At 40.0% G+C, this 284,623-nt stretch overlaps 6 protein-coding genes and 1 long non-coding RNA gene across 17 annotated transcripts in view; 3 read left to right on the top strand and 4 right to left on the bottom strand.

The window, feature by feature from the left end:
• The first annotated feature begins 55,406 nt into the window (after nt 1–55,406).
• PLEK2 (pleckstrin 2) lies at nt 55,407–75,163 on the top strand. The gene is made up of 9 exons (XM_043472329.1): nt 55,407–55,680; nt 66,832–66,996; nt 68,997–69,178; nt 70,696–70,787; nt 71,087–71,274; nt 71,500–71,601; nt 71,891–71,974; nt 73,802–73,880; nt 74,645–75,163. The coding sequence occupies exons 1-9, from the start codon at nt 55,639–55,641 to the stop codon at nt 74,770–74,772; spliced, it is 1,062 nt and encodes a 353-aa protein (XP_043328264.1). The 5' UTR covers nt 55,407–55,638; the 3' UTR covers nt 74,773–75,163.
• A 2,872-nt stretch (nt 75,164–78,035) lies between these two features.
• Nucleotides 78,036–98,103, bottom strand: EIF2S1 (eukaryotic translation initiation factor 2 subunit alpha). Of its 2 annotated transcripts, none has more exons than XM_043472327.1 (8): nt 97,962–98,103; nt 93,298–93,539; nt 87,788–87,867; nt 85,873–86,024; nt 81,873–81,979; nt 80,124–80,221; nt 79,229–79,372; nt 78,036–78,580 (listed from the first exon to the last, which is right to left on the bottom strand). In XM_043472327.1, exons 2-8 carry the CDS (start codon nt 93,536–93,538, stop codon nt 78,455–78,457), a joined length of 948 nt encoding a protein of 315 aa, XP_043328262.1. In that variant the 5' UTR covers nt 93,539; nt 97,962–98,103; the 3' UTR covers nt 78,036–78,454. The 2 variants fall into 2 exon arrangements, with proteins under 2 accessions (XP_043328262.1, XP_043328263.1); XM_043472328.1 differs by lacking the exon at nt 97,962–98,103 and adding an exon at nt 97,543–97,710.
• Nucleotides 98,104–98,169: 66 nt separating this feature from the next.
• ATP6V1D (ATPase H+ transporting V1 subunit D) lies at nt 98,170–113,812 on the top strand. Its single transcript, XM_043472330.1, has 9 exons — nt 98,170–98,340; nt 102,307–102,424; nt 103,191–103,270; nt 104,997–105,064; nt 105,802–105,846; nt 106,585–106,688; nt 107,256–107,322; nt 109,164–109,242; nt 113,099–113,812. Exons 1-9 carry the CDS (start codon nt 98,300–98,302, stop codon nt 113,238–113,240), a joined length of 744 nt encoding a protein of 247 aa, XP_043328265.1. The 5' UTR covers nt 98,170–98,299; the 3' UTR covers nt 113,241–113,812.
• A 2,420-nt stretch (nt 113,813–116,232) lies between these two features.
• On the bottom strand, nt 116,233–189,680 carry PALS1 (protein associated with LIN7 1, MAGUK family member). Of its 2 annotated transcripts, none has more exons than XM_043472324.1 (15): nt 189,251–189,680; nt 165,841–165,920; nt 159,313–159,848; nt 143,295–143,503; nt 141,148–141,225; nt 140,000–140,146; nt 138,676–138,837; nt 136,531–136,608; nt 130,659–130,842; nt 128,470–128,541; nt 128,042–128,113; nt 125,584–125,751; nt 124,749–124,951; nt 123,239–123,349; nt 116,233–119,243 (listed from the first exon to the last, which is right to left on the bottom strand). In XM_043472324.1, exons 3-15 carry the CDS (start codon nt 159,677–159,679, stop codon nt 119,067–119,069), a joined length of 2,028 nt encoding a protein of 675 aa, XP_043328259.1. In that variant the 5' UTR covers nt 159,680–159,848; nt 165,841–165,920; nt 189,251–189,680; the 3' UTR covers nt 116,233–119,066. The 2 variants fall into 2 exon arrangements, with proteins under 2 accessions (XP_043328259.1, XP_043328260.1); XM_043472325.1 differs by having other exon boundaries at nt 159,313–159,600; nt 189,251–189,416.
• Nucleotides 189,681–206,028: 16,348 nt separating this feature from the next.
• On the bottom strand, nt 206,029–235,365 carry FAM71D (family with sequence similarity 71 member D). 2 transcript variants are annotated; one of them, XM_043472322.1, is made up of 8 exons: nt 235,030–235,365; nt 229,816–229,900; nt 227,349–227,524; nt 224,061–224,260; nt 222,680–223,214; nt 219,501–219,748; nt 211,993–212,021; nt 206,029–206,145 (listed from the first exon to the last, which is right to left on the bottom strand). In XM_043472322.1, exons 3-8 carry the CDS (start codon nt 227,505–227,507, stop codon nt 206,123–206,125), a joined length of 1,194 nt encoding a protein of 397 aa, XP_043328257.1. In that variant the 5' UTR covers nt 227,508–227,524; nt 229,816–229,900; nt 235,030–235,365; the 3' UTR covers nt 206,029–206,122. The 2 variants fall into 2 exon arrangements, with proteins under 2 accessions (XP_043328257.1, XP_043328258.1); XM_043472323.1 differs by lacking the exon at nt 235,030–235,365 and adding an exon at nt 230,358–230,423.
• Nucleotides 235,366–243,948: 8,583 nt separating this feature from the next.
• Nucleotides 243,949–284,623, bottom strand: part of GPHN (gephyrin) — a 524,662-nt gene continuing 483,987 nt past the window's right edge. For all 8 annotated transcript variants that reach the window (XM_043472320.1, XM_043472318.1, XM_043472321.1 and 5 more), the window contains 6 exons: nt 272,041–272,128; nt 262,062–262,135; nt 257,595–257,659; nt 254,269–254,372; nt 246,027–246,123; nt 243,949–244,947 (listed from right to left, as the gene is read on the bottom strand). In XM_043472320.1, coding sequence (XP_043328255.1) covers nt 244,814–244,947; nt 246,027–246,123; nt 254,269–254,372; nt 257,595–257,659; nt 262,062–262,135; nt 272,041–272,128 — 562 coding nt within the window. In that variant the 3' untranslated portion in view covers nt 243,949–244,813. The remainder of the gene's footprint in view (nt 244,948–246,026; nt 246,124–254,268; nt 254,373–257,594; nt 257,660–262,061; nt 262,136–272,040; nt 272,129–284,623) is intronic.
• LOC122443769 lies at nt 255,332–265,905 on the top strand. The gene is made up of 3 exons (XR_006270109.1): nt 255,332–255,389; nt 255,487–255,562; nt 265,770–265,905. It is a non-coding gene; the product is annotated as an uncharacterized LOC122443769 (long non-coding RNA).

The following is a 284,623-nucleotide window of genomic DNA, read 5'->3' as shown; positions in this document are numbered from 1 at the left end:
GATGGAGCTGCTCAGCAGTATCCAGGTTGGCTGTAGGTTACTGCCCATGAGATGAGCTCCTCTTGAAATGCCAGCCATGACCTGCCATGTCTCATGGGGTGGGAGGGCCCATGGATCGAGTCTGAGGGTACCCCAGAGAGCTGGAAGACCAGACTCCCTTACTTCCCATTGCCTTGGGAGTCATGCTATTTAGAAACAGAATTCTGCACTCCCCCCAGCAGTGCTCTTTTCCCCGAGAAGTGCGTTTGGAGGGAGTCATCCCTTCCTGCTCTGTGAACCTCTCTTCTGTCTAGCCCCCCTTGTCCTCCTCTCCTCCCACCACGCTCCTACTTTCTTACTTCCACCCACCTACTTTCTTGCTTCTGGGAAGAGGAGGGAGGGTTCAGAATTTGCTCAGCAAGTTTAACCAAACCAAGATGGCCTGCCTGCCTACCCCACCCAACCCCACCCTGCCCCCCACTGCCGCAGCTCAGCTATAAATTACCTGTTGGTTTTCTGGATGGAATAAGCAGTGAGCTTTCTGAATTACTGAGAAGGCCCTCAGCCTCCACCCCCCCCCCCCCCGCCCCACTTGATGGTATTCATTGCTGTAACTGAAAGCGTTTCCCTTTATACAAATGAGCAAAACCCCAACAGTCACTTACGTGTTAGAACAAATAAACCTGTAAGACTAGTTCATTAGAGCAGGTGTTTATAAAAAGAAAGAGGCAAGCTCCATGGAACAAGGTCTACTTAATGGAGAAGAGGCAAGAGGTAAGACCCAGAACAAAGAGCCTGAAAGGACTTGAGGCCCTTCTTCATCGGCCAGTTCCTTCTGTACTCCACTCAGTGGATACCTTCCTTTCTTGATAAATTTCCTTCCTCGCCTCCTCTGCCCCACCCTAACCCAATTCAAAGGGACCGTCTGACTCATCGCATCACAGGTTAGAAGAACAACAGCTGTGGCTGCTGCTGCTGGTGGTGCTGTAGCTGCGACCACTCAGGCATTGCACTGAATGCTCACTCTCATTCTCGAATTTTCTCCCATCCTAGGTGAGTTTCGCTGTTTCCCTATTTTACAGAGGAGGTCTGGGGGCAACCAGTCTCCAGTTGCAATTTACCACATCACTTTTTTTGTTTTAATGTGAGCAAAAGACCCTTCCCTTACTTTAGCAAGAACTTGTGATGATTCAGGTGCTCTTTTGTGCTTTAATGAGATTCCGGATGTTGTTAGAGCCCAGCCCCTCCCAATGCCATCCACGAAGAGAAATTAACCTCAGGAGGAGGTTAACCTCAGAAATTAACCTCAGAAATTAACCTGCAGGAGGAGGAGGTTTCGGGGGAGAGATGGGGGTTATAAAGAAGAAAGTATGAGATACCATCTCAGTTCAGTTCAGTTCAGTTCAGTCGCTCAGTCATATCCGACTCTTTGTGACCCCATGAACCGCAGCGCGCCAGGCCTCCCTGTCCATAACCAACTCCCGGAGTCCACCCAACCGCATGTCCATCGAGTCAGTGATGCCATCCAACCATCTCATCCTCTGTCGTCCCCTTCTCCTCCTGCCCTCAATCTTTCCCAGCATCAGGGTCTTTTCCAATGAGTCAGCTCTTCACATGAGGTGGCCAAAGTACTAGAGTTTCAGCTTCAGCATCAGTTCTTCCAATGAACACCCAGGACTGATCTCCCTTAGGATGGACTGGTTGGATCTCCTTGCAGTCCAAGGGACTCTTAAGAGTCTTCTCCAACACCACAGTTCAAGAGCATCAATTCTTCTGTGCTCAGCTTTCTTTATAGTCCGACTCTCACATCCATACATGACCACTAGAAAAACCATAGCCTTCACTAGATGGACCTTTGTTGACAAAGTAATGTCTCTGCTTTTTAATATGCTATCCAGTTTGGTCATAACTTTCCTTCCAATGAGCAAGCGTCTTTTAATTTCAGGGCTACAGTCACCATCTACAGTGATTTTGGAGCCCCCCAAAATAAAGTCTGTCACTGTTTCCACTGTCTCCCCATCTATTTCCCATGAGGTGATGGGACCAGCTGCCATGATCTTAGTTTTCTGAATGTTGAGCTTTAAGCCAACTTTTTCACTCTCTTCTTTCACTTTCATCAAGAGGCTTTTTAGTTCCTCTTCACTTTCTGCCATAAGGGTGGTGTCATCTGCATATCTGAGGTTACTGGTATTTCTCCCGGCAATCTTGAATACAGCTTGTGCTTCTTCCAGCCCAGCGTTTATCATGATGTACTCTGCATATAAGTTAAATAAGCGGGGTGACAATATACAGCCTTGATGTACTCCTTTTCCTATTTGGAACCAGTCTGTTGTTCCATGTCCAGTTCTAACTGCTGCTTCCTGACCTGCTTACAGGTTTCTCAAGAGGCACCATCTCAGCCAAGACTTAAACCAACTGGCTCATGGCTCCTCATGGAGGGAGGGTTGTGAGATTTTGGCCTTTGGCAACCTGAGTTTAGGGTTGACACCTTCTCTCCCTCCCATGTGCAACTTTATTTATTCCCTGGGTCTTCCACCTTTGATCCTATTTCCTTCTCTTGAGATTAAGCCTATCCCCTAGCTGTAGGTGCTCTCAGAGGGTCTGACACCACCAGTTCAGTTCAGTTGCTCAGTTGTGTCCAACTCTTTGCGACCCCATGGACTGCAGCACTCCAGGCTTCCCTGTCCATCACCAACTCCCAGAGCTTTCTCAGACTCATGTCTATTGAGTCAGCGATACTATCCAATCATCTCATCCTCTGTCGTTCCCTACTCCTCCTGCCTTCTGTCTTTCCCAGCATCAAGGTCTTCACCATGAGGTGAAATCTTTTTCCTTTTGAAAACTCAGTTGGCCTGAGAATTGACCTGGTTAGTTCTTCAACTTCTTATTGGACCCCTGCAATGAGCTGGGGACCAGGCTAGTTACTGGGGTCCTCACAGCTAGTCAAGAGACAGGCGTTGAATGTTCTTTCATGCAGATAGTTGTATCAGTACAATGTTGATCAGGCCTCCAAAAGAGAAGCCTCAGTCTGACAGAGGAGCTGACTCATCTACAGGGATAGGCAATCCCATCTACTTCCCACAGAAGAGACACATAGCGCAGACCTGAAGGCCAAGTACTGATGCTCCCAGCGGTGGGCTGACTTCCCACTGTCCAGAAAGATGGATGTTGATTGTGCTTTGTGAGACACCTAGATGGGTAGACTGCAGAACAAAGCCAGCACACAGTGGGTGCTTTAAGGACCTCTTGATGAATGAAGACTTACAGGATGTCTGACCTAGTAAGCCCACCCTAAAGACCAGGCTGGATGTTCCAGAGCACCCACTGCCCCTTTGGAAACCCGGAGTTAGGAATCCTGTTTTGGTGACAGTCATCCCTGCCATACCTGTGCCCACTGCCATAGAGCAACTCACTGCCCTCCCCTCTGTTTCCAAACCATTAGTCCCTGCAGGGCCCTGCCAGCATTCCAGCTTCACTCCCAGTCTTTGGTCCTTGGCCAAAGACCCAGCTCCACTGACTTGTCCATTGCTTCATTCTGGTGATATGCTTTCTTGGTGTGAGCAGAGGTGTCCTTTCAGTGCCAAGCAGTTCAAAGAAGAAGGAATCACTGTTAGTCTAGTCTGACTTCTTGCCTCTGTCACAATCACACTTTCCAAACAGAAAGGAAATGTTCTGGTTTATAAGGGTCCACTGATGATGAAGGCTGACTCTTCTCAGTTAGAGTGTAAGACTATATTAGTTCCTGTGGCTACTGCAATTACCACAAGCTAGCTAGCTGAAGATAATGAGATTTATTCTTTCACAGTGCTGGAAGTCAGAAGTCTGACATGAAGGTTTCAGCAGGACTTTCTTCTGGTTGTTGTAGGGCAGTATTGTTCTTTGTCTCTTCCGGTTTCCAGTGGCTGTTGGCACATCTTGGCTCCCTAGGCTTGTGGTAGCATCACTCAAGTTTCTGCCACATGGTCACATGGCCTCTTCCCCTTCTGTGTCTTCTCTTCTAAGGACATTTATCACTGGACTTAGGGCACATCTAGGTAATCCAGGATGATCTCATCCCAAGATCCCTAACTTAATTACATCTACAAAGACCCCTTTTCCAAATAAGGTCACATTTACATGTTCCATGAATTTGAATGTGGATCTATCTTTTGGGGAAGGGGTTTCCCAGATGGCTCAGTGGTAAAAAATCCACCTGCCAAGCAGGAGACACGGGTTCAATCCCTGGGTCTTGAAGACCCCCTGGAGAAGGAAATGGCAACCCACTCCAATATTCTTGTGGGAACCCCATGGACAGAGAAGCCTGGAAGGCCACAGTCCTTGGGGTCACAGAGAGTCGGACAGGCCTTAGCGACTGAAAATCAACAACAACACTATCTTTTGGGGAGCCACTCAAGGGCTCAGGAGGGACATTGCTTCTGAAGCCCTGTATCCTACACCCATGTAGGAATTCCATTATGAGTAAGAGCTAGAAGTACAGTGTAGGTCACCTGGGAGAGAACTCAAGCATTTAGGTTGTGATTGAAGCTGTCCATCCCAAGACCGCCCGTAGCTGCAGTTGGGTTTTCTGTTTAGATGCAGACCTGACCACTTCACTCCCTACTCCAGACTCTTTAACGATTTCCCATTACCTTTAGGATCAAGTTCACCACCTCGGCGAGGCTTACACAACCCTCTGTGGTTTGGCCTCATTTCTCACCTCCCCCTCAGCCTTGCACAGTCCAGGGAGGATGACTTGTGGTTCCCCTGGCATGTCCCCACTCACTGCCTCTGGGCCTTCAGCCCTATGTTCCTCTTCCTGGAATGTTCTTACCCCTTCTCTTAGCCCAGCTAGATGACAGATGAGCTCGATTACATCCAGCATGGTTGGTCTCTGTTTACTTCACACTTTCACTGGCCCCAGCTCTCGATTTAGTTCAGGCAAACTCAGGATGGGAGCTGTCTCCCTGGAAACCCTCAGCGTGACAGCTGCCAGCAGCAGTAGCTCAGTTCTTCCGGGGCTGCCCATGCAGCAGACCTTCATTCATTCATTCACCCTGCGACATGCCAGGTCCTGTGCTAGGCCTACACACAGCAGTGAACAAAACACGCTCATCTCCGTCCAATAAACCCTTCCTGTCCCCTGAAGCCCCAGAGGACTTTGGGTTCCTGTTGTTTTCTCGAAGTGTTCTTTGGCCTTTCCTTTGACACCATAGGTGCCCCTCACAATTTTCCAATTAATCCCTTCTTGGTTTGTGTTAGTTGATTCTGTTGCTTTTAACCAACCCTTCTCCCACTCTCTGCAAAGCAGTGAGAACCTCCTGTGTTGACAGTCAGGAACCCTGCTACACAGCTGACTTCTTTCCAGCATCAGCTGTCACCTGTAATCGTATCATTAGCCCTCACACTCCTCCTTCCTGATTCTCGAGATGTTGCTCGTGCCTTGAACTAATACCCCCTTATCCAGTCTGCACCCCTCCTCCAGGAGACCTCACCCATGACCATCTATGCCTGCCAGCTCTGCACTTGCTGGGAGACTTAGGTTGACTGCTGAAAGCTGAGGAAGTTCCAACATGGGAGTGCCCCAAACTAGGCCCTTCTTTTATCAGCTAAGAAGTACAAATAACACTCTTTCTAATTTTGTGCATATTCCAGGGCTCAGACCTGTTCCGATTGGGATTCATCTGATTCAGGAACTGTCCTTCTCTGCAGTAGGGTCTCTAGGAAACCTTTAGGGCTCTGAACTGATATTAGCCCATTTTCAGATGGGGAAACTGAAGATCTCTAAATCCTTAGAGATAGGCACAAGTCTGCCCACCACCTCTGGGTAGACAGGTAAGGACAGCTACTGCCCATTGCCTACCTGGCTCCCCCATGGGCTGCTCCTTGGGACAGTCTCTCCTGCTGAACCAAGTCAAGGGTCAAGGCAGAAGACAGAACCTTGTCTAGACCACTTCAACACCAAAGAACAAGCCTCTTCCTTGGATCACTTGAGAAATGAGAACAAAATGACGTTAGGTATTATTTTGCTGACTTTACTCAGTCTGTTCCCCTAGGGTGTCAGGCCTGCTGACCAGCAGGACCAGATGGTACCTTTTGTAGGAATATCTCATCATTTCTGCTTTGGTGCAGGCCTTGGCCATCCTGAGAAACAACTCCTCATCTCCTTCTGATTGACTTATCTGTGATCCCATCTAGTTATCCATACACTTTTCCTTCCTATGACTCTGCTGAAGGCACTTGGGACCCAATCCCAGCTTACATTTCATGTCCTTGAGATGCCTGCTAACCTTGTCCATGAAGAGGGAAAATGAAGATAAGGGAGAGGGGAGGGAAGGTTCAGAACCAGGACATGGAAGGACCAGATTGCTCTACATTCATGACACTATTTGTAACCAGGCCCTTTCTCAGTCTTTCCAGAATGTGACCATCTGCACTCTGTGTTACCCTGGCAGCTTCCTGATTGTTCAGGAGAAGATGCAACATCCCAGGCTTTGGAGTCATTAGACCTGAGTTTGAATCTCAGGTCCCTGACTCACTTGGGTGTGTGATGTAACCTGTCTATGCTTCAGTCTCCCATCTGAAAATGGGGCTAATATTAGTCTGCACTTCCCAGAGTCATGGGCATCAGATGAGACAATACTCGTCAAGTGCTTGGCATGCAGTTGGTGTCAGATATGAGAAGAAATATTCTTTGTTGGTCTCATAGTCAAATACAAGCAGATGTCACTCCACCACAGATTTCTGGACTCCTGCTGATGTAGGCATGGTGGCCAAAATCATGGGCTTTGAATGCTCCCAATCTGAACTGGGCCACTTTATTATCAATGGAAAAGCATATAAACCTCTAAACACACAAGTTTTCTCATTTGTAAAGTGGGAATGATCTAACCTACTAGAAGGATTATTGTGAAAGTTAAGTTAAATAAAATTATGTGTCTAAACGCTTAGTACAGGTTCCTGATTCCTTACTCTAAACCCATGGGATTTTGTGAGACTTTCTGGATTTCAGAAAAATAATAACATTTAAATGCTGTATATTTTGTAACACCTGAACCAGGTGTGAGTCAGCACCCCGTAGTCAAACACATTATTATTTCCACAGGAAACCTATAAATATCACACTACGTGGGGTAAATAAGTTCTTACCTTGTGAGACAAGTAGGGCAAGTATTCAAGTTCTCACTTGACAGGTAACAAACTAAGGTTCAAGAGCACGTGGACTATAATTGGCAGCACCAGGATCCCTGGGTCACCTGGTCAACTGGTCCAGGGACTCTTCCCATCACACCACACACCATGACAGACACCACCCTGCTATAGTCATTCCCTTTCCTTAGTGAACTTAACAAAAAAGCTGCTACTAAGTAGTCGTTTTCTTCTTGTCTTTCTAAACGGTTGTGTGTATATTCCCACATTCTCCACAAACTCTGCTTTCCCCACATTGGTACTTGGTACACAACTTTCTATTTGGTATTGTGTTGTGGTGTCATTTTTTAAAACTATACAGTCTTCCAGCATCTTAATATAACCCAGTTAGCTTAGCTATTCCCCTGTCGCTGGGTATTTGCCTCTTTCCAATTTTGCACTGCTCTAAAATAATGCTCAGTCACTCACTTTAAACTTTGCCTTGGGGATGAGCAAGCACATTGATCTGAAAACACCTGTCCCTTGAGCCCCTGGCTGGCTGGCAGCCTTTGGGAGATTGTATTTCCCGGCACTTACACCATATATCTGTTGTTCCCAATCAGCTAATCAATTAGAGTTTATTGAACGCCTACGTGGGGAACAGGGAGCTCTTTGTTGCTGTGAAGGGGCACAGAAGCATACGCTATGTCTCTGACCCTTAAGAGCCTGATGTGTAACCCAGGAGGCCTTTCAGCTTCAAACCAAGCCGGGTTTGCATCCAGCCAGTGAGGCCTTTCTAAGCAGGGCTGGTAAAGATGGGCACCAGGGTGTGACATGAGTGGTGAAAGCAAGAACTTTAAATAGGTCTCTGATGTATCCCCTTGCCTATCAAGGGCTTTGGTTCCATTCAGGAAGAAGGTGCTAAAAATGAAATAATGAATGAGGAAAACAAGGTCAGGTGTTCCATGAAACCTTCCCTGATTTAGAAAGTTTTACTTTCAGACGCTAACGAGCAGGATGAATCATTAAAAATCAGTAGAAAGTACCACCTCCCTGTTCATACTGTTCATGGGGTTCTCAAGGCAAGAATACTGAAGTGGCTTGGCGTTCCCTCCTCCAGTGAAGCTCCAATACTTCGGCCACCTGATGCGAAGAACTGACACATTGGAAATTTTTCCTGATGCTGGGAAAGATTGAAGGCAGGAGGAGAAGGGGACAACAGAGGATGAGATGGTTGGATGGCATCATCAACTCGACGGACATGAGTTTGAGCAAGCTCAAGGAGTTGATGATGGACAGAGAAGCCTGGTGTGCTGCAGTCCTTGGGGCTGCAAAGAGTCGGACACGACCGAGAGACTGAACTGACTGACCACCTCCCTGAATTCCCTTGGTGGGGGGGTCAACAAAAGGACTAAGCAAGATCTGATGGCTGGTTCTAACTAGCAAATTACTTAACCTCTCTCTGCCTCTGTTTGCCTATCCATCAAATGGGAACAATAGCGTTCTCCTGGGACTCACAGGATTGTAACAAGGATAACTTGAGATCCTCACAGTGCATTAAAAAGAACAAAATGTTATCCACATGATCTGGGGGAGACTGGGGACCACATCTCACTCACTACCGCATCCCAAGCACCTGTACAGTGTGGGTCTGACAGACAGTCGGAGCTCAATAAACATTTGTGGAGTGAATGAAGGAATAGGCAGGTATAATCACAAGTCCATAAAGGACAGAGAACTACACATCCTTCCATCAACTCTGAGCCTGTAGAGGAGGCTCACCCCATTCCAGCTTCAACCCCGTATCCATCCTCCCCAGAGTGGACCCCATCCTGATTCTGGCACCCCATATCCACTATAAGGAGTCCCTCATCCACGGCAGCAAAGATCCGAAGCCTTGAGTTCACCCCTAGCTGGGAAGCAGAGGCCAGCACTGATCTCAGCCCATCTCCTCGGGTTTCGGGCTGCAGCACTCGCTGCCACAAGGGACTGGCCAGCTCCGCCTTTGTTTCCCGCTCCTGTCTGCTGAGGCAGGGGAACGTTGGGCCACAGGAGTCAGCCAAGCGGCTCTCTGGCCTGGCACCAGAGAGCAGCCACACCTGACAGCACCCGCAGCCGGAACCTCAGGTGTTCCGTCATCTCCTAGCCCCGCCCGCCTACTGCTCCTGGGGCATTTGGTACCAACTCCTGGTCAGGCCTGCGCTAGGGAGCTCAAAGAGGCTCGAGTCTGGTGGAACTTTCCCAATAAGGTTTCCTGTATTTCTTGAGTCAATGTCATCTTTCTCATTGTGATATCCTCAAGGACAGGACAAATTTTGAAGGTCTGCAGCTGTGGGATTGTGACGGCTTTCCAAAATCTGATTTCTATACTTATGCATTTATCTCTTAATTCTCTGTCTTCTCCACTCAAATGTAGGGTTCAGAGGGCAGGGCGCATGCTTAACCCTTTCACCGCTTTCTCATCCCAGTGCTGAGAAGAGTGCCTGACCCAAAGCAGATGCTTAATTAATGTTTGTGAATAAATGAATGAGCTTCCCAGGTGATGCTTGTGGTAAAGAAACTGCCTGCCAGTGCAGATGTCAGAGATGCGGGTTTGATCTCTGGGTTGGGAAGATCCCTTGGAGGAAGAAATGGCAACCCACTCCTGTATTCTTGCTGGGAGAATCCCATGGACAATAAATAAACTCTTATTGCAGTGTTGTTCTATGTAGTAAGTGATGGTTATTATAAATAAGTACTTATCATAAATTACTTTAAAAGGAAGCATGATTTCCATAGTCTCTCAAGACTAACATACACATTTTCCTGCCTTATTTATTTATTATCCATTTTTTCCCTCGTTCATTCATTCATTCAATTTTACATTTGATCTGTAGGAGAGATTTGAATTAACTGGTCACAGAATGTGTGTCTCGGGGCTACAAAAACAGAGGTACAAACTTCTACAAGCACCTATGAAGAGTCAGAGGTGGGGGATTTGACCTAGTCAGGGAGGTCAAGGGAAGTCACATGCGAGCCAAGATCTAGAAGGAAACAGTCATTAACCGGGAGCTAAGGTGGGGACTGAAGGAAACTATTGGAAGAGGGGATGATATGCAAAAGACCTGGGGGGTGGGGGGAGGGAGCCTGCAAGGAGGAGAAACTGAGCACCGCCAGGGAGCGGGGAGGGCAGGATGGCCCTTGGTGAGGCCCAAGCAGAGCAGATGGCCAGCAGCAACCAGATGTGCTCAAAGGGTGCCCTGGGCCAAGGCACCTCCTCCAGGAGACTGGCCCCAACCCCTCAGCCTAGGTTAGGCACCTCTTTTGTGTTCCCAAGGGACCAGGACTTCCTCTTATCATTCAACTTATAAAAGTCTACTTTAATGATCTCTTTTCTTGTTTTTGGTCTCCCTGTCTCTTGATTTGTGAGCTCCAGGAGGGCAGAGACCTTGGCTATTCTTCCTGTGCCACCAGTGCCTAACACAGTGCCTGAGAGTGAGAGACGACCCGAGTGTCTGATGAGTGAATGAATGAGTGGAGAGCCCTCAGGTCACGGCGTGTGCTGGACAGGTGTTTGGATCTCTACACACTCAGGAAGCCCTAGGTGAGCCCTGTGCTGTTAACAGGAGAATGTGGATGGGAGGTCTCTGCTGAGTTCTGGAGGAGAAGTGAGCCAGAAGGCTGGAAAAAAAGAAAGGTCAGAAGATTCTGTGCAATGAAAACCATGTGGAACGCGCCTCCTGCGAAACCTGTAGGCAGGTCACAAAGCAACAGTTAGAACCAGACATGGAAAAACGGACTGGTTCAAAATTGGGAAAGGAATATGTCAAGGCTGTACATTGTCACTCTGCTTATTTAACTTTATATATAGAGTACCTCATGCGAAATGCTGGGCTGGATGAAGCACAAGCTGGAATCAAGATTGCAGGGAGAAATATTAATAACCTCAGATCTGCAGATGATACCACCCTTATGGCAGAAAGTGAAGAGGAACTAAAGAGCCTCTTGATAAAAGTGAAAGAGGAGAGTGAAAAAGCTGGCTTAAAACTCAGCATTCAAAAAACTAAGATCATGCATCTGGTCCCATTACTTCATGGCAAAGAGATGGGGAACAATGGAAACAGTGACAGACTTTATTCTCTTGGGCTCCAAAATCACTGAAGATGGTGACTACAGCCATGAAATTAAAAGACGCTTGCTCCTTGGAGGGAAAGCTATGACAAACCTCTGAATTAAAAAGCAGAGACATTACTTTGCTGACAGTGGTCCATCTAGTCAAAGCTGTGGTTTTTCTAGTAGTTATATATGGGTGTGAGAGTTGGGGCATAAAGAAGGCTGAGCACCGAAGAATTGCTGCTTTTGAACTGTGGTGTTGGAGAGGACGCTTGAGAGGCCCTTGGACTGCAAGGACATCAAACTAGTCCATCCTAAAGGAAATCAATCCTGAATATTCATTAGAAGGACTGATGCTAAAGCTGAAGCTATAATACTTTGGCTACCTGATGCGAAGAACTGACTCATTGGAAAAGACCCTGATGCTGGGAAAGATTGAAGGCTGGAGGAGAAGGGGACGATAGAGGATGAGATGGTTGGGTGGTACCATTGACTCAATTGACATGAGTTTGAGCAAGTTCTGGGAGATGGTGTAGAACAGGGAAGCTTGGCGTGCGTAGTCCACGGGGTTGCAAAGAGTTGGACACAACTGAGTGACTGAACAAGTACCACATGAAGGAAAAAAGGGTACACAGTGTCATCCTTAAAAGGAAGGAGGGATGACAATGTCAAGATGCTTATGAGATGCGAAAAAGGAATTTCGACAGGTAAAGTTGTCTGGATTTACAAGGATGAACAAGAATGTCACCTGGGTATTTAGTAGACTCCCATGTGTTATGTGCCAAGTACTATTCTAAATGTTTCACAGGTATTTAGTATTTAAATTCTCTAACAATTGCTTGAAGCACTTAACTATGACTATGTCTATTTTACAGAATAGGAAACTGGAAGGCAGAGAGGTTCAATATGTTCCATAGAGGTAAGCAGTCCGGCCTTAACCAAGCACTTTGGCCCAGAAGCCAGGTTCTTATCACCACCCCATGCTGCCCTCAAGCCAGCCCTTGCTCTACTGCTGGTATAACTGAGGAATTGGCATCTTTTTTAACATGCTCCTGAGACGGACATCTGATTCTTCCCCATTTTGCAGATGAGAAAACTGAGGCTTAGAGAAGCTAACTTGCCGAAGATCAGCCAGCTGGTATGTGGCAGAGCCAGGATCTATAATTACAGCCACCTTGCTCTCTCCCATGCCCCCCTGATGCACTCTGCTGAGCTCTAAACCTGGGGGTTAGCCCATTCCCTCCGCAGCAGGGGAGCCCCAGCCAAGGTCTGGCAAATGCAATGCCCTGTGTGTACATTTCTGACTCAACAACGCCCTGTCTACTCCTCAACTTCTCATCCCAGCTCTGAAGCTCAAACCCACCACCACCGAGACAGAAATACTACCTCGACCTGGCACGAAATTAGGAACAGTTAAATCCATCAGCAACTTTTGGGGAAAAAAATTAAAATCTATTTATGCATCCCTGATGGGCAGGAAAGACATTCCCATTTGAACACAGAGTTCAAAAGAATAGCAAGGAGAGATAAGAAAGCCTTCCTCAGCGATCAATGCAAAGAAATAAAGGAATGGGAAAGACTAGAGATCTCTTCAAGAAAATTAGAGATACCAAGGGAATATTTCATGCAAAGATGGGTTCGATAAAGGACAGAAATGGTATGGACCTAACAGAAGCAGAAGATATTAAGAAGAGGTGGCAAGAATACACAGAAGAACTGTACAAAAAAGATCCTCATGACCCAGATAATCATGATGGTGTGATCACTCACCTAGAGCCAGACATCCTGGAATGTGAAGTCAAGTGGGCCTACGAACAAAGTTAGTGGAGGTGATGGAATTCCAGTTGAGCTGTTTCAAATCCTGAAAGATGATGCTGTGAAACTGCTGCACTCAATATGCCAGCAAATTTGTAAAAGTCAGCAGTGGCCACAGCACTGGAAAAGGTCAGTTTTCATTCCAATCCCAAAGAAAGGCAATCCCAAATAATGCTCAAACTACCGCACAATTGCACTCATCTCACACACTAGTAAAGTAATGCTCAAAATTCTCCAAGCCAGGCTTCAGCAATATGTGAACCGTGAACTTCCAGATGTTCAAGCTGGTTTTAGAAAAGGCAGAGGAACCAGAGATCAAATTGCCAACATCCGCTGGATCATCGAAAAAGCAAGAGAGTTCCAGAAAAACATCTACTTCTGCTTTATTGACTATGCCAAAGCCTTTGACTGTGTGGATCACAATAAACTGTGGAAAATTCTGAAAGAGATGGGAGTACCAGACCACCTGATATACCTCTTGAGAAATCTGTATGCAGGTCAGGAAGCAACAGTTAGAACTGGACATGGAACAACAGACTGGTTCCAAATAGGATAAGGAGTACGTCAAGGCTGTATGTTGTCACCCTGCTTATTTAACTTATATGCAGAGTACATCATGAGAAACGCTGGGCTGGAAGAAGCACAAGCTGGAATCAAGATTGCCAGGAGAAATATCAATAACCTCACATATGCAGATGATTACAGCCTTATTATTACCCTTATGGCAGAAAGTGAAGGGGAACTAAAAAGCCTCTTGATGAAAGTGAAAGAGGAGAGTGAAAAAGTTGGCTTAAAGCTCAACACTCAGAAAGCTGAGATCATGGCATCTGGTCCCATCACTTCATGGCAAATAGATGGGTAAACAGTGAAAACAGTGTCAGACTTTATTTTTGGGGGGCTCCAAAATCACTGCAGATGGTGATTGCAGCCATGAAATTAAAAGACGCTTACTCCTTGGAAGGAAAGTTATGACCAACCTGGATAGCATATTAAAAAGCAGAGACATTACTTTGCCAACAAAGGTCCGTCTGGTCAAGGCTATGGTTTTTCCAGTGGTCATGTATGGATGTGAGAGTTGGACGGTGAAGAAAGCTGAGTGCTGAAAAGTTGTTGATTTTGAACTATGGTATTGGAGAAGACTCTTGGGAGTCCCTTGGACTACAAGGAGATCCAACCAGTCCATCCTAAAGGAGATCAGTCCTGGGTGTTCATTGGAAGAACTGATGCTGAAGCTGAAACTCCAATACTTTGGCCACCTCATGCGAAGAGTTGACTCATTGGAAAAGACCTTGATGCTGGGAGGGATTGGGGGCAGGAGGAGAAGGGGACGGCAGAGATTGAGATGGCTGGATGGCATCACCGACTCGATGGACAACAGTTTGAGTAAACTCCGGGATTTGGTGATAGACAGGGAGGCCTGGTGTGCTGCGGTTCATGGGGTCGCAAAGAGTCAGACACAACTGAGCGACTGAACTGAACTGAACTGAACTGATGGGCAGGAAGGCCACAGTCCAATCTAGGGGAAGGCGATTAAGGATTCATTGAGTCAGCATCCCCGGGGCCTGCACGGTCCGTGTGTGACACCCCCGCAGGGCCTGGGCCTCTGGCAGACCATCCATCTCTCAAATGCCAGGATGCTTTCCCTGGTGCGGTCCCTCCCTGCTCTCCTGCTCTATCTGTCAGGGGCTCCCTTGGTGCAATGGCTGATAGGCTCATACACCCCTGAAATCAGGGAAAGGGGCAATTGGACCCAACCCAGCCTCCTTCATATAAAGGCCTAGGGCCAAGTCAATAGCTCAGACCTTTGGGGTCATCTGACTGTGTCCCTCCAATACACTCCTCTGGTGCTGAGCTAATCTTGCATTACTTTTGGTCACTTACAGCTAAAGGAGACCTGTCTACCTAACACATTCCTTGTCTTAATATTGTTGCTGTTTAGTTGCTCAGTCACGTCCAACTCTGTTTCGATCTCATGGACTGTAGCCCTCCAGGCTCCTCTGTCCCTGGGATTTTCCAGGTAAGGATACTGGAGTGGGTTGCCATTTCCTTCTCCAGGGGATCTTCCTGACCCAGAGATCAAACCCACGTCTCCTGCATTGGCAGATCTCGTCTCCTGCACTGGCAGGTGGATTCTCTACTACTGAGCCACCAGGGAATCTGTCCTAATATTGTAACACCCTTTTGCTGTTGCTGCTTAGTCACTCTGTCATGCCTGACTCTTTGTGACCCCATGGACTGAAGCACACCAGGCTTTCCTATCCTTCACTACCACCCGGAGCTTGCTGAAGTTCAAGTCCATTGAGTCGGTGACGCCATCCAATCATCTCATCCTCTATCACCCCCTTCCCTTCCTGCCCTCAATCTTGCCCAGCATCAGGATCTTTTCCAGTTTCCACTATTAATGCAGACTAAATAATCACACCTTCATTTTCTCTCTCCCCCCGTCTATTTCCATTTGAGCTGCTATAAATTTAAATCTCCCCCAAACTTCCTTGTTTGATTTTCAGGAGTCACACAGATAGATGGCAATTATTTTAGACGTTGTGGACCATAGGATCCTGGTGCAACTACTCCTCTCTGTCATGTGTAAGCATGTGAGCAAATGAACGTGGCTGTGTTCCAGTAAAATCTAATTTTACAAAAGCTGCTGCAGGCTGGTCTCAGCACTCAGGCTAAAGTTTGCCAACCCCTGATCTACTTGGTCTTTTTGGATCTGAGCTTGGTCTCATTTCTCCTTATTAAACATAATCTCATTAACTTCAATGCATCTTTCAAGTCAGGGGGCGTAGTTTTGAAACCTGATTCTACCACCCAGCACAGTAGCTCTCCCTCTCTGCTCTGTGTCCCGTGCGTATTGGGTGCACTTTCAGGGTCTTCGTGGTTCATCAGACCAGCAGGCTCTTGAAAATGTGGTAAGTGGTGGCATGCTGCCCATCCTGGGAAAGGTCTCACTAGGGAGAAGGCAGGACTGCCAGGGGAAGGTTGCTTGACCAGACAATCTTCTGTTTTTTCTTTTAATTGATGTATAATTGCTGTACCATGCTGTGTTTCTGCTGTGAATCAGCTATATGTGTGTGTGTGTATACATGTACATATGCATATCCCCTCTCTCTAAGGCCTCCCTCCCACCCTCCCCCAACCCACACCTCCAGGTCATCACAGAGCAAGAAGCTGATTTCCCTGAGCTAGACAAACAGGTGTTTCACACATGTTAGTGTATATACGCCAATGCTGCTGCTGCTGCTGCTAAGTCGCTTCAGTCGTGTCTGACTCTGTGCAACCCCATGGACAGCAGCCCACCAGGCTCCGCTGTCCCTGGGATTCTCCAGGCAAGAACACTGGAGTGGGTTGCTGTTTCCTTCTCCAATGCATGAAAGTGAAAAGTGAAAGTGAAGTCGCTCAGTCGTGTCTGACTCTTAGTGACCCCATGGACGGCAGCCTACCAGGCTTCTCTGCCCATGGGATTTTCCAGGCAAGAGTACTATTTGTCCCACCCTCTCCTTCCCCCACTGTGTCTACAAGTCTGTTTTCTACATCTGTGTCTCTATTCCTGCCCTGAAAATAGATTCATCTGTACTGTTTTTCTAGATTCCATGTATATATGTTAATATACAATTTTTGTTTTTCTGACTTACTTCAGTCTGTATGACAGACTCTAGGTTCATCCATATCACTACAAATGGGTCAATTTCATTCCTTTTTACGACTGAGTAATATTCCATGCATATATGTACTACATCTTCTTTATGCATAAATCTGTCGATGGACATGTAGGCTGCTTCCACATCCTAGATATTGTAAATAATGCTGCAGTGAATGTTGTGGTGCTGTGCTAACTCACTTCAGTCGTGTCTGACTCTTTGTGACCCCAGGGACTATAGCCCACCAGGCTCCTCTGTCCACGGGATTCTCCAGGCAAGAATACTGGAGTGGGTTGCCATTTCCTCCTCCAGAACATTGGGGTATATATATCTTTTTGAATTATGGTTTTCTCAGGGTATATGCCCAGTAGTGGAATTGCTGGGTCACATGGTAGTTCTGTTTTTAGTTTTTTAAGGAACCTGCATACTGTTCTCCATAGTGGCTGTACCAATTTACATTCCCACAACAGTGCAAGAGGGTTCCCTTTCCTCCACTTATTGTTTGTAGATTTTTTTTGATGGTGGGCTTTCTGACTGGTGAAATATGACTTCCCTGGTGGCACAGATGGTAAAAGCGTCTGCCTACAATGCAGGAGACCCGGGTTCAATCCCTGGATCAGGAAGATCCCTTGGAGAAAGAAATGGCAACCCACTCCAGTACTCTTGCCTGGAAAATCCCATGGACAGAGGAGCCTGGTAGGCTACAGTCCATGGGGTTGCAAAGAGTCAGACACAACTGAGTGACTTCACTTTCCACTTTTTTTTCTGATTGGTGTGAAGTAGTACTTCACTGTGGTTTTCATTTGCATTTCTCCAATAATTAGTGATGTTGAGCATCTTCTCGTGTGTTTGTTGACTCTCTGTATGTCTTCTTTGGAGAAATGTCTGTTTAGGTCTTTTGCTCAGTTTTTGATTGGGTCGTTTGGTTTTTGTTTTTTTTTTTTTATGTTGAGCTGCAAGAGCTGCTTGTATATTTTGAAGTTTAATCCTTTGTCAGTTGCTTCATTTGCAAATATTTTCTCCCATTCTGAAGGTTGTCATTTCATCTTATTTATGGCTGGACAGCCTTCTAATCACACAGCCTCTGTTGACCCAGGGGCCAACTTGCAGTCTCTCTGTTTCTCTGATTTCCTGGAGGGCATCTGGCTCAGGGGTGGGACAGGAGTCACCTGGAGTCTGTTTGCTTCTCTGAAAAATTCCTTTACTCAACTGCTGCTGCTGCCTGCTCTTCTACTGTGTTCTGGGGCACCCTCCCTGGGGCCGGGTGGACCTGAGTATTCATCACGTCCAGGACCTCTCATTTATGGATGAGGAAGCTGAAACCTGAGATGGGCGCAACTTGCCCAAAGGCACAGAGGATATCTATGGAGAGCCAGACGGGAACCACCTGGCTGACACTGTCTACCTAGACTTAGAGTCACATCCCACCAGTTACGAGCTCAGTCCCACCACACTGCCCCTTCACTTGCCAGCTGCAAGTGGAGCCCCCCAGTGACCCTCACTTCTACCCGACCAATTATGGGGGTTTCCATGACTGCCCTCTTCCGGTTCTACAATTCACTTAAAGTGACTCAGAACTCAGGAAGTGCTCTGCTTTTAATGACTTTATTATAGAGTATACAACTCTGGAAGAGCCAAATGGAGGAGATACACAGGGAAAAGCATGAGGGGAGCTTCTGTGTTCTCTCAGGGCTCACTGTCCGCCCAGCGCCTCGACAAGTTCACCAACCCCAACATTCTCCAAATTTCATTGCTCCTGAGTTTTTATAACTCAGTCTCCAGCCCCTCCCTTCCTCAGGGGTTGGAAGGTGGGGCTGAAAATTCCCACCCTCAAGAATAATTGGTCTTTTGGGTGAGCAGCCCCCATAAAGCTATCTCTAGGGGTCTCATCCTGAGTCACCTCATTAGTATAAACTCTAGTGTGTTCAAAAGGGCCTATTGTGAATAGCAAAAGACACTCCTATCAGGAAATTCCAAGGGTTTTAGGGCCTTTGTGCCAGGAACCCAGAACACAGACTAATCTTTTTCTGTTATACATAGTACACTATACTATATATATATATTATATATGTAGTGCCTAAATCAGTTAGGATGTTTATAGCAAGAGCCTCAGAAACACACTCTGGACACTTACTTTATCATGTTCATTGTTAAGAGGTCACCCTCCTCCCAGGAAAGGCAAGGATGCTCCTTTTCTCCATCATGTCCAGCTCTTTTTGACCCTATGGACTGTAGCCCACCAGGCTCCTTTGTTCATGGGATTTTCCAGGCAAGAACTAGAGGGGGTTGCCATGCCCTCCTCCAGAGGATCTTCCCTACCTAGGGATCAAACCCAGGTCTCCTGAACTGCAGGCAGATTCTATGCCTGAGACAACAGAGAAGCCCCATTTTCTCGGTTCCTGTTTCCTTATCTGGGTAAAGGGCTTGGTTGGGGCCATGTCATTCTTATACCCCACTTCTGAGTTGGCCAAACTACCTGCCATCCCCAAGGCATGGGCCCTCTTCCCCTTTGCCTGCACCATGCTGTCTGTTGGCATGACCTTCTTTCCCTTCTTTTCCTGTCAAAGTGCAGGTGATCAAAAAGGTTGCAGGGCACAGAATGCTTTGTGATGTTGGTAGGTCTTCTAAGACAGGGAACTCTTTTTTTTTTTTTGGATCATTTAAAAGTCTTTATTGAATTTGTTACAATATTGCTTCTGTTGTTTATATTCTGGTTTTTCAGCCCTGAGACATGTGAGATCTTAGCTCCCAAACCAGGGATAAATCTGACTCCCTGCATTGGAAGGCGAGGTCTCAACCACTGGACCCTCAGGGAAATCCTGACAGAATGCTCTTTATTTACATTTGCTTCTGTTCTTTACCTGGAAGAAAGCATTTTACACTGTCGCAGGACAGAGTTGTAATTTGGAGTTCACAGCTGACAGAACTCATTTCCTGTAACTGCCATCAGTTCTATCGCATTTCTCGTCATCACAAACAAATTCTTCCCTTTGGGCAGATGGGAGGATACACACCCTCTCCCCCTTTCCCCTGAGGCTACACCTGTGGTCAAAATCACAACCATACTTCCAAGTCTTGCCCAAGTGTTCCCACCTGTATGACAACGTCTTTGTGGTTACCCAGGCGGAATTAAAACTGGTCTTCCCGTAGCACCTGGTACTCTATTCCGTCAGTTTGTTTACAGGCTTTTGTGTGTGTGTGTGTGTGTGTGTGTGTGTGTCTCAGTCCTGTCCAACTCTTTGCAACCCCATGGATTGTAGCCCACCAGGCTCCTCCATCCAAGGGATTCTCCAGGGAAGAATACTGGAGTGGGTAGCCATTCCCTTCTCCAGCGGATCTTCCCTACCCAGGGATCGAACCCAAGTCACCTGCACTGCAGGCAGATTCCACACTGTCTGAGCCACCAAGGAAAACTGCTTGCAAAGGCTACAGGCATGGTGTTGTTGATCTCTGCCCCGAGCAGTATCTGACATATCTTGGAGACTAAATATTGAGTCCTGGTCTATTGGAGAGAGAGGTCAACCTAATTAGACAAGAACCAGGACAGGACACAGAGGAAAACTGGTTGGGGTGGAGGCAGGGAGGGTGCTCCTTACAGCCAACCTCTTCTGAAGGAGAAGCTATTGCTATCAAATTCCTAGTTCCGGTTTACTGCCCAGCTAGCCTTCTGCACAGCTAGATCCACCCCCACTACACACACACACACACACACACACACACACACACAGAGTTCTATTAATAGATACAACTCAAGAGGGCAACTCCAAAATAACCTCATCTTCAAGGTCAGTTCAAGGCCATAGAGACACCATCCTGGTCAACCCACTGAACCAATTGGTGGACACTGGATCCCAGATAAAAAGACCCCAATCCTCAAGGATGGAGCACTATGGAGGGTGAATGGGGTCACGTTATGGCTTTCCTGGGCTTTAGGCACTTGTCCCTTTATAGGCCTTTTCTTATATAAAAATATATTTGAAATTATACTTTGTGGCTACATTGGCGTAAAGACAAGTATAATTCAGCCTTGACTAGTTTTTTTGTATATTCATTTTTATTATATTTGTCTTCTCTTTCTGATTAAAAAAACTGCAACATTTTCACGGACCCCTAAAAGTACTGGTAACTGTATTAGTCTGGGTTCTCCAGAGAAGGAGAACCACTAGGAGATATATAGATATATAAATATATAAAGAGATTTATTGTAAGGAATTAGCTCATGTGGTAACTGAGGCCAAGGAGTCCTACAGGCTTCAGTTGACAACCTGAAGAACCAGGAGAGCCAATGGCGTAAGTTCTTACCTGAGTCTGAGATTGAATACAGAAAATCAATATCCCAGGCTAAGTGAGCTTCAATGCCTCCCTGCTCTGCCTTCTTTTGTCCTATTTAGGCCTCCAACAAATTTGATGAGGCCCACCCACACTGGATAGGGCAATCTGCTCCATGGGTCCACTGATCCAAATCTCAGCCAGAAACACAAACATACCCAGGATAATGTTTAGCCAGGTATCTGGGCATCTCATGGCTCAGTCAAGCTGACACATAAAATTAACCAAGCCAGGACTTTAGGCACCTTGTCTATTGAGCCTATTGGAGAAGCTGGCCCTGAGGATTTAGGGAGTAAGTTACACATGGCCCTTTCCTTGGCGTTACCACTTTGTAAAAGGAACCTACGGAAGAGATAGCTCTGAGCATACAGTGGATACCTGGGCTCACTGCCAGGGGTCTTGAGCCTGGGGGCTGGAGCCCAGGCATTTTAATCTCTAGCTGGGTGGAATAAGAAAGAAAGGGAGTCAAGGTCTTGGAGGATTGACTTTTCATCTGTCTCTTTCTCTTTTTTTTGATCCAAAATGCGTTCATTGGGATGGTTTTCCATTCATCTTGGTATAGGGCGCTTTTAGTGCTGCTTCTGTCTGAAGGAGCATCCTTCTGGAAGATTGTTTTTCCTCATAGCCTGGCAGAGGACAGGAGAGCAGCCAACACGCAAAACTACTGTTTACGCCTGGCTAAAAACGGTGGTGATTGCATAGCATCCTGGGCATTTCATATCCACGAAATACGAACCAGGCACTTCTTCCTGTGTTTTCTATTCTGGAGAGGGATGAAGGAGATCCTTGGCGAGAGGCATGTTCTTGTGGGGAGGTCATCACCACCAGAAAGGGCTTCATCTCTCTTTTGTCACAAACCACTTCTATCCTTAAGACACTAACACAGTTAGGATCAATATTCTGCCATCGTTCCCTCCATTCTATTCCCCTGACCCACTTGCCGGATGGGGACAGTAAGGCCTCGAGAAGGGTGTCCATTTGCTTGGTGTGTCAAGGCAGGGGGAGAAGTAGAATCAGGCAGCACCAGGGCAAAGTGGAAGATCTGTGAAGTGTGTGTCCCATGCCCTAGACCTGACCCGGGAGCGGGGCAAGGCAGGTGAGACAGGGATTCCACAGTTAAGATTTTCAGGGCAAATGCTCCCTGTCTGTATATTTAAAACACAGACCACAGTCCATGCATCTAAGGCCCATTTCATGTAGCTTTACATCCACATCAAGGAAGTTCAATCTTTGAGAAAATAAACACTGACCCAGCTTCAAAGTCAGCCCTCCTGCTATTTATTTTTAGTTCTCTGGATGTGTGCGGATTGTCAACAACACAGTAAAGAAAATGCAGAAAGGCATAACTACTCAGCCAGTAAGTCCTGTTTCAAAGGCTCCTGGGGACAGTGTGTTATGATGACCTTTGCTAGAGAGGTAACTCTGTCCCTGAGGAAGAAATGAGATGGGTTTAATGAGGGGTCGATTAGACACTCCAGGTTGGTGCCTCCTGAGAAACGGCATGAGTCAGGGTGATTGAGGTTAAGTCTGGGTCCTCAGGAACTGATCAGAATGAGGAGTCTCTGTGTGTGTGTATATGAGGGTGCAGATCAATGTGTTGTATGTGTGTTTGTGTGTTGGAGGACAGGGTGTGTATGTTGGAGGGGTGGGGTGGAGGCTAAGAATCCGGGCAAGTCTAATGATGGGTTTTGAACCAGAGAGGGGAAACTCTGGTTGTCTTTGTTCAGTTCAGTTCAATTGCTCAGTTGTGTCCGACTCTTTGCGACCTCATGAACCACAGCACGCCAGGCCTCCCTGTCCATCACCAAATGCCAGAGTTTACCCAAACTCATGTCCATTGAGTCTGTGATGCCATCCCACCATCTCATCCTCTGTCGTCCCCTTCTCCTCCAGCCCTCAATCTTCCCCAGCATCAGGATCTTTTCAAATGAGTTAGCTCTTCGCATCAGGTGGCCAAAGTATTGGAGTTTCAGCTTCAACATCAGTCCTTCCAATGAACACCCAGGACTGATCTCCCTTAGGATGGACTGGTTGGATCTCCTTGCAGTCCAAGGGACTCTCAAGAGTCTTCTCCAACACCATAGTTCAAAAGCATCAATTCTTCGGTGCTCAGCTTTCTTAATATAGTCCAACTCTCCCATCCATACATGACCACTGGAAAAACCATAGCCTTCACTAGACGGACATTTGTTGGCAAAGTAATGTCTCTGCTTTTTAATATGCTGTCTAGTTTGGTCATAACTTTACTTCCAAGGAGTAAGCGTCTTTTAATTTCATGGCTGCAGTCACCATCTGCAGTGATTTTGGAGCCCAGAAAAATAAAGTCAACCACTGTTGCCCCATCTGTTTGCCATGAAGTGATGGGACCAGATGCCATGATCTTAGTTTTTTGAATGTTGAGCTTTAAGCCAACTTTTTCACTCTCCTCTTTCACTTTCATCAAGAGGATCTTTAGTTCTTCACTTTCAGCCATAAGGGTGGTGTCATCTGCATATCTGAGGTTATTGATATTTCTCCTGGCAATCTTGATTCCAGCTTGTGCTTCTTCCAGCCCAGTGTTTCTCATGATGTACTCTGCATGTTACACATGATGTACTGTCCATGTGCAGAGTCTTCTCTTTTGTTGTTGGAAGAGGGTGTTTGCTATGACCAGCTCATTCTTTTGGCAAAACTCTATTAGCCTTTGTCCTGCTTCATTCTGTACTCCAAGGCCAAATTTGCCTGTTACTCCAGGTGTTTCTTGACTTCCTACTTTTGCATTCCCGTCCCCTATAATGAAAAGGACATCATTTTTTTTGTTTTTTTTTTGGTGTTAGTTCTAAAAGGTCTTGTAGGTCTTCATAGAATGTTCAACTTCAGCTTCTTCACTGTTACTGGTTGGGGCATAGACTTCGATTACCGTGATATTGAATGGTTTGCCTTGGAAACGAACAGAGATCATTCTGTCATTTTTGAGATTGCATTCAAGTACTGCATTTCGGACTCTTTTGTTGACGTGATGGCTACTCCATTTCTTCTAAGGGATTCCTGCCCACAGTAGTAGATATAATGGTCATCTGAGTTAAATTCACCCATTCCAGTCCATTTTAGTTCACTGATTCCTAGAATGTCAATGTTCACTCTTGCCATCTCCTGTTTGACCACTTCCAATTTGCCTTGATTCATGGACCTAACATTCCAGGTTCCTATGCAATATTGCTCTTTATAGCATTGGACCTTGCTTCTATCACCAGTCACATCCACAACTGGGTGTTGTTTTTGCTTTGGCTCCATCCCTTCATTCTTTCTAGAGTTATTTCTCCACTGATCTCCAGTAGCATACTGGGCACCTACTGACCTGGGGAGTTCATTTTTCAGTGTCCTTTTTGCCTTTTCACACTGTTCATGGGGTTCTCAAGGCAAGAATACTGAAGTGGTTTGCCATTCCCTTCTCCAGTGGACCACATTCTGTCAGACCTCTCCACCATGACCTGTCCGTCTTGGGTGGCCCCACACGGCATGGCTTAGTTTCACTGAGTTAGACACGACTGTGGTCCTGTGATCAGATTGGCTAGTTTTCTGTGATTATGGTTTCAGTCTGTCTGCCCTCTGATGCCCTCTCTCAGCACCTACCTATAGGGTTTCTCTTACCTTGGACGTGGGCTTCACGGCTGCTCCAGCAAAGCAGCTGCTGCTCCTGACCTTGGACATGGGGTAAATCCTCTCGGCCAGTTCTCATGATGTACTCCTCTCCTCTGGTTGTGATGAGGGTCTATTTCCAGGGATTTCATGGACATTGAAAGCTTTTTTTCCTGTCAAGAATCTATTTCTCCTTTTTTCTAGTTGGAAGTCTTTTTGAATTTCTGTTTTGCTTAAGGCAGTGGGTTTCACTCACTGGCAAGTGAAAGAGTCCTAAATGAGCCATTCACAGTGAGAAAAGCACTGGCCTGGGAGTCAGGACACTCAGGTTCCAGCCCTGGCTCTGTCACAAACCACAAAGCTTGTAACCTTGGGCAAGTCACTTCTTCCCCATCTCTGTTTCTCCATTTGTAAAAAAGACCAGTGGTTTTCAGATTTGAGGTTTCATGGACCGGTATGGATCATCACCAGTCACATCCACCAGAATGGATCATCAAACAGTCACATCACCAAAGACTATCACCAATACTTTATAAAAGAAAGACCACTTCAACACCGAATGTCTGAAGGATGAAAATCTCAAAGTTGAAAAATGGAGTAAATTTAGATTTAAGAAAACCCACTAGCTGTTATTTTTTCCCCCATATTGCCCTATCCTGGAGAAAACAGCATTGTAGACACCCAACTCTGACACCTAGAGTTTGGTGACTGTTGAATTTCACATGCTCCCAGATCCATCTTCAAGCTCTTATGTGGTAGGATGGATGAATCTTTCAGCTCTGCACCTTTGTCCAGAATTATCAGTTCTGTGAATAGTCAGCAGCCCAGCCCTTAGTCATTCATTTCTTCTTCTTTTGATGAGAGAATGAAAGCATCTACCACAGTAAAGAGACATTTCACCCTAAGCCATGCTGACGAAAACCTACTGCTCCCATTATTAATACTGCTACTACCATTATTGCTACCACGGCTACTAAAGAAGGCTGAGCACTGAAGAATTGATGCTTTTGAACTGTGGTGCTGGAGAAGGTTCTTGAGAGTCCCTTGAACTGTAAGGAGATCAAACCAGTCAATCCTAAAGGAAAGCAATCCTGAATACTTCTTGGAAGGACTAAGGCTGAAGCTGAAGCTCCAAACTTCAGCCACCTGATTCGAGGAGCTGAATCATTGGAAAAGAACTTGATGCTGGAAAAGATTGAAGGCAGGAGGAGAAGGGGGCGCCTGAGGATGAGATGGTTAGATAGCATCACCGAGTCAATAGACACGAGTTTGAGCAAACTCTGGGAGATAATGGAGGACAGAGGAGTCTGGTGTGCTCCAGTCAATGGGGTCACAAAGAGTCAGACACAACTCAGTGACTGAACAACTTTTACTACTTCTGTTATTACTGCTGGTACTATGACTGCTGCTTTTATTTCTATAGCTGCTACTACCATTACTGCTACTATTGCTACTAAAATATGAACAAGAGCCTGTTCCTGACACTATTTTAAACACTTTATAGTGTTTAAAACTTCAGCTAACTCACTTAAGTTTCACAGCAACCCCATGAGATAGAAATGATTTTTATTTGCATTTTGCAGATAAGGTCATTAAGGCACAGACCAAAAATGAAGTCACAAGATAATATTCAGTTGACCTTGGGCTTTCCTAACTCTGCAGAGGTCAGATTAAAAGTGTGTATGTGTCTAAAACTTGAGGTTTGTAGATAAAAACTCATTGTCCAGATCCTATAATTTCCCACCTGCCTTAGGGAAACTGGCACCTGTCCTTGTCCCTTTATGGATGTTCTCCATCAGTCAATGTCCAACAACAACACAATAACACCAGCTACCATTTACATTGATGCTATGGGTAAGTAAGGCCCTTGGCCTCCATGATCTCACTTTATCCTCACAGGAGTCCCATAGGAAAGGGGTTTAATGTTTCCCTTTTGAAGGTGACATGACTGCAGCTTAGAGCGGGACCTGCCAACATCACACAGCCAGGTGGGATTGGAACCGAGGTCCTCCTGACTCTAAAGCCCCTCCACTTGGAGCAGGGAAAGGCAACCCACTCTAGTATTCTTGTCTGGAGAATCTCATGGACAGAGGAACCTGGCAGGCTACACTCCATGGGGTCATAAAGAGTTGGACACGACTGAGCGACTAACACACACAAAGAAAGGGGGGATTGTATCCCATTTTGCAGTCAGAAATATAAAGTTCTCAAAGAAGGGAAGTAATGGGCCCAGCCAGGTAGGAGCTGAAACCAACATCCAGCCTCTGTCTCTGCTTCCTAGGTTCCTGCCCCAGTGTAAGAGCACCCTACCCTCTAGATGCTGACCAGGAGGGGGCACTGGAAAAAGCATTAGAGATGGGACAAAATATCTTGGAGCCAGAGCCTCCCGTCCTGGGAGTGATTACCAAGGTGCCTCAAAGTGGCCTTGGCGAGGTGTTTGGGAGGGGGTTTCATAGCTGGACTGGGAAAGAGAGAGCCAGGCAGGGTGCAGAAGGTCCCAAACTGGCTCCTTGGTGTCATCTCTCAGCCCCGACTCTTGACTCATTGGGCCCAATCTGCTTCTCTCAGCCTGGAAAACGAGGTTCATAGGCCTCATTCACAGCCTGTGAGGTTCACAACCTCTCACAGGAGAGGCTGGGAAGGAACACGGGGTAATGACTTCCTTGACTTTGGAGTCAGGACAAGCCTGAGGCCCTGGTCCTGTTCCCAATCCCCACTACCTGTCCGCCTCCCTCTTAAGGTCCTGCCCACCTCGGTGGCTGGCACCACCCACTGTCACGTGGCTCAAGCTGCAAGTCTGAGACTCACTCTCAACTCCTCCCCACCCCTCACTCCAGGGTCCAACCTCCCAAATACGTCTCAAGCTCCACCCCTTCCCCTCCACTCCACCAGCGAGTCTATGCAACATCCTCTCTCACCTGGACACTGCAGAGGTTCCTAAGTGCTCTCATTCTTTCCACTCTAGCCCCTGAAGCCTATTCCCAGACCTACAGCCACAGTGTGGCTTGAACATTAAAACCAGATCATGTCACTTGGTTAAAAGCCTTCAATGATCTCCCATTCTACATAGACAAAGATACAAATTCCTTGACTTGGCCTGACTGGTCTGGCCCCTGCCCATCCAACCATCTTAAGCCACAGGTCTCGCCCTCATTCAGTAAACCCCGGCACTGATGAACCTGCAGTTCCTGGAACCCACCAAGCCCTTTTCTTCCTCAGGGCCTTCTGGTCAACAGCTTCCGGTCACCCAGGCTCAGCTCAATGAGGGCGTCCCTGACCCTCTTTCCTGAAACAGAATTCCCCTTTATTTTCTACCACAGCACCTGTTTATTTCCTTCTGAGCACTCATTACCATGTAAATGTCATTTCGTGACTTTGCTGACTTGTTTCTCTTCTGCCTCCTCCACCAGACCATAATTTCCATGAAGGCGGGGGGTCTGTCTGTTCTCAGCTGTAGCTTCCTAGCATAGCATTTGGTATTCCACTGCTTCTGGATGGAAGATGAAAAGTCCATTCCGAAAGTCACAATAGGATCACAGCCCTGTGTCTCTCTCATCCCTCCAGGCTTCTGCTCCTCTGCTGTCTCCCTCGAGGGGCTGGCTCACTGCACAGGGGGCTGGCAAAGTGCAGAATCTACCCTCTGGGCTGGTTTCTGACCCTGTGGGAAAGACCTCCAACAGGGCTGAAGGTGACAGTGAGGTTATAGGGTGTTGGATGGAGGCTGGGAACAAAGTGCCAACTCCCAGTACCCACTCTGGTGTCCTAAGTGGGGTGTCTTTCCTGGTCTCCCTCATGGAAAAGGAGCTCCTCTGCTGAACCATGCACAGATGCCCAAGACTGGGTACCACCTAGAGGGCACAGCTGTGAGATAGCCAGACACGGGTGAGGACTGGTATTTCAGGGCCAGAGAACACATGTGCTAGTATGAAAGGAGGCATTTGTACTCCCTTGGGGCTGCAGAACATCAAGATTCGAATCTTAGGTATGTCGCTGAGCAAAGTCTGGCTCCCACCATCCCCTGGCTGTTCCATAACAGATTACCCTGTCCCACACAGGCGCCTGGTGTCCTGGGCATTTGCCCAGCCTTCTTAAGGGAGGTTGGCCAACCTTGACCAGACAGTAGTTTCTTGTGACATCCATAGATCTTGGCAAGAAGCCCCAAGGCTCCGGACAAGAATGGATCTGTTGGTTCCAGGAAGGCAGCTTCTGTGGGAAGCAGATCTCTGGTGGCATTTCTGTACCTCAGGGATCAGCCCGCTGGGAAGTAAGCCCCCTGGGAGCTACAGATGCTCAGAACTGCATAAGCAACTCACCGCATCAGACCTGTCTCCCTTCCTCATCCTGAAAAGGGAATATCCAATAGTCTCCAACAAGCTGCCTGCTAAGCTCTCCCTGCCCCCCTCCACCCAGTTTGTTGCAAAAATGTGTGGGCAGTAAAATGTCCTAATGAGAGGCCTACATCCCCACAGCCACAGGACACGGCCAAGGATGCAGTGGGGTGACAGTTAGTGGGATGCGAGGCTTTGGATCGAATCCAAGGCAGAAAGGGCCTGTTACTGCACAGAGTCTGGGGTCCAAGGGAAGAAAGGGAGAGGGGGTGACATCCAGGTAGGTATGGCTCGAGGCAGGAATCATGGAGATTATTGGTCAATATTTGTTTTTTTCAATTGGGATACGGTTGCCTTACAATACTGCATTTGTCTCTGCTGTACATCGATGTGAATCAGCTATATGCATACATATAGCCGCTCCCTCTTGGGCCTCCCTCCCAGCCTCCCCTCATCCCAGCCTTCTAGGTCATCACAGAGCACCAAGTTGAGCTCCCTACGATACACAGCACTTAACTTTTCGAGTGCCCTTCACGGGAGTTTGACAAATCAGTGAAAAACTTGTATGACAGTGATGAATCTTATAAACAATGTCTAAAACAAATACAACATAACGAGCACCAAGGACATCAGTGATTTTATCCTGTTGTGGCCACCGCTCTGTGGGCGTCTCACATGGGGCGTTGGCTGCTCATGGGCTTTGAGTCCTCTGCAGTCATCACTATGCCTTCTATCCAGTTTTATGCAGGCACAGGCTCTGTCGCCTGAAACGCTGTCTAGTCCTCTCAATGTTCCCGTGGTCTGCAGTTTGCCTACAGTTCAGTGGTTCTTAAATTTCAGTGTAGTTATGAGTCATCTGGCCTGCTTGATAAAATGAATATTCCCAGGCGCCCTTCAGCGATTCTGATTAAGTAGGTCTGAAATGTGGCCCCCAAATCTGCATTTGGACAAGCCTCCTAGATGATTCTGCTGTAGGGGAGCCAAAGACCCTGCTTCAAGGAGTACTAAGAAATCACTATGCAAGTGATTGCTATCTGTTGCTTTCTTTTTAAATAATACTGCAGTGAATATCTGGTAGAAATAATGTTTTTTCTTTTGCATAATTTTGTTTAGACATTTTCTTAAAAGAAAGATTATGGAATCAAAGGCTAAGCATTGTTTTGTAGTTTTTCCCAGATTAGTCTCAAGGGAATTTGAATAATTAAACATTAACTTTTAGCCTTTAAATTGATTTTTGTAGCAATATAAAAGTTGTCCATATTGCAGGTTCAAGATTTATAATGGGGCTGGTCATTTTTCGATGTAAAGCTTTGTGTGTAAGCTATCCACTCATTTCCTTTGACTGCTTCTCAAAAAAGGAGCAGGATCCTGGCCTTTTATAGTTACGTCAATTCCTTAGCTATTTTGGATAGAAAGCTTTATTTGCCACATATATTTTTCCCCTTCTGTGGCTTTCGTTTTTGTGTTGGCTTTATTACATTCTGTGGCACAAAAGGCTTTTAACAACACATTTGGATCCATCCATCCTGTCCCTGATATCTCTTTCATCAATAGTCAAAATGTTTTCTCCTCATCACAGTTGAAACACATTTGCTTTTCCATTTCCTACCCTGGCTTTTTATGGCCCATTTGAAATGTATTGTAGTGCATGGTGTGAAAAATATGGATATAAGCTCAATTCTGATCCATGCTGATATTCCAGGATTTAGATGATATTTGTTAAAGAGTGATTCTTTCTAATAGCCTTGTGCTGACACTCAGTCACCTTACATCAAGTCCTTAAATAACTTCAGTCTCCTTCTGTGGAGTTTATTCCATTCCCTTGGGCAGTTTCTCTTGTCTTTACCCCAGTAGAATACAGTAATGACTGTCTGGTTATTTTGTTGTTGTTTAGTCACTAAGTCATGTCTGCCTCTTTAGTGACCCCATGGACACTATAGCCTGCAGGCTCCTCTATGGGATTTCCCAGGCAAGAATACTGGAGTGGGTTGCCATTCTCTTCTCCAGGGGATCTTCCTGACCCAGGGATTGAACCTGTGTCTCTTGATTGGCAGGCAGAGTTTTACCACTGAGCCACCAGGGCAGTGGTTATTTTAAGTTCCCTCAAAACATTTTGTGGCATTTTTCCCATTCATACTCCAGCTGAGTTTTATAATTTATTTGTTAAATATAGTGATGTATCTCATTGTGTTAATTTATATCCTTTTGTAATCTGAATTTAAGTTAGACTTTATGATCAGGAGGAGAGTATAGTTCTTCATCCACTCATGTTTTGCTTTACTCTTCCTACTTTAAAATTTTCTTTGAAGAAATACCATTTATTCCAAGTTAAATTAATTTCCAACTATTCTGGGGAGAGGGAGAATCATTTTTGTGAGTAAACCAGCTCTCCCTTTCCCTTTCCCTTCCCTCTGTCCCACTCTTCATTCTCATGCTTATTGAAATACAAGCATTCTGACCCCAAATCCATGCTGATAAAATGACAGACTCCCCCACCCCGAGCCCAGGCCCCGCGAACAGTGCTGCTCAGCTGCAGACAGCAGCAGTCTGTGAGCTGCTCTGAAGTCACCCCTGTTTGTCTGACTACGTTTTCCTTTCCCCCCGGGTTAGATGGGCAGAGTTGTCCTGGCACCACCTTTCCGGGTGAGGGTATAGCTGGTTAGAAAGACTTCGAGTATTCCAGAAATGTCATGCCTCTTTACACTTGATGTTAGCCAAAGGGCCGAGAAGTGGCTCAGAGGGTAAAGCATCTGCCTGCAATGTGGGAGACCCGGGTTCAATTCCTGGGTTGGGAAGATCCCCTGGAGAAGGAAATGGCAACCCATTCCAGTACCCTTGCTGGGAAAATCCCATGGGTGAAGAAGCCTGGTAGGCTACAGTCCATAGGGTTGCAAAGAGTCGGACACGACTGAGCGACTTCACTTTCACTTTCATCCCTCTTTATCGAAGAAACAGGAAGACAGTGTACTAAGTTGAATAAGTATCCCCTCATGTCCACAGAGAACCTCAGAATGTGACCTTATTTGGAAAATAGGGTCTTTGCAAACATAATTAGTTAAAATGAGGTCATAACTGGATTAGTGTTTTATATCATTATATATATAGATGTGTGTTAGTGGCTTAGTTGTGTCTGACTTTTTGTGACCCCGAGGACTGTAGCCCACCAGGCTCCTCTGTTCATGAGATTCTCCAGGCAAGAATACTGGAGTGGGTTGCCATTCCCTTCTCTAGGGGATCTTCCCGATACAGGGATCAAACCCAGGTGTCTTGCATTGCAGGCAGATTCTATACTGCCTGAGATTAGTGGAGGCCCTAAACCCAGCGACTTTTGTCTGTATAAAAGAGACAGACAGACACATATTCAAACACACAGACACAGACACGGAGATGAAGAATGCCGTGTGACAACGGACAGAGGTTGAAGTGGTGGTGCATCTACAGACCAAGGAATGCCAAGGTTGCTGGTAACCATCAAAAGCTGGGAGAAAGGCCTGGAACAGATTCTCCCTCAAAGTCTCCAGAAGCAACCAACCCTGCCCATAATTTGATCTCAGACTTCTGGCCCCCGGAACTATGAGAGAAACTTCTGGTGATTTAAGCCACTCATTTGTGGTACTGTGCTATGGAGCCCTATGAAACCAGTCTACACAGCATCCCCAGTTTCACCTGAAATCATCCCCAGTGCTGACTTTTAATTGTAGAATTATCTAAAACACAGAGAAATGTCCTTGTAAGCTGCCCAAAGCAGAGAATGAACAGTCCACTCCGGAATGTAAATACTCAAGAAATGAGATTTTTCCTGTTTCCTGACCAACCACAAGTCTCTTTTCACAGAAGGTGAACTATTTATGGCATATGCCAAATTCTAAGAACCCAGGACTCTTTTGCAAAGGAGGCAATGTGACGTAATTCAAAGAGCTCGGAAATTGGGCTCAGACCACCAAGGCCTAAATCTTGACTCTGTCATTTACCAGAAGTGTCGCTCTGAGCCGGTCACTTAATTTCTTTGAGCTGTACTCCTGATCCGTAAAAGGAGACAATAAAAATTTATGCCTAACATATTTCAGGGAGTTATTGCTGGGATCTGATGAGATGGTTTATGGGAAATCATTGTTTAACCTGTAAAGCATCAGGCAGATATTACCAATTACTAGTGGCTGCCCCTGGGGTGGGCAGAACAGAGAGAAAGGGCAAGAGGGACACTTCTCACTACATCCCTTTTTTGTTTCATGTATATAACGAAACTAATGTTAAAACATATTTTAATGTGTAATGAAGGGGGAAAATAAGATAGAACTGCATGCTCATTTTTATCATCATCCAGCAATGACATCTAGAGTGTGGGCACCAATGGCCCTCAGATGGGTACCAATGGCCCTCAGATGGGTACCAATCTCTCGAGCTTAGGTGCGGGAACTCCTGGAACATGACCCAGCTCATGCCTCCTGAGCCATTTTTCCTTGCTTGTGTTAATCCAGAGTTTGTAAACTAGAACTGGGTGTCCAGCCCTGCCATGGATTTCACACTGTCTGATTTATCTTTTTGAAATCCAGAGTGAACAGAGACTCCTCTTGCCAAGTGATTGGGGTAACATAGAATTGTGTGTAAAGACAAAGACATATTTGGGAAGACATTTTCCCAGAGCATTTTGAGGTTCCAAAGGCACAGCAAGAAGTAACTGCTTCTATAATTCTAAAAGATACATGCACCCCTGTGTTCATAGCAGCACTATTCACAATAGCCAAGACATGGAAAAAACCTAAATGTCCATCAACAGATGAACAGATAAAGAAGACGTGGTGTACACACGCACACACACACACTGGAGTATTATTCAGCCATTAAAAAGAATGAAATAATGCCATTTGCAGCAACATGGATGGACCTAGAAATTATCCTACCAAGGGAAGTAAGTCAGAAAAAGACAAACACCATATGATATCACTTATATGTGGAATCTAAAACACAACACAAATGAATATATCTATGAAACAAAAACAGACTCACAGACATAGAGAACAGCCTTGTAGTTGCCAAGTGGGAAAGGGAGAAGAGAAAAGGACCAGGAGTTTGGTATTAGCAGGTGCCAATTACTGTATATAAGATGGATAAACAACAAGGTACTACTGTATTACACAGGGAACTATAGTTCAAAACCCTGTGATTAACCATCATGGAAAGGAATATGAAGAAGAATATATGTATATACATGTATATATGTATCTTTGCTATACAGCAGAAATTAACACAACATTGTAAATCAGCTATACAATAACATTTTCTTAAGTGATTTAATCAGAGCCCTCAAGGGATTGGAATGAGCAGCGGAGCCTTGCCTCCACTTAATGAAGCTCTCTGCCAGGTGATGAGCAGGTCCTCCAAGGTCCTGAGTGCTTGTCTGGGTCTTAAGCCCCGGGGGTGTGCCTGATACTTCCACCAACCCACTCGATGCCAACACTCCACCCCTCTGGTTGTCACCACTGGCCTCCTCCAAAGCTCTATCCCCTTGACACCATCAGCATCAGCTGCTCGTCAATATGACACTCCACTTGGGTCACCTTCCTGCCAATAAAGGCCCACTCTTCGTCCTTTGAGGGTGTAAAGTTAGAGAAAAGTCCCTTGAACCCCCAGCGGGATGGCTGCTTCAGCTCTGCCAGGCAGCCCGCTCCTTCGTTCGGGACACTGACATTTCAGTCCAGCACCGGTTCGGGGCCAGGACAGGCTTTCTCCAGAACCAGCCGCTTGGGCCTTGGTTTTGAGTTGGAGCTACCAGGCCAGGATCCTTCCCCATTTTAGCAGTGCCCTGATGTTATTCCCTATAATCTATCTTTCCCAAGCCCCGATGGTACGTAAGTGAACTCAGATTGTCTGCAGGACTCAGGTTCTGTCCCAGGTGGCCCTGGGTCTTTGTCATGCAGGGCATGGGGTTTGTCAAGCAGAAGAGGGGACTGGCATGTATGACTGTGGCCACGTGCCTCAGCTCTAACCAAGACACAGCCAGGCTTGCCCTCCTCTTTCAAGAGTGCAACAAGGATGCCTGTGATTCCCTTATACACTGTAAGAGTTCAGAGCAGCAACTCTGGAGTCAAAGACAAACCTGGGTTCAACCCCAGCTCCACAGCTGACAAGCCATGCAATCTTGAGTAAGTTACTTAACCTCTTGTAATCTCAGGTTCTACATTTGTAAAATGAAGGTCAAATAGAGCCAGGTTATAGGGATGTTAGGCTTCACTGGTGGTTCAGCTGGTAAAGTATCTGCCTGCAATGTGGGAGATCTGGGTTCCATCCCTGGGATGGGAAGATCCCCTGAAGGAGGGCACGGCAACCCACTCCAGTATTCTTGCCTGGAAAATCCCCATGGACAGAGGAGCCTGGCAGACTGCAGTCCATGGGGTCAAAAAGAGTCGGACACGACTGAGCGCGTCACACAGCACAGCATAGGGATGTCAAAAGAATGAAATGAGGTCAGGCATATAAAGGGCTGTTGGTACCTAACATGTAGTAAGCACTTAATAAACATTAGATGCTGTTATTGTTGTTCTGAATGAAATGATCTAGTTTCTAGTGATGGCTTCAGCTTCAGCTTGGCGAGCTTCAGCTTGGCGAGCTTCAGCAAATCATTTCACCATTATGAGCTTTTATTTTGTATAAAGTAAGAGGAGGGGTCTTGAGCCTTTTACTTCTTCCTACTCCATGATTCTATTATCCCTTTGACCTTATGGGGTAATACCCCTTGCCACAGGGACCAACTTTAGGATGATCAGATGAGATGGCTGCCTACAGGGAAAGATGAGAGAGGCTGCCCAAAGTCTATCAGGCTTCTTCAAACCAAAGCCTGTCTGTCTCCTGGCCTAGATCCCAGGGCATTGGCAGGAAAGGCTGTAGGGAGCTTGCCTGTAGAGCAACCTGGTTGTTGTTTAGTTGCTCAGTTGGGTCCGACTCTTTGTGACACCGTGGATGTAGCCTGCCAGGCTCCTCTGTCCATGGAATTTTCCAGGCAAGGATACTTATGTGGGTTGCCATTTCCTTCTCTGGGCGGCGGCGGCGGGGGGGGGGGTGTCTTCCTGACCCAGGTACTGAACCCACATCTCTTGCATTAGCAGGTGGATTCTTTACCACTGAGCCCCAAGGGAAGCCGCAGGAGTGGCCTGGTAGATAACCAGTATTAAAGGAAGAAATGCCCGGCCCTAAAGTCTATCTGAAAAACAGATTCTGAAGGAAGGGGCAGTGTTGAGTAGAGTAAACGTCTGCCCGACTGTGTCCTAGTAAGAAAGATTGTGAAGAGACTCCAGGCTGAAAATGCAGTTTCTTGAGCTCTCTGAAGAGACATTGTGTGTATCAGTTACAAATCTGGCTGAAGAGCTAGACTGCTTGGCACTTTCCTAATGACTTACGCGCATTTAGTCTTCACAACAATCTTGGCTCTCCCACTTATCAGTTGTGTGACCTTGGTCAAAGTACTTAACCTCTTTGGGCTTCACATTCCTCACTTGTGTAGCAGGGGTAATAACAATAGTTCCTCCCAGTTGTTGTGAAAACTAAGTCTACATAAGTCCTTAGGAAAATGCCAGTCACATAAGCGCTACATAAGTACTGAGTGTGAATATTTTTATGTTATTGCTTTGGGTTTGGTACTCTGAGGACACCTTTATGTGGGGGGAGGCACGTGGTCCCTCTAACGCTACAACAGAAACAGTCAGAAGCTTCCCCATGATGACTGTGGAGGTCTGGGTCATAGGTGGAGCTCCTATAAGATGCCCTTTGGAGAGTCTCAGAAATGTGTGCAAGAGGCTTTTTGGATGGTACCGTAACAGTGGCAGAAGATATCAGAAAAATATAGTGTTACAGCTTACTGTAACCCTGATGCTGGGAAAGATTGAAGGCAAGAGGAAAAGGGGACGACAGAGGATGAGATGGTTGGACGGCATCACCAACTCAATGGACACGAGTTTGAGTAAACTCTGGGAGCTGGCAATGGACAGGGAGGCCTGGCATGCTGCAGTCCAGGGGGACGCAAAGAGTTGGACATGACTGAGCAACTGAAATGAACTGACTGATAATGCTTCCATGCAGGGGCCTGAGGAAATAGTTTACCTCATCGTTATTAGGGATCAGATATCCTCTGCTTGGGCTTCCCTGGTGGCTCAGCTGGTAAAGGATCAGCCTGGAATGCAGGAGACCCTGGTTGGATTCCTGGGTGGGGAAGTTCCCCTTGAGAAGGGATAGGCTACCCACTCCAGAATTCTTGGACTTCCTTGGTGGCTCAGACAGTAAAGAATCCCCCTGCAAAGCAGAAGACCTGGGCTCTATCCTTGGGTTGGGAAGATCCCCTGGAGGAGGGCAAGGCAACCCACTCCAGTATTCTTGCCTGGAGAATCCCCATGGACAGAGGAGCCTGGAGGGCTACAGTCCATCAGGTCTCAAAGAGTCGGACACAACTGGGCAACTAAGCCAGCACAGCACAGCACCCTCAGCTTGGATACCCCTTGATGGGCTAAACAGTACATTGTCATCTGCCCCTCAGCATTAATGAGTTTCTCAGATGAGCCAGGGTTTTAGCAGAACCCGAGAAAATAAGAATTGAAATTGGATGGGGCGGGCCAGTCCTAGAAGGCGCTCTGTAGGGGACAGCAGCTGAGTGGGGCGGGGGTGGGCAGACAGGAAGCTCTGAGTGCGTTCAGGACGTGCGTGGGGATTGCACAGAGCAAGGAAGCAAGCCTCCGACAAAGGGGGCCTATTTGAGCTTCGCCTCCGAGCCCCTAGGTCCGCGGTCGGCGGCGTCTCCGCAGACCACTGCCCGCAGGGCTGCCCCTCTTATCCTCGCCTTGGCACGCCAAAGTGGGCCTTCCGCGCAAACCATCTCAAGCGCGTGGGACTCTGCTGCCCCCTAGCGGCCACGATGCAGAGGTTCTTCTCTTATAATAGAAAATGCGATTTTATAATAGCGTTTGAATAGTGCATTCCAGTTACAAGGCACTATCACAAATATCACAGTGCAGGCTTTCTGCTTGAGTACGCCCCCTACCTCCCATTGTCTTCAGTCATTTTTGAGCGTATTTCCCCTACACGTCCACAGCCACCTCCCATGCTCCATCTTTCCGATTCCCTTGACTCATTCAGTTTCTCCTTACGAGTGGAAAAGGCTCCTGGCGCCCAGAGAAGCGTGCAGAGTTCCGACTGCTCCAGGGCCTGGGGTCCTTGCTCCAGCCAGAGGACTGGAGAGCGCTGCTGGAAAATGACAGCCTCTCCGCTCACCTTGCCCGCCCCCTCCCCTCTTCTCACTGTGGTCCTGGCCACCTGGACACACCTCAGGCCTAGAATTCTAGAATTGCTCGGAGTTGTCTTTGCTTCCAAGATTGAACCTCGGGAGTCTGCATACTTCCAGTTCCTCTTTACTCTGGACTCCCCCACTCAAACCAGCACCCAGCCTGCGCTTTCTCTGCTGCTGCTGAAGGTAATCCCACTTGACCATTTGAGGGGCTGACTGATTGCCCTCATAGTGAAGGGGGCAGCAGATAATGAAACCTCCGACAAAGCTAGTTACATGGGAGCCCATACTTTTCTTTTTTTTTACACATCAGAGATTTTTTTTTTTTTTGGCTGCGCTGGGTCTTTGTTGATGCAAGAGGGTTTTCTCTAGTTGCGGCGTGCAGGGGCCACTCTCTAGTTGCAATGCATGGGCTTCTCTTGCGGTGGCTTCTCTCGTTGCAGAGCACCAGCTCAGGGTGCACGGGCTTCAGCAGTTGTGGCACTCAGGCTCAGTTGCCCCTCGGCACGTGGGATCTTCCCAGACCAGGGACTAAACCCGTGTCCCTTGCCTTAAAAGGCGATTCTTAACCACTGGACCACCAGAGAAGCCCCCTCCCGTACTTTCCAAGGTCACACAGCCATGGCCCCCATCTCTGGTTCCTAACTCTGCTGAGACCATTGAAAACCCCAAGGGCGAAGTTCAATCCTCTCCCCTCCTCAGAAGCTGGGCGGAAATGCTCTCAGATCCAACAATTTTCTCCCTTGTGTGGAGGATGTCCTAAAGGCTGCCGCTCTGATGATCTTTCCACAGGAAAAGGTAATCTGAGAGTCATACTGAACATTCTAAATGTTTGATGTGGAGTGTATTTTGGTTTGGGATGTGTTATTTTGAGAAACCACTTAGAGACTTGTTGTTTGGGGCCATTAAAATGGTTTCACCTGAATATGAAACTTTGTTTCCCCAGGCAAGGCAAAGTGGTTGAGCCAGTTGGGATGATGTCCTTCCTCCCAAAGTGGGACTTGGGAAGAATTAAGGCAACGGGAGGGGAGAATGCAACAGAGGGGAGCTGGGCTAGGACCACAGGGGACCGACTCCCAAGCACATGATGGGTCACAACAGTGGGTACGGCCTTCCTGATCTGATGGTGCCCTGAGAGCCAGCCTGACCCTGTCAGCTTTGCCTCCGCACGCCCTTCAGCAGCTCGGGACCCAAGACTGGGGAGGGTGCCAGATGCTGAGAACAGACATGAGAAGGAAGATGGGGGTGGGAGGTTGATTCTACTGCCTTCTCTCTTAACTACCCCCAACATATCAGCTTATCTCCCCTGCCTGGTGTTGAGCATTCAATTCTACTGGAGCATAATAGCTGAGATGAGGGGGGTTTAAAATCCTAGAATTCCTCCAACTATTGCAGGAGCCATCAGAAACAGCCTCCAAGGGCTCCCTGGCACTTGGATGCTTCTAAGTAGACTGACAGCCTCACACTCGCTCCCAGGGAGGGAACAACATGCGCTGAGATGGAGGAAGCTACTGGGACCTGAGCAGAGCTGCACTGGCACAGACCTTAGCATCCACACCCTTTTCTTTTTTGCAGAGCCCTTTGACTGTGCCAATATTTGCCACAACTCTCTCCAGTCTTTTCTGAGACTTGACCACTTCCTCTTTCCTGTGCTACCCCACTTTCCCTCTGGATTCCCCAGTCTGGCAATGGGCACAGCCCTTCCCCGCTCTGGGGCCCCTCCCCGCCTCTCACTCTTGGCCCCCTTAAGAGCTCCCCGTTCTATGAGCACCAAGAGTGCCCGGACTGTGCTAGGGGCTGGTAGGGGAAATTCCTATAGTACAGTCTCTGTTTCGAAGAAGCGGGTTGGGGAGGAAACGGAAGGGATGGTCATGGGTCGGGAAAGAACTACATTGCCATGCTGTAAGTACTATTCTAGAGGTTTATATAGACAGCTGCTTAATTTTTTAAATTCAATCCTGGAAACAAATACTTTCCCAACCCCTTTTTGCCCCTTTCCATCAAGTTCGGGACACTGTTTTGAGAGACTGGTGTTTGTTGCTGTAAATACACTGATGATGACAGGGCAGAAAAAATGGGAATAGCCTGGCTTTCCAGGCGGCATTAAGCCAGTGAATCAACTCTGAAACTATCTATCCTAAGATTTTTTGGTTAAGTAATAAAAACATCTCCCTAGGGTTTAAGCTAACATTAGTTGACTTTTTGGTTACTTGCAACCCAAAGCATTATAACCTATATACATTTTTTTCTGCAAATGAGAGAAGAAAGTTAAGGCGGTATTTGGGAATGGATAAATCACAGTTCTAGTGACCAGTCTGGGCAAACCCAAGTTCTTTGTGAAAAGGAGCAGAAAATTCTGTGTAGATGGTGATTAACTTCACCTGTATTGTTTAACTTTTTCAGCCAATATTTATGCAGTGGCACCTATGTGCCAGGCATCACAGTGAGAGGCTAAAACCAAGAGCAAAACCACACATAGGCCCAGCTCTCATAAGGCTGAGAATACAATGATGGAGTAAGACATTAAGCAAGGAGTAATCCTAACAAGTAAATAATTAGAAGCTGAGCTAAGCACATGGAGATGCTATGAAAACCTATAATACATACAATGCAAAGTCTGGAGCTATTAATAGACCTGAGAAAGTGATCTGTAAGCTGGGAGCTGAAGAAGGAAGAGGCAGGGTGAACCAGGCAGAAGCTAGTGAGGGCTGGGGGTACTGGGAGCAGGACGTGCAAAGGCCCTGGGGCAGGAGGGACCAGGCTGGCTGGAGAGGCCTGAGAGAAGCAAACTGGAGCTTAAGTGGGTTTGCCATCAGTGCCTCCCCAGATCTGCCTACCAATGTTCTCCATCTCCCCTCCTGCTTCTTTGCTCATTCCACTTGCGCATGCCAGTGCCCCGCAACCCCTGACCCAGAATGCTGTGTCTTCAGGCTTTTTGACTAATGTTTGCCCATTCTGGAACTCCACCCAAACTCTGCCTTTCTCTCTAACCCTACCCTTCAAATGATGCTCCTCCCTATCAAAGCCCTCTTTGCCTCCCCATAAACCAATCTATCAAAGAATTTTCTTCTTGAAAAGAGAGCAAGTGAATGAGATTTTGAGAGAGAAAACCCACCTGTCACTGCTAGAATTCAGACAGCACAGGAAGGATTTTAGGCAGAAGGCAGGTCCCGGACATGGCACCTCCCTTATGCCCTCTCCTGGCCTCTTCCACAAGACACCTGTGGGCGCTGTGCGGTAGATGCAGTTGGGGGTGCAGGGCGGGGGGAAGTGATGCAGGTTGGGCTCTGTGGGTGGGCTGGCTGCTCCCTTCCTCTCCTAGATACACCTTCTCAGTCGCTGAACTCAGAGATTTCCCTACCCGGGTTTCTCACAGCAGTTATGCCCCCAGGCTTTGTGGGAGGGCTGGGCCACCCTTGATGTTGTTATTGTTCAGTTGCTCAGTTGTATCTGACTCTTTGGGACCCCATGGACTGCAGCATGCCAGGTTCCCCTGTCCTTCACCATCTCCCAGAGCTTACTCAAACTCACATTCATTGAGTCAGTGATGCCATCCAATCATCTCATCCGCTGTTGTCCCCTTCTCCTCCCACCTTCAATCTTTCCTAGGATCAGGGTCTTTTCTAAGGAGTTAGTTCTTTGCATCAGGTAGCCAAAGTATTGGGGCTTCAGCTTCAGCGTCAGTCCTTCCAATGAGTATTCAGGACTGATTTCTCAAACCAGAAATGGTTTGAGTCCTGATGAGCTGACTTCAAAAGGCCTAAGGAGCAGCAGTGTGGCCAAGTGGGCGGAGCTGGGCTTTGGAACTAGACAGCTCTGGGGGCATGACCTGGCCACCACTAAGCTTTCTGAGCCTCAGTTGCCTCATCAGCACAAAGGGAGTAAGATTATTTTCACAGTTTCTGTGAGGATTTGAAATAAAAATATATGAAAGAAGGAGAAAGAGGAGATTTTTTACTTTTTTTTTTGACTGTATGACATGCAGGATCTTAGTTCCCTGACCAGGGTTGGAACCTGGGCCCCCTGCAATGGAAGTATGGAGACTTAATGCTAGACCACGAGGGAAGTCCCAAAGAGAATTTTAAACCTAAGCTGGGGCTCAAGCCTTTTCATACTGTAAATAGGGTTCTCAAGGCAAAACTAATGGAGTGGGTTCCCATTTCCTCCTCCAGGGGACCACGTTTTGTCAGAACTCTTCACTATGACCCATCCATCTTGGGTGGCCCTGCCTGATATGGCTTATAGCCTGATTGAGTTATGCAAGCCCGTTTGCTATGACAAGGCTGTGCTTTCGAACTATTGAGAGGCCCTTGGACTGCAAGATCAAATCAGTCCATCCTAAAGGAAATCAACTCTGAATATTCATTGGAAGGACTGATGCGGAAGCTGAAACGCCAATACTTTGGCCACCTGATGCAAAGAGCCGACTCATTGAAAAAGACCTTGGTGCTGTGAAAGATTGAGGGCAAAAGGAGAAGGGGGTGGCAGAGGACAGAATGGTTAGATAACATCACTGATTCAATGGACATGAATTTCAGCAAACTCGGGGAGACAGTGAAGGACAGGGGAGCCTGGTGTGCTGCAGTCCATGGGGTTGCAAAGAGTTGGGCACAACTTAGTGACTGAAATGTTTGTTGTTACAAAGGGCTCAAGTGTAGACCTAGTGTCCAGGAATTAGCATCTAGTCTCTAAATAACATTTTTGAAACATTTTAGTTATTTATTTTTGGCTATGCTGGGACTTCCTTGCTTGTGGGCCTTTCTCTAGTTGTGGTGAGCAGGGGCTACTTTTCGTCGCAGTGCACGGGCTTCTCATTGCAGTGGCGTCTCTTGCTGTGGAGCACGGGCTCTAGAGCCGAGGCTCAGTACTTGTGGCACACAGGCTTAGTTGCTCCGTGGCATGTAATATCTTTCTGAACCAGGGATCAAACCTACGACTCCAGCATTGGCAGGTGGATTTTTTACCACTGAGCCACCAGGAAAGCCGGGCATCCAGTCTAAACTTCAAATATTTCACCTGACATGTCCACTCCCATATATTGGACCCTGGGTCCTGAGTTTTAATTTGGAAAACAAGATGGTTTGTATAGGTCAAGATCTGCGTGGTCCAACTTGCTAGCCACTGGTCACTTGTGGCTACATAAATTGTAATTAAAATAAAAGGTAAACATCAGTTCCTCACACTAAGCTATGTTTTAAGTGCTCCATAACCATTAGTGGTATTGGTATAAAACATTTCCATCAGCAAAGATGGTTTTATTGGCTAATGCTGGCTTAGAGAAAAGGGCCACATGTAAACAGGAGGTCTGTTTATTTTACTTATCATCCCACTCCTGGACCAAGACCTAGACAATCTTCGCAAGTTACTTCTGTTTCTTTACCCGTAAATGCAAAGAAAAACTGCACCTACCCGATAGGGCTTTTGGGATTAATGGAACACTTAGCATGGAACTCCAAATATGGCAGCTATTACTATTATTGTTACTAGTAAGCTGCGGTGAGGCACAGGGCTGAGCCACAACTGTGTCTGGGGGTAGCTGGGGGGCTTTGGAAGGGGGGCCCCTGAGGTGGGCCTGAGACCAGCGGGGTCATGCTGGAGAGGGTGGTGGGGAGGCCCATTCTGGGAGAAGACAACTGCCTACTCAGTCTTTAGGGCTGCCTGGCCAGGTTGACCCCAGCCTCATCCACTTCTTCTGTCCTAAGCCAATGACAAGACACCTGAGAGGTGTCAGAGGGAGAGGGGAGGAAGGGAGGGAGGAGGTGGCCACGATCTGTGCCCTGGTTTGGGGTGTACACAAAGCTGAGGTCTGGGCATCTCAGCACCCTGGCTGTCCTCAATATAAGTTGCCTGCTGGTGGCCCTAGAAGAAGAAGTACAACTGCCATCTTAGCACAGATTACCCTGACTTATAATAGAAAGGAAGAGCTGCTCTGGTTCTCAGAATGACCTCAGAAACTTACTGTCCGTTTTTTAAATCCTAATCATGACAACCAAAACAGTAACGATGGCAGTGATTTTTAAAAACCTGCTATCAACTTCCTTATTGCTACAGTGATAACTCATTCATCTAGAATTCAATATCTGGCCACCTCACTTACCTGCAAAACAAGGTATACCGTCAGAAATCAGGGGGAAGAGGAAAAGCCTGGAGAAATTGATATCACATGATGACAGCACTAATGCTTTCAGACACCACTTATCTTTTTTTTAAAGCGCCGTCTAATGACCCAGGTTAGTTGTCTGAGTCTAATCAGATTATAAGCAATTTATAGAGCAGCCAACGGAGATGGGCACCCTGACAGCATGCGAAGTGGCAACTGGCAATGAGAGAGGAGACAGAGAAACTCTGAGAAGCAGCCTGGATGAACGCACAGCCTGGATCTGTTTCAGGGCCCATGTTTGACGGCATCTCTGCTGTTTCTGCATAACTCCACGCCCCTACCAGTGGGCTCAGAACCTACCTGTTGGGCTAGAAGTCCAACAGGCGAGCGGTACAATGGTTAGCATTGTACTCACGTAGGGCCAGCCCTTCCCCATGCAGTCCAGGTTGTCCCCAGCATCTCTGAGAGATGCAGGGTTACCTTTGTGCTGTTATCACATTCTCCCCCCACCGAGAATGCCAACTGGAAGGGAACGCCGTAGCTTGATGTCTGGAGGCCTGTCACCCATCCACCCAACATTTATTCTTCACACTCCTGCTGTGAGGCTCCATTTCCTCTCCTGTAACCTGAAGGTTGGTCTGCATACCAACACATGGTCTGATAGTCAAGACTTTGGGGGACTGGGCAATAATGATCACGAACACTACCACGGATTTACGAGGCACAGTTGCTTTCGAAGTACTTTCCATGGCTGACCCTTAATCCTCCCAACAACCCTATGAGGCTCAGGTAAGTGGCAAAAGGCCTGGCAATTGTTATAATACTCTGCTGTCGAGGTCTTGAAGTTCTTAGTTTTTGAACCAGGAGCCTACCTTTTCATTTTGTATTGGGCCCTGTAACTTACATTGCCAGTCTCCCCTCGAGAGTAGCTGAGCAGCTGACACTTCTGGTCCCTGACCAACTACAATCTCATCATCTGAGAGCTAGTTAGCCATTCAGAGGCCTGGGCTGCACGCAGCCCTCCAGAGGCAGATCACATCCAGAGCCTGGGACCTCAGTCGCTGTTGTCCATTTCCTTTTGCATCTGCATTTATCGGAAATGTATCATTGATTGCACAGGCCTATATGCTCAGTCACTCTAATCAGGTCCGACTCTGCAACCCCATGGACTGTAGCCCACCAGGCTCCCCTGTCCATGGAATTCTCCAAGCAAGAATACTAGAGCAAGTTGCCATTTTCTCCTCCAGGGGATCTTCCTGACCCAGGGATCGAACCCGGGTCTCCTGCGTCTCCTGCACTGGCAGGCAGACTCTTTACCACTGAACCACCTGAAAAGTCCCTGATTGCACAGAACAGACCTTAATTTCTGATCTTCAAGTGAGAGGAGATTCATCCTTTTTCTGGGAAGTGAGTTTCTAAGAGTCCCAAATCCTACTAGAGCATGGTTGGGCATCCCACAGGCTGTCAGAAGCACTAGCTAATTTGGAGGACACTACAACCCTGGGTTGGGACTAAGACTCCTTGGGACTAAGAAGCGGAGAGCACAAAATTTAAGGAGGCACGCGCTCTAGGGTGCTGACTCCACACCTGCAGGGCTCTGAGATGCATGCCTCCTTTAAAAGTAAAAAAAAAAAAAAATTGAAAAGTGAAAGTGGGGGAAAGTGAAAGCTGAAAGTAAGAGGTCTCAATTAGCTGGCAGTGCACCCGTCCAAGCTGCACACGGGATGCTGAGAAGTGCCAGGCTCCAGTCCTGGGGATTTCTGGTTAGAGTAACTCCTGTACAGGGTACTCCAAAAAAGAGCACGATTGTTCAGAGTCACCATCCAGTCCTTTGGTCACCTCTTGCCATGTCTAACCCTAGGAAGCTCTCAGCAACCCTTTACCCCTCACATACCTCTAAGGTCACACACAGCTCTACGATTGTTGGGATGGGCTTCACTCTGCAACTAAGAACCCCAATCATGGGAAAAGTCGGATGTGTGGGGATCTTAGCTTTTGTGCAGGCATGAGTGCAGGTGGGAGGCCAGGCTGAAGAAGGCTCACCTGAATCCGTCTGAGACCATTCACATCACCTGGGAGAGGCAAAGACCCCTGGGGGCAGCGCCTAGTTGGGGCTCCGAATCAGCAAAGGGTACTAATCTTCAGCTGGCACTCGTGGTGGCTGGAGCTGAGAGGCCCCTGCCCATAGGAGGGCTGCGAAGCCCAGTGATTTTCCAGGGTTAGGTTCCCAGAGCCACTTACCTTCAGAGAGTCTTTCCTCACCTGTAGAGATTTCTAAAATGAGGATTCCCCAGTCCACGAAGCAGAATCTCCTGGGGATGGGCATGAACCCTGCCACTTTTGTATGAAGTAGAAAATGCAGATGCAGCCCTGCTTGGCAGGTGGACAAAGCCTTTAGGTGAAGAACCTTGCGGACTCAGGGATCAAGGACTGGGGGGCATGGACTGCCCTTCAGCCCCCACAATAGGCCCTTGTCATGCAGAACACAGCCTGTAGTGCCATGAGCCAGGGCCCTGGGTGGGGCTGGTCACAGCCTTGCAGGTGGTTCTGATGAACTGCCAGGTGGGAGTCTGAGGCCTGGAGAGCGGATGTGACCAGGTGTGATACATCTTGGCCAACACAGGGCACCATGGCCACTCACTTCCTGCTGGGGGTTCTCAGACATTCCCAGGCCAAGTTCTGCCCCTTTCTCTTGCCTGTGTGCTTGCTAGGTCGCTTCAGTTGTGTCTGACTCTTTGCGACCCCATGGGCTGTAGCCCTCCAGGGTCCTCTGTCCTTGGGATTCTCCAGGCAGGAGTGGGTTGCCATGCCCTCCTCCAGGAGATCTTCCCAACTCAGGGATCAAACCCACGTCTCTTAGTCTCCTGCATGGGCAGGCACGTTCTTTACCACTTGTAAGCCACCTGGGAAGCCCCCCTTTCTCTTTTACTCACATGAAATAAACAAAAAGCAAGTCTAACCTCCAGGAATAACATTTAGGGAAGGGAGTGAGGAGGGAAGAGGAAGGAAGGGAGGGCCCTTATCTACATTAAACAGGTCCCAGTCTGCCTGCACCCAGCTGAGTCATGCTCTGTATCCTGCTCCACCCCCATCTCCCAGGCAGGAGACAGCTGCCTGGGCATTTCTCCTTCAGGGCTGGGTTCTGGGCGGGTAGGCAGGGTTGGTGGTCCTGTGGGGAAGCAGAAAGTCTGGGCTCTCCCACACCAAAGGCTGGTGGAGCACCCTTGGGAGACAGACAATCCTCTCAAGGTGTTCCAGCCTTTCCAGTGGAATAGGGAGGTAAGCTTCAGGGTGTTCATGAGAGGGCACTGCACCCCCTTCCTGTCAGTGAGATGTTCTGAGTCATGTATTTCTTTCGGCATTGCCCTGTAGCATCCACTATGGTGAGAGCCGGCAGCATCTGGGATAGAGAGGTGGGTGTATCAGTCAGCTTTCACTAAGTCATACCATTGGAGCAAACCCCTGCTCCCCAAACCTCAGTGTATGTAACAACAAAGGCTTACTTCTCACTCTCTTTGACTCTAACCTTCTTCTCCAGCTGTCTTCATTAATGGCCCCAAGCTGCAGAAGCAGCCTCTCCGTGGGCCATGCTGGGCTATGGTACAGGGAAAGAGCAAAGTGATGGTGCTTGAAGGCCTACTGGGATATGCAGCTGAGGTTTCGTTGGCCAAAGCAAGTCACGTGACCCATCCCAAGTCACTTGCATGTGACTTGGCACAGAAATGTATAATTCTATCACAGCAATAGGGCAGTGAATAATTTGGGGAACAATAATGCAGTCTACCACGGCAGTAGACTTGACTTAGGCCAAGCAGATTCCCTCTAAGAACATCCTTTGGGCAAAGGAGACAGTGTGAAGTGCTGAAAAGAAAGACTTGGAATCAGGCAGGCCTAAATTTCAACCTGGACTCAGTCACATATTAGTTGTGTGATGTTGTCCAAGTTAGTTACCCACCTTCTCTGAATCTTCATTTCCATCTACAGAATGGGTATAATACCTACTTCACTGGGAAATCTGAGGATTAAATGAGTAGTAAATGTTAAGTCTTTGGCACATAGTAGGAATACAGTAACACAGGAGATGTAAGAGATGCTGCTTCACTCCCTGGGTCGGGAAGATCCCCTGGAGGAGGAAATGGCAACCCATTCCAGTATTCATGCCTGGAGAATCCCATGGACAGGGGAGCATGGCGGACTACAGTCCATGGGGTTGCAAAGAGTCGGACATGACTGAAGCTACTTAGCACACATGCATAGGAATATAAACTTCCTACTCGATCCTCTGCCCATGTTTTGTATTTTCTCCATAACTCTGGAGGTATTTACTATCAAGATTCCTTCTACTAACCTCACAGGGTTGAGATCAGATGGAACGGAGAGATTTTGTGTTCTTATGACGTGCCAGGCACTGCTCCACACAGTTTACCTTCATGATCTCACTAATTTGGCCCAATAACCTGTGAGGGAAGTACTATTGTTACCCCATTTTACCCATGAGGAAAATGTGGATCAGAGAAGATAAGTAACTTAGCAAAGGTCATACAGTGACAGAAGTAGGGTTTAAAGCCATGCTTTTGATTCCAAGACCTGAGCTCTAGAGCAACACTTCTCAAGAGTGATTTGTTTGATAGATAAGAAAAGAAATTGAGAGTAAGTTTGGAAGCTTATGGGAGCTGGACATGGCCATGACACTCAAGTGCAGGAGTGATGGCCTTATTTCACGGAACAGAATACAGGCCAGTACGGGTAATGCAGAAGTCTCTGGTAAGTTGCATGTGGTGAAGGCTGTTTTCTTCATGCAAGTAGGACCACGTGTTGTCTATGACTCAGAGGCAATGGAAATTGCTGGTTGTCACCACAGATGATATGAGTGGCAATGATCTGGATCACTGCATTCACTATGTGCTGGTGGGCCTGCCTGTCAGCTGCAGCAGACCAGGGAGACACGTGTGATTAATCAAAACGGTACCTGTTTACACTGAGTATGTGAGGCCTGGGGTGAGGGTCTGTGCATTGCCCATGGCAACTGGTTTGTGCCTTGTACACAGGATATACTCAGTACGAGCCTCCTGTTCCAGTGAATGAATGCCCTGATGGGTGAATGAATGAATATGTTTCTCACAGGACAATTTGATGATCTTACGCAAAGCCCCGATCTGGGCAAAATTTCACTTCCAGCTTTTCCTGCTGTCTGCATTTCTAGCTCCTCTGTCCTCCCCCTTTCTAGTCTCTGCCTAAGCTCTTAAATGCAAGCCCTCCTTTTCCTGTGAGTGGTGCGCTGTTCTGGGCCTCTCACTGCCCTTTCCCCACCAACTTCCCAGTTCTGAGTCTCTTCCAGGGGGACCCCCCCCTTCAGTTGGCTGCCCCTGGGGAGTAGGGGTCCATCCCCAACAGAGATAAAACAGAGCACAGGCAAGTGGGGATGGCCTATATTGAGTCTGAAAGAGTCAGCAGCTTTCTAAAAACGTGGGGCTTAGTGCTGGTATAGACACCAGAGGCCAGCATTAGTATAGGCTGCTGGTGAGGGCAGCTAGAAACGTGGTATGTTGCTAGAAAGCAGCCTGGAGATATGTATCAAGAATTAAAAGAATGTATACCTTTAACTTAAAATTAAGCCCTAGACATTTATCTGAAAGAATCAGGGATGTAGCAAAATCTTTTGTACAGAGATATTTAACATAGCCTCATTTACATGGTGAAACAGGAGTTTCCCCAAGCGGAAGGTTGCCAGTGGTGCGTTTTGGTCTTGGAGCTGGCCCCCTGGCCGGAAGTCTCCCGAGCTGCGTGCCGATTCGTGCCTGGCCCCGGCACGGCCTCCGCAGTCGGCCTGGAAGTCAGTTTTGCCAAAATGATACAAAGGAGCGTCAGCAGATCCTGACACTGAAATTGTCGTTATAAATTAGCACCAGCAGATCGCTTTCCCTGAAATCCCGTCAGTCAGAGTTCCCGGCCACAGAGTTTCCTGCTTGTAATACAAGCTGTCATTCAGCGAGTGCTCACTGAGCCTCACCGCGATCCCTTGAAGTGTCATCAACAGCTGGGAAGCCGAGGCTTGGAGAAAATAAGTAAGACACTCACTATGCTGCTGCCCTGCTCTGTGGCTGATACCTGATCTCATCTGAGTTCCTTGAAGTCAGAGCGTTGTTTTTGGTTCCTAGATATGTGCTGTGTTATGGGGCAGACAGATGATGACTCTCACGTGCTCCTCGCCCGCAAGGAGCCCCTACTCAGTGAGGGAACTCCTTAGAAGATTGTGGTACAGGCGGTAAGAGGTTTTTTTTCTCCATTTAACACGTTCTGGTCAGCACCTACTATGTGCTGAGGGCTTCGTTTGTGGCTCAGCTGATACAGAATCCGCCTGCAATGCGGGAGACCTGGGTTTGAACCCGGGGTGAGGAAGACCCCATGGCGAAGGGAACAGGCTACCCACTCCGGTATTCTGACCTGGAGGATCCCATGGAATGTATAGCCCGTGGGGTCGCAAAGAGTTGGACAGGACTGAGGGACTTTCCTTCACCATGCGCTGAAGTTGTAAGAGGGAACGGGACAGCCTTAGTCACAACTGTGGTGGAACTTAGTCTGTCAAGGAATGTATCAGGCATTAAACAAGCAAGTACACTGCACAGGTGAGTGTCATGAATGAAGCTTAATGAAGTCGAGGGTGTTCAGGTATAGAGTGCAGTGAGTCCTAACCTAACCTTGGGATCCAAGAAGACTTCTTTGTGGAAGTGACTTTCTAAAAACCCACATTGGGTCGTGTAGCTACTCAAAGCTTCCTGCTTGCTTTTCATTGACTTGAAATAAACCCAAACGTCTTATCTTGGCCTCTACGTTTCTGGCTGTCTTGACTGCCTCCTCAGCTACTCCTCCCTCTCTCTCCTTTTCATTCTAGCCACATAGGTCTTGTTTCACACTCACCAAGCTCATTCTCACTTAGGGTCCTTGCTGTTGACTTCTCATCATTTAGGTTTCAGCCTAAATGACAGTGTCTTTGGGGTTCACTCTTAACACAAGATCCTGTTTTATTCTCTGGTGTTTATGATATAACTAATGATCATAGGGACTTCCCTGGCGGTCCAGTGGTTAAGACTCAGTGCAGGGGACTTGGGTTCAGTCCCTGGTCTGGGAACTAAGATCTCACATGCCGCATGGTGCAGCCAAAAAGAAAAAAAAAAACCTGATGATCACCTAATTGTTATCCACCTCCTCTTTGGAAAGTAAGTTTCATGAAAATGGTCCTGGTCTATGTAGTTTGCTCACTTCCTCCCCCATGTCTGGTGTAATGTAGGCACTCAGCAAATACTGGACAGTTGTCTAAATAAAAGGTGAATGAAAAAAATAAATGATATTTAAAAGGGAAGCTCCTGGGTAGCCTAAGGATGGGGGCTGGTTGTCAAGGGGGAGCCACCCATGTGATTAGAGTTGTAACTTTCAGTCCCACCCACCCCAACCACCATCTCCAACTGGGGGAGAGAGGCTGGAGTTAAATCAGCCCCAGTGGTGACTCATTTAATCAGTTGTGCTCATGTAACGAAGCCTCCATTAAAAAAAAAAAATACATGGTGAAACAGGAAATTCAAACTAAATGGAAATGATTAAATCCATTCTGACTCAGGCATGATGAAACATTATGAAGCCATTAAAGTTATGTTTTTGAATTGTTTTTAATGATTTGAGAAGATGCTTATTAGCTATCACAAATGAAAAAAAGGAAGGGTTTAAATTTTTAAATAAAATTAATGTATGTAGAAGCCCAAGAATACTGGAGTGGGTAGCCTATCGCTTCTCCAGCAGATCTCCCCAACCCAGGAATCAAATTGGGGTCTCCTTCACTGAAGGTGGATTCTTTACCAACTGAGCTATAAGGGAAGCCCATAATTATATGAATTATATAAAATATATATGTGCACATAAAAATACTCATCACCTGTCTAGGTGATAGGATTTAAGTGATTTTATCCTTTTTGGTATTTTCTAAATTTTCTATAATGAGCACAGATTACTTTGATGATCAGAAATAAACATAGGAAACATGGTTTAAAGTCTTTTCTGGTTTTGCAGACAGTCAATCCCTCACTGCAGTCCTGCTCTGATGTAGGACACTGCTGGAGAAAGTGCCCCTGCATTTGCCTCAGGAGGAAGTCTTGTTAGCTTGTTTTCTGGTCCTGGCTTTGCCACTAACCAGCTGTGGGACCATGGACAAGTAATTTATAAAATAAAGTACTGGGTTAGATGATTTAAGGCTTAGATTCTGATTCTGTGATTTTAATAAACTTACTGGGTCAAGGTATTCATCATGAATAAGGCACAATGATTTATCCCTTTTTTAAAAAAATTTATCCTTTTCTACTGTAAGAATCTTAAATGGAATTCTTTTTAAAAAAATATTTATCGGCTGTTCTGGATCTTCACTGCTCTGCAGGCTTCTCTCTAGGTTTCAGTGAGTGGGGCCTATTCTTCATTGCAGTGTGCAACTTCTCAATTTGGTGGCTTTTCCAGTTGCAGAGCATGGGCTCTAAGTGTGCAGGCTTCAGTAGCTGAGGCACATGGGCTCAGCAGTTGTGGTTTCTGGGCTCTAGAGCACAGACTCAGTAGTTGTGGTGCATGGGCTTAATTGCTCCATGGCAGGTGGGGTCTTCTGGGACCAGGGATCAAACCTATGTCTCCTGCATTGGCAGGTGGATTCTTTACCACCGAGCCACCAGGAAAGACCTTAAATGGAATTCTTAGTTATAGCCAAAGGAGTGAATCTCTAATGGTGGAATTTTGCATCAGACTGTGAATTACCTCCACCCAAATACTGACCTTAGAGCTGTCTACAGCTTCCACACATTCCAAACACATTCCAAACCTTAGCTGGCCCTTTTAAGAGAGTCAGGGTCCCTTCCACATCAGCCTCTGGACCTGAGCGGGAAATGAAAGGTCCTTGGAACAATAAGACAAGTTCCTTTCTCCTGAGTTTCCTTCCCTTTCCTGCTTCCTTCCCCTAGTCTCAGCTGTTTGCCACTGTATGTCTGCTTCCTCTGTCTCCATCCTCTTGCCTGTGGTTGAGTCTGGTTTATGTCACTGTGGTTCCTTGGTAGACTGGTGGCTTAGCCACCACAGCCAGGGGAGGAAGGGGTGTGACTCAGGCTCTGGGTCCAGTGAGTCAGACTCAAGGTGGGCTGGACCAGGGGCTTTTCTAGGACAAGAAGCAAGTTCTAAGTATGTAGAGGCCTTAACTCCCTCCTAGCAGGGACACCATCAGGAGAAAGAACCAATCCTTCCCCCTTTCCCATTTCTGTGAACTCATTCAGGAAACCCTCTTGCCAAAGAAAATGCCACCCTTCTAAGACTCATAGGGTTGTGTCTGGGTAAAGCCAAAACAACCTCTGTGCCAACTCGCTGCCCCCCCCCCCCCCCCAAGCATCTGAGAGGAAGAAGGAGAATAACAGACCAAAGTTAGAGCCAAAAGGGCTTCCCTCATAACTCAGTTGGTAAAGAATCCGCCTGCAATGCAGAAGACCCCGGTTCGATTACTGGGTTGGGAAGATCCCCTGGAGAAGGGAAAGGCTACCCACTCCAGTATTCTGTCCTAGAGAATTCCATAGACGGTATAGTCCAGGGGATCGCAAAGAGTCAGACATGACTGAGTGACATTCACTTTCACTTTCAGAGCCAAAAAGAATAAGAATTTCCCATTCCAGTCTCTCATGTCCTAGGTTTGAGTCCAGCAAGTTTTCACAGCTCAGATTATTCTTTCCTCCTCTTCCCAGCTCTTGACGTGAGAAACAAGTGCATTCACACTGTCCTGGGGTTAAAATCCAAGCTTGTGTGACCCTGGGTAAGTTATTTAACTGCTTCAAGTTTCATTTTCCTTGGCTGGAAAGAATGGGATAATAAACTCACCTTATGGTGTGCTGTACATTAATTAGAACCCAGTGGTGTTGGAGAAGACTCTTGACAGTCCCTTGGACAGCAAGAAGATCCAACCAGTCCATCCTAAAGGAAATCAGTCCTGAATTTTCATTGGAAGGACTGATGCTGAAGCTGAAACTCCAGTACTTTGGCCACCTGATGCAAAGAACTGACTCATTGGAAAAGACCCTGATGCTGGGAAAGATTGAAGGCAGGAGGAGAAAGGGACAACAGAGGATGAGATGGTTGGATGGCATCACCGACTCAATGGACATGAGTTTGAATAAACTCTGGGAGTTGGTGATGGACAGGGAAGCCTGGTGTCCATGGGGTCACAGAGGCGGACATGACTGAGCGACTGAACTGAACCTAACACAGGTCTGGCTTCAGAAGGTGCAGAGTTGATGTTCATTCTGAAATGGAATGAAAGCCCCTTTCATTTTCTACTCCTCTGAGATCCAAAAGTCAGTCTGTACAGAAGGTTGAAGGGGGCCATTTCTAGGGCAGGGGCGCCCACTGTGCTTTAGGGGTGGGCTCCCGGCTGGTTTTGAAAGGCACCCAGGGGCACCTTCTCCCAATCTAGAGCTTTCTCTTCCCTTTTAGGCATCTGGGGCCTTTTCCTGTCCTGATGAACAGTCCTAATAGGGCCCTTCATGCTGAGGGGCAAACAATGGATAAACGGACAGTGTCCTAAGGACGAGTTCTGTATTATGGATGCTTCCCTCTGTTTTTGACATTTTGTTAAACATGGATTTTTTTTTTTTTTTTGGCCTGATTTTTTATTTAAAAAATTTCAAAAACACTTAACATATTTTAGAATGTTGCATTAAAATATTATTTATCTAGATTACTGGGTTCCCTGGCTCTCCCTTAAATTTTGCCCCTAATCATGGAAAGTTCAGTTCCAGCCTTTTTGGCAGAAAGGGGTATTGTGGGGCCAAACGGCCCCTGCAGATGGTGCCTGCTTCCTTAAACCCGTGACCTAGCTAATGGGAACATTTCTCTGCGCCCACCAGAGGCTAGGATCAAGTTCCCAACCTGGAGCACCTCATCCACTCTCCCACCCCCTATTTCCATAGAGCTCAGATGACCCCAGATTCTTGAAATCCTTTCCGTTCAGCTTGATTCCCTAAGTATTAGTCAAGAGCAATGTGCTGGGTGCCAGGCAGGCACCTGGTTAAGGCTGGGAGTGGCGGCAGATGGGCAGAGACGGAAGGGTAAGAGGCGCGCAGGGGGCACGTGGATGGAGGGAGCCGGGCCGGGAGTCAAACCCGAGGACTAACCACGGACCTCAGGGCACCTTCGGCGGGGGAAGCACGTTAGAAATCCCGACCTGGACTGACTTCCTGCCCGGGAGGCCCCGCGGCCTCGGGCACTGGGCGCGGGCCAGGGGGCGGCGCCGCGCCGAGTCGGAGGCGCTTCCTGGGCGCCGCGGGAGCGGAGGAGCGGGCGGCGCGGGACGGCGCCATGGAGGACGGCGTGCTCAAGGAGGGCTTCCTCGTCAAGAGGGTGAGCGCGCCCCAGCCTCTCCGGGCACGGCTCGGGGCGGGTGCGCGGCGGCCGCCGGCTCACCTGAGCCGCGATCCGGCGGGCTGGGGCCCCTCTGGGAGGAGCCGCGTGTCGTGGACAGAGCCGGGTGGGCGGTGGCTGGGGATGAGCTTTAGCTAGAAAAGAGGGGCTGGGGGTACGGGCAAGGAGGAGAATCCCTCTCGGCTAGCGCGTGTGGGGTGCGGGCTGGCGGCTACCCTTTAGAGGACAGCTTCTTTAAAACAACTTACTAAAATACGATGCGTCTAGGATTTAACTATGATGTCTTAAAACAACAGAAGGGTGTTCTGTAGTCCCCCAAGCTCGTCCGATTAATGCATCATCTCCTGTATTCTTCACAATAACCTGTGAGCAAGGAGAAAGCCTTTGTTTCTTAAGCCTCTGCTGTGCACCAGTCCTGGACGCTGGCTCTCTTAATCCTCCCAACAGTCCGACAGGTCGGTGGTTCCATCTTAACCGCCCTTTCTGCAAGGGGAAAAGGAAGTTCAAAGAGGATAAGTAGCTTGCTCAGGATCTGGACCAGTGGGTGATGGAGCAGGATCGAAGCCACTGAGGCTGCCCACTGCAGGGTGGGTATTGTTATCCCTCTATCGCAGATGAGGAAACCAAGGGGGCAGAAAGATGAGGCCCTTGCCCAGAGCCCCGTGTGGTTGGTTGAGTCCTTGGGTAGAGAACCCTGGATAGGGAGGACCAGCTGTAAAGTTGCATGTGAATTTTCAACAGCTCAGGGATCTTTGCCCTGAATCCCCTGTTGTTCAGGGGCCAGTTGTATTGTTTCTTTTCACAAATCCGGAGTTTTATTTTCCAAGCCTTCCATCCAGTCACTTGTCGCTTCTGTGCGGTGTTCAGCCTTTCAAAATTCTATAGTTTTTACTGATCATGTTGAAAATATTTGGGGACAACTGGTTCCCTTATGAGTGTTAATATTATATAAATGGAACAGTCGACACTGAAGTACTTTAGATCATTCTGTTTCAGTTGTGGTTGAATCTATCATGGTATTGTTGTTGCTGTTTAGTCACTAAGTTATGTCCGACTCTTTTGCAACCCTGTGGACTGCAGCCCACCGGGAACCTCTGTCCATGGGATTTACCAGGCAAGAATACTAGAATAGGTTGCAATTTCCTACTCCAAGGGATCTTCCTGACCCAGGGATCAAACCTGCATATCCTGCATTGGCAGGTGGGTTCTTTACCACGGAGCCACCAGGGAAACCCTGAATCTATCATAGTTTATAGCAAATAAATAAGTATAATTTGTTTTTCCTTCACTTTGGTAAGCATAAAAAGTTTTAGCCATTCTGGAAAGGAGAGGGGTGAAGATACCCACTAACATAAATTCAAGCAGACTCTGAGCAGTCTCCATCCTTACTCCTTCCACGTCACCACTAGCGGCTTTTCCCACAGCAAGCAAGAGTCCAGACGAAAACCAGGCATATGGGACCAAGGTAGAAAATGAAGGAAAAAGCAGCTGCAGGAGGGAAATTTGATTTTTAAAAGTTCTTTTAACATTGATGTTCACACTGAACATTTATGCTAACCTAACAGCAGAGCATAAAATCTGGGGATGAGCCTTCCGGCTCGTGTAATGAGTTTCCAGCTTTGGCAGGGGGATGGGTGAAGAGAGGTGAAGGGACTCTCCCTCCCCTGGCCTTCCCTGGCCAGCAGATCAACCCTGAGGTCCCAAGTCGCTTTCAGGTCAGCAGGGAATATAGTCATGGTATTTTACACATTATTTGACATAGGAGGTTGGGTGTGTTGTTTGCTCAAAATTGTGAGCCAGAGGAGGTGTAGGAGGCTGTGCTGGTTCAAGGGTCAGACTGGATACAGGCAGGTACAGAATTCCCCGCCCGCTTTGTGTCACCGGGATTAAAGTGATAGATTAGTCCTTCAGGGTTTGTGGAGGTAGCCACACCTCAGAGAGCACCTTTGGGGATCTTTTCCTGTGGCTTCTAAAGTGAGGGAGAGGGGTGGGGATTTTGGTGGGCATTGTTGATTGTCAGGGGCTTTCCCACCAAGGCCCCTGTCCCTTCTTTCCCTCATGTTAGAAGCTGCAGGAAGTTCCCTGAAGGTGTTGGTTGTTAGAATAACTGAGCCTGGGTAGGCGCCTGTTGAAGACAAACGCTCTGAGATGGGCCCCTGTGGGCATTCCCCCTGTTCCTGGGGCTTGCTTTACATGCTATCCCACCACCACCACCACCATGCAGTCAGGGGAGGGGTGAAGGGAGGGGAGGATGTGAGTTCTCTTTCAGACAGGCTGGTCTAGGGTGGCCGCTTAGGGAGTCCAAGGTACAGAGAAGGGAGGACAGTCAACTCGTCTGACCCCAAAAGCCCACTGATGGGCTAGACTGAAATCCCTAAAGCGCTGTCCAGCCAAACCCAAAGACAAGCGTTTGGAGCTGGAGCCTGACCACGAGGCAAGCGGAAGCCACACCCTTTCCTGCAAAGTGAGGAATGGGGCCCCTTGCCCCTGCCAACCGTCCCTCCCTCCTGATCACTCGGACTTTCCCGCTTCCCCCATTTCCCCTCCTCCTAGATGGCGGCCCCTGTGTCCACCGGGGAAGTTGCAGGACTGTGACTGTGGGATTCCACAGGTTCAAGAGGGTTTACGGTCCTGAAGTGGGGCGGGGCCCAAGCTGGTAACCCAGAGTACAGAACAGTCATCACGGGTGAGGGCGAAGCAGGAGACAGGCAGGGGCAAGATGGATTTGATTCTTAATCCAGCCCAGACAAGAAAGACGGCGAAGCTCCAGGCAAAAATGCAGGGTGCTTACTTGGCCTGGTGTTAAAGGAGGTTGCCCGGGAAGGAGGGCAGGTCTGTGTGGGTAGGGCTGCTTGTCCTTCAGGAAGCGGCCGGAACACATCGGGCGTGGTTGCCTGGCTCGTACCTCCTACAACTCTCAGAAAATGACATGGCCGTGTCAACATGCTGTAACCCAGATCTTTCATCTGTAGGACTCAATCTGTAGGAAAGGCCATAAAAGCTTTAGGAATGGGGCTTCCCTGGTGGCCCAGTGGTGAAGAATCTGCCTTCCAATGCAAGGGATGTGGGTTTGATCCCTCATTGGGGAACTAAGATCCCACATGTCATGGAACAACGAAGACCCGCCGCAGCCAAAAATAAATAATAATTTTTTTTTAAAGGCTTTAGGAACAAAGTGTTATTTAGGTAGAGAATAAAAACTGGAAACTACCTACATGTCCCCTCAAATAAACAAATGATTACAAGTGAATTATGGTTATGCATAGGGCTTCCCAGGTGGTGCTAGTGGTAAAGAACCAGCCTGCCAATGCAGGAGATGTAAGAGACATGGGTTCGATCCCTGGGTCAGGAAGATCCGCTAGAGGAGGCCTTGGCAACCCACTCCAGTATTCTTGCCTGGAGAATCCCATGGACAGAGGAGCCTGGCGGGCTACAGTCTGTGGGGTCGCAGAGAGTTGGACACGACTGAGCACGCATGCATGCATTATCTCACACAGGCTCTCTTCTGTGTTCCTTGGTTTGTAGGTGCTTCACTCTAATCTCTGCCCCCATCATCACATGACCATCTTCTCCCCGTGTGTCTTTCAGTGTCCAAAATTTCCTCTTCATATAAGGACACCAATCATATAAATGTTTTTAGGGCCATCCTAATCTAGTATCGGGCTTCCCTGGTGGCTCAGCTGGTATTCAAATTGCCAACATCCGTTAGATCATAGAAAAACCAAGAGAGTTCCAGAAAAACATCTGCTTTATTGACTATGCCAAAGCCTTTGACTGTGTGGATCACAACAAACTGTGGAAAATTCTTCAAGAGATGGGAATACCAGACCGCCTTACCTGCCTCCTGAGAAATCGGATTGCAGGTCAAGAAGCAACAGAACCTGACATGGAATAATGGACTAGTTCCAATTTGGGAAAGGAGTACATTAAGACTATATATTGTCACCCTGCTTATTTAACTTATATATAGAGTACATCATGCAAAATGCCAGGCTGGATAAAGCACAAGCTGGAATCAAGATTGCCAGGAGAAATGTCAATAACCTCAGATATGCAGGTGACACCACCCTTATGGCAGAAAGTGAAGAGAAACTGAAAAGCCTCTTGATGAAAGTGAAAAAGGAGAGTGAAAAAATTGGCTTAAAACTCAACATTCAGAAAACGAAGATCATGGCATCCGGTCCCATCACTTCATGGGAAATAGATGGGGAAACAATGGAAACAGTGACAGATTTTATTTTCTTAGGCTCCAAAATCTTTGCAGAAGGTGACTGCAGCCATGAAATTAAAAGACACTTGCTCCTTGGAAGAAAAGCTATGACAAACCTAGACAGCATATCAAAAAACAGATATTACTTTGCCAACAAAGGTCTGTCTAGTCAAAGTTATGGTTTTTCCAGTAGTCATGTATAGATGTGAGAGTTGAACCATAAAGAAAGCTGAGGAGCACTGAAGACTTGATGCTTTCAAACTATGGTGTTGGAGAAGACTCTTGAGAGTCCCTTGGACTGCAAGGAGATTAAACCAGTCAATCCTAAAGGAAATCAGTCCTGAATATTCGTTGGAAGGACTGATGCTGAAGCTGAAGCTCCAATCCTTTGGCCACCTGATAGGAAGAACTGACTCATTGGAAAAGACCCTGATGCAAAGAACTGACCCCTTGGAAAAGACCCTGATCCCGGGAAAGATTGAAGGCAGGAGGAGAAGGGGATGACAGAGGATGTGATGGTTGGATGGCATCACTGACTCAATGGACATGAGTTTGAGCAAGCTCTGGGTTGGTGATGGACAGGGAAGCCTGGCATGCTGTAGTCCATGGGGCCACAAAGAGTGGGACACGACTGAGTGACTGAACTGACCTGAACTGAATCTGGTATGACTTCATCTTATCCTGATTACATCTGCAAAGACCCTATTTCCAAATAAGACCTCATTCACAGATCCCCATTCAACATATGTTTTGCAGGGACATAATTCAACCCGTAGTAAGTACCATCTCTGCTTCTTTGTAGAGTCTCGGGCAAGACCTTTCCAGGCCTCAGTTTCCTCATTATTAAACTTAGGGAGTTTAGATTCTTTACCATCTGAGCCACCAGGGAAGCCCATAGAATTATATAGGCTTTTTCAAAGGATCCTCCGGCTGTAAAATTCTGTGCTTCCTAAGCCCAGTCCTAGGGTTACATCCCATCGTATGGACTCTCCTCCCCTCTAACGGGGCGCTAAGCTGTTCATGGTCCAAATGACCTCTGATCACCACCAGCTGCTTCCAGACAAGGAGCCTGGAGAAGGTAGAAGACGCCCAGGTGAAGGGAGGCCTGGGTTCATTTCCCCTTTATACCAGTGTATTTTTGGTCTCTAACACCCTCTGATCACCAGCTGCTGACTTTGGGTCAGTGTCTTAACCCCTCTCAGTTTGGCGTAGTTTATCTGTAGAGCTGGGATGCTTCCTGTTTTGTGTGTTACTACAGGAACCTCTAGCTGAGCTGCCCACTCCCGTCTGGCCAACCTTATTCAGCTGTTCTGCCGCAGTGCGGTCAGGTGATTTTTTTTTAACATGAGCACCTAAGCTTGTCATCATTCTGCTTAAAAGTCTAGGGATTCCCCTCCGGCCAGAGTGAGGTCACCAGCTGCTTCAAGTGCTGTACCTACAAAGTGAGCCCATCTCATCAGCCTTTCTCAGACCACTGTCCGTTGCTGTCAGACTGGATTCTTAGCTGCTCGTAACGCAGTGCACTCTAGCAAGTTTGAACAGAAGAATAACTCGGAGATATTTGGGAAGACCGAGTGCCATACATCCAGCGACAATGCAGCCAGACAGAAATACCCCACAGCACCAGGAGACGTCTCTAGTGGAAACACCCTGCCGTCACTGTTTGTCACTTGTTCCTGATAACTCGGGGACTGGCTATCAGAAAACCCTGTCCTTCCACCACTAGCCTGCTACGTTGGTGGCTGCCAAACACGCATCAGTGCTCCATGCACAGGACTGGCAGCCACCTAACCACCTCCCTGTTCCCCTGCCAGAAATTCTGGGAAACGTAGCGTTTCATCCAGGAAATGTAGCCTTATCTGTGTATTAGTTTGTTCTGCTCAACATCTGTTGGTTTCACCTTTCTCCCTAACACCTCCAGGCCCCTTTCTTCTTTCTCTGTTGTTTTAGTTTATGAGGGCTCCTGTAACAAAAGACCACAGACGGGGCTGCCTAAGCAACAGAGATTTATTTCCCACAGTTCTGGAGGCTGGAGTCCAAGGTTTAACGTGTCGAAGGTTTGGTTTCCTCTTAGGCCATCTCCTCAGCTCGCCCACACTTGGCACCTCTGGCTGTGTGCTCACAAGGTCTTTCCTCTGTGTACAGGCCTCCCTGACACCTGTGTGTCCAAATTTCCTCTTCTCTTGAGGCCCTCAGTCACATTGGATTAAGACCCAAGTAATGGCCTCATCTGGGCTTCCCAGGTGGTGCTAGTGGTAAAGAACCCATCTGCCAATGCAGGAGACGTAGGAGAATCAGGTTCCATCCCTGGATGGGGAAGATTCCCCTGGAGGAGGGCATGGCAACCCACTCCAGTATTCTTGCCTGGAGAATCCCAGGGGAGCCTGGTGGGCTACAGTCCATAGGATGGCAAAGAGTTGGACAGGACTGAAGTGACTTAGCACGCACACAATGGCCCCATTTAACCTAATCACCTCCTTAAAGACTCTTCAAATACAGTCACATTCTAAGGTAGTGGTGATTTCTTGGGTCAGGAAGATCCCCTGGAGAAGGGATAGGCTACCTGCTCCAGTATTCTTGGGCTTCCTTGGTGGCTTAGGTGGTAAAGAATCCGCCTGCAATGTCGGAGACCTGGGTTCAATCCCTGGGTGGGGAAGATCCCCTGGAGGAGGGCATGGCAATGCACCCCAGTATTCTTGCCTGGAGAATCCCATGGACAGAGGAGTCTGGCGGGCTACAGTCCACGGGGTCACAAAGAGTCAGGCACGACTCACTGACTAAGCACAGCACAGCGCAAGGTAGAGGTCGGGGGAGTGGTTGGGGCATCAACGTCTGAATCTGGGAGAAGGGCATAATTCAGGCCAGAATACCTATGTTTTAAGATTGTTTCACCTCCTCTCCTTCACCTTACACTGGCCCGCATGCCATCAGCTTAGATGGCAATCTCCTCTCTCTGCACCAGCCACACCTGTGTGCTGGAAGTTCACTGCCTTTACTGCTAATGATGCACTTGAACCCCCTCAGCAGGGGCTCATCGAGCAAGGAGACCTGAGTCTGGGCCATGTAGAGGGCAGTACAGGACCCCCATTGCTGAGGAGTTAGAGCCAAATCTTTTTCACTTCTTTAAACATGTCAGCTTGTGTCAAGGACAGCCATCAGCCATCGTGTGATGTGGATTCTTGGTACAGGACAGAGTGAAGAGAACAAAACTGTAAAATTCAGCTTGACATATCGGTCCTCTCATGCCCACAGCTCACACACCATGGAACATAATGACACTTAGACATATTAGTAAACTCTTGTCAGATTAACTGTTAAAAGTCATATTTAGGGTAGGAGGGAGGCTCAAGAGGAAGGGGATATATGTATGCATGTGGCTGATTCACTTCATTGTACAACAGAAACTAGCACAACTTTGTAAAGCAATTATATTCCAATTTAGTTCAGTTCAGTTGCTCAGTTGTGTCCGACTCTTTGTGACCCCATGGACTGCAGCACTCCAGGCTTCCCTGTGCATCACCAACTCCCAGAGCTTACTCAAACTCATGTCCATCGAGTAGGTGATGCCACCCAACCATCTCATCCTCTGTCGTCCCCTTCTCCTCCTGCCTTCAATCTTTCCCAGCATCAGGGTCTTTTCCAAGGAGTCAGTTCTTTGCATCAGGTGGCCAAAGGATTGGAGCTTCAGCTTCAGCATCAGTCCTTCTAATGAATATTCAGGACTGATTTCCTTTAGGATGGACTGGTTGGAACTCCTTGCAGTCCAAGGGACTCTCAAGAGTCTTCTCCAACACCTCAGTTCAAGAGCATCAATTCTTCAGTGCTCAACTTTCTTTATAGTCCAATTCTCATATCCATACATGACCACTGGAAAAAACACAGTTTTGACTAGATGAACTTTGTTGGCAAAGTAATGTCTCTGCCTTTTAATATGCTGTCTAGGTTTGTCATAGCTTTTCTTCCAAGGAGCAAGTGTCTTTTAATTTCATGGCTGCCATCACTATCTACAGTAATTTTGGAGCCCACAAAAATAAAATCTATCACTGTTTCCATTGTTTCACCATCTATTTGCCATGAAGTGATGGGACTGATGCCATGATCTTCGTTTTCTGAATGTTGAGTTTTAAGCCAGCTTTTTCACTCTCCTCTTTCACTTTCATCAAGAGACTCTTGAGTTGTTCTTTGCTTTCTGCCTTAAGAGTGGTGTCATCTGCATATCTGAGATTATTGATATTTCTCCCGGCAGTCTTGATTCCAGCTTGTGCTTCATCCAGCCTGGCATTTCACATAATGTACTCTCCATATAAGTTAAATTAGTAGGGTGACAATTAAATATATATATTAAATATATAAATGTATATATATATAAACATTTAATATATAGAGATGTATAAATATTTATATAAATATATATATATTTAAAATTCCAGTTAAATATATATGTATATATATGTATATGGAAAAGTGAAAATGTTAGTCACTCAGTTGTATCTGACTCTTTGTGACCCCATGGACTCTAGCCTGCTAGGTTCCTCTGTCCATGGGATTCTCCAGGCAAGAATACTGGAGTGAGTAACTATTCCCTTCTCCAGGGGATATTCCCTACCCAGGGACTGAACCCAGGTCTCCTGCATTGCAGGCAGATTCTTTACCATCTGAGCCACCAGGGAAGCCTATATATTTGCCATAGTTACCACAGTAAATTCTGTTTGGCTTAGACCAGTGCTCACACAGTCACCCCTTCAACCATTTCCAGTTCACTAACACGCTCAGTGCATACCTGCTGAGTGTCGAACAGGACTGCAGCATCATAGATGTGACAACTGAAGGGACCTTGGAAATGAATCAGTGCTGGGTCAGGAAACCAGTGAATCGGGGACAGTCTCTGATTCAGATAAAGTGCATCTCTCTTGGTTAGAATCCAGCCCTAATTGGGCTCTGCTCTGGGAAGTATGCCAAGAAAATTGCTTTCATGAGCATGCACAAGGTTATTCTATTCTGATTCTTCAGCAGACATTCCCCCATCCACTGGTCTGTTCAGACTTTCTGTCTTCACCTGCCTGTCTTGTCCATTGGCTTCATTACCCATCTGAGAGCCCCCCAGACTCTCCTGCCTTTTAGGCCTGTCACACCAGGTTAGGTCAGATAGTTAGAGTTCTTAATTTGCTTCAGCTTTACAATGGAGAAGGCCATGGCACCCCACTCCAGTACTCTTGCCTGGAAAATTCCATGGATGGAGGAGCCTGGTAGGGTGCGGTCCATGGGGTTGCTGAGTCAGACACGACTGAGTGACTTTACTTTCACTTTTCACTTTCATGCATTGGAGAAGAAAATGGCAACCCACTCCAGTGTTCTTGCCTGGAGAATCCCAGGGACGGGGGAGCCTGGTGGGCTTGCTGTCTATGGGGTCGCACAGAGTCGGACACGACTGAAGTGACTTAGCAATTTTAAAAATTGCCTACATCCCTCAACTAGTAATATTTTTTGGGGGAATATATCCTAAGGGGAAAAAATTAGAGATGCAGATCAAAACTTATGTGCAAGGATATTCATTATGGAGTTGTTAATAATAGTGGGGGGAAAAAAGGAAACCTCAGTTGTAAACAACAGGAGATGGGCAAGGAAATGATACATCCACCTGTTGGTCATTAAAAGACATGTTTTAAAGAAATTTAATGGTGTGAGACAGAGAAGGCAATGGCACCCCACTCCAGTACTCTTGCCTGGAAAATCCCATGGACGGAGAAGCCTGGTAGGCTGCAGTCCATGGGGTCGCTAAGAGTCAGACACGACTGAGCGACTTTACTTTCATTTTTCACTTTCATGCATTGGAGAAGGAAATGGCAGCCCACTCCAGTATTCTTGCCTGGAGAATCCCAGGGACGGGGAAGCCTGGTGGGCTGCCGTCTACGGGGTCGTACAGAGTCGGACACGACTGAAGTGACTTAGCAGTAGCAATGGTGTGAGAAAATGCTTGGCAAAGTCAATAAAAGAAAGACTAGAAAATAAAACTATACATAATATGCTCTTGATTAAAAAAATAATAAAAGGGAAAAAGACAAAGGAAATGCAAGGTATTAACAGGATTTCTCTCTTTTTTGTATTTATTTATTTGGCTGTGCTGGGTCTTCATTGAGGCATGTAGGATCTTTTGTTGCAGCAGGTGAACTCTTAGTTGCTGCATGTGGGATCTAGTTCCCAGATCAGGGATGGAACCTACGCCTCCTACACTGAGAGCTCAGAGTCTTAGCCCCTGGACCATCAGGGAAGTCCCTAGGATCTTTTCTTCTGTGTACTTTGCAGTTTCTTTCAAGGCTTATAACCACAGAAAAAAAGAAAAAATGGGAACTAGAAAGTGAACGCCAAAGGCTTTGTTACATACTCAAAAGAGATGACAAAGAGATCCAAAGCTCACAATTTCTTCATGAAAATGAAAGTAAACATATAATTTGGAATAGGACCTTTTGGCTCTTAAGGACATTATTGGGATAACTGGTGAAACTTGAGTGGAGTTTATGGAACAGAGGAAAATAACATATTCATGTAAATTTCCTAATGTTGATTGTATTGTGGTTATGTTGGAAATACTTTTTATTTTTTGGTAGGAGACACAATAAAATATTGAGAAGCATCAATATTAACACATAGAGCATCATGTTAAAAACTAACTCTTAATGGTTTTATAAAAGTTTTTTTTTTTTTGTAAAAAAGTTTTATGCTTGTCTTCAACTTTTCTCTGAATTGAAATTATTTCAAAATTAGAAAATAAAATTAAGCTAAGCAAGAGAGAGAGCGCTGTCTCCTTATTGGAGAGTTGATCCCATGGCACAGTCTGACCACCTGTGCAACGAGACTCTTCTCCCTATGACCAGGTCGTCCCCTCGGCCAGCTCACCTCAGGGCTCTCCTGTCTGTCCTCAGGGTCACATTGTCCACAACTGGAAAGCGCGGTGGTTCATTCTTCGGCAGAACACGCTTCTATACTACAAGTTCGAGGGGGGTCGGAAAGTGACCCCTCCCAAGGGCTGCATCCTTCTGGATGGCTGCACCATCACCTGCCCCTGCCTGGAGTATGAAAATCGCCCGGTAAGTGAAGGCCCCTCTTCCCAGCGCCTTCCTCCCACTCCCCGGACTACCTCCCTCCCTGGCCTCTTAGGTGAAGGTGGAATGAGTCATGGTAACAGCTGAGTTACTGAAAAACCTAGACTCAAATCCTGGCTGCGCCACATACCAGGCACGTGACCTTGGGCAAGTAATTGAACCTCTCTGAGCCTGAGATCCTCGTCTATAAACTGGGATCATGTAATGACACCTGACTGTCGCTCACAGCTATGATGAGGATCATGAAGGTAATGGTGGGTCAAAACACTTGTAGCCCAGGAGGTACCACACAAATGTGAGTAGTTACTGCTACTTCAGGTTCAATAGGATGGCTTTCATCCCCCAGTGGGTACGTGTTCCAAAAGTCAAGAGCAGCTCAACCCTAAAAAGAACCTGAATTAATCATTTACCATCTACCATCCGAAAAGAATCTGAATTAATCATTTACCGAGGGCTCAGTAAGTGCCAAGAAATTTGCTAGGCTTGGAGGAGTCAAGGAAGAAGATTGTCAGATTGCTTCTTTCAGGTTCAATAGGATGGCTTTCATCCCCCAGTGGGTACGTGTTCCAAAAGTCAAGAGCAGCTCAACCCTAAAAAGAACCTGAATTAATCATTTACCATCTACCATCCGAAAAGAATCTGAATTAATCATTTACCGAGGGCTCAGTAAGTGCCAAGAAATTTGCTAGGCTTGGAGGAGTCAAGGAAGAAGATTGTCAGATTGCTTCTTTCAGTTAATGCTCTTGTTATGAAAGCAAGTGGTTAATTGAAAAGCAGAGTTCCAATGTTGGTACAGATATTATCTGCCATAGAGAACACTGTCTTGCTGAAAAGGAGGAAGATGCCCTTACAAGCCGTCTGGCTCAGGTACAACTTTGGGATGGATGGAGATTTGGACATGAACTGGTTGAGAAAGTTTAAACCATATTATATGAGGAATGTGTGAAAGACTTGGGATGACTAGACCCAATCAAGAAGCAGCTCAGATGTAGACATAGAGAACAGACTAGGACATGGGGGCAGGATGGGGGCTGTTGAGGAAGGAGAGGGTGGGAATGTATGGAGAAAGTAACATGGAAACTTGCATTAGCATATGTAAATAGCCAGTGGGAATTTGCTCAGGGAGCTCAATCTGGGACTCTGTAACAACCTAGAGGGGTGGGATGGGGAGGGAAGTGGGAGGGAGGCTCACGAAGGAGGGGACATAGGTATACTATGGCTGATTCATGTTGATGTTGGCAGAAACCAACACAATAGTTTAGTCACTAAGTCATGTCCGACTCTTGGATCCCATAGACTGTAGCCTGCCAGGCTCCTCTGTCCGTGGGATTCTCCAGGCAAGAATACTGGAGTGGGTTGCCGTCTCCTCCTCCAAGGGATCTTCGTGACCCAGGGATCGAACCTGGGTCTCCTGCATTGCAGGCAGAATCTTTACCAACCGAGCTATTGTAAAGCAATTATCCTTCAATTAAAAATAAATACATTTTAAAAAATAAATTAAAAAGATGATCAAAAGGATCAGAACTGAGTTCCTTCGGGGTAGGCATTAATAGCCTCATGGGACAGATGAAGGCACTGGGAGGCCCAGTGGGTCCTTTAATGTGCCCAAGCGACCGCAGCTATGGATCTAGCTGAGTCTCACCTGGAAGCCTGTGTGTTTCCCTCTTTAGCACAGGGGCTCTCATAAGAGGTGAGCTTAACCTAGAAGGCAGAATCGGGAGCAGAGAGACCAAGGCCCCAGGAAGCAGACTCTGTGCTAATTAGTCTGTTCAAAGGGGCCAAGGTGGTGAACTCTTTGTCACTGGAGGTGTACAAGGGAGTCTTTAAAGGCCCGGTGGCTGGGACGTGGTCGAGGGGTGAGGCGTTCGGCAGTCTCTGGATCACGTGGTCTCCCGGATCTGCTTCGGTTCTGTCATTTTTGCTGCCCAGCCAGCTCTCTCTCTCTCTCTCGCCTGCCTGGTCTGACTGGCTGTCTCTTCCCACAGCTCCTCATTAAGCTGAAAACTCAGACATCCACGGAGTACCTCCTGGAGGCCTGTTCTCGAGAGGAGAGGGACGCCTGGGCCTTCGAGATAACAGGGGCCATCCACGCGGGGCAGCCGGGGAAGGTCCAGCAGCTTCACCTGCTGAAGAACTCCTTCAAGCTGCCCCCTCACATCAGCCTGCAGTGCGTGCCCGGCCCTGCCCTCGCCCCCCCTGGCTTTGCTGCGGCCTCTGCTGTCTGCCCGCCTCAGGAGGGGCCTCTGTGGCCGCTGCACGGGCCTGGCTGGTGCTGCAGCGATGCTCCAGGGCCTGTTGGCATTGTTTTCTCTCGGTGGGAGTGGCCCTGCCAGCCTGCCCTGGTGACCTCCTGGGGTCCCTGCTGCTCCTGTCCCCCTCAGTGTCTTGACCCCCTCCCTTCAGTGTCAACCGGGATGCTCAGGGCTATACAAACAGCTCCCCAGGAATCTCCACTCACCAAGTCATTAGTCTTGTTTGCAGCCTGGTGGCAAGAACGTGTGTTCTGTTAGGAGCTGCATTCTCTTTCTGTGGGATTCTTCATCCATCCATCCATTCACTCTTTTAAGAAATAGTTACTGAATGCTTGCTGCCTGCCACACATCGCTCTAGGTGCTCATGCAGATGGGCATAAAACAAAGTCTCATCTCAGGGGCTTTCCAGTCCAAGTACCTAAATAGAGAATGAGAGAAGGTCTGCCATTGGTGGCCAGGATCGTCCCACAGAACAGAAGGAAAGCAGGTCAGTGGTGGCAGTGATACTGTAAAGTAGGGAAGGATGAAAGGAATTCCCATCATGGGAATTGTTATGTCCAGCATCTGCAGGAAATGCCCACTAACTTTACAGGAAGCAGAACTTCCCAGGCTTACCAAAAAACTCCATACCAGGCTCTGGAATCTTGATTGTGCATCTTTGCTGTTCAGTCGTTAAGTCACGTCTGACTCTTCGCGACCCCATGGACTGCAGCACGGCAGGCCACCCTGTTCCTCACCATCTCCCGGGCTTTGCCCTGGCTCATGTACATTGTATCAATGGTGCCATCCAACCGTCTCCTCCTCCGTTGCCCCTTCTCCTCTCCCCTCAGTCTTTCCCAGCATCAAGGTCTTTTCCAGTGAGTCGGCTCTTTGTATCAGGTGGCCAAAGTATTGGAGCTCCAGCATCAGTCCTTCCAATGAACATTCAGAGTTGATTTCCTTTAGGATTGACTGGTTTGGTCTCCTTGCTTTCTGAGGGACTCTTAAGAGTCTTCTCCAGCCCCACAGTTCAAAAGCATCATTTGTGCATCTAGGGCGTGGCTAACCCATGGTGAGTGCAGGAGGACCAGCGGCAGATGAGAGTGGGTTCAAGTGATGGGTGACTTTTGAGAAGTAGCTGGAGGAATTTGGACTTTATATAGCGGATCATAGATAATTCTTCGGTTTTTAAATTAAGTCACAGCTCTTTAGTTTTACTACAAACATAATACCTGTCTAGCATAGAATTATTAGAACATTTAGATGAGCAAGAAGAAATGTTCCCCAATCCTGCCTCTCAAATTCTGATGCATAACAGAATACCCCTCTTTCTCTGCGATGTGTATTATGCCACTTGCCACGTGCTTTATACCCTCAGCAGTGGCTCATGGACCCACCCTCATTCCTGTCAATGTGACAAGGGTCTCCTCTCTTTTGCCTTCCTTCCGTGTAGTCGCATCGTGGACAAGATGCGCGACAGTACCTGCGGAATCCGGCCAAGCCCCAACATGGAGCAGGGAAGCACCTACAAAAAGACCTTCATAGGTGAGCCCCCGACCCCCACCCCAACCCCAGGGCCAGGCCAGGCCCTGGAGACCTAGGGCTTGGTGACCTGGGACTCAGTGGTGTTGAGGCCTGAGCTGCCTGGCAGCCAACGTGCCAGCCTGAGATGTGGGTGCGGCCACAGCTCTGGGCAGCAGGGGTGGCGTTTGATCTGCTCCAGGGCTGAGCCCCAAGGCTGTTCAAGGCTGCCCCAGGGGTCAAGGTCAATGAGGTCACAGCCAGGCGCCCCTGAGGAAGCTGGAGCCTGTTGTCTTGACGGGTGCTGCCCTTGCCCGCCGCAGGCTCCTCCCTGGTGGACTGGCTCCTCTCCACCGGCTTTGCCGCCAGCCGTCTGGAGGCTGTGACGCTGGCCTCGGTGCTCATGGAGGAGAACTTCCTTCGGCCAGTAGGCACCCGAAGCACGGGAGCCATTCGCTCGGGGGATCTGTCTGAGCAGTTCCTGGATGACTCCACGGCCCTGTACACATTCGTAAGTGAGGGCTTGGGTTCCTCTTGGCACAGGAGCAGAGAGAGGAAGAGGCCACCCAGTGTTGGCCAGGGCTCCACGGTCAGCGGGGAGAGGCCTAGGGCTCGGAGAGGGGGGGACAGCTTCACCCCCAGGTGGAGTGGGAGTTTCCTTTCCCCTGTGGGAGCTTCCCCAGCCTGGAGCTGGGATGTGTTGGTAACAAGAGTCCTTGTCTCTCCTTCCTATCAGGCTGAGAGCTGCAAGAAGAAGATAAGTCCCAAGGAAGAAATCAGTCTCAGCACCATGGAGTTAAGTGGCACTGTGGTGAAGCAAGGCTATCTGGCCAAGCAGGTATGGGACGGCCACCTTGGAGCAGGGAGGAGGTGGACAGTCCTGAACCTCGGGGGAGGCGGGAACCCCCACAAAGGGTGGGAAGGGCTGAGACTCCAGAGGGCATTAGTTGTCAGCATCTGCTAAGCCAGGGTCTGGCGGTGGCCACAGGGAGCAAGGCAAGGGGCCGGCACATGTCTGTGCCCATAGGAGTCCCAGACAAGCAGGCCTAAGGCATTAGAGGCGTGAAGGTGGGAGGATGTGACTACAAGCTGTCACCCATGAGCCATACACCCTTTTTTTGCCTCAGGGGCACAAGAGGAAAAACTGGAAGGTGCGGCGCTTTGTTCTGAGGAAGGACCCGGCTTTTCTGCATTACTACGACCCTTCCAAAGTGAGTGCCTTGTCGTGCTTCCAGACACATCTCTCCCCAGCAGAGCGGGGCTGGTTCCATCTCCAGCCTTCCTCCCAGCCTCCCTACCATAACTTCCACCCATGATGCCTTTCCTTCCACAGTTGCAAACTGCTCCTCCCAGTCTGACGTCTCTTTTCTTTCATCACATCGTCACCTGCTCAGTTGATCCTACTCAGTGGATCTTCATTATTTTGGGAGGAAAAGCATCTTTCAGTTCCTCCAAAGCTGGCCGTGTGCCTACGAAGGGGGCGCTGAGCTGATGAAGACTCCTGACTGTGCTTTCCAGCCTCTTTTCACCCCTTTCCACACAAAGAGGCCATGAATTCTGCCCCCTCATCCTCTTGTCCCCACCAATGTTTTGAAAGGTTTCCTTTGCCATTTAATATTTAAGCCATAATTCTGGATTTCAGATAATAAGTATTACTGTGTTCAGCCTTATCTTGGTCGCTGTGTGATTTTCATTTGTTTTTTGAAATAATGAAGAGTGGGCATTCAGTCAGGAACCCAACCCTAAGCCAAGAACTTGAAGGAGCCCCTGGGGACCCTGCTGGACCACAGGGAGGGCTAAGGGGCAGGGAGGGGCCTGGTGCTGGTGTGACTGGCTGTGAAGTGAAGCCCAAGCTTCCTCGCTCATGCAGATAACTTGCCATGGGATGTCCAAGTTCAGCCTCATCTTCTGTTACAAATGACTCTCATGGACTAATTCTTTAGCAGGCTAACTGAGGGTGGTATGATGAGAGCATGATTCTTCTGTTGTTATTGCCCAGTTGCTCAGTCCTGTCCAACATCTTTGTGACCCCATGGACTGCAGCACACAAGCCTTCCCTGTCCTTCATCATCTCCCAAAGTTTGCTCAAACTCATGTCCATTGAGTCGGTGATGCTATCTATCTCATCCTCTGTCTCCCGATTCTTCTCCTGCCCTCAGTCTTTCCCAGCATCAGGGTCTTTTCCAATGAGTCAGTTCTTCACATCAGTTGGCCAAATTATTGGAGCTTCAGCTTCAGCCTAGTCCTTCCAATGAATTATTCAGGGTTGATTTCCTTTAGGATTGACTGGTTTGCTCTTCCTGCAGTCCAAGGGACTCTTAAGAGTCTTCTCTAGCACCACAGTTCAAAAGATTCAGTTCTTCAGTGTTCAGCCTTCTTTATGGTCCAACTCTCACATCTGTACATGACTACTGGAAAAACCATAGCTTTGACTATATGGACCTGCAAAGTGATGTCTCTGTTTTTTAATATGCTGTCTAGATTTGTCATAGCTTTCCTTCCAAGGAGAAAGCATCTTTTAACTTCATGGCTGCAGTCACTGTCTGCCGTGATTTTGAAGCCCAAGAAAAGAAAATCTGTCCCGGCTTCTACTTTTTTCCCATCTATTTGCCATGAAGTGATGGGACTGGATGCCATTATCTTAGTTTTTTGAATTTTGAGTTTTAAGCCACTCTCCTCTTTCACCCTCATTAAGAGGTTCTTTAGTTCCTCTAAATGGCTTTTCACCATTAGAGTGGTATCATCTGCATATCTGAGGTTGTTGATATTTCTCCTGGCAATCTTGATTCCAGCATGTGATCTATCCAATCCGACATTTCTGCATGTAAGTTAAATAAACAGAGTGACAATATCCATCCTTGACATCCTCCTTTTCCCAAGTTTGCACCAGTTGTTCCATGTGAGGTTCTAACTGTTGCCTCTTGACTTGCATGCAGGTTTCTCAGGAGACGGGTAACGTGGTCCAGTTATTTTCATCTCTTCTAATAAGAGTTCTGTGCCTTCACACAGTCCCTAATCGGGTCTCCTTTCCTTTGCAGGAAGAGAACCGGCCAGTGGGTGGCTTTTCTCTTCGTGGCTCCCTGGTGTCAGCTCTGGAGGATAACGGCGTCCCCACTGGTAAGGGGCAACTTTGGCCCCATCCTCATCCCAGGGTCCTCCCTCCTGCTCTCAGTAATGCTCTGCTGATGATGGGCTAAGCTGTGGGGCCTGCGTGGGGCTTTCTCAGTGAGACAATGAATGGTGTGAATTGTGAAGCCAATTTCAAAATCAGAGAAAGGACACATGGGGTATTCTTAGTGTTTTAACAACACAACTAAATAATTCTCATCTTTAATATTCTTTCCCACCCTTTCCTGTGCTTATTGGCCCATAAGCTTCCACCTAAGAACAATAGCTTACAATAGTGTTTAAAGATTGACAACACCATTTAATCTCTGTTATATGCTAATTTCACACTAGACAGCTAAGGCAGGTAGTACTATTCTCAATTTATGGATGGGAAGATTGAGGTTCAAAGAAATTAAACAATTCCAGTCAAATCCTGCATCTGTCTATGCTTTTAACATAAAACCTTCTGGACTTTTTTGATGTGAGTAAGACTGCAGACCTGTGGTTAGCATAGAGGGCAGGCCAAGAGGTCTTTTAAGAACGTTCAGACATAAAACTGCCAGGCCTTAAGGCACAGATGAGGGAGAGGGGATGGATGGGAGGCAAATAGGAAAGCATGCCTCTGGTGGGATTGCCTAACCATATATGTACACTTGTACTAAGAAATACTTCATTATGTGTTTTTGTCTGTCTCAGTGACTTTCAGCTGCTTCCAGCTGAAAGTAGACATGGATATTCACTCACTTATTTTTCTTTTTTTTCTTCCTGCCTAGGGGTTAAAGGGAATGTCCAGGGAAATCTCTTCAAAGTGATTACTAAGGATGACATACACTATTATATCCAGGCCAGCAGCAAGGCTGAGCGTTCAGAGTGGATTGAAGCTATCAAGAAGCTAACGTGACAAGGACCTGAGGGAATGGGACTGAGATGCCTCCCTCTACACAGGATTTCCTGGACAATGGGAGTATGTTAAGACTTTTAACTTTTTATATTTTGTACTGCTTTGGAGTGAGATTGGTGGAGTTCCTTAAAGCTGGCAGTGGTGCTATTGCCTTCCCCACCTTCATTTACAGTTAACCTGTAAATGCTGAAGCAGCCTTGTCAGCCAAGTCAGCACCTTGACTTTTGCCCATTATCACAACCAGCCATTCCTTGGGTACCAAAGTAGGTCTCCCTTGTCACACTAACTGGCCATGTAATACTGAACAAAACACTGTAACCTCATGATGGAGCTCTCGGAAATGCTGTCAGCACCTCTTAACTCCTTTGGAATAAATAAAAATTGACACTTGTTCCTGGCTATTAGAATTCCTATACAAAGTTTCAGTTTTCAAAGGTTTTTCATGCTTAAGGCTATACGAATTATTAGGCAAGCTGATTATAAAAACATCTCAAGTGAGCTTAAAGCCTCATCTTAAAGTGGGGATGGGGGCAAAATCTTGAATGAAATATTTTGTTTTGAAAAAAAGCCTTCGTAAGTATTATACATTGCAGAAAAGAAATCATGGACTCAGTTGGATTAGTCACATACATAAAAGTAAAATTACAGCTTTTCTGTGAAAAAAGTTGTTTAGAAAGATGCAGGAGCTTTCTAAAGGAGAGAAAGATGTCAATGGGAGAATTAAGGCATGAAGTTTTGGTTTTAGAATGAAGATTAATGGAGACAAATAGGTACCAAGAAGCTTCATCAGTTAGGTTAATCTGAAGTAGTGAAAAGTCTGTATCATACAGTGTCTTTAAAAACATTTTTATTACTTTCAAGCTTAATACAGTAATCTGCCAGTACAACTGCTTAGACTTCCTTCAATGAATAGATACGTAACTTACATTTAAGGGGCGTGAACACCTCCAAAGTGCTTAAGTAAAAATTCATTCAATAGTTTGAACTATCTTCTCTTGATCTTGTCTAGAATACCTGATCATTCAGATCAGTAATTCCAAGCTAATGAGGTTTTACTTTATTCCTTACATTGTAAGAGACTGCCTTTTAAAGCACCATTTTCCATTTGGCATTTTACCAAGGTCTGTGTCCTTAGTTTTTTTATTGCTTTTTGCTCTCAATATAGGTTTCTATCTGAATTAAGCTGCATTTGGTTTGATGGCTTCTTGATTGTAAATTGGCACAATTATACCCCACTCTGTACAGTAGGTACCAGTATCATGAGTTGAAAAGTAGTTGACTATCACTTTGAGGTAAATTATGGGACAGTTCTTGCCAAGGGTACTAGCACTTGAATTTTTAAAAATTCCTAACCATTTAAATTGCTTTTACTGCAGAAGTTAACTAGGTCAAGTAAGGCCGTCTGTGGGCTTCCACTGAGTGTTTAAGCATTATCCTCGTAAGTACTGGTTTGTCTTGTTTTACTAGAAAACATGAAAAATCATTTGGATGTTTGTATTTTTCCGGCCATTTAAAATTTTCAACTAATTATAATACCTAAATGAGACTCAAACTATTGCTAATTTTCAATTATGTGTTGATAACCACTTGACCTCAAAGACAGAACTGGGAGTAGATGAAACTGTCAATTTCTAGTGTGGCTTTATGCGGACAGATTGAAAATTTGGGTAAATTGGTTAGTTATCTTTTGTCAATCCATTCAAGTTTTTAGAGCTGGGTGTGATCTTGTTCTCATATTTGAAAGTGATACTTTTAGGTCAGCAGGGAAAGTTTACTTAGTTCTCTCCATCATCAGTGAGGTATTGCTCTTTTTCTCTGTCAAGGGTCATAAATTTGCAAAATTGTTGTGGAACTGAACAAAAGGCCTGCATAGGATATAAACCACTCACCACAGATGCCACCAGTATTTCTCGACAGTTATGGCTTTTGAAGTATTAAAAAACCCAGTGAACAAAGTGAAAATTCAATTCCTCTGCTTACAACAAACATTTAAGGAACACCTGTTATATAGTTTGATAACATTCGTGATGCTGTGAGCTTTACAGACTTTTTAACTCCTCAGAAAAAAACTGAACTGAAAATTATGTGCCAATTTGAATACATCCAGATTCTCCTCTAAATATTCCCAGTATGGCATGCAAGCTAGCAGCCATGGCTCCCTCATGAAAACAGTTATATTGTTAGACCAGGCTCTAAAGAGCTAGTAGAGGCTGCTAAATTAAACAAAGGGACAAACCTTCACAAACAGCTTAAATGTCTCACCAACACACTCTTCTATTTTCCAGTCCCTTTAACAGTGAGTTAAGTCCAGTCCTGGGTTGAGTAGGGTGGGTTAGATTTAATCTTATAAGTATTTAAATAGCTATTCTTGGGAATAATTAGTAAAATTAATTTATCCAGTACCTCAAGTATCCTAAGAGATTAAACCAAAGTTAACTCAAGACTTGCTACACCCTGGCCACTCTAACTGCAAACCATGTGTTATCTATGAAATTTATTTGCCTTTGTATATATTATTTATTTACCTTTAAAACAATCAGTTCTTTAAAAAAATGATGGAAACATTTTGAAAAACGATTGTTAATTGTGTTCAAACAGATCTCTAACCTGTTAGGAAGAGAAGTGAAACTCTAAGGTGGCACCTAGCAAATATTTTACTGGAAAAAAATTAAAAGTTGGGCAATGATACTCAACTAAATTTACAAAGCAGCATCTTTTTCTTAAAAAACAAAAATAAAAAAAAACCCCAAAAAACTAAAGTTAAAAAAAAAACAAAAACAATCCCCCCTTTACCACCTTGAATTACAGACTCAAGACAAGCAGCTTAGTACACCAACAACGAACAGTGTGATAAATTCTCCTGACCACATGTTGTCATCAGTCTCAAATAGGTAAAAGGCACTCAACTAATGTGTTACATTTTAAGGCTTTTTTCCCCTAGGAGTAAACTTTCACTAATTAAAATGTTCTCTAAACCCTCTTTATTAAACAGGGGGGGGGTGGGGGGAGAGGGTGCCTGGCACACAGCACACGGCTCACGGGATCTCAGCTCCCTAACCAGGGATCAAACCCAGGCCCTCAGCTGTTAAAGCATGGAGTCCTGACCACTGGACCACTGGCAGTCTCTGTAAACCTTCCTTTTGAAAGGATCTGCTATACTTATCCTCTGGTCACCTGCCTTTAAATTACTACATTTCAAATAAAATGAAATTCTTAGGAATCGTAATGCTTTCAACTGGTGATAATAAGGAAGAAACCTATGGTTAAATATCCCAGAAATTTATTTAATGTTTGCTTGATACATTTTATATAGAAAGGTTGGAACTATTCACTTTGGGTGCCTCTGGTAAATCTCATGGAGGCACTAAACTACAAAGGGGTGCCAATCTGGAGATATCAGAAATGGAAATCATAAGCCAAATTTATGTCTCATCTTGAAGATCTGTCTCTAGTGAAATCAGGCCACTCCCTTAAAAAATGCTCAAGGTTTTGGAGCTACTGTGTGTAAACAGCTAACATTTAGGAGGGCAGTTCATGTTTTGGTCTGTTGGAACATTTAAATACTTAGAAATAAAAAATATTCAGCTTTGAAGTTTTCAATACTGGAAAACTTTTAAGTCTAGGGTTTACAGCCAGGAAGGCTGCTTTGTGTTCCTTAAGCTGGACTCTGTTTCCCACAAAGTTAATCTTCAGCTTTGGCTTCCATTTCTTCTGCATCATCATCTCCATCCACTTCTGCATTTTCTCTCTCAAGCCTCTCCAGCTGCCTTGCAAGTTCGGTCTCATCTGTATCTGTGACCACTTTGGGCTGTGGAAGCAAAGGCACAATTTCAATGTGAATGTAGTTAAACACACACAACTTCAGTTTCAATACTATTACTGCTTGGTATTTTAACTCTTATTCTGAGCACTGAAATACTACCAATAAATCCCATGAGATAATAAAACTGAAAATATATATTGGCTGTATAGTGGCTATATCTTTCAAACACACAAAAAGATGACCTGTAAAAATCCATCTCTGGCTTCAAAATTTCTTCCACAGAAGAAATTTATTTTGAAAATTATATATGAAAATTCAGTTTTGTTCTTGTTGAGATGAGAAAAACATAGGATGCTATTGTAGTTCCTCATCTGAAATCAAACTTCAAGCATTCTAAATTCTGACAATAATCAATCCTTTCTTTCTTCAGTTATTTTCATTGTCTTTATTTTTTTCACTTTGGGGGATCAGTGACCACAGTCTTGAATAACCACCCCGTGATAGTTCTTATTTACTTTTAAAAACTCTTTTAGGAACTCGAGTCAATGACTATTTTATACTTAGAGGACTTGTAGTTTTAAACATATCTCATGTTTTGTAAGTCAACGATCAGATATTTAGAAGACAAACCAGTTACATGACTGAAACTTAAAACTTTAATAACAAGGCAAAAAATCCTAGTATTGACCTCACCTCCATTTGAACATTGAAGACTCCCCTCTTCTCCTCAATTTTTTCTTTTATAACAGCCATAGCTTGATTGAGGACAGAGAGGCCTTCTGTTCTCTCCAGGGTGGTTGTAGTCATTACATACCGAGGAGGAGCTATTAGGTTAATCTAAGGAAGACAAAAATTCAATTATGAATGTACCTACAGACCACGTAACAATTAGGATGTTTGAGAATCATTTTGCTAATCTGCTGCTTTAAAAACAAACCATCCCAAAATTTACTCCCAGTTCCGAAGCACGGCAATTTGGGGTAGTTTGTTAATGTAGCAGAGGCTAATTGAAGCTAATTGATACTATGATGTAACACAGTAGTAGAAGTAGTCTGCTGCATACCAAATATGAAGAATTATGACTTCTGGATCTTTGGTGGTTAAGCTAACTATAGGCATCACTGGCACAATGGATAATATGTCTCTAAAACAAACAAAAAAGATTCCTATTTGGTTCTAAACTAAACCGATGGAAGAAATTCTTCTAAGAGATTCTGATTAATAGCCATCCAATTAATTTTATTGCTAATGAAAGAGTCAGGCCAAATCTCCCGAAAGCTGTATGTGAATATAAGAGAATATATTGTCCTTTTCAAGATTCTATGAGCATAGTGGGCACTGTGACTACTTACTGTAAAGGCAGTTTAGCTGGTTCTTTGGCACTAACTACCGATAGGAATCTCTATCCATAGTGGCAGTAGCAGAAGCTACAACGAAAGCCTACACGTAATTGTAAACCTTCCCTAGAAGTATCATCAAGAGCCACTTTTAATAACACTTGATATGAAGTATGATCATTAAAAAAATCTGGATTTAATTTTGGATTAAGTGGATATTTCAGTAGGGAGGGAGAAAACAGACTACTCACCTTGATGGGCATGGTTTCTGTAGAACAATTCAAACCCGCTCTCAGAGCTTCTTTTACGGCATCGATGCCTTCATAACCATAACAAGCCACTTCAATATCTAAAATTACAGAAATTCAAAAGCTTATTCCAAAATAGGCAAAAAAAATTTAAGTTTAAAAAGCAATCAGAGATATGACAAATACTTATGAAAGCTTTCATCACCTTTTCAATTAGAAATCAACTCCAGCTATTAACTTTCATATTTAAAAATACCTGAACATGCAGGGACATCATATCTTCTCATCAACATCAAGCCCCTGAATGATGAAACTATAAAAAACAGACAAATCTAACAAACATCTTGAATTATTTGGGTTGAAATCATAATTCCAACCCCTCTGTGCTTCAGTTACTTATTTGTGAAATGGTTAGGAGGAGTGTGATGAAATCTGAATGAAATAACCACAGAGGCTTCCCTGGTGACTCTGGCCAAGGATCTGCCTGCCAATGCAGGAGACGGGTTCAATCCCAGATCCAGGATGCCAAGGAGCAACTAGACTAATGCACCACAACAACTGAGCCCGTGCTCAGGAGCTGCAACTACTGAAGCCCAAGCACCCTAGAGCCTTTGCTCTGCAACAAGAGAAGCCACCACAATGAGAAGTCTGGACACTGCAACTAGAGAAAAGCCTGCACAGCCAGAGACCCAGCAAAGCCCCCCAAATAAATTATAAAAAACCAAAGTAACATAACTACAAATTGTCTAGAATAGTTTAAAACGGCATACTCTGACCCAGCAATCCTACTTTTAAGAATTTGCCTTATAGAACACCTGTATAAATGGGTAAGTCTATGTGTATAAAGGTGTTAAAATACAGTGTTTTTTGTAATACAGTTAGCTGACCCTTAACAATACAGCCTTGAACTGCATGGTCTCCTTAACATATTGATTTTTTTCAAAAGTAAACACTACAATACTACATGAACCATGGTAGTTGAATCTTGGATGCAGAATCACAGACACACAGGACTGACGAGATTATATATGAATTTTCGAGTGCGCAGAGGGTGGGCAACCCTCTTATACATTGTTTAAGGGTCAACTACAGTAAAAAAGACTGGCCCAACCTGAACATTCAAGAGGAGACTGGCTGATATCAAGGTTTATTATTCTATGCAATATTACCTAACATTCAAAATGAGAATGATCTTCCAAGTTCTACATGGAAGGGCAGCCATGGTATACCAAATGGAAATAGCTAGTTGAAGAAAATGGTGCACACTATGATCCCATTCTTATGAAAACATAAAAACTTATATCTGAACATAAATAGCATACATTCCTATACAGCATAGGTATAGAAAAAAATGCTGAAAGAATAGATCCCAAATTAACAGTGGTTAATCCAGAGGCATGGGAGGATATTACTGTACTGTCAGAATTTTAAAGCATGCACTAAAACAAAATAATCACTCCACCCAAAAAAAGGGCCAACTTAAGGTTAGCTGAGCTCATTTACTTGTGTCAATATATATGCATTTTACGATAACTCAGTAGAAGCAAAAATTACTTGTGTCAATATATATGCATTTTACGATAACTCAGTAGAAGCAAAAATTACTTAATTTCTTTAGCTTTTCTTTCTGTGAAAAACATTTACAAAAAGGTAGATGTTGATATAGCAACATATTCTTTGGTGAGGCTCATTATTTAATAGCTTTTCTGGTATATGCAAAATATTTTAAACAGCATTTAAAAAATCATTTACCTGCTCGAATTTTGACAGCCTGTGGGGTCAAACGCCTATTAATATTGTTAATGAGTACTTCCCGTTCATCTTCATTCAAATCTAAGCTATCCAAAATAGATGGATCTCTGAAAGAAAACACACACAACAAAATGTCAAGGTTACTTTACTGATAATTAGGACACCAAAGGTAATATAACAGAATAATGTTTAAGAGCACAGCGTTTAGTGTCAGAAGAGTTCAAATCTTAGCTTCACAATTTAACAGCTTTGTGCTTGGGGGCCTTTCTAGATCTCAATTTCCAAATTTGTAAAACAAGAATAAAAACAGGGGATCTCACTGGACTGCAGAATTAAATGAGATAATGCAAGTGAAGTGCTTAGGCCTGTATGACAAAAAGAAAACACCCAAATGATCATTATTAAAAGGAAAATTTTAGAGATCTGACTAAAGCAAGCAATTTCATGTCTCCTATACAGGCATACCTTGAAGATATTGTGGGTTCGGTTCTAGACCACAATAAAGCACGTTTAGCAATAAAGTGAGTCACATGTTTGGTTTCTCAGTGCATATAAAAGTTACGCCTATGCCATACTGTTGTTTTCTGTTAAAAATACTTCATTCCTAAAAAATGGTAAACATCATCTAAGTCTTCAGGGAGATGTAATCTTCTTGCAATAGTAACATCGAGGGATCACAGATTACAACAAAATAATGAAAAAGTTTGAAATATTGCAAGAATTGTCAAAATGTGACACAGAGACATGAAGTGAGCAAAGGCTGTTGGAAAACTGGCACCAACAGACTTGCTTGATGCAAGGTTGCCACAAACCTTCAATCTGTAAAAAATGCAGTACTTGCGAAGTGCAATAAAATGAATTCTGCTTATATATCTCACATCCCACTATAATTAAGCATATCCATGTAATTAGCAGTCCTTGCTTCAAGGAGCTCAAAAAGAACAAAAACATGGAAAAAAATAAAAAAACAAAAACAGAAGTGCATTTTTGCACTTCTGGGGTGAGGTGAGGAAGGTATCAGTGGGGTCAGAAAGGCCTTCAAGAATGAAGTGGCATTTCATCTGACCCTTGTAAGGCCACAAACAGGGACCAGAGTCTTGTTCACTGGCATGTTTGTTGAACAAATTAACAAATGGAAAAAAAGAAATAATGACTAAAAGAATGATAGGATTTTAACAAGACTGTTTTAAGAAAATTCTGATATACTAAAAGACAAGCCAACAGAAAAAAAAAAGAAAATGAGATGAACATGTTTCACAAAAGACAAATGGTCAATTAACATATGAAAAGTGGTCAACTTCCACCAACAACCAGAAAAACGCAAACCCAAACAAGATAATATTAGACTCAATCTGTTTGGCAAAAAGAAAAGAAAAATCTGAGATATATATCAAATGTTGATGAAGAGAAATACAAACACTCATATAATCAGTCCCATGACTCAACAATTCTATTCTGAGGTGTCTATCTTAGTAATTTCCAAATGTGTACAGAGAGACATGTACATGGATATTCACATAGCACTATTTGAAAACCGGGGGGTGGAGGAGGGGGATTACCTAAACCTTTTTTAACAGAGGAACAAAAAAAAAGGGCATATTCTCACAAGTAAATACTATATAGAAATTAGTATGAAGTAGGCATACACATATCAATTTGGAGAAATTGATAGATTACTGAAATTTACAGTAACAGCATTACAAGTAAAAATGTAAAGTATTGAAAACCCAACACTGATAAATTTTGTAAATAAAATATTTTAAAACATAAAAAAGATTCTGTATGTACTTTTCATAACTACTCACACATTTATATGTATCAATACCATAAATGATAATGACACACACATAATTTCAGAACAGTGGTTACCATTGTTGAGTGACCAAAATGGCTTTGGAGGCAAAAAACATTGTTTCCAACTATCTCAGAAATTTTAACTAAAAGAAAAAAAAAAAAAAAATGAAGCACATGTGGCATTGAATTATCATGAGTTAAATCTGGACAGCTGCAACATGGCTGACGAAGCAAGAGAAGAACTTTAATGGTAATAAATGAAGATTAATTCGCTAGGATGAATGTTAATTTGTTAAATGTTAACGCAGAGCAGTAATGGAGAAGGTGCAGGAGGCAGAAGCTGTAAGCAGGGCCAATGATGACAGCAAACCGAGGTAAGAGATGTACTGACTGAGGAGCCCAAGACTAAAGTCAGGGAGGACAGAAATACAAAGCAGTGCTTGATGCTCTAATAGCATAAACTCTGGACAGACCTAGAATGCTTGTGTTTGAATCCTGGCTCTACCATTTGGTAGCTGTATGAACTTGGACAATTTAATCTCTGCCTCAATTTCCTCATCTGTAAGATAGGAATAATAGCACTTATACCATAGGTGGTTGTGAGAATTACATATATGTTTGCTGTCATAATTATTACTCTTCTCACCTTTCCCACAATTTGACATAAAAAAAATTAAGTCACATGAGGGGAGGGGGTAAGGTGGAAGGGATCTGGAGCCTCAGGTGAGGAGGCATGATGGAGGTTCTAACAGTTCAAAGTCCATTCTGAGGCTGAGGCCATTCTGAGGGCTGAGGAGACTAATCTCCCTTGGAAGGACAAGGGTTGGCAAGTAACGATGCTGTGGTGAGGCTGCTTGTGAAGCGTTAACATCTAGAAGGAGTGGGAGGTGCAGAAGTAGAGATAGTAAGTACAGAGAACTTAAGAAGTCTGGCTGTTAAAAGGAGAGGACATTGTGCTTCCTACAGGACGTAGAGGGCAGGTTGAAAAGTTTGTTTTTTAGTATAAATGGGAAAAATCTAGAGCATATTTTTATGCTGATAGAGCAAAACCAATAAAGAAAAAGGCTGAAGACTCAAGGGAGGGAATAACAGATGGAGATGATATTCCTCAGGAATAGCTGGGCACAGGTGGTAAGATTAGTTTGAGAGCAAGAATGACCCGAATTCCAGTGTGACAGGAGCACAGAAGGTAATGACAGGTGGGACAGAGATAAGCTGGATGAGATAGTGGAAGGAAACGGAGGTGATCCTATGCAATGGCTTCTTTTTCAGGCAGTGAGTGCAGCAGGTGAGAGTGAGGTAAGAGGGATAGAGTGGGTATCTGGGCAAGTGTGGAAAAGTTCTGAAACAGCCAATCTAAGAATGGGAGGAAGAAGTGATCAGGAGCAAAGAGGGTGTGGGGCAGCAGTTAAGGCCCAGCTGAGGTTGGAGACCATGAATATGCAGTGGCACCAACCTGTAAGACTGTGGTTTTTCCTAGCAGCACCCAGCAGTCTATAAGTGCAGAGAAGGCAGGAACATCGCTCCAAGGCTGGATGTAACAGAAGGAAAAACAGGGCAAAGCTCATGATACTGGCAAGAAGCTTGTTGAAATGATGGACCATGGTGTGTCTATGCTGAGTAAGAAAGAGAAGGCAGGAAAGGGTGAAAAGACAGGGAGGAAAGAAAGGGTCTGGAATCAGAGCTTGATATACGAATTAAGATGACAGAGTAGGACAGTGTGGCAGCTGGAAGGACAGGAGGCCGTGGTAAAAGAACAGAATGTGTGAATTAAAGATTTTGGAGGAGCAAATCCTGGTGATAGTAAGACCCAGGGTGAGGTCATGTGGAAAACTGGCTAACATGGCGTGGGCTGAAGGTCTAAGCAGCTGAGGTAAAAAAAACAAGAGATTACAGTTTAAATGAAATGTCTATGCTGGCCCTGAAGTCACCGAGGACAATCACAAAACTTGGAGAGGAAAAGATTTAAGGCAATGGTGTCAGATGTTTTAAAGAACTACCCAACTATGGAACACCAAATCATACAGGCTCAGCTTTAGAGGACTGGCCCATATCATAGGCCTTTTATACTAAAATATTTTTATCTAAATTTGACAAGGACTTACTACATGGATGTTGTGTTACTAAATGTCAGGCTCTCAACCTGTGTGCTAGGCCCAGCATCTGTAATACTGAGGGAAAAGCAGAGCTAAGGAGGAGTTCTTACGAGACTGCGTGCTTAAATGCATCATAGGCACCATATCCGGGTCTCTTGTACTTGTCATCGAAGACCCAGGCAGTCCTCTGGAACAGGCTTTCCAGTTGCTCATCCTTGGTGTATTCTAAGACTTCAGCAACATGACGAAGAATGCTGTAAACCTAGAAAAAATATGAAGAGCACAACAATTCAAGGATAAGAGATCTATATGTTTTTTAAGAAAGAAATTTTTACATTTTAGAAGACAGCATATAAAAACAAACCTTTGGTTACTGTGATTAGAGTAACTCCTTAACAAAAGATTACCAAATGAAAACATTTTTTCCCCCATAATTATTTACTTTTCCATAACAATGAACTCAAGTGGGTGAACAAACACAGACAGCATAGCATTGATAGCCTAAGATCCAGAGCAAGTCAATTCTGGGCCAAACCAACCTCTCTGATTATGTTTCCTCATCTAGAAAAGGGAGATACCAGTAACTCTCCTTTTTATTGTAGAGAGTTCTTACATGGATCAAATGTAAGACATTAGGACTACTATTCCACAAGAGATGCGGGCTCGATCCCTGGATTGGGAAGATCCTCTGGATGTGGAAATGGCACCCTACTCCAGTATTCTTGCCTGGAAAATTCCATGGACAGAGGAGCCTGGTGGGCTGCAGTCCATGGGGTTGCAAAGAGTCAGAAACAACTTAACAAAAACATACACATACACACATACACACCCCCCCAACAACACCAACATGACAGCACAGAACCAGGACAGAGATTTTAGTATTTCTTTTGCTCTGTTATCATTTAACAATTATCCTTCAATCCTACCCATCTCCTACTCACTGCTGCTAATTTTTCTAATCTCTGAAAAATAAAAGGGCTCAAAGAAGAGAAAGTGTATTAAGAAAGAAGATTTCATCTTAATTACACACAAAAAATGACCAAGGGAAGGTGGTATCATTGGCTATTTCATTCTAACATTGTATCATCCCAGTAAGATCTACTCATGTACTCATTTTACAGCATTTTCCAATAGCCTAGGGGAACAAAACAAAATGGAAATTTCCTAGAGACGTGCTTCTCAAATTTGGACTTGGTGGAACTTGAAAGATTTGGGTAATGGTCTCACGGCTTTTGTAATTTTACTCTTTTACCAGGGTTAAGCAAGATTTTAAAAATCTTCTCTTTATTTACAGTTTTCTTGTCATTTTACCTTGAAGATAAAAACACACAGGGCAGAAGAGAACAAAAGACACAAAAGAAGGATAAAGAAAAGAGAAGCAACGGAAACTCCCAATAAGAACTGAAGATCTAGGGAACAAAGGAAAATCTAAATAGGACCAAAGAACAGAAAAATACAGGAAGATGACAATGAAGAAATGACAGTTCCTGCTTTATTAGTGCTTACTGTGGATAAGTAGCAAATTAGAGCGAAAAAAAAAAAGTGTGTGAAGGGTGAAGACCCACACCAAGTAACAGGCCCCTTGCCTTGCTTGCAAACAAAATTCAAACACATTTTACAAACCTTATTTATTTTTTTTAGCACACAAAAGCTGGTTGTCTCTGTGATCCTTACCCCAGAAGAGTTGAAAGTCAAAACTTACATGTTATGACAACCAAATCAGCTGAAATCACTCATAGTTAATTTAACATAAAAGAGCTTAAAAACACTAATGGTCTGGTACTGATCTGAGAACATTAGATTTCAGTGCTTTAAGGTAGTAACATCGTGAGACAACGGATGTCTCACTGAAGTCACACTCTTTTGAAATGAAGTCTTCAAATTATTTTCCTATATAACACAGAACTGAAAACGGAAATACAGATCCAGAAAATCTAGGTTTTTGTTTCTGCCAGCAACATGCCATGTAGATTATTTACTAAACAGATTGAACAGTGGACTAATTTGACTAAAAAATCAACTTACAGTTTTGGATTTGGTAAATTTATCTTCACATTTGATTGCTTCCTCTGGTGAAACTCTTCTTTTTGACAAATCAATATATCCTGTATGAGAAAAATGTGAAAACATTATTTCTCTCCAGGTATCAACAAATCACTGTGACAATTTTCACAACTATATTGCTGGGTTGGCATACTTACACTTACTCCCTACTTTAAATTTTATCAACAAAAAACTGCATAAGAAGTACATATATTATGTACAAGTATCATGTTTTAAAGTAAATTTTTGTCATCATGTAATATTACCTTGGCAGAGGGAACTAATAATTTCAATTATCCAAATGAGAGCTAAAACCATGTCTATTAAGCATCAGGGGATCAACTGTATCATGTTTTCTGTATTCTTGATGTTCTGACATCTGTGGCCTGGCTGACTGGGAAAGAGACTGCTGCCCAGTACTAGCCAAGGGCTCAATGGGAGCTTTTCACATGCAAACCCAGAGCCCATGTCCCCAACCATCTCATCAAAGTTCCACACATCAGGCCAATACTCCCCCATGCCCTGAACCGAAGTAGGGCTAGATACCAGACAACCAGAGGCAGTCCCCATGCACCAGGCACTGCCCATACTATTCAGATGAGCCAACTGTAAACTGTTTACAACGACCTGCCTTGCCTTTCTCATGGAAACCTCAATAAAGGTCTGGCCTAAGGTTTCTCCTTGCTCCTTCTGCCTCCTGATCAAAACTGGTGCTTCCTCACATGGCTTTGCACAGCATGCTGGGTCCCCATTTCCTGGGAAACTTTAGTAATAAAAATCTTCTTTCAATGGCATGGCCACTCCATGTCACCAGTCACCTTCATAAATGAAAGTCCCATGGGCACAAAATGAGACAAGAAGTTAAATGTATTTTAAAGAATTAAGAGAGGGCGCCCCAGTCTTCACTGGAATGCTCTTTACAATAGCCAGGACATAAAAGCAACATAAATGTCCAACAATGGAGGAATGCATAAAGATGTGGTACACATACACAATGGAGTATTACTCACAGCTACCAGGGGATAAGATGGGGAGATAAATTGGAAGACCGGGATTGACATATATACACTACTACATATAACTATACTCAAAGCTCTATAATGGCTTATATGGGAAAAGAATCTAAAAAAGATTGGATACATGTATAACTAATTCACTCTGCTGTACACCTAAAACTGACACAACATTGTAAATCAACTATACCCCAATAAAAATTAAAAAAAAAAAAAAGAAAGAGAAAATGGTCTTTCCCCTTTACCCACATTAGGTTGGTGCAAAAGTAATTGCAGTTTTGCACTGTTGAAATTTGCTGGAATACATTCTTAAATGTGGCTGTTATACATTATTTTAACATGCATTTATTGCTTTATGATTTTTGCTAGTGAATTATTACTTGCTATTTATTTCATATGTATTTATGTATTTTAGACTATGGAAATAGTCTATGGAAATGATGTTAGACGAAAAACAAATCTGAGTGATTTTCTTATTCAAGTTCAAAATGGGTCATAAAGCAGGAGACAAGCTGCAACATCAACAACGCATTTGGCCGGAAACTGCTAACCAACGTACAGTGCAGTGGTGGTTCAAGAAGTTTTGCAAAGGAGACGAGAGCCTTGAAGATGAGGAGTGTGGTGGCTGGCCATCGGAAGTTGACAACAACGGAGAGTATCATGGAAGCTGATCCTCTTAAAATTACACGAGAAGTTGCCGAAGAACTCAATGTCGACCATTCTACGTTATTCGGCATTTGAAGCAAATTGGAAAGGTGAAAAAGCTCAGTAAGTGGGTGCCTCAAGAACTCACCACAAATCAAAAAAATAATCGTTTTGAAGTGTCATCTTCTCTTATTCTATGCAATTACAATGAACCATTTCTCAACTGGATTGTGATGTTGGGCAAAAAGTAGATTTTGTACAACCACCAGCGACGACCAGCTCAGTGTTGGACTGAGAAGCTCCAAAGCACTTCTTAAAAGTCAAACTTGCACCAAAAGTCATCGTCACTGTCTGGTGGTCTGCTGCCAGTTTGATCCACTACAGCTTTCTGAATCCCAGTGAAACCATTACATCTGAGAAGTATGCTCAGCAAATCTATGAGATGCACCGAAAACTGCAACCTTGTAGCTGGCATTGGTCAACAGAAAGGGCCCAATTCTTCTCTGCAACAATGCCCGACTGCACATTTGCACAACCAAAGCTTCCAAAGTTGAATGAATTAGGCTACGAAGTTTTGCCTCCTCTGTCATATTCACCAGACCTTTTGCCAACTGGCTACCAGTTCTTCAAGACCTTGACAACTTTTTGCAGTCGACAACCAGCAGGAAGCAGAAAATGCTTCCCAAGAGTTCGTCAAATCCTGAAGCACGGATTTTTTTGCTACAGGAACCAACCAACTTATTTCTCTTTTGCAAAAATGTATTGATTGCAATGGTTCCTATTTTGCTTAATAAACATGTGTTTGAGCCTAGTTATAATGATTTAAAATCCAGGGTCCGAAACCATGCTTTTGCATCAACCTAATATCTTTCAGCCTAAATAACTTCCTTTACCATCTCTTATAATGCAGTTCTGTCTTGTAAGAAATTCCCCTAGTCTATTTATCTGATAATGTCTTCATTTGATTTTTATTGCTGAATATTTTCTTTAGAAACAGAATTCTGGTTTGATAGTTTTCTTTCAGTGTTTTACAGATGTCATTCAATGCTCTGACCTTCATTATTTCCAATAAAAGAATGCCACTGTAATTTGTATTACTGTTCCCCTGTAAATAGCATCATTTTCCTTGGCTATTTTGAAGATTTTGTTTTTCAATAGTTTGGTATTCCTAGACGTGGTCTTAGTATTTATCCTGCTTCAGGTTGGCTGAGCTTCTCTAATGTGTAAACATTTTTTCTCCCAGCAAATATGGGACACTTCTGGCCATGGTTTCTTCAAATGTATTTTCTGCTTTTTCTTTCTCTTCTCTTGGAATAAAGCTTTTGATTGTTAATAGGTTGCTCTTTTTTTCCTCTCAGTTCTTCAGATTGGTTCTTTTTAAATGAACTACCTTCAAATTTCAAGAAGCCTTCTGTCATCTTTTATCTGATGGTAGCCTATGCATTGAATTTTTTAGATACTAAAAAAAATTTCACTTCTAGAAATTGTATTTAGTTCTTTATGAGAGTTTCTAATTTCTCCACTAAGATTTCTGTTCACTCAGGTCCTTTATGTGAGTTTCTAATTTCTCCACTAAGATTTCTGTTCACTCACTACAAGTACATTTTCCTGATATCCTCGAGTAGTTAAAACATATTATTTAAAATGCTTATCTGCTAATTCCAACATCAGGGTCATCTCTAGGTCAGTCTCCACTGATTATCTTTTTCAAATGGGTCGTATTTTCCTGTTCAAATATTTAGCAATTCTGAATTGTATTGGACATTAGAAGATACGTGGCAGAGGATCTGAATTCCTTTAGGTTCCTCTTAAAGATACTGATTTTTTTTTTTGTTGTGCACTCTGCATGGCTTGTGGGGGATGAGTTCCCCAAACAGGGACTGAACTCCCACCTCTGGCAGCACAGGTACAGAGTCTTAACCACTGTACTACTGCCAGGGAACTCCCAAGGATACTCAATTTGTTTTAGCAGTTAACTTGTCTGAATTCAAAACTATACAGAGCTGTCTCCCCAGATGGAAAGCAAACAAAATTTGTCTAGATTTTTATCCTGTTGGGCTGCTCGCAGTCTAACCTCTACAAGTAGTTTCAGGAGTCAGCTATAGATTTGAGCAGAATTTTTATATATAAACTTAGGGGCTCTCTGTGTCTCTTTCTCTAACCCCGATCACTTTCCAACTGTTGTGGCTGTCCAGAATTCTTATCTCTGGCTCTTAAGCCATTAAGACTGTGGGTTTTCCTTTAGAATCTTCACTGCCCTGCTTAGAAGTGTCTATAACATGGCACTCAGTCAAAAGGCTATAAAACTTATCCAGTGCAGTCCTGTCTTCCAAGTGTTAACTTGCCTTCAGTTTCAGCCTGCTTTTGGTTGCTCCCATTGTCTTTGGATAAAACTTACCACCCATTTAGATGCTTGCTTAGGGTTGACAGCAGTTATGTTGAATGGCTTATCCAACAGGACTTAAACTTCTAGTATCAGAAATGGATCCCCTCTATAGGATCTTCTGCACTTTGCTTTTTTCTTATCTTATCCTGGAGATCTTTTCATATCAGAATATTCAGATTTCATTCTGTAGAAAATTGTTTTGCCTGGCTGTGTCATGATTTATTTAACCACAATTTAGATTACTGTTTCATGTTTTTAATATACACTGTACAATATTGTTATGAAAATACATTTTTGCATCTATCTACTGTACTTATACAAGTACACCCTTTCACTTTTTCTGACTGCAGTTGAAAATGTATTTGATTCCTTTTTGTGTATCTATTTCATATAATAGGAAAGCGATATAAGCTAAGACACCAGCTGAGGTCCTACTAGGGCAGTGATTAAGCACAAAATTAAAAGAAATAATCTCAGTCTTCAAGTAGTTTAATAAATGGGGGCTACGGAGAGTGCTACAAGTAAGTCATATCAAAGCATTTAGAATAATCAGTGTGCTAACGGCAGCACCTCTTAAGAGGTAATACAAGCTGTCTCCAAAGTTTATTATCTAAGATTATAATAAAAAGTCAGTTATGTATAAAATCACTCATTTGCAAAAGTATCAATTAACTAGATGGCTGAAGAGATTCAGAAAGACAAGTTCAGTCAGGGTTACTGACTAGTCTTTTAAGCAAGATGGTAACTACGTGACTGAAAGGAACATCTGACAGATTATAGCGAGACGGCTGAAACCGATCTTAACTATGTTAACTGAAGACAAAACCTACTCATTGGTATCGTACAATATATTTAGAAACAATGTGTTCACAAAGGTGAAGATTTACATGGGGTCCAAAGAAGGGGTACCCAATGAGTCACGACTCAGCACAGTGTGCACACTGCACACACTCGTGCATACACACACACACACACTGTCTGAATAAATAACACAGTAAATAAATGAATACCTATTCACCTCTGCCTGAAAGATCCCAAAGGACCGCAGGATCTGGGGGTCACAGACATTCTGATTATCAGAGAGACAGTATTCAGTTCTAGATCTGTATTTTTTAAAGACATAAAATATTCCTAAAATTCATTTACTTTTACAAAAGCTAGTCCTGGATGAACTAATTAAACCACTACTAACTTAAAAGGTTTTGTTTAGGTGGTTAATTGGCATCCTTCTCTAACAACTTTGTATGTAAAAGAGTTTAAGTACAAAAAGAGGCGTTTAGTTTTTTTTACTGCAGTAGGCAATGCACAAAAAATATATTTTAAAATAAGTTTAACTCAGAAAATTTTCAGATATAAATTAACATAAAAATATTTATTCACTATTACATTAATATTTATTAAGTAAATGTAAATGATTAAAATAAAAATTAAATATTCTTCTCATTTACCTTTTTCTTTGTCCACTCTAATAACAACCACACATTCATTCCTGCCAATTCGGATGAGTTTGTTTATAGAACGGATACGCCTTCTCGACAACTCACTCAGAAGAATCATGCCTTCGATGTTGTTGTATTCCAGCAAGCTGACATAAGCGCCCATTTCAGCAATGGACCTTACATTCACCATCACTACATCTTCCACCTCAGGAAATTTGTGCTGATAAAATCTACAACTTAGACCCGGCATTCTGCAATTTAAACAAAAGAATCAAGTCAGTGTTCAGTTAGGGTCAACATAAAAAATATCAATTTTTCACATCTTGCTACTGGAAGAAGTTTTTAGCCTTCTCATCTCTTTAAACTTCTTAAACGGTGCTAGAAAACAGATGAATGTTCGGGAACCAAGCCTGAATTTTTATTTTGCTCCACATTTTTCTAAGACTTGCATGTTTCTCTACCATTAGTTTCAAAGGAATCATAAAAAATAATGATCATTTATAAAAAATATAATATTATTTTAATACTTAATAACAAATGATAGAAAGCATCACTACTGTTATAAACCTATCAGCAAAACTAAAGCTACTCTTCCTCCAAGTCGGCTAAGACTGGATTATCACCCACTATATAAAGGGAAGAGTTTTCCAACAAATTAAATCTTAACCCTAACCATGTATCAAATGATATACTCTTATCATTTGTTGTTGTTGCTCAGTCTCCAAGCCATGTCTGACTCTGCAGCCCCATGAACTGCAGCACACCAGGCTTCCCTGTCCTTCACCATCTCCTAGAGTTTGCTCAAACTCATGTCCATTGAGTCGGAGATGCCATCCAACCAGCTCATCTTCTGCTGTTGACTGACACACAACTCTATCATTTATTTTAGGCAAAATTATAGTATCACATGTCACAACAAAAACTAAAGATTAATCACAAAAGATACTAAATTTAACTAAAACGTATCCTTCTGAATTTTTTTCCTCTTAAGAATAAATTTAATTCACAACTACCATAATTTTTAGCTCCCACTTTTCCCATTACTTCCAAATAATCTTCTCTCTTGCTCAATAGGTATACTCAACCCTGAGAATCCTTTAGTAGATATTCCCACTACTATAAAGTTCAAGTTTCTCTTAACCTCCACACACTAAATATATTTAGAACTATTCCTTTTGATCCACCCAACCTACTTTAAACATCACTCCTTTTATGAGCCACAAGCCTAAAATCATTCCATGAATAGAAATATACTTATAAAAGGAAGCTCTCAAATTAATCTCTGTTGGTAATTTTCATGTTTTTTTGATAACTTTAACTAATTTACTATTGTTAAAGTTCAGAATATAGGCAATAATAAGATCCCAAGTCCTATGAAAAATTTGTGAAAATTTACATACTAACTTACCACCTGTCTCAAAGATGGAACACTTACATCCAGCTCATAAAACACCAGAGTTCTGCTGCAGGGCAGTTTGAGAACTGCTAACTGCACCCACATATATCTTCCTAGTGGCTTACCCACTGACTTATACATTTTTCTGCTACCTACAGGGTCCTATATAATCTGGCCACTGCCTATCTTCCTGAAGTACCACTTTCCTCATAGTCCCCATTTTATAGATGAAAAATATGAAGCATGGGTTAAGCATCTTGTTCTGTCATATACTGTTAACAAGTGAATTTGAACCTGTAACGTTTGAATCCATAGTTTGTGTCTTATTCATTAGGTTATATTTTCTCTCAACGTTATTGACAAACACACGACAGTTACAAATACGTTAAACAAAAAGCACCATCAGTGTATACATTCAGTGCTAGAACGTAATAAATTTTAGTATTAATATCGTGCTTCCCTGGTGGCTCAGATGGTAAAGAATCTGCCTGCAATGCAGGAGAACCAGGTTTGATCCATGCATCGGGATTATCCCCTGGAGAAGGGAATGGCAACCCATTCTAGTATTCTTGCCTGGAAAATTCCATGGACAGAGGACACATAAAACTTATTATTAACCTATTCTGTTTAATAAAAAATAAAGCTGCATATAACAGTGGTAGAGAAATATTTCTCTTTGAAGCTTGACGAAATAGGGATTTAGCAAATAAAGGGAAGTAGACATACAATGGCCAGAATTACCCACCAAGAAAGAGCTGAGCTGGCTGGTTCATTTTTAAACAGGGCTTTTTTTTTCTGTTCTCAAATATCTGTATGTAAAGCACTAAAATGTGAGAGCTAAAAACATTTCATACTGGGTATAAGAATAAACATTATGGAAATGTGTGAAACATTTTAAGAGATTTAACAAGTGCTAACCACTTTTACTCACCAAGTTTCTTCAAAGAGTAAAGCTGATAATTTTGGAGAAGCAAGATGTAATTTGATTGTAAAAGAACACAGGCAATAGTGTAAAATAATTCTGAAGAGTGATATGGATGCCACTGCTTCAGAAGGTGCAAATCTCTTTGTAAAAGATAATGTAAATAAAGGAATACTGCTGATAGTATGTCATTCACAGTGAAAGACAGTACATAAGTACAAAAAAAATAATCTACAACTTTGCTCTCCTACTTACTAACTGTGGCTTAGGAATACTAATGTATTCCCATTAACTGTGTAGCTTCTAACGTGTGCCATGTACTTCACAGGTTTGTGGAGTACATCAAATGAAATAATATACACGTACAAAGAGTTGGAAAGTGTAATGTGCTACACAAATATAAGATATTAAAAGGCAAAGGAAATATTTCTATTTTGTAACTTAATTCATTAAACAATTATTTTTATTATTAAAATAAAGTACTAAATGATTTCCTCAAAGACAAATGCTTACTAAGTACAACAGGAGCTAAAACCAGGTCATATGACACTAAATCCAGAGTTTAACCCACAAAGCCTCAATATGTCAGAGTGCTACAATACAGTATGTATTCTCCAGTAAAGAATCTTTCAAAATACAACAACTGAGCTCCAAGCTAATTTCAAATACCCTGCACCGTCGGTAATTTTGCCTGGTCAAATGGTAGGCAGGAGTTCTTAAATCACTGCGTGCTCCAGTCATCATCATGGATACAGGAAGTCCACACTCCCTTCCAAAGCAAAGCATGATGTGATAGAAGCAACTCTTGTGGTAATCCTAATTCGGCTCTAACACTTATCAGTTATGCTCTATGAATGCTCGACTTTAGTACAGAAGTGCTAAACAAATAAAGCTTTTCAATTATTTCACTGTAGTTGAAATAGGAAGCACCAATCCCTAAAACCGCATCTTCTTGAGATCTTTTGAGAACCAGAAGCTCTCAGTTGGCATCCGATGCACTAAGAACAGGCAGTAAAGCTCTATGTAATTCCAAACTGCTCAAAGACACGGAGTTACAAGACTTTTTTTTTCCCCCTGAGTAACAACTTCAATCGGAAGAGAAACCAAGACTTCTTTGCTACACTTTTCCCCCAAGAAACAATGTTTCTTGTTTACTGAACATTAAAGTAGACTAAGTCTGGGGTAGTTAACAAAAGGCACCTAAAATATCCATATCTTGTGTTTTTCAGTTCTGCTTAACCGGAAGACCACAGCGCTTAATTCTACAAGTCTGTTCTCAACCGTGCTGAAAATACGGCAAAATGATACGAAGAATGATAAACTCTTCAGTAGTATCTTTTACTTTCGTCCTAAGGACTGACTCATTCTACAGAAACGCACAACTCCAGCGACAGGGTAACAAGAGCTTCGATTTTTTAATATTAGTGCTCAGGTTAACAAACTATTCTTGGATCTTTTCTTAACCCAACTCTTGTCAAAATCGTGGCCCAATCCACAGGTTCCTCAAAGTGTCCTGTCCGGTCACTATTGAGAGGTACGATTTGCCGGGGAGGAAGAAGAGGGGGCGGGGGGGAAGGATGGAATTCTCAGGCCTAGAGACAGCAAAGTGCTCAGCGTCCTGGGGCGGGGTGTCACGGCGTTCTCCCCAGGCCGCCCCACCTCAAGTCACCCCCACTATCAGCATATTGACGAGGCCGTCCCATCACTTGGCCCACTTGCCTTCACGAGATTCCTCCGTCCGTACCATGACACCTCTGCTACACGGGGAGGCCGACACGCAGCCGGCGGGTGGCGGCAGTCGTGTCCAGACACTTCCCGCGCGGGGACGGGAAAAGGAGGGGGTGTTAGCCCCGGGGCCTACCCTCTACCGACCACCCACGTCCCTAGACACAATCAAAGTGAATTCCTGGAGAAACCGATCAGAGAGACTAGTCACCTGAGGTATGTGTGTGAAGCCCACACCAGGGTCCCACGCCACGCTCTTCAGTCGAAGAGATCAGACTCGATCAGCCCTCAGCAGCCGCCGACTCTCCTCAGCGTGCGCTTCGCTTACCCACACCGCGCATGCGGAACCACTCACAGCACGCAAGCGCCAACGGGAGAGAGGCCCCTCTTCGTCACTGACCATAGAGTCCAGGTCCTCCGAGAAAAAAGAATGTGGACCTTAGGAGGACCTGAAAAGTACGTTTTCTCGTTATCTTTAGCTTTCGCTAAGTAACCGTCAAGGCGCAGGTAAAAGGGAAGACTGATTCCTTGTCCCTAAAGCATAAATCCTCGCTGGAACCTTCAGTCAATCAGGAGGTGGCGCTGTGACCAAAGATGAAAACTGGAGAAAGAGAAGGAGTGTACTCTTACCTGTTCTTTCGCTTGGCGCGTGCAGAACCGACCGCAACAGCTTGGGAGGTGGAAAGGGAGGGGCTAGAAGGCGAACCGGAAACGAGGGGGCGATTCCGGGGTGCGCGCGCCTCAACATCCGGGCATCGCCTTCTTGTTGTCCCCGCCCTCCCCATACCCCCGCCCTCACCCGTACCGACAGGAAGCGGAAGTGAAGACTGTAGAGCCCGGCTTCCTCTTAGCAACGGGAGAGGGTCACGTGACACACCAGCTGACTCCCGTAGAGAAAGACTCAGTGGCTGGGTTGTTGCAGCCACGGTTGCCCGACCAGGAACCCGAGCCGAAGAGTCATCGTCAGAATGTCGGGCAAAGACCGAATTGAAATCTTTCCCTCGCGAATGTAAGTAAAAGAATGGAACGAGCAGGTGTTCAGGAACACCTGCCTGAGCCGCTGGCCCTTCATTACCCTGGACCAGCGGCGGGGCTTCTTGTATGTTGGGCCGATCCTGAGCTCTCAGGTCTCTTCCTGAGTCCAGGGCAAGGCTCCCTGACGAGCCCCTTTGCTCTGAGTTGAACCAGACTGGACAGAGTTCAGCCCGAGCTGCTGACGTTTGTGGAGGTCTGCTGACTTCAGTTATTAATCGAGCCATTCATTCCACATTCCCTATTGATCCGGGCAGTGGATTTATAAAAAACTGTGAATTGTCGCTACTGCCGCCAGAATAGAGCTCACAGTTCAGTGAAGATATAGACCAGGCGATGAAGTTTGATAAATGCTTTGAGACGGGAAGTTGACTGCGATGTGAAGCAGGCCAAATCGGGGGGTTGAATCTCCCTAACGTGGGCGTCAGGTTCATCTTGGCAAGATCCTGTGAAATGTCACATGCAGTGGGAAGCTATCCCTGAATTTCTGAGGCTCTTATTTTGTTCCATCACCATTCAATATTCATTATGTTAATATCATCCATCACATTGTAAAGTGGATATAAGCTTATGTACATTCACCACTGAACTGGGAAATCTCTCCAGGATGAGAGATGTCTTGATTGTTAATCGTCCACAAAAAATGTTGCTTGAATGAACCCATGCCCGTGGAATCTGTTCGGTTGTGGTCTCCTTTCTCTGTTGGTCTAAATTCTTCGGCACGAAAAATTTTGACGTTTTCTCAAATGTGCCTAACAACGTGTGGAAATTAAAGATTGCTCTTATTTGCCCTCTCATTCTTTTACTCTTTTTTCACTGACGAGCAGAAAATCAGTTTTGGCTTTGACAGTTAGATCTTTTGATTTTTGGCCCTATCTCTTTGGGTATGCTGTGTTGTTTTTCTTCTTCCTGACTTTTCTCAGAGAATCTGAGGAGGGTTAAAATAAGAGTTTATTTAAACCCCAGACCTAGATTTCTGCCTCTTCGTGGGTGGCTACAGCTTTTAATGAAACGAAGGGGTTTTTGTTTGGTTTTTACCTTATCTATTGACTTTATAATAGCTGTTTGCCCTAGGTGGGAGGCAAGTCAGTTGTGGAGAAAGGCAGTGCCTTCTGAAATAGATAAAGATCAGGAATACCTTGGGATTGTGAGGACTGTAGAACTCCCAGCACTTAATGACTCTGACTCCATCCAAACCCCTGCACTGAGAGACCACCAGACTCTAGCTTGGCTTCTAGTAGCCTAAGATTGTGTTCCTAAGATGACTCCAGCACCGGGTAAAATGCTGGCCTAAGAAAGTTCATCTAGCCAAATATGCAACACCTTAGGCTGTGCCTCTGACCTCCCTTCCTTAACTGCATGCTAGCAGACACAGCTGGCCTGATGGCATTTCCATTGCCCAACCGTTTGGAATTTTTCTCTTCTCCAAATCATGTCCACTCACTCCTTTTAAAATGCCTAATCACCTGTGCACCATCAGAAAGGAGCTCAGCTCTTTCCCCTGCAGTCAGCAGTGACTGAATAATGTCTCTTTTCACCGCTTTAATTAATGTCTGGCTGCGTTTATCTTTGGTAGTAGTCAGAACGTTAACATTTTGTTGTTGTTGATGTTTTTACTTTAAGACTAGGAGGTGAGAATACGCTTATTTGGGCTTAGACATGAATGATAGGTTTGGGGAGGTGAAAATTTGCTGTTTGAGAATGTTCAGCTTGCTGATTAAGAGGAAATCAGGTGCAGGAAGTAACTGCTTCTCTAAATATTTTCCCCAAGGCCTATCAGCAGGTACTTTTGTCATGTAGTCAGATGTCTTTGATTCAGCTGGAAGCAAAGTCATCGTCCTAGCTGAAGGTCAAGCATTTTTTGTAGGGCCGAGCAGCTTTGTAACTTATAAAAGAAGTTTTTTAAGAGCTAGGTTAGAAAATACACTAGTGATTTGTTTCAGATACTTTCACCTTACTGTATTATGCTGTAAGATGGCGCTGTCACCTACTTAGGCACCAGAGAGCAAAAACAAGTTTAGAGTGGAAGCAAAAGAGACATGAAGGATTCGGAGTCTGCAGAAACCAGTCACATCGAGGTTCTACTACATACTAACTGTAGGCCCTCGGGCAAGTCACTCTTTGGTTTTCAAGAATTAAAATTTGTCTATTTCACCAGAAAAGAAATTAAATATAGGAGATTAAAATTAAGATGAATTCACAAACAGTTCGCCTTTTTACTGTATACTTGCTGCAATCTGTAATACTAGGATTTGACTTAAATTTGGTTCAACGCTTTGAACCCAAACTCTGGTGGTTAGTGTCAACAGCACTGTATGTTAAATGTATACAATGGGGTGCATAACTCCTACTCAGGTTGGAAACTGAACCAGCTTCACTTGGGTAGACCTCCAGTGAGGCTTGTCAGTGCAATTTCAGCCACTAATAGCTAGTTTTTCAAAGATAGAACTGTTCGCCTGAGGTGATTTATAATCTGTAGGTGAAGCAGTGCGGCACAGGTTGGGGTACAGAGGACTTAGGTTTGAGCCTTAGTTTGAGCCTTGGTTAAACCACTGGAGTCAGAAATCTGGATCAAGTTCCTGCTCTGCCTTTTCTTCACTGAGTGACTGTGGGAAAGTTGTTTTCCTTTTCTGAGCTTCATTTTCCTGTCCTGCAAGATAATGTCTAAAGCCCTTTCCAGCTGCAGAATAGTCTTAGTAACCTTTGGCCTGTGGTAGAAGATTCATAATCTAAAAATGTACCCAAAAGTTTGGTAAAAACTATTTTGCAGTTGATTATAACACCAGTCATATGAAACTACATCCCCTTAAATTATTCTAAGTATGTCATGCAATCTATTATTGAATCTGACTACCCACTTTTTCTTCCTCATTATTAAATTTTATCTGGCATATGGTAGCAAGAACAGAAATGTTGGTTTTTGCTGTTGCTTTCTTGCCTTCGGTTTGGGGGTTTCTGATAGGAAAAGATTGGAATGAGGTAGGGAGACTTCAGTGACTTGTCACTTCTCAGGAGTGTCATTTGTGTCATTTGTTACCTAGAGTCATTTACAATTTAATAAAGTGGTAGTAGAGTCTTCATTGGTGATATCAACAAAGTTCAGTGCCACACTTTTAATGGAAAAAGTGAGAAATGATTATGGTATAAAATGGAGAAGGTAAAACAGTGTAGTAGTAAAGAGTAAGTCCGTTTTTTTCCATTTAAAAAGTAAATGCTTTATTTTTCAAAGGAAACTGTTACCAGTTTCTGTGAACTTTTCTAGAACTGTTCTCTGTATCTATATAAACCCATGTATCCCTTACTTTGTGTAACTAAGATAGTGTAATATCGGGAATACATGTGGATCTGCCTTACTGTGGTTTTTTTTGTTTTTTGTTTTTACTGGCTGCATATCATTCTGTTGCATGATGAACCATGATTTGTGGGACATTTGTTTCCACCCTTTTGCTACTACAAATAAGGCTGGAGTACTCATCCTTAACCTTGTACATGCTTTTGTGTACCTGTGGGAGTCAGTCAGTGGCATAAGTCCCTTAAAATGCAGTTGTTGGTCCTGAAGATAAGTGCATTTCAAATTTTGCTATCTGTTAATGGACAGAATTTTTAAGTCCTTAATGGAAACACATATATTGTTATAACTCACAAATCAAGTAAGTAAACAGTGCTGACATCATAAAATAGGGCTCTTTATATGTTTATTCTGATTTAATAAATATTAATTTATTAAATACTTATTAGAGGATTGTTACTGTTTTATATAAAAAAGACTTCTCACTTTTGGAACACTGAGGGTGGAGATCTACAATATTGAGAAACCAGTTAAGCCTGTTAGCCACAAATGCTGTATATTCTTGCGCCTGTGACATCAACAGATAAAGCAGGGTTTTAACACCATATTAGGGAAGTATTTTTATCTTAAATTTCTTTAACTTTGTTTACATAGGGCACAGACCATCATGAAGGCTCGGTTAAAAGGAGCACAGACAGGTCGAAACCTCCTGAAGAAAAAATCTGATGCCTTAACTCTTCGATTTCGACAGATCCTTAAGAAGATAATAGAGGTAGAATGAAGTTTGCTTCGAACTGTGTTTTAGAAGTATCTATGGAAAATCCAGCATGGCTGTTAATATTTTTCTTTCAAAAGTAAAAATGCCATTATAAATGCAACAAGTTTCAGAAAGGTCATGAAATCAAATTCAGCCTCTTTACTCTTGCACCCAAGTCCCTATTCATCTTTTCTGGCCCTTGCCTCCCCCTCTGGTCTCATTTGGAGCTTTCTTCTAACATCCTCCGCTGGGACCTTTGCATTAGCTCTTTCTTCTGCCTGAAGTGCTCTTTCCCTTGTTTTCTTATAATTGCACCTCTGGCCTGTCTGGTAACTTTCTAACCCTCTGCCCCAGTTTGTCTTCTTTTTCAAAAAAATTATTGGGTATTCTCAAACATTACATCTTCCAGATTTATTTTAGAATCACTGTGCCATTAGGATTTTGACAGCAGTATAGTGAATCTAAAAGAGTAATTTGAACAAATTGCCATGGACCCATTCAGGAATAAGGTAGGCCTTTCAGTAAAGATTTAGTTTTCAATTTTTTAGTGTCTTTATTGTAATATTTTAATTATAAAACTTATGATTTTGCCATCTTGTTAGTATCCATAATCAAACCTTTCAAGCAAAATTAGATGTATTTATATCATTGTTACCAGATCAGTATTTACATGCACACCTAGTGTGAAACACTGATGGTTGTTAAAGGGACATGATTATGATACCACCTTTCCCTGTATAAAAACTTGGCTTGAATCAGCTGCTGGTTTATGCTTTTCCAGACTAAAATGTTGATGGGTGAAGTGATGAGAGAAGCTGCCTTTTCACTTGCTGAGGCCAAGTTCACAGCCGGGGACTTCAGGTAAAGTGGGATATTTTGAAAAACAAAGTGCCTTCATGTTCAAAATTTCATGTAAAGCCACTTTTAATTAATATATATATAAAAGCATTAAAGACAAATGATAGAATACTTCCATCACCTTAATGCACATTATCTGTTACATAATTCTTCAGGCACAGGATACTTAATATTTTATTGTTGTTGTTGTTATTCAGTCTCTTAAGTCATGTCCGACTCTGTGACCCTATGAACTGCAGCACACCAAGCTTCTCTGTCAATCACTGTCTCCCTGAGTTTTCTCAAATTCATGTCCATTGAGTCAGAGATGCCATCCAGCCATCTCATCCTCTGTTACCCCCTTCTCCTCTATTTTTATAGCCTCTCTCTTTTTTTTTTTGTTAACTAAATAAGGGCTTCCCCAATGGCTCAGCAGGTAAAATATTTGCCTGCAAGGCAGGAGACACAGGAGACATGGGTTCGATCTGTCGGTCAAGAAGATCCCTTGGTAGGAGGAAATGGCAACCCATTCCAGTGTTCTTGCCTAAAAAATTCCCATGGACAGAGGACCATAGAGGGCCACAGTCCACAGGGTCTCGAAGAGTCAGACATGACAGAGCAGCTAAGTGCCTGTGCACGCACACACAGTATTGTGTCATAAACATTTCCCCATTTTCACACAGCTGCATAATCTTTCTCTAGATGTATGATAATTTGTTAATGTTTTCCTATAATGATGGGCCTTTGGGGTGATTTTCAGAATATTAGAAAAGGTGCCATGAACATCTTTATATACTTACTTCTATTGAATCATTTCCTTAGGAAAATTTTTAAGAATGGAATTGGTTGTTTAAAGAGCATGGACTTTATGGCATTTGTCAATATATGCCTTACAAAGTGTATAAAATGCCTTAGTTACTGCTTTACATATATTTAGATAACGTCACTTGATTCTCCCCATAAGCCTGTGAGGTAGACCAGGTGAGCATTGTAATTCTTAGTTTAAGTTCAGTCCTTTCCTGAAGTTAAATTACTGTTCAGGGGCAGAAGTGGAAGATGTTTTCAGGGTTTTTGATTTTAGTCTTCTTTACCAGTAACACAATGCCTCCATTCTTAGTTTGTATTATCGAGCAACATTACCTATGGACAGTCTTACAGCTTGAGGGGCGTGAGTCCTTTTGAAGTAGTAGACTTTACTTTTCACCAGTATTAGTAGGATAACGATTTGCATTGACTTTTTCATGAGAGAGAGGGAATAAATAGTGTGTAAGTGGTATATGAAAATGTTTCAGGGTGGTTATGGGGAAGACACTTTATTTTGTGATAGTAACAAATGGGGAGTCAGGTGCAGCCAGATGGAAGTTCCAGGGCAAAGGAACTCAACTGCTGCTCAGCCAAACCTGGGAGGTTTGATAGCAAACCCAAAAGGAAGGAAGGTCTCCTAATTACATCAGTGGAATGAAAATCCCTAAAGTCACATCCACACACCACATATCTGATTGAAAAAGTAAGCAGTCCGTATACATTAAAACCATTCTTTGTATTCTTACGGTTAATGTTTGAGTATCGTTCATATTTTGCTCTCTGAGGCCCTCCTTTAATAGTAGTGATTGTTTCCTTTTCTGAAAAAAGACAATCTTCAAAATGTCATTGTGAAATCTTGCTTATGTTGAAATACCTGATAGGTCCCTGCTGGTATACTTCTCAGTCTAAAGACACAACTAAATCAAGGCCTTTTCTTTTTCTGCAGCACCACAGTTATCCAAAATGTAAATAAGGCCCAAGTGAAGATTAGAGCAAAGAAAGATAATGTAGCAGGTAACTTTTCAACCCTTTAAATCTTTGGCAGAGAAAAGATAACATTTTAAAATCAACCCATTTATACAGCAAGATCTTAATGGCCCAGTTAATCTTTTCTTCTTTGACAAAGTTGATTGGCTTTACATGTTGAAACTGTTGTTACTGGTGGTTGCCTGGCGATAGGGGTGGGGGAAATGGGGAGCTGGTCATTCAGTGGATATAAAGTAACAGTTATTAAACATAAATATACTCTAGAGATCTGTACAGTCTGTAGTTATAGTTAATATGGTGTTCTACACTTAGAAATTTAAAGTAGAAACTTAAAGTAAATTTCATATTGAGTATTCTTAACACACACTTAGGAAAAGGGACACATCTTTTGGGAAGTGATGGATATGTTTATCACCTTGATTGTGATGATGGTATTCATGGGTGTATGCATATGTTGTACTCATCAGAATGTACACATTAAATATGTGCAGCTTTTTACATATTAAGTATACTTCAAAGCTGAAAGAAAATAAAACAAACAAACATTGTAACAACCAGATCCCTTACTAAGGACAACTTGACTTTGGAATAGGAATGAACGCTTAAGAAGGCAGGTTCCTATATTCATTCCTTGAAACAAGTTATGATTCCAGGCAATCTCTTGACTTTTGAATATTTGCTGAAAAAGAAACAGGAAACCATGGTTAAGAAGCCATACTTCAAGGACATGTTTTTGTGACTCCATATATGTTTCTGTTTAACAGGTGTTACATTGCCAGTATTTGAACATTATCATGAAGGAACTGACAGTAAGTGTGAAACTTCTTAAGTGTGTCTCTCGGTTCTTCTAGTTTCTCTTTAAATGAACCTTATTCTGAACAATGATGATAGATTAGACCTTATTAGAGTTCAGTAGTTCCAGTGTTGGTAAGCCTTATCAGGTACAGTTGGGACAATAGTTGATCAGTTAATCAAAAATCATAAAACATTGTGCATTGCTTAAAATACTTTATTTCTACCTAGAAATTTAGTCATTTCCAAATTTTAGAAATAAGAGGCCTTGACCTTTCTTTGATAACTGTTTCCACTTTTCCTACTTTGACAGCATGTTTTAGATGGTAATACATCTTTGTTGAGCCTTTCCAAAGTAATCGACTCTTTCTCATAGAAATAAAAATAATCTTTCTTTAGCCCTCCTGTTTAATTGGCTCACATAGAACTTTTAGTACAGCTTGAATGAAGCAGCATTCTAGAGTATCACCTGGTAATAGAATGTCACTGTACTGGGGCGTCAGGCAGTACAGTCTACAAGCTGGGCACATGAAGGTTGGTCAGAAGCTTCCCCTATAGCTAGTATAATGCCCATGTGCAAATAACAGCATGCACGATGGTTTGGGGGAGTGAAATGGGTACTTGGTGTGTGCATTGAATAGGGTTGCTAAATTTGTTTTTGTGTCTTTGGTATTAATTCTGACTTACCATCTTTTGGGAAGTCTATGGGGAAGATTACACTCTAAATGCAAATGTTGTCTGACTGGTTCTTTTAGGTTATGAACTGACTGGTTTAGCCAGAGGTGGGGAACAGTTGGCTAAACTGAAGAGGAATTATGCCAAAGCAGTGGAACTACTGGTGGAACTGGCTTCACTGCAGGTAAGTCCTGCAGTTTGATATCTAACCGTCACGTCAGGGAGATTCAGATCCTGAACCAGAGCATATTGCACTTAGTACTTGAAACTGTTGCCATGCCTGTGTGAAACAAGCCAGAGATGCTTTGATTTCTGAAATGGGGGCTTTTGCACCGTTGTCCCTACTTTTCATCACTAACACAATGTTTGTGCGGTGGTATAGCTTCACTCTTGACTAGGTGAGAACAGCAACGGTCAGTACTAGATTTAAATGCATATGTTGATATGATTTATGTATGAAAGCCTTTATTTCCCATTTGTGGCCAGTTAATATGTGTCTAGGTCATTAGTGTACGATTCTCTTCCTCTTGCCATTTTTATAACTTCAGGTGAGTCTGAAGTGAATGAATTCTAATAGAATGGAAGTCATGTTACCTCTGTGGAAATCTCATAAGACTTTTCTAAGTACGTTGAGAAGTAGTAGTCTTGGTTTCCAAATGTTTTCTACAAGTGCTAAGTGAAGGCAGGTGGCCAGGGTATGGTTAGGAGTAAAATTTTGAGCCTGCATCATTAATTTATCCTCTTATTTTAGACTTCCTTTGTTACTTTGGATGAAGCTATTAAGATAACCAACAGGCGTGTAAATGCCATTGAACATGGTGAGTTTAAGCTGCTCTGAAGCTCGTTGTTTATCCTTTCGTGCCCACCTCCATCCTTGTCTCAGACCTGCTAGGACTCAGGCACTGACCGCCTGCTGATTAAGATGTTGCCCCTGTCCACAGTGAGAAGGGCAGAGAGTCAGTAGTACAGATAAGTGTTCATAAATCATTTGATAGAAGTATGTATATGACTTGTGGGGGAGTTAGAGGAGAGTGGTGAACTTAAAAACTATGGAATGTTCTATTTGTTTCTGGTTATTCATGAATAAAAGGTGAAACTATTTCTCAAGAGCCCTAATGTTTTTGTAAGTTCTTTCCAGTTTGAGTGATAAATCTTTTTGAACACATGAAGTACAGTATGTCCCCTCCATATGAATGAATTCCGTTCCAGGAGCACATTCTGAAGTCCAGTTTGTTCTAAGTCCATCCAACAGAGTTACCCTGGGTCACCGAATTAACACAGTCGGCTATATCATACTATACTGTAATAGCTTTGTAATGCTTTTCACACAAATAATATGTAAAAAACAAACAGAAAAATAAGACATTTTTAATCATACAGTCCAGTACCTTGAAAAATACAATAGTATAGGGCAACAGCTGGCATCGAGTGAACAGGCAGGAAGAGTTACTAGCTGGAGGAGGGAGGTGGGTGGGAGATGGATCGTCAGCAGAAGCATGTGGAGGGCAAGCTGCAGTTTCACTCGGGCCTGACGCTGATGGCACGGGTTCCTTGCTGGATTGAATTCTGTCTGCTCTTGAAAACACAATCCAGTGATGTTTGGGGAGTCCTGTACCAGCTACAGCAGTCACTGCTTTTACACTGGCTGCCAGAAATCCTGGGCTTGACATGTACTGTGCTGTGTCTCTGCAGTACTGAACGGTAAAGCACACGTGCGTGCACGTGACAGCGCACGTCAGACACGTGAGCGGACACGTGAGTGGACATGGGACCGCACGTTTGTGTCCTTGAAAGCTCACAGTGTGAAAGTTCTCATGTAGAGGACTTGCTGTATTTAACTTTAAATCTTTCTTAGGCCTTATCTCGTATTCTTGATTTCTCAAAATAAGTTTTCCCATTGTATGCCTTTATCCTCCATCTCTCTTATTTCATTATTTTAAAACTATGACCCCTTAATGTTGCCAAAGTACTTTTTCCTTAAAAGGCTCAGTTTTCATTAAAGAAACATTGATTTAATTTTAAGGTAAGAAAGTAGCAAACTTGCAGCAGCAGGGAGATTATTTTGCTTGGGATCTGTTAGTGTTAAAGAGGAAGTTATCAAAAAATAAAAATAAAATAAAGAGGAAGGTATCTCATTTTTTAAAAACTCAAAACACATTTCCTGACTGCTTGCTTGTGCCAGCCTCATGTCTGGAATTGCAAGCAAAACAAAATGGGTAAGTTCCAATTCGCAAGGACCTCACATTTTAGAAGCAGAATAAGCAAATTCTGTGTAAAGTTGAACCTATGACTGACACAAAATTCAACTTACTGTACTCCGTCTGTTCAGTGTTCCAGCGTTTAACAGTAGATTGCTGTTATATTTAAAATAACATTTGTGGTTCAGTGTTAAAAAATCCTATAAATTCAGTATATTGTGTTGTATATATATCATGGTCCAGTGTTACCTGTGCATAGAAAAGACAGTACAGGGACATATACCAAAATATTTATAATAGTTAACCCAGAGTGGTGGGATTATAATTCATTTTACTTTTCTGTTTTTGTTTTTTGCATTAAATGTACATTTATGGTTAAGTAACTGTTGTACAAATGAGCACTGGCAATTTAAAAAAAGGAGGTGTGAAGTTCTGACTACATACATATTTTTAAACCCTAGTCATCATTCCCCGGATTGAACGTACCCTTGCTTATATCATCACAGAGCTGGATGAGAGAGAGCGAGAGGAGTTCTACAGGTTTGTGGGATGTGGCAGTTATTGGTCATTTTTTGTTTTTTCATATTCCAAAGACTTGATTTGCTGAGAGACTTGTTGGCTTATGTTCTTTATAATTAGCACAACTTGTGTTTTATTCTGTAAGAAGCAAGAGATAATATTGCCAAAGGCTGTGGAAACAAATGTGTGCCAAGTTTTGCACAACTAAAATGTGGTCTCTGAAAACATAGGTCCTTCAGAGAAATTAGCAATAGTGTTGATAATTCCTTCAAATGAAAGTGATTATGTGGGTGTCTCATAAGGGGAGGCTTCCCTGGTGGCTCAGTGGTAAAGAATCTGCCTGCAGTGCAGGAGACTCGGGTTTGATCCCTGAGTTGGAAAGATCCCCTCGAGGAGGGTGTGGCAACCCACTCCAGTATTGCTGGGAAAATCCCATAGACAAGGAGCCTGGCGGGCTGCAGGCTAACATTTAAAGCTGTTGCTGTTCAGTCGCTCAGTCGTGTCCAACTCTTTGCAACCCCATGGACTGCAGCACGCCAGGCTTCCCTGTCCTTCACCATCTCCCGGAGCTTGCTCAAATACATGTCCATTGAGTCACTGATGCCATCCAACCATCTCGTCCTCAGTTGCCCCCTCTCCTCCTACCGTCAATATTTCCAAGCATCAGGGTCTTTCCAAATGAGTCAGCTCTTCACATCAGGTGGCCCAAGTATTGGAGTTTCAGCTTCAGCATCAGTCCTTCCAGTGAATATTCAGGACTGATTTCCTTTAGGATTGACTGGTTTCATTTCCTTGCAGTCCAAGGGACTGTCAAGAAGAGTCTTTTCCAACACCACAGTTCAAAAGCATCAGTTCTTCGGCACTCGGCCTTCTTTGTGGCCCAGCTCTCACATCCGTACATGACTGTAGGAAAAACCATAGCTTTGACTAGATGGATCTTTGTTGGCAAAGTAATGTCTGCTTTTTAATACTGTTGTCTAGATTTGTCACAGCTTTTCTTCCAAGGAGCAAGTGTTTTTTAATTTCGTGGCTGCAGTCACCATCTGCAGTGATTTTGGAGCCCAGGAAAATAAAGTCTCTCACTGTTCCCATTGTTTCCCCATCTATTTGCCATGAAGTGATGGGATTAGGGGGTGCCATGATTTTTGTTTTTTGAATGTTGATTTTTTTAAGACAGCTTCTTAAATCTCCTCTTTCACTTTCATCAAGAGGCTCTTTAGTTTCTCTTCGCTTTCTGCCATAAGGCTGGTTTCATCTGCATATCTGAGGTTATTGATATTTCTCCCGGCAATCTTGATTCCAGCTTGTGCTTCATCCAGCCTGGCATTCTGCATGATGTACTCTGCTTATGAGTTAAATAAGCAGGGTGACAATATATAGCCTTGACGTACTCCTTTCCCAATTTGGAACCAGTCTGTTCCATGTCCCATTCTAATTGTTGCTTCTTGACCTGCATACAGATTTCTCAGGAGGCAGGTCAGGTGATCTGGTATTCCCATTTCTTTAAGAATTTTCCACAGTTTGTTGTGATTCACACAGTCAAAGGCTTTACTGTAGTCAGTAAAGCAGAAGTAGACGTCTCAAGCAAGAGATGAATTCTCTTGCTTTTTCTGTGATCCAGTGTATCTTCACAATTTGATCTCTGATTCTTCTGCCTTCTCTAAATCTAGATTGAACATCTGGAAGTTCTTGGTTCATGTACTTTTGAAGCCTAGCTTGGAGAATTTTGAGCATTACTGTGCTAGTGTGTGATATGAGTGAAATTGTGCGGTAGTTTGAACATTCTTTGGCATTGCCTTTCTTTGGGATTGGGATGAAAACTGACCTTTTCCAGTCCTGTGGCCACTGGTCACTTTTCCAAATTTGCTGGCATATTGAGTGCAGCACTTTCACAGCATCATCTTTTAGGGTTTGAAATAGCTTAGCGGGAACCCCATCACCTCCACTAGCATTGTTTGTAGTGATGCTTCCTAAGGCCCACTTGACTTCACATTCCAGGATGTCTGGCTCTAGGTGAGTGATCACACCATCATGGTTATCTGGGTCATTAAGATCTTTTTTGTATAGTTCTTCTCTGTATTCTTGCCACCTGTTCTTAGTATCTTCTGCTTCTGTTAGGTCCATACGGTTTCTGTCCTTTATTGTGCCCATCTTTGCATGAAATATTCCTTTGGCATCACTGATTTTCTTGAAGAGATCTCTAGTCTTTCCCGTTCTATTGGTTTCCTCTATATTTTTGCATTGATCACTTAGGAAGGCTTTGTTATCACTCCTTGCTATTCTTTGGAACTCTGCATTCAGCTGGGTATATCTTTCCTTTTCTCCTTGCCCTCACTTCTTTTCTCAGCTACTCATAAGGCCTCTTCAGACAACCATTTTGCCTTTTTTGCATGTCTTTTTCTGCAGATGGTTTTGGTCACTGCCTCCTGTACAGTGTCACGAACCTCTGTCTATAGTTCTTCAGGCACTCTGTCTATCAGATCTAATCCCTTGAATCTGTTTGTTATTTCCACTATAATCATAAGGGATTTGATTTAGGTCAAACCTGAATGGCCTAGTGGTTTTCCCTACTGTGTTCAATTTAAGTCTGAATTTTGCAATAAGGATGGAGTTCATGATCTGAGTCACAGTCGGCTTCCGGTCTTATTTTTGCTGCCTGTATAGAGCTTCTCCATCTTCAACTGCAAAGAATATAATCAGTCTGACTTTGGTATTGACCATCTGGTGATGTCCATGTGTAGAGTCTTCCTTCTCTTGTGTTGTTGGAAGAGGGTGTTTGCTATGACCAGTGCATTCTTTTGGCAAAATTTAATTAGCCTTTGCCTTGCTTCTTGTACTCCAAGACCAAACTTGCCTCTTTCTCCAGGTATCTCTTGACTTCCTACTTTTGCATTCTAGTACCCTGTGATGAAGAGGACATCTTTTTTGGTGTTCGTTCTAGAAGGTTTTGTAGGTCTTCATAGACCTGGTCATCTTCAGCTTCTTCATCACTAGTGGTTGGGGCATAGACTTGGATTACTGTGATACGGAATGGTTTTCCTTGGAAACGAACAGAGATCATTCTGTCATTTTTGAGATTGCACCCAAGTACTGCATTTTGGACTTTTTTGTTGACTGTGAGGGCAACCCCATTTCTTCTAAGGGATTCTTGCCCACAATAGTAGATATAATGGTCATCTGAATTAAATTTGCCCATCCTGGTCCATTTTAGTTTACTGATGCTCTTGCTATCTATTTGACCACTTCCAGTTTACCCTGATTCATGGAACAACACATACCACATAGGTGGTATGCTGGGGTCAGTGTGCCAGGTTCAGAGAAGTGCGAGATAAGTGAAGGCAAGCTATGACTGTCTTGGACCTTGAGTAGCATTTGATGATGATTTATAATCATTATCAAAATTTAGTTCTTCAGTTCGTGTAGAGTTGTGGTAATCCAAATTGAATGATCCAGAATTTTAATGTCTGAATACTCAGTATCATCACATGAGTATCAAAGTTTATTCACCCTGAGATAGGAGCTTTTGCAATCAGTTATTAGCTTAAAATGTGTTAAAGTGTTAGTCGCTCAATCATATCCAACTCCTTGTGACCCCATGGACTCTAGCCCACCAGGCTTCTTGACCCAGGAATTGAACCCAGGCCAACTGCACTGCAGGCAGATTCTTAACCGTCTGAGCCACGAGTGTGTTCAACATCAAGTCTTTAAAAAAAAAAAAAAGGGTGGTCATAAATATATTACTGAAATTGAAATTAATAAAGGCAGAATTTTGTTTGACTTTGTAGAGGTGTTTATTATCCTTGTTACAAAACTAGAAGAAATCAGTTCCACTTAGTACCAAAACATTGTTCAGAAAATTCCCTCCTTTATCTTACAGGTTAAAGAAAATACAGGAGAAGAAAAAGGTTCTCAAGGAAAAGTCTGAACAGGACTTGGAGCAACGGAGGGCAGCCGGAGAGGTGATGGAGCCTGCTAATCTCCTGGCTGAAGAGAAGGATGAAGATCTTCTGTTTGAATAAGCTTTCCTGCTCTGGTTCTTTCAGAAGGCCTAACATGTCACCATTTTAATTCATGGTGTGTAGGTTTGTTATGTGTGGCTATTTATTTTTTGGCTTAAGAATTTCACCAGTGGTAAAATTTCCCTGGATGTCTGTTTATGGGATCTACCTTTGCAGAATCATAATTAAGCAACAATTAATCACCAATGAAATTTGTAGAACCTGTCCCGAAACCTATAGAATTTATGCTGCAGAAGTGTCACCCTACTTTAATTATACATCTGTTACAATTCATCTGCTTACCAAACATAAGAAAATCCCTTTAGGAAGCAGCAGTGCTCTCAGGCCAACACACATTCGTAGGCCAGCTACTCTGGAGCACCCTTTGTTCCTACCTCCTCACACACCTTGGCATCATTGTCTGAGATTGCTACAGCCATTCTTGTGTTAGTTACTATGGGACATCTCTCCTTAAGCTTTAGGAAAACCTTCACTTATTTTTCCTTGAATAACAGGTCTCTGGTCTGTCATGGGAACAGTTCTGCCAATTCAAATGTGACTATGGTATAAACAGTAAAATGATTTAAAAATGAGTTGTTCCTTTTTTAATGAATTTACTGTTAAGAGTCAATTGTGTTCTTATGCTTAGATTGGCACATGGGATTGGCATTCAAAAAGAGCTTCCTCCACAGACGTGTATGAAGTGGGAGTCTGCCTTCCTCCATCCTTCAGATTTCAGTGTTTTACTTATAAGCTTACTGAGATGATTGTTGAATTTGGGGGTACTGATAAATACATGATTGCCAGAGAGTTAAGAGCTTATTGATATTGCTATTGCTAATCTAAGAAAAAAATATACGAATTCCCATTTGCGAGTAACATGGCTGTATCAGGTGACGGAGGTTTTTAGTAGCTTGATTTGGTGTGTGTGAGTCATCCATGATTATTCAGGCTTTCCTGCAGTCAGTTCCAGGGGTTTTTTGACGTTGGCCATGGAGCAGTTTTTGGTTAATGAAACTACAACACTAGCCTTAATAGTACTGTGTTTAAATCAACTGGTATTGCAGCCTAGGCTTTTAAAAGCATGTGTTAGTTGCTCAGTCATGTCCGACTTTGCGACCCCATGGACCAGGCTCCTCTGTCCATGAAATTCTCCAGGAATTCTACTGGAGTAGGTAGCCATTCCCTTCTCCAGGGCACCTTCCCAACCCAGGGGTTGAATCCCGGTCTCCTGCACTGCAGGTGGACTCTACCATGAAGCCCCTGTTGGTTTTTAAATTAACCAAGTAATTTTGTGAACATTTAACACCTGCTACAAAGTAACTTAGTTGTGCCAGATAGAACCTTGTTTATATTTATATCATTTCATCACAACCACCATAAGAGGTACCTATTATTTTAATCCCATGTTTCACAGAAAATTTTGAGGCATAAGAAGCTTGAGTGGTCCTAGATTAAAAAGCTAGAAAGTGGTGAGTCCCATTTAAATCCAGGTAATTTAAGTTCAGAATTTTTACATTCTTTTTTGCCTCTCCTACATTTAAAATTTGGAGTAAAGGTAACACATAAGGCCTGTCCTGGAAGAGCTGATTTTTAGGAAATCCTGTTGCTACCTACAAAATAAAATCTCAGACTCAATGTAAATTCAGTGATTGGAAAACTATCAATCAAGTATGTAAGTCTTGAAAATAGGCTTAGCGACGAACTGCCTAATACGTGATCTTCCTAATGCCCTGGTGCGTGCAAGTTGAGTTGCTTCAGTCGTGTCCGACTCTGCGACTCCATGACCTGCAACTTAACCAGGCTACTCTGTCCATGGGATTCTCCAGGCAAGAATACTGGAGTGCGCCGCCAACCCTCCTCCAGGGGATTTTCCCAACCCAGGGCTCAAACCCGAGCTTCTTAAGTCTCCAGCAGTGGTAGACAGGTTCTTTATCAGTAGCATCACTTGGCGAAGCCCCTAGTGAAGTGTAAGTACCAATCATTTCCATTTTGCAGGTGGAATGCACGGCAAATGTATCTTGACTTTAAGAGCCTTGAATCTTAAGTGGTATGTATACTCTGTGGGAGGCAAAAACTAGTGGAAAAGTTGATGCAAAGAGCCAATTTTAGTGGTTTCATTTAGGTGAATTTATATTAACTTTAAAGCACTGAGCTAGAGAAGTTACCTTGGTTTTTCCTGTGGCTTCATCAACCTTTGTTACTTACTGGCCTTGGCTAACCTCCCTTACAGAAGTACAGATGATTTTATGGTTTAGCGTATTTTTTAAGAATATTTTTTCTATGTGGACCATTTTTCTTAAATCTTTTACTGAATTTGTTGCAGTATCGCTTCTGTTCCATGTTTTGGTTTTTTGGCCAACAGGCATGTGGGATGTTAGGGATTGAACCTACACACTGCCTGCACTGAAAGGTGAAGTCTTTACTGCTGGACCACCAGGGAAGCCCCACTTTAGCATCCTGACAGTAGTGGACAGATGATTTGTTTTGTAGGGTTGAGTGATCTGAGATGTAGGGAAAGGGAGGCAGGTGATCAGGACTAGGAATGGAAAGGGGCTGGGGTAGCAAGGTGTGTGTGTGTGACACTTTTTGGTATATGACGGGCCTCCTTTGGGAGATACAGAGTAGGTATAGGAAGGGAGGAAGGATAAAGATTTGAGAAATGTGTATTTGTCAATAACTCCTCCTACCCTCAGTGTTCTCAAATCCATGGTTGCATGTAGTGGAATCTGCCTGAGTCTTACATATCTTCTTCCCTATAAAACTTCTAGAGCTTACAGCTTTAAGTTGTGTATCTTTAATATAGTTCAAATAAACAATTAAGGAAACAGAACCTACATTTGTGCCAATAGGGGGAACTCTTCCACTGTGAAAAATAAAACTAATTTTGTGTTTCACCCAGAGGTTCCAATGGACTTGGCTAGCAAAACTTGAAGATGGGTGGGTCATTTTAGTTGTGTTGAAACCTTGAATGGCAGAGGATATAAGCATACAAGAGAAAGTAGTCAGTAGCTTTTAAAATTTGAAACATAATTTTACTTTTTATTTTTACATTATGTTGTGCAGTATTACATCTCAAAATAACAAGAGTGCAGATACAGGCAAGGTAAAGTACAAAGGAAGATTAAGAACAGGTGTCAAAAGTTACCTTTATTAAGGCTAAATCCCTGGTTTATATTTTCCACACACATTCACAAAATTACATTCAAATTATTCCTTAGGCCATGAGAAAAGGAAAAAAAAAAAATCCAGATATTAGATTTTCATAGAAAGCAAATCTGGATTAATCTAAAAACTATTCTCCTTTCTATTCGTTCTGACTTAAGAAAATTTAGTAAAAGAATGTTATTTTCTTATTTGAACTAATGTGCATTTCATTAGCTATTGGTATGGTTCCTGTTAAGTGGTTAAGACCTCCCCAACATTGGGGTCTCCAATCAGAAGCACAGAAGGCCAGGAAATGGAATTGGCCAGAGTGGTATATAGCACAGCTAGGTAGGGAGCAAGGTTTTTTCTATTTTCTTTCAAAGAAGTCAGCAACAACTCAGTTTTCACTCTGGAGGAACTGGGATGAGTACCAGCACATCCATATTACTAGGACTGAATAAAATGTGGGACATAAACATTTCTATTCCTCTATCACTGCTGATGAGGAAGGAGAGAATTACATAAGATTTCACTGACCCCTAAAATATCTCATCACCTTAGACTTTTAAGAGTATATTATGGCATGGCATGTGCCTCGGTAGGGTTCTGGAATCTTGTGAAAGCCATGCCCGAGTCCACAGCACGTGGCCTTTGTGTGGCCCTGTGGTCTGCAGGCTAACTAGGAGACTAGCGTGGTAGCCACTTACTGACACCACCTAAAATCTCAATTCTAATTTGACTGAAACTATACTTTAGACCTTAGGGTTGAAAACAGTTGTCAGTTATGCTAAGCAGCTCACAAAATTCCACAGACTACCTTTCATTCCTAAGGAGAAAGTAAATTGGAAAAGTGAAAAGATTTAGTACTTACAGTCCTTTGTTTTCATTGCTGAAAATCACTGTGACCTTTGCATTTTCCTGCCATAAACTGGAGTGTTTCAGACCTGAAGAGACAGTATGTATGGCATTCCTTACCTCAACCCAGGAATGTTACTTTCTTCCTAAGGAACATTATTTCTGTGTAAGACATACTCTACAGCCAACTTTGAGGCCACACAAAGTTGAACAGAAAAAGGCAACATATAAACAGTCTACATTTGTTCAAATAATATTATGCAAAAGAGAAAAACTCAAATATATACATGACACCAAGACAAACTACTCATTAAAAAGTTGCTTATGTTAATAAGTGACAATTCAATATTATTCCAGTGTTTAGCTTTGGAAACAGAATTGTTGTAGCTGTAGTCATCATAAAAATAAAATCAAGACATTCACATTTGAGGTTATTTGTCACACACCACACCATCCCCTAAGCCTGGAAGAGACTACAAATTAACTTTCCATGCCAATTACAGAGTTGACTTTTAAAGCTTCAAGCTATAGAGACAGTATGAAAATTCCATTAGCTTAAATGTTTTATGATTTAGCTTGTTGCATTCTGGTCATAAGAGGCAGACTTTTTGAGGATAAACCCTATTTCTATATGCTTTTTACTCCTTTCTATATATGCTTTCTATATTTCTATATGCTTAACTTTTCCCCTGCAGTGTTCTTTTCCTAAAATGTTCAAATGACTTTCAGGTCATCTTTTCCTTCCGATCTCAAAGTCAACTGTCATATCATTTCTCTCATATAATTTTATTCCAATGCTGAACAATGTAATTAATGACCATTTGTCAACCTATTAAATATTAGTATACAGTACAGCAGCTATATTGATCACAGAATTCCAGTTTATTACCTACATATATAACACAGTCATCAAATTATACTGTGCTCATATATAAAATGCAAAAAACCGTCAAATGTGCTATGTCCTCTCATGTATGTAAAAACCTGCATCATGAGGAAGAAACTTTTAATAATCAACAGTTTATATGAATATCTGCCATTCATAAAAATATAACTATTACATTCTATTGTACTATGCAGATCAGGAAAAGAAGTTACCAAATCAGTTGTGACAATTTAAGAAAAAAATTCAAAAGCTCATTATACCTTTAAAAAGATCAGCATATGTTGTCTATGTTTTAGATCAGAGTCTGCAGTGAAGTCTGATCCACAAAGTTTGAGCTAAAAATTGGTGCTTCTAATGGAATGTTTTTAAGAATTAAAAGGCATATAAATGAATTCAATGCTAACATAGCTCCAGACCAAAGTGGCACCATTTTTTTTTTAAAGTAAAGTAGTTCTGATGACTAAACCAGTCTTCTAACCAAATACTGTTGTCTTGCCCAGTACACAGAAGCACAGTTCCCCCTCACTCCCAAATTCTCATGAAATCATTTAAATTAACTGTTAAATAACATTAATATTTATTGCAGTGTGAAACACAGACCATTGTGTATATATACACGTTTTTGTGGAAATATGACTAGGCAGAAAAGACTTGGTTAGATGAAAACAGACTTAAAAGGCTTTTACCATGGATAAACTAGAACGGCTCTGTTGAAAACGTCCGTTTAAAATCCCCATCTGAGCCAAGAACCTCTAAAGCCAGGTACAGAGAGAGAATAAAGACTGCTGTTAACAAATTGCTTAAGGGGATTTTTTTCTCACTAGTTCAAGATTTAAGAACAGGTCTACAGTTTACACTGCCTGCCACCTTCTCAGAGACATGCTCAAGTATCAGGGCTATCTTCCTATGGGCAGTTTGCCAGATCAAGTCCAGTCCTGCTACAGAATGAATGTTTTCCTTCACCTCAGCCAAGTGGATGGCACCCACTGAGGTTCAGTATCAAGTTTGTTAATCAACCTAAGCAGTTCCTGATAGGCTTTATCAAGATCTGAGTTCACAATTGCTGTGTCAAAGTAGTGGCCATTGTTCTGCTCCATCTCTCTAGTCTTCTCAATGATTTCTCTCAACTCTTCAGGCTGCAAAGAAAAGATGAGAAACTATGAGGTAAACCATCCCTTCCCAAAATTCACAATGAGTCAGAGATGGGTGAAAAATAAGGACTGGCCTTAACACACCGCTTCCCTTCTGTCTCAAAATACTCAACAAAGCTCCAAAGCTCCTCCCAAACCCTGTCATGGCCACAGAGATTCCCTCTGCTTTCGGCTCTTCAGCACACTCACTGCAAATCATTTGTGATTCAGTATATCGTATATAACCTATTTATGGGCTTCTCTTGTGGCTCAGCTGGTAAAGAATCCGCCTGCAATGTGGGAGACTGGGTTTGATCCCTGGGTTGGGAAGATCCCCTGAAGAAGGGAAAGGCTGCCCACTCCAGTATTCTGGCCTGGAGAATGCCATGGACTATATAGTCCATGCGGTCACAAAGAGTCAGACACAACTGAGTGACTTTCACTTTCTTTTCATAACCTATTTATACTGCTTTGTAGGTTTTATGTGTTTCTGTCTTATCCACAAGACAAGAGGCTTCAAGAACACAGACTGTTAACTCTGAATTCTCTACAGACACTCATTTTCAAACATTTTAGGTCATCATAACCTCTTCCTAAAATGTCTTCTGTAACAGAGTGAACCTTTCTGGTAGGACCCTAAATACCACCTATACTGGCTCTTATAAAGAGCCCCTGCCTTTTTTATCTTTTGTAGAGTTTAGAAGAGTAAATACCATGAGAAAAGGATCAATAGAATGGGTATCTTTTTCTATGAAAACATGCTGGAAATCCAAGATTTTAATAATCTATGTTTTTTTTGGGAAATAGTCTAATGCTTTAAGTTGAGAGACAATTTCAATACACAAAGGAGGTCTTTTAAGATGCAAAAACAAGTATCCTAAGAGAGTTTGGGAAGCCAAATAGAGCAGGCTACTTTAACATGAAAAGGAAACAAGTGTTTTTCACAGACAAGCAGATGGCAAGGTAATATGCAAAACTTATCCAGAACCCCTCTGATGATCAAGCACAGGTGTCCAAGAAAGTGAAACTGCCTCCAAAGCACCCCATCAATGAAGAGAACTAATTAAATGTCCAAATGTCTCAGTCATAGAGGCAATACATCAAAAATATATTGGACCCACAATATCAAGCAATTTATATCATTCAACCAGGCAAACTTTTATAACAGTAGGAAAACATACTGAAAATATGATAGCTCTGGCTGGTCCCGAGTTGGTTTCTTGTGTGGCTCCCTAATTTTCACTCTGGAATGTTGTGCAGCTGGCTCTGGCACACAGAATCCTTTGTTCCCCAGCAGGAAGCTACTACATTATTGTAACTGAACACACTGTGATGTTCTGGTCACAACTTATGTTTACCCAAAGCTCAAGGTTACTGAAAGAACATTCTAGAACTCAGAATCTAAACTTTGTTACTAGATTTGAAATGTAAATGTTAAGCTGCACATCTTACATAGATTCACATGAGTATCTAATCCTAAATTTTTCCTTATCAAATTGAAGTTTTTTTTTTTTTTTTTGCCAAAAATGACATATAATTTAGTTGGTACTTTCTATCTTAATTCTTCTACAATTCATGATGAAATTGAAACAAAATGATTTTGCTCAAAAATCTTTGGCCTGAAAAAATTATCTATAGGCAAAATTGACCATAATAATTCACACTATTAGTTTACCACTCTTAAGACCCCATTATAGCAAAACCAGATTCAGAATGTAACAAGATAACTGATTATATAAGTTGTGCATTCAGTGAAGAACACCATTACTTTCTTAGCTACCACTATTTCACAGAGTTAAAATTTAGGATCAGTTTTTACTTAACACTTCTATTGTGTGATAAGCATTATTAATTACCAAAGGAGATAAAACATAAAAAGCAATCAGATACATCACCCTTTACCCAACAGCTGCAAAATATATTCTTACTGCTGTGCAGGAGCATGCGCCAAGACAGAACAGATACTGGGTCATAAAATAAGACTCAACAAAATTTGAAAGACTGACATCTTACAGAATATGTTCTCTCACCACAATGAAATTCTACATCAATAAAACATTCTAAAATCTCCAATAGGGGAAAATTAGATACTTCTAAATAACCCATGGATTAAAGAAAGAAAATGACAGAGGAAATTAGGAAATATTTCTAGCAAAATGATAATGAAAAATATATAACTTCATATTAGAAAAGAAGGTTTAAAAATCATGTTTTCTTCAGAAACGAGAACAAGTGCAAATTAAAGCCAAAGTAAGTATAAAGGAAGAATAAAAATAAGGTAACTCAATGATATGGAAAACAAACAATAAAGAAAACAAAAAGGCTTCCAACTTTTTTCTAAAGTGTTTTGGTTATTCTTTAAAATTTCCACACAAATTCTAAAACAACCTTCCATGTCTATAGAAAAGCCCGCTGCAGTTTTTTTCTGCCCTAATAACAGGTTTCTTGAGATATAATTCATTCACAATTCATGAGATATAATTCATTCACAATTCACCCGTTTAATGGTGAACTGCAACCAATTCAATGGTGGACTCACACAGTTCACTCACTTAAAATGTACACTTGAACAGTTTTTTGTAGTCACAGAGAAGTTGTGCAATCAACACCACAATCCATTTTAGAACAATCATCCTCCACTCTCCGTGCCCTGTTCCCCTTCCCCCCAAACCTCATAGTCAATAGCAGCCTCTCCCATTTTCTCCCAACCCTCAGCTCTAGGCAGCCACTAATCTACTTTTGGTCTCCATAGATTTGCTTATTCTGGACATTCCAAATAATGGAATCATGTCAAATATGGTCTTTTGTGACTTCAAAAATGAAAACGCAGTGAAACATGACTTTAACCAGCTGGCCGTCGTCTGTAACAAAGCAACCGAACTATGCTCAATATAAAGAATGGGAAGTCCCTGATGTCTAAGACATTGAAAAATAAACACCATATAGGTTGAATAACAAATCTTTTTCTAAAGTAGAAAAAGATATCCTGGGAAGGAACAAAGAAGGCTGGTGGATATGGTCAATAGTCAAAAACCAAAGAAAAGGAGAGGTGTTATGTTGTGACTTCTGAGGAGATTTGAGGGAGGAGTAGTAGTATATGTTTTTATGGAGAAGGAAATGGCAACCCACTCTCAGTATTCTTGCCTGGAGACTCCCATGGACAGAGGAGCCTGGTGGGCTACAGTCCATGGGGTCACAAAGAGTCGGACACAACACACACACACACACACACACACACTCTTTAGGGAATCTGATAAGAACATGGAAGAGTATTTGCTACTGTGATATAGCATGTCACTTGATGGTTTTCATATCATATGTTTAAGTAAAATGTCAAATAAGTAAAATATCAATGCTTTAATATATATCATGATATCATTCAATTTTTAGTACCATTTGGTATATAATATGGACCACCTCAACCACACTCAGCATCTAATATAAGATAATTTAAAAAAATTTTCCATTTCAGATCATATGAAAAGATCAAAGGTAGAAGACAAACAGAACATAAAATTTCAATCAGAAAAAAGAAGAGAAAGGCAAGAGCACTCAACTTTGGATCCCGGCATATACGAAGTATCTGCAGAGAATGTGGGTTAATCCCTAAGAATCTGCTGAGAATATTTGATAGAGGGAAGGTGTCATCTAATTCTTGTTAGAAATAACATGGATCTGTGTGAAGAGGACATGGAAGTTTTAAGAAATCAGAAATAACATGATCTGTGTGAAGATGACGAAAGTTTTAAGAAATGTCAAAGGCTACCATACATTTGGAATAACAACAGGAACTGTATGCAGAAGAGAGAAGCTCCTTGCTTTGGAGAACTTCCTAAATCCAACCAGAGGCGAGTGTGGCAGTTTTGGGGAAAGTGACATGGCAGAAAGAATAATCAGTTTGAAAGCCTAAGCTGATGTAGTTTTTAAGCACTGTGACATATTAAGCCATGGCTTTTCATGTTTACTTTTAATGGAATAGTGTAACAGTATAATAACTTTACCTTTGGATTCTTGCCCTCTTTGGCCAATAATGCCCGAAGTCTTTCTTGGGAAGGGGGTGCAATGAAGATAATATATGGTTTCAAGTCTGAGTTCCGTAGAGTCTTCAAGGACTGTAAAGCAAAGACAGATCTGAGAGTTTGATACTGAAACTCCAACTAAAAACCTTGATTTATCTATTTAAAAAAATAATTGTAATATATAGAACTATATGTAACTTTGTCATGTATTTTTCAGTCTCCTATAGATGTGTTATCATACTTTCATAATTTAAAAACTCAAAGAGAGAAAAACAAAAAACAGAAAGAAAATATACTACCATTCAATATAAGAATATATTGTGTACCAAAAGTGAAATGAAGACTTAACATGATGATAAAATACTCTGCTAATAAGATCATACACAGACTATAATAACATTAAAAATCCATTTTGAAGGAATTATAAATGAGCAGTCACCTTAACCATATGCCACAATCTAAATGCAAAAAGAATCAGAGAAAAACTTCCCATACACATGCCAAAAAAAAATTCTGGAAAAATACATCCAAGAAAAAAAAAAAGACTGTCTGAATTAAAAGATTATAGTTTTTCACCTTGCCTTTGCATAACTGTGTGTCCCTAAAGTGAAGCATTCCACAAAAATGGGGATTATATGGACATGTCCTTTTCTATCTAAAAACAGTAATTAAGACAATATGCTTAACTACTCTTAAGTTCTTTGGTAATTCTGTTAGCCAAAATAAAGAATTCTTAAGGAATTTAGTAAAAATAAAAACATGGATGCTTTTCTTAAATCTAATGTTTATAACTGAATAGCAAAGACTAATAAGCTCTCTTGTTCACTGAAAAATAAAACCTAGTTACTATTTCAGGAAAGCCATTTTGGAGTCAATTTTCTCTCATATACATCTCTTTAATAACCACTGCCTGTATCTCCTGAGTTGACATACAAAATAGATTCCACCACATTAAGGAAAGTTTTATGCTAAAGCTGTACAATCAAGAAAAAAAAAATCACAACAAACACGATCTTAAAAATACAAAATTTCTAAAATTATCTTTAACAGAAATCTAAAAAGCAATTGTTAGTAATTTTTGAAGGTTTTGCTTTGTACGATAGATAATGGAAAGCAATGGCTGTTTCATTAGATACAACCAACCACTCATTACAGTGCTAATACTTGAACGATGGCATTTAAAACCATAAAAATGACCTCTCACTATTCTAATTTTTCTCATATGGGAAAGGAAAATTCTTTTATAACCTTTAAAATACTAAAGTACTACCAGCACAACAGTTACTGTATTTTAAGTTTCCGAAAATATGTACATTTATATATAGGCAAGTATGTAATATATGTCTTTTCCACTCTGAGGAAATTGAAAGTGATTTAGCAACCTGAGTTCATGTAGAGAATCAGTGTGAAAAATCTGTATAAGAACTTAATTAGGTCCTGTGATTCTTGGACCAAAATACAAGTTCAACACTCTAAACCAAAAGAGTTTTACCTGTGTACGAAGACTTAAAAGACATATTTTGCCAGAGTTGATCACTTGGCGAACAGAATCTATACTGGTTCCATACAAATTTTTCTCAAATTCACCATGCTCAATGAACTTTCCAGCTGCTATGTCTGCCTCAAACACCTGCCGTGAAACAAAGTGGTAATCTCTACCAGCTACTTCATGGTCTCGCCGATTCCGAGTTGTATCTAGGCAAAAAAAAAAAAATCAGGCAAAATTAGTAAGCACAGATCAGAACAAGGGTGAGGAATAATTCTGCTAGTCAGAAAAAAATTTTATTTTGTAATATAAATTAAAAAATAATGAATTAAGGAAATGTTAGACCCCTGTGTGTTTTAACATGGACTGGTTTTATTTCTAGATTGAGAAATAAACAAACTGTGGTGTTAGTATGTTTTATACTCACACTCTAAATTAGTTCATTTTGCATTTCATTTAAAACATTATCACTCAATTTTTCCATAAGATTAGGTACTATACAATGTTTAAACAGAAATTCTATGCTCAGAGATTAGGTCTAAAGTTCTATCTTCTGCATCAGTTAAAAAAACCAGGAGCTGATTCCATACTGAACAGTGGACTATAAGAAGCCAAAATTGAAATTCATTTATAGAAAGTAATTAGTACCATACTCTCAGATAAATGGTACTCAAGAATGACTATCTTTAGTAGCAAATTCTCAAAAGATTTGGTAAAAACAAAGTTCCTATTTCTTGGACATCACTGTTTTGAGGAAATGGGTGAAAACTTTCCCGAAACAGTTAGGCTCTAAAGTGGTAAACTGAAATGCACAGGAAAACAGGAATGCATCCAAACTTACGAGGAACTGCAGATGCAAAGCGGTCTTTCTCTTTGTTCATGAGCCTCTGACGCAATTCATTCTGGCCACAGTTCTGTGGACCAATCAAAATGATAGGTCTTTTCCTATTTGCTGGCTGATGATAAAGTGACATTTCCTCATAAGTTAAGATTTCTTCATTGTCATAATCTTTAAAAAAGGAAAAATTAAGCCCTTCAGACAGAATTACTGCTGTATAATAAAGATATATTTATATATAAACATATTTATATAAATATATAAAGGTATATTTATATATACTCATAGTTCTTCCAAACAATTGGAAAACAGCACAAGTTATCATGGTTAAAAACACAACTTTGAGATCAAGAAAGTAATAACTGGGTAGCATTATATCATAAGTATTTTCTCATGTCATTATATCCTTGGCAGGATATTATGAAAATAAATCAAATAGTATATTACTCCTTCTAGAAATGATTACTGCTTCTCTTGTTTCACACTGTGTTTGAATGTTTAATACAATATAACTGTACTGGTTCATATAAAATAGCTAGTTTGCAGACAATATTTTGACAGAGTGAAGCACTAAGGTATAAACTAATGAGAATAAGATCTGTCATTTTTAAAAAATGGGGGATACCAATACTTTAATTTGAGGGTTGGTTTAAAGAGCAGAAAATGTGTATGCTGAAAACAATACCTGGCACAGATAAACATTTACAAACAGTGCTGCGACTAGGGTTAACACAACACTGGAATACTTTTCTTTGATTATATAACTTGAAAACATAGCATACCTATGCTATCCAACTTCCTACATTTATGTTTACCTTATTCTGGAATACTAATACTAACCTGTGATCATGATTCAAGAAGAGGTATAAATTATAACTGGTACACTAACATTCCTAAAGCTGTAATCCAGATGAAATCAGAGTTGTCATGTGGTAAGAACAAAGGCATTCACCTGACTAGGTGAGTGTTAGATGTGTAGTCAGACTGTCAGCTAAGTTCCAAGGGAGAGGGGACCATCTTAAGCTTGTCTGTGATTAACACAGAGCACACAGTAGGAACTCAAACTTTACTTGTTTAAATTCCAACTCAACCATGTATTAGCTGTAAGAACTTCAACAGGTGATTTTCATATCTGAACTTGAATTTACTAATCTGTAATCTCAAGGAGTTCATTTTGAGAACTAAATGAATGAAGGCTATTTCCCCTTGAATGGAAGTTATTATAAATGATAATTATCATTAATAAAAATATTAATTTTAATAACAAATTATGAGCAGAAATGTAAATGTGAAGCATTTCCTTCTCAAAATGCTTTTCCCTCTGAAAAATCTAAGTTCCTTCTTCTAACATGTAAAATCAGACTGTGGAAATATACTGATTCAGAGACTCAGATTTGCAAATTTCCTATAGTATAATAGCATTTAGAGCTGAACCAGTTAACTCAGTGTGTTTCAAAAGATAAAGAAACAGAGATATTAATCACTTACTCAAGTATAGAGAAAATTATAAATCCAATAAATATTCTTAGTTACATAATCTATCAATTAGCATTAAGGATGTTTAATTTGGAAAAAAAAATTTATTATAGTAGGTAGAATCTCAGGTTTAGTTTATATCAAAATTTTCAATAATCTATAACATTTCATTAGTTTCATTTATGCTGCCAAAAACTCTTAAGGTATTAGAGAATAAAAATAAGCCTTATAAACTGTGTAGGAAGTTACAGAGTTCCTTTGCTTTATTATTTGGCTTGTTTCTAATGTGAATTAAAGAAGGGGTAGCAAATTTTAAAGCCCATAAAGACCAATCAAGAAGGTAAGGAAAGCAATATATCAGGTTAAGTTTATAAAAAATTGGACATGGTGGAGACTGTTGAACTAGATAGGTGTCCACTATAAAGGCAACAGCCATCATTCAGGTTCAGTAGGCCGCTGACACACGGGAATATAAGCCCAGTGTTATCAGAACTTTTGATTTTAAGAGAAGCTAAAACTTGAAAAACTTTTAACACTAACAATAAATTAAAACAAAACACCCTCCTGTGTGCCTGACTCAGCCAGCAGACTTCATGAAATGGGTTGCCTAGGTGAGATGAGTTATGATAGGCAAAATGTTCATTTTTTACTTAAAATACATCTATATTGTTAGTATTTGTTAGGAACAAGTATTAACTTTGTAAATGAAGAGTTTACATAGGAAAAAAATTTAAGAGAAAACTATCAATACAACACTATACAGCTACATCATACTTTTAATTTTTATACTAAATTCTGCACTACTCACAGGTTTCTAGAAGAAAATAATTTCTGCTAAATGACTTTATTAAATACACACACATGTTACATTAAGAGGCCAGGACCATAATTAAAATTCTCTAAAAATACCACTTAATTTCTTTCAAATGTTAGACATGGACCTCTTTTGGATATAAATATGGCTATATCTGAGAGTGGAACTTACCGTCATTTTTATTGGCATTATATAAAACCTTTTTCCTCTTCTTTTTATTCTTCTTTGCACACCATAGTTTTCCTGTTGACAGTCAGAAACATAAATGTGGTATTTGTTTCCCTTAATAAAGCTACATATTTCAAATTGAAGAACTCAAATAGTTTTAAATTTAAATTTATAGACATGTATTACATTGTTCATAGAATAATGATTTTTCAGGGAAGTAAAGTTTTCCATTAATCTCACATTATAGAAAGATAATCTTTAATACTTAAATCCTGTCTTTTCTTAACAGTCCTGAGATAAGCAGCTTTGCTTCTCACATCCATCTTGAGATGAATACATCTTCCCTGACAGTTCTTATAATGCAAATTTAAACCTGATTCCAGATGGAAACCCAAGAAACCTCTCATTAATGTCAAATATAAGAGTCCAACCTGATTTTTCTGGTTCCTTATCTTCTTCTATGGTTTGCTTCATGGCTTCCCTTTGCTGCTGAAAGCTTTTCCCTAATAAATAGAGAAGAAAAAGAGTGAAATAGTTAAGACAAAAGGATAGATGAGTTTTTTTTTTTTTTTAAACTAAGGACCGACACCAGAAGTAACTGTTCATTTACATTCCCTTCTGAATCCTCCTGCCACTGCATGAGAGTATGTCAACTATGATTATAAACTCCAAATGTTTAAGGTGTTAAGTACCAACATGGCTCTCACTCAATCCTAGGACATGTATTACTAGACTACATATCACGTATTTAGAAAGATAAATAAAAACAAAGGCTAGAAGTTTTAATAGTTCAGTATTTACAAAGCTTTCCACTTAGCATCTACTGTAAGAAGACTCTTGAGAGTCCCTTGGACTGCAAGGAGACCCAACCAGTCCATCCTAAAGGAGATCAGTCCTGGGTGTTCATTGGAAGGACTGATGCTGAAGCTGAAACTCCAATACTTTGGCCACCTCATGCGAAGAGTTGACTCATTGGAAAAGACCCTGATGCTGGGAGGGATTGGGGGCAGGAGGAGAAGGGGACGAGAGAGGATGAGATGGCTGGATGGCATCACCGACTAGATGGACATGAGTTTGAATAAACTCCGGGAGTTGGTGAGGACGGGGAGGCCTGGCATGCTGCGATTCATGGGGTCGCAAAGAGTCGGACACGACTGAGCGACTGAACTGAACTGATGTGGAAAGTACTGTGCTGGATCTTACAATGGTTCTGATCATTTGAATTATTGCAAATCAAACAAATTAAGAGTTATCTTTCCAAAATTACATAAAATTCATCAGTTTTTGATTCAAAGACACCATTCAATATATTCTCTTACATTTACTGTGTTCAATTCCTCTCTTTCTTTGTATGTACGTATATGTTTTAAAGATTTTTCATTTCTACCTTAAGCTACCCATGATAGAAATAAATGAAAAACCTATTATGTTTTTCCACTTAGGGTTATGATTTCAATATAGGAGGCTTTCAAGGTTTCTGATTTTCATCTTATTTTCAGAGATTCACCTTAGAATCAAGTATATTTTTTCTGAAGGATAAAAGAGGTTTTCATTAGAAAATTCTGAATTAGAGTTCTACTTTTATACTTAATTTTTTATATCTAATTCTTTCCAATTCAGGCCAGAGATTCTTAAAAAAATCAATAAGTAAATTCCATCTATGTTGGAATAATCTGTTGAACTTAGTGCATTTTATAAGACCACAAGCAAAAAAGGTTAATATTGAGTCTGAGACACATAAAAAGCATTAAGGAAAATCAGGTTATCTTCAGCAACTGTACAGACTGATTGTGTTTCTAGATAAAAGAAGTAACTACGGCTATAGGGAAATTTTTAAGAGCATTAAATTTTTTTAAAAGTATGTGACTATAACATCTAGAAAAAAATAACAAAATAATTTTAATAATTTACACATTAAATATCTTAGTATACTTCCCTTGGTTCTATTTCCCTCATTCTACCATACCCTCCTGAGAACTGTAGAAACAATTTGTAGGAAAAATTACATCTACATATCTAATTCCATTAAGTATCATATTCACACTTTAGAAGAAATATGTTTCTATAATAATCTTAATGTCCAATATGAGCTAGTTTTATTTTAGTATAGTCTAAATTAGAGTTTTCTTCAATGAAAAGATAGATGCATCTTATTTCTACCCTAAGATATCTTAGAAGAGATAAATTCAGCAGTCTTACTCTTTTGATTCCAAATAAAGTCACACATCTTTAACAAATTCCTATCTAGATATCAAGTATGATGCCCCAGTTGATGATAATCTCCTGCTATAGTATAAGTTTTGTTGCCTTGATGTTTTTCTTGTTCAATACTATTTTTGTTGCCTTGAAAACAGGGTTAATTTCAATGCACCTATAGTGAACAGTAGGACAAATGGGACTGGTTGTTGAGATTATATGATAATCCCATTCTAAAGCCCAACAAACTGGTCAGACTTACATCCAAGATACTTATATTACAGATACAACATAAAAACCCAACAGAATGAAAAAGTAACTACTTCATTTTTTAAAAGGCATAAAAAGGTGAGTTTTCCCCTTTGAAGATTTGTATTTTAAATGTGTTTTTAAACTTTGTACTTTCTACCATACTGTCTTTTACCTGGAACGAGCCCAGCTAGAGGCTGATTATCTTCATCTCCTTCCCTGTAGGCCTGCCACCAATTTGGATCTTCTTGGCTGATTACATGAAGTATATCCCCTTTTTGAAAAGACAGACCTAACTCTCGACATGGAACATAAGGGTCATCTGAGGGGTCGTAGTCAAAATGAGCCTTTACGTGGATCTAAACAATAAAAAGGGTAAAAGTAAGGACAATAATGAAATGGCAACACAATGTTTAGCATAAATGTGAGTGTTATAAATTTTTCATCAGCACAAAGATATTACAAGTTGAAAAAAAATCAAGGTTAGGTTAGTAATTGTATTTGAGGGCAGAATTTTTTTCAGACTCATCTGTTTTCTTCAATTAAGACAGTCCTGTTGATTGCAAACATGTACAAGAGTATGCAAAACACTGCACTGTTATTGCTAACAAGCTGAAATGCCAATAGGCCTTAAAAGTTTGACAGAAGCAGAAGGAATATAACAGAGTCCCTCCCTCTCCATTCCTGACTTGTGAAAACAATGACTCTGCAGTAAGGTATGTAATTTCTAAACCACTATCACCAGGAAAGGTAAACTGTAAACCTCTCCACGTCGGTCATCTAAGCGGTGAGTGTCAGCTTCCCTGGTGCCATCATCTCTTCTTGACCACACCGTCAGTGCCACTGTGCCTTGATCGCTCCGAGTCTATTCTAAAGGACTATGTCTAGGTTCATATATAATCAACCCCAAACTGCTAAAATTATCTAAATCAAGTTTATAACCAATTCCTACCATGTTCTGTATGTAGGCATTGAAATATTGTTAGTGCTACAAGCTAAAATTTTTGCTAACTGTGCTTTGCTTATCTAAAACCTGCTATGCTCCCTCAGCACTAAAAATAGGTAAGAATTCACATGAACCTTATTAAAAGTCCAATTATTTCCTACAGCATTTTCTCCAATATACTTCTGTAAGTTATAACAAAGTATCCTTACTTCTTAAAAGGTATAAAGGAATCAATATTCTCCTTAATTCCTCTATCTGTAATTTTTATCCAACCTGGTCAAGTGGCATTTCCACAATCTGTAGATTATATGAAATCTGATAAAATTGAATTTTAGAGTTATACACGGTAGTAGTAAGTCAAAACACAGCTGAGAGACTGGGTAAAAAGATTATACATAGAATTTTATAATTTGGCATGAGAAGCATATAATATATAGGATGATAAAAAAAATCTCTGCTTGTACTATTCCTATTAATCAATAATGCTTCCACATCTGTTTAAATTGTTGCTTTTTAGCTAAACAATCCTGGAAATCTACATATGAAACTATAGGCATCATTTATTATGGTGGGGAGTTCATTTTATTATCAGTTAGAGATCTATGAAATCAGACTTCTTGTCAACCTGATGGATGATTTTATCAAATCACTTTCTGAAATCAATACCCAGCATGCTGTTTTCAAAGTGTTTTGCTCAGAACACTTACTGGGATGTTTATTAAAATACTGACTTCTTATACCACATCTCAAACTTTCAGATTCTGTATTTTAATTAAGTTCCTTGGATAATTGCTACATACATGCCATTTAAGATGTACCCTAAAATCTTAGGGAATTATTATCCTGAGGGAAACTAAATAGACCAGTGAAGATGCTATATCTAAGTCTATGACCTTTGCCAGAGGCAGACAAAATCACCCAGAGATGTTTTTCTCTCTATTCGTGCTTAGGTATCACTGCTTGACCATTCAGATTTAGTTGGTTTGGAATGAGGCCCCTCGTTGTGTTGACTGGAAGAGCAGAAGAGAGGACGTACTTTGTTTATGTGACAAGTTTATTTAGTGCTGTTTAAAATGTACTCTAAAACTGAGAGCAAAGTTTATTTCACACCAGAGAAATTAACCAACTGACTGAGCTGAAGTCTGGGTATTGCCTTAACACATACTATGTGACTTTTTTGTGACTTCTATCTATATATAGGCATGTATTGTTTTATTGTGTTTCACTTTATTGCATTTTGCAGATATATATGTGTGTGTGTGTGTGTATATATATATATATGTAAATTGAAGGTCTGTGGCAACCTTGTGTTGTCAGATGAAGGTTAGCATTTTTAAGCAATAAAGTATTTTTAAATAAGTGTATATTTGTTGTTTGTTTAGACACAATGCAATTGTACTCTTCGCAAACTACAGAACAATGTAATTATAACTTTTACATGCAATGGGAAACCAAAAATTTTTTATGACTCATTTTATTTCAGTGATCTGGAATGGAACCTCCAATATCCCTTAAGTATGCCTACAGGCATTCCACTGCAATTCTTTTCAGTTCTAGAAGTTACGTCCAGCAGTCTTACCTCTTCAGTTCAGGGTAGTGGCTACTTTTTTTCCTTTCCCATACAAAGGAAAACAGAGTCCTTTTTAAATGAAGGAGAGACTCTGACCTCTACAGGAAAGCTCCAGGGCTTCACCATGCAGTAGCATCGGTACAGTATATCTGACCAAAACAATGTTTGGTTTCTAATTCAAACAAAATCATTTGTTTAAATTTTAAATTACAGGGTTGTTTAGACACAATTATCTTCCAGCCCAACATTTTTCTCTTTGCCTCGCTGGTGGCTCAGTGGTTAAGAATCCACCTGCCAATGCAGGTTTGATCCCTGGTCTGGGAAGACCCCACATACCTTGGAGCAACTAAGCCCAAGCATCACAACTACTGAGCCTGTGCTCTAGAGCCCGAGAGCCCCCAACTACTGAAGCCTACTTGTCCTAAAGCCCGTGCTCCACAACAAGAGAAGCCACCACAATGAGAAGCCTGTACACCGCAACTAGAGAAAAGCCAATGCAGCAACAAAGACCCAACAAAGTCAAAAACAAATAAATACTAAGGCAGCATCAAGAAAAGCCTTTGCAATGTCAAGCAACAGTTTTTAAATTCCTCCCCTTCATTCTAAGATTTCTCCTCTCTGACGCCCATTCAAGAAGGAATAGTTTTTAAAATAATTTTATTTATTATTTACGGCTGCACTGGGCCTTTCTCAAGTTGCAGCAAATGGGGGTCACTGCAGCCTGGGGGCGTCTCATTGTGGTGGCTTCTCTTATTCTGGAGGACGAGCTCTAGGGCTTGTGGACTCAGCTGCCCTGCAGCTGTGGGATCTTCCCTGACCAGAGATCAAACCGGTGGTCCCTGCATTGCAAGGTGGATTCCTAACCACTGGACAGACCACCAGGGAAGCCCAAAAAGTAGTATCTTTACTTGTTCTTTTCCATATTTAACAGGAGAAATTTGGGGTATCAGTGGGTATCCAACTGATGTTTAGTAGTAGGCAGACAAAAAAGTGAACCTGAGGGCAACAGCAAACTTAATAAAGCAACTGTTTGTTCCTGAAAAGAGATGTCCATCTGTTCACTGTCCATACTGTCCACTGAAATTAATATTTTTTCATCTTCTGATAAAATATATATTTATAAACATTTTACTGCATTATAAAACTTAAGATCTTCTTCCAAATGAGAAAAAAATTAAGGTGAAAATTATTTCTAAGAGCAAAGTATATTGGATGGTAGTGGTTCTCAATCTTTTCTTTCAACCCAATTATCTTCATAGGCTGTGAACAATCCTTAACCTATCTTTTTTTAAAATCTTTAGAATATTTCGCAAACACATGAAGTATATATAAACAGACTGCTCCCTTGACCCGATCTCCCCACAATAAATATAACTACAGCTTGGATCTCTCTGTAGAATTCCAGAATGATGGCTCAGTAGCAAAGAATCTGTCTGCTAACGCAGGGGACAATGGTTCAATCCCTGGGTCAGGATGATCCCCTGGAGAAGCAAGTGGCAACCCACTCTAGTATTCTTGCCTGAGAAATCCCATGGACAGAAGAGCCTGGCAGGCTACAGTCTATGGGGTTGCAAAAGAATCGGACATGACTTAGCAACTCAACAACGTATTTAATTCTATCGATTTGGTATCTACACCCGAATGCCTCTCAGGTATCTCCCTCTTGATTTTTCTCCCCAAACCAGTTTTTCCTCCACATCGCACTTCAGTAAGCAGCACCACTATTCATCCAGTTGTTGAAGCATATTTGCTTCTTCCCTATCCATTACTCTCCACACTCATTAAAAGGTCCTGTCATTGCTACTTCCAGAACATAGCCTGCGTAATTTTCTCCACTGTCACTGCTATCATAGAAATTTAAGCCATCATCATACTTTACACTGGCTTCAGCAACACTTTCCTAAATCTCCTTGCTTCCATTATTGGCTCTACTAATCCAATTTCTACCCAGCAATCAGAGGAGTTTTGTTTTTAAACACAAATCAGATGTTACTGTATTTGAAATCCAAACTTCCTGCCATGGCCAAGACCTACTTGACCTGGCCCTACCTACCTCTCAAGCCTCATCTCTTAGAATGCTCTCCCCACCTGTCTACTCCCTCACTTGGTTCCACTCCCATGGGTTTTCCAAACACAAAGTTCTTTGGAAATTACACCTGAAAGTTCTTCTGGCAGTTAACAGGCTTGGCTTCATCTCATCCTACCAGGTCTCAGCTTCATGTCACCTTCTCCTGGAGGCCTTTCCTGCCAACCTTATATAATCAATCCCACACCTCTTTTTTTATTCTCAGTGTTTATATTTACTGATTTCCATCTCAACATTTACCCCAAACTATAACACATTCATTACTATAAAGTGAGTGAACATTTATTTGCACAGTGCCTAGTACACAAATGGGATCCAGCAGATATTCATTGTAAGGAAAAAAACTATTTGGGACCCTTAATATTTCAATTATTAATACCACTGGGCTAATGGCTAATTCTATGCTTTGTTTCCCTGAACTATGATTTTAGTATTCTATTAAAGTCTTTAAATTCCCCTAAAACTACATCTCTATTCTCCCAGCCCAGACCCCCAAAATCAAGACTTCAGTCATGCTCCCAGTCTTTAGAGAGTTATTAAGTCTCCTATAGGGAGAAGAGGGGATTTTCCTGGTGGTCTGGTGGTTAAGACTTTGCCTTCCAAAACAGTAGGTGCAGGTTCAATCCCTGGTCAGCAAGCTAAGATCCCACAAAGAAAGGCAATTCCAAAGAATGTTCAAACTACCTCACAATTGCACTCATCTCACACACTAGCAAAGTAATGCTCAATATTCTCCAAGCTAGGCTTCAATAGTATGTGAACCATGAACTTTCAGATGTTCAAGCTGGATTTAGAAAAGGCTGAGGAACCAGAGATCAAATTGCAAACATCCACTGAATCATAGAAAAAGCAAGAGAATTCCAGAAGAACAACTACTTCTGCTTCACTGACTATGCTAAAGCCTTTGATTGTGTGGATCACAAAAAACTGGAAAATTCTTAGAGATGGGAATACCAGACCACTTTACCTGCCTCCTGAGAGACCACATGCAGGTCAAGAAGCAACAGTTACAACTGGACAGTCAAGACAGTGTGGTTGTCATGAGTCAAGCGGGGAGGAAGTGATGAATAAGCAGAACATAGAGGATTTTTAGGCCAACGAAATGATTCTGTAGGTTATGATGGCAGATATATGTAATTATACATTTGTCAAAACTCATAGAATGTAGTACAACACCAAAAGTGAATCCTAAAGAAAACTATGAACATTGGGTAATAATAAAACCATCAACTCTCTAATGTAACAGATACACCATTCTGATGTGGGATGTTGACAGCAAGGGAGGCTGTGCGTGTGTGGGGGCAGGAATTATGTGGGAACTCTATACTTTCTGCTCAATTTTGCTGTGAACCTAAAACTACTCTCAAAAAATAAAGTTTATTAATTAAGAAAAATGTAAACAGTAGCCATCATAAAATAAGGAGCATTAAAAAAAAATCACTTACTACTGTTTCTTTGGCAGGAGGAGGCTTGATCTGTTGACTGGGAATCAGAACAAATGTCAAAGTACCATGCATATCAGACTGCAACAGAAAAAGCACATTATTTTAAAAAGCTGTATTTATGAAAATCATTCCATGATCTTATGATCAACAGTTCCTAAGCTGGACTATACTGGAACCTCAAGGAGACTTAAAAAAGAAACTGGTAAAGATGAATCCCATTTTATCAGGAAGCACAAATTACCCCTTTTGTGGACTCCATTATATTAGAGCTGTATTAGAGCCATATTAGGCATATGGCATGCAACAATTTTGGTTCTCTGGTCCACTGGGAAAAGCCACTTGGCCCTTAAGTCTTGGGTTTTTGTTTTCCATTCAGTTTAAGTTTAGGATGATTCCACAGCGAAGGGCTGGAAGATTACAGCACTTCTGGCTTATCTACTCTGACATACATCGATTTTAGTACAGTAGAATTTGAAATGGTAATTGTGACTAGGATTAGAAAAGTGATGCAAATATACAAATATTCTTACTTTCTAGATGCTTTGTCTCTGTCATTCATTCTGTATTTTAACTGTACATAGTCTTACTGCTAGGTTCTCTATTATTTTCCAGTACAGTTGGCCCTCGATATTCATGGGTTTCATATCTGTGAATTCAACCAATTGCAGATAAAAAAAAAAAAAATTCCAGAAAATTCTAAAAAGCAAACTTGTTTTTGCCATCTGCAGACAACTATTTACATAGCATTTATATTGTATTAGGTATTATAAGTAATCCAGAGATTATTTAAAATATACTAGAGGATGTGTGTAGGTTACATTCAAATACTACGCCATTTTATGTAAGGGACATGAGCATCCATGGATTTTGGTACCCATGGCGGGCCCTGGAACCAATCCCCCTTGGATATCAAGGGATAACTGTACACCACTGCCTGCCTTGTTCAGATACCTCCAGCCTAGACAGTAATCACACTTACAGTCCTGACACAGTAGGGAATGGTACTGAAACAGTACTCAATCTGGAGATAGCAGCCAATAAAACAAGATCTAAGAACAATAACCACTGGCACTTTGTGCTACCAAGCAATGAATGGGACTGGGTAAAAATAAGAATGTGAGGATGTTTTCTAAATCTGACAACAGATGTCCACAGGTAGGAGGAATTCTAATATAAGAACTGATATTAAGTAAATAAGTCTATAAATGTGGTTGATGAGTATATATGAGGTGATCATAAACTGCCCTCAAAAGTTGACTCTAAATTGCTTCCTGATTATACCAGCAGTCTAACAGAACTTTCTGAGATGACAAAATTAATGCCATGTTCTTTAATCTACACCATAATATGATAGCCATTAGTAACACACTGCTCTTGAACATCTGAAATGCAGCTACTGAGGGCTTCGCAGGTGGCATTAGTGTGTTTAAGAACCCACCTGCCAAAAAAAAAAAAAAGAACCCACCTGCCAATGCAGGTAGATGTAAGAGATGTGGGTTCGATCCCTGGAGGAGGGCACAGCAACGCACTCCAGTATTTTTGCCTGGAGAATCCCATGGACAGAGGAGCCTGGCAGGCTATGGCCCATAGGGTTGCAAAGAGTTGGGACATGACTGAAGCAACTTAGCATGCACACATGAATGAGGAACTAAATTTTGAATTTTACTTAATTTAAATAACTAATTTAACTAGCACGTGTAGCTAATGGCTATTATAGTGAACAGTGTAGAGCTATACCATTGTTATTATCTAATACTGTTGAAAAAAACAACAATCAATTGTAGATAATAAAGAAAAAGAGCAAAAAAATCATGAGGGTATGAACTTCATTTTGTTACTGTTTCCCTAGCAGCTAGCACATAGGAGGCACTTAATGCATATATTTTGAATGATTTAGTGAGTTATTATTAGTGATTTCAGAGGCAAATAAAATGTACCTAACAGTATAAATAAAATTAGTAGTGTCCCCGCAAGAATAAAATGCTACTAGTAAATATTATGGAAATAATTATATGTGAAAATTATGCTAGAAATTATATAGATATCTTAACAGTTAGTTTTAAAATGCTTTTAAAATTCTGAAGTCTACTGAAGGAAACAATTTTTCAGACTGTACCAATTATCCTTCTACCCATGTCAACTTACCAACAAGTCAAAAACCTCATTGACATCTTTCCCCCGAATTTCAATGCCATTAATTTCCAGAACTTCATCTCCTTCATGTAACAGACCACTTTTTTCTGCAGCACCCCCTTTAACTATCCGACTAATGATGACAGAATCCATTTCATTACGAACTGTAGCACCCTAAAAAACAAAAAAATTCAAGTCAATTTTTTTAAAAAATGCATTTTTATTTCCTCATTTTTAAATTCTTACTTTTCTAGTTAACAATATTAGCCTTCATTTATCTGGAGAAAAAAATTTATTTACATACAGTAACCATGGCAATAGTCTGAAAGCTATCATTTCCTCCACATTTTCTGCTTCGGAAGCATTCTATTTGTTAAAATTCTAAAATCAGACTTTTGAAGCATACAACAGCATAAAAATGCACTTGCTCAAAAATAAAGTGAAAGCCTATAATCAAATTTGTTCTTTATATGGTAGATGCTATTCAAATGGTTATACTATATTTAGGTACAATTAGTGAACATGACTTGTAACTTAAAATCTTTTTAAATTCAAAATAACATGAAGAGATGAATACTAATCTGGTTAATAATCAAAATATTAAATACTATAGCTGTATGCAATTCACATTAATATTTATTAAATATTTATGATATAAATCAGAAGCACAACTGAAATATATAGTCAAAAAATGGAAATCTGAAAAAAGCTTAAGAGTAGACAGTTTGTAACACTTTTCTCCTGAATCTTTATTTTAAAAATTTGTCATAACTTTCCCAATTTCTTTTTTTTGGTGGGGAATAAAACCTTGTTACATAAACTGCCTTCTAATAAAATACAGTCCCTACTTCATATACCATATTATGCAAGAAAATTTAAGATCTTAGGATTCAAGGATATTTCTCTGAAAATAAAAAGGAAAAAAATTAAGGTAATAATAGCAGACTAAGAGAAAAAACATTTACATATAAGAACTATAAAATATTAACATTAAACAATGCATACTTCTAAATATATGTGAAGTATGTTAGTAATTACACTGAATGAAATGATCACAATTTCTAACTTGTTTTTTTGAAAAGCTGGAAGAATAATGAAGCAGATTACCTGTCCCTTCTTTGTTCAATTACTTCACAACCTATTTTTTCATCAAATTATGGGTGAGAAAAGATGAACAAATTCTTCTCAGCCTAATGAGGAGTATGAGCAAGAACATAAAAGAATTCCAAAAAATTAGCCTCAAAAGAGAGAAACTACCATAAATGTAAAGGGTCTTCAATTATACAGAAGATCTCCATGTGGAAAGGATCTCGTATCAGAGATGTGGAACACTTACCAATGGAATATCTCGAGCCTTTTCTATACGAACTATTTTTACAGTTTCTCCTCCATATTGGCCAACGCTTTCATAAACTCTCTCATCTGCAATAGGCTCTAGCTGCATTTCCTGCTCAGCAACCTTATCATGGGCCAGTAAAAGTGCCTGTTTCAAAGAAACCCAAAGCATTTAAAGTAACAACATGACTTATTTCTGTAGAGAGATTTTAACCTAACTCATGTACAAAGTATCCTGCTCATAAAACACTTAAAAGTGCTATAATTAATTATATATTCAGATCTGTTTCCAAAGTTTCCAACTGAAGTACAGATGCAGCTCTGTTATCTTTTTTAGCTAACTAACGTGTTAGTTACACTAGGGAATACTCTGGGATGAGTTATGAAAGTCTAAAATGCTTATTAACTTCAAAAAACAGAATCACTTTAAGGGTCCAACATTATAATTAAAATTTACAGAAAAACATAACCAAAAAGGAGAAATTTGTAAGTAAGTTGTTTCAAAAATAATGTGGTTAATTTTAAGTAGAAAAGTATATAATCCAACAGTAATTACTTTGTGATGTAAACAATCAAAGCTATGGTTTTTTAGTCAAAGTTACGGTTTTTCCAATAGTCATGTATGGATGTGAGAGCTGGACAGTAAAAAAGGCTGAGCACCGAAGAACTGATGCCTTTGAACTGTGGTGCTAGAGAAGACTCTTTCGAGTTCCCTGGACAGCAATAAGATGAAACCGGTCAACCCTAAAGGAAATCAGTCCTTAATATTCACTGGAAGGGCTGATGCTGAAGCTGAAGCTCCAATATCTGGCCACCTGATACAAACAGGTGACTCACTGGAAAAGACCCTGTTGCTGGGAAAGACAGAAGGCAGGAGAAGAAAGGGATGACAGAGGCTGAGACGGTTGGATGGCATCACCGACTCAATGGACATGAGTTTGAGAAAATTCCGGGAGATAGTGAAAGACAGGGAAGCCTGGAGTGCTGCAGACCATGGGGTTGCAAAGAGTTGGATACAACTGAGTGAACAACAACAACAATCAAAATAGGCTACATAATATTTGAGCTCTTTGTTAGTCCAAGAGACTGATTCAAAGTGATACTGAATGCTGGAAAAACCACATAGATAATGCTCTGTCCATTTTCTACCTGAATATGTGGAGCATTCAGCAGAGCAGTTAATTCTTGTCCTTCCTTCTGGTGAACTGGCTTCAAAACAGTTTGTACCTAAGAAACAAAGATTATTCCTAGGTTACAGAAAATATGACATTTGTACAGATTTTTTTAAAGGGTAGGATTTAAAATTGTAAAAACTATTTGTAAGACAGAAAAGCACTGAAGAGAATTATTTTTTAAATGTTTTTTTCTCAGAATTTTCAATCTTATCATGATTGACAATAGCATTTTTATTTATGACTATGAATGAGGCATTTCCTTAAAATTTTCTGCAAATACATTATAAAATAGACTAATAATGACTCTATAAGAGAAAAGCTATTCTAACAGTTATGCTATTTTATATTTTTAATCATATGTTTATGTAACTACATTTTAAATCAGAGAGGACATTTTAGAGTTAGATTAACAAGATAAATTTATATGAGAGTGATAGAATAACCACTATACTATAATGAATTATATAAAAGATCTTCCTCAAGTCAAGCAATTCTTCCACTCTTAGTATAAACTCCACTTGATTATGAATTTTTTTAGCCTGTTTCCTTACTCACGGTTCTTAGAAGATTGAGATAACCTATATAGACTGCTTAACACATTACCTAGCACACAGTAAATTGTTATTTTAATATATTTCGAGATGTGAGTTACTCATATTTTAAGATTTCTATATTAATGTTCATAAAATGAATTGACCTCTACGTGGTGAGTATAGTCACATATACTGGTTTACTATTTGTTTTTAGTATCTAAATTATATTATCCAAGTACAATGAGATGGGAAATAGTCAATATTTATGTGTGAAAAGTTTATTTAACATAAGGATTATATGTTCCCTCATGTTTTGAAGGAGTCTGTAAAATTATCTGGGTCCGGCATTTTGAGGACTAAATTTCTAACTTTCAATTTTACCTACTGTTACTACTTTTTTCAGCTATCTGTAAGTCACTTTTGGCAGTTTTTATTTTCTTACAAAAACCACCCAGGTGATAGCACTTTCATACTTAACAATATAAACTTATAATTTGTTATAATTTATGCTTTTATCTTCGCTAACATTATTAGTGTTTTTTTCTTCATCTGACTTGTCAATGGTTTCTCTATATTCTTGTTCTCTAAAAAAAAAAAAAAGAAACTTTTAAGTGTTAAATTTATGTAAGTAATTTAATTCCTTTTTCTGCTTTCATTTACTTCCCTAATTTCTAATCACGTGAACTGTACATTCAGTTGAATTATTTTCAATCTTTTCTTCTACCATAAATATTTAAAATTTGCTCTGTGGGCTATTTTTCCTCAAATATGTTCTCATTATCAGTTATCTCCGATTTTCCTCCTTTTTCTATGTACCAAAAAGAGCACTTTGTAACAATGCAGATTAACCAAACCAAAATCATCACCATTGATGATCAATTAAATTAATAAATATATATATATAAATATATAAAATTTTAATAAAAGTTAGCTCATGATTAAAATAGGAATCCAGTAATTCTTTAACAATTCTTATGGTTATTTTAAATAATTTTTAAAGTAATTCCCCTATCAAAACTAAGAGAGAATAATTTTGAGATTAATCAATTTGACCACAAGTAGATCACAGCAATGACAGCATCTGAACTAGCCTGTTCTCTAGTTTTGGCACCTGTAAAAGGAGGTTTCTAAATATATATTGAGTTCTATATGTATTAAATACAAGTAACAAATCTTAGAAGTTATGTATTTATAATACCTGATTATCTAACATAATTTAGTCTCATCAGTACTGATTTATCTCAGTTTATAATGTATATTGCTTAAAATAAAACCATACTAAAAGTATTAAAAAAATTTCCCCTTTAACAATTTAGACAAATATTCCTCTTACTATACAAATATACAGCCAATAAAACCAATGCTCTTCTTTTCATGGAACAGAATCTTATTTCTGTACTAAGTATACTTTTCTTTCAGGATAAAATACACATAGGGGAATTTTTCCTCACACATAAATTATCAACATGTGATCAGCAGTAATTAACTCTAATGAATCTTAGAGTCACAGCAGTGTTTTCCAAGAATACCGCCTCACTACCACTAACAATTACCTTGTACATGTCAGTGAGATTTTCAGAATACATACCTCCTGTGCAAGATCTTGTGCATTGGAGATAAGAGGAAATGGAGGACTGGCCTTGTTCATGTGTACTGTGACAGCATTGTGTATCTTAAACGCATTCTGAAAATCTTTATTTTGTACAAGTTGTAAAAGCAGTGAAATATCCTCCTGGCTCTGAGAATCTACCAAAGTATGTTGGATATGTTTAAGTGAAGAAAACAAGTCTTCCACTTCTAGGAGGAGAAGGAAAAGGTATCCAAAAATTAATTTTCTGCCTTAATTCCCCAAGTGTTTTAAGATAAAATTTCTTGAACCAGTAACAATATAAGTTTTGGAAAAAAAAAAACTTACCTATTTTTTGAGTGTCAAATCACTGTCATTTTACTGATTTTTAAGTAAAACTCTTTAAAAATTATACAACAGAATCAAGTACATTTTTTCAAGTGTTTTAATTACGTAAAATATATATCACTATAAAAATAAATAAGGGGGTAGAATACATAAATGAATAAAAAATTTAAAACCACCAATAGTCCCATTACTTACAAAAAACTTAAAAAAAATCTCATGGCATTTCCTTTTTTCATTTAATAGGATATTTAGTTTCCCCACATAATCAAACAGTCTTTACAAAAACATATATAATGGCTCCTTGATGTTCCATTACATGTCTAAACTATAATTTATAATAACCATTACATTAAATTGAGCACTCAGGGTGCGTCCCATTTTTTTGGTAGTGTAAGTAATAAGCATTTCTGTACATAATGATCATTGCTGTGTAAAAATATGTGTGAGATTCTGATGTTCCTTAAAATAATTCCAAGAAATGGCATTTTAAAATACCATTCTGACATTTTAAAAGCCAAAGAGTTTTCTATGTAGGTTTTACATCCCATTACCAATATTCAAATATTATCATTTTTAAAACCCTTCCATTTCTTTAACAGGGATGTTGAAGCTTACTCGTATTTACCAAGCACTTCTTCTGTGGTCCATGGAACTCTTATGAACATATGTCTCCCCTAAGATGATACTGAAAAATTGGGGCATGTGTATGTTTGCATGTTCCTATTAGTGTCCATATGTAGCACATACATTTTTCCTGAAGGAGGTTATTCCAAAATGGATAAGAACCACATGTTGCCTCTTCTCTGATCCCCAACAGGTAGCTATGTGCTCATGTATATACTTTGTCACACTTGTGGGAAATAGTTTTCTAATTTTTCTGTTAATTTTATTTGTGGTAACTTTACTGTAGATATTTTTGTCTATTATGTGTTAAGAATAATCCACTTATTCCTGTGTGATTTCTCTCACTGTCTCTATGCTTATAAACTTCTTCCCCTAGGTCATTAAGTTTATTAGCATAGAAACAGTGAGAGAAATCACACAGGAATAGGTGGATCCCCTGGAGAAGGGAAAGGCTACTCACTCCAGTATTCTGGCCTGGAGAATTCCACGGACTGTATAGTCCATGGGGTCACAAAGAGCTGAACACAACTTTCACTTTCACTTGCCTAGGTCATTAAATGTTTACCCACATTTAAAACTTATTATGGTTTCTATTCCACAGGTAACTTCAATCCATCTAGAATTAATTTTGTATAGATTTGAGGGGAAATTTGAACTTCATTTCTTCCAAACAGTTAACCAATTATTCTAACACCATTTATTGAATAATCTCTTCTTTTCCACTGATTTATGATACTACCAAATTCTTATATCTATCATGGTCTGTTTCTAGTCCATTGGTTTATCAGAACTGCAATCTTCTTCAAGTAACATTATAGTCTACACTCATAGGGACTTGACAAAAACTTGCTCATTACTTTTTCAAAAATGTTTTGACTTCAAGTGAGCTACAAAATCTTTTTTAAGATGCCTCCTCACTATCTCCTGTGTATCCAAAAAGAAAAAACCTACTGAGATGCTGTCTAAAATTAAACTGTAAATGATTCTGGAAAAAACGTAATAGTAGGTACTGTCCGTGTACATCTTTGTCTTATATAGTCCCGTGAAAAAATAATAATTAAAAAAAAACCCTCTTAAGTCTTTGTTAGTTTTCTTCATACAGGGCTTGCAGAAAGGTTACTAATTCTTACATCCTGCTACTAAATAGTAGTTAAATATTTTATAGATTAGAATAGCTCTTCTAATCAGCTCTTCTGAAGTTCCCCATCTTCCACCCCTCACCCCAAATCAAAACTGCTTTAGTTCTCAAAAAAAAAAAAAAGTTCTCTAGTAACTTAAAATGTAGCCCCCCTCAAAAAGAGACGGGAAAAAAATCAAAAAGTCAAAACAGTCATCTGAAGAACCTAAGAAGTTGTGGTCCAGAACTAAATAATTAGCTATAAGTTAAGGATTTATCAAGTTAATGATTTATCTACAAGAGTAGACAAAATATAGATAGGGGAAACTGAAAGATGTTGATCAAAGAGTACGAACTGTCAGTTTTAAGGTGGATAAGTTCTGAGGATATAATGGGTAGCACGGTGATTACAGTCAATAGTACTGTATTGTCTACTTGAAATGTACTGAGAGTAATCTTAGGCATTCTCAACGCACACACAAAAGGTAAATATGTGAGGTGATGGATGTGTTAATCAACTTAATTGTGGTATATTTTACAACATCAGATTGTACACTTTAGATACACAAAATGTTTTTGCCAACTGTACATCAATAAAGCAGTGCTGGAAAAATATGGAACATCAGATTTCATCAAATTCAAAGAAGTTACCACAGAAATTACCTAAGTATATAAAGAATTCTCAGAGTATGAAGAATTCAATAGCCTTAAAGTATCTTTAGAGTAAAACAGGAAGATATTTTAAATGTCTTGAAAAAGAATTACAAAATCAACAAAGTAGCTGACTATACTCTCCTGAAGACTATAACCTTTCTGAGTAGATTATGGGATTTTGGTTTAAAATTTTACTAACTGTTTAAAGGGGCTTAGCCTGGTTGTCAGGGCAATGAGAAAATCAGAAGCTTCAGATCTCACTGCTGACAAATCAATAAGCAACTTTAGTCAGCCCAGATGTAACAATCTCCCTACTGTGTCTCTTCAAGCCCAGGGAGAGTTAAATTTTTAGAGGCAAAGGTATTTCTGCATAATCTCTATGTACCAAAGCCACCCACAAAGACACTAAAATATGGACATTAAAAAAAAAATTTTAATTAGTAGTCATACCTTTCAGCTATAACTACTGGTACTATTTTGTCATACTATATAGCCTTTCAGACTTTTAAAAAATGCTGTCTTAACCACAGAGACCACATTATAAATGCTGTTTTACAATCTGATATTTTCCAATGTCTACAGAATAAATTCTTAGCATAAAATTACTCATCAGGGCTTCCCTTGTGGCTCAGCTGGTAAAGAATCCACCTGCAACGTGGGAGACCTGGGTTCGATTCCTGGGTTGGGAAGATTCCCTGGAGAAGGGAAAGGCTACCCACTCCAGTATTCTGGCCTAGAGAATTCCATGGACTATATAGTCCAATGGGTTGCAAAGAGTTGGACACCACTGATAACTTTCACTTATCAGATAATAAAAACATTTAAAACTTTTATACATGTTGCCAAACTGCCCCCATAGATTCGTACTAACTCATACTCTTACCATCAAAGAACTTGAGTGCCTGTTTCTACAAACAGACCAAATTTTTCATTTTTGGCGATCTGGTTAGGAAAGCATGTATTTCTTTATCCAGTAGTGAGTTTCAATGTATTTTCACAAGGTGAAGAGTCATTTATATTTATTTTTTCCTAAATTTTCTGCTTATCTTTTGACCACTTTTCTACTAGATCTTTTTTTCCTTAATGACTAGAATTACACAGATTTTATAAATATCCCTGCAGGCTTATCTTTTGACCACTTTTCTACTAGATCTTTTTTTCCTTAATGACTAGAATTACACAGATTTTATAAATATCCCTGCAGGCTTAAGTAGAACCTACTGAATATAATTTTCTTGCTATATCAGAACAATGGTTTTTTAATCAAAGATATTTATGAGAATCAGTAAGGAAATTTACAAAGATATTTATGTCCTGAATTCTACCTTAAACACAATCAGAATCCCCTGTCATCTTTAATTATATATATATATATACACACACATATACCTATATATATTTAAGTTGATTATGTACTCTCAGGAACCAATGATTTACATGCTTTATTAACAGCAGTTGTGCAGTTGTAGCTGTAGTATTTTAAGATATACTTGGGAATAACTAAGGTACCCCAAACCCATTTTCTTCTATATTAAACAACCTTGATTGCTGTACTGAATTTTTGTGTCTGCATTACAGTTATTTTACTTCCTCCTTTGTGACAAATTCTTTTATTGCCCTTTTTCACTTCTGTGGTAAACACAGCATATAATTTTCACTTTTAGAATATTGTAAATAAATATATGTAAACATATGTAAATATCCCAAGGAAACAGGAAAGGTAAGGTAGGATAATCTAAACTAGGAATGGCTTAATGAGAGATAAAACTAGAGATCACTGACCTTATTTCAGGAGATCAGATAATAGTTGAGATGCCGAGATTTTGCATGGACAGGAAATAGGCGATTTTTGTGGTTAGTCAAAAGGGATGATTGCTTTCAAGTTCTAAGAAATGAGTAGCCTTCTCATGTTGATAGGAACTCAGGTAAGGAATACAGTTCCAGAGAAAGATAAAATCTGGTCAATCTGTCCAAATTGTGCTCATACTGAGGAATTCAAAGACATAAAGACCATCCACAACAGTTTAAATCCAGGATAAAAAAATTACAGGGTCAAACTGGAAATGTCTTTCTCTCAGGAAGCCAGGGACCAATATAAGATCTATAGGGATAGGACAGATCTTACTTTACTCAAGTAAAGGCTTTTGGGAGAACTTAAGAACTATGCCATGTGCTAGAAATTACCGATTTAACTGGATTTGGGGTTCAAATTTTCAAGGTTATCATCAAGACCAATTTAATCTTGTTAATTATTATCCTTTACAATTCCACTAACCTTTATGAAGTCCTACTCACACTTTTTGTTAATTAGTTAAAACTGTTTTCACTGAAATTATCCCTTTTTAGAAATTATCTCCAGACTTAGTACATTAGTCAATGTTGCCAGACTACATTGAGATCACTTGCACTTAAGCTCAGCTTTTACAACAGAATATCACCAACCATTATTGAAAAACTACAAATATGTGTTGTTGTTGTTCAGTTACTAAGTCATGTCTGACTCTTTGCAACCTCGTGGACTATAGCACACCAGGCTCTTCTGTTCCCCACTGTCTCCTGGAAATTCACGTCCGTTAAGTTGGTGATGCTATCTAACCATCTGATCCTCTGCCACCCCTTTCTCCTCCTGCCTTCAATCTTCTCCAGCATCAGGGTCTTTCCCAATGAGTTGGCTCTTTACATCAGGTGGCCTGATACAAATTTGGCCTGAATTTCACATTGGTCACTGCCAATATTGAACAGAAAGGTATAGAACAATATCTATATTACAGGGATAAATACATATATTTTAATCCTCCTAAAATCTGACAAATTTTTCCCAATTTAGAAAAATCACCAAAACCTGAGACATACATAGTTCAGATCAAATCTCTTCAGATGGAGAAAATGAAGTCACACACAAAAATGGCACCTGGGTGAAGAAATATTTTTCTTGGACTTCCAAGAAAATGCTTTTCCTGCCATGCCAAGGGATTTTAAAAAGATAAACATTATTATTATTATTATTTAGATTTTAGGGCTTGATTGTGATATGTCATTTATCTGCTTTAGAAAAGCTGACCTGAGATGTCTTTCCACCTAATACAGAATCATGTAATGTACAATGACTAGCATTTAGAGGTGCTTACATATTCTACTTTACCATGTATCTATAGACAGAATTTCTTCTAATTAACTGTGTTTGTATATGTTCACACATATAATGCACCCCCAAATGCTACTTTTACAATACTGTTGCATTTATTTCTGCTATTTTAACCTAGTGTCTTGTGCTTTAAGTATTTTCTCAGAATATTTTATTTCAATTCTAACACAATCACAATAATATGCTAGATAGTACATTGGGAAGGTTCAGCAAAAGAAACCAAAACTGCAACCTGTGAATGTAGAGCCCATGTAGCTTTTTGAGAAATATTGTAAAAACATCTTTGATTGTGCAGTACCAACCTGGGTAACTAAGTTAGACAGCAAATTTGGTAAGTGTGATTTATGTGGACAGCTTTCAGATAAACCCCATATCTGCTTTCATGCCAATTTAGCTGGCAAAGTTTCCAGACTGTATTCTTAGGCAGGAGAGCTTCCTCACGTATACTCATGCTTCAGGTTCAAGTAAACTTCCATTAAAAATGTTTAATGAATAAACAGAACAAATTGTTACCAAACACTCAGAAGTTTTTAAGACTTCATTATAAATAGCTTGACAGAAGATATGAACTAAACCATATGCAGTTAAAAATATCTAAGAGAAAATATGAAACACTAAATGATAAAAACTTATTTATAAAGAAACATTAATTTCATCAGTTTATAAATTTAACAGACATTAAAAATTATGCTGCCTCTGTCCAATAAAGTTTTAAAGTCACATAGAAAGCAACAAATATCTATCTATATACCATTAGTCTTAAAATATTGATTATAATGAATTTTATTAGAAAATTCTGAATGGACTTCTGATAAAGGGTCTTTTCTTTGATATTAAGTATGACGTCATAATGAAAAATAATTGTTAGCAATATCTACTCAGGGATTCTCATTTTTGACACATTCATTCTAGTTTCATAAAAAAATTATTAATTTAGAAAGGTATTTTGTTGTAGGTTTAAAAAACCTTGTTTTTATATGGTGTATCTTCATGTTACTCAAGAACAGCACATTTTCTACACACTTTAAGAAACGTTCCACTGTCTGATGTAGTAATTAGATTATATGATACTTACACAAAAACCACTTGTTATCTGAAATTCTGAGCAATTCTAGAGGAAATATGAAAAATCTAATCAGATGCAGCTAAATCCATCCTGTCAAATACGTAGCTACTTCTACAATGATGATGAAGATAGACAACATAGGACAGACTATAGAGAGAAGGGAGATCTCCCCATATACAGATCAGAGGCTCCCTTCCCCATTCCCACACACAATAAGCACGAAGAAAAAGAACCACACGGTTCTTTACACAGAGAAGTAGAGACATAAATGGAGAATTACAGGGCTACTGAGAAAAAAACAACACAACTGTAGAGTAGAGAGTAAGCAAAGAAGGGAGTACTGAGGCAGAGCAGTACTCAGAACAAGGCAGGAGAGCGGTCAGACAGAAACGGGGACACTGTGCAGAGGGGAAGACAAACGCAGACATAACAAATCTGGCTCTGGTGATAAATTCTAGTTTGTAAAAACTTCCCTGCAAGCAAGTGCTTTATTCTAGTTCAGATTCCTTGTCCTGCAGTCTGATCCATTCCTCTTATTTGATGTTCCATAAACACTGTTTGTATCATCTGCTCTAACGCTTCATACAATAGCTAAATCTTGATCATTGAAAGAAAAGGTATATTATCTAAAAGTAATAAAAATCACTGACATTTGGTTTGGGGATAATTAATCACCTAAATACACACACAGAAGTCCATAAATCCATCCCCTGAATGCTCCCTTTCCTCTTGGCCCTCTCCTGACCACCTAAAATGAAACAGAATGAAGACTCTAAAATAGCTAACAGAAAGAAAACACCAAGAGTTGCTCTATCTGAAAATTCTACCCTCAGATTCCCAAGACTGGAGAATTGTTTGGCTGTAAGGGTAAACAATAAATTACTCAAGGAAGCTAAGGAATCTCCATTTCTGAAGATCTTTTATTTTTTTCCCAATTATTTTTATTAGTTGGAGGCTAATTACTTTATGAAGATCTTTTAAAAGCAGTGGAGATAACCATCTCCCCGGGATTAGTTTTGTTATCTTCACTTATTGCTACCATTTACCTCACATGAAAATAGATTCTAGAGACCTATTCTAGCATTAAGATTCTTCCACCAATTCTTTTAACCTATCCTTAGAAACTTCTATATTTCAATCAACTTCATGACTTCTTCCTAAGAACTTTTACTAAAGATTTCTTTTCTCCTAAACTGTATAGTCAAACTGACTATTCAGGTGAGGAACTTAATAGTATAGAGGATGAGGAAATTATGGGGCTTCCCTGGTGGCTCAGTGGTAATGAATCTGCCTGCCAATACAGGAGACAATGGGTTCCATCCCTGAGTCGGTAAGATCTCCTGGAGAAGGAAATGGAAACCCACTTCAGTATTCTTGCCTGGGAAATCCCACAGACAAGAGGAGCCTGGCGGGCTACAGTCTACAGGGTTGGAAAAGAGCCAGATACAACTTAGTTACTAAACAACAACAAATGAAGAAATTATACCAGTTTCCAGTACATCTATCCACTGAATTGAAATTAGAACTTCCACTTAGGAAATCCTTGCTTAATTAGGATGGGTAGTCTTTCCTTTTTCTTCTTAAATTTAAGGAAATAAAATTCAGATCACTGAGCTTTGATTTTCAGTGGACTAGGTTAAAATGCATTTATTAAAAATAATCAGAAGCTCATGAAAGACCCTAAACAATAAGTAATCATTAACACATTGGGTTACAAATTAAAAACAAATTCTATACAAGTATACAAGCAAAGACAGTTGAGAGAGAAGACAGAGCAAACATCTTAGCTCCAAATATAGGACAATGGAGAAATACCACTGAAATGATTACTGCTCAATCAGGTACAAAAACTTCATGATTTTTCTCTGGACAAAACTGTAATGAATTTGGTGAGCAAGAAAAAGAACTAAATTTGAGGTCAGAATATCTGGGTCCTGGTTATGGCTTAGATTACTTATTAGCTGCAATATATGTCACGGGAAAATCCATTTCAAATCTCTGGGCCTCTCTAAACATGACTGGGTTTGACTTGGACATTATTTCACAAACTTCTGTTAGCGATCCATTAAAAATGTATATTCTTTAATAGCAAATGAAACAACTGACAAAGAATTCATCTCCAAAATATACAAGCAGCTCATGTAGCTCAATACCAGAAAAATGAACCACCCAATCAAAAAGTGGGCAGAAGACCTAAACAGACATTTCTCCAAAGAAGACATACAGATGGCTAATAAACACATCAAAAGATGCTCAACACCACACATTATTAGAGAAACGCAAATCAAAACCACAATAAGGTATCATCATCTCACATGGTTAGAAGAGCCATCATCAAAAAGTCTACAAACAATAAATGCTGGCGAGGGTGTGAAGAAAAGGGAACCCTCTAACACCGTTGGTGGGAATGCAAACTAATACAACCACTATGGAGAACAGTATGGAAATTCCTTAAAAAACTAGGAATAAAACTACAACACAACCCAGCAATCCCACTATTGGGCATATACCCTGAGGAAACCGGAACTGAAAAACGCACATGTACCCCAGTGTTCAATGCAGCACTATTTATAACAGCAAGGACATGGAAGCAACCTAGATGTTCATTGACAGATGAATGGATAAGGAAGTTGTGGTACATATACATAATGGAATATTGCTCAGCTATAAAAGGGATGCAATTGAGTCAGTTCTAATGATGTGGATGAACCTAGAGCCTATTATACAGAGTGAAGTGAGTCAGAAAGAGAAAGACAAATACCATATATTAATGCGTATATATGGAATCCAGAAAGATTGTACCAATGATCCTGCATGCAGGGCAGCAAAGGAAACATAAAGAACAGACTTTTGGACTCAGTGGGAGAAGAAAAGGGTGGGATGATTTGAGAGAACAGCATTGAAACATATACATTGCCATATGTAAAACAGATAACCAGGGCAAGTTTAATGTATGACACAGGGCACCCAAAGCCAGTGCTCTGTGACAACCTAGAGGGATAGGGTAGACAGGGAAGTGGGAGGGGGAGTTCAGGATACAGGGGACATACATATACCTATGGCTGATTCATACTGATATATGGCAGAAAGCATCATAATATTGTAATTATCCTCCAATTAAAATAAATAAATTTTAAAAAAAGAAAAATGTGTATTTATCTTTCAACCCAGTATGTATATCCCTATTTGAAATAGATTTATGAATACTTTAGTGCAACATAATATACGTTAATATTATCTATTTTATTCCAGTTCTTTAAAAACTTACTGGCTAGCAGGATGGCTAAAATTAAAAAGATATATAATAATAAGTAGAAGTGAGACTGCAGAGAAACTGGAACTCCCACATGCTGCTGGTGAAAAGGTAAAATAATGCAGGTACTGGGAAGATATAGCAGTTCCTCAGTAAGTTAAATAAAATTACCATTTGATCCAGCAATTTCATTCCTAGGTATATATCCCAAAGAACTGAAAACAGGTATTTAAACAAAAACTTATACATGAATATTCATAACAGCATTATTCATAACAGATGAAAGGTAAAACAACCTAAATGTTCCACCAGCCAGATGAATGGATTAAACAAAACATGGTTATTTCCATACAGTGCAATATTATCCAGCCATAAAAAGCAATGAAATCCACAACACAGATGAACCCTGAAGACATGCTATGTGAAAAGAAACCAGTCACAAAAGCCACATACTGCATGATTCAGTTAGATGAAATATTCCAAATAAACAAGTACATAGAAAGTAGATTAGGGTGGTCAGGAGTTAGGGGGAGAAGAGAATAGGAAGTAAATGCTAATGGGCCCAGAGTTTCTATCTGAGGTAATAAAAACACTCTGTATAATGGTGATGCCTGCACAATCTTGTGCATATACTAAAAACTCATAAATTGTACACTTAAAAGAGAGAATTTTATGGTATTATGATTTAATTCTTAATAAAGCTGTTATTTAAAAAATGAAATAAAAAATTACTGGATAAAATCCACAAGCTAATTTCTTGGACTAAAAAGTTAGATGATCTCTGGTGGCTTCTACTTCTTCTAAGTTAAATTTTAATCAAACTTACAATGTACAATATGCTTTTATATACATTCTTTCTTTTCACTTGGTCGTCAAGAAAATACAGAAACTGAGACCCAGGAAACTGAAGTAACTTGTCAAAGATCAATAGCAAGTGACGGTAAAAAGTATTTAAACTCTACATTTGACTCCAGGTATCCCCGCACTTTGAAAATGCAATGATGTCGCGCATTTCTGAGCATACACTCATGCAAGTCTTTGCTAGGGTGAAAAAGTTAAAACCTATTAGTACCTGTATTAACAGGTGGAATGAAGTTTTGACACATCGTGTCAAAGACCAAGCGGTAGAGCAGTTAATTTTTTTCTGTAGAATTATGCATATTTAATAACCAAACATTGTATTACTATACACATATGCTAATGAACTTTTTAATGTTTATTTTAGATTAGCACTAATCTTAGCAATATGAACAAATCAAAAAAATCATCAAACAGTCCCAACAGTTTAAATATTAAGGTTAATACCAATAGGTTTAATCCTTTCACTTTCAGAAAAAACGTCCCTCAAAGGATGGCTAATAAAGATTGGAAATATTTATAGAAGTTGAGCAAAAATTTAATAGCAAGAATAATTAACTTCTCAGAAATAGTACGACACAAAGTTTATTGGCACTGGAGTTTTTTTTGTTGACTTTAAACTTTTAAATAAACTTTATTTTAAAAGCCAATCAAAAGAAAGTTTATCACAATCCAGCACAATTCTAGTATATCCCATGATCAACCAAAAGTCAAATAACATCAGAGAAATGTGAAGAAATATTTTACTTTATAACATCAAATACAAGAATACTATGGACTTATTATGAATAGTTTGAATATGCAGAGACACCTGGCAAAAATATGTAGGTACTAAAAGACTGAAATACAGTATTATTATCATAAACATATTTTATTTATCCTAGTTTTCTTCCCCTCAGTGTGTGTGTGTGTGTGTGTGTTTAATTTTTTCTTATCACTAACAGCATCTGGTGAAAACTAGAAAGCCCTTAATCACAAATCTCAAGACTCTTCTCATCAGCCACAAAACCTACAGCCTGCTGTGGGTGTGTGTTGAGTGGGTGTGTGTGTGTCTCATAAGATCTCTTCACAAATGTGATAATTCGAGTTATGTCTATGATAGACAGCGATGTTTCCTAGTTATTCCCTTTAAACAGTCTGTCTACTGTATTTACTTGTCAACAGTTCTGACCCAAAATCAGTTATCCGTGATTACAAAAAATGAACGCAACAATGAAAGCTGTAAAGACGTCTGTGGATGACCCTGTTCTCCCCCACTCTACTCTCACCCACACTCTGCTCCCCTGTTCTCCCCACTCTACCCTCACCTACACTCTGCTCCCCTGTCTCCCCACTCTACCCTCACCCACACTCTGCTCCCCTGTCCTCCCCACTCTACCCTCACCCACACTCTGTCCTCCCCACTCTACCCTCACCCACACTCTGCTCCCCTGTCCTCCCCACTCTACCCTCACCCACACTCTGCTCCCCCGTCCTCCCCACTCTACCCTCACCCACACTCTGCTCCCCCGTCCTCCCCACTCTACCCTCACCCACACTCTGCTCCCCCGTCCTCCCCACTCTACCCTCACCCACACTCTGCTCTCCCGTCCTCCCCACTCTACCCTCACCCACACTCTGCTCCCCTGTCCTCCCCACTCTACCCTCACCCACACTCTGCTCTTTTCTCAGGACTTTTCTCACAAGGTGGTTTCTATGTTTAGTTATAAAAGAGAACAAGACAGTGGTATTTCATTCATAGGAAGTTTTAACAACTCATGCCAATTTTAAGGAAGGCTCAATGTATCAAAATTCTTATAATTCATGCTAGTAATATTAATTATTTATTTAAACTTCCCACATCACCATTTTCTAATTTTCAATAAGATTCTAATGGCTTTTACACAAGAAAATTCAGTTCATCCTTTCCAAATATTTTCTATCAATCCATCCCTTCACGTTTAATATTATACACTGCCAAATTTATAAATACTTTTTAAAAATCACCACCCAGACAATTAAAGTATCCAATCATTTCAATCACGTTTTCAATTCTCTAAGAAAAATTTCTTCTACTCACAGATAAATGACGATGTATCATTTGGAAACTGAAGGCTCCCTTTCAGAGAAATATTATCAGTTGCTCCATCCTTGCCTCATTTAAAACAAGGTTGCTGTTTCTGGTTGTGAAAAAAGCTGAGAAGTTGTCTCCTGGCATGTGCGAATTAATCTAAACACTGGCAGGGAGACTCATACAACTTTAGGGAGTACTGTTGTAGTTTGATGTGTTAGCAAATTACAAACAGGAAAAAAATGTCTGGTACAAAGCTATTATACTTCATTTTAAAGTGAAAACTTAAACTGAGTACATCCAAAAACTGAAGATTTGACTGACAAAAACAACTTTATAACTTACGGTAACTTTTCATGTTTCCTACAAATAACACATTTATGTTGAGTACATTAAAATTAAATCTATCACTCATTTCTCAAAACACGAAAAGTGAAAAAAAAGTAAAGTCGCTCAGTCATGTCCGACTCTTAGCGACCCCATGGACTGCAGCCTACTAGGCTCCTTCATCCATGGGATTTTCCAGGCAAGAGTACTGGAGTGGGGTGCCATTGCCTTCTCCAATCAAGAAACATTCTCCTTATCCAAGAAATTACTTACAGACAGCTGGTACTAAATTCCAAATTACTTTAAAATAAATTATGCAAAACAGCCTTAAGTTAAAGGATTACACAAAGATAATTTTTAAAACCACAGTGGGTTGCAAGTCGGAAGAAAATATAGTTGTCCTTTAACTACACCTGTAGAAAAACAAACCAAGCAACAGGTCTTCAATTTTCTGTGGTCAGGCAAGAAAATAAATAAAAATTCCACAAGTGAATTCTGTTTCTTCATGGAGATCACATGAGTCTTGTCTACTACATGGACATTTATGCCTAAGTTAATTAAAGTAAATGGACAAATACATTAATCTCAAAGAAATTTAAATAGAAACCCAGAAGACTCAAACAAGGCTTGGGTTGGATATATTACAATGTAAGTTTTCTCCAAGTCATAGAGACTATTTAGAGAGTATTTTAATAAAAAATAACGAAGTGGTATGAGAAGATGCCAATAAAAGGCAATGAAATATTTTTACTCTAACAAAACTCTTGAGAAAAAACAGCATAAAATTCCTTCATATAAATGCATTTTTAAAATATGTAATCTTTCTGTTTTTACTATAATGCCTTTCATTACTACCATTTAGGCATTTTTTGCAGACTTCAATATGACTGAACATATCTATGATTTCTTAAACCACAGAAAAGCACTCACAACGCTTTCTATCAAGAAATATGAATCCTTTACAAAAGTATAGCAAAGAAAAAGTAGTTGTCATGATGTAGGAGAAATTGTTCTAGTAGACTGCAATTAGTATATATGGTAAACATATATATAAATATACAGTACATATGGTACTTTTACATACACAGTAAATAAGGTACTTTTCTAGATAGATAGATAGATAGATAGCATATGGTGCATTTATATAAATGGTAACTCTGAGTAAGAAAGAAAAAGATGTTGCACTCTTGGTAGCCAAAGCTCTGGTCCAGTGAGTGAAGAACAGGCTGGATGTCAGTTTCCACTCAAACCCTTTGCTCTTTGCAGTATACCAACTGCATACCCACATCAGGCAAATTAAAACTTGGCCCTACTACTTAACATGGAGTCTTACACAAGTGATTTAACTGAGGTTCAATTTCTTTTTCTCCAAAATAGGTATTACAGGGCCCTGTAAACAGAGCTATTGTAGAAGTTACACAGAAAGGCCTTTGCTATAGCATCAAGTAAAGGATTCAATAAACACTTAAATAAATGGCAAAACAACAATGAAAACCCTCTCCTTCCAAAGTGAAGTATCTGTCTTTTCACATCTATAGTTATAAATCATTAAGAAATAAAAATATTTCCTTCGAGTTAGCCTGGTTTTAAAGGAACACAAGTTAATGTACACCACTGACACTAGTTCAGAGGTCTCTCTTTTGTGTGTAGAGGAAAAGAGCGCAGTAAGTTCAATGATAAAATACTTAAGTTTGGAAACACCCATTTGACATCAATCTCTCTTATAGATTCACAATGCCTATTAGCACTCTAAAGGCTACAAGAAGTACTGTAACAAGAAGCTGTCTAACTTATTTAACCCCTGTTCTCAGAGTCTGATCACAGAATTCTTTCATCTCTACATCACGTGCGTGCATGCCAAGTTGCTTCAATCGTGCCCAACTCTGTGCAACTCTGTGGACGACAGCCCGCCGGGCTCCTCTGTCCACGGGATTCCCCAGGTAAGAATACTGCAGTGGGTTGCCATGCCCTCCTCCAGGGCCTCTTCTGGACCCAGGCATCGAACCTGTATTTCTTATGTCTCTTGCACTGGCAGGCCCAGGTTCTTTACCACTAGCACCACCTGGGAAGCCAATTAATACATCATAGCAGTAGTTTTTTGGTTTTCCTCACAAAATGAAATTTAGGAATAGTTAGTATAGGGACTTTAAAGCCATGTTTTATGTGTATTATGCTACAGAAATAACACCAAGTTTTTCTCATTAATAACTATTATTTCATAAACCTTATAGAAACCAGAAATTCAAAATCTGAAAATTTCTTTTCAGTAATTTTTATATAAAATTTGAGTTTGAAATGAAATGTGAATTTCAAGGCTTTAAGGGTCAGGCCTTCTATAGGAATTTTTACTTCAAAGATTAAATATAAAAATCATGTTATAGCATATATCCTGAACATTTAGGATACATGCTCCAGTTCTACATAGCTAACAGAAAATAAGTTTTATGGCCTATGTAAGAAAAAAACTGATCCTGGTATGAATTCAAATTGTTATTACTTACATTCTTTATATCACTCTTCCCTCCTATACACCTTTATGTTAAGGCAAGATAAACAACAGCAAAACATTTTCTAATTCTTCTACTGTTTTTACTTACCTAATATTTTCACAGCATAATGAGGACTTTCTAAGACAATTCCTTCCTCTGTATCAAATATAGGGTTATCTATTCCAGTTTTTGGAGGAATCTGGGCTAGTTTCTTAAGTCTCATGGAAGAATTAAGGTCAAGTTCTTGTTTTTTCCCTTCTTCCTCTCGCCTACGCCTCATGTCCTCCTGTTGTTGCCGAATACGTTCCAGCTGTGCACTTCGACGCACCGGCATCATCCTGGTGCCCAAATCTCCAGGGCAGTCAACAGCCATCTCTCGGTGCTTCTGATGTTCCTCTGGTGATGCAAGATCAACATTTTTTACTCCGTTGTCTGATTCCTCAGTAACATGCCCATTCATATGGGATGTTGTCATGGTTATCTATAAAAACCTGTACCACTCTTTATAAATCAATTTTTCCTATAAAGCCAATCTCTTGATTCTGTAGTATAAAATCCATGTTACTTCAAAAAACAAAACAAAACAAAAAAAAAACTTCTCACATCACATAATAATGCTATGAAAATGTATCCATGAAGGAAATCTAAGGGGAAAGATGGGGGGGAAAAAAAGTATAAGAATTACAATATAAAAGTAGAATTTACATTGTCTACTTCCAATCTCTATTGCTACACAATATAGAAAATATCTCAAAAATATATAATATTATTTTGCCATATAGATTAAATATTTTCCTTTCATTTACAGAACTGAGGAAATCAGGATGTTTCAAGAAAAAAGCTGTCTCAAGTATTTGAAGCATATTGCTTAATTTTACAGCTGAGGAAAATGAAATATTAGAAAGTTTAGCAAAGCAGAAAAATAGGAAAGTTCTGGGTACTAGTTTAGTAGAGAATAAGATATTTAAGGTATAAAAGTATTTTAATCTACCTTTATAGTTATCTTAACACAATATTCTACAGTCAATTAATATATACATGAGTCTGAAATCCCTTCCTGCTACTGCTGCTAAGTCGCTTCAGTCGTGTCCGACTCTGTGCGACCCCATAGACGGCAGCCCACCAGGCTCCCCTGTCCCTGGGATTCTCCAGGCAAGAACACTGGAGTAGGCTGCCATTTCCTTCTCCAATGCATGCATGCATGCTAAGTTGCTTCAGTCGTGTCCAACTCTGTGTGACCCCACGGACAGCAGCCCACCAGGCTCCCCTGTCCACAGGATCCTCCAGGCAGGAATACTGGAGTGGGTTACCATTTCCTTCTCCAGAAATTCCTTCCTAGTTAACTGCTAAAGAACGTGGCATCCAGGAAGTTATGTTCTCAACTCACTTGAGATAAGGCAGCATTGTAGGGGACAATTCACTTTTTAAGAGTTTATGAAAAAGAAATTTTAATTGGCAACTGAGGTATCTACAAGATAAAACCACCTCTGTAAGATAAAACCACATCTACAAGATTAAAGTGAGAGAATGACTATGTTGGTTATCAGTCTTTATAACTGCTTACACTAAAAAAATTAGGGTTAATTCTTTATGAGGATTCACTTAGAGAAAATGGTATTATCTGCTACCACTCAAAAATGTTTTTAAGTCATACTGTACAGCAAATAAGAATATATTGGACTTGGAGACCAGAAAACTGTATTTTAATTCTGGATCTGCTACTTCCTCTAGTTTTATGATTTAAGACTAGTTTCTCTGAACCTCAGATTCCTTTGGAAAATTTATTCACAGAACTGTTCTGAGTTTCAAATGAAATAATGTATACAAGTTTTAGAACTAAAAAATACTTATATTTTTAGTAATTCTTAGTGTTAATATGATTCTATTTATTTTAAAAATCCAACATATTTTAGACAAGAAAAATATTTTACTGGATGACAGTGGCTTTTCATCAAGCCATTTCTTGGGCATAAATAGGCAGATTGTTTATATAAGTGTAAACCCACATACTAAGTCTAATTAGTCCTCTCTTGCTCAAGACTTTCAAAAATATTTACAATAATAACCTCCTTGAGTTGAGCTGCACTTCAGTTAATAGGTTAGAGAACATGCCAACAAAGCAAAAGCTGAGTTTTCAGACAATATTCCTAATGCCAGCCAATCTCCTTTCAAGCAAACCACTTGTCACAGACGGTTTAACACAAACCCACCTAGACTACTAGGAAAACCACCAGACCAACAATCAGGAAAATATTTAATAGGTGAAAGCTACATGAACCACAAAAATTACATCTTCACAAGAATTCTGGTAGATTTTTCTGTCTTCCATCCAAATTTTAGTTTCTCTATTTATGTGATCTACATATAAATACCTTATTTATCATTAACTTGCCTTCTTTTTCATTAAAAATGAGAGCTATCAGAATGTTAGATAATTCTTAAGTTTTGTAATATTGATTATTGTTTATTGGACACTATATTGATTATTGGATTATTATTGGATTATTGAATATTGGATTAATATTAACATTGGATTATTGAATATTGATTATTGGACACTAAGTCATGTCCAACTCTTGCATCCCATTGACTGTAGTCCACCAAGCTCCTCTGTCCATGGGATTTTCCAGGCAAGAATCCTGGAGTGGGTTGCCATTTCCTTCTCCAGGGGATCTTCTGGACCCAGGGACTGAACCCGTGTCTCCTGCATTAGCAGGTGGATTCTTTATGGCTGAGCCACTAGAGAAGCCCTGTAATACTGACCATATACAAATACAAATTTAACTTAATCAATATTTTCATTACAAGTAAACAGAAATTTATGTAGGAATCACTGTATTGCTGTATTTAACTTTAAAAAATTTAGGAGTATATATACTTCCAGAAAATTAAAACTTTCAACTTTCTCTATTTACAACATTTACAGGATATTAAAAATCAAACAATAGAATATTTTACTTATACATATGCTTATCTACAAAAATTATTTAAAATTAAAACTTAGCTTAAAAACTAAGGTTTATAAGACTGTATCCATATTCACTATATGAAATCATAATTATGCAAGAGAAATTAGGCCAGGTAATTTCAGTCAAAGTTCTAATGCTTGGACTATGATCCTGCTTGTCTACCTGGATCTAGTCTTTTACTCTCAGGAAAGTTTCTGCAACCTGGTAACAATCCACTTAAATCTCCATTTTGGTCATTTCCCTTAGAGTGTTCATAGTCCATCAGAGAGACAGCAAAGAAAATGAATGATTATTCTTCCCAGTCAATTTCTCATTAGATTTTCAATTTGTTACAAATGGGTCATTCATGTCTTATTTTTATAAATTCCTTGGGCTTAACACAATACATGTCATATAGAAACTGTCCATCAGGTATCTGTTCAACTAAACTTAGAAATGTCATAAATTCATAGATGATGCATAGATGATGGACTCTAAAATTTAGTCTGTGATAAAGAGACACAGCAAATCTCACAACATAAGGACACTCTCTTCCAGCAGCATTAAAAAAAAAAAAAAAAAGATTAAAGATTAGCCAGATAGAACAATCTGTTCCAGGCAGAGGGACTCATAAGACCAAAAGGAAGGAAGAGCAAGAGAATGTGGCACCTGTATAAGTAGGAAAGAATGCAAAATGTCTGGATGGGACAATGGGAATATACCATACATGAACAATGATAAAACTAGAAAGGCAGGCAGGGGGCCAGATGGAAAAGGGTAACAGCTAAAGACTCCGACCTTTACCCTGAAAGTAGTAAGAATTATTGTTAAGATTTAAAGGAGGGGATAACATGATCACACTCACTTTTAGATAAATATCACTCTGGTAGAAGGCTACAGGATAGACTGAAGGGTGGCAATGAGACCAATTTGAGGGCAACTGTAAGAAATGGGGTCCTAAACTAAGACAGTTAGAATGAAAAAAGCTATATTAAAGAGATTATATAGGTTACAGAATTACTAAAACTTGGTGTTTATATTACATACAGCAGGGCAAAAAGACGAGAAGAAGGATGCAATAGCAGCAGTAGTAGTAGTAGTAGTATGAACAACTACATTTACTGAGCTCATATTCTATGCCATACACTACTGGAAGCACTTTACACAGTACTCACTCACTCAGTCCTTGCTACAACACTAAAAGTAGGTCCAAATATGCTATTTTATAAATGAGGAACGGGGACTGAAGTAGGCCTTGAGGACAGGATGAAAGAGTAAGAAAAGAGGCCATATGAACCAAAGACAGAAAAATATAAAGTTTGGGGAAAGCATAAACAAAGCTAGTTGAATTATAGCGGTCAGTTTGCACAAGAGAATACTGGCGGGAAAATTTGACTGGGTCCAACTTACAAAAAGTCTTAAATATAAGTCTTTAATCTCAAGGCAGTAAGAAAGCCATCAAAGATTGAAAAAAGAGGGGTGATTTTAACATAAATTTAATTGAGCACTTACCCCTGCTTGAGGTACTAAAGCTATAGAGACAGAATCCTGCCCATTAGTTTATCTACCAAAATTTCCCACAGGAATCTAGAAATTAATGTGTCCAGAACTAAACTTATATTTCCCTTTAATCTCTATACTCCTTGATCCTTTTCCTCCATTCTCAACTCTAATTAATGCCACTATATCTCCCCAGTTACCCAAGGCAGCACAGCATTTAAGAGTACAGGCTCTGGAACCAGACTGTCTAGCACCTAATCCTTGTCTACTTTTAAGCCTCAACTCACATACATTCTCCTCTGGATTTTCGTAGTTTTCCACATTGGATATGTGCCTCCTCTCAATCCCTATCACAACTTTGATCAAACTCAATTACAGCAGTCTGTATCTGTCTGTCTGCCCCACCAGACTAGAAACCTTTGGAAGTCAGGAATTATGCTGACTCATCTCTGGATCTGTGACACTGCCGACCTAGCAAACTGCAGGTTTCAGAATATGAACCAGGCAATATGATTTCATGGACGCTATCTTTGGGTCGTTAGGTGGACAGCAATGTCATTAACCAAGATGGAGAATTCAAGAGAAGGGAATTAGAGAGAGGAGGAGAAAAATCAAAGGGTATTACAGGTTTTGATTTAGACACAATTTCAAGGTGACTATATGTCATACAGGTAAATGATCTAATCAGCAGGGATCTGTCTTACTGATCTGTATAGTCCTGATAACTAGTAAGGGATAAACACATAATTAGGCATATGAATAAACTATTCCTATGTTCAGAACATCTGATGGCTTTCATATTGCCTAGAGAATAGAATCCAAACTCACAAGGTAAAATCCCAACTTTCTATCTTTTACTACTTCCCTGTGCAAGTCTTCTAAGTTAGCTTCTTCACTTGTGCCTGCCTATCCCACATCTTTCTCTTCCTGTCCAAACATCTTATGAACTAAGAAATAAGAACTGCTTCTCCTTTCATGTTCTACTTTCAAGATCTACCACAAGCCACTATTTCAAGAAAATTTTCCAGATCACCTCAATTAAATAATGATCTCACAGTACCAAAACTCCAAGACTTAATAATAATGCTCATGAGTTAATTCATGAGGTACAAGACAGATTCTTCCAGAATCAAAGAAACATTATGCTGTGTCCCATAGTTTTAAAATTAAAGATCATTATAATTTTTAAAGACAAACCACGAATATTCTAGCTCATTTATGCAGTCAACACATAAAAATAAACAATGAAAGAGTACCAATCCAAAGGAATTATACTCTCATTCTCAAAAAAGAAAAAACAGTCTTTTGTTTGACGATTTGGATTTGGAGGCAGGTAAATGACTGAACTAGAGAATTACCTCCTTGTATGTAAATAAAAGACTGCCTTATGCAGTTAATGTAGTTACAAGCTGCTGGCCGTAAAGAGTATCCCTCTCTTCTCTATCCTCTAATTATAAATTAATTGTTTCAAAAATGCCTTGAAGGCTCACATTTCAAATCCTCATCAGAATCCCAACTTATACATCCCACCTCGTGGGACTGGGGCGGGCGGGTCGCGGCGAGGGGGTGTAGAAAGAAAAAAAATAAATAAATAAAACAACTCTCTTTATGTATTCCACAAAAGAAGAAAATGAATTTTCAGGCTCACAGGCCAAAGCAATTTCAATGCTAACTTCAAACTAGCGAGAGAGAAAAAGGGCTCTGCTTATGTGAATTGAATACAGAAGAAGGGGGTAAAAAGAAGCTAAGTAAGTTTCAGTAAGTACAAATGATTGAGAATGGGGGGCCTGAAATAGCCTGAGGGATACAGGCCCACTGAAAACTCCATACCAAGAAACCAAGAAACAAAACCACTCGTATGAGAGCCAGGAAACCTGAACTGCTATAAGAAGATGAGTTCCTATATAATCAGTATCCTAACTTTTAGGCAGAGGGAAATGTAAAATATATACTTCATGGGTATAAACATACTTGGTCTACACTAGCATCTAGAACTCCAGATATTTTTTTTAATTCATCCTTCCTCCCCTTCTCCTAGGAGTAATGCCCTTTGACCAGCAGCTGGAAAGTCTCATTTTAAGTGATCAGCATTCCTCTGACATTCTCAGAAGTTGCACTATTTGTTTCCATAGAAACAGCTTTGTCAGCTAACACAAAATTCAGGCCAAGAATAGTGAAAAGAACTTACATTATGCAAATCGGAAAGTTCTTGTCGACTATCTTCTTAGTTCTTTTCTGATTTTTTCACAAAACTCAGACTTTCTTACTCTGTAAAAAGAAAAGAGACAATCAAGTGTAAAAGTCTGCAGAATCTTTTAGAGAGAGGGAAAGGACAGAAAAATTAATTCAATATGATATCCAATTCTGTTTCCAGATAACTAGGATTTCTCAGTATAAAGCAATAAAAATGCACACACACCCATCACTAATGAACATCAATTAAAATCTATGTAAATTACCTGAAGTCAATGATGAGAAAGAAAAAGGGCATGACCCTTCTGTAGATTATTTTTAGTGACTTTTTTTTTATCTCTAGGTAAGGCTCAAACAAAAATGCAGTTTAAGGGATTTCTTTCTCTGTTTTAACTACAACTTCTGGATCAATTTTAAACTTTATAAATGGTTTCATAAGGCCAAGAAAATGAGAAGTTTAGGATCCAAAAAGAATTTGACAGAAAGGAACCACAGTTAATTCAGAGGGGGAAATGTTAACGCCACATTGAAGACCAAGACAGAGGATTCTATCCTAATGGAAGATTATATTTTGATAGGATAACATAGAACAAAAAGCCAATACACAGTAAGATGACTTCAGAGAAAGGAGTACAGAGAAAGTAAAATTGGGTTATGTAATAGACATGTTTGGAATGATGTTTGGAAGGTGCAACATTAGATAAGATGGTCAGGAAAGGTCTATTTTAGGAAGCGATAACTCAGCTGAGACTTGAATGACCAAAAAAAAAAAAAAAGTCAGCTGTGGGAATATCCAGAAATAAAAGGTTCCAAGTTGAGGGAACAGAAAGTACATTTTTACATGGATGTCATCAGGAATCTCAATTTCAATATATCCTAAACTGACCTCAACTTCTTCCCTACTATTGTTAATTATATGACTATCTCCAAGATGTTCTAATCAGTTGCCAAGATCTGTTGATTCCACAAGGTTTTCAGAATCCACTGAAGAGTGGCAGAATATGCCACCCCCAAATATGCCACTAAAAGATACTGTTACGAAAATGAAAAGGCAAGCTATAAAAAAAACAAGAAATACTTGCAAAATATTTATATTCACTATAAATACTCTTACAACTCTGCGAGTCAAATGATGTAATTGTTTAAAAGAGGCAAAAGATTTGACCACCAAAGACATACAAACAGTAACAACAAACATTTGGAAAAATATTCAACATCATTAGTTATGCCAATAAAACCACAATGAGATACTGGCATAGGATAGACAGAAATCAATGGAACAGAATTTAAGAGACCAGAATAATCTCCAACATTTACAGGCAATTCAACAAGAGTACCAAGACAAATTAAATGGGGGGAAGAAAACATTAAAAAAATGGTCTCTTAATAACACTAGGAAAACTAGATATCCAGACATCCACATGCAAAAGAATTAATTGGACTCTTACCTTATACCATATACAAAAATTAACTCAAAATGGGTCAAAAACACACACATAAGAACTCTATAAAACTTAATTTAGGCATAAATCTTCATGACCTTGATTAGGCAATGGTTTCTTAAGACAAATCAAAAGTACAAGCAACAAAAGGAAAACAGATAAATTAGATTTCATCAAAATTTAAAACCTCGTGCTTCAAAGGACACCATGAAGAATGTGAACAATGTGTACACAAAAGGAGAAAATATTTGCAAATCATTTATTTGATTCAGGACTTTTATCTGGAATATATAACAAACACAACTCTATAGTAAAAAGACTGTCTGATTTTAAAGTGGGAAGAGCCCCTGAATAGACAGTTCTCCAAAGAAGATATACAAATGGCTTTATTAAATGTATGCATAAAAAGATATTCAACATTACTAGTCATCAGAGAAAAGGAAATCAAAACCATGAGACACCAAAACACCCACTAGGATGGCTAAAATTTAAAAAAAAAAGAAGTGCTAAAACTCATACACTTCTGTTGGGAATGTCAAATGCAACAGTTACACTATAAAACAGTCTGGCAATTTCTCAAAAGGCTAAACATAAAGCAATTCCACTTCCAGGTATACAACCAAGAGAAATGAAATATATGGTCATACGAAAACCCTGTACAAAAATGTTTACAGGAGTATTAATACCCAAAAGTAGAGAAAAAAATCCAAATGCCCATCAACTGATAAATGGATAGTGTATCCAAAATGAAGTATTACTGAGCAATAAAAAGTACTGATACATGCTACAACACTGATGAACTCTGAAAACAGAAGTGAAAGAAGCCAGTCAGAAAGGACCAAGGACTATATGATTTCATTTATGAAATATCTAGAATAGGCAAATCTAGAGAGACAGAAAGTAGATTAGTGACTGCCGAGAGCTGGTGTGTGTGTGTGAGATGGGAGAGAATGGCTAAGGGATGCAGGTTTCTTTCGAGGGGTGATGAAAATGTTCTAGAACTGACTGTGGTAATGATCACAGAATTCTGAATATATGCAAAGCCACTGAACTGTACACTTGAATTGGATGAATTATATATACATGGTATCCAAATCATAGCTCAATAAAGCTGTTAAATAATACAACGAAATACCATTACAAATAGGACTTCCCTGGAAGCTCAAGTTGGTAAAGAATCTGCCTGCAGTGCAGGAGATCCAGGTTCAATCCCGCGGTTGGAAAGATCTCCTGGAGAAGGAAATGGCTCCAGTAACCACTGGAGTGGTTACTCCAGTACTGTTACCTGGAAAATCCCTTGGACAGAGGAGCCTAGCAGGCTATAGTCCGTGGATTACAAGAGTCAGACACGACTTAGTGACTAAACCACCACTATTACAAACACAATAAAATCACTAAAATTTAAGATTGACAACAGTAAGCTTTGGAGAGGATGTGGCGAAACTGAAACCCTCATACTGGTAAGAACATGAACTGGTGATCAGTTTGACAATTTCTTAAAAAGTTAAACATATACTTATGATATATAATCCAGTGATTCCATATGAGAAATACATACTTTTATTTGTAAAAAAAAGAAAGATCTATATGGGATATTCATAAAGGCATTATTAATAATGATAGCTTAAAACTGGACACAATTCAAATGTCCTTCAGCTGATGAAAGGATAAATTTAAAAAAATGGAATACTATTCAGTAATCCCCTGGAGAAGGAAACAGCAACCCACTCCAGTACCCTTGCCTGGAAAATCCCATGGACAAAGGAGCCTGGTAGGCTACAGTCCATGGGGTCGCAAAGAGTCGGACACGACTGAGTGAGTTTACTTACTTAATAACATGGATGGCCTCAAAAATATAATGCCAAATACAAGAGTACATACTAGATGATTCCATTCGTATGAAATTTCTAGGAAAGGAAAAATTAGTGCTGTTAGAAAAGCATTTTGGTGGCTTCCTGCAGCTGAGGGTGGCCACAGAAACTGGCTGTGATAGGAGATGAGGGAACTTTCTCATGGCATGGAAGTGTAATAAAACTAGATTTCAGTGACCCCTACATGATATAGATTTAATGAAACTCAAACTGTACTTATAAAGCATGTGGATTTTATAGAACGTTATATCTTAAAAAAGTTGTTTTCAAAATTCAAATTGAACACATAAAATTAATGAATTTTAATGTATTACACTTACTGAGCTGATTTTAAATAATACATTTAAAACTGCATCTTATTACATGTAAATGGTATCTTAACAAAACCAATTTTTTGTGATTTTTTGGGGGGGTATGAATTTTATTTATTTTTTTCCCCATTTATTTTTATCAGTTGCAATAAAATTGCAATACTTTACAATACTGTAGTGGTTTTTGCCGTACATTGACATGAATCAGCCATGGATTTACATGTGTTCCCCTTCCCGATGCCCCCCCGCCCCACCTCCCTCTCCATCCCATCCCTCTGGGTCTTCCCAGAGCACCAGCCCTGAGCACTTGACTCATGCATCCAACCTGGGCTGGTGATCGGCTAACAAAACCAATTTTTTAAAAAGACCAACTCATATACTGACATCACATAAAAAATCCTATTTCATCAATAAATGTTTAACTCAATGCACAGATTTTAGTTTCCAACAATGAATGCCCTGTGCATCATCGTCACAGAGAAGAAACTTAGCTATATGTAAAACTAAATACAATTCAAAACTCAAATAGTAATGATCCCTGAATGACACAGGGTACAGTGACACCAACCTTCTGTGCAGTGGAAAATGTATAACTTATAGGAGGTTCTCCATACAGGTGATTTCTCCATATCCACAGTTCTCCATTCATGGATTCAACCAACTATGAACCCTGTAGCACTGTAGTATTTACTACTGAAAAAAATCCACCTACACATGAACCTGCACAGTTCAAACCTGTGTTGTTCAAGGGTCAACTGTATGTTGGCTACTTGGCTACTCATGAAAAACATTAACTCAGAAATTACTACCAACAACAATTTAAGCAAAAATATATAAATTCACCAAACATTTAACTGAAACACTACTTTTCCCAATTATTCTTTATGAAGAACTAAACATACTTTTAAAATAAATTTTAAAATAAAAATAATATATTTGAAGTAAGCTTAATTCATGAAGTACAATGTAAAAAAACCTTTACAGCAGCAAAGCATTTATACAGCTGACTAACCAAGTTCCTTAAGAAATAGATCAAATGCAAATATCCTGGGTTTATTTTTTAATGGAACTTCTGACAAGTCCTATAATAAGGGAATTTCTAAAATTCTACCTAATTCATGGTTTAGGTTTCAGATTAAGGAACCTTTATTTATCATCCAGAGAACTGCATTCCAAAGAAGCCACTGCTATCCTCACAGTTTTAAAACTACTTTATTTAGAATGTACTATTAAATGCGTCAGAACCCAAGCAAAATTCATTTGAAAAATATCCTCAAAGTAGAAATTAAATGAGTAAAGATTTCAAAGGGAGGCAGGAGTAACATACAGTTTAAAGGTACTTGAAGTGAACTGCTCTCACAGACAAAAAAAAAAAGATAGGATTCCTGTTCAATTTAACTGGGTATCAACAGGGCAATGTCAATAGCTTAGAAGACACATCTTTCTCAAATGAAAACTTTCAAAGACTTAGCAGCTTTAAACATTCTTGGCAAAAGCTGCATATAAAAGATATCAGAAACAGAAAAGATTTTAGTTTTCAAGCTCCTATTCTTAGCCTGTAATTTTAGGCCACACAATTGCCTTGAGATTAAAAATTACAAGACAACATGGAAAAAATACCGCTGCATTTGTAATTTGTTAAATATCTGTATCCTAAAATATTGATTTGCCAAAGTTTACCAAAGACTGACTTATAAAGTCTTTTACAAATAAAAGACTAGATTTAAACAGTTTTGGATCACTGGGGCTCTCCATCACAGGTGATTCTGCCTCCCACCTGTCCCCACCAGGATTCTGACAACGTCTAGATATATTCACTGTCAGGACTGGGTTGAGGGGTGCTTTTGGCATCTACGTAGCAGAGGCTAGGGATATGTTGCTAAACATGCACAAGATAGCACCCCCCTGCCAAGAATGATCCAGCACAAAATATGTCAATAATACCAAAGTTGAGAGACTCTGGGGCTTCCCTGGTGGCTCAGAGAGTAGAGAATCTGCCTGCATTGTGGAAGACCAGGGCGCAATCCCTGGGTCGGGAAGACTTCCTGGAGAAAGGAATGGCTATCCACTCCAGTATCCTTGCCTGGAGAATTTCACGGACATAGGAGCCTGGTGGGCTACAGTCCATGGGGTTACAAAGAGTTGGACACAACTGAATGACTAACAGTTTCACTTTAAAAGTCCCTGAATTAAACCAAGCAATTACTAACCCAAAACTGAGGCATTCACTCATTCAATAATTTTCATTAAGCTTCTCAGACTTCCAAGACAAAACTCTTTTTCAAGTACTGTTAGTTTCTAAATAAATATGGAGGCTGAAAGATACTTAATGTCATCTAATCTACTGTTTTTCAAAATGTTCAGGGAAAGATTTATTTCAAGGGTCATCTTGGCAGTGAATGGAAAGAGCTCATTAAATGTAATAAAAACTACTGCCAAATAAATTGCCTTGTATTGCATACTAAAACCTGAATGGCAGTGCAAATACAGTTTTAATAATATATTCCAGCATATACTACATTCCACCACCTCCACCACCATCACATGATTACAATCTGGCCAGAGAGACTAAACACGCATACAAAATGATAAATACTTACATTAAAAGTGGCCCAAGCAAGACTAAAAAAATGTATAGATGGGGACTTTCCTGGCGTTCCACAGTGGTTAGGACTATGCTTTCAAAGCCAGCAGCGTGGGTTAGGGATCCCTCGTCAGAAAACTAAGATCCCACATGTTGTGCACTGTGATCAAAAACAAAAACTAGAACTGTTTTAAAAAAATGTATAGACAAAACATTTAATAGTCAAATAGTATTTACTAAGTCTGTGTCCTGAACACTGTGCTACCATACTTTATACAGCTAATCCTCAAAAAAGTATCCAAGTGTAAGTATTAGCGTTATACCCAACGACAAAAGAGAAAACAGGTTTAAAGAAGCAAAGTATTTTGCCCAAGGAGCACCTCAAAATAAATATTCAATGGGACTTCCTTGGTGGTCCAGTGGTTAAAAATCCACCTACCAATGCAGGGGACACAGGTTCGATCCTTGGTCCAAAAAGATCCCATATGTTGCGGAGCCACAGCTACTGTGTGCCACAACTACTGAGCCTACCTGCCCGAGTGCCCATGTCAGCAACAAGAAGCCTGTGCACCAAAGCAAAAAAGTAGCCCCTGCTCTGTAGAGAAAGACTGTGCAAGAAGAAGACCTAGTGCAGCCAGAAAAAAGAATAAACATTCAACAGTTATAACATGCACTCTTGAACACATGGTTTCAAGTTCTTTGTATCATATATTCCTTACAACATCCTCAGATGGTATTTTACAGAGGACAAAAGTAGAATGATTACTTATATGAATTTGAGTAGCAGTGATGGTGATAGGAGGTATTAGGTTGGTGCAAAAAATAACTGTGGTTTCATACCGTGAATTTTAAATCCTAACTAGGCTTAAACACATCTTTATTCATCAAAATAGGACCCATTAAAATCAACACATTTTTGCCAACAAGAAATAAGTTTGCTTATTCCTGTAGTGTAAAAATCCATGCTTCGGGATTCAATGAACTCTTGGAAAGCATTTTTTTGTCTCCTGCTGGTTGTGGAAGAGTTTTCCCTGGAAAAAGTCGTTGAGATGCTTGAAGAAGTGGAAGTCAGTAGGTGAGAGATCAGGTGAATATGGCAGAAGAGGCAAAACGTCATAGCCCATTAATATCTTGCAATATTAAGAACTGGTGGAGGAATAACAAATCTTTTTTTTTCTTTTAACCAGACGATACTAAGCTCCCTATATATCATGTAATATTCTTAAGTGAAAAGTATTATAGTTTTTATTTTCCCCCCAGTGTGAAAATTCTCCATTTGCTTATATCAAACACAAGGTTGAAGGTCTTAGGAGATATTTAAGACCACAGACTCATAGTAAGAACTGGTTAAAAGCCAAACAGTATCAAAGATATCAAATGGTTGGTTACTTGAACTGCCCCATTATCACCTTCAACTACTGGGTAATGAAAGATTAAATGCATCCAAAAGGTTAGTAAATTTCTTAAAAAAGAAATTAGAACAAAAGACAACTTACAACATTTTCAAACTGACTAGAAATGGATTTTTAAACTTGTGGGATAAAATTACTTGCAATGTGGCTTTTCAGTAATATTGCTACCAATCAAGAATATATAAGGCCTAGTTGGGAGAACAAGAACAGTCTCTGATAAGGAACAGAGCCAGTGTAAGAGATAGAAGATAAAGCCAGAATAGACTCTAAATGCAAACTAAATTGCTGGAATTTTCTCCTGCAAGCAATGGGAAACTATGGGTTTTGGAATTTAAACAGAATTGGTAACAAAGAAGTTTTTAGAAAGTTAAATCTTCTTTACACTGTAACCAGTTGATTAAGAGGAATGTAAGTAAAGCAGTCAATAGAGACAATGTTTTAGTACTTTATGCATGGGAGGATAAAGGAAATAGCAGAAGGAAAGGGATAATTTCAAACAATGCTTATAATAAAGGATGATCTGACTGGCTTTGGAGACCAGGGACCAAATACAATTCTGTAATACTGAGCATGATAGTTGAACCTGGCAGAAATTACAGGACCTTAAAATAGGAAAACTCAGAGAATAAGGTTTTTTTCCCATGGAAAAAAAGGAGAGGAGAGAACTGGAAAGACAATAAATTGCATTTTAGAAGTACTGCATTTAGAATGGGAATTCTGTCTTGCTGTTAACTGCTAGACAGGGATTCAAAGGCCAGAAATGAAAATTTGTAAGTGATTTACATATTCACATTTTCCACGTTTATTTGTAAAGCTTTTCAGTTTTTATAGTAATTCAAGCACATTATTTCATTTGATCTCCACAGGTACCCTGAAATTTGAGCAAGTCAGATATCCCCATTTCCCAGAAGATATGCAAGCACTGTAAGCTAAGTTTCAGAGCTAGAAGTTAACAGAACAGGAACTAAAAGCTAGATAAGTGAACCTTCATGTGGCTAAGTTAGCTGTCTCTGTAAAACAATACCATACTGACTACAGGCTTCCTTTAAAACAACAACAACAAAAAAACCCATTTACATCATTCTTTTACCTTTAAAACATGATTATGGGAAATTCATCTTTTCTCGCTTGACTGCTTCATTTAACTTCACTGCTGTATGTCATCTGCTACCATCACCTCATGGTAAATGGAGGGGGAAACAATAGAAACAGTGATAGACTTTATTTTCTTGGGCTCCAAAATCCTTGCAGACGGTGACTTCAGCCATGAAATTAAAAGACACTTGCTCCTTGGAAGAAAACTATGACACACCTAGACAGTGTATTAAAAAGCAGACACATCACCTTGCCAACAGAGGTCCACATAGTCAAAGGTATGGTTTTTCCAGCAGTCACGTATGGATGTGAGAGCTGGACCATAAAGAAGGCTGAGCACCAAAAAACTGATGCTTTTGAACTGTGGTGTTGGAGAAGACTCTTGAGAGTCCCTTGGACTGCAAGGAGATCAAACCAGCCGATTCTAAAGGAAATCAACCCTGAGTATTCATTGGAAAGAACGAGGCTAAAGCCGAAGCTTCAATACTTTGGCCACCTGATGCCAAGAGTCGACTCATTAGAAAACACCCTGACGCTGGGAAAGATTGAAGGCAGGAGAAGGGGATGACAGAGGATGAGATGATTGGCTGGCATCATCGACTTGATGGACATGAGTTTGAGCAAGCTCCGGCAGATAGTGAAGGACAGGGAAGCCAGGCATGCTGCAGTCTAAGGGGGTCACAAAGAGTCGGACATGATTGAGCAGCTGAACAACAACAAATACCAAAAATTTTAAATAAACCTTCACTAACAATTCCTTTTCTAGAAATTTATCCTATAGAGTATGTTAGGAACAATTTGGGTATGTTACTCTACTTTTTCAACTATAAAATTTTAAAAATCTAAATATAGATTAAGTATTTCTAATGAAAGTCTATCATTCTAATTGAGATGTGTCATCAGTATAAAACATGCACTAGATTTTAAAGACTCAGCATGGGGGAAAAATGGGTTTCCCTGGTGGCTCAACTGGTAAAGAACCTGACTGCAAGGCAGGAAGACCCAGGTTCAGTCCCTGGGTTGGGAAGATCCCCTGGAGAAGGGAATGGCCACCCACTCCCATATTCGTGCCTGGAGAACTCCATGGACAGGGGAGCCTGGTGGACTGGGCTGAACACTGGTGCAGAGAGTTGGACACAACGTAGTGACTAACACTTTCACACACTTTCATGGGGGGAAAAACAAATACAAAACATTTCATTATTTTTTGCATTTAATACATGCAGAGATGGTAATTTTTTAGACATTGTGTTAAACAGAATATACTATTAAGAGAGTCCCCTGGTGGTCTAGTGGTTAGAATTCCAGGTGTTAACTGCCGTGGCCCATCACTGGTGGAGGAACTGAGATCACGCAAGCTGCACAAATGTGACAAAAAAAGAAAAAAGAAAGAAAAAAAAAGAATGTCACCTGTTTATTTCAGATTTTTTTTAATGTAGCTACTGACATGGAATAAAAAAAGCAAGTGAGTTAATTAATGGTACTTCAATATCACCCAGGGGCTTCCCTGGTGGCTCAAATGGTAAAGAACCTGCCTGCATTGCAGGAGACCCAGGTTCGATCCCTGGGCTGGGAAGATCCCCTGGAGAAGGAAATGCCAACCAACTCAGTATTCTTGCCTAGAAAATCCCATAGACAGAGGAGCCTAGCAGACTACAGTCCATGAGGTTGCAAAGAGTCAGACACGACTGAGTGACAAACACACACATACATATCATCACATTTTTATAAATGTACATAAAAACGTTTTATAAAGTTATTCACAAAAAGTCCAGAAAAATGCACGGAATATTGTTTTCACTTAGTATCTCTGAAAAATAAGGATAACTTATTTATCAGGTTTTACTTCCTGTACAATTTGGACACCTTACAAAACACTGACAAAAAATGTGTTACTTTTATAATTTGAGGGGGGGAAAACCACACAGATAACACTTTTTTGAAAGAAAAAATAGTGACTTTTAAAATTACAACTACCTTCTTAAAGTACAAAACATTAGCAGAAGCACCAAAGCCCTTTCAAGAGTTCTAGAACAATTAAGCAAATAGAAGGAATCAAAACATTATCCCTAAGATCCTAAACAAGTTTATAAACAATGCAACAATAAGAAATTTATAAATAAATCACTTAAGCAATCATTAAAACTCTTCAGAAGTCAGGACTTCTTCTACCACACAAAAATGAACACATTACATCCGTAATTTAAAAATGACAGGAGACAAGTTTACCAAAGGAGTAACAGCATTAGTTCAAAGAAAAATTCCAAAACAGACTACTAACACTTTATAATATAGTAAGTCAAGTTCATCTTTCATCATATTAATAATACACAATCACAAACTCAAAGAATCCTAATTACCAAACTCACAGGGTTAATGTTTTTTTTTCTAGGTGCTTATTTGTATGCTTATTTTATAAAGATTTTCTCCTTCCCCTTTAATTTTAGGTTGTCAATCATTTTAGTCAGTTTCTTTCCCTGAAACCCATGTATCACAAGTTGCAGGTCTCTAAAAGTGCACTGTTAAGATATACCAACTTTTGACCTCAAGTGTTTTATAGTTTACTAGAGGGAAAAAAAGAAAGACTCCAAAGGTCAGCAAATTAGTAGATGATTATCTCTACCTAGATGGTTTATTGGTATGCAGTTCAACAACTGGCAATTAAAAAAAAAATCTGCACTGTCATTGAACGAATACCAAATAATCATTTCAGAATTATCAGAACAAGAAAACTGACTAAAATTAATAATCCATAGAGAACACTTTCAGGACCAGAAGTTATGTTATCAAAACAGGAAAGGCAAATTTGAAAAGGAAGAAGACTGATGAGGATACAAATGTCACCAAGTTTAGAATCCACTGAACTTTTAGCACTATAGAATTGGTGACTGAGGATATGAGTAATGTTTTGATTTTGACCAGTCTTAGAAGGCAGTAAAACATAAAGAGGATATTATAAGAAATAAGAATGAATGGTCAATCTGAAAGATTAATGTACAGAAATCCTACAGTTATAAAAGGTTACTAAACTATACATCCATTCAACAATGTTAAGTACTCATTTGGTACAAAAACTTGGGATAGTCACTGGCAAGAAGATTGCTAAGGCAGTGTCTAAATTCTTAAGGAACTTGAATTCCAGTAGGAAAAACAAGTATAAGTGTACAAGCAAACAAACAAACCCTCTACAGAACTTCAATGCTATTTGTAAGTGCTGCACTACAACTGCAGAAAATGCTTCAGGAATTACCTGTAGAAGAGCATCCTAAGAAAACTTGTATAAATGGGAAAGAGTATAAGACCCAAGGCATATATGAAAGGCTTCCATTACACAAAAGGAAAAAAAGTAAACAAAACACTAATTCAAGCACTCTAACATGAGTAAAATTAAACAAATGCTTTCTAGACATAAAATTTTAAATCCCCATAATGAAACTCAACCCTAGAAACTATGCTAACTTTTTAAGCCTATTTTAAAGTGTAGTAAAAATGACCTAGTGAAAAATATCCTTGACTAATGCTTGAGAGTCAATAAGAGAAACTAGTAAAGCTGAGCAGAACTTGATCTCACTACATACGTAAGCTGTTTATAAATAGAGTAACAAATTGTTTTCCCCCCGGCTAACTTTCACTATTATTTCAGAGATAAAAAAAGCTTTACTCCTCAACACAAAATTACAATTATCCATCACTGACTCAGTCTATGATAACCAATTCACACCATTCCTACAAAACTGCATAATCAAATTATTGATAATCACACAAACTATTCAAAATATATCTATGAAAACATAATACAGTTCATTGCTAGTCCATGTAAGTATCATAAAACAGATTTGTATTCTTTCTCTTATTTATGGATAAGCATTTATGAAGTGCTTAATGTATATACCAGGTACTATGCTAATCATTCTTAATACATCATTTCAATTAATCCTCAAAATAAGACTCTGAGGGGATCTGAATATTCCACTTCAAAAGGTGACATTTTTGGCAAAACGGTTATTTTGAGATAAGGCAATTAAAAAAGAGCATACAACAGAAAAAAACTGCCTTCCCCTATCAGACTTAAAAAGCAGAGCATAAATTTCCCTTTTTAAAGGTAACATGAATTTTCATTTGTAAAAGTACCAGAAAGAGGAACTCAATACTCGGAGTTGACTCTTATCAATGCAGATAACACTGACATAAATCTGCATAACAAACCTGACTAAAATAATCTTTATATTCCACTAGTTGCCCCTACATATTTACATTCCCACGATCTGCAGGCCCTAAAAAGCCTCTCTCCTTTGTCTTGTCTCTATGCCACAATTTATCGCTCAGACTCATTGTTACTGTGGTCTCCAATTCCTTCCTCTGTAGCCCTCCATATGCATAAGTGATAAACCATTTCTTCTTTTACTCTTGCCTTCTGTCAGTTTAATTTGCAGAGCCCCAGACAAAGAACCTAGGAGGAAAGAGAAAAAGGTGTTTCCTTCCCTACAACCTCTGAATCAGGCACAAGTACAACCCCATTCTGCAGAGAAGGAATCAGATTTTCACAGGTTAACCTGCCCAGTCACACACAAGTCAAGAAGGTATTTCAGCACCAAGCTGATTCCACAGTATGAGTACTTAATCAGTGCAAGGTTTGTAAGTACGATGTCTATCAGAAAAGCCCATAATTCATCCATTCACATCTAATATTTGTAAAGAAAGCTAATTAAGAACGTGTGAAAGTTAGACACCACCACCCCCATCCATCAATAAACACATTTATGGTCAATACCGAATAAACGGAACTGTTCTGAATCTCAAATTCTCTCAGGCTACAGGAGGTGACTAGGTTAGAACAGTCTCTGGGATGAAACTTACAAGTAAGGGTAAGGTTTAATAAGTAAATGATTAAAAAGTGCAAACTGATAACATCCATCCACTACGTGCCATATTAAGCAGTGAGATACTAAAATAAAAAGACGTAGCCCCTACCCTTAAGGAGCTTACAATTTACAGGTTCAAAGTTCTTCACTTTAATTCAAGTACAATTTAAATACTAAATTAAAGATGTCTTTCCTAAAAAAAAGATTCTAATCTTACCAAAAAGACAGGGTTAAACAAGGTAAGTCTAAAGGCAGGCTAAAATACAAAGTAGAAAAATCCAAGGGCTTTGGAGAAAAATAAACTGAGTTCAAACACCTGCTATCAGTTACAACAGGAATCAGGATAAAATAATCTCTCTGAACCTCTATTTGTTCACAAAGTTGTTAATGTTTAGAACTATATATAAAGGATGACATACTAAGAGATGGGACAAAGGATACAGTTCTGGATAGGGTTAGGGGAAAGGAAAAAGTACTGTGATTCAGCCAAATTAAATACTATTCTCACTATAAAATTGAAATATAAAAGGATAAGGCATAAAGTATAAGGGTAAGAAATAAAGTAGAAAAGAGTAAAATATAAAAAGAACACTGTCCCTTTAAGATGACTACAAAGAACCACCAAATTTCTGTTCATAAACTCTTAGGTATCTACTGATTACTTGTAAGTGAATCATTATTTTGAAAAATGTCTGCAGCTTATTTGCTTATTTGTATAGTCCTCAGATAAATCACCTGGCCAGAGGTTTAACTGTGGGGTTCACGATACAATTTCCTTGAGTGCCCTGACAGTTATATGCAATAATGAAAATGTTCTGTATCTGCATTGTGCAGTAATAACATAGCCACACTGGCCATATATGGCTAACAAGCACTTGAAATGTGGCATGTGTAACTGAAGAACTGAACTCTTAATTTTAGTTAATCCAAATTTAAATAGTCACATGTGGCTAGTGGCCTCTATACTACAGAACAGAGCTCCCGAGAAACACGTGTTCACATGCACCTTCATAAACTAAACTTACAGCAACATTCATGGTAACATTTACTCATAATAACCAAAAGTTAGAAACAACTTACCAACAGTAACGCAGTTAAACAAACCTTGATAAATAATTTTTAAAAAGTTATAAGTCTGCAACACTATAAAAGGAACCCTATAATTTATTTGCATATTATTTAAGCAATTCCGTGATTCAGTCCATTTCAAACAACTAATAAATTCTCTTAATCCAACTTAGTCTCTAAGGGACTATCCATACTTACTTCAAAGCCAGGCCTTTGAGGGCAGTGACTTCATCTAATACTTCCTTATATCCCACCCAAAGTCTTCACATTATAAATATTCAGTATTTACCTATAATCTTCTGAATAAACTAGTTATAATGATTACTTGTAGACCAAAGAAAAACCAACTCATTCATAAGTATCATACAGATAACATAATCAATATAAAGCTGAATTTTAAAAATCTGCTTAAAAACACTTTTCTTTCATACTAAGCATAATACAATTGCATTATAAGCTGTAACTGTGATTAAACAATAATATAAAGTTTTCTTAGTAAAATTTGATAAGACTTTGCAACAGCTTCTGCTTAAGCTGTAAGGGGAAAATGGAGAACATGGGACAAGAAAACAATTTCTGGGAGTCCAGAGGCAGATAATAACAGAGCTAACAAACCACACAACAGAGCAATGAAATCAGTACTACAAAGATAATCTGGTACATGAGGTCCAAACCCAGTCCTGCCACTAACTACTGGAGCAAAATTAATCCAACAGCCACATATGTGGCATCTCTGCCTCTGATCTGCCAAAAAGCACTCATTTTTTTTTTTTGGAGGGGTGAGGGGAGTTAAAATTTCAAATCCAGCTCTATCTGGACAGAAATTCAGAAAGAAAGAAAAACTTTCTAAAGCATCCCTTATGTCCCAAACATTACACAAAAATGAGCACCTAAATATAAGTACTTTTAAAGTACAACCAAATCCTAGCAGAGCACCCAGTTCACTTCACTCACAGGAGTCAGTCAATTAATTTAAATATATACAATCTTACAGGCACTTCTGAAGCACTCAATATACAGAAAACCTACTTCTTAGGTCATATCAAAATAATGCATTTTAAGTGACATTATCAAACATTTTTTGTGACAATGTAAAATCCTCAAAATAAATTATATTTTAACACAAACTCTCGATTTTTTCATGTGAAGCTTCTGATACTACTGTGAAGCCAAACAGTTACAATTTACATGTCCAATAAGCATAATTCAAAAGATAATTTAGCTAGAAATATAAATACAACCATAATTTCTAATATTTGGACAACTACACACTGTAAAATAACATAAAATGGCGTGGTTGTGGAAGCAAATACTTATTAAGTATCTACTACATGTCAGAATATTTTGCTCAGTACCTTCCATACCCTATTTTATCTTTTTCAATCATCTTGCTAGAAGGCAACCTGTTAAAGATAAGGAAAATGAAGGCGTGGCTGGGAATTAGAGCACTGACTAACCTTCCAACTCAGCTGAACCTAAAGTCTTTCTGCTACATTACTATAATTATTTTCATTTTTCCTGCTGACTTTTGCCCAAAATCAAAATAGGCAAATTAAGCCCACAGGCCAAATAAGGCATACCTTGTTTTTATAAACAAAGTTTTACTGGAAAACAGATTCATTTGGCCATCTTTGCACTGTAACAGCAGAGTTGGGTACCTGCAACAGAACTGGTATAATCTGCAAAGCTTAAAATATTTACTACCTGGCCTTTTACAGAAATTTGCCAACCCCTGTCTTAAATTATCAAAAATGCAAAGAACCTCAGAGGCCTCAAAACTTCAATGTTTAGCATCTTTGAGACAACTGTTAACTTAAGAAAAGAAGGAACTTCAAAATTACATGAGAAATTGCTTGAAACTTTATGTTTAAATCATGATAAGCTCAAATTTATAAAAATGATAAAATTAAACAGCTGGATTATGAAGTTACTGAACCCTTGTTATTTGTTTTGAAGGGAAGATGGTAAGGTATGGGATCTCCGTTTGGGGTCTCAGTACCCCGACCAGGGATGGAACCTGTGCCTCCTCCTGCAGGGGAAGTGCAGAGTACTAGCCTGCCAGGGAATTTCCCATGACACTTCATTCTTAACAATTAAACTGTCTTCTGGAGTAGGAACTGATGGAGGAAAAACCTCACAATTCACCATATTAAAACATATTTAATAAACATGTATCTTTTTACTATGTACCTACATTTTTTCAAGAAGAACATCTTCAGTGTAGCAAAACAGAGCCTGGTATTTTAAGTAGTTTATACTTGACTTCACACTTTTTAATATATTCACTGAATTCATTACACTTGGATCAAACCAAACATTTATGTGATTACTCGAAGGTCTATAGTTGATTTTCTCGTGTTGAAGGAGCTTTCTTCCCACCCCACCCCACCCCCATGGTATGTGCAATTCCCAGTGCTTTCATTCCAAGCAAAAAATCTCCCAATTAAATAATTTTATCTTCACTCAAAATATACTTCACTATCCAAATACACTTAAACAATTTGCTTAAATTAAGCATGAGGAAATGCTTGATTACAGTGTTATAAACATTTTCTTTCTTCATTTAGTAATTTTAAACAGGAGTCCTATAGTGGTAAAGTACAGTCTATAAACTCCAGTATAGATAGATCAAGAAGTCCTACAACATATGAAATATACATAACTGTTAATGAATACCTTGATTTTGCTGACTTTATAAACACTTTCACAAAATCTTATATTCAGTTTCCTCTTTATTTTTAAGGAAAATGTCAATATCAAAGGAAAATAACCCAAAATTATTTAGTTTGCAACAACTCTGGAGTTATTCCCAAAAACACACAAGGCCACATCAACATTGAAAAATTAATCAGTGTAACTCACCATATTAACAAATTAAAAAAATTCAAATGGTCACCTCAATAGATGCAGAAAGGCATCTGACAAAATTCAACATCGATTCATAATTAAAAACACAAACAAACAACCCCCCTCAAACTCTCAGCCACCTCAGAACAGAAGGAAATTTCCTTAATCTGATTTAGAGAATCTACAAAAGGACTTACATCTAGCATTAATTACACTTTGAAGGTGAAAGACTGAATGCTCTAAGATTGTGAACAAGGCAAGGATGTTCCTTTTCAACCCTACTAATCACTGGAAGTCCTAGACACTGCAAAAAGTCAAGGGAAAAAAGACATACAGGAAAGGAAGGTAGGTTTCTCTATTCATAAATGACACGACTGCCTCCTTAGACAAATTCCAAGATATCTACAGGAAAAAGCTCCTAGAAGTTATAAATGAATTTAATAAAAACTCAGAATACAAAGGCAACATATAAAAACTGATTGCATTTCTACATACTAGCAATGGTCAACTGGAAAGACAAGGTGTTAAAAATGACATTTGCAATAGGACTAAAAAACTGAAATACTTAGGTATAGAACTAATAAAACATTTGCAGGATCTACATGTTGAAAACTACAAAACACTCATGAAAGAAATAAAAGACCTAAATAGAAACAACATGTTCATAGATTGGAAAACTCTATTTTGTTAAGATGTCAATTATCAAACTAATCTACAACAATCTCATAATCCTCAGTTCAGTTCAGTCACTCAATCATGTCCAACTCTTTGTGACCCCATGGAATGTAGCACGCCAGGCCTCCCTGTCCATCACCAACTCCCGGAATTTACTCAGACTCATGTCCATTGAGTCAGTGATGCCATCCAACCATCTCATCCTCTGTCATCCCCTTCTCTCGCAGTCTTTCCCAGCATCAGGGTCTTTTCCAGTGAGTCAGCTCTTCGCATCAAGTGGCCAAAGTATCGGAGTTTCAGCTTCAGCATCAGTCCTTCCGACGAATATTCAGGGCTGATTTCCTTTAGGATGGACTGGTTGGATCTTCCCGCAGTCCAAGGGACTCTCAAGTCTTCTCCAACACCACAGTTCAAAAGCATCAACTCTTTGGCGCTCAGCTTTCTTTATGGTCCACCTCTCACATCCATATATGACTACTGGAAAAACCATAGCTTCGACTAGATGGACCTTTTTGGCAAAGTAATGTCTCTGCTTTTTAATATGCTGTCTAGGTTGGTCATAACTTTTCTTCCAAGGAGCAAGCATCTTTTAATTTCATGGCTGCAGTCACCATCTGCAGTGATTTTGGAGCCCAAAAAAAATAAAGTCTGACACTGTTTCCCCATCTATTTGCCATGAAATGATGGGACCAGATGCCGTGATCTTAGTCTTCTGAATGTTGAGTTTTAAGCAAACTTTTTCACTCTCCTTTTTCACTTTCATCAAGAGGCTCTTTAGTTCTTCTTCACTTTCTGCCATAAGGGTGGTGTCATCTGCTTATCTGAGGTTATTGACGTTTCTCCCAGCAATCTCGATTCCAGCTTGTGCTTCATCCAGCCCACATCCAGTTTCTCATGATGTACTCTGCATATGTTAAATAAGCAGAGTGACAATATACAGGCTTGACATGCTCCTTTTCCTGTTTGGAACCAGTCTGTTGTTCCATGTCCAGTTCTAACTGTTGCTTCCTGACCTGCAAAATCCTAGCAAAATGTATACATATTTATAGCAATAAGCTGATTCTAAAATGTAGGCAGAAGTACTAAGATAGCTAAAACAATTTTGAAAAAAAAAAGTTATAGAACTCACATTACCTGATCTCAAGACTGAATTTTAAAGCTGTATTAATCAAGACACTGTGATACTGTCAGAAAACAAAAAAAGTCAAATACAACAATGGAACACACAGGAGGCTAGAAAGGAACCCACACAAAAGTGGTCAAACGGTTTTTGACCAAGAGACAAAGACAAGTCAATGGAGAAGAGTCTTTTTCACAAACAGACATGGGAACAACTGGACAAACAGATGAAACTCAACTTACACCTCTACACAAAAAGTAACTAAAAAGTATAACACAGATCTAAAGGTAAAATATATAATTTACAGAAGAAGACAGAGGAGAAAATCTTTGTGATTCTGGTTTGGCAAAGAGTTCTTTATACAATGCCAAAACTGAGACTCATAAAAGAAAATACTGATACTTTGCACTTAACCAAAATTTAAAACTTCTTTACTTCAAAAGACACAGCTGAGAAGGAAGGAAAAGGCAGGTCACAGACTGGAAGAAACTCTCTGCAAACCACATATCTGACAAAGACTAGAAAAAAATCAGACAATACGAAAATTAAATTTAAAAATGGAAAAAGATTTGGAACTTGGACACTTCACCAAAGACATGCAGATGGCAAATAAGCACAGAAGAGATGCTAATCAATATTCACGAGAAAAACTGAAATAAAAACCACAATGAAATACTGCTATATATTTACCTATTACAATGACTAAAATTAAAAAGAGTGATCATACCAAGTGTTGATTAGAACGTAAAGTAACTAGAATACTAATACACCACCATTGAGAATATAATTTAGCCTCTTTGGAAAATGTCTCTTACAGCATATAGTTTCCTATACTACTGTGACAAGTTGCCACAAATTTAGTGGCTTAAAACAACGTAAACTTATTTTACAGTTCTGTAGGTTAAATAATTGACACAAGTCTCTCTGATGAAAATCAAGTTGTTGGCAGAACTCCATCCTTTTCAGGAGGTCTAAAGATTAATCCATTTCCTGGCCTTTTCCAGAGACCATATTTTTTAGCTTATGCCCCAAATTCTCCAACCTCAAAACCAAGAACTCTGCATCTCTCTGTCCCTGCTCCCACTGTTAAACCTTTCTACCTTCTCTTTTAAGGTGCTTTTAAGAACCTTTGTGATACACTAGTCACAGCACCTGGATAACCTCAGGATAAACTATATTTTAAAGTCAGTTGATTAATTCCAGCTACAACTTTAATTCACTTTTGTCATGTAACCTAATTTATTCATAGCTTCCAGGAAGCAGAACATCTCTGTTGGCCACTATTCTACCTAACACATATTTTTTAAATTAAACATACACTTCCCACATGACCCAGACATTTCACTTGGAGGTGCTTATCCAAGAGAAAAGGCGGCTTGTGTTCACATAAAAACTTGCTGACCAAGATTTATAGCAGCTTTATTCATAGTCCAAACAAAAACTCAAATGTCTTTCAACTGGTAGATGGATAAATTGTGATACATCCATACACTGGAACACTACATTCAGCAATATAAAGAATTGTTAATACACTCAACATGAACAAACACTCAAAAGTATTATGCTAAATTAAAGAAACCAGACTCAAAAGGCTAAACATTATATAATTCCATTACCTGATATTCTAGAAAAGCCAAATTACAGGGAAAGACAATAATCAATATCAGTTGCCAGCAGTTAAAGACTATAAAAGAACAGCTCAAGGGAATTTCAGGTGCTGGAACTGTAACTGGGAGTCTCAATTTTGGTAGTTGCGTAGCTCTATGTATCTGTCAAGATAACTGTACAACAGAAAGAGTTAATTTCACTTCACCAAAATTAAAAATAAAGTTAAAGCCTTTGTGAAAGAAGGAAAATAACTATCATTTCTCACCCATCTGACTGGCACAAATAAAAAAATCTGACAACGCCAATCTGGCAATTCTAAATGTGGATAAGGGTGACTCATATACTGTTGGCAGGTCTGTAAACTGTTACAACTTTAGAGTCTTATTTGGCAGCTAGCAAAGTTGAAAATGCACATCAACCTATGGCCCAGCAATTCATCCCAGAGAAAACTTTACAAATGTGTTCAAGGAGATATGCACACGGATGTTCACTAAACATTGTCTGAAACACTGAAAAACTGAGAATAACCCTTCAGTGAAGGAATGAATTAATTGTGGTTAGTGGTTATTTAAAAAAGAAAAGGAAAAAATGCATAAGGGAAAAAAAATCAACTCTGCTGGCTCCATGTATGATTTTTGAGAAGGGTTTAACTTATCAGTTTATTTAATAATAGTATATAATGAAAAGAACACTGTACTGGAAATCTGAAGGCAAACATTTTAACATTTAGTTCCAACTCTGCTGCTAACTAATCTATCTATACACCTCACTTTCCTTTTCTTGGAAAATGAAGAGGTTAGACTATACAAAGACTAAGATTATTTCCAACTCAACAAGGATACTGATACGAAAAATGGGCCAAATTTCTTGTATGTCTGTGATGAGCTTTTTAAACATATAATAATCATTCAGAAAGATCATATAAACTCCTAAACTCACCCTACTAACTTGGTGGTAGTGGTTTAGTCGCTAAGTCGTGTCCAACTCTTGCAATCCCATGGACTGTAGCTTGCCAGGCAGGGTCCTCCGGATTCTCCCAGCAATACTGGAGTGGGTAGCCATTTCCTTCTCCAGAGGATCTTCCCGACCCAGGAATCAACCCAGGTCTCCTGCACTCTAGGCAGATTTTTTACCGATCGAGCTATGAGGGAAGTCCTACTACGTTGGGCAACCCTCAAGTAAAATTTGCACATCCTTTTGTAGTTTATCATTCTAAAATATGTTAATATTACTGAGTCAATCTTCTCAAGTTCTAGTCTGTGTGGCCAAATGTCATTCAACTACATGGTAAGATTTACTTTAACAAAGATAAAATGATGAACTTCTTTCTGTATTTTTCTACAGAGTTCCTACACTATAAGAGCTTCCGCTTGCTACAATAGTATAAAAAGCCTTTTAAAACCTGTAACATGCAAATCTACAGAAATTTTCTAAATAATCAGTAGTTTACAATCCCAAAGAGTTTATTTAACAATTTCATTATCCCAATACTTACACTTCAAAGACACCAATAACCAGCATGCCACTTGAAGAATTTATTAGGATATTAATTTCCGGTATAAACCAAAAGCATAATTAGAACACCATCATTAACATGTAACACTTAAAAAAAAACACAAATATTAACACCTTTCACCTTGTCATTAAAATCGAAATTTCAAAATTTTTGTTCCAAGGGCTTACCAAATCTAAATTTTCACGATTCTAAACGAGAACGGAGACAAAACACACACTGTGTAGTACTTCTAAAAACCTCCTAGGTACGAGATTTTAATTTGAACGTCAACTGCCAAGAAAAACCTTTCGACGGAAACCTAAATTCTTAACATCTTACTGTATGTCGATCAACTAGACAGAAGGTGAGTTATTATCATTAGGAAGTTACATAATTTGTACCCAAGACTGTTTAAACCCTCTCGTTAAACGCAGCTGACAACAATTTACAGGCTTCCAACTTCAACCTGCAAACTTAAATTATCAGAAACCATGAACGGGATTAGACTTTTCTTTAAAAATGGTTACGAGGAAGTAAGAACTGTTTATTTGTTTCAAGACTGCAGCGAGGAGCCGAATACCAGCAGCTGAGTCAGGCAGAGAAACGACGACTACATTCCGTCTACCAAAGGAAAGTGTTCTTCGCCCCGCCAAGATCCCCGACCCGGCCTGGAGAGAGTCCGGAGAGTTGCGAACCCCGAGGCGCGGGCGCAGAGGGCAGGCGCCTCCCTGCACCTCGGGCAGGGCGGGCCGGAGACCTGCTGTGGTGGGTCGTTAGCCAAGGCAGAGGGAGCGGGCACCGCCAAGCAGCGTTCCTCCGAGGGACAAAGGTTGAGCTGACACCCTCCGCTGCCGGCCGGGCTCCCGCTGCCTGAAGCAGCCCGCGAAGCAACCCGGGGTCCCGCCCTGGCCCGCGCGTGGGGGAGGGGGTGAGCGCGGCCGCGCCTCCCCCAGCCGCTCGCTAGGACCTGTTGATTAAGACCTCCACACCGAGCCGCCGCCGGTCAGCCTCTTACCTCCGCGCCACGGCGACTGCCGCTCCTCCCGCCCCGGCCTCCTCTAAACACTGCAGAAACGACAGCTTCCCAGCGGCACTTAAAATACCGGATAAAGAATCCAGAAACTCGATTCCCTACCTCACAATCTTAAATCCCCGCCCCCGCCCCACCGCCAGTCGCCGCCGTCGCCGCCAGTGACTCCACCTCGAGACCGCGCGAGACCGGCCCCCGCGGCTGCCGCGAGACCGCGCACGCGCTCCCGGGACTCTGGCGCAGTGGGCGCGCCTATCCCAGCCGCTCCTCTGCACGCCTGCCCGCTGTTTGGCAGAGAGGCTGGCGCGATTCGCCCAATCCCGAGCCGGCGCGGAGAGCGGGCCCGCTCATTGGTCCGCTCTGCAGCTCCTGAGGGGCCGCCCGCGCGCGCAGTCGCGCGCCTCAAGTGGAAAACGCGAAGTGTTTCGGGCTTTCAGGCTCTAGGGAACTGCTTTTGGCTTGAGCTCACTGGCCAGGTTATGTGAGGACGTGAGGTTTCGCTAAGACGCAGTGGGCGGGCTCACGCTTTACAGACCTTTCTTATCTCCCTGAATGTCCGTCAGCTGCTGAAGAAAATCTGGTTCCCCTTGAGGCGACTCGTCATGTCCTGTGAGGCACGTCACACAATCTAACATTTGTGTAGAAAAGAACCATGACATACCCGAACACTTGGATGTGTGTGGTGTCCCAAGAAAGAATTCTCTGCTACCATGGAAGACTTCACAAAGCTAGCAGCTAGGACCGAATTCTGAAAACCAGACAGGAAGGATGCCACAGAAGAGGGCCACAGCTGTTGCACAAAACAAGTACCTGGGCCAACCCACATCCAGTGCAAGGAAATCCATATGAACAGTCTTCATGATTCCCTGGAAACTGTTAGCCATATCCAAAAAGGAAAGGAAACAAAAAAGTCTGTGTGTGTGAGAAGAGGGATCAATTTCCTTTTCTAAGTTGTTAAATACGTGAAATAAGTAATAATTCAAGAAACTTCCTTTAGTTCCTCGATGAGTTTTTGTTTGTTTTCCTTTTAGCTCGGGGTTTCTCAACTTCAGCGGTATTGACATTTGGGCCAAATAATTCTCTGGGGGCTGTCCTGTGCAATTTAGGATGTGTAGCAGCATCCCCCCTGGTCTCTTACCCACTAGATACCAACAGCACTACTACCCCCATTTGTGACCATCAGAGATGTCTCTAGACGTTGTCAGAGATCTCCTGGGGGACAAACTCACCTCCAGTTAGAATCATTGATGCAACTTTTCAAAGTAATGGCCTCCATAGAAGGTAGTCTCTCTTTACCCATCACTTCAATTGCTTGGCCTCAAGCAGTTTGCAGAAGACCCCACCCAAATGAACTCTTGCTTCCACAGCTGTTTAGACTCCTCTGTCATAGGATCTTATCCCAGTAAAATGCTGACAACTATCTGTGAGATAGCAGCTACCGGCCTCAAAATACGTGGACATTCCTTTGTGAAGTGCTATACAAATGTTAATTATTATTTTTACTTTCTAAAGGTATTTTCATCTTCAACGAGTGTAGAACCTATGGCAAATAAAAAGTTTATTTTCTGGTGAATAGAACCATTCCCAGAATCCCCAAGTCACTTAAATTACTTGTCTTATGTGCAAATGAAGGACAGTTCAAAGAATGGGCAGTATAGAAACTGGAGGCAAGGTGACTGGATTTGAGTTTTAGCTTTGATATTAACTAGTTCTGTGATTTGGATGCCTGACAAGTTTCCCTGGCCTCAGTTTTCTCATGTGTAAATCAACAAGTTAACTACTTTTTTCTCTTTCTAGTTTTAAGATTCTGGAAGTCTCCTTCTTATATGGAATCTAACATGGATAGCATCAACGGTTGAAAAAATATAATATTCATCCTCAAATAGAATAAAATGGGCAATTTGTGGTTGAAGCTCCAGTCAGAAGAATTGTCTATCCTTGTCACAAAGCAGTTCACCCACTGAATCACCCTGGCAAATTTGTAAGTACTTTGGATGAGTAATGAAAGCCAAACTGTAAAATCAAGTGTACCATGGAGAGTAATCATAGTAAATACCCTTCCTCCTTCCTCATTTTGGCATCTGCTCAGCCCATCATCTGACAACAGCTTCTATTACATGTTAACTTAATAAAATATTGTGCTATTTTATGTCATTAAAGGTTTTGGGGAAGTATATTAATACTGCATTTCAGATATTTGCAACAACTCTGTCTGAAATCTCAGTTTTCAAGATTCTACCATTAACCATTAGATATGAAATTCTTAACTAAGGTTATTATATCCCTTTGGTTTTATCACCTCTGTGTACCAGTGAAATCTGAATTTTCATAACTGAATTGATAACTTAATCACTTCATAATTGTATGAACCAGGTGATCAGAAATAATGTAAGTTAAAAGAATACTCACTGATTCAGATGCTATGAATCAACAGAGAAGTTATGAAACAACAAATTAGTAGGCATATTAATTATTCAACGAATATCTAAAAATTTCTTAAATGCAAAAAAACCCAGAAAACAAACCAACAAACCATAAACTTTTCTAATTTAATTGGGCTTAGTTGTTATTATTTTGATATTTTATAGTTCTGTACTTCTTAACCTTTCATAAACTTAGCTAGAAATATTATGACCTTAAGCTAGGAACACTGTGTAGTTGTTGCCATGTGGAATGGGAGGTCTAACTGTCTGCCTTTAGCTTTGGTATCATTCAGTATAGGTCAGTATTAATTCAACTCAATCAACTTTCATGTTCACTCATTAATTTAAGATACATACATTGAGTACTTCCTCTGTGCTAAGCACTGGGCTGTAGGGAATCAAAACACGTGACAGTTCCTGTCCTTGACTATAAAAAGGTAAGAGAACAGACAAGCTAAGACACGTTCACATAGGTAAAATACAAGGGAAAGTATGGAAATAAGGTGCTCTGTGGACTTTGAGAAAGGTAGTCTTATACTAAGAGAAGCTTTACTAACTTCTAATGGTGGGGGTTAGGGGACAAGAGAAATGGAGAGTAAACTACTATGAAAATACCCACAATAATAGGAAAAGATCTCACATATGGCTTTTAAAAGATAGATATAAAATTTTAATCAATTTGAATGACTGAGTGTAGTCCACAGAGACAAATATGGGCTTTTTATAGGAGCAGCAACTAGTCTACAGTAACTTCAGGGTAGGATATTCATTATTTAGGATGTTAGTCATTTATCACACTTTTATTTGTACCCTTCTTTGCTGGTTCTGTGCTAGGCTGAGGATGTGAGGAAATAAAACATGACCCAGGAGAATTTTTATTTTGGAGGGAGGATGTAAGCAAATTTGGAGCTTGGAAATTTATCTAATGAAGAAAAGTCCAAGACTGAATGCCAAGCGAAAGGAAATCAAGTTTGTTCTCCTTGAAAAGGACTATAATGTTACCTATATCTTTTCCTCACCAAGCTCCCAATCAAATCTCTATTTTTTTAATGTGTTCATCTCAGCAGTCACTTTGATTCATATCCATATGTGAATACCTATGACTGGATCTGGAGTGGTACCTGTGCTGAACTCCAAAGAGCTGAACTCTTAACGCCTCATATGTCCTCTTTCACACCCTCTCTGATTGTGAGAGATATAACTCCATCACCACCACTCTGATTTAACTCCACCATTGCTTCAAAGCAGCCTTGTGAAGAGCCACATTCTTTTTTCTTTTCCCATTTATTTTTTTATTAGTTGGAGGCTAATTACTTTACAATAGTGTAGTGATTTTTGTCATACATTGACATGAATCAGCCATGGATTTACATGTATTCCCCATCCTGATCCCCCCTCCCACCTCCCTCTCTACCCGATCCCTCTGGGTCTTCCCGGTGCACCAGGCCCGAGCACTTGTCTCATGCATCCAGCCTGGGCTGGTGATCTGTTTCACCCTAGATAATATACATGTTTCGATGCTGTTCTCTCGAAACATCCCACCCTCGCCTTCTCCCACAGAGTCCAAAAGTCTGTTCTGTACATCTGTGTCTCTTTTTCTATTTTGCATATAGGGTTATCGTTACCATCTTTCTAAATTCCATATATATGTGTTAGTATACTGTATTGGTCTTTATCTATCTGGCTTACTTCACTCTGTATAATAGGCTCCAGTTTCATCCATCTCGTTAGAACTGATTCAAATGAATTCTTTTTAATGGCTGAGTAATAGTCCATGATATATATGTACCACAGCTTCCTTATCCATTCGTCTGCTGATGGGCATCTAGGTTGCTTCCATGTCCTTGCTGTTACAAACAGTGCTGCGATGAACATTGGGGTGCACGTGTCTCTTTCAGATCTGGTTTCCTCAGTGTTATATGCCCAGGAGTGGGATCACTGGGTCATATGGCAGTTCTATTTCCAGTTTTTTAAGAAATTTCCATACTGTTCTCCATAGCGGCTGTACTAGTTTGCATTCCCACCAACAGTGTAAGAGGGTTCCCTTTTCTCCACACCCTCTCCAGCATTTATTGCTTGTAGACTTTTGGATAGCAGCCATCCTGACTGGCGTGTAATGGTACCTCATTGTGGTTTTGATTTGCATTTCTCTGATAATGAGTGATGTTGAGCATCTTTTCATGTGTTTGTTAGCCATCTGTATATCTTCTTTGGAGAAATGTCTGTTTAGTTCTTTGGCCCATTTTTTGACTGGGTCATTTATTTTTCTGGAATTGAGCTGCAAGAGTTGGTTGTATATTTTTGAGATTAATCCTTTGTCTGTTGCTTTGTTTGCTATTATTTTCTCCCAATCTGAGGGCTGAAAGAGCCACATTCTTAAATGCAAAGGTCAGTGTTCTGTCCTCATCTTCCTTGAGCCACTGTCAGCATTTGACATCCATGAGCATTTTCTCCTTTTGTCCTTTGGGCAATAGAAGTACCATTCTAACTTCTTTTTCTACCCACTGGATCCTCCTGCTCAGTCTCCTCTGCTTGTTCTTTTTTATATCCCCCTGAATGCTAAAAGCTGAAGTGTCTCAGGGCTCTCACGTACAATATTTTACTTTTCTTTCTGCCTAGGTCTGAACAGACAGCCCTATCACTTACTAGGTGTTTGATCATAAGAAAGTCACTTAATGTCTCCAAGATTCAGTTTCCTCATCTATAAACTGAGGATAATAAAAGTTGCTACTTCCAGTGGTCATAAAGACTAAATGAAATGTCTATGTAAAATACTTAGAACAGTGTTCACCACTATATGCATTAACAGAGTGAAATATTCTTATCATCATGTTCTTTATCACTCATTCCAGCATGATTTCCTCTAGTCTCAGTGACTTTAAATTCCATCTTTACACTATAAACCCAAAGTTTATCTCTAGTCTGAACTTCTACCGTAAACTTTAGAATCACCTATTCAACTGCTCACTCAACATCTCCATTTGAATTTCTAGCTGCTGCTGCTGCTAAGTCACTTCAGTTGTGTCCAACTCTGTGAGACCCCATAGACAGCAGCCCACCAGGCTCCTCTGTCCCTGGGATTCTCCAGGCAAGAATGCTGGAGTGGGTTGCCATTTCCTCCTCCAATGCATGCATGCTAAGTCGCTTTAGTCGTGTCCAACTCTGGGCGACCCCATGGACAGCAGCCCAACAGGCTCCTCTAACCACGGGATTTCTAGGCAAGAATACTGGAGTGGGTTGTCACCTCCTCCTCCTGAATTTCTAGGGAGCATTACAAATTTAACACATCAAACTTTTCATTTTCGTCCAGTTTTATGCATGGTAATGCCACTCTTCCAGTTGTTGAGGCTTTCTTTCCCACTGCACATTCAATCCATCAGGAGATTCTATTTCTACCTTCACAATGTTTCCATTCTCTAACCACTTCTCACCAACCCCACTGCTACCACCCTACTCCAAGACATCATCATCTGTTGCCTGAATGACTGCAGTATGCTCTTCCCACCCATATTTTCTTTTCTGGTTACTGCAACCACAAGGATCCTGCTAAAGTAAAAGTGAGATCAAGTCACTGCTCTGCTCAGTCTCTTGCAGCCCGGCATGATCTCCCTGACCTCAACTTTTACTCCTCTTTTCCTTCTCATTTCCCACCAGCTAGGCTAGCATCTTTGTTGCTCCTGACAGAGTCCAACAGCTTCTGCCTCAGAGCCTCTGCATTTGCTTTTTCTTATGCCCGAAACATCCAATATCCATATGCTTACTCTCCCTCACTTCCTTTAGGTCTCATTTCAAACGTTATCTTATCAGTGAGGCCTGTCTTATTCTAGATAAAATCTAGAACATCTCTCACGCCCCACCTTCCAGCACTCCTTATCCCTTCTCCCCAACTTTATTTTTCACTGTATTTATTCACCATCTGATATGTTGCATATTTGTTATTTTGAATGTAATGGCAAGGACTTTATTTTATTCACCACTACTTATTTTTAGATTCCTCAGTATCTTAAACAGTACCCAACATGTAAACGTGTGTGTGCGTGCATAGTCGCTCAGTCATGTCTGACTCTTTGCAACCCCTTGGACTGTAGCCCTCCAGGCTCCACTGTCCGTGGAATCCTCCAAGCAAGAATACTGGAATGGGTTGCCATTTCCTACTCCAGGGGAATACATAGACAGTACTTGGTAGATATTTTATGAATGAATGAATGAAACAGACGTGAGTATGCAGAATAGGAATGATAAAATGATCAAAGAAAAACTTAAGCTTTGTCTAATTTTGTCCTATGACTAGCCCATCTTAAGAATAAATTCTGCCAAAACATGATTGTTTTTGCTCTTAGTACTGTGTATTGAGGGAGAGAGATAGTATAAAAAACACAAAAAAGAAAACTATTTGTTCTTCACCACCTCCTTCCTATGCTTCATGGGTCATTCCAGTTGCTGCAGTAAATCCTCATCTGATTAATAGGACTGAGAATTAGAAAGCAAAAAGTTCCTTTGAAATTCCTTTGAAAGTAGTAACAGATATAACTATTTTGTTGCACTGAACTTTTACTTTTGAACTTATATGTCTCTGACAAGCTTAGATATCTTGTTTCTAACACCTGACAGATTATAAGGGTTTATTATATGTGTGACCCTTTAGTGGATATATCAGTTCAGAGCATACATACCCATGTCATGAGACAGGGTAGAGAAGTCTTAGCCTGAGGAAGGGAGTTTCTGATGGAAATAGCAGATCACATATAATTCTAATTAGAATTATCAGATAATTCTAATTAGGAATTTGCAAAAACTCAGTGGAAACAGATAACTGGGACTCTACAAGCTTCTTTCTCCTGAAAAAGTCCTAACTTTCACATCTGGTATACTCCAGAAGAAACAGAATATGCATTGGCCCACAACTAAGTTTTTTAAAATGTGTTGGGTTGAATAAGAGATCTGGAGTACCACCGAGAACACTTTAGGGCCACTTTCCGGAGTATTTTTTAGAAGAAAATTTCAAACCATATTTGAGAAGATAAACTGCTTTAAATCAAGTAAAAGTAAACAGTGTGAAGCTAGTCCCAGGGCCTGACTAACCAAGTACTTAGACTGAAAGCTTTCAGGTCTCACAGCCCCTGGATAACACTTGAAGCAAATGCAAGACGGTTGGAATAGCAAACAGGAGTGTCCTAAACCTTGTGATATTGATTTGGGGCAGAGAAGAACTGAGAACACTTTGGTAACAAGAATACAAATGCACTGATTTTGGTTTTTCTTTTAAGTCTGTAATAGGAGATGAATATACCTAGAATCATGGTAAAATGTGTGAACTGTTGGTTTTTTCTTTGGTACTTAAATTTAATTTGTAATACACAAACCAAAGTTTAAAGGCTCTTGAAAGTATGCAGAAACTGAGGGCTTCCTGTTTCTTCTTATCTGGTAACCTAGAAGTCAAAGCCATTATTCAGCTATAGCTCAGATGGTAAAGAATCTGCCTGCAATGCAGGAGACCTGGGTTTGATCCCTGGGTCAGGAAGATCTGCTGGAGAAGGAAATTGCAATCTGCTCCAGTATTCTTGGCTGGAGAATCCCATGGACAGAGGAGCTGGTGGGCTACAGTCCATGGTGTCACAGAGAGTCAGACACGACTAAGTGACTAACACACACACACAGTTGAACAATTATTCCTTGAAAACCATCTTTTAGCACAACTGTGTTTAGCAGTGAAAAGAGCCAGCTCCTTGTAAAGCATCAGAAGATTAATAATTACCTTTCCTTTATGCTATGTTAGGAAAATTACTTTTCCGTTTACATTTGAATTAGCTTTAATGAGAACATTGAGCTGTTTCAAAGGGTATCCAAAATATATTAACAGATTTCAAAAAACATCTAGAAGTTCTGATATAAAGTATACCCAGAAGGACAGTCTCTTCTTATAGTAGAATTAGGGTAATTGAGATTTTGTGATGCAAAATTGCACACAAATGTAAATTTAGTCTTTTTTTAATATTTATTTTATTTTTTTATGGGGTCTTAGTTTCAGTCCTAGGGATCTTCAATTTTTGTTGCAGCGTGGGAACTCTTAGTTGTGGTATGTGGGATCTAGTTTCCTGATCATGGGTGGAACCGGAGCCCCCTGCATTGGGAACTCGGAGTCTTAGCCATTGGACCACCAGGGAAGTCCCGTAATCCCAGTTGTTGAGGGTTAGGAAAGCAGGAGCTCCTTCAGCTGGGTGGCTCTGGATGGGGGTCTCCAGAAGATGTCATCTGAGCCTGCAGTCATCTGAAGTGAGTTGGACTGGAGAAAGTGCTTTCAGGAATATTCCTCAGGTGGCTGTCAGCTAGGGGCCTCAGTGTCTGGCCATGTGGACTTTTCCTTAGGACATGACAGCTGACCTCTCCCAGAATAAGCAATCCAAGAGAGGAACAACCAAGATAGAAACTGCAGGGCCTTTTTAATGACCTAGCATTCAAAACCACACCACCCCCACTGCCACTTTATCCACTTGAAGCAAACTGCTAAGTCCAGCCTACATCCAAGGCAAGGGCCAAAAAGGCAAATTTCTTGAAGGGAAGAACATCAGGTATTTGTGGACATATTTTTAAAATCACCAGGTAATCTAGCATGTTATAAGTACTTTGCTGCTGCTCAGTCACTTCAGTCGTGTCCGACTCTGTGCAGCCCCATAGACAGCAGCCCACCAGGCTCCCCCCTCCCTGGGATTCTCCAGGCAAGAACACTGGAGTGGGTTGCCATTTCCTTCTCCAATGCATGAAAGTGAAACGTGAAAGTAAATTTGCTCAGTCGTGTCCGACTCTTAGCGACCTCGTGGACCGCATCAATAAATTACATGTTAACATATTTATGGCTGAGGAATATTTTATCGGTGAGCTTTCAGCTTGTTGCTCTCCTTTGAGCAATGACCATTTGTATTAGGTAGATAAAATCAACAGAATGGGAAAGACTAGAGATCTCTTCAAGAAAATTAGAGATAACAAAGGAACATGTCATGCAAAGATGGGCACAAGAAATGACAGAAACAGTATGGACAGAAACAGCAGATATTAAGAAAAGGTGGCAAGGATACACAGAAGAACTATACAAAAAAGACCTTAATGACTCACATAACCATGATGGTGTGATCACTCACCTGGAGCCAGACATCCTGGAGTCCAAAGTCAAGTGGGCCTTAGGAAGCATCACTACAAACAAAGCTAGTGGAGGTGATGGAATTCCAGCTAAGCTATTTCAAATCCTAAAGGATGATGCTGTGAAACTGCTCACTCAACATGCCAACAAATTTGGAAAACTCAGCAGTGGCCACAGAACTGGAGAAGGTCCCTTTTCATTCCAATCCCAAAGAAGGGCGATGCCAAAGAATGTTTAAACTACCACACAATTTCACTCATCTCACATGCTAGCAAAGTAATGCTCAAAATTCTCCAAGCTAGGCTTCGACAGTACATAAATCGAGGACTTCCCGACGTCCAAGCTGGCTTTAGAAAAGGCAGAGTAACCAGGTCAAATTGCCAACATTTGTTAGAGCATCAAAAAAGCAAGAGAGTTCCAGAATCTACTTCTGCTTCATTGACTATGATGAAGCCTTTGACTGTGTGGATCACAACAAACTGTGAAAAATTCTTCAAGAGCTGGAAATACCAGACCACCTGACCTGCCTCCTGATAAATCTGTATGCAGGTCAAGAAGCAGCAGTTAGAAATGGACATGAAACAATGGACTGGTTCCAAATTGGGAAAGGAGTACATCAAGGCTGTATATTGTCACCCTGCTTATTAAACTTATATATAGAGTTCAGTTCAGTTAACGTCAGTCACTCAGTCGTGTCCGACTCTTTGAGACCCCATGGATTGCAGCACGCCAGGCCTCCCTGTACATCATTAACTCCCGGAGTTTACTCAAACTCATGTCCATTGAGTCGGTGATGTCACCCAATCATCGCGTCCTCTATTATCCCCTTCTTCGCTCGCCTTCAGTCTTTCCCAGCATCAGGGTCTTTTCCAATGAGTCAACTCTTCGCATGAGGTGGCCAAAGAATTGGGAGTTTCAGCTTCAGCATCAGTCCTTCCAATGAACATTCAGGACTGATTTCCTTTAGGATTGACTGGTTCTTGCAGTCCAAGGGACTCTCAAGAGTCTTCAACACCACAGTTCAAAAGCATCAATTCTTCCGTGCTCAGCTTTCTTTACAGTCCAACTTTCACATCCATACATGACTACTGGAAAAACCATAGCCTTGACTAGACGGACCTTTGTTGGCAAAGTAATGTCTGCTTTTTAATATGCTGCCTAGGTTGGTTATAACTTTTTTCCCAAGGAGTAAGTGTGTTTTAATTTAATGGCTGCAGTCTCCATCTGCAGTGATTTTGGAGCCCAAGAAAATAAAGTCTGTCACTGTTTCCATTGTTTCCCCATCTATTTCCCATGAAGTGATGGGACCGGATGCCATGATCTTTGTTTTCAGAATGTTGAGCTTTAAGCCAGCTTTTCCCTCTCCTCTTTCGCTTTCATCAAGAGGCTCATTAGTTCTTCTTCACTTTCTGCCATAAGTGTTATCTGCATATCTGAGGTTATTGATATTTCTCCCGGCAATCTTGCTTCCAGCTTGTGCTTCATCCAGCCCAGCGTTTCTCATGATGTACTCTAAATATAAGTTAAATAAGCAGGGTGACAATATACAGCCTTGACGTACTCCTTTTCCTATTTGGAACCAGTCTGTTTTTCCATGTTCAGTTCTAAATGTTGCTTCCTGACCTGCATACAGATTTCTCAAGAGGCAGGTCAGGTGGTCTGGTATTCTCATCTCTTACAGAATTTTCCATAGTTTATTGTGATCCACACAATCAATGGCTTTGGCATAGTCAGTAAAGCAGAAATAGATGTTTTTCTGGAACTCTCTTGTTTTTTCGATGATCCAGCAGATGTTGGCAATTTGATCTCTGGTTCCTCTGTCTTTTCTAAAACAAGCTTCAACATCTGGAAGTTCATGGTTCATGTATTGTTGAAGCCTAGCTTGGAGAATTTTGAGCATTACTTTGCTAGTGTGTGAAATGAGTGCAATTGTGTGGTAGTTTGAACATTCTCTGGCATTGCCTTTCTTAGGGATTGGAATGAAAACTGACCTTTTCCAGGTCAGCTGTAGAGTTTTCCAGGTCATATATAGAGTACGTCATGCAAAATGCCAGGCTGGATGAAGCACAAACTGGAATCAAGATTGCCGGGAGAAATATCAATAACCTCAGATATGCTGATGATACAACCCTTATGGCAGAAAGCAAAGAGGAACTGAAGAGCCTCTTGATGAAAGTGAAAGAGGAGAGTGAAAAAGCTGGCTTGAAACTCAGCATTCAAAAAACGAGTATCATGGCATCCGGTCCCATCACTTCATGGCAAATAGATGGGGAAACAATGGAAACAGTGACAGACTTTATTTTCTTGGGCTCCAAAATCACTGCAGATGGAGACTGCAGCCATGAAATTAAAAGACACTTATGCCTTCGAAGGAAAGTTATGACCAACCTAGACAGCATATTAAAAAGCAGAGATATCACTTTGCTGACAGAAGTCCGTCTAGTCAAAGCTGTGGTTTTTCCAGTAGTCACGTATGGAAATGAGAGTTGGACCATAAAGAAGGCTAAGCACCAAAGAATTGATGCTTTTGAACTGTGGTGTTGGAGAAGACTCTTGAGAGTCACTTGGACTGCAAGGAGATCAAACCAGTCAATCCTAAAGGAAATCAGTCCTGAATGTTCATTGGAAGGACTGATGTTGAAGCTGAAACTCCAATATTTTGGCCACCTCATGCAAAGAACTGATTCATTAGAAAAGACCATGATGCTGGGAAAGATTGAGGGCAGGAAGAGAAGGGGACAACAGAGGACGAGATGGTTGGATGGCATCACTGACTCTATGGACATGAGTTTGAGCAAGCTCTGGGAGTTGATGATGGACAGGGAAGCTTGGCATGCTGAAGTCCATGGGGTCGCAAAGAGTGGGACACAACTCAGTGACTGAACTGAACTGAGATAAAATCAAATAATGTTTAAAGCATTATCGCAATCTATTGTCTGTGTCCACCTTCACTCTAATAATAGCTGTATCACTCTTCCCCGAACCCACCAAGGACCTGCCCCAGTCCTTGCAGAAAACCCTTATTTTTCTCTTATGTGCATAGGAAATGCCATACTCCCACAGCAGAGTTGCTTTCTACACATAGCAAAATACTTTTGATATGGCACTTTGTCAAAAGGTGTGGACAGGTCAAATAAATTCATACTCTAAAATTCTATAAAGTCTCCCTTGTCTTCAGACTTAGCCTTAGTGAACTTTAATAGACTCCTGTGGCATGAGTCTTCCCTTTCAGAAGTCATGTTGCTTTTGACATAATAAGATGCCTTTACTTAGGTGTTCAGTGAGCCACAGAGAATTCCTGCCTTGCAAACTGTAGATCTGCTTGACGTATTTAAAGATACAGTGAGTGAGTGAGTGAAAGTCGCTCAGTCCTGTCTGACTGTGACCCCACGGACTATGCAGTCCATGGAATTCTCCAGGCCAGAATACTGAAGTGGGTAGCCTTTCCCTTCTCCAGGGGATCTTCCCAACCCAGGGATCAAACCCAGGTCTCCTGCATTGCAGGCAGATTCTTTACCAACTGAGCTATGACACAAGGATCTCTCAAATAAAGACAAGTTATAGTTATGGTGAGGTTATAAATCAGTTCCAAAACCCACAAAATCTTATTTGATCTAAAAATTGCTCCTACAAAACTTCACCAGTGCACCATAAAATGTGTTTTCCAGGTAAAATTTATGACTGTGGGAATTGCTTCCTGTAGCACTCATGCTAGTTCTCCAGCCAGAATATCTGGGATTCCTCTACTTTATCCCGGTCCCGTGCAATGGCACCAGTAGCATTCCCAGTAGCCAGAAAGGTAATAGCCATCTCTGTTGCTCAGAGTCCTGTGGTGATAACAGGGACAGAGGACAAGGGTACACTTTTGATGTCTCAGTCTGTTTATGTCTAAAGGCCCTTCAAACAAATATGATACATCTAAGGACTGACTTCATATCCAAATTATGGAGATCATCTGCTTCCTAGAGAGGTAACACTGTACTCAAATCAGCCATGTAATGAGCTTTTAGGTCTTTAGTTGAATTTTCCTTAAATATTGACATTAACAGACCATTCCACCTAACTTGACAACCAGATATGCTCAAGATTAATACCTGGTATTTATATGTACCACTTATTTACCCTTTCACATAGAACATCACCTTCATTTTATTGAAAGAGTTCCAAAGTATAGTTTAAAATATTTTTGTATTAAAGTATAATGGATCATGAAAATATTTTTTCTTATAATAGACATTGTCTTAAGAGTTGTGTTCTAAGGCTATGCTGACCATATTGGATAGCACAGATATTGAGCTTTTCATAATCATAGAAATTCCACTGGACAGTGCTGTACTGAGGAATCAATGTGTTATGAGATCAACTATTTTTATAGATGTGGAAAATAAGATAAAGGAGTACTAGTACAAAATTCTAAAATCTTACGTAAATGTTATAAACCTGTCTTATGTGTTACATAGTAAAGAATGAGTATTGCAGAAGTTGAAACAACTCAATTATGGAATATTGATGAATTTTCTCTGACCAAAAATCTATTTTTAAGAAAAAAATTCAGTACATTATTAAGAGCAAGCAAGTTTGGGTGTATGTGCATGTGTGTGTGTGTTTACACCTAATAAAAGTTTGCAACTTCAGAATGAACTTCCTAGGGTTTCTTTTTGCTATAAAAATATAGTACTGCCTTAAAAAATCATTTTGTTGAGGTATAATTTATATGCAACAAAATGCATCCACTTTAAAGTAGTAAGTTAGGTAAATGCATACACCACTGTAACTATTAATATCACCCAAGTTAAGATAATATGACTTCCTTTCACCTCAGTGTTTCCTTTGCTACTTTGCTGTCAATATCCTCTCCATGAAATATCCTATCCACCTCCACTCCATGAAATTACTAATCTGCTTTGTAAACTGATTTTGTCTTATGAATATTCAATTCAATTGAATCATATAGTTAGGTATTCTTTTTTTATTTTCTTCCTTTTGGCCGTGTTGCAGGAGCATGTGGGCTCCTAGTTCCCTGGTCAGGGATTGAACCCACTCCCCCTTCATTGGAAGCTCAGAGTCTTAACCACTGAACTGCCAGGGAAGTCCTTCATATGTATGTTCCTTTTGTATCTGACTTTGTTGCTGCATGTTTTTGTTGTTGTTGTTATGAAGTAGTATGAATACATACTATGAATATGTATGAATATATTCATACATATATGAATACACCACAGTTTGTTGAACCGTTTACCTGTCGGCAGGTATTTGGTTTGTTTTCAGATTTTGGTTATTATGAGCAAAACTCCTTTGAATATTTGTGTACAAGTCTTGTTTTGAACATATGTCTTGTAAACATGTTTTTAGTTTTCTTGAGTAAATACATAGAGTAGGATCACTTGGTCATCTGATCAGAATGTCTTAACTTCGTAAGGCATTTCCTGTTTTCCAAAGTGGTTGTGCAGGGGCCATGATGTATGAAGGATCTAGTTGTTCCACATAGTCACCCACAGTTGGTGTGGTCTGGTACTACCTTTTGAAGGACTCTGTTACCGGGTAATATTACTCAGTCTTGGTTGTGACTTTCTTCCTAAAGAACCAATTTGTTCCAGGTAATCACTCTCAACAAAGCATTTTCTATAATGAAACAGTCAACTCCAAATTAGAAACTTTTAGTTTATGTATATTCATATCTTAAAAATGACCCTGATATTAATCTTCTCTTGGTTGCTCTCTATTTCATCTCTGATTGTAGAAGTGGGAAAGAAATCCCTTTCATCTTTGGAACAGCAAGGAAAGAAGGGAAGAATCTCCCAGGCTGTGGGCCAAGGGGGCTAGGTAGAAGGTTTTCCCCTATAACACTGTCCAATAGAAATATAAAATGAGCCACATATATAATTTTGTGAAACACTATTTAGTAGCCAATTAAAAAGTAAAAAGAAACATGAAATTAATTTCTAAATTTTCACCCAATATAGCTAAAATATTATAATTTAAACATACAACCTATATAATAATTATTGAGGTATTTTACATTCTTTTTCATACTAAGGCCTAAAAATCGATTGCATATTTTACACTTTTTTACACTTTATCACAGTAGAGATGCTAAATTTCCAAGAGTTGAAGTGAAAAGACATAACCTTACCCTCAAAATATTTATGTTTGATGAAGAATTCTACACTGCTTCAGTTTTTTTAATTAAAATGAAAAGAAATTTAAAATTCAGTTTCTCAGTTGCACTAGCCACATTTCAAGTGCTCAGTAGACCCATACATAACTATTTGCTACCATATTGGACCATGTAGTTCTAGAGCATTGTTTGTGGGACAGGAAATGGAAGATAGATGGGAGACATATTTGTTACTGCAACTCAGGTCACTGGTAGAAAATACCAGTACTATTTGTATACAATTAAAAAAAATATATATATATATATACACACACACATATATTTTTAGCTGTATGATTTTGAACAAGTAACATAATTGTCCAAGCTTCACTTTCACCATGTCTGTAAAACAGGAAAGTAATCATACCCCTCAGATTACTGTGAAGACTGAGAATCTATGCAAAGCACATGGTAGAAGGACTGGCAAAGTTTTGAAAATAGGTAAGTGGTGGCTTTTAAAAATCCAAACAGGGACTTCCCTGGTGGTCCAGTGGTTAAAAGTCTGCCTTGCAATGCAGGGAATGTGAGTTTGATCCCTGGTGGGGAAATAAGATCCTACTTGTGGCTACCGAGCCCACAGGACACAATTAGAGGGTCCATGTGCCGCAACCAAGACCTGATACAGCCAAATAAATAAATGTTTGTTTTTTTTTAATCCAAATGATTCTTTGGATGGGGGTTGTCTGTATTTCCTTTATTTTTAAAAATTAGAGAATTTAAAAAACTTGTTTGAAAATGGCATTCATTGATTCCATAAGTACTGCCTCTTAGGCCAGGTGCTCACTGAAACACAAAGATGGAAATAATATGGTCCTGGCTTTGAGGACCCTGGAGCACCCCATGTTAGAAACAACACAGCGATGGGCTAATGTCCAAAAAAGAAAAGTGAAACCAAAGAGAATAACATATTTATTCAACAATCCCACAGAAAAGCAGCCCTACAGATAAAAATTGAGTTTATGAATTATATAGTTTTCTACTTAGTTTAAAATCAATATCCACAATTACAATCATTAAGATTTAAGAAAGATTGACATGGATCAAATGCTTAATGATTAGTAGTAGCCTTTATTTCTGCCACATGAAAGATGCTGCTTTGTTTTCCTTTCCTTCAATTGTTATTTCTTGAGCTGTGCTTGCTTTTAATTTATTAGTTTACATTTATCTGTTAAAGAAAAAAGACGGAGTTAGTTCAGTTAATTCAAAAGTCTGAAATACAGAATCTTTTAAAGCTATTATTGTTAAGTATAAAACTTAAAATAACTAAATATGAGTAAATTAAGTGATTGAAATAAGTAAAATTACATTTATAATAGAATATTTCTTCTTAATATAACAATAAGTATCCTTTGGACAGGTAAGGTATCATTTTTTTACATCTAGAAGTTGATACAATGTTAAAGGAATTTTTAAAAATTTTTGTTATTAAAAATTACTTCTACCATGTAGTTACCTAGTAAATCAAGAAGTCAAGATTAAAATTATGGACTTTTATTCTTTAGGGCTTGTAGACATTGTCATTGAATTATTTGCAAGTTCTTGATTTGTGCCAAACTGAGTCCTGAAATTAGTCAAATGTATGTGAGATTTACACACACACAGTTTATGCTTATTGTAAATAAGGGGTCTAGTAACTGTCACATGATTTCAGTTGTAATGTCAATATGAAGTCTTTATTAGTAGCAAACTTTTTTCGCCATATAAAAAAAAATCTACCTTTCCCCATATATTAGTAATTCACAATTTAAATATTTGGGAGCCACTTTTATAATTTCCAAAGTCAAGATCTAAATATGTTATATATACCATTATTTTTGCCCTTCTTTGCATTTGTCAGTTCAGTTCAGTTGCTCAGTCATGTCCGACTCTTTGCATTTATAGCTCTTTCTTAATGAGACCACAGTATTTGAAATTTCTTGTTATAGAATATATCAGTCAAAGGATGAAATTGCTGTAGTATATTGGGTTCACTTTTAAAAGGAATTTCTCCCTCTAAAGGCTATCATATATTGAGAAATAGCCAGGCTTGGACCTCTTCCTAGGTGGGTGTAGGAACCAGCATGTCGCCCTGAGTGCCACCCCTTCACTGTCCAGCACCATAGAACATTAGTAAGAGCATACTTGATGGGGGAAAAGAAGTGACAGGAGAACAACACAGACTGAAGAGTGTGTGTGGAGGCCAGGGGATTAATGTGCGTGAACATTTGATAAGTTTTGGCCACATTTGTTTTTCTCTGGTGCATTATCTCTGGCTGATGGTGTACATCTGGGTGGGGCCCGGTTAATAAACTGAGTGCTCAAATACTAAACTGATTTTAGTTGGCAGAGTGACAGAAAGGTGGAGAAAAGGGTAGGCACCTCAATTCCATCATCAGAACCCTGATAAGATGGGCTTGTGCTTCTTGCTGGAGTCACCTCTGTTTCACCAACTGTCTATTTAATTCTGTGAATTTAGCCTTAAATGTATGTGTGTGCATATGCACAGTCTCTCTCTCACACACACACGCAGCATTAGTTATATTAGGAGAGGCAAATGAGAGAAGTTTCATTCATAAATAGCTCACTGTAAAGCATGTCTCAGAGGAACTTAGTACACTGTTGGCCACCACACACAGCTGGGCAAGTTATTCATCGCAGAGACTACTTTGTGAATGGGAACCCCCAACTCTGTGCAGTGTACAATCTGTGCAGTTGTCCATGGCAGCCCTCTAGGGACTCTGTAAGTATTTGTATAATTTTTGGTGTGAAAGTAAGAGGCTTTGGCTGTGTGGGCTAATCTGAGAAAGCAGGTTGGGAAAGAATATGATAAGGGAGCAGAGAGGAAGAGTAGCAATAAGAATGAAAGGAATCATTGCTAAGAGCAGCAGCAAGTAATTCTCTTCCAGTGCCTCACCTGAAGCGCCCTCTCGCCCTGCTGATGTTACATTTTGACCCCTGGTGGATTCTAAAGCAGAAACCACAACAAAACCCTCAACATTCCATTCCACCTCTATTATTACTATAATAGAAGTAATATGATTCACTGTTAAAAGATTCAGTTTACTGACAACTTTTTGTGAAAGTGTCATGTCTGTCATTTACATCTATAGAGACTTATAACTGCAAAAATTACCTTTAAGTTGTCTTATATGTTTTTTCCATTGGCCTTTTCTTTTCCTGTTTTACTTTCCTTTCCTCACATCCATTCCCCTGAGAAAGGGAGGACAGATGAGGCACGAGATTGAGGAATTTAGAGAGGATTTGACAGGAGAGCAGAGAGCCAGAAAATAGTTCAGCAAAGTGGAAGTGAGATTAGAAACAGGAAGTGAGAAAGAAAGAAAAAGGCCAAAAACCGGAGAGAAGAAAGTCACAGAAAGAAAGAGAACTTGAGTCTTAAATTCAAATGATTTTCTAACCTCATCAAAAATGTCTTCATTCTTTCCAATGGAGCCCATTGTTAAATTTCAGTTTCCCTTTTAGCATTCTCCCATTACTTCTTAGGATTCCAAGGGTTTAATTTGCCATAATTAGGAAGAAAATGGAAAAGATAGATGGGTGGGGGAGGGGAGGACATTCCCAGTATTCATAAATGATTTCCCTCTCTCTTCATTTCTTAATCTCTTTCCTTTGTCTCTTTTCTTTCCATCTTGGAAAAATGCCAGGGGATCATAGATAAGCCTACTGTTTGGGCTCATTGTAAAGAAAATCAGCAAAATTAAAGAGAATAAAGCTTAGGCAGGTAAGAAGTGGAAAGTCAAGAAAGGAGAGAGATGGACCCAGATCCAAAGAGATGGGTTTAGCCTGGGCCCTACCTTATAGACTTTTCATAAAAACAGTACGTTTGAAGCGCTGCTTTACCTGAGACCCTACTCAAAAAGGAGGAAAAGTGTAATTCTTCCAAACTGCTCAGAGGTTAGAGAGATTTGGAGACTGCTGTCCCCAACTAGCCTTGCCCAAGAGTTGTTGAATGTGAATCTGATGAAGTTAATAGAAACAGTGATTTGATTTACTTCTATGGGAACAGTTATTATTCTGGCTTCTGCCTAAAACAGAAATCAGATTTACAAAGTTATTTTCAGTCTACATTCAGTCTAAATTCAATAGGACAAGGTTACTAATCTTTGCTTCCTTGGAGTGAAGAGTGTTAAGTGTGAGTAAGGGAGTGTGAAAGGGGAAAAAAGTGATTTAGAGGAGTGTGGCAAGGGGGAAAGAAATGCTAATCAGAGGGAAAATTGAAAAACTGTACAAGCCTACGTAAGGAAAAGGGAGAGGATAAAGGAAAGGAAAGTGGAAAGAATGAGAAAGTATAGGAAATAAAACAAACAGGGAAAATAATTAATACTTGGTGAAAACTGCAGGCCAAATTAGTATATTGTACCAGCTTCATCATTTAACAAGCTCAGAGTGGAATTTTGCTGCATGTTTGCTGTATCTTTCCTCAACTACTAATTTCTAGAGCCCCATTTCAAGCTGCCTGCTAAAATTTACATAGATGGGCCACCAGGATCACAAACATGAGCTAATAAACCATAGGAGCAGAAAGGGCCTTGAGACACCAATCATGCCTTCATTCCCCCACCCATATGCACACACATTTGATAGCTGAGGAGACTGAGACCCAGAAAGATCAAATGATACATTCGTGAAACAGGACAAGCAGAACCAAAATCTAGGACTTTCAATTCTAAGTTCAGTGTTTCATAGCTTATTTCTTCACCTTTTCCTTCCAGATTTTTTTCCTTTTCCCAGCTTGTTTCATGGACTCAGTACCTCCTAGTCAGTTGCCTCACAAACTCTACTTTTTTTTTTTTCTCTTGTTTTCATAAGCAGTTAGGTGTTAAAGTTTGTTGACTGTGTGTTCAGGTCTTTTTTTCATCTCACTGCTTCTTACCTGGTCAAGACTTGGGTACCTTTCACCCAGACTATTATAATGATGTTCTGCCTCTAACCTGTTTCAACTTCTCTTAGGGACTGCAGTCAGAGTAATCTACCTAAAATGTAATATTAATTTTGTCATTTCCCTGGCTTTTCAGTGGATCCTGCTTACCTACCAAGCAGTACTATCCAAACTCCTTAGTGTGGGTTAAGATTCCTCCAGACTGGCTCCTGCCTTGCTCTCAGTGCTCCTAAACTGAATATGCCCAACATTGTCCCAGCCCTGTGATTTTGCCCACCCTGTTGCTTATATCGGGCTTCCCTAATAGCTCAGTTGGTAAAGAATCTGCCTGCAATGCAGGAGACACCGGTTTGATTCCCCAGTTGGGAAGACCTGCTTGGAGAAGGGAAAGGCTACCCACGCCAGTATTTTGGCCTGGAGAATTCCATGGACTGTATAGTTCACGGAGTCACACAGAGTCGGATATTCTTGTTTCCCCTTTCCTAACACAAATGTTGCCACCTTCATAGACTCCATGATTTTCTCTTTTGAGCAAAAAGTATGTTCTCTACTTTTAGCGGGCCTGTAACGTTCCAACTTACATTATTTGTGCACATGTCTTGAGGCCAGGTTTATGTCCTGTTATTTATTTTTAATCTCTTCCAGAGTCTGTCTCAGTGCCTCATATATAATAGATGGGCATTGAATGTTTGTTCAGTTGAACAAAATTGAGTTTGTGCCAGGAGGCAAGTGAATCAGTCACACATAAGATGAAAATGAAAGCATCAGTGTCCTATATTACTTTTAAATTTCCATGGCTTAAATAAGGAGTACTTCAGAATGTATGAAGAATGTACTAATTATATGCCCAGCTACTAATTATGTATTAAGTGATAAGGCTTTTGCTAGATTTAATATTGCCTTTAGAAAATAAGAGGAAAATATTTGTCTGTAATAGCATATCTTGGGAATTTTTACAGATTTGATTTCTTTTTGAAATAAAATTTGGAATAGAAATTGATAGATGAAAATTCTATATACTGTGAGGGAAATTTTGTATTTTTCTCATAAACTATAATAGCATTTGTTTTCAGGTTCAGTTCTATAGATTGGAATATAGGTAAAAACCACATTATAGTGAAGCTCCTCTGGTACTTTTGGACACTAAAGTCCAGTGGGAAGGCCCAAAGATGAATCCCATGTGTATAAACAGTTTTTCTATAATCATTGGCTTAAAAAAAAACACCTTTATTGAGCTAATATTTACTTATTTAACATTATATAAATTTCATGTGTATAATTTTATATATTTCTGCATGTGCTCCCCCAAAAAATACAGGTTGATCCCCTTTCCCATTTAGTTCTCCCCACCAATCATTTTCTTTTCTTTTCTTTTTTTTTTTTGTACAACTCTTGCAAATGTGACTAAAAGACACCTTCAAGTGTTTCTGTATTCTTTTCCCCCTCCTTTTTAAGTTCAATGAAATGTGATTTTGTGTTCCTTCCATGATGTTCTCTTATGTGCATGACTGGAGCAGAGGTCTCTTCTACTCCCCAGAGGTTAGACAGTCACTGAGAAGTGGGTCAACAGCAAGTAAGGGAAGAACGCTCCGCTGGTGTTTACATGACAGCCTTTACTTCAAACAGTTGTTACCAGTTAATGATCCTGAGACGTGGGAATATGTAAAGAAAAAGCTGCCAGAAGAAAACATTAAATTCTATCACCTAACAGCAAAACAGAAGCCAGACACAAGCAGGAAGAAAAGGGGCTAGCCAATTTTAGATTTACCAAGAAATTGAGTTGTGATCACTTCCCTTCCAAATCAGCAGGAGTAACAGGCCATATCATGTTGGGTCCTGCCTGCAGAGCTAGCTTGGGAGTGGTTCCTGCCCTGTGAGTTAGAGATCCTGGGAACTGGGGAACTTTATCAGCACAGAAAAAAGCAAAGTGATGCCTTCTGCTTGAAAGATAGCATGAATGTAGTCTTTGAGGCAGTTTCTGTAGGACAGACTCTCTGAAGGAAGCAAAGACAAGAAAGGGAATGCCCCAAAATGTCTGGCTTGATTCCTTTGTTCTTAGCTGCTCTGTTCTAGGGCCCTGAGGTGACTGCTTGTTACCAGGGATCACAAAGAAATATGGTGGAATTTGGTCCATACCTGAAATGTCTGAATCAGTTCTCCCGCTCCTGTAAAAATAAATAGCACATTTCAAAGTTTGGCCAGTATAACCGCAAATATTTAGGAAAGAATTACTAGGTATGAGAAAACAACCATTCTCTAAGAACTTAGTAGGTAGTAATGACACACATTTAGTAAGCCAAGGGTGCATATGCGTGTGCTAAGTTGTTTCAGTCATGTCCAGATCTACGCAACCCTATGAACTGTAGCTCACCAGGCTCCTCTGTCCCTGGGATTTTGCAGGTAAGAATACTGGAGAGGGTTGTCATGCCCTCCTCCAGGGGATCTTCCCAACTCGGGGACTGACCCACGATTCTTATATCTCCTGCAGTGGCAAGCAGGTTCTTTACCACTAGTGCCATGTGGGAAGCCCAAGCCAAGGGTATTATCCATTATAATACATCTTAGAGTAAAATTACTTAAATTTATGTAACATGCAAGCTGTCCAACCTATAAAAGCCATAAAAGTGAATTATATGTAGTTATATATAATCTATTTTTATTGTGACTATCACCTGTCACTCAATGAGGCTGTAAGGATCCCTATCATGCTACATCTCCAGACTCTAAAAACTCATTTGGGGTTGAGGCTGAAAGAAGCTAACTGCTGCTGTTCAGGGGTTTCTGTAAACAGAGTCAGTTGCATTGGGAATATATGCTCTTGTAGACACGTGGGGTATATTCTGGAATGGATAGGTACCAGGGTTTGCAGTTGCCCACCTCTGCTAGCTCTTCATCACAACCTTGGTGGCCTTGATGGGAATCTTCTAGGTGAATAACCTCAATCGTTCATCCAAGTTATTACAATTTCTTACAGCTTAGTGGATATAAAGTAGGAGACTAGCTGTCAGTTTTTTGGACTATTTTACTTTCAGAGATATCTTTGGATAAAGTTTGTTTTCTGCATGCCTGATACCTTTTTAAAATTTTTTTAATCTTTTGACCATGCTACACGGCCTGTGGGATCTTAGTTCCCAGACCAGGTATCCAACCTCCTGTACCGGCAGCATGGAGTCTTAACCACTGGACCACCTGGCAAGTCCCTGTATGTCTGATTTTTAAAATTAATATCAATAATTAAAATACTTACTTTCCTAACCTACTGAATGGTAAAATATAAACTTAAGTCAGTTAGTTTTCACCAAATCTTTGTTTCTTGGCTATATTGCAATAGCTATTTTGGAAGTTTTGCTGTTTGAGTAATAGGTTTTGGGAAGAATAATTATCCTTATATAATATCTTCTCAGACAAATGTACAAAGAAATAATTCTGATCCATTTAGAGGATCTGGCAAATTCATGCAGTTCAAATTCTTTAGTGAATCTTTCTTTTTTTTTTTTTAGTGAATCTTTCAAATGTAAAGGTTAAATTAGTAATTTTCTGAGAAGTTTGCAAATACTCATAACCTTTACCAAATGGGTCTGGTGATTTAAATAAGATTGAGTTTAATGATAAAAGTTTTCAATAGGCTAAGAGGTATCAAATAAGTGTACTTTAAAAGAGTAGGTGCAAACTAAAATGAAGCCTGCCATTATCCTCTTTAAAACAAAGGGAAGAGTCACAGTAACACTATTGCCAAGGTAAGAAAAGGAATATAAATGCTCTATAAAGTAAATCCTTCATTTCTAAAGTACCCAAAGTGACATTATAGCAGTTTCCATAGTCTTTCACTCATCTAGATTTAAATTGTTCAATTTACATTTTAAAGGCCAATGAATTTGAGGGCAAAATACTCAACAAGGTCATTGTTTAATTTTTTTTTTCATTGTTTCAAAGTACACAGTTAGAAAGGTGTCACCGAAATCCATGGTCTTGGAGAAGAAAAATATACACTAGAATTCATTTATCACTCACAGTATCCTGACTTAATCCTACAAATATCCCAGGACTAAGTATCAGTGAATCCCATTCTGTTCTTTGATTTTATTACGTCTTTCAATTATAATGAACATTCTCAAATTAGGCTCTAGCTAGTAATTATGTTCCTGATGTAAATAGGCAATAAAATATAATCTATGCTTGACTAAATTGGACTTAAGAGGATTAGTTAGAACCAAAATTCATTTTTTGCTTTGTTTTTTAATCTATTTCTTCCTTTCTTTACAGTAGAGTCAGCAGATAAATGATACAGGAAGCTGAGAGACTGAAGGGCAGAGCCTGGAAGATGTTGGGATTTGCTAACTAAGATCCTTTGTAATCTTTAAAATTCTAAGATTTTTGCTATTTATATAGGCATTCATTTTCTCATTTCTAATACCGATCATGACAGTGAGAGTAACAAAACCTCACACTTGCAGATCACTTCAACCTAGAAACAAGTTATCCTTACAATTTTTAACATTTTAAGAAACTACTACATGCAGTCTAATTCTCAGAGAATTTTTAGGGAGGTGAGGCTTTTCTGTATGGAATAGTGGATACATTCAGTGTGCATATGTCAAAACCCATAAAACTGTACAAGACAGTGAACCTTAAACTAGGGACTATAGTTAATAATAATATATCAATTTTGTTCATTAACTGTTAACAAAGGTACCACACTAATGCAAGTGTTAATAATAGGGGAAATGGGATGAGGAAGGGTAAGGAGGTGGCAGTGGTGTGGGTGTGGAGTTGTATGTACTATGTGCTCAGTTATTCTGTAAATCTAAAACTATACTTTAAAAATGTTTATTAGTTATTTTTAAAAGACTTTTTAAGGCACTAAAAGTTAATCCAGTGCTACAGGGCATCCATTATTTGCAAAAATGTGAGGAAAGAAGAAGTTGAAATGATTTAAACAGTTAACCTTGTTAGATTTTGAATTGTGTGTTTCTGAAAGCTTAGACAACGGCAGGACAGAATTTGAGACATATTGAATGAAATAAAGCAGAGGAAGATGTCAGAATGATCAGACCTGATTAATTACTGTTTAGGAAAAATTGCTAGCCTGGATGGGTTCATTTTTATCTCACTTGTTTTTTTTAGAAATCTTACGCTTTTCTATGAAAGTCATAGTCGTACATAGCAAAAAGTGCATTTCCTACTGAGTGGCACCTGCTTCTATACCTTTGTTTCTTACATTCTTTGTCTTTCCCTCACCCCTTCTGACTGATGATTACTTTTTAAAAATGTTATTTATTTTTAACTGAAGGATAATTGCTTTACAATAGTCTTGGATTTTGCCATATATAAACATGAATCAGCCATAGGTATACATATGTTTCCCCTCTCTGAAAATTCCCTCCCACCTCCCACCTCCCACCCCTCTAGGTTGTCAAACCAGAGCCCTGGTCTGAGTTCCCTGAGTCACACAGCTAATTCCCGCTGGCTCTCTCTTTTACATATGGTAGTGTATATGCTTCCATGCAAGTGGAGTCTTTTCCATTTGAGCTACCAGAGAAGCCAAGGAAAATGAAATCATATCAAGTATTTCTTTTGGATCACAGTGCTATGAGCTTAGAAATTACAAAAAAAAAAAAACCTGCAAAAAATGCAAATATGTGGAAACTGGACAATATGCTACTAAACAAATAATGGATTACTGATGAAATCAGAGGAAATTTTTTAAATGCCTAGAAATAAATAAAAATGAAAATATGATGACCCAAATTCTATAGGATGCAACAAAAGCAATTCTAAGAGGAAAGTTCATAGAAATACAATCTTACCTCAAGAAACAAGAAAAATTTCAAATGAACAACCTAATCTTATACCTAAAGCAGCTAGAGGAAGAGCAAACAAAATCAAAAGTTAGTAGAAGGAAAGAAAGAATAAAGATCAGAGCAGAAATAAATGAGAGGTTAAGAAAACAAAATAAAAGATCAATGAAGCTAATAACTGGTTCTTTGAAAGGATAAACATAATTGATAAACCTTTAGCCAGACTCAAGAAAAAAAGGGAGAGAGCTCAAATCAATAAAATTAGAAATGAATAAAGAAGTTAAAGCTGACTTCACAGAAATACAAAAGATCATAAGAGACTACTACAAGCATGCCAAAAAATGGACAACCTAGAAGAAATGGACAAATTCTTAGAAAGATATAATCTCCCCAGACTGAACTAGAAAGAAATAGAAAATATAAGCAGACCAAACACAAGTGCTGAAATTGAACCCGTGATTAGAAAACTCCCAACAAACAAAAGTCTGGGACCCTATGGCCTCACCGGTTAATTCTATCATTTACAGAAGAGCTAACACCTATCCTTCTGAAGCTATTACAAAAAATTTTAGAGGAAGAAATACACTCAAACTCATTTTATGAGGCCACCAACACCCTGATACCAAAATCAGACAAAGATACCACAAAAAAGAGAGAAAATCACAGGCTAATATCACTGATGAACATAGACACAAAAATCCTCAACAAAATACTAGCCAACCAAACCCAACAGTGCATTAAAGGATCATAAACCACAGTTAAATGGGATTTATCCCAGGGATGCAAGGATTTTCCCAATATTCAGTGTGATATACCACATCAAGAGATTGAAGAATAAAAACCATATGATTATCTCAATAGATGCAGAAAATTTTTGACAAAACTCAACACCCATTTATGATAAAACTCCAGGAACTGGGCATAGAGGGAATTTACCTCAACCTAATAAAGGCCATTACCTTTGCCAACAAAGGTCCGTCTAGTCAAGTCTATGGTTTTTCCAGTAGTCATGTATGCATGTGACCATTGGACTATAAAGAAAGCTGAGCACCGAAGAATTTATGCTTTTGAAATGTGGTGTTGGAGAAGACTCTTGAGAGGCCCTTGGACTGCAAGGAGATCCAACCAGTCCATCCTAAAGGAAATCAGTCCTGAATATTCATTGGAAGGACTGATGTTGAAGCTGAAACTCCAATACTTTGGCCACCTGATGCAAAGAACTGACTCATTGGAAAAGACCCTGATGCTGGGAAAGATTGAAGGCAGGAGAAGGGGACGACAGAGGATGAGATGGTTGTATGGCATTACCAACGTAACGGACATGATTTTGGGTAAACTCCAGGAGCTGGCGATAGACCAGATCCATGGGGTCGCAAAGAGTTGGATACAACTGAGCGACTGAACTGAACTGAACTGAATAAAGGCCAAGACTGCAAGGAGATCAAACCAGTCAATCCTAAAGGAAATCAATCCTAAATATTCATTGGAAGGACTGATGCTGAAGTTCCAATACTTTGGCCATCTGATGCGACGAGCTGACTCATTAGAAAAGACCCTGAGGCTGGGAAGGCACAAGGAGAAGAGGACGACAGAGGATGAGATGGCTGGATGGCATCACCGACTCAATGGACATGTGTTGGAGCAAGGTCCAGGAGATGGTGATGAACAGGGAAGCCTGGTGTGCTGTAGTTCATGGGGTCCCAAAGAGTCGGACACAACTGAGTAACTGAATAACAAAAAACGACAAACCCACAGTTAACATTATTCTTAGTGGTGAAAAGCTGGAAGCATTTCCTCTAAGATCAGGAAACAAGACAAGTATGTCCACTCTCACTACTTTAATTCAACATAATTTTGGAAGGCCTAGCTGTGGCGATCAGAGAAGAAAATGCAATGAACTGATTTTAAATATACTTTTTAATGCAAATTTCAGAACATTTGGTCATATAGGAAAATTTTCTGAAGTAGACTGCCTTGAATTTGAACTGATAGTTCTTTCTATGGCTATGAAGAGAAACCCTCATTTTGGTTCTCGGGCCTTAGAAGAAGCACTCAGAAGAGAGGACTCCTTGCTCCATCTGACTTTGTTTCTAGGACTGGCTTCTCATAAGCCAGCAGTCCTCAAACATGGTTGTACATTAGAACCACTTGGAGGCTTATTACAACGCAAAATGATGAGCCCATCTCAAGAGTTTATGATTCAGCAGGGTGGGAGTGGGCTCAAGAATTTACATCATTTACCAGCTGCCAGGTGCTGCTGCTGACCAGCCACATGTTTAAGAGCCACTGGCATAGAAACCCTCACTAAGACACGATGCTTTGCTTAAGCAGACCACCAAAATCATAATTTGAAATTGAAATCATATTGAAATTGAATTGAAATTGACCATTGAAGTCATAATCGAGATCCAGCAACACCTGGAATGTATTGACACTTGGATGTAGAGGCTCTAGAACTGTGAGAAATGTGGCTGCCCAGGAGCTAAAGAGTAAAAAAATGTTACTCTGACTTCAAGGTTTGTGAATCTTCTAAGGATCATCCATATTCCTTTGCTTCCTTGGATCCCTACTTAGCTGGGAAAGGAGGTGAAAAAGAGAGTTTTGAATGATTACCCCTCAGTCGATTAAGATTTTTTCTGACAGAATAGCTAACTTTCTTTTATCCTTGCTGTTGGAAATGAATTAATAGTGACAATCATGACCATTTCCTGAACACCTAACATGGCCCTCTTATAATTGTTACACAATCAGCTTGAAACTCCATTCCACCAGCGCTCCACCCTTTCTTCAGATCTCTGCCCTTCCTCAGAGAAGCAGTCCCTGACCATTTATATAAAATAGACCTACTCCCTCCTCAAATGCTTCTGTTGCTTTTTGTTTTCTCACAGCACATTCCAGCTGGCATAATACACTTTGTTTGATTATTGTCTATGCCCTCCACTAGAATGAAACACTGCATCACTTGCTTTCATTGATGTATGCCCAGTCTCTAGCACATAGAAGATGCTCAGTAAATATTATTCAGTGAATGACTCACACCTTTAAAAAGTTTGTTTCCCTGTTTTTCCCTGTTCCTTTTTATATATAAAAAGAACTTAGACATAGTTCATTACATTCTTTATCTTCATTCTTGCTAATATAGCATTTAAATCTCTATGTTTTTCTCTGGTTTCTTGATAGCTGTTACTCCAGAATAAACATATTAACTTTTATTTTTATAATACCACAGTGTCTCTCACATTCATCTTATAATTGGGTATTTATAATTATAAAAACATTTTTTCAGATTATTAAGTTATTCATTGGAAGTGTAGAAAAGTGTAAGGGACATGTAAAGAAGAAAATAGAAGTGTCAAGATAAAAGTACCCATAATTACTTCAGATAATCTGTACCCCTAACTCCAAAATGTGGACACCATTCTATTTTATTTCCTTCAGCATACACCATCTACACCAGGCAGATAGCTCAGAATGCCAACTGAATGGTGTAAAAAGTTGGTGTGAAAATAAAAATTAGACAAGGTTAAACCAAATGTGGATAATTGAGCTGATTATGTTATCATTCATATGTCTGAGATTATATCATTCATATGTCTGAGAATCTTCCATGAAAAATGCCTGAGTTGCAGGGACTTTAATTACTTTTCTTTTTTTTTTTTTTGGTCTCGCCACACAGCATGTGGGATCTTATTTCCCTGACCAGGGATTGAACCCATGCCCCCTAGATTGGAAGGGCATAGTCTTAACCAATGGACTGCTGGGGAAGTCCTGCAGGGACTTTAACGCATGCACATATTTACATATTCCATGTCTTAGCATCATCTGGCAGCTCCCTGCCTCACATACCTGGATTCTTCAGCCTTGAGAGTTGTGCTTTCAGAGGCCACTGTCTTTATTTCGGGGGGTCTGTCGCTCAACTCTTTGGATTTGTCTGTCTCATCTTCTTCTGGAATCAAGGTAGTTTGAAAACATCTTTCACCTTCGAAAGTCAGTGTTAGGTTTGAGATGGTGACATGTTTTGAGGATTCTCTAAACTCATTCTTGCTTTTTGTATCTCGTAAACAGCCAGACTTCAGAATGTTTTCCATTTTTTCCTTTGAAAATAACAAGCAGCAGCAAATCAGGTAACAGAAGCATCACACAGGAACAGACTATTTATGAAGCAGCAATCATCTCATTCATATGTACTGAGCGTCCTCGTGTGCGCAGTGCAGTGATGGAGGCACGAGGCTTGGTGCTGCGCAGCCGTGGAGAGGAGCCTGGGTGGGCCCTGGAGGCTGGCAGCATGGGGACCCGACATAGCACATCCTAAACCTCACATGGTCACGCACACCAGTGTCACCTCAGGAAGGAAAACTAGCACTCAGTCACAGGGCTTCCTCTCTCTCAATTGGCAGGGAAAGGAAGGTTTTCTAGAAATGTCTTGCCACCGATTGTTCCCCATCCAAAGTTGCTCTAGACTTAAGAGCATCTAATAGGTGACAGGAGTTGGAGGTTCATAAAAATACTAGAGAATCTGTTTTTCAAAAGACCTAAAATTTAGTATTCTAATATCTCACCCATTCTCCTAGTGTCCCTGGAGTCTGTTATTAGCACCACTGCTCTGTCGCTCCTCGCCTTCCCCAGACTCTCTCTCAGGCTTCAGAGCAATAGGTCAGCTGGTCTTAAAGATTCTGTCTGTCTGACATCTGCACCTTCTTCCCCCTTTTGTCATTACCTAGTCCACCACCTCTATACTGTTCTTTGAAAATAATGCAGTAATCTTCTTTAAAAATAAAACATTTTTTCTGACAATGAAAGTAATATATATTTTTCATAGAATATTTAGAAAGTCCTAAAATATATACAGTGAAAGGGAGAAAATTATTGCTTCTTGATGCCACAGGCCAGAAATAACTACTATGGTACATTTCATTCTGGTCTTTTTCTCCATTTATGTATTTTGAATGTGCCTGCTTTGTGATCATATTGCAGTACTGTATCCAATATTTTTCACTTTAAAATTTATTATAAAAATCACCTTATGTTATTAAAAACTTACCTGGATTTTTCTAATTAAAAATTATTTTTATTATAAGAAGCAGAACATCCAGAAGCCCGTAAAGAAGAAAATGTCAATTGCTTATAAGACCACAATCTAGAAATAAACTATTATTAACAACATGACTTTCCCCACTCCTATTGTCTGTGTATACACCTGCATTTTTATGTAATAAGGATGTGCAAGTTGCTCAGTTGTGTCCGACTTATAGTCCATGGAAATCTCTAGGCCAAAATACTGGAGTTGGTAGCCTTTCCCTTCTCCAGGGGATCTTCCCAACCCAGGGATTGAACCCAGTTCTCCTGCACTGCAGGCGGATTCTTCCTGCATTGCAGGCAAATTCTTTACCAGCCGAGCCACAGGGAAGCCCAAGAATACTGGAGTGGGTAACCTATCCCTTCTCCAAAGGATCTTCCCAACCCAGGAAGTGAACTGGGGTCTCCTGCATTGCAGTTGGATTCTTTACCAACTGAGCTATCAGGGAAGCCCAGAAATAAACAACTATTAACAAAACGACTTTCCCCCCCTCCTATTGTCTATGTATACACTTGCATTTTTATGTAATAAGGATTGTAACCTTTAGCTCATTTTTCATTCAGCTTTATATCATAAACATTTTTCCAAGTAAAGAAAAATTCTCCAACAGTTTTAGCAGCAACAGAGTAGTTGTTCATTTACCCAGTATTTACTGAGTGGATATAATCTTGTCCGTCACTTTGGTTGCTCCTGAGTGATATAAACATGGCACATGCCCTTTGTGGTTTAAATTCATTTAGCCCTTCTTCTGTGGTGGATGTTTAGGTTACTTCTTCATTATTTTATTTTTATAAACATAGTATAGATGTGGTACAATTAACACTTTTATAGCTAGATCCTCATTCCTATTGATGATTAATTCCTCAAGAAAGATTCTTAAAAGTGAAATCACTGAGTCAAAGTGTGTCAACATTTCTAAGTTCTTGACTCATAATGATTTCAAGAAAGTTTGTTCTAATTCTCACCCTGCCATGAATCTTTAGAAATTCCAAAATGACCCCAACTTTACTAATGCTGACTGTGTTGATTCTCTTATTTAACAGCTTTATGGATGAAATATTCTTTTGTTTGCATTTTTTTGATTACTAGTGAGGTTTAATTTTTCCACTAACTTTAGTAGCTGGTGGTTTCTTCTTCTGTGAAATGTCCATCTTTGTCCTCTGTCATTTTTCTCTCCTGGGCCCCAGGGGGATTTCTCATCTACAGTCTACACACCAATCTCTTTATCTACAATCCATCCTGCCATCAAAATAATCTTTTAAAAACACAGCCCCTTCACTCCCTTACACAGAGCTTTTGTGGCTAAGGTTTGCTCAAAGAGTGAGTCTACACTTCTTATTTTGGCATTCAAGATTTGCAAGCAATTTTCCAGTCCTATATCCTAATATTTTCCACATATATTATGCTCCAGCCAAACTGATATATTGTTAGATATGGCTCTGTGTTTTTCCACTTTCTGGCCACTTCTAAAGCTGCTCACTTCTTTGGGGATTTCATTTTCTTATTTTCATTCTCACTTTACTTATTGAAATTTCACCCCATCCTTCAGTGTACTTCATACATTTGTGCTCATTTAAACCTTAATATAACCCTTATATGATATTAATATTCTCATTTGAGAGATGCATGTTCAGTGACTTGGCCAAACTAACATGAAGCAGGCAGGGCAGGATCCTAACCCAGGACTTTTGACTGTAATACCAAAGTTCTTTTTATCCTACCATGCCTCCTGATACAGGGTTAAGTTTTATGGTATGGATGGTCACTGCTTATTTCAGGGGACATCTTATAACTCTTTTATGCAGGGGTTCAGGGATCAGATCTCATTCTTAATGTTAGGTTAATCAGAGTAAGTTCCATACTATTTGAATAGTCTATGTTATGAAGCTTACCAAAGAGAGTGAAAGGGAGTAATTTTTAGAGAATGAAAGTCTTCCATGTCACATACCTTTTCCTCTTGCTTGGCCCTGAGTATGTCATCATTTTCAAACACCACTCTGACCCCTGAGCTTGTTGTGACTTCACAGATGTCTGTGACTTCCGTGACTTCCGTGACAATATTTATATCTGGGGCCTCGGTGACCTCATTTTCTGGAATATCCGTGACGTCGGTGACATCAGTGATGTCTGTGAATTCTGAGAAATCAATGCTCTCTACATCGTTGCTGGGGTCTGAACACGTGGACAGGTGTGAGGTCTGTATGGCCGGGAAGGCTGCTATATCCATGATGTCCACTGAGCCTGTGATGTCTGTGCTGTTTGTGATTTCCGAGAGGCTGGAGACTTCCGACACTTTGGAAGCTTTGGCTTTCTCCTCATTCAAGAGGGAGATGAGCTCTACCCACTGATGGAACAGGGAGTCTTGTTTGCCTGCAGGGGCACAGAGCTGTAGGTAGTAGGCTCGGCCACTCACCAGCTTAACTTTGATGCGCATATTCTCGGCATCATGTACAGAGAGAGTCACAAACTGCAGAGGGAGAAACCTGCAGACAAATGCAAATATCATCTGAAGGCCTGATCGGAAACTGTCACAAGTTTCCTGTTATAGACATTTGTGGAGTGAGACAGGACACCAGGTGTGTCTCTCAAACAGGTTTGGGGAGCAGCTGGCGTGGGATGGGGCAGGACCTTCTAGTGGCCACATGTTCCCAGGTCTGGCTCATGGTTTTTGAGGCTCAAAACCTTGATTTTTCATACACATAATCAGGCTCCTGAAGACCAACTCACCTGAATCATACTCCTATCAGCTATTTATTACTTATTTAGGGGAAGCTGTCCCATTTAGTTAGTCCTGAAAGGTGGAGACTGAGAGTGATTTGCTGTGGGTCCTACAGCAAGTTGGTGGGTTGAGACGAGCAGAACTCATCCTGATGGAAGTTGGGATGGTGGCGGGGAAGTTCCTGTTCAGCCAGTTCAGTTCAGTCACTCAGTCGTGTCTGACTCTTTGCAACCCCATGGACTGCAGCACACCAGGCTTCATTTTATATAATTAATTAATTAATTTGACTGTGCCAGGTCTTACTTGCAGCATGTGGGACCTTCGTTCCCTGAACAGGGATCGAACTCAAGCGTCTGCATTGGGAGTGTGGAGTCTTAGCCACTGGACCACTGAGGAAGTCCCCTAGGTTTAACTTTAGAGAAGTTAAAGGTAAACCACTTGTTTCGACTGCCAGGTTGTCAGACTCTCTCCCCAGACTCTAAGGATGTGACTGTCATCTGTAGCAGAAACAATTGAGGAGCCCTTGTCATCTGTGTTTCTAGTCTCATCTCCTCAGGGGTAAAGTGTTTTTTTTCTGACAGGTTGTGAACCTCTTTCCTTTGTAACTCACCTGGTAAGCACCAGATTTTCTGGAGAAGGAGATGTCAGGAGACTTTTAAACAGGGGTTCTGAATCTTTCTGGGTGGTGGGTGTCATATGAGCCAGCAACATCACGTTAGGGGTCTTGATGGTGGGATTGGAAGCACAGATGCCTACGGTCACCCAGTTGGCTCGGTTGTGAAGGTAAATGGATTCACCTCTTCTGTTGACCTGAGGCAGAGAAGAGGAAGAGGGGTTTTTCTGATAAGGTCTGTGGCCTCAACAACCTCACTTACCCAAACAGTATAGGAATAAAGGAGAGGTGAACCATGATGCTATAAAGAAAGCTGAGCGCTAAAGGATTTATGCTTTTGAATTGTGGTGTTGAAGACTCTTGGAGTCCCTTGGGCTGCAAGGAGATCCAACCAGTCCATCTGAAAGGAGATCAGTCCTGAGTGTTCATTGGAAGGACTGGTGTTGAAGCTGAAACTCCAATAGTCTGGCCACCTGATGTAAAGAACTGACTCATTGGAAAAGACCCTGATGCTGGGAAAGATTGAAGGCGGGAGGAGAAGGGGACAAAAGAGGATGAGATGGTTGGATGGCATCACTGACTCAATGGACATGAGTTTGGGTAAACTCTGGGAGTTGGTGATGGACAGGGAGGCCAGGTGTGCTGCAGTTCATGGGGTTGCAAAGAGTCGGAGACAACTGAGCGACTGAACTGCACTGAACTGAACTGAACAATGATTGTTTGTTCATGTGACTTCTTAGAGATATCACAGTGATAGCACAGTGACCATAGACATGGTCCCTGACCTCTGGGGTCCACCGGGGAAAGTGAACATTAAACAAGTATGTCACTAAGTGTCTTAAGTGTTATTGAACACAAGTTCAGGGTGCTGTGCTGTGGGGTGCATGACAGAAAACTTGACCTAGTGGGGAAGAAGGCAGGTACGTGTGTAACTACCTTTCTCAGAGAAGATACAAGTTTGTTATAAATTGTAGCAGACGATTTACAGTCATATACTGTTCTATGTTGTACTCCATACAGCCAATTGATTCTCACAGGAGTCAAACTCTTGTATCCATAACCCCAAGATAATAGTGAAATGTAGGAGAATGAGTGATGAATTTTGAGTATTTGTTGCCTTTATTTTGAATATAGTTTTATTTATAAGGTTATGTCATTTAATTCTTAATGATGACTGTGTTTAACAGCCAACTTGTAAACTTCCTGAACTCTTGCCCATCGGCCAGCTGGGTGCACCCTGGCCATAGGGTCAGAAAAGGTCCCCCGAGGAAGGGCCTCTAAATGAGGCCTGAGCCACGTGGGACATGGACTGGCTGGGCACCCAGGAGAATCTCTGCTGGCTGGAAGAGGAGGAGACCGGAAAGTGGGTGGACAGGGATGTGAAGGAAGCCAGAGAGGGAAAACACTTGGTTTCTCAGCTGCATATTAACTGCTGCAAAAAAGTAAATTACCAAAAAACAAATATATTTAGAAAGAGATTGTAGCCTACACTATTGATTAGCTACCCAAAGCCGTGCTCTTAATCTTCCTGATTAATAGAATTCTGGTTTTGTCCAGGATCCACCCCTCAGGGATGGTGCCCCCAGCTGAGGAGTGGACTCCTCATCCACCCAAACTAGTCACGGTGGTCCCATCCCCTGGCCAGTGATTGCTCTCTGCAGGGGCATATGACTCAGGCCTGGCCAATGGGACAGAGCCTCCTGGTGGCTCTGGAAAAGGGTTCTCAGCTCTCTCAGTTTCAGAGATGAGATGTATCCCCTCTGTTGCTGGCAGCTGTCACATCCTGCTCGCATGTGATGTCCTGAAGGGAGAAATTTGTAGGTAACAGGACAAAAAGAGAGAAGCTGGGACCCTAATGGCTCCTGTGAATGAGTTGCAGCCCTGTGGTTCTTTCAACCTGTATCTGTGTTAGTCGCTCAGTTGTGTCTGACTCTTTGTGACCCCATGGACCATAGCCCCCCAGGCTCCTCTGCCAATGAGATTCTCCAGGCAAGAAAACTGGAGTGGGTAGCCATTCCCTTCTCCAGGGGGTCTTCCCGAACCAGGGATCAAACCTGGGTCTCCTACATTGCAGGCAGATGCCTTACATCTGAGCCACCATTTTACTTGAGATAATCAGTGTTCTTTTTTGCTCACACTTGAGTCAGGTGCCTTGATAACTTGCTGCCAAAGACATAGCAGTCACAAGAGGTTGTGTGTGTTGAAGGGAGTAACTTATCCAGGTATGACATGGGGACATGTCTAAGTTATCGAAAGCTGACTGCCTCCCCCAGTGTTCATTAAAGCTCGAAAATGATTATTTGAGAGAGGTACAGAAGAAAAATAAAAAGATTATTAGGATGAAGCACACAGAAGGTGAATGATATCTAAACATGACGTCACACGTGTTTTGGGGTATGACTTAAACACTAGTATTCTTTGAGGCATCACCTCCCTCCTTATGACTTCTTAGAGGTGAAGAGCTCTCCCATCAGTGCAGGGGACATGTGTATGTTGTCATTTCTTTGTCAAATCAGCTGAGGAGCTGCTTAAATGGGTGTGTTTTGTGTTTGACTTGGTTGTGACATTTTCACGAAGTAGAAGGGTATGCCCTACATCATTTAATTCAGTTCTCCATTACTCTGAATTTTTTTTTCTTTTCTTTTTGGCACCTCAGAGTACGTGAAACTTCCAGGACCAGGGATCAAAACTGTGCTCCTGCAGTGGAAGCACTGAATCATAACCACTGGACCGTTATGGAACCCTCTGTCTGAATAGTTTAATGTTGAAAGTTTAAAGGAAATTTAGAACTGCTCCCAAATGCATTGAAGTGTAGTTTCATTCATAATGTAGGTACATTTTTAGGAGAAGGAAACTTCTCTCCTTGATACAATTTAACAAGTCTATTTTCCTTCAGAACTAAGAAGGAAAATGCATTTTAATCCCTAGTTGTGTCATAGATATTATTCTTTAAAATGTCTCCTAAGTTAAGAAAGGAGTTATCTGAATGCTTTCCTGTGGCAGAATATTCTAAAAATGACTATACTTTGTGTAATTTTGAGAAGATTATAGAATAATTTCAGTAGAGTTGGGACAGAATTTCTAGGTTAGAGTTTGTTGGGGAAATTTGAAATGAATTTTCCTTTTACATTATAATTAATTTAGATTGTTTGAAGTTCCCAAACTATACCCTTTAATTCTATCACACAGTCCCTTAAAACAATTTTTCCAACCTTTTCCATTGTCTTTGAGAAAATTAATTATTGAGGTTATTGGAACTTAATTCAGGGTTTAATTATCATTTACCTGGATAAAATTGCTCTCTAATATGGGAGGAGATACAAAAGGGGCGTATTCTCCTCCATTTAACATATTTTGAAGCTCTCCTGGATCCTTGGAGTCTGGGACACAGATGTCATCTTGCTTGTCGATCCTTGTGGGAGATTTCCTGTTACTCTTCTTCATTGTGCTTATGTATAAACCTCAGGAAAATGAAGGAATGGAAGTACAATGAATAGAGACAGAGAACATTTAACATAATAATTAAGTTGCCTCACTTACTCATTAATTCAACACATTTTATCAACATTGGTGATATTCCAGGCACTGTGCTGGGCACTGGAGATCCATCTAAATCAGGCTGATAATACGCCTGCCCTCAGACATATTTCCTATTGGCTTAGATGGTAAAGAATCTGCCTGCAATGCAGGAGACCCTGGTTTGATCCCTGGGTTGGGAAGATTCCCTGGAGGAGGCAATGGCAACCCACTCCAATATTCTTGCCTGGAGAAACCCATGGACAGAGAGCTACAGTCCATGGGGTTGCAAAGAGTCGGATATGACTGAGCAACTAATGCTTTCACTTTCATGTAGGTTACTCTCTCTGCAGAGACAGAGTAAAGCAAGTGAAAAAGAAAATGTTGGATGGTAAGGGTTACAAAGACTCTGGATCAGATTCATGTGACAAAAAGTGTCTGGGGTGTGGTGCTGGCAACAGGAATTAGTTAGGGTGGTGAGGGGAAGCCTTTCAGCATATATCTCCCTCCCCAAACCATTATTTTCTATCTTCCTAAGTAATGCTACCACTATCCTTCCCATATTGCATAGGTCTCAGGCCCTTTTATTGTAAGTAGAGTTTCGAAATCATGCTAACCTGAGACCATTTCTTCCTGACCATTCACCTATGACTGAGGCTTAGTGAACAGTGGATTCTATCTAGTCACTGACAGCTGAGCATCTCCTGCTGTCTCTGCTCTCTCTTCACAACGGCTTCAACAGACAACAGTGGCTCTACGTCATTGGATTTGATCTTCCATCTGCCAGAAATCACAGAATTCCAACAAGGGAACAAGGCCCCAGAAGGCAATTCTGTTCAAGCCTTCAAAAGATCACTCGTTCCCCTTCACAAACTCCATGCTAGTTCAGAGGAAGGGTCCTTAATTGGTAAGTGGTAAGCCCTGAATACTTATTTCCACCTCAGTCCTTTCTCAGAGAGCCTTCTCTTCCTTTCCCTGGCCAAGCTAGAGGGTAGTGAACACGTCTCATCTCCATCCCAGCCAGAGCGTGGGGGCACAGAGACCACTGCTGCTTGACATCCCATGAATATGTGACTCTGGGAATTTCCCATCAGGCTTTCTGCTGTTGACAACACAATGTCCCCTCCCCGCCCCAACTTCAGCGCATCTTACATGAACACAGGCAAAGTAAAACAAGCCAAGAGGAAGTCATAGTCCAGAGGAGCCAAAATGTAAATAGAATGAGACAGAAGAAAGATCAATCAGGAATAAAAGAGAGAGACAAAATGACAAAGTGAAACAGGATGGAAAACAATAATAAACCACATTTATTTAGTTCTTGCTTTGTGGCACGCTGTAACAACTCTACGTGTGCTGTCTCATTTGATTCTAAAAGCACTATGAAGTAGCATTATTAAGATGCTCATTTTATACACCATGAGGCTTGGAGAGGGAAAGTAACTTAGCCGAGGTTTTAAGTCCCCACACCACGAATCAGAGCCTCACAGACTGACGAGAGCAGTCTATGTCATCGCCTAAGGTGCGGTCCTGCCTTGAGTGCTTGGAAAGACAGATGGGAATAATAATACAAGGAAGAAGGAATGAGAGGTTGGAGGAGGGAAGATGCATGAAAACATCAGTTGGATTATTTGGGGCCTAAATATATAGAGATCTCCTCAGATATGACAAGAAATCATAAGAAAAGTACACTTTCAGATGAGAGAAAGGTATGACAGAGGAAGGAAAGCAAAGGTCAGCAGGCTTTCAGGCCAGGGTCATCAGCAATACCACAGCAGCTATTCACCCTTCATTTCCCAGAGCGAGCGTCATGTTACTTCATCTCTCTCAGCCCAGACAGACTCTCTTCTGTCAGTTCCCATGTCCTTGCCTGAGGTCTAGAAGTGTTGATCCCTGTAAGCAATGTCTTTGGTACAGCGTCTTATCTTTCCCAGAAGAGGAAAAGAGAAAAAGAAAGCCTAGAGGGACTTCCCTGGTGGTCCAGTGGCTATGACTCAATGTTCCCAATCTGGGGGGCCCAGATTTGATCCCTAATCAAGGAACTAGATCTCACACGCCGCAACTAAGAGTTTGCATGCTGCAACTAAAGTATCCCATATACCGCAACTAAGACCTGGTGCAGCTAAAAAAAAAAAAAAAAAAGAAAAGCCTGGGAAGGAGAGCTAAAGGGCAAGAGAGATCAAGAGAAGTGGTTCCATGTGGTTCCTTCCTAACCCGCATATGCACCATCACCTCTTACCTCAATTCAGGGCCAAGCCAGAATCCTCTTCGAGGTAAAGTTTTAACTCACTTCAGTTTGGGCTTCCTCTTTTTCATGATGAAGTCTTTTGTAAAGGAAACAAAAATGGAAAATAAGGCATATATAAAGGAAGAAAATTTCAACACTAATCCATACTTTCATTTCACACATGAGAGCCATGCCTTAGAAAGAGTTCCATTAACTACATCAGTGGTCAGAGAGCTGCTGTCTCTATTTGAACTGAGCTGTTTTCGATGGTCTTGATCATGGCTTTCGGTGAGTAGAGTCAGACAGTCATGAGTCTGTAGCTTGCAGCAGGTCTGAAACTGCCAAGTAAGGGAAATCCTGGGTTCCTATAGTCAATGAGGATATTTGATCATATGAGGTGGCTAGTAATATAGACTCAAAGAACCACTGTGCAATGTAGGGTCCTGAGAAGCCTGGGTATTGTCTTCCTATAAAGAGCCAGAACACCCATTCAACTCTCTATAATCTCAACTGGTAGTTGTGTATATGTATACACTTACATAGGCTCATCTCACCATTTCATCACTAGTGTGTAGTTCTCATGCCATATATTGTGAGTCACTGTAGACAATCCTTTTTCCTCTCCATAAAATTCTGAAGTAACCCCCTTCAGGAATACTTGGGACCAGGCCAACTACAAGTGTAATTGCTCTCAGAACTCAAGTGCTATTAAGACCAGCATGGAAACTGGTGTGGTGGGGATATAAAGGATTCTGGAGTCAGACACATCTGGGTTTGTATTTGGGCTCTGTCACCTGTTCCTTTGTGACCTTGGCATGTTACTTAACATCTCTGAGATCAGCTTCCTCATCTGTAAAATGAGGATAAAACATCTGCCTCAACTCAGCGTTGGGCCCACCGGACACAATGATGCATAAAAAACATTGGACAGCATGGCTACTGCACAGTGAACACTGATCCACCACCCCTGACCCTGTGTCTAAAGGTATAATCTCCCCATTGTTTGCTGGACTGGGTTCCTTCTTGATCACTGTTAATTTCATATTTCCCAAGTTTCATTCATTCTAAGGAACATATTTTTACTCAGCTTAAAAACTGAAATGGAGTATGTCTTGTGATCACTCTTCATGGTGTGTGTGTGTGTGTGTGTGTGTGTGTGTGTGCAGGGGGGGGGACAGAATCTCCTGGTGGTTGTCACTTGGCTGCATGTGCCTAGACTTAGTCATGGTTGTTCATGTTAAATTATATACATAGGTTGTACTACCTAGGTTACATTTAATTGCCATTTAAAATGTGATGTTAATGAAAACCTTAAAGTCTCTTGTTGACCCTTTCTGGTAAGATTAAGAAAGTTTCAGTGTAAAACTTGTAGCATGCACACAGAGGCTTCGAAGAAGGTCCCAGAGACTAGAGTGGGGCACTCCTCTAAGAAACAGCCAGAGGATGAGGGCTCAGAGGGTGATAGATAAATACCATGTGAAAAATTCCAAGCTGTAAGAAAGCATTGAGTTATATAATTAGCTGCATTTTTCCTTCTCATTGGCCCATAAAATAATATTATATCTTATAAATGACGGATTTTAGATTTGACAAAATGCAGTAGTTGACTCTTGCTCATCCAGAAGTGGGTGATAAAGTGCACATTAAAAAAAGATCACTCTGACAAAGTGACAACATCCACATATTGGAGGGTGTGTCTTGTTCACAAACACGTACTGCTCTGTATATGCCCTGTGGCCCTTTCCCAGTGCTGGCATTTATGTGGCCCCCAGAATCCCTGGATGTGAGAAAAATGCCTCCAGAGGGCAGATGATCTCTCATGGGGAACAGGAGCAGCTTGGATCCAGGGCCACTGAGAGGGAGGAGAGAATGAGAGGAAGGAAGTGTTCCAGGGGACTGGCCACCAAGACCAGGCCTGGCCCCTCGCATCCGCTTTGAACCGTGGAACAAAGGGTGGGATCAGCCAAGGAGCAGGAAATGAAATAGAATCTTTTATCTTTTCTGATGTGATAGGATTTTTGAAAATTGTTTGTTGCTAAGCACTTGTTCTGGATATATTTTGGTACTTTTGGATTATGTGTATGGCTGGTAAATGTGTGCTGAATGTTAACTAGTTTTGTTGTAACTGTGGTTTGAGATTAACACTTTGTACACCAAAGCTCCCATCCCTAATCTCTTCAGTTATCTCAGTTAATTAGTCGGGACAGCACTATTTAACAATTCTTGAAGTGTATGAATTGTTCTGTGAAACCAATTGTGTGGCTGTGCACGCACACAACACATTTTATCAGTGGTTCAAAAGCAAGGTCAGCTGTTAACTATTTACTAGGTTTACTCTTAATACCTAGAGATAGTATTAAAGTTTTGGTATAAAAAAAAAAGTTTTGGTATAGCTCTGTCTATATCAATATATATGTATCTCTCTCTCTCTCTTATATATATATATATCCTTAGCCATATATACCTTATATCTGTGAAACTGGAAGTTTTAAAATTGCTTCATATATGCAATATATACTAATATTTTCCCATGACATTAAATATAAGTATTTTTTTTAAAAAAAACAACAACAGTTACTAATCATAGTGTGGACCTATATGGAACATCACAATCTAAGATTTACCAGAATAAATTGCACCCAATGGTTCAACTGGCGTTTGGGAAGAGATTCTCCCTTAAAGAGCAGTAGATGATTCACAGCTCACCCTCTGAAGAGGCCCTGTGCTCTGCTGTCCTTTCTTGTGGGGAGATCACGATGAGCAGCCCGCTCACAGACCCCCGCCGTCTCAGCCAATGAGCAACCCTTACAGAAATAATGTTATTAACTCTGGTGATTCATAATAACTCTAATTTGTGTGGGCTGGGCTTTCACAGGTGGTTTTTGTCTTCCTAATAATTTTATCCATGGATAGGTTTTTCAAATAGTTTTATTGAGATATAATTTATGTACCATCAACTTCACTCATTTAAAGGGTTAGTACAATTCAATGATTTTTAGTGTCTTTACAGAATTGTGCAGTTGACACCATGATCTCCTAATCTTACATTGGAACATTTTCATCATTATCCATGGATAAATTTTTAGTCAGGATAAATGTAAAACATGAATAATGCATTTATATCTCTTTTGTATCATCCTGCGACTGTTGAATTGTCAGAGAACGAATCATGTGAACATGGCCTTGATGACAAAAAGTCAGAGCAGAGGTGTTGAGGGGGTAATTGGCAATAGCATTATCATATTAATAAGCTGAACATTTATAGATTCTATGAAAATATTTTAGGAGTAAAACAAGACTATGCAAATTGTCTATGAAAGTTCATACTATCTTGCTTTACTACTATTACATGTGCAGTAGAGGTCTATCTACAATATAGAACTCAAATAAAAAATAAATTTTAGTATTAAAAATAGCTTAATCACATTAAAGCGTCAATGAATGTATGGCTTATGAATTTACAATAAATATGTGCTGAATTAATGTGTGAATTAAAGCAGAGAAACAAAGTAAGGTTGCTATAGGCCACTGTGGAAACACTGGCATCATTTCACAGATGCACAGAACCCTTTGTTATATCATGTCCTACAAGGATGGTGCATTAGTTTTCACCATCGAAGTTTATATTTTTTCCAATAATCTATGCCTTTCACCAAGTCCATTAATTGTCTTATACATCTAATTAAGCAAGTAAGATATGGAGTGATATTACAGATAAATGTGATTTGTGTGTTGTGGAGTAAGGACACCATAAAAGAATCTAGTTCTATTTGAGATGAACCCTAATTTATCCTATCAGTTGCAGATTCTTTGCAGCCCTTATTTCTTTTAATTAGTGCTTTATCCCCTCTCTCAGTTTTTCCTGTTTCTCTTTTTAGTTCCAGTTAAGTGGAGATTAATTCAGCAGAGAGTTACATCAGGTTGTACTTTGCTGCAGAATTATAGTACAGATTTTCATCTGAAAAGTATTGTTGGCTACTTTTAGTAAAACAAAACAGATTCCAAACTAAATCTGATTACAGACCAGAAACTAATGCCAGGATTTTAATGGGGAAACCAAGCACAGAGAAGCAATGACTTGTAACATTTCAGGGATAGAATTACTTCAGCTTTGCTCTAGACTTTCATGATGTCACTAGGACCTCCCAGAGCTGGGTAATGCTTCAAGAAAGACCAAGGCCCTATTAGTGCTAAAAATAGTATAGCTATGAGGTCTCTTCACCCTGTGATGGTGATGATGATGTGGTTATTGGTTACTGGGAAATTTTTGGACCTTTGGCACCTTGAGTTTTAATGGAAATTGGGAAGTGGAGAGAGTGGGAGCCAATGTGGAAATGGTTTTGGTAGTTTTTCTGACCACTGAAATCAGAGGGGGTTTCTATACATGTCCCTGAAAATGTTCTAAGTGTTGGCTATTTACTACTTTCATGGAGGCTTTGCCCTCACTGGTATTTTATTATAAAACATTTTCAAAGCTGCACCAAAGTTGAAAGAATTCCATAGTGAACACCCAGGTACTGACCATGTAGATTCTCCTGTCTTTTTCTTCTGTGTGTGTTGTTTCTTGTAATTATGTGAAAGCTCTTGAATGATAGGTTTACCTGTCACATATCGGAGCTGGTCTCTGTAATACTACTTGGCGCTTGGAGATTCATTCCTTGTAGCACTTTGAAGCAAAGCATTTACTTACATTTTCCCTCAAGATTCTTAACACAGTAATAAACACATTTTCAGATTGGTCCATCACAATCCTAGGTCACAATTGTAGTTGAGTCTGAGAGACGATCTGTTACGGGCTCCCTCTCTTCTGACAATGTGGCTCCAACTAACCTTTCAGCTTTGAACAGAAAAACCCTGTCTTCTAGATCTTCTCTCCCATTTGAATAACCTAAAATGACTATCTCCATAAATTCATTCAATTCAGTCACTTATGGGAGAAAACTGGGGTAACAGTTTGAAAAATCGGAATTTAAAAATCATCCAGAAACCTTGTTTTCAAACAAACTCTCAAATTATTTTCAAGGAGTTCAATAGAGAAGTTCGATTAAAAATCTGAGATTTCTCGCTTGTTATGGTTGAAACCAGAAGGAAATGAAACTATAAAGGAAAAGGGAAAGATGGAAAGAGGGAAGACCTTCTGCCCTCAGATCATGAGGGTTCGTTCACCTCTCCTTTCCTTGTCCCTCAGGGTCACACTAACGTGGCAGGAAGCAGGCAGGCACTTACTGCGGGGAAGTGAGGATGAATTAGATCTCCGGAGATCTCCTGGATGTCTACTAGGAGAATAGTCTCCAAATAGCACGTTTTCAACTCTTCTCACATTTCCTTGGCAGAAGGTGCTCTCAGTCTACTGGGCAGGCAACTAACCACTTAGTAAAAGAACGCAGGAGGCCAGGCTGCCCTGGGCATTGTTCTCAGGCTCCCGCATCATAGAGTGCTGACGTCGTCTCTGAAGTAAGCGAAGAGCAGACCTGAACGCAGAGCCTGGGCTCAGATGTCGCCAGCGCTCCTGTGGAGCCCGCGCAGCTCCGGAGCTGCGGTTCTGGTTGCTGTGTGAAGATTTCACAGGCTTCCCTGGAGAGAAGAGACCATGTAGTCACAGGATCACCATGGAAAATACACCTTACTGAGGAGTTGAAAACACTATCATTTATCATTCAAGTGATAATTTATCCTTCAATCTAACTACATCCCAATTTTCAGAGACTTTAAACATACGAATATTTAAGCCACTCTGGGCTTCTGTGAAGAAAAACTTCAAAAGAAGGTGATATTCTTAGAGGGCAGAGGCCTCTTTATACCTCAGTTCAGTTCAGTCGCTCAGGGGTGTCCAACTCTTTGTGACCCCATGGAATGCAGCACGCCAGACCTCTCTGTCCATCACCAACTCCCAGAGTTTACCCAAACTCATGTCCATTGAGTCAGTGATGCCATCCAGCCATCTCATCCTCTGTCGTCTCCTCCCACCTTCAATCTTTCCCAGTATCAGGGTCTTTTCCAATGAGTCAGCTCTTCGCATCAGTATTGGAGTTTCAGCTTCAACATCAGTCCTTCCAATGGACATTAAGGACTGACTTCCTTTAGGATGGACTGGTTGGATCTCCTTGCAGTCCAAGGGACTCTCAAGAGCCTTCTCCAACATCACAGTTCAAAAGCATCAATTCTTCAGCACTCAGCTTTCTTTATAGTCCAACTCTCACATTCATACATGACCACTGGAAAAACTGTAGCCTTAACTAGACGGACCTTTGTTGGCAAAGTGATGTCTCTGCTTTATAATAGGCTGTCTAGGTTAGTCATAACTTTTCTTCCAAGGAGTAAGCATCTTTTAATTTCATAAAGCATCTTTATACCTCAGCTTCTAGTATATTCTGACACAGGCTGTGGTAGGCACCCAACCCAGTAATTGTTTGTTGGATGAATGAATGAATGTAATGAAACACACGGTATTCTCTCTCTGAAGATCTCCTCCCTCTTGAAGCAGCATGATTATTTGTCTTTGTTTTTCTGTGTGGCTTCCCTGTCAGACTGTCCTTCTTCACCTTTGTGTTATGGTCGAGGGCTGCAGGTGCTTACCTGTCTAGCCACCTCCTCACCTACTCCTGAGGATGGAAGAGCACAAGGGGGATACTAACCAACCACTCGGGATTGGAGGGTGTTGCCTTGGTGAATTCGCTTCACTTGGGTCACCATATTGCAGGCTTAAACACTTGCTTTGCACAGGGCCCAGAGAACATTCAGTATCTCAGAATAAATATCATCTGAGTTTTTGAGTGGATGATAGGGTTTCTATTTCCTTAAGAACTGTAACTTCCATTTGGGACCAGGTGCTGGGGTCAGGGAGGTTACAGCATCCAATCCCATAGGATATATATCAGGACAGCTTTCCCAGAATTGAGGACCGGATATATCATTGGGGTGTCTACTGGCAGCAGACTCTGGTAATATCTCTCCATGTATAACTGGCTCAGTCTGCCAATAAGGGCAGCCTCTACATGTGTGAGATCAAAGGATTTCCTCTTATTTTTGCCTCAGACACTCCCTTTCCTGCTTCTATCCTGAATGCCCTCTTCTGGATGGACAAATTCTTCTTCTAATTGTATGAGTATCATTGGCTAGATTTCTTGTAACTCACCTCTTCATTCAGCATATTTGTTGCATGATCACTGGCCATTTTCCATGCTTCCTGCATCAGGGCCAGGAAACATTTTTACATAAATCTGATCTCACCTCTTCCATGTTGTTGTTACTAATTCTGACGTCTTGATGAAATGCTTCCTTTCTCACTTCCATTTTTTTCCCCCTACCAGTATCTTAAAACGTGAATAAACAGCAAAGGAGGGAAATAAAAATCATGGTATATTTTAAATATTCATCTTTAAAATATTAATGTTTTTTAACATGCTGCTGCTGCTGCTAAGTCACTTCAGTCGTGTCCGACTCTGTGTAACCCTACAGACGGCAGCCCACCAGGCTCCCCTGTCCCTGAATTCTCCAGGCAAGAACACTGGAGTGGGTTGCCATTTCCGTCTCCAGTGCATGAAAGTGAAAAGTGAAAGTGAAGTCACTCAGTCGTGTCCGACTCCTAGCGACCCCATGAACTGCAGCCCACCAGGCTCCTCCGTCTGTGGGATTTTCCAGGCAAGAGTCCTGGAGTGGGCTGCCATTGCCTTCTCCTGTTTAACATGCACAGAGTATTAAATCATACTTGTAACTGTTCTTGGAGATGATGCCATAGTTCTGAGTTCGAGGCACTCTGTTGAAGTGAGGTCCATACCAATTAGCCCTCTGCCCTTGTCCCTCATGAGATGTGCCCACTTGCTCATGCCTGCGTGGGGTCCCCTCTGCTGCATGTTCTAAGCATGGGATATGAAGTTTTCTTGTCAGGTTCTGTCTCTGGCTCCCTGCTGAGTACTATCCAAGGTCAATTCTGTCAGTAAGTTTAGTAATGAGAACCTACTATTTCCTAGGCACCGTATCAAGCTGGGGCTGCAGAGGTGAACAGTCTCTATCATTAAGTGGAGGAGGGGTGATGCCTATGGGATGCAGTGATAAGTGGAAGCACAGATAAGGGGCGCTTAGTCCAGTTTGGGGATTTAGGGAAGGGTTTCTGGAAGAGTTAGTGTCCAAGGTTAATCCTGAAAGATTAGCACCCTGAGCAAAGGTGCTGAGGCATAAAATGACATGGTTTGAAGGGGAAACTGCAAATGGTCTGGTGTTCAGTGAAGTGGGAGGGGGAAAAATGAATGTGGATGACGGAGGGGCTAGATCATGGAGGACTTTAACCGCCCTGACTGGGGCTTGGACTTCATTTGTTGCAGCAGTTTTCTCATGAGGAGTTTTAGCACAGAGAGATTTATGCTCTGGATCAACCACTTTGGTAGCAGCGTGAAGGATGAATTCGGGGAGGGCAATTCCAGAGGCGTACAGATTAAGATGGTAGCAGTGGGACTAGAAATGAGTGGGTTAATGTAGGAACTATTAGTAGAGTTGACAGAACTTAGTGACTAATCGGATGTGGGACGTGAGAAGAAAGAATGACTCAGATGTTTCTGGTTTGGGAAACGGGTAAATGGTGGTGCCATTAACCAGGAAATAAAATACAGGCAGAGGGACAGTTGTAGGAGGCAGGGAGGGTGGGTTCCTTGTCTGCAGGAGCCCCTGTCTAGAGTGGTGCCTTGTATTCAATAGGTGTTTACTAAATAAGCCTTTTTTTTTTTTTAACCTTCAGTGGCTCCCCATGCTATGAGGCTATTTGACATACATCACCAGGTGTGTGTGTTCTTAGTATCACACCCAAGAGCCTACACGTGTGAGCGTGATCTTGCTTCATCCTGGCTTCAGTCGTGTCCAGCTGTATTTTAGATCCTGCCCCCTCCCTCATCATGCTTCAGTCTCCTTTCTGGGGTTGTATTCTTTAAGCCCTTCCCTCTGAATGCTCTTCTCTCAGTTAACGTGAGGGGCTTATCTTCTGCTCTGAGCTCAAATATCACCTGCTTAGAGAACCCTTTCCTCAATTCCTGGACAAGTGACTGCCTCCCAGCGCCAAATCCACCACTGTATTCCGCAGTGCTGAATAGTGCTGGGGCTGGAACTCAGCCAGCTACATTTCTTTTTTTTCTTTGCCAGCTGGCTTCTGGCTAGGTTCAACAATAGGCTGCATCAGACTACAGGGAACTTGGAAAGCAGAGGGTGGGAAGAAGGGACTTATGTTCCTTCCGGGTTGTTTTTTTATTCTCTGCGTGTCACCCTGGCAATGGCAACTGGTTCTAGCCATTCAACATCTGGGCAGTGCCCTTTCCTCGGAGGGTTGAGCCCTACCTCCCAGGGTTCTGACCTATGAGCTTCCAGATTCTGATAATCCTAACCTTTCCCTCCCACCTCCCCAGCCCGAGCTGTGGTATCTGCTTCCCATAGTTATTATCTCTGACACCTCAGTGTCTTCTCTGTGCTTTTCCAGATGTCCAACACAAATTTAAATTAGTACTCCTACACTAAAGTCTCTCAGTGTGATTGCTGCCTTTCTTACCTGCTGGACCCTGACACTACTGAAGATGGTTTACGCCTTCATCCAGTTACTCTCTAACATATAATAGGACTTTCTTCATAGATTTCTCATAATTTGTCTTTTTTTTTTTTTTGCTTTTTCATCATCTGTCTCCTTTTGGATACTAGAGCTTTTGTCTCATTTATCATTGTATCCCTGGAGTCTATCATGGAGCCTGGCATACTGTAAGAACTTAATATATGCTTGTTAAATAAATTATTGAACTATTACAAAAGACTACAGGAGAAATATTGCTGAATGCAAAAAAATAAAAATAGCCAGAATTGAGCAATTTTTTTAACCTCTTGGTTCTAAGTCAAGTTATTAATGAACTCTATAATAATGCAACTCTATAACAGAGAGTGGAGGTTCATGCTTCTTATAAGCCTGTTAGAATACAAGGCATTATTTAACACAGATCATCATCATTGGGATAACAAGATACACAATTTATTTTCTTTGAATTTTATACTTACATAAATTCCCACTTTCTATAACTAGGAATGATAATAACTTACCTATGAGGGTTTCATGAAGATCAGGAGTTGGTTATGGGTTAGATCCAGAAAGTTTTGTTGGTTAGAAAATAACTTCAAAAATAAAAGCTACCCAAAGAATCAACTTGCTGTAACATGCAACATCACTTAATAGCACTTATTTTACAATCTTTTATTTAAGTATCAACTATAATACTAAGACAATCAATCATAATATGCGATATATGCATAATTCTAAAATGTTGTTCAGTTGCTCAGTTGTGACCAACTCTTTGCAATCCCATGGACTGCAGAACGCCAGGCTTCCCTGTCCTTCACCATCTTCCAGAGCTTGCTCAAACTCATGTCCATAGTCAGTGATGCCATCCAACCATCTCATCCTCTGTTGTCCCCTTTTCCTCCTCCTGCCTTCAATCTTTCCCAGCATCAGGGTCTTTTCTAACGAGTTGGCTCTTCACATCAGGTGGCCAAGGTACTGAAGCTTCAGTTTCAGCATCAGTCCTCCTAATGAATATTGAGGACTGATTTCCTTTAGGATGGACTGGTTGGATCTCCTTGCAGTCCAAGGGACTCTCAAGAGTCTTCTCCAACACCACAGTTCAAAAGCATCAGTTCTTCAGGATTCAGCCTTCTTTATGGTCCAACTCTCATGTCCATACATGACTACTGGAAAAACCATAGCTTTGACTAGACGGACCTTTTCTGGCAAGGTAATGTCTCTGCTTTTTAATTTGCTGTCTAGGTTGGTCATAGTTTTCTTCCAAGGAGCAAGCATCTTTTAGCTTCATGGCTGCAGTCAACATCTGCACTGATTTTGGAGCCCAAGAAAATAAAGTCTGTCACTGTTTCCATTGTTTCTCCATCTATTTTTCATGAAGTGATGGGACCGAATGCCATGATCTTTGTTCTTTGAATGTTGAGTTTTAAGCCAGTTTTTTCATTCTCCTTTTTCACCTTCATCAAGGGGCTCTTCAGTTCCTCTTTGTTTTCTGCCATAAGGGTGGTGTCATCTGCATATCTGAAGTTATTGATATTTCTCCTGGCAATGTTGATTCCAACTTATGCTTCATCCAGCCTGGCATTTGGCATTCTAAATTAATTTTGCTCAAATAAATGCAAATAGATTATATGACATGGATTTTCACTGTGCCAAGTGGAACTATCAGTCTTTAACTTTACAATTAAATTTTCCTTAAATCTACTTCAAATGTGTGGTTTTTTTTTTTTTTTTACCTTTTCTAACTCAGAAGGAAAAATGTTCCTTTTCTTCTCCAGTCTAAATGGGCCATCAGGATCCTTAAATGCAACTCTTCCTTCCTCTTCTTTCTCCACCTGGAATGTTACTCTCAAACTTTTAATATGCCCACTACTATTGTTTCTCCTTTCTCAGAACTCACAAACAAAAATCTTTTCCCCATCTTGTTACTGGTTCAAGCCACCATCCTGTGTCTGTCTTTGTTTTCTCATGCCCATGTTTCAAATGATTCAGTCATGATTTCTATTTTGCTATATGATTTTTGCCTTCCACTCATGACTGAAATTGCACTCTTGTAGCTCACAAATGATTGCCTGATCAGTAGATTCTTTTTGAGCCCTCATCCTTGTTGACATTTCTTTTTGACAGTTGATTATTCTTCCTGGTGACTCAGAGGTAAAGAATCTGCTCACAATGCAGGAGACCCGAGTTCCATCCCTGGGTCAGGAAGATCCCCTGGAGAAGGAAATGGGTACTCATTCCAGAATTCCATGGGCAGAGTGGCCTGGTGGGCTACAGTCGATGGGGCTGCAAAGAGTCGGACACAATCTAGCAACTAACACACATCCTTCCTTCTTGAAACTCTCTTCCCTGGTTTTGCGATACTGCAGCATCCTATTTCATCTCTTCTACAAACTGCTTTTCCTTTCATTCCATTCATGGCTTTTTCCAGCAACACTCCAAAATAAAAAGCTCCGCAAGCCTGTCTTACTGGCAAGTCCTTTTTTGATAAATTTTCCTATTTACCCTTACATTTCAAAGATCACCTTTATGTGAGTGATCCCCAAGATTACATTCAGCCAGCATCTCTTTTGTGAGCTCCTAACCTATATTTTCAAATGCCAACAGGACATGGCTACCTTAGTGCTCCTCTGGCATCTCAAACACATGTCTAAACTTACCAGCTCCTGCAGAAAATCCACTTTTCTGACTTCATTTTTTGGTTAATTGTTGAACATGTTCCCAGTCAGCTATGACAAGAGACTTTGAATCATGTTCTTTGTCTAACTTCCTTTCCAAAACTTTCAATCAGCCATAAAACTCTTTCGATTTTCCCTGTTCAAAGGTGCACTCAGCTGTCATGACCCCCCACCACCATCACCCCCACCACATAGCTAAGGCTGTCATCAACACTCCTCACCTGCACAGTCACGGTCGGTTCTAATTGGTGTCTCTCTCCAGTTTTCCCCCAATCCAGTCTATCCTGTTCAGTGCTGCCAGAGCAATTAAAAAAAAAAAAAAAGGCTCTGAGCCTAATGCTTCCCTGATCAAGAATCTCTAGTGGTCTAATTGTCTCTAGAAAATCTAGAACCAGGCATTTGAGAACTTCATAGTTTGGGCCTCAAACATGTACTTTTTGGTCTTACAAATATATCAACTTTCTGTTTCTGTGGCTGAGTTTTAGGAATATGGACTCTGAAGCCAGCTTGTTAAGTCTGAATCCTGGCTCCTCCTCTTATTAGCTGTGTCACCATGGACAAGTTCCCTAACTTCTCTGTGCCTCAGTTTTCTCATTATAATAGGAATAGTAATACAACATTGCTGTGAATACGAAGCATATGAAGACTACTTAGAAAAGGGAATGGCACATAGTAAACTCCGTATAATATGTTTCATGGAACAAATAGTTACATACGCCTACACTTACGTACATATGCCAGAAACTCTAAGGACCTGGGGATGTCAGTAAACAAAACAAACAAAAATCATTGCCCTTGTGGGTCTTACATTCTGTAAAAAAATAAAAATTATTATTAATTATACGTAATTCTATTTCTGGAATACCCTCTTTCTGCATTATCACCTTTAAAATTCTACCTTTCCTTCAAGACCCACTAAAATTTCTTACCCCTTGAAATCTTATCTTAAAAAGGTTCCCATCTGAACACCTCCAACTCTTTAAATCTGAACTATATTAACAGCATTTATCACATTCTACAATTCTATCCTGTACTATGAAATATCAAACACATCAAATATTATGCTTAGTTGCACATGTTTTTAAATTTTTCTTGACGGATCATAATGTCAGCTTTATCCCTATTCATCCGTGTAAACAGTATAGCATGCTGGACCTTACACTCAAGCACACAGTAGATGCTTCATAGATGTTTCTTGGATGAATGTAGGTGAAGAACTCTTTGCATGGGTTTTCATTTGACCTCAATTAACCTTATCTTTTTAAATTGAAAATATACATTTAAAATATAGAACATTTTATTTTCAACTTTGGAAATATCAAGTATCAGTATCAAATATTTATTGTTCACAACTTGACTTTATTCATCATCATCATTTAGCTTCTTGTTTACTAGTAAACCAATGTTTGTTGTTTGGTTTACTAACTATACAGTATATTAATGTCCCAGGTTACCACTGTTTGAAAAGTGCTCTTAAGTTTTTGTTAAAGAAGCCATTGTGGACAGCATATATTTTAATTGTTGTATTTTCTGTGGTCATACAGATTTTTCCCATTTCTTACTTCTGATCATGATAAAAAAAGCCCAGGTACTCACTGGCAATTGTCTGGTTCATTACTTATTTACCCCCCATTCCAAAAAACTGTAGATGTTTGACTTGTTTCTATGACATCTGAAAGAAAAATTCAGTTTCTCCAGCTATGGCTGGGAAGACCAGACCAACTGCAGATTCTTCCCTACTTTCTAGTCTATCTTTGCACAATGCTACAGTAAAATATAGACTACCCTATATTTAAAAAAAACTCCTTTATACCACTTCACCTTGCTAAGCCATCTTAACTATTGCTTTTATCCAAGCAGCACCCCACCAGAATGGCATGATTATCTTCTCTCTCTTTTTCTAAATAACAAGGCCAACACCATGGATTTTAAATAATGACCAAGGATTTTTTTTATTCATTAAGTTTCAGTATCATTACAGAAAATGTTATGGTACAGAGTTGTTTAACATTGTTTTGTCTTTGCTCTTGATTTCCACATGAATGCTGGTAACACTAATATCTGTACAAGATCAGTCTTTGATTTTATTTTTTGTTCTGTACAATTTTAAATGTATTGGTTAAAAAGGCTGTCAGCACTTAAGGAAGCATTTTCCCCCCCAGTTTGTTTGTTCAAATAAAAGGTATCCAGTTACTGCCCAAGAGTACTGTGCCACGAGGCTACTGGGATGAGAGCCGCTCCCCGACGCTCTGCGGGGCTGGCTCTCCTGCAGGCAGGGCAGGGCGGCCACCCAGTCACTCTTCGCTTGGCACTGCGCACATAAACACGATACATGGTCAAGAACAAGCGGACGCTCTCTGGAAAGCAGTTATGAAGCATACTAAGAAGGGAAATCCAAGTGTTGCCTACGCTAGTATAAATAAGCAGACAGCCTTGATTTAAGAGCATAAGTAGTTGTATTTTAAAGATGAGAAAAACACAAGTTCTGCAGGCACCTACTGCTGTCTACTAAAAGCTATCGCTATCAGACCTAGCATTGAACACACAAAGCAATTTGCAAGAAAGGAAAAATTTGCTTTGATATAATCAGAATAGAGTTGTCTGTTAAGATTTATTTTTAGGTGTTTTTTTCTTTAAAAGGTATTTAAATTCTTTTGAAATATAGTTCAAGATGTTGACTATACAGATCAACTTTTATCCAAATCAGAAAAACTAGCTGTGCCGTTGCATATTACAGGATACAGTCAATGATATGTGGACATGCATCAAAGCTTTCTCCCACTGGTGACCATCATAGCCGTCCGATGACCATGACGTCCACCACCTCGCCCTTGTGGAGCTCCACGTACTGCTCTGTCTTTGGAGGAAGCATCAATAATCCGTTGGCGCTGCGCATGCTCATCAGACGGCTGCTCATCTGATTACCTAGGAGGAAATACCTTATTACAGTGGCGGCAGCAGCATCACAGAGTATGCACGTGGAGCCCTTGTAGTTCTTCTCAAAATAAAAACTGATGAACAGAAACACAGGTCTTCAAGAGGAAGAAAGATGATCAGACTTCCCAGTATCTTTTTCAGGTGACCTAGCTATTGTATCCTACTATCTTCTCACTGAACTTTAAAAAATAAACATTAAAAATTATTGTTTAAGGGAACAAAACCAAAATTTTACAGCACTATGGAAAATGCCATTGAATTTCTCAATTCAGGGTAACGTGTGATGTGTGTCTAAAAGAGAGGTTTTTAAAACCTATTAAAATAATTATGATAATAACAGCAGTGGCTACCATTTCTTTTGTATTTACTTAAGTACCAGACAAGGTGGTAGGCATTTTACTCAACTACTTTATTTAATTCTCGACACCTCAAAAGAGGTTAGGTAACTTGCCTATGGTCCTACTAACTAGTTGGTGGCCAATTTGCAAGCAATCTCTGATGGCAAAGCCCATGTACTTACTCACTGTGCTAACTGATATTTGCACTTAATAGGATCTTTGTTTAAATTTTTTCTGGAATTTCATCAAAAGTCAGGTAAAATATGACTAGAGAAGTTGGGAATAAAAATTTAAAGTCTATATCAGGTAACTACAGAACTCAATTATCCAAGTTGATTTCTGAGTCCTTAGAGAGAATCATACTCTAATTGGGTTTTAATGTCACATTTCAGCGTGGCATAGCCACAGCCCCCTCCTTTTCCTAAAACCAAAGTTATGCTTAGAATTTACTGGTTGAACAAACAGATAAAAATCTTCTGTAATTCTAGATTTGTATTTCAAACGTTTGTCTAGAAATACAGTTCCAAGGCATAACTAAACAATAATTAGTATTCTTTACTCCTGCCCTGTTATGTCTCACTGTTTAGGAATAACTTAACATCTAATCTCTCAGAAGGGAAAAAGTACAATAATTACAAAATTAGGTATACTCAAGGAAGGAGGTTATACATAAATCCGTGTTTTAACAGAAGGGGTGCAAAGAGATACCTGCAGGTGTGAAGGACTAACCTGTACTCTGTGCCCAAGGGAGTGGTTCTTGGTGATGCCAAGTCAGAATACACCGATGGTATTCCGGGCGAGGATCCAGCTTTACATCACATGATAACTACGGAAAAGAGAGGAAAGGAAAACAAACTCAATCACTCTTAAACTTGATCATCTCTTAAAACTATAGGGTGGTGGTGGTCATGCAAAGAGTGCAATGGACAGGGAAATATCCTGGCATTCTGCTGTCTCCACCATTGCCACCTTATGTTCTTAATACAGGAAGTCCAGAGGTTGGGTTGCTCTGATAAAAAGAGAAAAGGAGGCTAAGAAGTTGGTATTTGCAGTAGGGAAAAGGGTAGATGAAAAACACAAAATCTATTTTTGAAGTCTAATTTGACCTATGAATTGAGAAATTAAGGCAGATATTTTAACACTGAGAGTAAAAGAGGTAGACCTCAACAAACAAGCTCAGTATACATTTATCTCCCCATCCCTTTGTCCATCTCTCCATCCATCCATCCAGTAAACAGATTTACTGCAGTGCTAATTTAGCAACTCATTCATATACGTATCTTTAATATAAAAGGGACAGTTACTTTCTTTCATTTTTTAGATTTTCATTGGAGTACAACTGATTTACAATGTTGTGTTAGTTTCAGGTGTAAAACAAAACAAATCAGTTGCACACATATAGACTCATTTTTAGATTTATTTCCATGCAGGCCATTACAGAGTATGGAGCAGAGTTCCCTGTGCTATACAGTAGGTCCCTATTAGTTATCTATCTTATATATACTAGATACATAGTAGTGTGTAGGTCACCCTAATCTTCCAGTTTATCCCTTCCCTCTTCTTACTCTCTGGTGGGCTTCCCTGGTGGTTCACTGGTAAAGAACCTGCCTGCCAAGGCAGGAGACGTGGGTTTGATCCCTGGGCTGGGAAGATTCCTTGCAGAAGGAAGTGGCAACTCACGCCAGTATTCTTGCCTGGGAAATCCCATGGACAGAGGTCGCAAAAGAGGTGGATACAACTTAGCAACTAAACAACAACACAGCCTCCTTACTCCCTGGTAATCATGTTTGTTTCCTACACCTGTAAGTCTATTTATGTTTTGTAGGTAAGTTCATTTGTACTTTTTTTAGATTCCACACATAAGTGATATCATGATATTTGTCTTTCTCTGTCTGACTTACTTCACTCAGTGTGATAATCTATAGGTTTATCCATGTTGCTGCAAATGGTGTTATTCCATTCTTTTTTATGAATGAGTAATATTTCACAGTGTATTAAAAAGCAGAGTCATTACTTTGCCAACAAAGGTCCATATAGTCAAAGCTATGGTTTTTCCAGTAGTCATATATGGATGTGAGATTTGGACCATAAAGGAGGCTGAGTGCAGAAAAATTGATGTTTCTGAACTATGGTGTTGGAGAAGACTCTTGAGAGTCCCTTGGGCTGCAAGGAGATCAAACCAGTCCATCCTAAACGAAATCAATCCTGAATATTCATTGGAAGGACTGATGCTGAAGCTGAAGCTCCAATCCTTTGGCGACCTGACGTGACTAATTAGAAAAGACCCTGATGCTGGGAAAGATTGAAGGCAGGAGAAGAAGGGGGTGATAGAGGATGAGATAGTTGGATGGCAAACTGACTCAATGGACATGAGTTAGAGCAAGCTCCGGGAGATGGGGATAGACAGGGAGGCCTGGTGTGCTGCAGTCCATGGAGTTGCAAAGGGTCGCACACGACTGAGTGACTGAACAACAACAATTATTCTAATTAGGCTTTCTCTCTGGAATCTAGACTAAAGTTCAATTCAAGGGTGTTTCTCCTTAATTAAATCACACTCAACTCTTTTATGTGATATTACTTATGTTTATACCCTATTTCGTATCTACTGTGGGGGATAACTTGCCCCTGTTCCTAATTTATTCTGTGCTTACCTGAGGACAAAAATCTCTGTCTTTCAACCTCTCCCCATGGGTATGTGTGTTTTCCAGTTCTAAGCCATAAGAGCTATCACATGGTCGTGTCATTTGCTACATGTTTAAGCTTTTCCCCAGCAATGGCGCTGACTGGCTCACTGCAGTGCAGTGCAGCAGATACTAGACTGTGAAGCTACCAGCACCCATGTTCTACTCCCAGCCTGACTGTTAACTGGTATGCTGAACTGGAAAGTTATTTTGCTTCCCCATACCTGTTTGTTCATCTACAAAATGGGGTTGTTTGTTTTAAAGGAGTATATTTATGTTAATTTAATAAATAAGAACTGCATCAATTTGAAGCGAATGAATTTTTTTCACAGCCTCACAAAGAGCTGTTCCTTTTGTAGCAAGAGATGAAGCTAATCAGGGTTTTGTGGTATTTTACTGAAATGCAGAATACTTTATTCACTAATATATTTAGTTGTACTGACATTATAGTTCTGGTATATTACATAAGTTAGCTTAAGAAAGCACCTATTTACTATGACCATCAGTGCTTAAAATAATGATGTACCATGATGTACCATGGTACATACATAATAATGATGTACCATATATATTTTGGTGGAAGAACATTGCAAATTGTGGATGTTTTACTTTTTTTCCACTCATTCAAAATTGGGGAGTGAGCTATGGACTAGGAGTCCTTGGCTTCCTTTGAGTATTTTTCTGGCACATAGCAGTCACTCAAGAGATAAAATTGTATTATTTGGTGTGGTATTATATGGTATGCTCTACATGTAAATATCTAATGGAGAGAATTAGAAAAGGAAAAAAAGAAAGGTCAATAAAGTGAGATGAAAAGCCACAGACTGGGAGAAAACATTTGTACAAAGCATGCCTGATAAAGACCTGTTATCCAAAATAAACAAACAATTCTTAAAACTCAATAGTAAGAACATGAACAATCCAATTAAAAACTGGGCAAAAGAACTGAGCACTGTATCAGTGAAGATACATATATGAGAAGAAAGCATATGAAAAATGTTCAACATCATACAGGGAACTGCAAATTAAAACAACAGTGAGATATCACGAGATATCTACTAGAAAGGCCAAAAATCCAAAACACTGGCCACACCAAATCCTGTTGAGAATGTGGAAGAACAGGGACTCATCGCTGGGGCAGGAATGCAAAATGGTACAGCTACTTGGAAGACATTTTGGCATTTCTTACAAAACTAGATATATCTTATCATACAATCCATTAATCACATTCCTTAACTTAGTATTTACCCAAGTGAACTGAAAGTTTATGTTCATACAAAAACTTGCACACAAATACGTTTAGCAGCTTTATTCATAATTGCCCAAATTGGAAGCAACAAAGATGCCCTTCAGTAGGTGAGTGGATAAATGGTGGCATATCCAGAGAAAGGAATATTATTCTGTGCTAAAAAGAAATGAGCTATCTAGCCATGAAAAGTCATGAAGGGAACTTAAATTCATATTACTAAGTGAAAGAAGACATTTGAAAAGGTTACATTCTGCATGATTCCAAAAATATGATCTTCTGGAAAAGGCAAAACTATGGAGACAGTAAAAAGACCAAGGGTTAGTAGGGAAGGAGGAATGAACAGGCAGAGTGCAGAGGGTTTTTGGGTTGTGAAAGTGTATGACACCACAATGGTGCGTGTTGTGTGCTAAGTCGCTCAGTCGTGTCTGACTGTAGCCTGCCAGGCTCCTCTGTCCATAGGATTCTCTAGGCAAGAATACTGGAGTGGGTTGTTATGCCCTCCTCCAGGGGATCTTCCCAACCCAGGGGTCAATACATGTAATTGTACATTTATCAAGACCAATGGAATACACAACAGCAAGAGTGAACCCTAATGTAGACTACAGACTTTGGGGGAAAATGAATGTGTCACTGTAGGTTCACTGATTGTAACAAATGTACCACTGTGGTACAGGATGTCAACAGTCGGGGAGATTGTGTGTGTCTGTGGGGCCGGGAGGAGAATTAATACAGGAACTCTTTGTACTTTCTGCTTAATTTTGCAGTGAACTTGGATGTGCTATAGAAAACAAAATTTGTTAACTAAAAAAGGGGAGAATATTTTGTCCTTCCTCTTTGTCCTGTCCATCTTTTAGAGAAGTGACTTCGAAGAATTATCTAGCATCAGTTCAGTTCAGTTCAGTCGTTCAGTCGTGTCCGACTTTTTGCGACCCCATGAATCGCAGCATGCCAGGCCTCCCTGTCCATCACCAACTCCTAGAGTTTACTCAAACTCATGTCCATCAAGTTGGTGATGCCATCCAGCCATCTCATCTTCTGTCATCTCCTTCTCCTCCTGCCCCCAATCCCTCCCAGCATCAGGGTCTTTTCCAATGAGTCAACTTTTCGCATGAGGTGGCCAAAATACTGGAGTTTCAGTTTCAGCATCAGTCCTTCCAATGAACAGCCAGGACTGATCTCCTTTAGGATGGATTGGTTGGATCTCCTTGCAGTCCAAGGGACTCTCAAGAGTCTTCTCCAACACCACAGTTCAAAAGCATCAATTCTTTGGCTCTCAGCTTTCTTTACAGTCTAACTCTCACATCCATACATGACCACTGGAAAAACCATAGCCTTGACTAGACGGACCTTTGTTGGCAAAGTAACGTCTCTGCTTTTTAATATGCTGTCTAGGTTGGTCATAACTTTCCTTCCAAGGAGTAAGTGTCTTTTAATTTCATGGCTTCAATCACCACCCTGCAGTGATTTTGGAGCCCAAAAATAAGGTCTGTCACCCTTTCCGCTGTTTCCCCATCTATTTCCCATGAAGTGATGGGACTGGATGCCATGATCTTAGTTTTCTGAATGTTGAGCTTTAAGCCAACTTTTATACTCTCCTCTTTCACTTTCATCAAGAGGCTTTTTAGTTCCTCTTCACTTTCTGCCATAAGGGTGGTGTCATCTGCCTATCTGAGGTTATTGATATTTCTCCCGGCAATCTTGATTCCAGCTTGTGCTTTTTCCAGCCCAGAGTTTCTCATGATGTACTCTGCATATAAGTTAAATAAGCAGGGTGACAATATACAGCTTTGATGTACTCCTTTTCCTATTTGGAACCAGCCTGTTGTTCCATGTCCAGTTCTAAATATAGTGTAATAATGTTGTTATGGAGCCATTTATATGGTATAAAAGGGCACAAAGAAGTAAATAATCAGCCTTCTTAGGGACACTGGGAAAGGATTCATAGAGGGCATGATGATGCCTGAGTCTTATGATTAAGGAATTTTCTAAGCTGAGAAAAGAGAAGGTGGTGGTTAGGGGAGAACCTTCTAGGAAGGCGATCTCATGCTCATCCTGGAGGCAATAAAAAGCTTGGTATGGTCAGAATGCAGGATGGGAAGCAGGTAACACTGGAGGGAAAACAGGTCTTGGGATGGAGGGCTTCCTATGCTCACTTGAGTGTCTGAATTTAACCCTGCGGTCATGGGAAGCATTGAAGAATTTTAATTGGAGGTGCTGACAATGATTGGTTAGACAGAAAAGGGATTTAAAAGGAAGCAAGATTAGAGGAAGAGAAACCATCAAATGTTGGTGCAATTATTCAAATCAGGCTTATTTGGCTACAAAACACAGGGGATGCGGACAGTGGAGGGGACGTTAGGAGAATGGTGAAGATCTGGAAGGCTGGAGTAAGGAATGGAAAAAGCTGATCCACAAGATATACCAAGGTTCTTCAAGGGTAATTTTGGCCCCTCCTGAGATTTTAAATTGGAAGTGATAACTCGAACAGATGCACACTCTTCTCCAGTTGTACTCAGTGCCCTGGGAATAAAAGTGAAGGACAAAAAAGGGAAAACTGATTCAACTTTGTGGATTCTTAGAGTGATTGTGGTAGAAGGAAGGAAAGGCAAAAAAAAAAAAAAAAAATTGAGGGTGTTAGAAAAAGTTGAAGTGATTCACTATAGGATTTACGCTGGATGAGAAAAAGGGTTAAGCCAGAAGGGGCTTATGGACTGAGGAAAAAGGGTGAGGTGTTTAAATTCTTTTATATCTACTGGTAGGTAACTTGTCATTGTTCTTGAACTGTATACCAGAGTTGGTGAGTTTTGAGATGGAGCACTTCACGGCATTGAAAAGGACAGGCATGTGAGCAGCTGGAGCAAAAATAAAATTATCAAGAATTATGGAAATAAAGCAACTGATGAAAAGAGGTCAGGCACAAAAGAAGACTTTTAGACAACTGACAAAACCTGAATGTGTTTGGAATGTTTGCTGGTGATAATATGGGAAGGTGAAAGCTCCAGGAGACTCGGGGGAGAGGTTGGACTAATTGCTGCACGGACTGGAGAAGAGAGTTTCTGAGAAAACAGATGACAAAAGGGGATTCTATTTGAGTGGAGGCCCCAGGTGACACGCTCTAGGCCCTGGCTGATTTTGAGGGCCTGGACTCTGTTTGAGCCCTGTCAAAGCTTCCAAAGAGTGGTTTTAAAGGAGCTTGACATTAACTCTTAAAAGTACAGAGAAGTTATAAGCACTGATTTCATTAGTCTAAAAGAGAGGGGCTTGAGCTCATTTGCCCCACAAATCATCTGAAATTTATCACGTAACATAAAAATTCTTATGCATGCTGGTACAGATCAGTTTCAACTTCATTTTCCCAAAGTTTCTATAATCTAGTTATAATTTTCATCTCCTAGTAATAACAAAACTGGCTTACACTTCTTATAAATCATAGACAGTTGTACCATTTTCAATATCTGTTTTAAATCAGTCTATAGGCCATAATATTCTCACATAAACAGGCATTCAATTATATCTTGTGATGATCAATGACTAACCTTTTTTAAAAGCTGAATAATGTTCCATTGTACACATATACATCATTTTCCTTATCTATTCATCTGTTGTTTGAAATTTGGGTTGCTTCCTTATCTTTGTGATAGAGGACAATGCTACAACAGATGGTGGGGTGCAAATATCTCTTTGAGATCCTGATTTCAATTCTTTTTGACATATATCCAAAAGTGAGATTGTTGGATCACATGGTAGTTTTACTTTTAAGTTTTGAGGAAACTCCATACTGTTTCCCATGAGGCAACATGGATATTCCTAGAGGACATCACACCAAGTGAAATAAGCTAGTTACAAAAGTACTGCCAGATTCCACTTACAGGAAGTATCTAAAATAGTGAGACTCACAGAGGCGAAGGATAGAACAGTGGTTGTCAGGAGCTGAGGGATGGAGGAAATGGGAGACTGTTGCTCAATGGATATACAGTTTCTGTTATGCAAGGCGAATTAGTTCTAAGGCATCTGCTGTACAGTATATTGCCTATAGTTATGTGGTACTGTGCATTTTAAAATACTTCAAGAGGATAGTTTTCACATTAAATGCTCTTACCATGAAACAAACAAATCAAAGAACACCAGGGGATTTCTGGAGGTGATGGACGTTGTTTAGTACCTTGACTGTGGTGATGGTATCATGGGTGTTTGTGTTTATCCAAAGTTTTCAAAATGTCTACATTAAATATGTGCAATTGGTGTATATAAATTATACCTCAGTAAATCTTAAAGAAAAGCACTGGCTGAGTATTAGTTTAAATTGCCAGGGAAATTGTTCACAAGTTACACAGAAACTATATTACATAGTTAGTTGACTAGCAGTAAATCAAGCTGAAGTTAGTGTGGTGAGAAGGGGACTGTAATTTCTGAGTGACTTTTACTGCAGGTCTAACTCCTCAGTCTTAGTAGTACTTTTCCAAACAATATGGTCACCCTTTCCTTCTGTTTCACTAGAATCTCTTTCTGGTCCTTTAATTGTCTTTTTCTCAACTGTTTAAAATTGATCAGTGGGGTCACAGAAAAAGTGATCAAATAAATTGCTATTCTCTGTAAGTTTACCTAGGGAAAAGGGAATTTTTATCCCTCTTTCCATAGGGTTTAGTATTAGTTTAGTGTTCTATTGACCATTTTGTCATTACGTATCCATTCCTAAATGGACTTCTAGCTGAAGAAAATTATTCCCTTTAGGAGTCGTGGAATAATGTGGGAAGGGAATAAAGGGGACTCCTTTCCCTTTGTTTTCTATCATGAAGAGAGGAATATAATCACATTTTCCCTCAAAACTGACTCAATGGACATGAGTTTGAGCACGCTGTGGGAGATGGTGAAGGACAGGGAAGCCCGGTGTGCTGCAGAGGGTCGCACAGAGTAGGACGTGGCTGAGGGACTGAATGGCAGCAATATAAAATTCTAGATGTTTGTTTTGGGCAGTTAAAAAGTCATATCCTTATTTGTTCTCAGGCTTCAGTTTTGGTTTCTGGTCATTAGAAAACGTTACCCTGGCTTTGATGATGGTTGGCCGAGGATCCAAGATGCCTTGCATCTTTCTCAGTGCAGGCACAACAAAGAGATTGCAGGTGACCACGGCTGACACAGGGTTCCCTGGAAGTCAACCAAGCAGTTATTCACAGCACACACACAGAAATGTCAGAAAATCATGACTGTCTAAACCTTCAGCTATCAGAGGGGATGAAGTGACTAACCACCAGCCTTCCTCTTTTGAATCACCTTGAATCCAAAAGGATGCCAGAATAGAGCTAGACTCAACCAAATGGCACAGAGCGTGTAAACATTTGGATCTACCAGTGAAACGCAGACTTCTGATGCACAGAAGCTGCTGAACACCATTTATTTTTGCTTTCCTGAGAGCCATACACTGACGCCCTTACTAATCAGTTTGGACTTGCTATTTTTAAAATGGCATAAAATTACATAGTAACACATACTCAGTGCAAAAAAATATTAGCAAGTAGGATAAGCATAAAGAAATTTATCCATAATCCTCCCTACTCAGAAATTTCTTTAAATTAAAAAATATAAAACTAAATGATTTAAAATGTGAAGGATTTGAAGGTTAATACTGTTAGGAACTGAATTATGTTTCCCTCGAATTCATATGTTGAAGTCTTAACCCTCCAATGTGACTGTATTTGGAGATAGGACTGTTAAAGAAGTAACTAAGTTAAATGCGCTTCCCAGGTGGTGCCAGTGGTCAAGAACCCACCTGCCAATGCAGGAGAGGTAAGAGACACAGGTTCAATCCCTGGGTAGGGAAGATCTCCTGGAGAAGGACATGGGAACCCACTCCAGTACTCTTGCCTGGAGAATCCCATGGACAGATGGAGCCTGGTGGGCTACAGTCCATAGGGTTGCAAACAGTCGGACACAACTAAAGCAACTTAGCACGCATGCGAAGTTTAACGAGGTTTTAAGGGTGAGGTTCTAATCCAATAGGACTGGTGTCCTCATAAAAAGAAAAACAAACATGAGGAGTGTACACAGAAGAAAAGGTCATGTGGAGGTGTTGGGAGAAGTGGCCACTTGCAAGCAAGGGAGAAAGATCTCAACAGAAACCAACTGAGCTGGCGCCTTGAGCTTAGACTTCTAGTCTCCAGAACTGTGAGAAAATAAATTTCTGTTGTTTAAGCTACCCAGTCTGTGATATTCTGCTTTGGCAGCTTGAGCAGAATAATACAAATTCCAAGTTCTTTTACAGTTAAAAGAAAAATTTGAGGAATTCAATTGTACCTCTCCGAGAAGAAATCTGGGTGTGTCATACACTTCAAAGGCAGGTAAGGTGAGCTATGAAAAAATGATTGAGCTGAGAATAACAGATTTAGTTTCTTGTGTGGTATTGTTAACTAACAAAGCTGCATGACCCTGGCAAGAGTTCCAGACCCTTCTGGGTCTAGCTTTACTTAATCACAAAATAAAAAGTTTGGATGATATAAGTCTCAATATCCCTGTTGGTTCTAAAATTATAATTTTACTAATACTTTTATACAATGATATGTGACTGTGTGTGTGTGTGTGTATATATATAGTGGGGGTAGGGAATGGCTTGGCCTGGTTATGTGATGCTAACTTCATCATCAAAATAAAAGGCAATGGTTGGTTTGGCCTATTACTAGCTAAAACCATACCTTTAATTTTCTTCTACCTACAAAAGCATTTAAAAAGAGATCTTTTTAAAGTTGTAAAGTGATGAGTGACACAATTATTTCAGTAGAAAAAACTGTTGTTTTTTCTGAGTTATTTCACAGGATAGCAGACTCCTAGGGACAATTAACTGCTTTATTCTTGAATCAAAATGTAAACAGATGGAAATTTTCCTGGGAAAGCAAAAAAAAAAAAAAAAAAAAAGAAAAAAAAAGAAAAAAAGCTCAACGATTACAGTATTCCTGTAATGCTACTGCTTGATAAAATTACTGTATAAGAAATGAATTGTTCGATGTAAAAAAAAGAGAGAGACTGGAAGAACCAACACCAAAAAATCTGAAAGTAGTGGTTATTTTGGGTGAGGGAGATTATGGATAACAATTCTTATTGCTTATCTAAGTTATTTTCTAATGTTTTACAGTGAACACATGTTACTAGAAAAAGTCAAAAAAAAGAACAAGTAGATACACAAGACTTTTAAATTGCTTTAGAACTTATCAAGATTAGTAATGGCTTTAAATGAAGCACTTTAAATAAGCAAAATCCAATTCTGAGTTTTCAAATCCTTGTAAAAAGAACCACTTTGCTGGTTTTACAATCTGAACATGTGAATTGTTGCTGCCCTCTTTTGGTACCTTCAGGCTGAGCATAGAAAACCTCAGAGGAGCAATTTGAAAAGCAGGCTATTTAATTATAACTTCTTGGCAGATGAACAACACTTTGTTAGTAATGGCAAAACAGACTCCCACTAAAACATACTTCGTAGGTCAAGTCATATCTTCTGTAGACAACATAAACAGTTTCTTCTAAGCAAAATGAAGCTAGAAAGAGGTTATCCTTTCTCTATATAATGGTGTTCAGAGTATCTAGGGATATATTAAAGGCCTTAAAGAGTCTTATACCACAGATAAATTTTGAGAACTAAAACTTTACTTACATGTCCTCTCTCTTAATACGATAGAAATCAAACCTCTTTTATGCTTACAGATAAAGGGCTTTAAAAATGTTTTTAAAGTTCTAAAATTTTTTGCCTGCCTTTTCTTTCTATCTCTATTTTGAGATTTATTAACTATAAAAAAGCAAATAAGCAACCTAAAGCCACCAGACTTGTACATCTGAAAGGAATAAGTAGGTTATTTTCTGAAGGAATCTATGCCAAAAAATAGAGAATGGAACATTGCTTACAGATCAGAGGATAATTTTAGAAGTTGAGAAAATAACAAGTAAATGCAATGTTGTATTTCTTTTGTTGTTGTTGTTCTGGTATCTGCAGGGGTGATTCAAGGCCCTTTGAGCACAATACTCTAGTTGCGGGAGATGATTATACTGTTAACTTTGACCAGTGTCCTGTACATGCCCCAGAAAGATGTGGTAACAGGTAACGCTTATCATCTTAGGGTCTGAATTGTGCTTTGAAAGGTACTATCTAATTTGACTTTTGCACAAGCCCTATGAAGCATATATTTGCCCCATTTTATAGATGAAGAAACAGACTCAGAGAGATTATGTGATTTGCTCAAGGTAATACAGTATGCAAAGCTGGGGCTTGAGCCCAGGTCTTTCAGATTCCAAATCATGTGCTCTGATAGGGGACTGGTCACCTGGGGCACAAAAAGATTTTGGCTATTTTTCCAGAAAAAGCAAAAGAAAGTAAGTTATTCTTACCTGGTAGTGCAAAGATTATTTTTCTTACACCATCAATATCCAAAGTTGCAAATGTTGTTGGCAGGCTAGAGGAAAAATAGAGGATATTTGTTAGTGACTGCTAGGCAATGAGTAAATTAAACACTGCAGTTTTCTTGTTATATGGTTCTTCATACAGATCACTTACTCTCTAAAAATACTTTTCTGTTGACTCTCCTTTAAACCTTTATAACCTGCAGTGAAGCACAATTAAATTAATTTGTTTTTAGCATCTTCTGTTTTTAACCAACACTTCCTGGTTTTCTGTAGTTTACTTTGTTTCCTTCTTGCCAGTGCCCAAGAAGTGTATCCCAAACCCCAGTTTCTCTAGCCCTTTAGTTCAACAATTTCTAATGCGTTTATTTCCTGCTGACCAGTAACAATCATTCTTTTTATCAGACGACTATCTGGTAAGACATGTCTATCAGATAATCGCCTATTGTTGAAGATGAGTATTTCTCAGCCCTTTAAGACTATACTCAGCAATAAACATAGGAGCTTCCCTCCTAAAAAAAAAAAAAAAAAACCTTCCCTCCTATAAAGGGAATGTTTTGAAACATCAAAACAAAATATCATGACTAGAACAAAATTAAAGCAATAATAATTTTTAAAATTTATTTTTAATTAATTTATTTTAATTGGAGCCTGATTACAATATTGTGGTGGTTTTTGCCATACACTGACATGAATCAGCCACGGGTGTACATGTGTCCCCTGTCCTGAAACCCTTCCCACCTCCCTCCCCATCCCATCCCTCTGGGTTGTCCCAGTGCATCGGCTTTTAGTGCCCTTAAAGCAATAATAATTTTAAAATATTCTCAAATTATATTTCCTTACGGGTCTGACAGGAATCCTCATCATGGGGGTGTGGAGATGGGTGTGAGTGGCATGAAGGGGGCAGGTGGTAAATAAGAATGATTTTTTTTTTTCTATCGCCTACCCTTCACACAGAATCTCAGCTAAAATTTTTATTATATAAATGAAACTTGAATGATGCAAAATTCTTAGGGAATGCTGAAATTTCCACATAACTAAAAAAACTACCCAAACTGTTTTCCTTTTTACTATTTTCACTGATGGGCTGAATGAGAAAAGGATCACTCACACATAACCTTTTGCAGTAATACGATGAACATTAACATTTTTGATGAATCGCAGCCATCATTATTAACCAATTCTGCTCTGCTACGATACAGTGATATTGGGTTACCAGAGTATTAAACCATAACACGACAGAATATGCTGCAGTGTTTCTACAGTTCTTGCTTCTGCTTTTTCTCCCCCTACTGTTTTATTTTTCTGGGGTCCCCTTCATATGAGACTGCTATCATCTCGACCCTTAAAGCTGGCCTTAGGTTTGGGAAACAGACAGTAGTAATAGTTATATTTTTAGAATGATAACAATAATAATAATAGAAACTACCACTTTTAAAGAAACATCTAAGCATTATATCCATTGTTTCATTTAATTCTTACAAAAATCCTATGAGGTGACAATTATTATTCCATTTTATAGATGACGAAAATGAGACTCAAGAGATTAAGCGATTTAGCCAAAATCACTCAGATATAAAATGGGGAAACAAAGATTTGAACCAAGGTTTTTCTAACATTATGGTTCATAATTAGATAAGGCTCTCATAGGGTGTGCTGTAAAGTGTTACTATATTGGTTTCCTAACATCTATTTTTGGCTACTGAGGCCTTTTTTGCTTACTTCCTGATTCTTTGATGTATTTTAGAAAACAAAGAGTAGACTGTCTTATCTATTTATAGATACGTTATTTGGCAATTATTGTTACTGTGTGATGAAAATAATTTCCAAGGTACATTTTGACAATAGCTATGTTCACTGCAGATGACCCATAAAAACCGTGATTGGTAGATCTGGTTGATAATATTCCAAATGCTTTTTGAGTATCTCTTTGTCTAAAACGAAAGAGGTTAATTGCATTCTGAATGCACTGTATGTGGGAAGAGCAAAGCTAAATTGTTCTTCAACTTTTTATATTTCTTCTTGTTCTACTATTAAGTAGCAATTACTTTAAATTCTTATCTTCAGGCAAGTATAAAATTCTGGCCAATTAAAGGAAGCCCATTTAAAGTTCTAAACCACTTTTTAACAGCAAACTAAAACACATACTAAGAGTGAGGAGGGAATACATGACACCTTCCCTCTATGTATTTAAAACTAATTTAAGTCATCTTTTGAATCTTGCAGACAGGTACTGTGATTTCTCTAAAGATACTCATTTTAAAAAGATTCTATTATAATAAAACATTTTGTAATTGTGCACTGCTATGATGATTGTCTTATTGCTAGACTGTGAAGTTTCTGTTTAGGATCTGGAAAGCTATTTCCTTAAAACTGAACACCTGTTGTTCCTTTTCCCTCTTGAGATCAGAATGTAACAGCTTTTAGACTTTAAGGGAGGAGAATAAATATTAGGAACTGATGAACTCCTATAGCTGAAGTGAATGGTAATAACAGATTAAAAATAAAATGAGTACTTATTATATATCATAGGTGCTGAGGTTAATTTAAATAATAGATATTACACAACTATTTCTCCCCTAGAGGTGAGGGCAAGTAATGTCAGCTTCTTTCTCACTGCAGAGAAATAATCAATCCAATTTTTGCAGTTAGTGAGAAGTACATTGACATACTCATGGGATGTTCTCTGAATTCTAATCAAATTAGTACTGCCCATGGGGACAGGAATTTTAAAAAGTCTGTCTGTACTCATAGCATAAAGATATTTGCTTAAGACAAAATATTCTTAGTAAGAATGATCCCAATCCAACAGCTTCGATAGTAAAAAGGCCCTGTCAGTGGCGGCCATATTGGAGCAACTACAGAAATACACCACCAAGAATTCTGAATTCTATCAGATTGTGGAAAGGCTTTAGGGGTTATCTTAACTTGATACTTAAATATAAAGCCCGATCTCTGTCTAGAACTGACATGAGGTGCCCAATAAATCAGGGAGATCAGGAGGGCTGGTTTGACACTTAAGAAAGGCTTCTTTCTAGAAATTTCTGCATTTCCTGGCTATTTCTGCTATTACGGCTCACTTGTAATAACTGGTAGCTCCCACCACTACTCTCAGGGTTCACATGAGCACCCATCAGAGTATAACCCTGAACTAAAGAATCATCACTGTTGTCTCTGTTAGCATGGAGGTGTGCTGAAATGCTCACCCACACACTGAGGCCTTTCAACACTGTTTTTATAATGTTTATGTATCAGAGACTTAGAGAGCAGCAGCAGTCTGAACAGACAGGCTATTGCTTAAAGACAAGGCCACACATATTTTATATTTTATCAACACCAATGTTTGCATTCTTTGAGGATTTATAATGGATTACAAAACCTCCAGCCATTCCTCAGGGAATTATTAATTTTTAGGAGATATGCAAGATCTAGGTATGTGTTTACTTTTCTTTCCTCTTTGGAGGTAGTAAGCATTTTGAAATACTATTCATGAAGTATTCTTACAAAGAAAAAAACTGAATCTGAAACTAATCAAACTTTTAGATCTAACTTCTAGTGTACAGAATACACTGGAGAGAGAGAGAAACAAGTCAAACACCACCACAAGGAAGCAATCAGCCAAGCCTATTCACAAGGACAAAGGATTCAGTTTTTGCAGCAAGTCAACGGCATACCAAAAATGTGGGAGTGGGGGCGGGTATTAAATGTTCTTGTTTAATAGAGAGTCAACAACCAAACACATTGAGTAGACCTAACTTAAATCCTAATTCAAACAAAACATATATAAGAAGGCATACTCTTCCTTGACATTTGGGAGACTTTTCAAATATGATCGGGGGATTAGATGATATTCAGGTGTTCTTATTTATTTTTTTAGGTGAGATAATACCATTGTGATTATATAAGATAATACTGCTGTTGTTATTATTTTTTTTGTTTTTGCTGTTGTTATTATTAATATTTGAGATGTATACTAAAATGCCATGTGTAGAATTTGTTTTAAAACAATCTAACCCTCTGTCCTCCCAAAAAGGTGAAGGAAGGGATTGATAAAACAAGGAGAAATGTTGATAGTTACTGAAGCTGGGTTATGAGGTATAAGGGGTTTCGTTATGCTCTCTGCTTTTGTGTATGTTTGAGAATTTTCATACTAAAATGTTTTTAAGTGAGAGAAAGAGCTGAAAAAGAGAAGGTAGGAACTAGACATGGGAATTAAAAAGAGAAAAGGTTTGGAAAGTTGCTTTGCTTCATTTTAAACCAGATTCAGTGTTTAATAAGATGAATTCCCATTTCAGATAGGATATATACTTTTTCAAAGAACTCTAATACTGTAACATTCCTTTATTAGAATAAATAATCCATAATAGAAAATGTAGTAGGAAAGCATTTAAAAACTTTGTTAGTCAAAGCAAGCCAAAGCAACCCATATATTAGATAACAAGATTATATTCATACCCTGGTTTCATAAAAACCCTGCCAAAATGGATCTGGGCATGAAGATCAATGTCCAGCACCTGCTTGAGATAGTCCTGCAAATATGAAAAATAATCACTTTACTTTCAAACATTTTAATATCAGACTTTCAGACTTTAAATGAAAAAAAAAGCATAAGATTAAAATGAAAAGAAACACCTATTTTAGTGAAGTTGATTTATGACAACTATTTCTTCATTCCTCATTCATTCATTCAGTAAATATTTATCGAGTATAATATATGTATGCTAAATATCAATCAATATACAGGGAGATGCAGCCTTGAACAAAAGAGGCAATGTTCCTTCCCTCATAAAAAGAACGTTCCAATAGGAGTAGTTAGAGAGTAAACCAAATAACCACATTAACATACAAATTATTACTTGCTAGGCTGTTGTCTCTCTTTTAGGATAGCATTTTGTGTCTGAGAAAGGATGTTAATAAATATGGCTTAAGAAGCTGTGCTTGGGCAGAGAAGCCACGTGTATGCATCCCATGCTGTTCTCCTTAATGAGCTTGAACTAATGTGCATTCCTTGAGGAGAGACTTGGACATTTACCCAAGATTACCGAGTCTAAATAAGTCAACTAAAAACTTAGGGAGGGAGCTCTAAACAGAAAGTCAAGGGCATTTAATTGCTCCAACTTCATATTCTGCGACTACAGACACAACCAACCTAAGGTTATGATCAACCCAGAGCAAACCAACAAAACCTGATCTTCGGAAAGGAAAGGCAACAGTGTCTTGTAGTTGGTTTTGTAGATATAAAGAGAAAAACAGCAGTTCAAAAAATTTCTCCAAAGTAATACAACTTCTGTTACTGAGAAGTTGCTCACTAATTCAAGAGAGTCTAGTATCCTACTAAAATATTAAATATTTCACAAGTTATGAGACACTTTATTTTTAAAAACTATTTCCTTCTCTCCATCTCTACAGCCTCAGCCAACATCATCTCACCTGAATTACTGAAATAGGTCTCTCTGCCAATTCTCCAATTCATTCCCCCGACAGTCGTGAGGGAGACAAATCTGATCAAATCACTATGCAACACTTCAATAACTCCACGGTCTCCAGAAATAAGTATCATCTTTTAAATGATCATAGTTAGGATTATTATATTGATATTTTCTAGCCTCCTTTTGCCAATCATTGCTCTTATCAGGCAATCTGTTTCCCACCAGCCCCATTCCTCTTCCTCAATCTCTCTCAACATTCCTGCAAGTCTATATTGTTGTCAGTTTTCATACTTTCTTGCCTCAAATCTTTGAAAATATTCTCCCTTTTGTCTGGAATACCCTTTCTTCTGCCCTCCTCTCTCTATTGTCAATCTCAAATCTCCCCTGAATTCCCAGGGCTGGACCGTAGATTGATTACTGATTCATGATTATTTTTAGATTATATTATTAGATGAAATAATTTAGAATTTTCTTGATGAACTGATCCATGTAAATTCAGGAATAGGAAATGTCCCTCCTCTTAATATCTAGTAAGCCTTTTTACCTTAATTTTCTCTGATATCAAGACAGCCAACTAGCTGTTCTATAACTTTTTTCTCATCTCTTACTTTCAAGTATCTGTGTTCTTATATTTAAGGTGGGTCTCTTATAAGCACCATACAATTTGTTGTTTTTTAAAATCTAGAATGACAATTTTTAATTGGAGGACTCAGTCCACTTATACTTAATATAATTACTGCGATGTATTTTTAATTTTATCTGTTTGTCTTTATTTTTGGTTGTGCTGCGTCTCTGCTGCAGTGCCCGGGCTCTCTGGTTGTGGTGCGCAGGCTGAGCAGTTGCCAGGTGTAGGCTTTGTTGCTCTGCAGCATGTGGACTCTTAGCTCCCCCACCAGGGACTGATCCCACACCCTCTCCATTGCACAGCACATTCTTAACCACTGGACCATCAAGAAGTCCCTTATTACTGCTTTATTGGGATTTAAAACTATTTGCCTCCTATTCGTTAGTTATTTGTCACTTCTGTTTTTATCTCCTTTTTTCTCCTTTCATGTCTTCCTTTGATTTGCCAAAATTTTTTTGTTTTTAAATTTTCTTTCTCTTCTATTTGCTTGTTAGTTACACATTCTCTTACTGGTTGCTTTAGAGATCACAAAATGCATTCTTAACTTACTATAGTCCATCATGATCTGGTATTTTTATCACTTCCCCAAAATGTAAGAACTTTAAAACATGTTAACTCTATTTATTCCTCTTTGCTTTTTGTGCTATTATGAAGTCTATATATACTATACAGACAATATATAGTCTATATTTAGTATATATTCATATACATGTAAACCTCAAGATATTATTTCATATAATCAACAATTCATTCACAGTTACCTACATATTAACCCTTTCCTTTACCCTCTAGTCCTTTCTAGCATTTTCATGCTTCTCTAATCTTTCTTTTATATAGTTGTTCTTGGTGGGAGAGTTGGTCCAAATAAGCCACTCCATCATAGTAGAGGCAGAAATCTCCAGGCCTTTTTTTTTTTTTTTGTACAAAAACCATGTATTATTCCCCCCTCACAAAATCAGGTGGCTGTATTACAGGAATGAAACCAGATCAAAGACATAAAAAGAAAAAGTCACCACTTATACTGAAACACAACAGTGTTAAGAATTCAGGTATTCTGTAGAATTATTACCAGCATAGTTAAAATATTTCCACCTGGATCTTTTAAATTTGAAAGTGATCACATTAAAGACCTGAGGTTGCAAGAGACCACAGTATGAACCAGAATTCCATTTTCCTTTAAAGACCTCAGTGGAAAAGGTATTTGGAATGAATTTCCTTTGGGAAAGACTGTCCAGGCCTTTCTTTTATGCTCTTACAATACCAAGTCGTCCTGACACCACACACTTAGGTAATGCTGCAACTGCCTGATAACTATCTGTATTCTTTACTGTACTAGATAGTTTGTAAGAACAGGAACCCTGTATATATATTTATAATGAGCCCATAGTGACACACACATGCCTTTCATTCATTAATTTGCTAGTTCAACAAATATTTCTGAGAGCCCACTATGTATCAGGAATTCTATTTGTGTTAGAGACTCACTAGTGAACCAGACAGACAAGGTCCCTGGCACAAAGATGTCCTGTTATAGTTTACTGCAGAGGGAGACAGCCTAAAATAAGCAAACCAACAAATAGATTAACTATAAGATGTGGAACATACTCTGAAGAAAAAAGCAGGTGCTAGGATAGAGAACAATGTGTGAAGTGGAGAATACGGAAAGATCACTTTAAAACAGGTGGTGAGGATGAGGAGGACTCAGTCATATGAAGTGTGGAGGGAATTCTTGGCAGAGAAAAGTATATACAAAAGCTTCTAGAGCAGTAAAGAGTGTGTCTAGAACTGAAAAGACAATAAAAGGTAGTGAATGAGCAGGGGAAAGGCATAAGGGGAGGCTGAAGAGACAGGTAGAGGCCATACATGCAGGGCTCTCTAAGGATAATGATACAGAGTTTGGAAAGCATATACACTCATTACATATTTGCTAAATGAATGAAAGTATTTTATTTTTCTTGAAAAAAATCATCTCTGTTGTAAAAAATGCCCCCTTTCAACTCTTTTTTGAACATGAAGAAATGCTTCATGTTTCTTGTGACAGAAAGCTTGTACCAGACGTAGTAATGAAGGCTGAGAATCATCATTGTTCTTGTTTTTGTCTATCTACAGAAACAGCAAGGACCTCTGATGTTCTGAAAGCTAGATACACAGATACGAAGAGGAAACACGAATGAATGAAGGAGACTGGTCCTTCCCTCAACTTAAGCAAGAACAAACAATGTCAGAAAAGTTGTGAAAGACTTTGAAATGGGTAAAAAAGATTATCTGAGGTCCAAATAACCTTCTGGGTTATTTGTGCCTTTCACTGTCTTTGAGCTATTCTACAAAAATTAGTCTGCAGAAAAATAATAGTGTAATAGTGAACATGATTAGCATCCAAAGAAATACAAATTAATTCTGTCAGTAGAGTTGTAATTGACTATTCTCCTCCAGATATGGAACAATTTTACATCTATTAGAAAACTGATTTCAGCATTTTGGATTACCTATCTCTGTCTGTGTTTTTTGAATTCTTAGAACCAGTTGTAATATCTTACTAGTTCCTTCACTAATTAATGAGTTAAATAAAATCTCTGACACATGTTAATTTTATAAAATAAAATATATATTTATGAGATGCATGATTTTATCTTTAAAAAACTATACCTTAACGATTCTGAAGGCTCCACAGAGACAACATACTGATTTATCCGACAAACCCAAGTCAAGTCGATTGTCAGAAAAGTGTAATTTATGGGTGGTTTAAACCTGGACACATTTTTCCTTGGTTTTTGGAGTGAATGCCAAGCAGCAATAAAACTTGAAAACTGCTAAATGTTGGTTTCTCTACTTTTACCTCCTCTATTAATTTTGGTTCTATTTCTGTTTCTATGCATGGCCATTAAGGTAGTCCCCCTTGTAGCAGCAGTGATTGAGAATTTGGTTTTATGGTCTCACCATTTGGTGACTCCTATAAATGGATGATTGAAATCTATTCTCTGTTGGGTAAGAAAAGACAGAGAATCTGGTTTCTTGGTTTTGTGAATTTATTTTTCTTATTGTCATTTTGAACCTAAATCAATGAAGAAGTTTTCCTTCCTCTAGGAAGGAAAATAGTTGTTTGTTTGTAGACTGAGTAGTTTTTTGTTTGTTTCTGTGTTTACTCTTACCATGTCACTGAAATTGTGGAGATGAAGCTGTATATTCTTTACGTGGTTGTGTGACTACGTGTCTGATCCACAAAGCCATTTACCTTGCTTTAAGAGTGTGAAATGTTTTCCTACTTCTGGAGGGTATTCATAAATTATATGACTGTAAGACCACCATGCAGAGTGGGCCTTTCTCAGGGCACACTGCAGATTCAGGGTGTCCCCCACCCTGTCTCTGCCCCTGGTGGGAGCAACACAAGAGCCCCTCATTCCCAACTCTGGTTTCACCAGGGCTCGGAGAGAACAGCCCTGACCACAGGCCTACAATAAACTTTGCTTTGCCAGAGGGGAGAAAAACCAACACACCAAAACACTTCTATTGTCTCTTAAATTAAAGGTGCTCTATTGATTTAGAGAGATTAAGTACTTACATAAATAGAATATTCCAAAAATTCACAGATAATAAGAAAATTTATCTTATGTTTTAAATATGCTACGCTAAAAAAATATTCTTCTTACAATTTTAAGAGTCAAAGTTCACACAGTTAAGGTAAACTTTTGGTAAATGAGACTAGCTTAATTATTTTGGTTAATAAGTAAATCAAGCCATGCTCTTTCTCTTATTTATCAATGTTAAGTAGGCAAATGCATTTTGCCTGGGTTTGTTTTTTCCTAAAATTATATAGATTAATTCATCAAAGAAGCTAATGCTATTCTTATATAATACTTAAGATTGTGAAAATCTAAAATTTGGTTCAATGAAATTGAATCATTATTCTGACAACTTTTAATTTCAATAGTAATTATGTTTGTAGAATGTTAGCTTGAAAATAATTTTCAAGATCTTAAAGTAATTTAAAATCTTGACGTTATTAAATTGGTTAATTAATGAACAATCATGGGAAACCTAGATGATTTCTAAGTAAGACAGAACACTGGATCACTGTTTACTAAACATAACTTTAAGCTAATTTACTTTGCCTATTATTTTAATATGCCATAGGGAGGATATATCTTTGGGTTGTGTTAACGAATATATTTTCATTTTTGCTCCATTAAGAAGGTAAAAAAGGGGATGTGTCTGCTCTACAAAGCTGTATTCTGTGTGTATATGAACTTGGCTAGTCTGCTAAAATGCTTACATATGATTTGTCAATTATCTATGTCCCCTAGTTTTCACTATGAGATAGACATTAATTATTTTCTTAAATGTTGGAGTAATAATGACAGACAAGTATAATTATGCATGTTCTCTCATTTTTCAAGGAAAAAAATTAAAGACATCCAATATTCAAAATATTTGGTCTCAGGACCCTTTATAATATTCTATATTATAGAGCTTTTGTTTATGTATGTGGCTTATGTCTATCAATGTTTACTGTGTCAGAAATTAAAACTAAGAAGTTAAAAATATTTATTTGGTGGTTCATCTGGAAATAGCAATGATACACTACTTCACGTTAACATAAGTAATTTATTGTTTATGTATTTTATAATTAAAAACTCTCTTTAATGTTCAGCTTAAGAGAAGTCAGGTAGATTCTCTTATTTGCTTCAGTATTCAGTCTGATGAGATCATACATCTTCCAATATTGGAAAACTTGCTATTCACTCATGAGAGAAGGAAAATAAAAAAGTCAGATAAAGACTTAGTTTTACTATAAGGATAGTTTTAACCTTGCAGACCTGCTTAAAGAATCTCAAGGACACTCTTGGATCTGCGGACCACTCTTAGTTCTAAAGTAAAGTGTCAGGTTGTTTCAAAACATTAAAAAAAAGCATAATAAAGGATAAAACTCTGAAAGTGACTTTGATTTGCCTTGGTTTATGATAATTGTGTTTGAAATGAAGCTGAGAAATATATTAAAATTTTAGTAAGTTTACTCAGTTTTGATGAGCTTACTTCTTGGGTTTACTGACTAATGCTTGCCCTATGATATGTAGTGTTTTTCTTTTTGTGTAATCTGCCTTTTTGTTTACTTTATTTTGTCTTTGATTATTTAAGGAAATAAAAAAGCATAGCAAGCAGGTTCTCTATGCTTGTTTTCAAATATTTTATTGTTGCTTTGAAAAATTAGGTAACCAAGAACTGTTTCTTAGATATCCATGATCTTAATCAAGGGCCCATTTTTTTTTGGACAACTCTTTTGATTTTGCCTTCTAAAGATCAGACCAAAATATAGAAAAAAAAATTGCAGAATATTTTTTAAGTCTAAGACTATGTTTGAAATTTCCTAGAGGGTTCCCAGAAAGTCATGAAGGTTTGTTCTTTTATCTTATAAAAAGAGACATTAGAAATAGGTTTGTTTGATGTTACCATTATAAGAATTTCATGGAAAGGAAGTTACTGTTACATCTGAGAAGAGAGGCTCACTGTGTGCTAGGTTAGATTCAGGCAGGTAAAATGTCATTAATATAATATTTCAGAAATTATATGCTTTATGGGAAGTGTCTGTCTGGTGATTTGACAATGCTTATACTGTCAATGATGTGTTTTCACCTGCAGGGAACACACTGACCCAAATTTTTTATGAAATTATTACATATTGTATCTGAATAGAGAGTCTTACTTTAATACCTTTTAATATCTATTTCCTAAGGAAAGTTACTGTTTTACTTTGATGCTGGTCTGAAGGCACTGCTGTGAGCTATAGTAAATAGTCTGTGTCTAGAACAAAGACAGATCCAGAGCACTAGGAAAAAGGACCATCACAGGAATTTTAAACAATTGATGCTTCAAAGACTAGTCTCTAGGGTATAGACCTCTGAGGTGATACAGCTTAGGTCACTTTTATACAGTACCAGTGGACTGAGTCAGGAAACCCAGGACTCTCTAGAATGGAAGCAGAAGGTTTTAAGAAAGCAGACTGCTAAGCCAAGATCTTGCATAACAAGAAACATAGGACTAAATGAAATAAGAGAGACAAAAAAATATTTTAACAAATTGTTTGTTTGGAATACTATTAGTTTTAATATTCTACTGCTTTATGGCCCTAGGAGCCATACTCAAGGTGACCTATATGATTAATTAATACCTTTGGTGCTAAATAATCAGGGCAAACCCATGAGACCAGCCCTTTTTTCTGATCATGTGGGGTGAGGGAGACACTGTTAGGAAGAATTGAAAGTGAAAGTTGCTCAATTGTGTCCGACTCTTTGCAACCCCATGGACAATACAGTCCATGGAATTCTCCAGGCCAGAATACTGGAGTAGGCAGCCTTTCCCTTCTCCAGGGGATCTTCCCAACCCAGGGATCGAACCCAGGTCTCCCACGTTGCAGGTGGATTCTTTACCAGCTGAGTCACAAGGGAAGCCCTAGGAAGAATTAAGAGGCTTTGAAATAGGAAGAAACAATTACTGGGTGTTCAGTCTAGGGTATCTTTAATGTTCATCTATACCTTTCATTGCCTTTGAGCTATTTCACAATTCTGTAGGTGGTGGAGAATTTATAGTAATGCATATAGTTCCTTAGCTTTTAGGGCAAAAAGCAGATACATAAAAAATGAAAACTTTTTGAAAAGGCTATGTGGAGCAGGAAGAGGTGGGGCTGGGGAGAGATTTTAAAGGAAGCAACTGTGAAGAGTCATTTCTCCTTGGCTGAGAAGAGGTTCGAGGTCTGTGGGTCCCACATGTGGCAGGGGCCCCTTCCCTCTGCTCTAAGGCTTCCAGCCTCCCCCTTGATCTCAGGGCTATTAGTATGGCCCCAAAATAGCAAAGACCTGAGATATATAGTAACATGACAAGGACACTCTAGATGTATCCAGTGAAGACTGGTGACCAGATGTGTATCTCCTTGATGCTCTGCTACCTCTCAAGCCCCTGCCTGTTTTTTAGTATAATTCCTGGAGGCAATTAATTCTGTAGTGCATTAAGTAAATTTCCTGCCAATTCCATAGCATAGGTGCTCATAAGTTTAAACAAGTAAATAAATCTCTTGCATACCTGAGTTTCTGTACTTAAAATTCATGTCTGCTACATAATGCTTCTGGATCTTTCTTTGACTTACTTCCCTGTGTTTTCAATGAGTGATTTTCAGACTCAGCCCTTGGGCTAAAACAGATCTTCTCTCTCTTATACTTTTCTTTCTTTCTGCTACTGAAGTACACGGGAATTCTTTTGAGGACTAGAGTTTGCAGGTTGGCAGGAGACTGCTGCATTGATGCTTTATCTCTTTCTTCCTGGTTCTTCTCTCATCTCATTCCCCCTCAAGGAGGTAGGAAGGACAATTATTAGTTCTTGGTGGCTCAGAAGGTAAATAGTCTGCCTCCAATGTAGGAGCCCTGGGTTCAAATCCCAGGTCAGGAAGATGCCCTGGAGAAGGGAATGGCAACCCACTCTAGTATTCTTGCCTAGAGAATTCCATGGACAGAGGAGCCTGGCAAGCTACAGTCCATAGGGTCACAAAGATTCGGGCACGACTGAGCAACTAACACTATGGAATACTCTGGGATGCCCAGTTCTTAAAATCGCTTTCTTAGTAAATTAAAGGATTACTGTCAGTATCTTACTACACAGAGAGTAAAATAAACAAAACCAATAGGCTTTACTATATTGGCTGTTTACCTGTGAGCAAATCCCTAGGATAAATGACATCTTTGTTAGCACTAATAAAGAAGGTTAAGATTGAGAGAGTTCTGGTCTTACCATACCTGAGCCACAACTGCCAAGCCTATGCTAACTACAAGCTTGCTGCCCCTTTAGAAGTCCTGGAAAAACAAACTTTCGGTCTGCCAAACTGTTATTGCCCCATAATTAAGTTCATTAGCAACCAAGAAAACTTTCACATGAAACACTCTCTAGAAATAATAAATATAACACTTAAGTACTCTTAACCTCAGGGTCTGCTCTTATGATGCTCAGAGCCCCTCAGGTAGTTTGATGGTAAGGCAAATTATTTTTTACAGCTTTGCGACAATGCAGGTCTCAGCCCCTAGGCTTTGTGATGGTGATCTTGGGAGAAAATGGCAGCCATCTGCCCAAGATCTCTAGGAGACTGAGGGAAGACTATCCCAGCAATCTGTCTGCTATATGGAGAATATCTATTAATATCTACACTTTAGCACCTTCACTCCTGGATTTAATTTGAGATGGTAAGCTGTCTGACCTATTGTACTGCATCCCTTTTAGAACGCTCAGGAATTTCTGAACCCCTGTGGATTTCCAGCTTCGTGGGGGTCTGGTTATGGATACAGGATGTCTACCAGACCACTGTTAATCAATCTTATGTTTCAAGAACCTCATTTTTTCATACCTTTTCCCCCATGGACACACCCCCTGATGTGATGATGACATCAGCACGACTGATACCCTCATTCAAGGCATTGAGTAAGTCATCTGGGCTGGAAAAAAAAAAAAAGACAAATTAACACACAAGGAAAAATTTTTATATATAGTGCCTGCTGAAAACTAAACCACCTGTTCAGTGAGTAGGCATTAACGTGAGCACAGCACCAAATTTTGTATGAAGTGGGAATCAAAAAGGTCTCCATGCAGTAGGAGCATAACTTGTGAAGAAAGAAACTTGTAAGTGCAGAAGTAGTGGTTACTGGTACTTTCATGGGCTTTTTGCTCTATATAACAAGGCGGTATAATGAGGGGACACAGTAAGGTTTAAGTAGGCTGTCTCACCCTCCCAGTTTGCCTAGGAATACCCCGGATTTAGTTTTATGTAACATGAAAGTTACATGTCCTAGGAAATTTCAGGCATACCAGGAAAATTGATCACTCAATTTCAGATTGATTCCCTTTAGAGGGAATATGACTTAATTTGGTTAGGCCTTAAGAAACGGGCTGATTTTTAAGTAGAGCATCATTTTATATTTTATCCAGGAGTGACAGAGGTAAGAAAAGAAACCTGAGATCTACCCAAGAGTCTATACAAGAGACAAAGTTGGGAGGTGCACAGCACAGAGATTAAGACTGTGAGCTCTGAACTCGGACTGCCTGAGTTTAAATCCTGGTGCTATGACCTGGGAGATGTAGAACCTTGGAAAAGTGATAAGTTGCTTAACTGTTCTTTGCCTTAGTTTTCCATCTATAAAGTGGGGATTCTATAAGGTTGTTATGTGGATTAAGTAACAGTACATATAAGTTTATGGAATAAAACCTTGTACAAAACAAGTTTTCTGGGAAGTTTGGCTGTTGCTGTTGATATTACTGGAAGTACTGAGAGAAGTTATCACCCAAACATACCCAACAACCTGGCAGAGTTCAGCTCTAACATATTTGGCAGTTTTTATTTAGGAGAATACCGATGCCTAACACAGAAGAATATCATAGATTGGACCTAAAATACATTCATAGAACTATATTTGAAAAGTCCAAATGGCTCAATAACCCATGGCTGGTTTCAGCCCAAATAGTTCCATTTACTATTAGGTTCTTTTCCTGAATCTAGACAGGACTCTCCTGCGCCCTAAGCACTGGCTGTCCATGAGTGTACTGGAGTTTGCTAGGCTTTGGTGAATGAACTCCCAAGAAGACAAAACAATAGTAAAAGTTGAAAAATGGCTGACATGAAGTTCAATCTACAACACAGAGATCCTTTGAATTCATCCAGTTAATTGCTTATGCAGCAAAAAATACCTGGGCATTTGATGAAGGAAGGACTTATGTGTAAACATTAAAAAAAATAAAGAAAAAAAAACCTAAAAAAAAAAATCCTGAAATGGATTTTGAAGTTAACTTGGTTAGGTGAACATCTTGGAAGAAATATATTCAAAATGGGTGTATTTAAAGTATTCTTGGACTGTGTATTTTGAACAGATTTTTCATCAATCTTTTTCATTTTGCTTTAAGGAAAAAAAGCAAATTATCCTCTGTATTGAAATACTATAAGATAAGAATGTGATGGATTCTTGATTACTATATGCCCAGCACTCTGGTCCCTCTGCCTTGCTGGATCATGAAGTTGAGCCAAATGGTTGGCCTATGCAGAAAACGGTAAGGCATTACAAACACAGGGTGATGTGGAATGTGGTTCAGGTGAATGGACAGTGACTATTATCAACACATAACAGAATTTTGTGCTAGTGTAAAGAGACATTAGCTAATTCCACCAATTTAACAATATTTCATTTGTAGCATGTTGACTACAGGGTGGTAAAGTCACTGGAAACAGTAGCAGTGACATACATATTGACATCTTTGTATATGGATAAAGTTTCTGTGACAGGCTAGCTGATGACCACAAATAAGCATACTTTTCAGTGATTTGTTTCCTTATTTATTGTTTTCATTTTATCTGGGAAAAATTTTTTCCTATTTTTGTAAAACTGAAGAGTCATCAACTTTCCACAGGAAAATTTCTAACTTGCAGAAACAAACTAAAAGGACTTTTATACCAAGCAAGTCCTTACTGTAATTTATTATGTTTCAAAGCATATGCTCAATGCTACTTTCTACTCTGAGGCTGGTGGATTCACAAAATCACTGAATCTTAAAGTCGGAAAGATCTGGGGGTCACTCAGAAGCACAGCTCTGAGCACTCGGGCTGGCGCTTCTCTGTCTTCCTCTGCCTACCTCTTTAACTCTACCTTCATTGCGTAGATCTACTAAGAGATCATAGCTTAGAGGGATAGGCAGCAAAGTGAGGCAACTGTCAGAGGATCTGTACCTTCATTCATATCGCATGATATAACTCCACTTGTTATTTCACAATAAATGTCTGAGGTAGATTGAACAGGTATGAATTATCCCTAGTTTACAGAAAAGGAGAACGCTATTCAGACGGGCAAAGTGGCATATTAAAGGCTAGGTGGAGCAGTACAGGGCAGAGCTAGGATTAGAACCTCTGCCTCCTTGTCAAGGGCCTAAGTAGAGTAATTGTCTAGTTTTTTTCAGGCACAAGACATGTCATAATAGGAAAGTTTTCAGCAGAATAGACCATTGTGCAAAAGCATCAAACAGAGGATGCTAAGGCAGCAGGTGAGGATCTGTCTGGGATGACAAGAAAAGTGCCTGTGTGGACATGTTAGTACATTTCTGGGGAATGAAACCAACCTAATTCTGAATCCTATATTCAGATGAAAACTAAATAAGATTTGACTAAACATAACTTAGGACTGCTTACAAGTCATAAATTTGCTCTCTTTTTTGTGAGTCATAATGTATTCTAAATGATGAAATATTTCTAACATAAGATAATAGTGTAACACCCATGTATCCATCTCTCAGATCTGATAAATGCTGATATTTTCCTGTATTTATTTTATATTCACTCACCTCAACCTTTTTACTGTTAAGAAATAAAAATTGAGTTTGCTTTCTAAGACTTGAGATTACTCTGAATAATGATAAAATATAGGTAGAAAAGATTATAATCATGGATATTACAGTAGGATAAAAATAATCCCTGATTTTATGTTTTGTTAAACAGAGAGCATAGCATATTAATTTTATTAAAAAGAGGAGAGCAAAATGAAAACACAATATGACCTTATATGTCTTATATATGACATTACTTCCTATATATAAGATCAATTGATATTTAAGAAATAAAATTAATGACAGTAATTCTCACATTTTAAAAGAACAACACACTCTCACACTTATGTGTTAGTTTTACAATTCTACAATGTAGGCAGGACAAGAGAGGTCAATGAAATTCACAAAGGCAGTGACAGATTCAAGGTCACCTACGTTCATTTTACTATTCTTTTAAACTACAGTAGTTATTCACATTGTGAAAGACACTTTGTTATATTATCTTTAGAAAAACAGCTATTTATCATTGTTATCTAAGAATATGTATCTAACTTGTGTATGCCAAATAGTGATGATCAATATCCAATAAATTGTACTTTTTACATTTGAAATACAGTCTCATCATTGACACTGGAAGGGATATGGAATTAAGCAGATTAAGCTTTACATATATATATATATATATATATATATATATGTCAGTTGCTTCCCTTTCCTCAAAGAGCAGCAGGTCTTAAAGGGATACTGTGATATCATTTAATTCTTAATTCATTAAAAACTGTAGTTTTAATTAGGTTTGGAGAGTGATTAACCATTTTTAAAGATAAATCTAATACTAGTATTAATCTTTATTTACTAACACTTTCTTTCCACTTTTACTTGAAATAAGTAACCTACCCATGGTTCTTTGAGAGTATCAATATTACATAAAAACATATAAAAGCAATGATTTAGTGCTAAATGCTAAAAATTTTAATGCTCAGTGACAGAAAACAGAAGTGTTAACTGAAGGCTTGAGTGTGTCAGGGCCTAGAATCAAGTTGTCTTTACTGCTGAGATGACCTGAAAAATGAACATCATTTTTTTGGGTCTCACTGTCCTTACTTTTAAAATGAAAATTTGGATTAGGTCCTTTCCATGTCTAACATTCACTGATTTAAAGTCCTTTCTATGACTAACATTCACTGATTTAAAGCACTAGAAGCTGACTGGCATCTAGTTTAAGACTGACAAAAGAGTATAAACCTAAGAATGTAAATAAATTTCAAGGATAAAGAGAAAATTTTACAAACTGTCAGACAGAAAGATTAGATTTACTAACAAAGAAAAAAGAATATTGGCTTTGGATTTCTTACCTACAACACTAAAAACTATAAAATAGTAGATTAACATCAATGTACTCTGAGAAAAAAGGCTTGCAACACCGAAATCCTATACCCAGTCAGACACTCTTCATCTATCAGTACAGAATAATAATATTCGTGAAAATGCAAAAATTTAGATAATAAATCAATAAATAATGTTAAAGAAAAAATGACTCTAAATGAAAAAAATGTAACCAGATCAGAGGTCTCAAGATGGGGGAAGATGAAGAGTAAACACTAGTAAAACACGCACATGCACACACTCACACGCATTTATAAAATATATAACTAAATCTAAATGAATAACAATCAAATAGAAGAGAAATTATATGTGCTAAAACATGGATTCCTCAGAAGTTGTAGAGGTATATACTACAAAAAAAGACTTAGTCTAGATTTAAAAGCATTATTTCAGCAATGCTTAGAAGTGGGGGGAGTGGAAGTAGCTGGGAGAAGTAAAAGTATTCTCAAAGTCTCAGTGATGTAGGAGGCACAGGGAGGAAATGGGAAGGCTGTGCAGGAGGGGTATAGTGAGCACCTTTAAAAAATAAAACAGTGGAGAAATGAATATTTGATTATTAGTATCAGAATTTGGAAGGAAGTATGAGGGGGATGGTAGAGTACCCCATACTTACCAAAATCATGAGTGAAGGGGAACCTGGATTAAACCAACAACAGAGAAAAGGACAAAGATAATAAAAGTTCTATTAATAGTAAAAATAAAGTAAGGTGGAAGGAAAAAATATCAAGGGAATATGGTAAAGCAAAATGAACTTCAAGCTAGGTTCAGGGTTACAGTAACTTGAGGCAAATGCAAGATTTAGTTTTTTAAAGCTCAAATCCCATTTGGATCTTATTTATAAGTGATACACTTAAAAGATATGAAAGAATATAAATAAAAGCTATGGTAAAAGGCACCAAGCTAATGTAAACATGCAAAAAATCAGGAATGGCATTTTGATGTCAAAGTGGAGTTTAAAGTCAAAAGAACTAAACAGAATAAAGAGAGGAAACAAGTTGTGATGAAAGGCAAATTTATAAAGCTGATAAAATAATATATGTCTGTCTCACAAGACATAGACTCATTTTATCTAGGCTTCTTGATTGTCCTGCCAACTCCTTGCACATTGTAGGCATTCAAAAAATGAACTGAATGAACCCTGGCCTCAACTTAATCTCTCGACAGTAGCTTTGGGAATGAACAGTATACAATATTTATAACTATAATGATACTATGGGCAAATAATATTATCTGTGGATGGAAGAGAAGATACTATGTAACATTTATATAATCATAAATAGCATTTCCTTTGAAAGGCTGTCATGTAGATGAGGGAGTTAATTTATTTGGTGTTGCTCATGAGGGCAGAATTAGAACTAATAGCTGAGAGAAACAGGGATAAAGACTTTGGCCTAGTGTAACAAAAAGAAAAAAATCCTTGTCATAACAGCCATCCAAGAATAAATGTGCTATCTCATTGAGGCAAATAGTATCTTTCTCAGTAAAAGTATCATATAAAAACCTGATGGCCAGCTGTTAGAAATTTTCTACTGAGTAAAAGAACAGATAATATCTATACTTCTCTCATTATTCCAAAAAATTGAGATGCAAGGAATGATTCTGAACTTATATACAAAGTCAGCATCATCTGATAGCAAAACAGTCAAAGATATTGCAAAAAAAGATTATAGGCCAAAATCACTGATGAATACAGACACACAACTCCTCAATGATACATAAGCAAACAGAATTCAACAATATACATCATGATCAAGTAGGATTTATTCCAGGGAGAAAAGGATGGTCTAATATCCACAAGTCAATTAATACAATATACCACATTAACAAGAAGAATAAAAATCATACAATCATCTCAATAGATGTAGAAAAAGCTTCTGACAAAATGCAATATCCACATATAATAAAAACTCTCAATAAAGTGGGGATAGAGGCTATGTACCTCAATATAATAAAGACCATATATGACAGACTTACAGTCAACATCATACTCAATGGTGGAAAGCTGAAAGCACTTCGAAGATCAGGAACGAAACAAGGATGTCCACTCTCACCACTTTAATTCAACATAGCATTGAACATCCTAGCTGCGGCAATCAGACAAGAGAAAGAAATAACAGGGATCCAAACTGGAAAAGAAAAACTGTCACTGTTTGCAAATGATGTGATACTATACATAGAAAATCCTAAAGATATCAGCCAAAAAAAAACCTATTAGAACTAATAAATGAATTCAGTAAAGTTGCAGGATACCAAGTTAATATATATAAGTCTGTTGTGTTTCTATACACTAACAACAAACAATCAGAAAGAGAAATTAAGAAAATAATCCCGTTTATAGTTGCATCAAAAAGAATAAAATACCTAGCAATAAACCCAAGGAGGTAAAAGACCTGTACTTGGAAAACTATAAAACACTGTTGAAAGAAACTGAAGATGACACAAGCAGAAGGATACACCAACTGTGTTCATGGACTGGAGAATTAATATGGTTAAAATTACTGTATTACCCAAGGCAATCTACATATTTCATGTAATCCCTATCAAAATAACAATGGCATTTTTCACAGAACTAGAATAATTTTAAAATTTGTATGAAAACACAAAAGGCCATGAAAAGCCAAATCAATGTTAAGAAAGAAGAACAAAGTTGGAGGTATCAAGCACCCTAATTTCAAAACTACAGCAATCAAAACTGTATGGTACTGGCACAAAAACAGACCCACAGATCAATGGAACAACACAGGGAGCCCAGAAATAAATCCACATATTTATGGTCAATTAATCTATGACAAAGGAGGCAAGAATATACAATGAAGAAAAGATAGTCTCTTCAACGAATGGTGTTGGGACAACTGGACAGTTATTTGCAGAAGAATCAAACTTGTCCAATTTCTTACATGATATACAAAATCAAACTAAAGATGGGTTAAAAACTTATGTGTAAGTCCAGAAACTGTTAAACTCCTAGAAGAAAACATGGTCAGAATGCTCTTTTACATCAGTTTTAGCAATATTTTTTTTGAATATGTCTCCTCAGGCAAATGAAACAAAAAACAAAAATAAACAAGGGGGACTATATCAAACTAAAAAGCTTTTGCACAAAGAAGAAAACTATCAACAAAATGAAAAGGCAGACTATTGAATGGGAGAAAATGTTTACAAAATGATAAGACCAATAAGGGGTTAATAGCCAATATACATAAACAACTCATACAATTCAGTATCAAACAAACAAACAAGCAAACAAACAAACCAAATAACCTGGTTTAAAAATGGCAGATGACTTGCATAGATATTTTCCCAAAGAAGACATTTAGATAGCCAACAGGCACATGAAAAGAAGCTCAGGCTAGCTAATTGTCACAGAATTGCAAGTCAAACCACAATGAAGTATCAACTCACATCTGCCAGAATGGCTATTATAAAAAGGACAATGGTTATCAAAAAAAATAACAAGTGTTGGCAAGAATATGGAGAAAAGGAGGCTCTTCTGTAGTGCTGGTGGGATGTAAATTGGTGCAGCCACTATGGAAGACATCTTGGAGCTTTCTTAAAAAATTAAAAATACAACTACCATATGATCCACCAATTCCACTTCTGTGTATATTTCCAAAGAATATTTCCAAGGAATATTTTGTATACAAGAAATCTTGTATATTTCCAAGAAATATTTTGAAAAGATACATGTACCGCTATGTTCACTGTAGCACTATCCACAATAGTGAAGACAGGTAAGCAACTGAAGTGTCCACTGATAGATGACTGGATAAATAGAAGAGGCAGTATGTATACAGTGTGTGTGGAATATTACTCAGCCATAAAAATGAATAAAATCTTGCCATTTGTGACAACATAGATAGACCTACATGGGATTATGCTAAGTGAAATTAGTCAGACAGAGAAAGACAAATACAGTGTGATTTCCCTTATATGTGGAATCTAAAAAACAAGACAAATGAACAAACACATCAGAAACAGAGTTACAGATACAGAGAACAAACAGGTGATTGCTAGAGGGGAGGAGATGGGGGAATGAATGAAATAGGTGAGGGAAATTAAGAGGTACAAACTTATAAAATAAATGAGTCACAGGGAGGAAATGTACAGTATGGGAATACAGTCAATAATAATGTAATATATTTGTATGATGACAGATGGTAACTAACATTGTGGTGATCATTTTGTAATGTATAGAAATACTGAGTCACTATGTTGTATAATAGGAGCTAACACACTGTTGTAGATCAATTACAGTTCAATAAACCAACCAACCAACCCATGAAAAGAGAGATCAGACTTGTGATCACCAGAGGCAGGTGGCAGGGGGGAAGAGGGATTGGATAAGGCAGTGGAAAGGTACCAACTTCCAGTTAAAAGATAAATAAGTACTAGGGATGTAATGTTCAACATGATTAATTAACATTGCTGTATGTTATATATGCAAGTTCTTAGGAGAGTAAATCCTTAGACCTCTCATCACAAGAAAAAATTTTTTTCATTTTGTATCTACACAAGATGATGGTCACTAAATTTATTGTGGCAATCATTTCAAGATGTATGTAAGTCAAAAGATTTTTTTTTATTGCTCAATATATATTTATTGAATTGATTTTATAGTGTTGTCTTTTTTCTTTCTTTTTTTTTTCATTTATTTTTATTAGTTGGAGGCTAGTTACTTTACAATATTGTAGTGATTTTTGTCATAATTTACATGAATCAGCCATGAATTTACATGTATTCCAATCCCGATCCCCCCTCCCACCTCCCTCTCTACCCGATCCCTCTGGGTCTTCTCAGTGCACCAGGCCCGAGCACTTGTCTCATGCATCCAGCCTGGGCTGGCGATCCGCCCCACCCTAGATAATATACATGTTTCGATGCTGTTCTCTCGAAACATCCCACCCTCACCTTCTCCCACAGAGTCCAAAAGTCTGTTCTGTACATGTGTCTCTTTTTCTGTTTTGCATATAGGGTTATCATTACCATCTTTCTAAATTCCATATATGTGTGTTAGTATGCTGTAATGGTCTTTATATTTCTGGCTTACTTCACTCTGTATAATGGGCTTCAGTTTCATCCATCTCATTAGAACTGATTCAAATGAATTCTTTTTAATGGCTGAGTAATATTCCATGGTGTATATGTACCACAGCTTCCTTATCCATTCATCTGCTGATGGGCATCTAGGTTGCTTCCATGTCCTGGCTATTATAAACAGTGCTGCGATGAACATTGGGGTGCATGTGTCTCTTTCGGATCTGGTTTCCTCAGTGTGTATGCCCAGGAGTGGGATTGCTGGGTCATATGGCAGTTCTATTTCCAGTTTTTTAAGGAATCTCCACACTGTTTTCCATAGTGGCTGTACTAGTTTGCATTCCCACCAACAGTGTAAGAGGGTTCCCTTTTCTCCACACCCTCTCCAGCATTTATTGCTTGTAGACTTTTGGATAGCATCCATCCTGACTGGCGTGTAATGGTACCTCATTGTGGTTTTGATTTGCATTTCTCTGATAATGAGTGATGTTGAGCATCTTTTCATGTGTTTGTTAGCCATGTCTTCTTTGGAGAAATGTCTGTTTAGTTCTTTGGCCCATATTTTGATTGGGTCATTTATTTTTCTGGAATTGAGCTACAGGAGTTGCTTGTATATTTTTGAGATTAATCCTTTGTCTGTTGCTTCATTTGCTATTATTTTCTTCCAATCTGAGGGCTGTCTTTTCACCTTGCTTATAGTTTCCTTTGATGTGCAAAAGCTTTTAAGTTTCATTAGGTCCCATTTGTTTATTTTTGCTTTTGTTTCCAATATTCTGGGAGGTGGGTCATAGAGGATCCTGCTGTGATTTATGTTGGAGAGTGTTTTGCCTATTTTCTGCTCTAGGAGTTTTATAGTTTCTGGTCTTACATTTAGATCTTTAATCCATTTTGAATTTGTTTTTGTGTATGGTGTTAGAAAGTGTTCTAGTTTCATTCTTTTACAAGTGGTTGACCAGTTTTCCCAGCACCACTTGTTAAAGAGGTTGTCTTTCATTGTATATCCTTGCCTCCTTTGTCGAAGATTTTTTTTATTGGAGTAGATTTACAATGTTGTGGTAGTTTCAGTGGTACAGTAAAAATGACTCAGTTATATAACTCATAAATCCACTCTATTTTAGATTCTTTTCCCATAAAGATTATTACAGAGTTTTGAGTAGACTTCCTTGTGCTATACAGTAGGTCCTTACTAGTTAACTAGCCTTATAGATCAATTCTAATGTCCCAACTTATCCCTCCTCCCCTTCCCCCTTATACCTAAAAGCTTGTTTTCGACATCTGTGACTCTATTTCTATTTTGTAAGTAAGTTCGCCATTTTTTTAGATTCCATATATAAGCAATATCATATGATATTTGTCTTTCCCTGTCTGACTATACTTTACTCAGCATGACAATTTCTAGGTCTATCCATGGTGCTGCAAATGACATTATTTCATTCTTTTTTATGGCTAAGTAATATTCCATTATATATATGTGTGTGTGTGTGTGTGTGTGTGTGTGTATCCCACATCTTCTTTATCCAGTCCTCTGTTGATGGACATTTAGGTTGTTTCTATGTCCTGGCTATTGTAAACAGTGCTGTGATGAACATGTAGCACTATTTACAACAGTGCATGTATTACTTCATACTGGTCAGAATGGCATCATCAAAAATCTACAAACAATAAATGCTGGAGAGGGTGTGGAGAAAAGGGAACCCTCTTACACTGTTGGTGGGAATGCAAATTGGTAAATCATTATGGAGAACAGTATGCAGGTTTCTTATAAAACTAAATATAGACCTATCATAAGTCACATGATTATACTGTATAACTTAAAATTATATAGTGCTGTATGTCAGTTATATCTCAATAAAACTGGAAAAAACTGCATTTGTCTTAACTCACTATAATCCTGATTCTGGCACAATTTTTTTTTTGCTTTACCATGTAGTCTACTGCAAAGTCAAAACAAAGACAGACCCTTTACCCAAGATTAGTTTTTATGGATTTCAGACAGAGTATTCAGAATGCAAATGCAGTTTTATTTTAAAATATTTAATATAAACACACAGATGGACAACAACTGCTAATTAGTTTCTTGTTTCATCTGTTATACCAACTGTGAGCTGTATCATTTTAAGAAGAGTGAAGATGACAGTAGGAGGGTGAGAAGAAATTCTAGGATTTGGAGATGAAAGAATAATGGCTGTTGATCATACCGAGATTACAAAAAAGATAGTTAAAGATAAACTAATCATATACTAATTTCTTCAGAAGTCAAGGAAGGATAAATTCCTGAATTATAAATACTTCCTGGGTGTCTATTTCAGGTACAGGATCAAACTGTATATTCATATAGTGATCATTTAGTTCTCCTTCATTCTCACTGGGTTTTTAAAGACTATGGAATCATATAAAAATAGAACAAAGTATGGTTACCACCTTTATGCTTACAAATCAGTGCAGAAAACATATGAAAAAATTTAGAAAGATGAATAAGAGGAGCAATTAAATTAACACTGATTGATTTAATTTAAATATATTAATTAAAATGAAAATACATATGAAAAGAAATGTTACAAATGTCGAGTAGAAGAGAATGATCAGAATTGGCCTGGAATAATTAGGAAAGGCTTTCTGGACATATTGCTTTTTATGAGGTCCAGGTCATATGAGAAAAAATTTCTAAAATTACAGTAGTATCTAGAGGTAATTCTCCGAAGAAACAGTCATGTCAACTGTAATAGCAACTCCTAAGGATTAAAAAAGGCAAATGTAGAATGAAAAAGTCTGTCATTAAGAGTAGGAAGACTCTTTTGTCAATACCATAACATTTGTTACAATAAAAAATATTTTTGGTTAGCCAATAGAAAATAAGTGATCAGAAAATAAATCTATTATGTTGACTTAAAATTAAAACTTTGTATTTTGAACAGAAAAGGGTATTTATTCCATAAGGGAAGCTGGTAGTTTATAAAGAGCATATGAACCGATTAAATCCAGATCTAAATTCTGACTGATATATATGAGATTTCTAGTTCTATAAATTAAGCACTAGGAAGCTAGGATATGTTTGGTTCACAAATTGGAGGATGTTAAGGCCCTGGGCTTTGCTCAAATAATCACTGTACTGTTAAGTCTAGCTTGTTAATTCCTGCTAAATGTGCCAGTTTTAAAAGAATCCAATTTGCTATCTTACTGCTTATTCCTCTTGTTTCATGCTTTAATTC

This window comes from Cervus canadensis, chromosome 6 (assembly GCF_019320065.1).
Source record: "Cervus canadensis isolate Bull #8, Minnesota chromosome 6, ASM1932006v1, whole genome shotgun sequence".
In the NCBI taxonomy this organism is placed as follows: Eukaryota; Metazoa; Chordata; class Mammalia; order Artiodactyla; family Cervidae; genus Cervus; species Cervus canadensis.
The sequence above is the reverse complement of the archived record's forward strand: the minus strand, read 5'-3'. Positions and strand labels throughout refer to the sequence as shown.

What these genes read in the sequence shown, in the direction of transcription:
- PLEK2 (XM_043472329.1), top strand. Translation starts at nt 55,639, where the DNA reads ATGGAGGACGGCGTGCTCAAGGAGGGCTTCCTCGTCAAGAGG. An exon ending in AGGGCTTCCTCGTCAAGAGG is followed by an intron (nt 55,681 to 66,831) that starts GTGAGCGCGCCC and finishes GTCTGTCCTCAG; the next exon opens with GGTCACATTGTCCACAACTG. An exon ending in GGATAACGGCGTCCCCACTG is followed by an intron (nt 73,881 to 74,644) that starts GTAAGGGGCAAC and finishes CTTCCTGCCTAG; the next exon opens with GGGTTAAAGGGAATGTCCAG.
- EIF2S1 (XM_043472327.1), bottom strand. Translation starts at nt 93,538, where the DNA reads ATGCCGGGTCTAAGTTGTAGATTTTATCAGCACAAATTTCCTGAGGTG. An exon ending in AATTTACCAAATCCAAAACT is followed by an intron (nt 86,025 to 87,787) that starts GTAAGTTGATTT and finishes TATTTTTTCTAG; the next exon opens with GTTTACAGCATTCTTCGTCA. An exon ending in CAGAAACCATGCCCATCAAG is followed by an intron (nt 79,373 to 80,123) that starts GTGAGTAGTCTG and finishes TGTCTTCCTTAG; the next exon opens with ATTAACCTAATAGCTCCTCC.
- ATP6V1D (XM_043472330.1), top strand. Translation starts at nt 98,300, where the DNA reads ATGTCGGGCAAAGACCGAATTGAAATCTTTCCCTCGCGAAT. An exon ending in GAAATCTTTCCCTCGCGAAT is followed by an intron (nt 98,341 to 102,306) that starts GTAAGTAAAAGA and finishes TTGTTTACATAG; the next exon opens with GGCACAGACCATCATGAAGG. An exon ending in AAAGAAAGATAATGTAGCAG is followed by an intron (nt 105,065 to 105,801) that starts GTAACTTTTCAA and finishes TCTGTTTAACAG; the next exon opens with GTGTTACATTGCCAGTATTT.
- PALS1 (XM_043472324.1), bottom strand. Translation starts at nt 159,679, where the DNA reads ATGACAACATCCCATATGAATGGGCATGTTACTGAGGAATCAGACAAC. An exon ending in CTCCTGCCAAAGAAACAGTA is followed by an intron (nt 130,843 to 136,530) that starts GTAAGTGATTTT and finishes TTTATTGTTTAG; the next exon opens with ATCCACGTAAAGGCTCATTT. An exon ending in CTTTGCATCTGCAGTTCCTC is followed by an intron (nt 124,952 to 125,583) that starts GTAAGTTTGGAT and finishes TTTTTTGCCTAG; the next exon opens with ATACAACTCGGAATCGGCGA.
- FAM71D (XM_043472322.1), bottom strand. Translation starts at nt 227,507, where the DNA reads ATGAAGAAGAGTAACAGGAAATCTCCCACAAGGATCGACAAGCAAGAT. An exon ending in GGGCCAAGCAAGAGGAAAAG is followed by an intron (nt 219,749 to 222,679) that starts GTATGTGACATG and finishes TTATTTTCAAAG; the next exon opens with GAAAAAATGGAAAACATTCT. An exon ending in AACTGATTCAGACATTTCAG is followed by an intron (nt 206,146 to 211,992) that starts GTATGGACCAAA and finishes TTTCTTTAACAG; the next exon opens with ATAAATGTAAACTAATAAAT.